Source organism: Rana temporaria, chromosome 1, assembly GCF_905171775.1.
Source record: "Rana temporaria chromosome 1, aRanTem1.1, whole genome shotgun sequence".
Lineage (NCBI taxonomy): Eukaryota > Metazoa > Chordata > Amphibia > Anura > Ranidae > Rana > Rana temporaria.
This window is the reverse complement of record NC_053489.1, coordinates 238,856,226-239,098,651: the sequence shown is the minus strand read 5'-3', so window position 1 is coordinate 239,098,651 and position 242,426 is coordinate 238,856,226. Positions and strand designations below refer to the sequence as shown.

General features: G+C 43.7%; 4 protein-coding genes across 5 annotated transcripts; 2 read left to right on the top strand and 2 right to left on the bottom strand.

Moving 5' to 3' along the window:
* Positions 1-6,454: 6,454 nt before the first annotated feature.
* On the bottom strand, positions 6,455-36,579 carry DDX54 (DEAD-box helicase 54). Its single transcript, XM_040351922.1, has 20 exons — positions 36,317-36,579; positions 31,884-31,998; positions 30,450-30,520; positions 30,152-30,340; positions 29,965-30,014; positions 28,882-28,923; positions 28,678-28,773; positions 28,461-28,582; positions 26,467-26,528; positions 26,247-26,378; positions 23,992-24,202; positions 23,758-23,892; positions 23,453-23,680; positions 23,230-23,303; positions 21,006-21,200; positions 20,779-20,924; positions 18,402-18,509; positions 17,661-17,765; positions 9,146-9,240; positions 6,455-7,080 (listed from the first exon to the last, which is right to left on the bottom strand). The coding sequence occupies exons 1-20, from the start codon at positions 36,434-36,436 to the stop codon at positions 6,824-6,826; spliced, it is 2,553 nt and encodes an 850-aa protein (XP_040207856.1). The 5' UTR covers positions 36,437-36,579; the 3' UTR covers positions 6,455-6,823.
* Positions 36,580-36,585: 6 nt separating this feature from the next.
* On the top strand, positions 36,586-42,709 carry RITA1 (RBPJ interacting and tubulin associated 1). 2 transcript variants are annotated; one of them, XM_040351924.1, is made up of 3 exons: positions 36,586-36,701; positions 40,008-40,318; positions 42,117-42,709. In XM_040351924.1, the coding sequence occupies exons 2-3, from the start codon at positions 40,026-40,028 to the stop codon at positions 42,541-42,543; spliced, it is 720 nt and encodes a 239-aa protein (XP_040207858.1). In that variant the 5' UTR covers positions 36,586-36,701; positions 40,008-40,025; the 3' UTR covers positions 42,544-42,709. The 2 variants fall into 2 exon arrangements, with proteins under 2 accessions (XP_040207858.1, XP_040207857.1); XM_040351923.1 differs by having other exon boundaries at positions 36,631-36,813.
* A 6,987-nt stretch (positions 42,710-49,696) lies between these two features.
* On the bottom strand, positions 49,697-66,713 carry IQCD (IQ motif containing D). Its single transcript, XM_040351921.1, has 5 exons — positions 66,591-66,713; positions 60,326-61,155; positions 57,328-57,561; positions 55,779-55,850; positions 49,697-50,208 (listed from the first exon to the last, which is right to left on the bottom strand). The coding sequence occupies exons 2-5, from the start codon at positions 61,067-61,069 to the stop codon at positions 49,903-49,905; spliced, it is 1,356 nt and encodes a 451-aa protein (XP_040207855.1). The 5' UTR covers positions 61,070-61,155; positions 66,591-66,713; the 3' UTR covers positions 49,697-49,902.
* Positions 66,714-66,791: 78 nt separating this feature from the next.
* TPCN1 (two pore segment channel 1) lies at positions 66,792-205,499 on the top strand. The gene is made up of 28 exons (XM_040351920.1): positions 66,792-67,009; positions 75,784-76,067; positions 91,608-91,717; positions 93,850-94,026; positions 105,088-105,201; positions 105,331-105,461; positions 106,071-106,159; positions 110,552-110,586; positions 120,403-120,461; positions 120,542-120,641; positions 122,681-122,797; positions 131,346-131,470; positions 131,981-132,029; positions 132,489-132,552; positions 132,824-132,868; positions 133,233-133,289; positions 139,459-139,512; positions 148,499-148,571; positions 151,545-151,652; positions 158,965-159,036; positions 159,149-159,238; positions 168,763-168,878; positions 172,550-172,596; positions 172,734-172,802; positions 189,125-189,209; positions 192,990-193,117; positions 194,364-194,444; positions 204,709-205,499. The coding sequence occupies exons 2-28, from the start codon at positions 75,965-75,967 to the stop codon at positions 204,805-204,807; spliced, it is 2,397 nt and encodes a 798-aa protein (XP_040207854.1). The 5' UTR covers positions 66,792-67,009; positions 75,784-75,964; the 3' UTR covers positions 204,808-205,499.
* The last annotated feature ends 36,927 nt before the right edge of the window (positions 205,500-242,426 follow it).

The following is a 242,426-nucleotide window of genomic DNA, read 5'->3' as shown; positions in this document are numbered from 1 at the left end:
AAGATGGAGGGCATCATTCAGAAAATGTTAAAGACCATACAGAGGTCCCTTTTATCAGCCTCTCAGTGTATGTGCCTTATTGGCAAAATGTCCTTGTGCATACCCCTAGTTCTGTGGTCCCACTGGCACCTGAGACACTTCCAGAAGGGATTCATAACAGTGGAAATGGCAATGTCTATCCCAGACAATTCGTTTGACATCACTGATGAGCAGGAGTCTGCACTGGTGGACGAATCCAGAGAATCTCTCCCGGTCCCATCACTTGGGTTCCCACTCATGGATCACAATTAATTCAGATGCGAGTGGCCAGGGGTGGGGGTACTCATTGCAGAGAATTCCAGATTCAGGGAAGATGGTCCTTTCCCGCCAGAGGGATAGTGTCCAACGTCTTAAAAACGAGGGCAGCATCTCCAGCCTTGACCTAGTTTGCGTCTCAGGTCAAGGGGCAGAGGGTGCTTCTGCATCTGGACAACAAAGCCGTGGTCTCTTACCTTCAGAAACAAGGCGGCACCCACAGCAACACACTTCTGAGGGAGGTGGAACCTGTAATGATCTGGGCTGAGAGGAACCTGGTAGACCTCCGAGCAATATATCTCTCAAGCAAAATGAAATCAGAGGCAGATGTCTTATCGAGGAGGTTTGGGGACAACAGGTGGTTACACCACCACCACCTGTGGGGACTGCCATAGATGAGAGATTTGGTTGAACACGTGTTTAACCAAATCTCCCATCTATGGCAGTCCCCACAGGTGAGCCTCTTTGCCTGCAGGAGAATTCCAAGCTCAGGAGATTCTTCTCTCGCCTCCCACAGCCATAAGCGGAAGGAGTAGACGCATTGTCATGTCCTTGGAACTTCAAGACAGCTTACGCCTTTCCTCCTCGCCCACTCATCTCGAAGTTTCTCCTCACACTTCTGAGGGAACCAGTCCAAGTGCTACCTTATTGGCCGAAGAGACCTTGGTTCCTGCTAGCCATGCACCTCAGTGTGGATCATTGGTTCAGAATTCCTCCCTTTCCGCAGTTATTGACCCAGGGCAGGCTGAAGCTGGATCTTCCTGTATGGAGGCTGAAAGGAGGAGGTTTGAATCATTAGGTTGTTCCCAAGGAGGTCATATTCATTCTGTTAAGAGCCAGAAAACCAACAACCAATGCAATATGTGCAAGGACAAGTTCCTATTCTACGCCACAGGTAAAGGGTTTGATCCAGTCTCTCCTTCCACTGCTGATGTCTTGCGCTTCCTTCAAACTGGTCTTGATTTAGGGCTCAGCCAGAGTTCCCTTAAGGTACAGGTGTCCGCAATCTCTGCAGCAACACCAGGTGGGCAGAAGACCCTCTAGTGCAGGGATATGCAATTAGCGGACCTCCAGCTGTTGCAAAACTACAAGTCCCATCATGCCTCTGCCTCTGAGTGTTATGCTTGTGGCTGTCAGAGTCTTGCTATGCCTCATGGGATTTGTAGTTCTGCAACATCTGGAGGTCCGCTAATTGCATATCCCCGCTCTAGTGGTTATGTTCCTCAGGGGCATATTGAAGATGCGTCCTCCATCCATCCAGACGGTCCTTTCCGAAATGTCTTCCTCTAATATTGAAAGTCCTATCCACTCAGCCGTTCGTGCCGGTTGAAGAGGTCTCAATTTATAACCCAACCTTAAAAACAACTTTTCTAATGGCAATCACATCCAGCAGGAGGATTTCAGAAGTCCACTCTCTGGGCGTGGGGGGGATGAACACATCTTTCTTCCCAGACAGGGTAGAATTTCGCCCTCTCCGAGGATTTACGCTTAAAGTCTCCACAACGGCACATCTATCGGAACCATGGGCACTACCAGTTTTCCTGGACTCAGAATCAAACTCTTGTCATGAGTTAGACATATCCAAAGTTCTCGTGGCTTACTTGGAAGCTAGAGCAAGTTTAAGGAACTTTGAAAGGTTATTGATCATCCCATGGGGCAAGAATAGTGGAAAGGAAGCTTCTGCCAGAACCTTGGCATCCTGGGTTGTCAAAATGATCCAGAAAGCAGGGTTAAAAACTTGGAACCTCTGGCTCAGGTGAATGCTCATTCAACAAGGGCAGTATCGGCATCTTGGGCAGAGAGGACAAATGTTTCTTTGGAAACAGTATACAGGGCCGCCACTTGGTCTTCTCAACATACGTTCCTTAAACATTATTGTGTTGATCCTGGAGCTCTTACGACAGCAGAGTTCGTGAGAAGAGCACTTTGTGCCGCTATGTCTGTATCTAATTAAAAAAATTCTGTTAAAGCATTAAACCCACCCTTGTCAGCTAGTTATTTATCACAGGTATGCTGCCATGGAGGCACCAGCAAAACTGAAAATTGTATCATACTTACTGTCATTTTCCTTTCCTGGTGCCAATCCATGGCAGCATACGCTCTCACCCTTGGTATTCTATATTACAGAGAATGTTGGGGGAGGGGCTATGTCTTTAATTTATGCTATTCACTAGTCCTGTAGGAGTCGAGGCGTAGCTCTATCACAAGTATGCTGCCATAGAGTGGCACCAGGAAAGTAAAATTATGGCAAGTATGATACAATTTTCCATTTTTGCTATGATAGAGATAGATATCCATCTCTCTATATATGTTAATGTGGGAAATTAAGATGGTCTATATAAAGTTGCTTTACTAACACTTTAAAAGGCCAAAAAGTACCCAATAATAATTTCATTTAGACCCCCGTTCACATTAGGCATTTAAAATTCGCCACGATTCTACCCTATATTCCAAATCATGGCAAAACAAACACATGTTTTTATGCCATTATCCTTAATGGCACCCCCAAACACTGTGATTCTCGCATTACAGGTACATCTTGGACCTTTTTTTCTGAACGAGAGTACTGCCCATGTGAACAACCCTATGAATTTCTGTGTCCTGCAAGGAATGGATTTTTTTTTTGTAAATACAAAAATCACTTTTATTTTACGTTTGGGTAGTTGTGGACCTATCAACCTGTCAGGTTTTTCTGGTGGGGACACTTGTTCTAATGATAACCGAGAGCATTTGACCTCACTTTCTGTCGTGCCCTTTTGACAACTTTCCGCAGTGGAACACAGATTGAGAAAACAAATGGACAAGGGCTTTAATTATTCCATAATATATCCAAAAAGTAAAAACATTTTTTTTGCTTTAGATATATTTTAAAGCGGATGTGCCATGAAAAAAAAAATATTAAAAGCCAGAAGCTACAAATACTGCAGCTGCTGACTTTTAATATTAGGACACTTAGCTGTCCTTGAGTCCAGCGACGTCCGCAGCAGAGGACGAGCGATCGCCCATCACTCTGCTGCTCCCCCCGCCATCCTCAGTGAGGGAACCAGGAAGTGAAGCGCTCCGGCTTCACTACCCGGTTCCCTACGGCGCATGCGCGAGTTACGCTGCGCCGCTGATTGGCTCCCGCTGTGCTCTGGGAGCCGAGTGTTCCCAGAGCACAACGGGGGGAGGAGACGTTCTGCCCGTAGTTTACCCGAAACTGTGTGGCCGGAAGTGGGAGCAAATACCTGTCTTTAGACAGGTATCTGCACCCCCCTCCCCCTGAAAGGTGTCAAATGTGACACCGGAGGGGGGGGAGGCTTCCGATCAGCGTGAGTTCCACTTTAGGGTGGAGCTCCACTTTAAGTTTAAAATTGTTGGTATCTACACTTAGGAAAGGCTTTCTATATGTGACATCCTGTTGGTTTGTGCGGTTTTCCAGCTAATAAATTCACATATGTAATACAATATTTTCATTTGCAGTCAACTTTGAGAAAACCACTATGTTTGTTTTTCGTTCCCATTCACACACATCATACCTAAAGAAAACGTTTTTGTTTTTATTTATTATAATAAATATTACTTACCTTTTTGATATTTGTTAGAAGTCTTGGTTGACGGAATGGTATTTCTGAGCAGGTTCAGTACAAATTTGTCCCAATAGAAAGGCTAAGGACAGACTGAGTCTCCTCCTCTCATATACAACAGAAAAGCAGAGCTTCTAAATCTTTAATCTTTTGTTTTGCTTGCAAATGGTTGGATGACAAAAGTCAGCAGAACTTCACTTCTTTCACTATGCTCTGGGGAAAATTCCCTTTTTAAAATGGATAGCTTTTTTGCCGTTCGTAGGGGAAACACAGTAGGGTTTATTTTACTAGCATAGAATGTAGAAGCCCAGCTTATAGATCTTTAACCCCTTGTTAGGACAGCTAGGGGGTTATTTACAAAAGGCAAATCCACTTTGCACTACAAGTCCCCTAGAAATTGCACTTGGAAGTGCAGTCACTGTAGATCTGAGGAGGACATGCAAGGAAAATAAAAACAGCATTTAAGCTTGCACATAATTGGATAAAATCAGCAGAGCTTCCCCTCATTTCAGATCTACCGCTCAGATTTACAGCGACTGCACTTCCAAGTGCACTTTGCACTTGTAGTACAAAGTGGATTTGCCTTTTGTAAATAACCCCCAGAGTATTCAAATGTAGTTTACAATTAATGAGCACAGTACATACACAGGTTTAAGGCTGGTACACATGGGCTGAATATCATCTGGTATCGGGCGGTTCAACAGAAACTGGCCGACATTTGGTCAGTGTGTACAGCAGCCTGTCGAACAGGAGGCAGTCTAATGACTGCCTTTTATCATATGGGCATGCTGGAAAGCCAATGGCTGTGAGCGCTGATCAGTGTGTTCTGGTGGAAAAGCGAGTTTTGTGTTCATAAAGCGATCTGTCAATTTTTTTTTGTTCAGCCAGCTGAGTTGAACTAAAAAATCTCCCCAGGTGTATCTAGCAATAGTTAGGGTAAACAGCACCCTAGCCTCCTCATAAACAAAGATATAAAATACACATTATCCCAGTTTGACTGCAAATGTGTAAATACATTTCAAAGAAAATGCAAATATGCTAGAACACGTGTCAAACCCAAGGCAAAGAAAAAATAAATATGCTAGAGCACATGAATGAAACACAAGGCCCTCTGGGAGAATACGGCCCTGCAAGGCCATTTCATGTGGAACTCGCACTCAGGGCTTTTTATCAGCCGTAGCTCAGGCTCTCGCCCTCCCCTCACCACTTTCAGTTGTAAGTACAGAAGCCTTCTTGTGGTTCTCACATATATTTGCCTGCCCTTCACTCACGGCGGTGCTGTGTGGGATGGGGCATCACGTGGTATTCTGCACTGTGATCTCTATCTGTGCCTGGTTGCACAAATGCCAACCAATGATCTCCCTGCAAGTGAAATAGGAGGAGTCGCCTGCACTGCTGGGAGGTACAAAGGAACCTCGGATTGTGAGCAACGCGGTTAACAAGAGTTTCGCAATACGAGCACTGTATTTAAAAAAACTCCTAACCCGGTTTGCAAGTGTTGTCTCACAAAATGAGCAGGATTCAGGCCAAAGCGGTGTGCAGTACTGTGTTTGACCTGAGATGAGGGGGCGCCGGAGACGAATGGTGCCGTTCGGAAATGCACGGAAAGGCCCGAGGACAGCTTGGCAAACCTTGGGAATAGAGGCTTTCCGAGATTTGCCGAGGTGTCTTGGGGCCTTTCCGGCCGTTTCCGAGGCTCTCCGGCGACCCCCACCTCTGGCCGCATGCGGTATTGCATGCCATTGAAGACCATGCAAAACAAATTATTTTAGATTCCATTGACTTCAATAGGGAAACTAGCTTTGATATGCAAGTACTTTGAATTACGAGCATTCTCCTGGAACGGATTATGCTCGTAATCTGAGGTTCCACTGTACTAGAGGCAGGCCGGGTAGGTGAGACGCAGGGAAGCTTTTGGGGGGAGAAAGATGAGGAAGATCTGCAGAGGTGGTGTATGTGAGAGAGTGGTTCAGAGATCAGAGCTGAGGAGGGGTGGAAGTCAGATGTGGACAGCCTGTGAAAGAGCTGAACCCTGCTCTTCAACCCAGCACACCCCTGAACTCTGCACTCTGTCCATAGCGCATCTCCAAACTGCGTATAATGCACTCTTAGTATGTATTGCCTCTTTAACCACTTCCCTACCGAGTCATTGTAAAAGGACGTCGGCGGGAACCTTTACTCTTTCAGACTGGACGTCATATGACGTTCTTGCATTGCCGGCCGGTAGGGGGCGCACGCCCCCGCCGCATTGCTCGGGACCCGATGCGCGTGCCCAGCGGCCACGATGTCCGCCTGGCACCCGCGATTTCCCGCAATCACGGCAGAACCATGGATCTGTGTGTGTAAACACACAGATCCATGTCCTGTCAGCGGTGAGGAGACAGATGCGTGTTCCCAGTACAGAGGAACACACATAGATCTCCTCCTCTTGTGAGTCCCCTCCAGTTAGAACACACTTTAGGGAACATATTTAACCCCTTCAGCGCCCCCTAGTGCCAGTCACATTTACACAGTAATCAGTGCAGTAATCCCAGCATGTTATGGTATGCTGGTAATACCATTTGGAAATAACAGATTAAACATCACAAAAACTCTAAAAATGTAGCCAATGTATTTAATAAGGTTCAAAAACAATTTGCAATAGCCATGTGTTCTTATGTTGTCCAGATGTAGAAGTATCTGCAATGCAGTCCTGGGTGTTTGGCCTCCTTCGCTCGGTGGACACAAAAGAATGAAGACTGCTTTTATGCAAAAGATAAAATACATCTTCTTACCAAATTTGCCAAGCTTCTGTCTATTTGAGCAAAGTTGAAACTGTTCAAGCCTTGAATCAGGAACCCATTAAATGCCTGTCCAATACAGACCAATTTAGTGTTCCTTTGCACAGCAAGTACATTTATACCAGATGAGCCATGTGGTGTTTTAAATTACCCTGCAAGTGCTCCTCTACCTGCTTGGAAGTGTCAAGATCTTTTCCTCATCTTTCCTTTCTTAAATCCATTGCTCTTCCCTCTGCCAAAAGCAGTTTTCCTCATTTCCTGTACTCTCTGCTTGGTTTTATTTTTCAGCTTTTTCATTCCACCACTTTGTAAGAAACGCTGCTTATCCTGTATTCTTCTCTGCTTGAGAATCTGCTGCTTGGTGCGCAGCTCAGTGCGGATCTTGCCACGGGGGCCCGATTCCTCTGTACGGGGCATACTTCGAGAGCCACCACGTCCACCTGTTGACAATGCACAAGAGTTACACAGTAGCACATTTTTTTTTTTTTTTACACTTGGATTCCAAATTACTCTACAAACTTTAAGACAATTAGTAAGGGTGCAAAACATGGCAACAGTATACATTTAAAAGACTTTAAGTTTGATATCCATTTGATCCAACAGGTGTTAGAGCCCTTTTACACTGGGGCCGCCTGTGCTTTAGCGGTAAAGCACTGCTCGTTATAGTGACACTTTACTGCTGTTTAAGCAGCGCTTTTCGGCCACTAGCGGGGTGCTTTTAACCCCAAAGAAGGGGTTAAAAACACCCTTGTTGCGGCCCTTTCATTTCAATAGGTAGGGGCGTATTGGGAGCGCTGTATACAGCGCTGTCAAACCGCCCCAAAAATGCTGCTTGCAAGACTTTTCTAAAGTCCCACAAGTGCACCTCCCCAGTGTGAAAGCATTCGGGCGGCATGGGAGGCAGTTTTCATGTCTAGAGCCAACGTGCCTAAAAACTGCCTCAGTGTGAAAGAGCTCAACTGCTTGCCGACCAGCCACCGCAGTTATACAGCGGCAGGTCGGCTCTGCTGGGCGAGATCACGTAGCTATACGTCATCTCACCGAGTAGCCGATAGGGGGGGGGGAGCGCACACTTGCCCCTGACTCCGACGGGTGCGATCGCTGCCCGGCACACGCGATCGCTCGTTACAGAGCGAGAACTGGGAGCTGTGTGTGTAATTTTTCAAAATTGTCGCTCTATTTTTGTTTATAGCGCAAAAACTAAACCGCAGAGGTGATCAAATACCACCAAAAGAAAGCTCTATTTGTGGGGGGGGAAGGACGCCAATTTAGTTTGGGAGCCACGTCGCACGACCGCACAATTGTCAGTTAAAGCGACGCAGTGCCGAATCGCAAAAAAGTGCTCTGGTCTTTGACCAGCAATATGGTCCGGGGCTGAAGTGGTTAAAGTGATTGTAAAGTCAAAAGATTTATTATCTTAATGCATTAAGATAAAATGCCTTCTGAATGCAGCAGCCCCCCTCAGGCACCATTAATACATACCTGAGCCCATCTCTGTCCATGACTGCCTCGGCCATCCCGGGACTCTCCCTAAGACACAGCAGTGGCGTCATTTTACTCCAGCTGCTGTCAAAGTCAGTCAGCCAAAGAGGAGAGAAAGGGTGCAGGCCACGGCTCCATGTCCGAAAGGACACAGGGAGCTGTGGCTCAGCTCGGGTGCCCCCATAGCAAGCGGTTTGCTGTGGGGGCACTCACCAGGAGGGAGGGGCCAGGAGAGTAGAGGAGGGCCCGGCTGCTCTGTACAAAATTAACTGCACAGAGCAGGCAAGTATACCACTGTGAGAACGACGGACTTTGGCTTCATTTCAGAGATCTAGCCATCATGACAAAGTTCGAAAAATTATGGCAGCTGAAGGACATACTGCCAGAAACCTGATTGCATGGAGTGTCCCCCTGGAAAGCAAAGAAGGTCATTCTCGTGGCTGGCTGCTAACCGCTGGATATACTCCAAGTCTCCAGGAATGTTTATTAGACACAAGCTCAGACAGCTTCTGCAGCTGGTAAGCTTGCACTCTATGGGGTGGAAGATTCACGTTGTCTTAAAAGAAGTCACTGAAGATTTTATCACATGGTGTTTTCAACAAATATTTCCTTCTTTTTGGAAGTTTCATTCATCTATCATTAATGCTCACTCATTATTTGTCTTGTTTGATTCGTTTCATAATTCCAATCGGGCTGATTGATCTTAATCAATTGTATATTTTTTTATTATCATATGTATAAAGCACAGCTCCTTATGTTTTTTATTTTTAAGTATACCAAGTATAGAAGAGACTTTACAATAACTTTAAGTAAAGGCTGCAAGTCGGGTCATATTCTTCTACAGTAGCCAGCCTTGTAACAAACACAATACCTAACAGAATAGCTAGCTTACCTATACATTTTTGTAACATTTTTATTTTCCGTACAGTATCATGAAGTCTTTTTTTTTTTTTTAAAAAGGTAAATATCATGAAGTCTACTCTTGAGTATATACCTGAATGTCTACTACTGCTGAACACTTACCTCTTCCCTTCCTTTGTGTTCTTCCTGTCTGTATCCCTTCTTCTTCCTCAGAGTCCTGGTCATCAATCTTGTACTTTTTCTTCCAGTCCTCATATCTACAAATTGTAAAGGACTAAAAGCACACTCATTTGCAGACATAACCTTGTTACACACCATTTGAAGTGCAGACACTGAGAATACTGCTACAAAAAGGAAGATAAAAAAACAAAAAAAAAAAAAAAAAAAACTAACCCCACATTACAAGATATTATCTTGAAGATGCAAGTCTATACTTGATATAAATGGTCTTTGTGTATATTGCACATGCATTGTGACTTTCCAATACGAGTAAGAACTCGTATTGGAATGAAGGATTAAATGCAGATACACTTAAAACGTATGTTAACCCAAAAACATTTATCCTGCTCCTTTAAAGCATGTTATACGACACAGTGCTTGGTGCCGTGTCATTTGGACCCTGCCAGTTTCTCCCCTCCCCTCTATAAACTGACCACGGTAATCATGGCTGCTGAGCCCAGACACCGTGGTCAGTTTACATGCTTCCGTCACCCACAGCCTTGCTGTCTCTCCTCTCTTACGTTATATTATCTGCTCGGTCTTCTAAGGATATGTCCCTGTGTGGTGTGTTGGTATACATATACATACATACATACATACATACATACATACATACATACACACACACACACACACACACACACACACACACACACACACACCTTAATTGTGAGCGCTGATCAGCATTCACGTGATGTGCCGCTGCTCTCCTCCTCCCCTCCAGACTGACATCAGTGGGGGGAATCTTGGCCCCTCCCACTGCATGGTCAGACAGGGAGAGGAGAGATGCAGCGCGTCACATGATCGCTAATCAGCGCTCACAAATAAGGTGTATATATACAAGTTTTTTTTTTTATACAACACACAGGAGGACATATCCTTAGGAGATCGAGCATATTATATAAAGCAAGACATGTGGGTTAACAAACACTTTAAAATCAGGGGGGGGGGGGGGAGAACAAAACGAGGCTCGAGAGGGGGGGCGACGCGCCTGGAAGAAAAAGAAGAAGGGTATAGCAGCAGCCGGCATCTTCAATCTCAGTGCGGTTGAATTTACTGAGGCAGAGAAGGTGGTTCTTGATAAGGGGTTAAAATTTGTTCCACCCAAAGCTCTTAACAAGTTCAACACCTTTATTGACGTCCAGAAGTATGTGCGTAAATTAAATATTCAGAGGTATTTTATTACCAATCCCAGTAGGCCTAATCTTCCCGAAATTTCCTCTCAAATTATACATACAGGACTCTCCAATCCATCCCTCTTCAATCCCTCATGTCCAATGGCTCCTAGCATTAAAGTTTTTAGGGTTTTGGTCTTAAAAGACCTGGATGAACTCCCTCTAAAAAGGACCTACTCTGATCCCAATATTAAGATCGGTTTAAAATCCTTGTGCGAACGAAAGGACCTTGTAATCCGCCCTGCGGACAAAGGGGGAGGGATTGTGATTTTGGACAAATCTGCGTACCATTGTGAAATATCAAAAATCTTAGGGGACATTGAGACCTATGTGAGATTATCATCAAATCCTACATCTGGTTTCAAGGCTTCTTTAACAAAGCTTATTAAAACTGGGGCTCAGAAGAGAATGTTGGATAAGAAGGAGCGCAGTTACCTTATCCCTAGGGTTCCGCGCATCGCCGTGATGTACTATTTACCGAAAATCCATAAGGATAGAGTATGTCCCCCTGGACGACCTATCATAAGTGGCATAAACTCAGTCACTTCCCGTTTAGGGAATTATATAGATTTCCATCTGCAGCCCATCATTAAAGGTATCCCCTCATACCTGAAGGATACACGACACACCATTGCACGTTTACAGGAAGTAGCGTACAGTGATGACATCCTTCTGGTAACGGCAGACGTTGCCTCTCTGTACACTAGTATAGCCCACGATTTGGGGTTTCAGGCAGTGGAGTGCTTCCTAGGTAGGGTTGAGGACCTCTCCAACATGCAGAAGAGGTTCATTTTAGACCTGTTGAGGTTTGCCACCTCACACAATTACTTCTGGTATGGTGGAGAATTCTACCTTCAGCAAAAAGGGGTGGCTATGGGGGCTAAGGTTGCCCCCAGCCTGGCCAATATTTTTAGGGCCAAATGGGAGAAGGATTTCATCTATGCTTTAAATCGACCAGAGATTGTTCTCTGGGATTGATACATAGACGACATGCTCCTCCTATGGAGGTGAGACCGACAGTCTTTGGATGACTTCATGTCTACCCTCAATCACAATCAAGTTGGAATTAGCCTTTCCTACGAGGCCAGTTACTCTTAGGCCTAGTACACACGAGAGGATTGATCCGCGGAAACGGTCCGGAGGTCCGAATTCCCTCCGCGGTGACGTGTCGAGCCGTCGCCGCGATGATGACGCGGCGACGTGAGTGACGCTGTGATACAAGGACTTCCACGCATGCGTCGAATCATTACGACGCATGCGAGGGATGGATTCGGACGGATTGATCCGGTGAGTCTGTACAGACCAGCGGATCAATCCGTTGGACTGGATTCCAGCGGATCGATTTCTTAGCATGTTAAGAAATTTTGAACCACTGGAAATCCAACGGCCCGAAAAATATCCGCGGATAAATATCCGCTGGATCGTACACACCAGGGGATCTATCCGCTGAAACCGGTCCGTGGATAAATTCCAGCGGATAGATCCTCTCGTGTGTACGGGGCCTAATATACACTTTTTGGACTTAGAGATCATGGCCCGGGGGCAACCAGTTGTTGACCAAAACATATTTCAAGAGTACCGAGAATAGATTCATTCCGATCGACACTTGTCACCATCCATCCTGGTTGAACTCTGTGCCTCGTAGCCAGTTGCTGCGAATTAGATGCAATTGTTCAAGCCTTACGGATTTCCGGGCTCAGGTACGGATTCTTAAAACCAGATTTACTGATAAGGGGCATTCCAGCTGTGAAGTTGATATGGAAATTGATAGAATTACCATGATTGATAGGACCACGCTAACGATGGAACGGCCAAAAACTGCTCAAGAATCAAGATTTAAAAACTAATTTTTTACCACCTTCTCCACCCAACATAAGCAAATCAAAGAGATCATTAGGAAGCATTGGAAAATCTTAAAAAGTGACCAAGTCCTGGGACCTTCCCTTCCCACTGATGCAGGGGTGGATCTATAGAGGAGCTATGTCACTTAAAAATCAAATTGCACCAAACATATCAGACCCCCCAGTTAAGCCCTTTTTTTTTCCTCTCTCCAAGGGATATCATCCCTGTAGGAGGTGCAATGTCTGCCTACAAAATGTAAGTGTAAGGAAAAAAACAACATGCTTTAGATCCACTACCACGGGAATAGAATTCCCAATGAGACATTTTTTTTACATGTGCCACTAAGCATATTGTTTACCTCATCACCTGCCCTTGTGGAAAACAGTACGTTGGTTGGACCTTTTCCACAAGGGTAGGTGAACACATCACCAATATCAAGAAAGGCCGCACCAATCACACGGTGCCTAGGCACTATCTTGAGCGACACAATAAAAAATTGGAAGGTACCAACTTTCTGAATTCGGATACAGACCACGTCCGGGGTAACCAACATAAGGGACTGAGACGGTGACCAGAGAGGGCAATCGGCACACCAGAGCCTTTGAGACCCCCCACCGTACAGCAAATTGCAGGTCCACTCCATCCGGTAAGAGTACCTAACCTTTTTATGTTCCTGGAATTGCATCTTGAAAGATATACTTTGTCCACATCCGCCTGAGGGGAAATTGCATTCGTGTCACCTTCACGGTGTATGGACTACTCTCTCTATTTGATTGGGACTATATGTATCACTATATTTTTTTGAGATTCACTTGTTTATTCACATGTTTATTCATCATTATATAAAATGATTATTTACAACAGTTCATAGATGCTGTTGTAAGTGCACATTACTTTTCATACCTACTCACGGTTGTGGAGGTTTATCATTGGAGGAGTAGGATTGCTCTTATCCAATCACATTTTTGACTACCATTTGTTATGTATTTGGCTGTCATCTAAGTTCCGCCACACAGGTGGTTCTTTAATTGGCGCTGCGCTTGACCTTTATACTTTAAAGCAAGCATCCGTTTTTATTTTCTTGCAAGTGCTACACACAAACAATTCTGCACAGCAGCCAAAAAATAAAAATTGGATTCTGACTTCAGTAAAATCCATTTCCTGGAGTACAGTACAAGACACAGGTTTCGTTAAATATTTATGATTGGGTTACATGCAGCTACATTCAGGTGATTGGACAATGACAAAAAAGGACTGACATTTTTAAACTGCAAAGTGCTGGGGTAAGCATTTTAAACTAATAGTTTACCACTGAGGGCACACATTTCCATTATCACCAAAACGGCTAATTATGCCTTTGGCCCCCAGACCTTTTCGGCTGATCTCCTTGCTAAATGAACCTCTTGGGGAAAATCCCAAGCACTTGTATCAATACTTACATTCCTACATCGACAGGGTTCAAGTTAACTTTGTGCCGGGACACAAGGCAGGCGATATTTGCAAGGTAATCCATTTACTGAATCACTACAGGATCCCAGGATTCCTTCTTTCACTCAATGTTTTTTTTTAAAGCATTCGATTCTCTCTTCTGAGATTACTTGCATAAAGTGTTGAAATGCTGGGACTTTGGGGAAATCAATCCTCACATGGCTCTCTGCTCTTTACCCCTCTCCTTTGGCACCCGTCAGATACCCAGGCTGCTTTGCTACCCCGTTCCCCATCTTTTTGGGGCATGACGCTTGAACCCTGGGCTAATCGCACTCGGAGACAACCCCAACATCTTGGGAATTAAATATGTGGGTATGTCGTACAAAGTGAACCTATTCGCGGACAACGTCCTCCTGACTCTTACTAACCCTTTAACAATGTTAAAGGGTCCTTACCCACTTCTCTGATATTTCTGATCTTTGGACAATCCCCCATAAGGCAACCACCCTGAATATTACCCTTCCCCCACGCAGTGGTCCTGCACCTCCAGTTGACTTTTCTATATCACTGGGCAAACACTTTTCTGGACTACTTGGGTGTCTTCCTATTGCACCCTCTTTGCGACCAACTATTATCAACATCTGCGATCCATCAACTCCCTCATGGAATTTTTGGCAATTTCCTACCTTGTCATGGATTGGTCGCATTCATCCAGTCAAGATGACTGTCCTGCCTAAAATTCTATAATATTTTTGGATCCTACCAGTCCGGACCATCAGAAGTAAGGATTTAAAAATTCATAGAATTCTATTGGAGTAGAGGAGATTCATCAAACCAGAAACATAATTTATTAAGAGATGTAAACAAAAAGTAAAGAATCCTAATCCAAACAAAGTTTTGTGAGGATTACAATACTTAAATCGGGGTTCCACCCATGCCACATTTGGTATGTCATTTTCTTGAAGGGGGGGGGGATAGGGGAGGCTTCAGTAGGAGTGAGACTTCCTGTCCCACTTCCTCCTTCCGCCCAGGGACCACTAAGGCGATACATCACGTGACAGGTCCCAGGCGATCGCCTGTCCACTCAGGGAGCGCTGCGTTGTTCACGCATGCGCAGTGAGTGCCCGGCCATGAAGTCGAAAGCTGTCACGGCCAGGTGCCCACAGTTGCAATGGAGGTGAAGGGGGGGGGGGGGGCCCGGAGCGAAGCTTCCGGCGGCACATCGCTGGGATGTGGAACAGGTAAGTGTATGTTTATTAAAAGCAATCAGCTACACTATTTATAGCTGCTGACTTTTAATAAACATAAAAAAAAGGCTGGAACTCCCCTTTAAGCAGCGCTCCTGTCAATTAGTTACAATATGACCAGCATTCATATGTGGATCATATGAGAAACATGAAGTATGATATTAGGTGATGAAAAATTGATATTATTGGGTGAAGATTCTAGTTGATATTCTATAAGCGTGCACCAAACACTGTGCGAGTCACACTTCAAGGGTTTAAACTCCCCAGAAAGTTTAATCTGACAACTCTGGACATTTCCCTTTTTCAATGATGTGCTGTTCAAGTTAACCTTGCCAATTGCATGACATCTTGATTATTCAAGGTGTACGATTAACTGCTTTCTGGTGAGTTTTAACTCACGTAGTGTGGACTGTTGTGTTTGGTGCACGCTTATTGAATATCAACTAGAATCTTCATCCAATAATAGAACCTTTTCATCACCCAATATCATAATTCATGTCTCTCATATGATCCACATATGAATGCCGGTCATATTTTAAACTAATTGACAGGAGCGTTGCTTAACCACTTCCATACCAGGCACTTAGGCACCTTCCTGCCCAAGCCAATTTTCAGCGCTGTCGCAATTTGAATGACAATTGCGTGGTCATGCTACACTGTACCCAAATGAAATTTTTATAAATTTGTTCCCACAAATAGAGCTTTCTTTTGGTGGTATTTGATCACCTCTGCGATTTTTATTTTTTTGCGTAACAACTAAAAAAAGACCGACATTTTTGAAAAAAAAATAAAGTTTATTTTTTTCTGTAAATTTTTTTTGTAAATAAGTAAGTTTTCTGCTTCAATTATGGGCACTGATATGGCGGCACTCATAGGCGGCACTGGTGGGCACTAAGAGGTGGCACTGATGGACACTGGGTGGCACTGATGGCATTGCTGGGCATCATTTCAGCCAGTGTCCAGTGTTTTTTTTTTTATTATTATTATTGGTGTTTTTTGCTCTATTGAGCACTGGGGGGCACTCCCTGGTGGTCCAGTGTTGGCATCCGAGGGGGGGCTGCGCTGATAAACAATCAGCATGAACCCCCCCGTCAGGAGAGCCGCCGATCGGATCTCTCTACTCGCGTCTGTCAGACGCGAGTGAGAAAGAGCCGATCAACGGCTCTTTCTGTTTACATCGTAATCAGCCGTGGTTGGACACGGCTGATCACGTGGTAAAGAGCCTCCGCCGGAGGCTCTTTACCAAGATCGGAGATGCAGGGTGTCAGACTGACACCCCGCATCACTGATCGCTGCGCGCACGCAGGCATGAAATCCTGCAGGACGTCAATAGACGTCCAGTCAGGATTTCACAACCACTTCCCGGACATCAATTGACTATTGACCGGGCAGGAAGTGGTTAAGTATTAAGTACCGATACTTTTTTTCAAGTAGTCGCCGATACCGAATACCGATACTTTTTTCAAATGTCATGTGACCGTTTTCAAACCACAATACAGACCAAGGATATTTTCTTTAGAATTATGAAGAACTGGTACATCATGGTGTGGGGCTGTTTTTTAGCATACGGTACTGGAAAACTACAATCAATGCCAGTGCCACCCATCAGTGCCATCCATTTATGAGTGCCATTCAATCAATGCCAGTGTCATAAATGGATGGTACTGATAGGTAGCACTGGCATTGATTGGATGGCACTCATAAATGTGGCACTGATGAGATGCACTAATAAGCTGCCTCCCTGCACTAATATAGCACCCACCCCCCCCCACCAAAAAAAAAAAAAAAGTTAACCACTTCAGGTTCGTTGCAGCCAGTACTGTACCCACACTTCTTCTGCACAATTAAACATGATCTCATCTGTATGACAGTGACTTCCCCAGCGCTCATGGCTTACTTGCTTTTTACTGTACTTTTCCTGTCGATCGTGCGGTGCGGTCGCAAGGCAATGGAGACTCCTAGGACGCCGGGGACGGCCTCTGGATGACGTCACGCACGCCGCCGGGGGACGTCAAGCTCCGCCTACAGTCAGTGTCTGTGTTCAGTACAGTACTGAAGGGGAGGAGCACGCTCAGCCTCGGCACACTGGCACCGCCCGCGCTACAAGAGGCTGTTGTTGTGGATAGCCGCGGCTCTGCTGTGAATCATAGCAGCGGCTCGCGGCCGCTACTCACGGCCCGTGATTAAATGTTGTTCACTGCGTCAATTGGGCCTATATCATAATGCAGGCTGCAGCTGCCTGCACGTGTGAATTTATTATATAGCAGTCGTCGGCCGGCCCCTGGTGAGAGAATTAAGTTTGGGCCTATATTATGATGGGGGCCTGGAGCTGCAGCTCCATCAGCCCCACGGTTAATCCGGCCCTGCCTCTATGCACCGCTCAAAGTCACAAAAAAAAAAAAAAAGTATTCTATTTTGGTATCTGGAGTATTTGCACGAGTACGAGTACTAGCGCAAATACTCGGTATCGGTCCCGATACCGATACTGGTATCGGTATCGGGACAACCCTAATTGGAACCCTCACAAAAAAACTTTGTTTGGACCAAGATTCTGTGTTTGTTTTTGTTCAGCGGCTGCTTTACATAAATGCATTGAAATTTGTCATTTGCATCCACATTGGAAATCATATTTTATATATGTGTGCTGCATATATGTTCAATGGACTTCATTAGCTGTTTAGCGCCGAGTGGTGTAATAAGGCCTTTAATACACCAAGATTACATTAATTTATTAACAACCTATCAAATAAGCCACAAAAAGGATACTTGTTTGTCTTATAAGAGCTGCTGATAAGTCTTCCACTCTCTGTCCTTACTTTCTTTTTATCATCATGTCCTCCGCCTCCCACAAACTTCTTTTTCTTACGATCCCTAAATGGAAAGGCAAAGCGAGTATATATGTCAACACAGTTACCAAGTGACTTACTTCTAGGTTTTATTTTTATTACTACTCAGGATTCTAAGTGGTGCTCAACACACCCCTAAAGGCATCATTCACACTGTGCGATTAACACACACTGAATTCCAGCAGCAATAATCTGCATTTTTGTTCAACCCTGCTTTAGCAGAGTAGGGGGAAGGCAATAACCCTTGTCAGTTCTTATCGCAGTCTGTCCCAGACTTTCCCCTCACTTCCTGTTTGTCAAAACAATTGTCAGCAGCACAGCAAGTAAGAATGGAGTCCTGGACAGCAGCAAGAAACACAAACAAGAATGCCCCTCCTTCCCTACTCTATACAAAACCAAAAGAATTGGGTGGAAATACACTGTAAATTGTTTAAATTTTCTGTTTTTCTAGCGTAATTATATTAAGGAAGTTGGCAATTGAAAAAAAGATATAAAATAACACACCCCCCCCCCCAAAAAAAATTCGTTGGTATTATTAATAAAGTTAGTAGGGAGTCCCCATATTTATTGTGAAAGATTACTAGTAAATTTAATTACTCGTAAATTTAATGTATTCTATTTAGCAATACAAGGAATGTCAACCCATCCACTGTCAACTCACCACTTCAGGACAGTCTTGTTTTTGTTGAGATCCTCAGTCTGGTCCCCAAGCAGATCCAGCACTGCCCCTGCTGCTGCCTGCTCAAAGCTGTTGCCTCCAACACACAGTCTATATTAAAAACAAAGAATACAATAGTTTAAATTAATGCATACCTTAAAAAAAAAAAAAAACACACACACAATAAATAAAGCTAAAAGTAGCAAGTATGTCATAGATCCGTGGAAAGGGTGTAAGCAGCTTTACTTTAACTGCAACAAACATTAATGTGTACAACTTAACTAAGAACTCAGGCCACTGAAAACAGGTTGTTTTAAACCCTTACATATACCCAGTTTAGTGGCTTTCCTCAGACAATACACCAACATGAAACAAATCCTCCTAAGTTCTACCTATTTATCTGCAGACTTCTCTTCTATACATCCCTTCAAAGGCACGCGCGCGCCAGCAGCGTCCACATCCCCTCCCCCCGCCTACCGGCTTCAAAAGCGAACATAGGGAAATGGTAGAGGCGGAGGCAAGAGAGCGAGATCCCTCAAAAGGAGCACCGTGGACCGTGGCAGAGCCTGAAGTGGAGGAAATGAGCCGCTCAACAGACCGGCTGACACTGAGCTTTCGTTCCTGGAGAGCATGGTAAGTGAAACACCAGGTATGTCTCTTTACTGCCTCTAGTGGCGGAAAACAGATAAGACCTAGGATTGTCTTCACTTACCTTATCCCCGCCGCAGGATACTGCTGAGCACAGACAGACCCAATCTTCACTCATCACGATGGGTTAAGTCAACAGACCTCAAGGGACAGGGATTCTAGACATGGTCTCCACTCCCCTGGACCTGTACCGCATCCTGACAGAAAAGCTTTGGTATGTGGTTATAACCAAAGTACTGGAACCCAGGATCCAGCCCTCCGAAGAGAGGCATTACAGGCAAAAACCTTGTGCTTCGGATACGAGGCCCCAGGTACCATCCACTTTGGCCTCAATGGCACTTTGGATGGATCTGGTCTTTATGGAGGCTATTTAAATCCAGCATGGATGTCACGGAAAGGTCCCAGCACTCAGAACGAATGCTTCCGTCATACAGCGCTTCCCATCAGTCTGGACATAGATACCAGATATGTTAGCTGCCTTTAACACACAACGAGACTAGACTTGTCTGTGTGCCAAGTATGGATGCTTTAATGGTACATTCTCCTGGTTTATATCTAGTTACAGGCTTGTGAGTAATCAAAGAAACCATGAAACTCTCCGCCCCCTATTCACACAGGGGGGCTTTAATACAGACTTTAGGTAGACACTCTGGCACCGAACCTGACAAGACACATCTATTATCACTAGAATTCACACAATACGTTCCCCTCACCTGTTACACAAACACAATAGAACCTGGTATGTTTTTCAATCCACATCTTTAAGCAGACCGTCTGTCTCTGACAGAAAGGTGTTTACACCCGATAATCAAAAGGCTTTAAACAGTGTTATCACACAATAGAAAGGTCTAGGAGCAGACCTGAATTAACACCTCTACAGCCTTACACAATGGACAATTAGTATATCTGAGTCTATTGACCTGGTTGGGGGTCAGAATAAAATCACCTGCAATATCCCAAGACATCCTGGAATATGAACTATCAGTAATGTCCCATCTTCTGCAATACATGAATTATGATTTATTAGCCACCCTATGCCCCTATTGGACATAAGGTGACCCTAGACACAAGAGAGTGTCGGAGTCTGTCACAATGGATACCTCCAGTGGAGCTCCTCAGAGCACATCTTCACTCGTAACCAAAACCTTAGACACTGGCGAAAAAAATGAAGTGCTCCCAGTATGGGAGGGGTTATATAGGGACAGCACCTGAAGGTGGAACATAACCCACTTAGTAATTACTAGGCTCTGTGTCCCGTGATGTACGACAAAGAAATGTAAGTTCACATTTATGGAAAATCTGTAAGGTGACCTGACAATGGAGACAATGCCCCCCCCCCCCCCCAATGTCGTACGATCCCCCACTGTCAGGCACTGGGACTCCACTTCACTTGTCTGGGAATTTGAAATCTCTGTGGCCTAATCTCCTACCCATACCTCTCAGCACGTACGCACAAGAGACTTTCTAAATGATCAGTACACAAATGGTCACATGAATGGCGCTGACCAATCAGAATCCATCTAGCCCATCCTGTCAGCGCTGCAAGGAGAGGAGAGAAACACAGGAGGATTTGAATCGGGATGGGGGAATACATTGTAAGATCACTTGACAGATTTTCTGTCAAGGTGAACTTACACTTTAAGGACACAAAAAATGTTGGGAACATTTCTATTCAATGAAAGTTCACTTTGTGTATGTCCAACTTTAGTCTGCATGCAGTCATGCTCCCTACCCTTTTTCACTCTCAAAGTCCTTCGGTCTGTATGGGATGTAATATTCGGTATCCTGAGTAGGTCCTGCTTTCTCTCTCTTCCTGTCGCTTTCAGTGTCAGTTTTATCTGTCCGCTTCCTCTTTCCAACTACTTGCGAGAAGACTCCCTGGGAAAATTGACATAAACCATCAGGGCAGATATTTAAAAGGCAGGGGATCATGCAAGATTCTGTAGCTACATCAGTTACCTCCAAATTTTCTTCAGTATAGTCTTGGCTGGCTAGTAGATCAGGTTTAACACGGGCTTGGGACTGTGCTGTACTATTTGCTTTCTCTTCTTGCAAACGCTGGAATTTAGAGATGACCTTGTAATCTTGATTTCTCTTGGCACGCATTACTTCACTGGCAGGTGTCTTACTAGTGGCATTTATCTCAAAGATTGTCTAGGGACAAAATAATGTGGAAAATTAGAACAGTAGTTGCAAAAGATGATATAAAACATGATTAGAGAACGTAATCAATCCTTTAGCACCAAATCCCTCATTACTGTGGCAATGTAACTCCTTTCAAAAGATTTGAGGCCAGACTTCCACTGCCTTAGAAAAGACAAAAAAATCCCAGTGGCTCCCAGTGTTCAACAACCTGCAAAAGGAAGGTGCAGGCTCTGCCTCTGCTGATCCCAACGAGTGCATAACTAAGGCCGGCCATACACAGTTCGAATCTCGGCCGGTTCAGCAGGAAGTGGCAGAGATTCAAATCATTAATGGGCAAGCCGAATTTACCAAGTTGATTGGTCAACCTGATCAAACACGTTTCACACACCCATGCTTAGTCAAATGACCAAGCATGGGTGTGTGAAACACGTTTGCTAAAGCCACAGGAGATGTGTGTGCAAGATGTGTCCCCATTTTTAAAGGATTTCCAATAAACTACAAATGTTATGCCGGTAGTGCCGCCAATTTTCCTTCATTTGATGATTGTTCATTCATGCTCTGGCTGCAGACCAAGGCTGGCACTCTGCAATTGTTACAGCAGGAGAGATCTCATACTCCACCTGGAGTGATGCAATCTTTGTGATATACGTTGATCGATCAACTTGAGTACAACCAGTCTGCCGGATTCTCTTGTGATTATATCAACTGTCTTCTACTGCCCCCCTGCCTGGTAGCAGACAATTGCTTGGCAGGAGGGAATTCCCCTGTCAGCACTGTCTGTGTTGACGGGGGAATCATGTGAACTTCTTTCCTGCAACCAATTCACACCGTGCCTTAGATGTGTCTTCTGCATTTCTGAGAAAGTGGTAAACCATTTAAGAAGAAAGAAGCTACAAATAGGACATGTTAGGCAAAAAATATGGCAGCTGTTACTAGCTTGTTTTTTGAAAATGTGTACACTGGGTCTTCCATCATGATCTTTTGTTCTCTACATGGCAAGTCACTGATATTGTACATGATCTGATACGTACACTCATTCTAGGTCAGTGAGTCACTAAACAATAAATAGCAAAAGACAGTCAGCGAGTCATCAAAAACAGCTTATAAATTTATGTCTCGACAGGTCCATTTAAAACTCAGGCAAAGGCAAAACTGTTTAAGTGTAACGTAGCCTGGGCCCCATAGATGGCACTGAGTGGGATGAGATACTGGAGGGGGTTAAGGCTGCATCCCCTAAGCTATCAGACAGGCTAACCCAGTTGTACATAATACACCAGGCATACATTACACCGCAGAGAATGGCTAAATTTCAAACCACGAGGAGCCCTGTGTGTCCTATATGTGCAGCTGAAGAGGGCTCGTTCTATCACATGTTATGGCACTGCTCGGATATACAGGCTTACTGGCTGCAGGTGACACAATTCCTTCATGATAATATGGGAACCCCAGTGTGCATGGACCCAAAGTTGTGTCTGCTGGGACTGCTGCCTGATGTAGATATAGAAAAATATCAAGCAATCTTTCTGTGTGAAACGTTATTCCTGGCTAGGAAGGCAGTGGCGAAAGTATGGATGCAACCTGTGGCACCGACACTGAAAGAGGGAGGTGAATGCTATTCTCCCATACAGGAAAATGATTTATACGCATAGAGGGAGACCACAAAAATTTTCCAATGTATGGGACAGGTGGCTGGAAGATGGAGAAACGTGTACTGTCTGAGAGTAAAGGTGCAGACCCTTGGTGAGAGTCAGAGGGGGATTAAACGGGTGGGGGTCACGTGGGACCTAATGGGTGGTACTGTCGATCAAAATGTTTCGGTTTATGTTATACATGGTCGGGGACGTGCTTATTTCGGTTTATTTATGCCAGGGGGTACACCTGCGGAAGGGAATGTAGTCGCTATGAATACATGTAACTCTTTTTGCCATTGACTATATGGGGAATGTTGACCCATTGTTACAAATGTTTGTACACCATTTTTCTACATTTTAATAAACTTGGATTTATTTGGAAAAAAAAAAAGTGTAACGTAGCCTACCGCTTTTGATTTATAAGATTTAATGCTGTCCACAAACTTTAGTCTCTGAATTTCTTCCCCACCAAGACGAGACCCTGAAAATGAACAAATATAAGGCAAAGAGGAATTGAATAGAATTTACAGATGGACACGTAAAAGGAATGAGACATACAATGGCACAGAGTGCATGGCTGACAGACAAACAAATATGAAAGAACATGGAGAACAAATGAAGGTCACTCACAGAACAAGGGGTGTACTCCCAACTGAATGTAATTGGCCTCTTTGACACGTTTTACAGACTCTGGAGCTGGGGCTGGTCTGGATTTGCTGTATTGTTTGTAAGCATTCTCAGAGGTTTGATGCAGGTTCTGAAGCTCTAAAGACCTCTCGTGATCTGTGATCAGCAGAGCATCTTCATCATCTATCAAACTTTGTGGGACTCGTCCCAGAACACCATCTGCTTCATGATCTGTAGAGAAAAACTACATGAAGGGACCTACAACTTTTTTAGGCTTTAAGGGCTACTACAAGGAATTTACACTCTACCTGAATCAGCATGTGGGCCACCTGCCAGTTTCAGGGGTCTACCTAGGAAGAGGTGGAGATCATACACATAAGGAGTTTCATCATGAGCAACCAGGGAATAAGCTGTGCCACTCCGACCGGCTCTAGCCACACGACCTGTTTAAAAGAAGAAATAAATACATGAAATTACCACAAAAATTATAACAAGACATTATCTCCTAAAGCAATCATAAGCAGATATAATTACATCCTTACCTACGCGATGCAGAAAAAGTTTGGCTTTCGGAGGGAAGTTATAATTGATGACATTGTCAAGCATAGGTATATCAATACCACGAGCTGCTACATCTGTGACCAATAAAGCACGAACTTTTCCATGCAGAAACAAACCCAGGTTTATCTTTCTGGCAGTCTGATCAAGAGCACTGTATATATGGGAACATGGGACACCTTGCATGTCCAGCATCTAGGTGGGGGGAAAAAAAAAACCACACACTTTACATATAACAAGCAGTGTCAAAAGGATGAGAAGAAAAAAAAAAAAAAAACACAACACAACACACACATATTCAACTAAAACAGTTCTACAAAGATTAAAGTGTAGTGGGTAGCACTCTCGCCTAGCAGTAAAAAGGGTCGCTGGTTCAAATCCCAACCACGACACTACCTGCCTGGAGTTTGCATGTTCTCCCTGTGCACTCCGGTTTCCTCCCACACTCCAAATGTATGTTAATTGGCTTCTGTTTAAACTGGGCCTAGTATATGAATGAGAGTTAGGGACCTTAGATTGCAAGCTCCTTAAGGGTAGGGACCGATGTGAATGTACATGTAAAGCGCTGTGTAAATTGACGGCACTATATAAGTATCTAAAAAATAATAAATTATTATTATGAATCTGCCAGCTATCTCTCAGAGGCAGTTATGATACAATATTTAAACTTGTAAAAAAGGTATAAAGCTGGTAATGTAGTGTTGAGCTACTGTCAACCACGATATATATATATATATATATATATATATATATATATATAGATATATATATATAAAAAAATACACAAACACACACACACACACACACACTATATTAGTGGTTGATTTACCATACTTGGTGTAATCTGTTTACAGCTACCATTTAAAGCGATGTAAAGCGATATTAAATCTCAAAACCAAAAATGTAATATATTGCAGAACTTACCAATCATTAGATGTGGTGCATTAGTTCTGGAGAGAGGGGGTGTTAAATGTACTAGCAGATTTACATACACTAAAACTGAAGCCAAATGCCAGGCCACACTGAAGTTACACAAGCAGTTGCAACAACAGCTTGTTGCCCCCCCCCCCCCCCCTTTTCGGGATTAAGGTTTTACATGAATAAAAGATGATTGTTGTGGTAAATGGTCTCAACACTCTTAACCGATACATATGAAGAGATTGTTCAGTTGAAACACAACACCACAGACTTACTGGCCAGATCACCACCAACAAAAGAAAGACAGACTAAAAAAACAAATGCAGCCATTGCCTCTAAGAAATGGTAAGCTGTAATATAATAAAATGTTTGCTTTTAGGTTTAATACCCCAATAAAGGTTATTGTTATTATTTATTTTTTAATAAGAGTACCCATTTGAGTTTAGAAAGAAAGTTTACCGCTCAGATGTCCCAGAGAACTGCAAGGTGGAGTCCAAACACCTGGGTGTAGGCACTGCAATAATATGCAAAAATGTGTAGAGAAAAACCGGGACGGCCGCACTCCAAAAATAAAAATGTGTTCCTTTTAATAAAAACTGGTCACAGCATAAACATGTCACAGCAAAAAATCAGGAAAAGAGCTAACACGTTTCACACTATCATACAGTGCTTATTCACTATGAATAAGCACTGTGTGAAACGTGTTAGCTCTTTTCCAGATTTTTTGCTGTTTATGTTGTGACCAGTTTTTATTAAAAGGAACAAATTTTTATTTTTGGAGTGCGGCCGTCCCGGTTTTTCTCTACACCCATTTGAGTTTATTACTGGTCCAACTTGTGCTTCCATTCATCATTGCAGTTCCTGTATGCACTAGATCTAAATAAGTCAGTCATTCTAGATGATGTTATTCCATAATAAAGTAGACAATGTTTACTTGCAGAACATGTTATATTAGATGTCATTTATATCCATACTAAACGTATGCAACATGCAGACCGACTCCCAGCCACTCCATGATTGCATACAGAACACAGACGTTCTAAGCACAATGCAAAGGTTTACGTTGACTGCATAAAGAAAGAAAAAAGGGTAGGGTGACAAACTAATAAATTAAAAGAACTTGCATGTTGCTAGCTATAGTGAGGAACTACTAATGTGAATGCCCATCAGGTACACATGTATAATATAAAAGGGAAAGTATAGTCATTCTTTATTGCAAGCCTGAGATTAATATAGTCTCCATTCATTTTTACGTTAGATATAGCCCTGCACATCTGTATGCCATACGTTTGGATATACATGCATCTGCTTTAGCTCTGACCTCTTTGAGATACTCAGCATGATGTTTGGTGGCCACAAAGACAACCGTTTGTTCCTGAGGTTTCACAATGCAGCGCAAAAGATGTAGAAGTACAGCAGGTTTATCTTCAGCCCTCACATGAAAAAATGCCAACTAAGATGAGAAAGAAAAAAAAAAGAAAATATCAGTAGCAGTTCTGCCAGAAATTAAAGTCTACCTATACTTTATTCCGTCACTTTACCTTTAACTGATCACTTAGCTTTGTGTCAACATCTAGACGGATTAGTACAGGTTCGGTAAGACCTACAGTCAGGAGAAAAAAAAAAAAAAACACTCTTATTACACCACTTTCAATAAATTTTGTAATATTTATCATGGCGACAGTAAAATCCTTTTATCTGGAAAGAAGAATAGACCTATAAGTTTTATGTCCTGGCTGTGAGATGTTGGACATTACCAATGCTGCTTTCCCTCATTAGCGATACACCTCCTGACATAGAATATAGTAAAAGAAAAAAAGTATTTGATCCTCTGCTGATTTTGTACATTTGCCCACTGACAAAGAAATGATCAGTCTATAATTTAAATAGTAGGTTTATTAACAGTGGGAGAAAAAAATAATAATAATCCAGAAAACCATGATTTAGTACTTGGTGGCAAAACCCTTGTTGGCAATCGCAGAGGTTATGCGTTTCTTGTAGTTGGCCAAAGGTTTGCACACATCTCAGGAGAGATTATGTCACACTCCTCTTCTGCAGATCCTATCCAGGTCATTAAGGTTTCGAGGCTGACGTTTGGTAACTCAAACCTTCAGCTCCCTCTTCATATTTCCTATGGGAATAAGGTTTGGAGATCTCCAGGACCTAAAATGCACTTCTTCTTGAGCCACTCCTTTGTTGCCTTGGCCGTGCGTTTTGGGTCACTGTCATGCTGGAATACCCATTTACGACCCATTTTCAAAGCCCTGGCTAAGGGAAGGAGATTCTCACCCAAGATTTGACAGTACATGGTCCCGTCCATCATCCCTTCTCACAAAGCTGCTTGGCGATGGTCTGGTAGCCCATTCCAGCCTTGTGTAGGTCTACAATCTTGACCCCGACATCCTTGGGCAGCTCTCAATCTATCATGGTGGAGAGATTAGAATCTGATTGATTGCTTCTGTAGACAGGTGTCGGTTATACAGGTAACAAGCTGAGATAAGGCGCACTCCCTTTAAGAGAGTGCTCCTAATCTCAGCTCGTTACCTGTATAGAAGACACTTGGGAAACAAATCTTGCTGATTGATAGGGGGATCAAATATTTTTTTCACTTATTAAAATGCAAATCAAATTTATAACTTTTTTTGAAGTGCGTTTTTCTGGATATTTTTGTTAGGTTTATTTTAACAGTGAGAGACAAAATTAACATTACAATTATAGATTGATCATTTCTTTGTCAGTGGGCAAACATACAAAATCAGCAGGGGATCAAATACCTTTTCCCCCCCTCACTGTACCTAACCAGCTTTTACCCAAGGTAAAGAAATGTGAACTTTAAAAGGACTTTTAACTTCATGCCATTTCTGGCTATTTTCAAAACTATACTTTTTCATAGGGTGTTCATCCTCTTATGTTTAGTCTCTGGATTGCTTTCTTAAAGTGGTTGTAAACCCTCTCCTATAACCAGCAAAGTGACTGGCCTCAGATGATACACAGATTAAAAAATAAATCCCCTACATAGGTTTTACTTCTTCTCCTCCCTACACCCCTTCAAAAGAGCAGAATCAAGTCAAAATCATTCTGCATCTGTGAGAAGCAGAGGAGAGGGAGGAGAGAGCTGCAGTTACACCATGTGAGAAAGGCACACACACACACCAAACAGGAGCAAAGGAAGGATACAGAGCTTTGTTCTGAATAGACAAGCTGTGTGCTGAGCTCTCTCCGCCTCACAAATGTATCTCATGTTTAGGAAAACTTCTCAGAAGGGACTCATGCTCATAACACAGGAATGAAGCACCAGAAAGAAACACTTGGAGCTTTGGAGGGAGATAAGTAAACACTGCAGATATTCTGTATGTGCTTAGTTAAAATTTCAAGACTGAGGTTTACAACCACCAGTTAGGTGTATAGTTCAGATGGGAAAAGCAATATACTCAAAAAGCCAACCATCTATAGACTAGGCTTACACTTCACCGATATCCTGTGTCCTTAGATAAACAATGTTTTTGTCTTATTGCAGTGGATGTATCCATCTTACCTGCACGGGCAAATTCTAGCAGCATCTTGGGAAGAGTGGCTGAGAAAAGCAAGGTTTGGCGAGTTTCAGGAAGACGGGCAATGATCTCCTGCAGTTGCTCAGCAAACCCCATTTCAAAAAGTCTTTGAAAAGTATAATAAAGAAAAAACAAATGAGCAAAATGCAGTGAGCAACGGACATGAAGTGCAGGTTATCTGTAGTACAAACAGCTACTTACCTGTCTGCCTCATCAAAGACCACATACTCAACACTGCGCAACTTCAGATTCATCTCTACTGACACGTGCATCAGACGGCCAGGGGTAGCAATGATTCTAAATAAGTAAAAAGGTTTGAGGTATTCAAAGATCATTTACAAGCACAGTCAGTCCCCAGTGGTGTTTGAGGAACAGAAGACATAAAGAACAACAAAAATTACTCACATATCAGGGTTTTCATGTAGAGCAGCAAACTGATCTTCCATCCTACAGGAAAAGATACATCGATATACTGTTGAGTATACTAGAGATAAATTCTTACAAAGACATTGTTAAATGGAATAAAACTAAATATCCTGCCTAAAAGCAGACACAATGGGGACTGGAGAGTGCAAAATCAGCTTCTAACTTCAGCTTTGACAAAAAAAAAAAAAAAACAACACACCACACTGGAAGGTGATCAGTTTTTATGCATAACTGCACCGAATTTTGAATGCTCCAGTTTTAGTAAATCAACCCCCCAGGGGAGACTTACTAAAACTTTTGCACACAGAATCTGGGGCAGCTGTGCATAATAACCAATCGGCTTCTAGGTTTTATTGTCAAAGCTTAATTGAACAAGTTGACATCAATTGGTTTCTATGCACAGCTGCACCAGATTCTGTGTGCACCAGTTTTAGTAAATCTACCCCAATATACCTACTGTTATATTGGTTAACCAGAAACCCCTCCTCTGTGTTCCTTTAACAAACAGTTTCACTATGTTACTAGAAGCCTGATTTTCCTGCCTTCAAATAATTTTAGTGCCCACAAACACAATAATAATAAAAAAACAAATATTGTAATAAAAAGAGAGGGTTGGGAAAAAAAAAAACACACTACAGTACCCAACATTGTGCATAGGCAATGCCGTAAAAGCTTTTACGTTCATCAGTTTAGAGTTAAAAGTGAATTTTGGCCCTCACCCTGGTATGCTGGGTAATACCGAACATGAATGGCACAATTGTCATTTTTGTACATTTGTGACAAAGCAGGTTTACAATTCATGTGTTTTTTTTGTCGATTATACTTAAAGCGGAACGAAAGTTTGCATTATTTCTAGGGTTCTTGGATGAGGAAGAATATACACCAAGTCTAGGTAGGATACCAGAAAGTGACTTGGGCCCAGCACCTACAAGAGATTATAAAGCAGCCTGAATCACAACGCCGCCTGCAGTCTGTTTACACTACGCAAGACCTACATCACTGAAAAAGGTTAAAATGTATTTTGCCATTCATTCAGTATGATGGAATGTTTCAAAAACTTACTTGTCCCCACCCAAAATAAGAGCAGTCTTCAAACCAGTAAATTTTCCAAGCTGTAACAGAAAACCATTAATAATGTTACTATTATAAAATGGAAAAAGAAAACGTTCACAACATTGAAGAGGTAACAATCAGAACAAGCAAACAAAAACCATAAAAAAAAAAAAAGCAGTGTGATCAGGCCTTGTACCTCTTTGGTGAACTTCAGAGTCTGCAGGGCAAGTTCTCTGGTAGGTGATAAAATAAGTCCACGGACTCCAGTTTGTGCAACGTGAGCCTTCAGCTTCTCAAACATCGGGATGAGGAAACAAGCAGTTTTACCACTGCCAGTTCGTGCCATAGCTACCACATCCTTGCCATCCAGAATGACAGGTACTACCTAGTATGAAGAAGAGATGGAGACATTACATCTCTGCAGAGATACAAGTTCAGTACAGAAACCAACATGCAATGATGCGTTCTAAGAAGCCAAGCTCTAACAGCCTCACCTTTCTTTGAATTGGTGTTGGAACCTTGTAACCTTTCTTCATCACACCCTTAAACACAGGATAACTAAGACCTGGTGAGCAAATGTAAAGAATTACAAATATTTTCTACAAAACTGAAAGCCACAATAATGTCTTTCATGCATGTCAAGTTAAATGGGCAAACATTTTCTCTGTGATGTATTATTTACTAATGTAAATTGGTATAAAAGGAGAAGTCCAGCCTTGGCTTCTCCTATGGGTCACAGTAGTGCAATTTGTTTTGCACTCCTGTGACCCGTTTTCAGAGAGCGGACTGAAGTCCGTTCTCCGCTGACGTCACCAGGATCAGTCCAGACACTGTGTCACCTCAACTCTGAATCCTCCAGGTGCCTGGACTAATGGCAGTCTCAGCGAGCCGCTTCCCGCCTCTCTACAGCTCAGCGCTCCAGTGGGAGTGAAGGAGCAGGAGAGCTGCTGATTAACAGGCAGCAGCTCTCCTCTCGGGAATCTGTGAAAACGAGCCATCGGCGGCGTTCGATGGCTCGGTTCAAAGACGCCAGGAGACAGATGTAGTATTATGGGGGTAAAAGAAAAAACAAACCCATACTGCTCCTTTAAAATAACATAAGTCTGTCCATGCTCTGTCTCATGTATATCTATCTAAAAAACACATTGACGCCCCATTAAAAAGAGAGTTATAATCTAGGTCTTTTTTTTTTGTTGATAAAAGCAGATAATGCAATGCTCAGGAATCAGTGCAAGTCCTTTGAAAGATTGTGATAGGCTTTTTTACCAAGTACAATATAGATTAAAGCAGAGCTTCACCCAAAAGGGGAAATCATTGTTTTAGGGACGGACTGGGTACCTAGTTTTGCCTGGGTGATCTGAGCGGAGGTTCTTCTCTCCCCCTCCCGAAGACTGCGGAAACATTTACAAAGTGCAGCGCGGCTCTTGCATACACAGTGGGATGCTGGCTGCAAAGCAGCAAAGCCAGCTGCCTGCATTTAAGATGCCAGCAGCACAGGGAACCCAAAGGCTAGTTATGAACAAGCTCGGATGAGGACAACGCCGATTCCCTGGACAGGTAAGTGTTCCGTTATTAAAAGTCAGCAGCTACAGGATTTGTAGCTGCTGACTTTTTTTTTTTTTTTTTAACAGAGTGGTGAACCTTTTTAAAGCAGGGGTCCGCTCACCCCTGAAAAAATTAAAGGCCAGCAGCTGCTGACTTTTAGACCCCTTTCACACTGGGTCGGTTTGCAGGCACTAAGATGCTAAAAAATTGCGCCTACAAACCAACCTGAAACAGCTGCTGCTGTCTCTCCAGTGTGAAAGCCCCGAGGGAATGAGACAAATGAGCGGAAGTTCCACTTTTGGGTTGAACTCCGTTTCAAGCAACGTTCCACTTAGTTATGTCCCAACAGTTTTTTGTTTTTTTAACACCAGACAAAAACATACCCATTGATTGAAACCCTCCTGACTTTTTTTTCTTTTTGTTCTGTGCTCGGACCAGTTGTCTAGTGTCCAATTCTGTATCCGAACCACCATCTGCGGTGGGGAACGATGGGAGGCGCTTTATGGAGGGAAGAAAATAAAAAAACACAATACATTGAAAATAACTTTTTTTTTTATTAATCTCTTAAATGTAAATTTAAAGTAAAAATGTGAATAAGATAAACATTAAGGCCCCTTTCACATAACGCCCCTGTCATATTCACACGGACCATTCATCCCTATGGATGGTGGGTTTAAACGGACTTGTGTCTGTTTACACCCACCTACCTTTGATCCGCTAAAAATAAACAGAAGAGGACCCATTCTCCTCGATGTGGGCAGGAATGGAGACAGTGCAGTGTAAATGGACAGTGGAGTTTGTTTAAACCCGACCGCCCAAAGAGCATGGGATCTGTGAGAGGATCCCATGCTGATTGGAACGGGCCTCTCTGTGAAAAAGGGGCCTAATAAAACATTTCTAGAAACTAAAGTCAACAGCTTAAACAGATTTTAACCCCACCCGTCAGTGCTCCAACCCTGAATCTAAATTCACACTTGGGATTTCTGAAAAGTGATCCGCTGTGGATCACATTTCACAAGACAGCTAAACAGCTACTTTCAAGTGTTCCGGAGTCGATTCTGCAGCCTCCTGTATGCCTGTTTTTTTCTTTATTTTCTTTGCTGAAAAGCAATTCTTAAATAAAGTGATATGCCACAAACACAGGCCAAGGGTTTGGCTCACAGGTGCTGTTGACTTGACCTTTGACAGATGGTGCAGCTGGTAAACTCAACAAGCCATGTTACATTTCCTGCTGCCATGACGCAAAGCCCCACAGCATGTAAACAGCGCACTCTGGCTGTATGATAAGATTAAGGTGGGTCTTAATCTTAATAAGAACCATCTGTTCTTACCGTCCGTGTGAAAAAGGCCTTAAAGTTGTAGTAAAGACTTGTGTTGTGTTTTTTTTTTTTTTAGAACTAATAAACAACATGTTATACTTACCTGAACGGAGTAGTGGTTTTGCACAGAGCAGTCCCAATCCTTCTCTTCTCAGGTCCCCCGACACTCCTGGACTCTCCCCCTTGCCGACTGCCGCCATGGCAAGTCACTTGCTATGGGTGTACTCACAGAGTGCAGGTCGGCCCCATCCCCTTTACTAGCTGAAATTGACAGCAGCAGAAGCCAATGGCTCCTGTTGCTGTGTCTGAGCCAATGAGGAGGCAGAGACCTGGGAGAGCCGCTGCCCTCATGCACATTGCTGTGCCGAGAGGTGGCTCAGGTAAGTATTAGCGGGGCAGCTACACAGAAGGTTTTTACCTGCATGCATAGAATGCACAAAGGTTAAAAAAAAAACACACACACCACATTCAGCCTTTACAACCACTTTAAAAAGCAAACCAAAGGCAGCTGACACCTCTTCCTAATACCTTTTCACAACATTGTCTTGTGCACAAGAGGACCACAAAAACCCAAGGCATCTTAATGTGCTAATCTGAGCACTTCTCTGTAGTGACAACAGCACCCAATCCCACACAATCCTTAAAGCGGACCTTCACAATTGTTTTCATCTTACCACCTATTAAATCTTCTGCCCTTGTTGTTTTAACTTTGGATAGTAAAACTTTTTTTCTGCCAGTAAATACCTTATACAGCCCACTTCCTATTTGTCTGATAAAAAGCCTAGGCTTATTACCTCACGCACAGCTCTCTCTCGTGTGAGAGTTTGCCAGGAAGGGGGGGGGGGGGGGAGTCCTAAGAGGGCCAATCAGAGCTGGAGGTGTCCCTCTGTGTAAATCCAGGAAGTGAACAGGCGGGAGCTTCACCTGCCCATAGTTAAAATGGTTGCATTCAGACTAAGTGGAGGGAGATTTCTGCAGCATATTTGTCAATAAAATAATATGCAACGTGGTTGGAGGGAAGCTTCAGAAGGGCAAAGATGTTTTTATTACAAATTATGTGAGCAGACTACAGTTACACTTAAAGACCTATTACTATGGCAGGAAACATTACAGGGCAAAAGAAAGATGTAGAAGGTGGTACAGTTCATGAGACAACAAAAAATATAGAAATTAAGTCTCATGACAAAGCTTGAAACCTGCATTCCTATGGCCAATATATGAAGATTAAAACTCCAGATATGATTCTTATTACAGGGCGACATTGGTCCACCTTGGATGCATTCCTCCTACCTGACTGATCCCTGTTGAAGCTGCAAAACACTGCAGTAGCTGCCACTACTATGGTGATAACAGTAATCCTCCGAGTCCAGTGCTGGGTGGCTGTCCTACTGCATAGTGATGACAGCCGATCACTCGCTGGGCACTGCCGCCATTAAGAGAACGCCTTGTATTATTGAATGAATGCAAGATGTTCTCTGAATGGATGAGGTGGATATCATGATGTCATCTTCATCTCATCCAATCAGAGAAAGCCTTGTTTTAGAGTGTGGAATGGCACTGTAATGGATTAGCGCATATTATATATGCGTTACTGTGATTTGGTCAAAGAGCTGTCGCCAGAACAGAAGGAATATTTTTGATTGGAGAGACCCCTTCTGGTAACCTAGGAATGCGCTAAGGAGTGTTCAGACATGGATCCAAGCCCACCTAAGCTTTCCTGCCAGGAAGCTGTCAAAGCAGACACCCAATCATAGGCAGTTCAAGCATGAGGACCAGCTGTTTGTATACGCACAGCTGCAGGGAGAGAGAGGCATGCCTCTGCAGCCTACGATTGGCTGTCCGCTTTGGCAGCTTCCTGGCAGGATAGATCAGGTGGGTATGGACTGGTGTCCGAACATTCCTGGTGAGCAGAAAGTGAAGGGAACTCTCCTCTACAAGACTCAAACAGTAAGGCCTCTTGCACACTGAAGCTTTAACCACTTCCTTACTGGGCACTTAAACCCCCTTCCTGCCCAGAGGACTTTTTGCGATTCGGCACTGCGTCACTTTAACTGACAATTGCGCGGTCGTGCGACGTGGCTCCCAAACAAAATTGACGTCCTTTTTTCCCCACAAATGGAGCTTTCTTTTGGTGGTATTTGATCACCTTTACGGTTTTTATTTTTTGGGCTATAAACAAAAATAGAGCGACAATTTTGAAAAAAATATATATATATTTTTTTTACTTGTTGCTATAATAAATAGCTCAATTTAAAAAATAAAATAAAAAAATGTTTTCCTCAGTCTAGGCCGATAAGTATTCTACATATTTTTAGTAAAGAAAACAAAAAAATAGCAATAAGCGACTGGTTTGCGCAAAAGTTATAGCGCCTACAAAATAAGGGACAGAATTATTGTTTTTTATTATTTTATTTTTTACTAGTAATGGCGGCGATCTGCGATTTTTATTGCGACATTATGGCGGACACTTGACACATTTTTGGCACCATTCACATTTATACTGCAATCAGTGCTATAAATATGCACTAATTACTGTATAAATGTGACTGGCTGGGAAGGGGTTAACACTAGGGGGTGAGGAAGGGGTTAAATGTATTCCCTATATATTGTTCTAACTGTGGGGGAAGGGGGGTGACCGATCTGTGTCCCTATGTACAAGAGACACAGATCGGTCTCCTCTCTCCCTGACAGGACGCTGTCAGTGTGAGAGCCGGCAATGAGAAATGATCTCATATGTAAACATATGAGATCATCTCTCATTGGCCGCACAGATCGCCTAGCAAACGGCCACTCCGATTGGCCGTTCACGGCGATCTTTGATTGGCTGTGTCCAAGGGACACGGCCAGCACAGAAGTTCCCCGCTGCGCGCTCGGGAGTGCGCGCGGGGAACGTGGAAAGGGGCGGCCGTAAAAACACGGCGCCCCAGAGAAGTAGAACCACCCTGCGGCCGTATATAGTCGTACGGCCGTCGGGAAGTGGTTAAAAAGCTCAGTACAGTTTTTGTTTCTTACTGCCCAATAATTGTAATGTGCCCATGCACACAGGCGTGCAAACAAGCGCCAAGCATTCTTAAAATAAATCGGATTTTTGGTCAGTAATTTAGGCCTCATGCGCTCAAATGTCCATTTACATATTGTGCAGAATGAGAACGCAAGAATAGGTTTTCACGTACTTGCACAAAAACAAGCACTAAATTGCACAAGCGCATATACACGAAAATGCGCATAAATACCTGCAAAAACATTAAAAAGTAAAAACAAAACAAAACGGTAGATGCTCAAACAGGAGTATCATAGGCAAGAGGCCGGACAAACTTTCAGGCCTTCTAAATCTTTTTTTTTTTTTACGAGATGGAAAAAGAACTAGCAAACAAAATAGGTACATATATGAAAAAGCCTAGATTTCCTGTCTGGGATGCTGACAGTTCCCTGTGTCCACAGAGATCACATCGAGGTGATCTATGGGGTGATCGCTCGAACTCATTCCAGGCTCTCACCACTTCATCCTGTTCGGGGACCCCAGTGGTGACATCAAACTCCCCGGTGTCGCTGCCCTCTCCCTCTTGGTCTTTAGCCGGTTTCCGTGCCCGGTGCCCTTTCTTCTTCTTCTGAGCCATGCCTACAGGTCTACTCTTCAGCAATCAGGCTTGGCAGGTCCCACACGATGCCCCACTCCAACAGGTCACCACACGTGTTTCCCCTGCACCCGGAAGTGATGATGTGACTGACTTCCCGGACTGTACCATTGGGCTCAGAACATGGGGGGCGGTTGTTTCTTCCGTTCTCTTTAGTAATGGTGTCTGGCTCTTATGTTCCTAATGGCAGCCCGAAGCTGAGCGTGGATAATGAGAGTCGGCTCCCGGGTGGCCTCGGAGATGCTGAGTATGTATTAGGATAGAAGAGGCTGGAAGTCGGACCCTCCCTGGGTGATTGGGCGGTGCCGGACGGGAGGTGTTTGTTTTATCACCATGGGAGCCCGGAGCGGAGCTGGAAGGTAACATTAGTGGGTTCTAGGTGCTGGGACAGAGGATTGTATGGTTATCCGGGCACCCCCAGGTTCCTTCCCTCCCGCTACCAACACTGAACCTCCATTCAGGAAAGCTACACAATAGCAGGCCTCTGATCACGGTCTGAGACTTGGCATCTTAATGGGCAACTTAGCACTGCAGTGAGCCTGAATGTGGTCAATGCAGGCAAAGGAACACATTGACTAGTGCCCCTCCTCAGCTGTATACACTTCACTTCCCTGCCTGGCATTGAAGCTGCTGGGAGAAAAGAGGGACATCTCTGTGTGAGCTCTAGTCAGAGCTTACACACAGCTCAGAACTCTACCGGCCCCAAACGCAGCTCGGGACTCTACCTGCCCCAAACGCAGCTCGGGACTCTACCTGCCCCAAACGCAGCTCGGAACTCTACCTGCCCCAAACGCAGCTCGGGACTCTACCTGCCCCAAACGCAGCTCGGGACTCTACCTGCCCCAATCGCAGCTCGGGACTATACCTGCCCCAATCGCAGCTCGGGACTCTACCTGCCCCAATTATAGAGCTGGACCAATCTTCAGCACTGTCACACACTGTGTCCCAGATGGCTGCTCAGATTGGTTGGGTAGAGAATAAAAGGCTGGGGAGGGGGACTTTGACGCCTCATGCCCACAGGGTGTATGTAAAAGCCCCTCTGACACCAGCACTCCTGGCAGGAAAACGCTGGTCTAAAAACATGGTAGAAGCCACGTATTGTACAGGCATTTTGGTGCATCTAGTGTTTGAATGTTAATGCATTCAATTGGCCAGAATATTAAAGTGATAATAAACCTACAATTTATATAAAAAATAAATAACAGACATGTTATACTTACCTGCTCTTTGCAATGGTTTTGCACAGAGCAGCCTCCCCTCTGCCGAGTGCCCCCATAGCAAGCAACTTGTTCGCTCCCTAGCCATGTCTATGGGACACGTAGAGTGTGGCTCAGTCCTCCTCCCTGGCTTTGATTGATAGCAGCAGGAGCCAATGGCTTTCGCTGCTGTGTCTCAGCCAATTAGGAGGCAGAAACCCGGGAGATCAGCAGCTCTTATGCAGATCACGATCGGTAAATAATGGGGGGTGTCTGTGGGGAAGCTGCATGCAGAAGGTTTTCTACCTTCATGGATAGAATGCATGGAGATAAAAAAAAAAACTTCTGCTTTTAGAACTACTTTAATACCATGCTATAGCCAAAAGACGGCTACAACACAGTACTATAGTTCTGGGAGGACGTCCGTAGATGTCCTCCCAGAACCCCACTCTCTACGCCGTGCATCGCCACAGATTGGTGTAAAGGGTCAATCACAGCGGCCCTTTACCATGTTAGCGACAGTCCTTTCCTCGCATGCTGTGTCTGTGCAAGTAAAGGAGTGCCGATAACCGGCAAGCCTGTCAGCACACTGTTTACACTGATAACTAGGGATGAGCTTTATGTTCGGGTCGAACATTGACTGTTCGCCCGTTCGCCGAATAGCAAACAATTTGGGGTGTTCGCAGTAAATTCGAAAGCCGCGGAACACCCTTTAAAGTGGTTGTATAGTCAGTTTTTTTTTACTTTTACCTACAGGTAAGCCTATAATAAAACTTACCTGTAGGTAAAAAAAATATCTCCTAAACCTGTATGGTTTAAGAGATTTTCAACAAAACCTGGGGAATGCCCAGGGAAAAACCAAGCCTACTTACCGACCAGCTCGCAGAACAGCCAATTAACCTGTCTAACAGTATGCGTTAAAAACAGGGGTTTTGTCCGCACGCATTTGCAAACGCATGCGTGAGCCGCGCCAAGGCACCCTGTAATCTGTGGTCCTAACACTAAACAATAAGTGCCCCCACAATGGAGGCACATGCATTCTAATGGATAGATGAGGGCAGGTGGACTGAAGGGAAGCCACCCCTCCTTAAAGGTGCAGGAGCACACCAAACGCCCAGCATGTAGCACAATGGCTGCAAAGGTGTTGGTGCACTGCTGGACCAATACAAGCACCACAGGTGAAGCATAAACATGTCCACCGCCCCATCTATAGCTGGCCAAAGCAGTAAGTAGCATTGGAAGGCTAAAGCAGGTAACAACAAAACCCAGGGAAAAACCAAGCCTACTTACCGACCAGCTCACAGAACAGCCAATTAATCTGTCTAACAGTATGCGTTAAAAACAGGGGTTTTGTCCGCACACATTTGCAAACGCATGCGTGAGCAATGAGCTGCTGACTGCAGCGGCACAGGGGATTCTCGGCTAAAAGCCCGGCAGACGCCGACCTTGACAGAAAGAAGTCTCCCGCTCGCATGCGCGGGAGTGACGACATCGTGGCTACAGCCACTCAGGGCTGGAGCCACAATATCTGGAAGACACGCCAAGGCAACATGTCAGCTACCTCGGTGTGGACCAGGTGAGTAACCGACACCTCGTTCTAAGGTAAGTATTTTATAATGAGCTAGTATGCGGTGCATACTAGCTCATTATGACTTTTTGCCTTACAGTGTAAAAAAAAAAAATCGGAGGGTATATAATATAATATATTATATGGGAGAAATCAAAGGTGCTCATTTTAAAGGTTAATATGCAAGTTCTTGTCATAAAAAGTGTTTGGGGACCTGGGTCCTGCCCCAGGGGACATGTATCAATGCAAAAAAAGTTTTAAAAACTGATTTTTTTTCAAGAGCAGTGATTTTAATAATACTTTAAGTGAAACAATAAAAGTGAAATATTCCTTTAAATTTCGTACCTGGGGGGGTGTCTATAGTATGCCTGTAAAGTAGCGCATGTTTCCCGTGCTTAGAAAAGTCCCTGCACAAAATTAAATTTCTAAAGGGAAAAAAAAGTAATTTAAACTACTCGCGGCTATAATGAATTGTCGGATCCTGGCAATACAGATAAAAGTCATTGAAAATTCATTGTGTTTTACCGCGATTTTAACGCTCCGTTTTTACCGAGTTTTTACAGCGGTTTTTAATTCATTTCAATGGAGAGGGCATGGGGAGCGTTTTATGGGTGTTTTAATAGCGCTATTTTTACCGCGAAAACGCACCAGTGTGAAAGGGCCCTTATTTTGACTGATAATGTAGTGAATGTGTAGGTAAAATCTGCAGAATTGCACATTACTTTGAATCGGGCCTATTGAAGGTTATGAATTGTGATAATAATTTTGACCTTCTATGTACCATTTTTAGGTCCTCTGGCTTGGTTTTATGATTTCTGTAGATATGTCTCTGGACCTCTCCATTACGGGACATCGTACCTCATTTCCTCCAAGAAAGACTAGAAGTGCGTATAGATTTAAAGCTTCGAATTCCTTTGTGGATGAGACCCTCTTTGGCAGCTTTGGGGGCAAAGTAGATCCAGCCCTTCAGTGGACCACAGGTTCTCCAGGTCAGGTATCACTTTCATGGCGCCCAGAAGAGGAAAAGGAGCCTAAAGGTCATACCATTAGCAGGACTAGCTGCACCCCACCAGGGACACCCCGAAAGAAAACATATTACAGGTAGGCATTGCCTCTTCGATTCCTCAATGCAATCATCTATAAAGCAAGAATCATTGTGATTTAGGGAAAAAATTACTACTGGTTACTAAAAAAAAAAAGTTTAAATATCATCATTGCTCCTAGTACTGCCATATTAGCTGGCCAGTGTAGAGAGCAGAAAATACATATATGTCTACAATGGGGGACCAATATATTTTTTTGATATATCTCAGATTTTACTGGACACCATCTCCAGATCAATAACCCATTTCTGAGACAGCAGCTGGGACGGTATTGTACATCTCATTGTAACTGTTTCTAAACAACAAGGCCTCAACTGCAGTAGGTCAAAGGAACTGATCAGGATAAAAATATGGAAGCTTCCATTGCTGAAACAGTTGGAGGCTCAGGGCTCCCATCTGATGTTTGTGTGATGGGTGAAGTCAGGGAATTAAAGGGCAGGACTGTTTAAAGCAGAACTTTACCCTTAAAGCGGAGTTCCACCCTAAAGTGGAACTTCCGCTCATCTGATTCCTCCCCCCCCCCCCCCTCCGGTGCCACAATTGACACCTTTCGGGGGGAGGGTGGACAGGAAACCTGTCTTTGACAGGTATCCTTTCCCACATCCAGAAGTTTGGGCCGTGGCTCCCTCCTCCTCCGCTGGCCGCCGGGCCGTTAGGAGAGAGGAGCGGGGCCTTGTGCATGCGCAGTAGGGTTCCCAGAGTGAAGCTGAAAGGCTACACTGCCGGGTTCCATTACCCGCAATGGCAACATCAGCTGCAGTGCCGACATCGAGGGACTCCAGGACAGGTATGTGTCCATTTATTAAAAGCCAGCAGCTGCAGTATGTGTAGCTGCTGGCTTTTAATTATTATTTTTTTGGCTGGAAGACTGCTTTAACAACTTTATAAGAAATAATGTGGAATGTATGTTCCTTGCTAAAGAATATTAATAATTATGCTACCAAAATGAGTGTGTGCTGTAAATTGCCTCCAGCATTGCTCCTGATTCTTATTGACAGAGGGTGCCATTTTGATGAAGCCCAGGGCCCCTGAACAGTAAATAATAAACAGGAACCAAACCCATTGATTTAACAGTTTTAAAAAAGTTACATTCCTGGAATGCCGGGATTGCTAACTGTCACATTTGCTTGTGTTCTCAACCACAGTGTCATAACTTCCATTACCATTGGTAATTGCAGATCAAACAGGAGCAGCTTCATTGACTGTAAAGCATAGGAGGGTTTAATTATACTTTAAGGCTATCAGCAGATCAGCCTCTACAAATTTAGCAGTGCCTAAAAATAGAGAGCAACTGAGCATGTGCAGAGCAGGGTGAGACAGTGTATTACTGGAATTTAAACTGTATAGACACTTATTTTTTAATGTTTTACATAGATATACCTGCAAAATGGGCCAGTCTGAAGTGATCTATCAGGTATTAATTTTCTGACTAAAATTCCACTTTAAGAGACAATCCAAAGCCTGCTGCACCTTGCCCTCTGCCTGTACCTATGGGGATCCACTCTGAAGCTGGAGTCCCACTGTGTGCACTTGTGCCAAACCATCTCAGTATGACCCATTTGGATTCTTTAAATTGTGGTGAGTTAAACTGAAAAGTGCTTTTTGAAGTGGAGAAGTTCACCTTCTCTAGAGAAAATAAGTAAAGTTAAGAACGGGAAGGGCAAATATTTCATTATTGAGCTTGCATAGGTATAATATTTAAAGGTTGAATGCTGAAACAACAGTTGGGGCTGGCAATCAGTAAGAGCACTAATGTACTGTATGTTTGCCTTTCATTATATTTCCCTCTTATTTAGGGTAACGAGCCGCTCACCTTCATATTGTGATGAGTCACTGTTTGGACCAAAGGTGGAAGAATGTGGCTGGGAAGCACCATGGGTAAAGAAAGAAGATACCGTCAGGATTCGTCCCCTACTCTGGAGCCCGCCTCCAGTAGTATGGCCACAGAACTCCAAGCCAAATACCAAACAAATTCCACTCAAAGCTATACATCCTCATGACAATGAAAGCAGATCTTTAGAGACACAGAAGATGAAAGGAAACTTCTGGAAACCACCAGACAGTGACTCTGACTCTGGAGGATGCCCCTCTGCGGCTGGTCCCTCACCCAGTGCAAGGGGTCGCTGTAGCTCATCTGAAAAGAACACTGTTCGATCTGCAAGCTGCTCAGGAAGACAAACTGCTAGGAGAGGTTCAATCACAGAACGACCACCGTGGAAATGATGTTAATCTTATATTTAAAGCAGAGTTTAGGAATGGTAGAGAAAAATATTCCCCAATCCTCTCATCAATTTTTCAATCAAAAAAAGCGCTCTCCCGCGGGGGGGTTACCTTGCGGGCTTGCGCCTGTTTCCAGCAGGCTTCACTTCCTGGTTCCCTACTGTGCATTCGCGAGTCCCGCTGCGTGTTCCCACTGGTCCCTGCTGTCTTGTGGGACCTGTGTGTCTCCCAGAAGACAGCGGTGGGGGGGGGGCAGGTGCTGGACATGGCATAGGTCCCGGAAGTGGGAGCAGATACCTGCATTACACAGGTATCTGCTCCCTCCTCCCCCTAAAAAGGTGCCACATGTGAGGTGGGGGAGGATTCTGAAAAGCGGAAGTTCCATTTTTGGGAGGAACTCTGCTTTAAGGTAAAATAACAGGAGGGTTTACAACCCCTTTAAGAGCAGACACTACAATATACTTGCTATTATCTTTGCTAACCAGAAAACCTTTCCCTGTGTGCCTCTCTAAAACTAATTTCAATAGATTATTAGATGTCTGAATTCTGTGACCCCCTAACTGCTATCTCCCCCGGCCAATTATAGTACTTTCAATTGGACAAGAAAATAGTATTTGGTTGGATTCTTTCCTGAAGTCAGGCTCCCAATAATATACTGAACCTAGTTCTAAGAGGCTCATAGAGTGCTTTATGATGCAAAATGTAACTGCAGCATTTAGGATGTAAATACATATGGGAGAAATTAATAATAATGTCCACCACCCACTCAAGGGCAGGTTTATGCCCTGTATACATGATCGGAAATTCCATCAAGAAAACCGTGGATTTTTTCTGACAGAATGACGGCTCAAACTTGTCTTGCATACACACGGTCACACAAATCTTGTCTGAAATTCCGACCGCTAAGAATGCGGTGACGTACAAAACGTACGACGAGCCAAGATCAATGAAGTTCAATAGGCACTTGCATACAGATGAGTGGAATTTCCAAAAGAAATTTTTTCTGTCTGAAAAATAGAGAATCTGCTCCCAATCTTTTGTTGGCAGAAATTCCGACAGCAAAAGTCCGATGGAGCATACAAACAGTTGGAATTTCCATCCAAAGGCTCATATCGGACTTTTCTTGTCGGAATTTCCAATCATGTGTACGCCGCATAAGAATTTAATTTCACTTTTCAACTGAATGTTAATAGTCCATGTAAATGGGAAACAATAATACATACAGTAATTGTTGCAAGTATTATGTATGCACAACATTTTTTTTCACATTTTGGTTTGTAATTGTGCCTTGTCATTGAAGGTAAAAAGGGAGTGCCTTGCTAGCTAGTGCCCTTTTGTTGGGATGTGTGCCTCTGTATAAATTATATAGACTCCTTATATATTATGTGTTTTAAAAAATGTATTTTGATATTTATTTTGTCAGTGATTTGTTTTTCTTTTAAATTCACACAATGTTTATATTCACTAAAAAAGTGTTCTCTCTATTTCAACACCACATCTTTTATTTATGTACTGTCATTACCTTTGTAATAAATAATCTGTAAATTGCATAATCATGAGCTGTTGTTTAATCTTACTTCACACTGGAGTCAATAGTCTGGAGATTATAATTCATAGCATAATAAAGCAGTATTAAAGGAACCAGCAAGAATAGAAATATGGGAGCAGTCATTGCCAGCTTTCTTTTTGGAGGTGCATGATCTGAGGTTGTATGTCAGGAACTTAAAGCGGTTGTTCACCCGAAAATCAACTTTTTGTCACTAGATCCAGCATACTGCTGACATCTGCAGTATGCTGGATTTTTTATATATTTTTTTTTGTACTTATCGTTGTTGCCGTATCTCTTCTCCGGCTCCGAGCGGGGAATCCGTCGGGGAATGGGCGTTCCTAAATCAAGCTCAGTTGATTGACAGGCTTAATAAGCGCGTCATGCCATCCGGAAATAGCCGACGTGATTCTCCGCTGCTTACGGCGCCTGCGCCTGCCGTGTAGAGCTGACTGCGCAGGTGCCGTAAATTGCCGAGAGTCACGTCGGCTATTTCCGGAAGGTGTGACGCGGTATCCAAGCCCGTCAATCAACTGAGCTTTATTTATGAACGCCTATACCCGGAAGGATACGGCGCTCGGTGCAGAAGAAGAAATACGGCAACAACGATAAATACAAAAAAAATAAAAATAAATCCAGCATACTACAGATGTCAGCAGTATGCTGGATCTAGTGACAAAAAGTTGATTTTCGGGTGAACCACCGCTTTAATCTACTGGGTCTTGAACTCAGGTTTCCCACAGCCTGGAGCATGGATTACTTGTTCTACCACTGCAACCTTTACTTTCATTTTTGGGCTGAATAAGGAGATCCTAATCTGAAATTGCCTGAGCTATCCTGCCAGGAAGCCATCAGCTGCAGAGTGGGGAATGCCTCGGCCATTTATGATTGGTGATGCTCAGTGACAGCTTCCTGGCGGGATAGTTTGGCAGCTTTAAACTAGGATCCGAGCATGTCTGAGCTCATCTCTGGTGCTAAATTGAACTGAGCGAGTCTCGCCTGCATCTGATCATGTATTCTATCAGTTCGACCATCTATTTAGGTTCACATTTTTTTCTTGCCAAATTACTGGGATCCACACAATCCTGCCTGCTGCTTCTACTTCGTAACTGACCCTGGCTTGTTACACCGATGCTGGACCTTGCCTTACTGTCTTCCGCCTGCACCGACCCTTTCTTCAGACCTCAACACAAATTCTCTGTAGCCTGTACTGAGTCTGGCTTGTGAACACAGTGCTTTCTATCTGCTGCCTGGCTTGTGATCCAGACTACATATGTTTCTCTTGATCCACTAAGAGCTGTGCCTAACCTGAAATTTCAAGTTTCAAGGCTCAAAGTCTCACAGGTACATTCTGACCATAGATGATTTTATTTTATTAATCAGCCAGGCCGCTGATCAAAAAAGAAACAATGCATGGATTCCCCCATACATTAAGGCATGGATTCCCCCATACATTAAGCCTACATACATTCAAGGTGTATGGGGGAATCTTCCCCACTGCACTATTGTATTCTGACAGCTGGACTTCTCCACTGCCAGAATATACTGATCAGTGCTGCAGTTGAATGGCTAATTGAACACAGATTTTCTAACAGTCCCATTCGAGAGGAGTTGATCATTAGGTCAACTTCACTCAAATAGGAACAGCCATAGCTGGATGAAATTTCATGTGGGCCCTGCTGAACTAGACACATTTTGATCCATGTATGGCCAGCTTAAAGGGGTTGTAAAGGAAATTTTTTTTTTTTCATAATAAGCATCCTTTACCTGCAGACATTCCTCTTTTCACTTCCTCATTGTTCGTTTTTGCTCAGAAGTTGCTCTATTTCTTCTCTGTTCTGTTCACTTCCTGCTTATGTGATTGTTACTCACCACCGTAAAGGGAGGCTTTACTGCGGTGGCCAGTGACGTGCTCGCCCCCTCCTGGGAACTACATCTGTGCGGCAGGACGCTCTCTACGTGTTAGAGACTTCAAGGAGGTGTTACTGGGCGTGCCGCAATGCATACTGGGAAATGTAGATCTTGCATGAACGAGTGCCGCAAACCAGGAAGTGAATGAGAGAACAGAAACTAGAATGCCGGAGGTGATATAGATGAAGGAATTTAATAGGTATTTACTCGTTTTTTTAACAGAATCATTACACTATTCTGTCTGTCTACCTTTCAGACATTCATTTTAGGCAAACATTTTTTTCCCTTTACAACTTCTTTAACACTGTCCATCTTGTCTTTTATTTAGTGAACACTCACTCCAGAGAGAGCTCTGTATTTGCATACACATGCTTGTTCCAGGTCAGCTCACCTAGTAATGTTGGCATGATAAGGTAAGTAGCCCTGGAGCATGCACCTTTTAAAACAAGTAAAAAAAAGGCAGGTGCAAATTTCCTAATAAAATTAAATGTTGGTTCCCTTTACCTAAAAGCAAGGCTGGCAAAGCTTGCGTTTGACGTCATCACGTGCCAGTGAGTAGGGTGACACTGCGGCTGGCTTGCGTCTTTTATATACTGCCTGTGATATATTGCCTCTATGTAAGTGCAACTTTAATTTTTTAATAAAACTAATTAAAACTGTTTTACGTTATGATGCTTCTCCCTATTTACTGTATACCCTATACATGTGTGGAGAGCGGCCCTTTGAATCCAAGGGGGGTTTGTGTCCAATCCACCTTTGATTGTGCCACACTAGGCATGCTTTATCATTAAAATAGCATACTATGGAAATGGAGTGTGTGCTTGTTTGATTTCTGTCATTTGAGATCCATGTCATCTGGTAAGAGGCCACTCTCAATATAAGAAGCACTTTTAAGCAGAATTTTCCATAAGCACCGAGCACCTTGTCACCTTGTAAATCATATTGACTTTTTTTTAACAGATATGTTGTATGGTGGACTTTATTGTTTAGTTTATATATGGGTGCACTTTTTTATATATTGCACATTGATTTTTTTGCACTTTATGTAATTTTTTTTATATTTATTTCATCAGTTTCAGTTTAATCGATTATAGGTGGTATCATATTATTACAGTAGATGCACATTTTTAATGTGGATGTACTGTATATATAAAAAAAAAAATTCCCGATTATATTAATTTATGAATTAGTTAGTTATTGTGATTTAAAGGAACAGCGCAAATTTTTTTTCCACAATAATTATTAGTCACATTATTTGTGTTGGTTGAGCGCAAGATCTTATTTTCCTTTGGCGATAGTCTGACAAATATCTTTTTTTTTTTTCAAATAACAATTTTTTTATTTTGTAAAAGTTCAATACAAAACATAGTAGCAGTACAAACGTGTAAAAGGGTACAAGATTACAATAAGTGCTCGTGCCTGTCCAGGGTTAGACCAGCTTAGGAAAGGGAAGGGACAAGCACCCTCACTCTCCGTCGCCGGTCCTTCCACCAATAGCAGAAATATCTCAAACGAGTCAAGTGGGATAGCATCACGGTTATTTGTACACTTAGTAACATCAATGGTAGTTGAGAATCAAAGAAAAAGAGGACAGAAAAAGGGGGAAAAAAAAGAAGGGGGGGGGAGAAAAGAGGGCAGACTAGAGGAGTATGGATAGCAAGGTACCTCGGTGTTCTGGCCGTCGGCTCATGGCGGGTATGCCACCTCTCCCAGACAAGGTCGTGGTCATCCAACTTGTCACGGATCCTAGCTGTCATTTTTTCCATGAGTTCTACATCCTTGACCCTGGCATAGAGGGCCTCCTGGGATGGGGGTAGTGGCTTCCTCCAGTGGAGGGCCTGACAAATATCTTACTGTGAGCGACAAGGCTGAGAACTTGGTCTGTCCATGTTCACTAGGGATGAGCCAAACACCCCCCCCGTTCGGTTCGCACCAGAACCTTCAAACGGACCGAACGGAAACATGTATCAATGGAAAAAAAGTTTTAAAAACTCTCGTTTTTTTTTCAGGATTCCTGAAAAAACGACCGTTTAAAAAAAATAATTTTCATTGATACATGTTCCCTCGGGCAAGACCCGGGTTCTCAAAGATGTTTTCACAGGCATACTATAGACACCCAGCAGGTACAATATTTAAAGGAATTTTTCATTTTTTTTATTTAGGCATCATTAAAATCACTGCCCCTGAATCTTTAGGTGCAAACTACAGAACACATGGCTAGTACACACCAAGTAGGTTTAGGTGCAAACACAGGCAATAAACCATGTAAGAATACTGCAGCTAGCACAATCACCTGCCTGCCAGTAAATTAGGAAGAACTGTTCTAGCTAAACTATACAGTGTATAAATATTTGTACAACCCCTGGGATGTATATATATCCTCTACACACTGTAACATTAACTGACTAGCCTGCCTGCCTGCTCTATCTACCTGCAAAAAATGACACTCTCTCTGTCCTCTCTTAACCACCGCAACACACTACACAAGGCCGACCTGCAAGCGGCATTTTATAGTGTGGGGTGTGTACTAAACCCCCTGAGCCATAATTGGCCAAAGCCACCCTGGCTCCGTTTTTTGCAAGCTGTGATTGGCCAAGCATGCTCGAACATACGATGTTCGAGTCGAATACGAAGCTCATCCCTAATGTTCACACAGCTGGAGCAGCAGGACTTGTTAATGCATAGATGCTGTAGAGGCAGATGTCAAATTTTTGTTGTTTCTTTTTCTACGCAGTAAAGAGAATAAGCTGCATCCAAACTAGACCTCATTTGTTTTTTAAAGTGGTTGTATACCCCTAAAAAAGCAAACCTGCAAGGCAAAGGTATGATGAGCTAGTATGACTAGCATACTAGCTCATTATCAATTTCTTACCTTAGATCAAAGCCCCGCAGCGGTCCTCGGACATGTCCTCCGTCGCCGACATGATACCCGGAGTGACTTCCGGGTATCGCCGATCCGGCGCTGTGACTGGCCAGGGCGGCGATGACATCACTCCCACGCATGCGCCTGGAATGGCACGATCCCCGCGCACATTTCCGGCAGGCTCCCATTCAAGAGCCACTGTGCTCAGTGCGCCGTTGTCTACAGCGCGCATGCGCCATAGACATCGGTGCCCCCTTTTCTGCAAATATCTCCTTAAACATGTAGGTTAAGGAGATATTACAAGCACCTACAGGTAAGCCTTAATGTAGGCTTACCTGTAGGGGTGCAAGTATGCTATGAGGGTATACAACCACTTTAAGCTTGAGGAGGGTTTCAGTGTATTAAGGGTTAAGGGCTAGTTTTGGTGGTTAGACTAAAAATCATGTGCTTAGGTTTTGCACGGTTAAAGTGTTTGTCAAGGCCAAAAAAAATGAATTCAGTATATCTCTGCAATACATACACACTTCATCATGTTTTATTCCTTGAAATTCATTTAGGGGGGAACCCACACACAGAAAATAATGAAGCATGGAGCCCCCACAAATTCATACCAGACCCTTATGACTGCATGCTCGGAATACAAAAACCGATATGTAGTTTGCCTTCTCCTCTTCTCCACTAATTCACATTCTCACCTTTAGGACGTGTTATGGGCCTCCCATCTTCTGGAATTCCTTTTACATGCTTTTTGGTACTCTCCAACATCAAAAACCTTGTTACTTTCCCCTGTGCTAAACCCATACTTTATGTCAAGGAAAATGAGGGTGCTAAACAAATTAACAAGCATTTTCAACAGATTTATTGTTTTTAAGGATATAGTGGATATTGTTTTTTGTTTTTACTTTTTCTGAATTTAACCACTGTTCCTGCAAACAGGAATCACATGGTATAATAAGCTCTATAACTGAATGACTGGTAGAGATAAAAGAGCATAGTTGAAACTTAAGAGACACATTCATGTTGTAATACTATGTAGTATGCACTACTTTTTGCCTTTCTTGCCTTTCCCTTTACCACTAGCTCCCTTCCCCTTTCCCTTTTTCTTCTTCTTTTTCTTGGATTTCATTGCTTTGCGGACCCGATACCCTTTCCAGTGTGCCTGAATGAAGGCGGCTGCTTGGTTCCTCTTGGCCAATTCCTTTTCTTCAGCTTCCTTCTTTATTTGGGCTTGATGTCTTTCTTCCATAATCTGCACATATTCAACCTCGAAGACTGACAGCTTCTCCTTTAGTTCTGCCAGTTGAGCCTTTTCCTCTTCATACACAGCTTCTATTTCTTCCAGCTCAGTCTGATATTGGAAAACAGAAAAGAGAGGTATTTGAAGACTGGACAAAATGCAACCATTCTCATTACACTATACGTAATAAATAGTTTAATCACGTGTCATAGGGGGTACTGTTGTCAGTGTGACGAAATGCGTAAGCGTGATTTTGGAGGTGGTTCACAGTGATCCTGGTGAGAGAGTTTTGGGCTGAGTTAAATTTGAAACAGACACAGCTATATGAATAAGCAACAGCGCTGTCACATTTAAAGAAACATGCCATTCCTTTTATTTTTCATGTAAGTGCAATTTTGTCTTTTTTAAATAAAAGAGAGTTACAGTGAGCACTATGTCACTTGGGAGATTGTTCAACTCTATACCACCTGAGCGATTGAGGAGTGTCTGTTTGAATAAGGGAGAGACTCCTGGGAGCATCTCTGTAAGGCATTATGAGCCTGGATGTTTTTACCAGAATGCAATATGACCTTTGCAGTGGTGTTATATACAAAAGGTGAGAGTGTGTCCAAAGGGGAATCATGGTGGAGGTTTTCTTGTTGCATATTTCTTAACTGGATACAGCATTCATGTTAGACTTTTCTTCACAGATTTGCACTTTGCTATTGTGCATTTAATTACCCTTGCACTTTGGTATTAATATTTATGACACATTGGATCTTTAGTACATACACTATATTGTCAAAAGTATTGCCTTTACATGCACATGAACTTTAATGGCATCCCCGTTTTAGTTCGTAGGGTTTGATATTGAATTGGCCCACCCATTGCAGCTATAATAGCTACAACTCTTCTGGGAAGGCTGTTCACAAGGTTTAGGAGTGTGTCTGGGAATGTTTGACCATTCTTGCAGAAACACATTTGTGAGGTTAGGCACTGATGTTGGTCAAGAAGGCCTGTCTTGCTGTCTCCTCTCTAATCCATTCCAAAGGTATACAATCGGGTTGAGATCAGGACTCTGTGAAGGCCAGTCAAGTTCCTTCACCCCAAACTCACTCATCCATGTCTTTGTGAACCTTGCTTTGTGCACTGGTGTGCAGTCATATTGGAACAGGAAGCAAACTGTCCCCACAAAGTTGGAAGCCTGAAATTGTCCAAACTGTCTTGGTATGCTGACGCTTCAAGAGTTTCCTTCACTAGAACTAAGGGGCCAAGCCCAACCCCTGAAAAAAAATGCCACACCATAATCCCCCCCCCCAAACCACCAAATGATTTGGACCAATGCACAAAGCAAGCATAAAAATATGGATGAGTGCGTTTGGGGTAGAGGAACTTGACTGGCAGAGTCCTGACCTTAACCCGATAGAACACCTTTGGGATGAATTAGAGCGAAGACTGGAACATTCCAATAGACACACTCCTAAACCTTGTGGACAGCCTTCCCAGAAGATTTGAAGCTGTTAAAGCTGCAAAGGGTGGGCCAACCCAATATTGAACCCTATGGACTAAGACTAGGATGCCATTAAAGTTCATGTGCGTGTTCCAATACTTTTGATAATATAATATATCTATATGTATTTTGATTGCATATTTGTCATTGATTGGAAATTATAAATATTTATTTATAGACACCTATGGTTTTAAATGAATTTGGTTAAGAGCCGGTTCACACTGGGGCGGCACGACTTCGGGGGTGACTCGGCAAGGCATCCTGAAGACGACTTCAGAGGCGACTTGCAAAATGACTTCTGTATAGAAGTCAATGCAAGTCGCCCCGAGTCGCCCCCGAAGTCGTACAAGAACCTTTTTCTAAGTCGGAGCGACTTGCGTCGCTCCTATTAGAACGGTTCTATTGAATAGAATGGGACGCAACTTGTCAGGCGGCTGAGTCACCTGACAAGTCGCCCCAGTGTGAACCGGCTCTTAGGAGCACAGCAAACATTCATACATAAAGTCTGAGAGGTTTGAAAACAAAAAAGATTTCTAATGTGTAGCAAGGTCTCCGGCCTTGTCCAGTCTAATGAGGACCTCCAAGGCCAAAGATAGCTGACATCCTTCAATATGTGGTGGGTTGTGAGGCATAGTGGGTGCAAAGATGGTGAAAGTCATTGGGGGCCAGACACTTCTTGGATGTAAAGAGGTAGAGGTTTTATTTATTTTGGCAGTCATTTTTGTATTTTGGGGGGAAAGAGTGTTAGGGCCAGGACAGACATAGATCTCCTGGCGTCTCGACTCAATCGGAATTGAGGTTTGTGGTCAGGTCAGGAGACCCATGGCCGGACGCCACAGATGCGTTAGTGGTGCCGTGGAGTCAGTACCAGCTAATCTATACCTTCCCTCCTCTAAAGCTCCTGCCTCTTCTTCTTCTTTGCAGAGTGGAGGCAGATGGGATTCCTATGATCCTAATTGCTCCGGATTGGTCTCGGTGTCCTTGGTACGCCGATCTAGTGCGGCTAGTAGCAGACGCCCCTTGGCGTCTACTGCTGAGAGAGGACCTGCTGTCACAAGGTCCCATACTTCATCCTGCTTTACAGTCGCTGGCTTAACGGCATGGCTATTGAAAGCCAGGTACTAAGAGACCAGGGCCTGTCGGATTCTGTGATTCCTACCATAAGGAAGGCTAGGAAGTTATCACACTTGGAGAGATTACTTAGCCCTTTGCAAGGAAATGAAGTGGAATCCACAGACTTATTTGGTTAAGGGACAGATATCTGCCCTGGCTGTTTTCTTTCAGCGACCCCGGGCAACTCACTCTCTAGTGAGAACATTTCTACAGGGGGTTCGGCAGGTGGCCCCTCCGGTCCGTCCTCCACTACCTCCGTGGGGATTTGAATAGCATACGCACCTTGGCGTCTACCGCTACGAGAGGATCTGCTGTCGCAAGGTCCCATAGGTCATCCTGCTTTACAGTCAATGGCTTTAACGCCATGACCTCTAGGTGCCTCAGAACCACTGTTTGAGAACATTAGGGAAGTTCCCTTGTTGACACTTTCTCAGAAAGTGGTCCTTTTGTTGGCTGTTATGTCAGCTGTGACCTTGTCATGAAAGGCTCCCTATCTGATTTTCCACAAGGATAAGATGGTGCTGCGTTCGCAGCCTTAGATTCTTCCTAAGGTAATTTCGACCTTCCATCTCAAGTAGACATTGTACTGCCATACTTGTGTCCTCATCCGTCGAATCCTAAGGAGACGACGTGGCATTCCTCGGACGCTGTCCGAGCTCCGAGAATATACTTGTCTGTTACTGCTCCGTTCCGGAGTTCAGACTCACTGTTTGTTTCGATGGCTGGTCCCAAGAAGGGCCCAGTGGTCTCATCAGCCACCATTTCGAGGTGGACCCGATAGATCCTGATCAGGCTTACGCCATAAAGGGTCGGGCACCTCCCTATCACGATGCATTCGACCAGGGCAATGGTGCCTCTTAGGGTTTCTGACATCAAGTGTCTGTTTCCCAGGTGTGTAAGGCGGCGACCTGGTCGCCCGGTCACACTTTCACTAAACTTTACAAGTTGATGTGAGTGCATCTTCGGATGCTTCTTCGGCCGCAAAGTTTTGGGATGAAGTTTAATTTTTTTGCTGTTCCCATCCCTCATTTTGACACTGCTTTGGGACTTCCCACTAAGTCAAGATTAAGGCCGTGTCTGTCCATGAACGAAAAAGAAAATAGGATTTTATGCTCACGGTAAAATCTCTTTCTCTGAGTTCATGGACGGATACAGCACCCTCCCCTCCTTTTTATGTTTGTACTACTTTTTGACGAACTGATCTGCGAGATGCAGAGAGAGGGGTTATACCCAGAGGGCCCGCCCCCTGGGCGGGGCTATAGGGTGTGTATGATAAGTTAACCTTTTATATAAGTTTCTGCCTAGTCAACTCCTAAAGGAAGGCTAATACCCACAAGTAAAGATTAAGGCTGTGTCCATCCATGAACTCAGAGAAAGAGATTTTACGGTGAGCATAAAATCCTATTTTTTGGGGGATTCTATATGGTAGACCAACACAAAGTGGCACATATTTGGAAAGAGGAAAGAAAATTATAAATGGTTTTCAAATTATTTTACAAACACGTGTGAAAAGTTAATACTTTGCAGAACCACCTTTGGCTGCAATTACAGCTCCAAGTGTTTTTGGAGATGTTCCTACCAGCTTTGCACATCTAGAGAGTGACATTTTTACCCATTCTTCTTTGCAAAATAGCTCAAGCTCTGTCAGATTGGACGGAGAGCATCTGTGAGCAGCAATTTTCAAGTCTTGCCACAGATTCTGAATTTGATTTAGGTCTGGACTTTGACTGGGCAATTCTAACACATGAATATACTTTGATCTAAACCATTCCATTGTAGCTCTGGCTGTATGTTTAGGGTCGTTGTCCTGCTGGAAGGTGAACCTATGACCCAGTCTCAAGTCTTTTTACAGACTCTACCAGCTTTTCTTTTAAGATTGTCCTGTTTTTGGCTCCATCCATCTTCCCATCAACTCTAACCAGCTACCTTGTCCCTACTGAAGAAAAGCATCCCCACAATATGATGCTGCCACCACCATGTTTTACGGTGGGGATGGTGTGTTCGGGGTGATGTGCAGTATTAGTTTTCCGCCATATACTTTTTCCTTGCCACTCTTCTATAAAGGCCAGGTTTGTAGAGTGCACAACTAATGGTTGTTCTGTGGACAGATTCTCCCATATTTTCAGCTGCTGTTATCTTGTGTGATGGAGAACTTGTCAGAAGTGACTCTGCTGATAACAGAGGAATGGAGCAGCAGAAAGACACAGCCCTTAGAGCTTTGGAGAGAGATAAGTAAACACTACAGATATATGTGCCTAGGTAAAATTTCATGAATGGGGTTTACAACCACTTTGCCTAAGTTTAGTCAAAAATCGTTTTAAAAAATCAGCACCAGGGACATTGCTTACAGTCATTGCAATGTGTCCCTTGTGCTGCTGGCTGCAGATTTAGTTAACGCCTTCCTCCTCTGAACCCCACCACCACTGCTGCAATATTACGGGACCATAGATAGAGGTTAATAGATCCAAGGGAACTGGCTTCTTCTCTTCTGTGTTTGCCCCCATAGCTTTCTATGCAGGCAGATGTGCTGGCTTGCTCCAGAGCTGGGCTGTTTGCATCCATAGACACACAAAGAATGGCTTGGCCCCCCACTCTCTGCTTAAGGATTTTGTTAACAGCAGCAGGAACCACTGGTTCCCGCTGCTCTGAGAAAAGCCTGTGAGAGAGGGTTGAGAAGAATTGCAGTCGGGTACAGCCCTGGAACGATGTAGGAGTCAGGTGTTAAGAGCGGGGGGGGGCTATGTAATGCCTTCCCTACAGCCGCCCATTGTAATGATTGGGAAAGGTGACTATATGCAGTTGTGCACCCGCATGCACACTATACTATTGTATATCATAAACCTACACTATGTGCATTCTGAGCATACATCAGTGCGCATGCTAGGGCTTTACACAAATCTCGGTGTACAACCACATACAGCCGCCTTTTCCCACTTATTTAATAGGCAGCTGTATGTGATGACAGTTGGTCCTGGGAGGGCATTATGTATGATCTGCATGCTGCATGAAGCCATATGCTATTGCCTTTATAAAGGCAATTACTCTACACCTCTACAATAACATTTTCTTTTTATCTTACTTGTTTCTCTCCCATATCTGCATCATATTTCTGTATCCAGTTTTCAATTTCTGTTTCAACTTTATACTTTTTCTGTATAAGAAAAAAAACATGCAAAATTAATAAAAAAGCTATCTGAATGATATCATACAAAGTTCACCTGCAACTTTCTTTCATTTAAGACCTGTTCACATTTGTATAATATTGGTGCAGTCAAGTCATTTTATATGGAGACTAGGAAGGCACAATTCATAGCCAACTAAACTCATAACTATAGTTTGTGATCCAAAACATTACTGTTTACTGCATTGTGTGCACTTCTTGTGACATTGGCGAACTTGCCTACATCTATTGTGACCCAAGAAACAGTTTTCCTCCCCTATACAGTGTATATTTAAAAGGTGTGAAATGAATTGCCTTACTTCCATATAAAAGCATGAAAAAGGGAATGGCTGGCATTTTTTAGGTTTTAGGATAGAGTAGGAAACGGTTAAAACCAATGCTAGATTGTTTTTTTTTGCTGTCTGTATACCACTTAGGGACCTTACCTTCACAGAGTGTCCCACAACCAATAGGATATAGATAAAAATCAATTGTCAGATGTGAAGCCTTTGGGGCTTCACAGCCAGCTTCCCAATGCACATGTGCGAGACACGTTGCGCTTTGTGAATGATCCCGCAGTCTTCTGGGACCTGTGATATTTCCCAGAAGGCTGCAGGGGAATGAGGGGGAACCTTTCAACCCTTCCACGCCACAAAATGCCAATTGGTAAAGGTAATGGGGGGGGGGGGGGGATGCAAACAAGCAGAACTTCCCATTTTGGACAAAGTTAAGGAATACAGTGAAGTCACTGATTGAACAAAGAAGGAGCATACTGGTAGGCAATCATCTCCGTTTGCCATCATTTTCCTGTTAGTTTATGTACATGCAACAGAGCCTGATTGGCTTCTTTGGATAGCCAAACATTTTACCATTTTCTTGTTAAATTTCCTTTAGATTTACTTTTAACTATGTAGTGCAAGTGTCTGCCTGATTGCATACAAATTATAGGTGTTTAGGTTTGACCTCATATTATATGGTTTTGGTAAATCTAAAAGAAAAATTGAAGAAAATTGTATAACGTATGGCCAACCTTTGGCTGTTGTGCAAAGGATGATATAGCCTTTATATCAATAAAGATTACATATTTGTAGGTAAAATACATTTGATTATTTGTAAATGAATACTCTTTCATCTTAAAATAATTGTTTTTATCTGCCTTGACTTTAATGTCAAGGTATAAATGAGTAGTCTATGAGTTTAGAACGTCTAAAGTGGTTTTTAGGTAGCACTGGCATTTCACTGACTATATAATCAATCTGGTTTTAACTACTTTTATTGGAATTTTGTAATAAACATATATTTATTACAAAGAAAAGGGGTTCTTTGGTAGTTTATAATCAATCTATAATCATACTTCTTTACTGAGCTTTGCCATTATTTTAAACGGTCTTCTAGATTGATGGCTACATTTTTTTCTTTATAATAATATTATTTTAAGGATTTAAAAAAGACAAACACAAAACTACACCTTTCTGAGGCTTAGCTCAACCTCACGGTTTTCAACAATTGCACCATTAAGCTGTGATCTTAGTTGCTGAAGGTCCTGCTGGAGCTTTGCACACTTCCCTTCCGAGGCGCGGCGGTCTGACTTCTGCTGTTTCTCTGCCTCTTGCAGTGTACGTCTCGCTTGGCACTCCGAATTTTTCTCCAGCTGATGTATACTGATCTTCAACTGCCGGATAACCTCATTTTCCTTTGCAATCTACACAGGGAGAGAAAGACTTCTGATCCGTTAGACATCATTTTAAAATGTAATACGTACCATTTAATGGCATGGTGGCACCTTACAAGTCAGTTAGTTCTCTAGCCAGTTATGCCATAATGATCCCAACAAAGGATGGCATGCTAAAACATTCACTGAGTCCCTACCTGGCACCACTCATGGCTTAGATATTAGTTTTGGGAATATTTTGTTTTAATACAGGCATATTACTTCTGCAAGGAGGTATGGGTTTAAATGCATGATGCTCTCAGACCGGATTCCATGCTGCCCTGGGTACACATGAGTAATGGCCCTCTTATAAGCCTCAATCCTTTTTGTGTCAAATGTGATGTGATCCAGAGCATTAAAGTTGAACTTAATGGGCCAGATTCAGAAAGGAATTACGTTGGCGTATCTCCAGATACGCCGTTGTAAGTCCAAATGTGCGCCGTCGTATCTATACGCTTATTCAGAAAAGCAGATACATCTGAATTTTTGCAAGATATGACAAACGTAAGTCTCTTACGCCGCTGTATCTTGGGTGCATATTTACGCTGGCCGATAGGGGTGCTTCCGTAGATTTACGCGTCGAATATGCAAATGACCTAGATATGCCGATTCACGAACGTACTTGGGCCCGTCGCATTCAGCTACGCCGTTTACATAAGGCTTACGTCCGGTGTAAAGTTACCCCTGCTATATGAGGCGCAGGTAATGCAAAGTATGGACGTCGGAACAAGCGTATGTTTTTACGTCGTTTACATAAGTCGTACGTGAATGGGGCTGGGCGTAAGTTACGTTCACGTCGTATGAATGGAGCCGGCGTATCTTAGGGAGTATTTGCGACAAGATTCTGAGCATGCACGCGCATGCGCCGTTCATTCGGCCATGCATTTACATGGGGTCACGCTTCATTATCATACAACACGCCCACTACTTGCCTACTTTGAATTACGCAGGCTTACGCTGGCCGATTTATGTTACGCCGGCGCAACATTGTCGGCGAGTGCTTAGTGAATCGTTTACTTCCCTCTCTATGTTACGTCGGCGTAGCGCATGCATGAGTAAATAAAATACAACTCATGCATGTTCGACAAGACTTATTGAAAGGTAGATTTACCATCTTAATGGAAACCTGTCATGGAAAGGATAAGTGGGCTTCCATCTGTGATACCCTCCCTTCTAGATTGTAAGCTCTAACGAGCAGGGCCCTCTAATCCCTCCTGTATTGATTTGTATTGTGACTATACTGTCTTCCCTGATGTAAAGCGCTGCGCAAACTGTTGGCGCTATATAAATCCTGTATAATAATAATATCCTTTTGAAAAAGCTAGTTGCCTTGCTGTCTCTGTCAATACTATCTGAGGCTCTGACCCAGCATGCAGAAGTATGAAACAAATGAAGTAATTGTGAAATTCGACCTCCTGATCTGTATACTTGTTCCAGGCCAGCAGCTCTAAAATGATTGAACTCGGAATATCAGTATGACAGCCAGGCAAATAGCATTTTAAGAAAGAGGTTGAGAGTTGTGGCCTACATGCTTCTTATTTGTCTTTTAAGTGCAAACCTTTCCATTTAATGGGCTGGCTGAAATTGTCACAATTGGTTTTCTTTATTTCCGTTTATTGAAGGTGTATATAGCACCAACAATTTACACAGCACTTTACATATTCTATATTCCCGTCGGTCCCTGCCCTCAAATAGTTTACAATCTAAGGTCCTTACCTCATATGCATATATACACACATACTAAAACCAATTTAACTACCAGTATGTGGGTGGTCTGGTCACCCACAAAAACACAGAGCGAGCATGCAAACTCCTTGCAGGCAGTGTCCTGATTGGGATTTGAACCCAAACCCAAATTGTGTTGCAGGGTAGGAGTGCTAACCACTAAGCCACTGTGTGTCATTCAGGTTTCAAGCAGGCAAAGTCTATGAAACCTGAATGAGAAAGTATATCAATCCCATAACAGTAAGAAAATAAAGATATTGGGCTAGATTCAGGTAGCTCGGCGCATAGTTTTGTGGCGTATCGAATATACGCTACGCCGACGGCGCGCACAGAGCCCAGAGCAGTATTCACAAAGCACTCGCCCCGTACGTTGCCGCGGCGTAGCGTAATATGGTCCGCGTAAGCCCGCCTAATTCAAAGTAGGCTGGTAGTGGGCGTGTTGTATTGAAATGAATCGTGACCCCATGTAAATGAAGCACCGTACGAACGGCGCATGCTCAGAATCACGTTGCATATACTCCCTAAGCTACATCGGCTCAATGCTTTGGACGTGAACGTAGCCTACGCACAGCCCTATTCCCGTACGACTTACGTAAATGACGTAAAATTAGACGGCCGTTCCGACGTCCATACCTTTGCATGGGTAGCGCCACCTATAGCAGGGATAACTTTACGACAGACGTAGACCTTACGTAAACGGCGTAGATTACAGCGACAGGCGCAAGTACGTTCGTGAATAGGCGTATCTAGGTCATTTACAAATTCGGCGCGTAAATCAATGGAAGCGCCCCTTGCGGCCAGCGTAAATATGCACCCAAGATCCGACGGCGTAGGAGACTTACGTCGGAGGCCAAATTCAGGCGTATCTAGTTAAGAGAATAGGGCGCATAGATACGACGGCGCATTTGTTCACTTACGCTGCGTATCTGTAGATACGCCAGCGTAATTGTTCTGTGAATCTAGCCCAGAGTTCCTGAAGTGATATGTATATCTGCTAAATACCTCTTTACCTTCTCTGTGAATTGCATACCTCAGTGTCACGATCAAGAATAGCTGCATTAAGCTCCTCTTCTAAAGCTGACAAAGCCTCCCTGTTCTTATGGTCACTGAGAGTGATCTCCTGGAGGAAGCGAATCCTCTCCTTCTGTTCAAGAGGGCTGGTCAGGAGCATCTCAAAAAGAAATCCTCTCAACTCTGAAAGGCTTTGGATGAGTTTCTGGGAGGCCTGATCTCTTACTTGCCCTTCGGATCTCACTGCTTTACTGGCAGTAGGGTTAGCCAAGAACAACCTCAAGACGTTTCTTACTGAACTTTGAACTCCTTGACGAAGTGTTGTAAAATTCATGTGAGCCGTATCCGCCATATTTGTTTTTCCCCACAACGATCCTTGCTGTCCCTTTTCTTCCGTTAATTCTTTACTCGAGTGACTAAGTTGTCTCTGCATGTTAATTTGTAGTCTGTGGTGCTCCCTCAAAGCTCCCGTCAGCTCAGAGCCAAACACTATGCTATATCTCTCCAGGTTTTCAATGGAATACTGGAAAAGACTGACAAGTTCAAGCTTCTTGATTGTCTCATCAAGTGCTGCCACCACCCTCTGGGTTTCCACCGAGCTTAGTTTTTTTCGGCCAGGTTCTAGCATCTTCATACAGTCAAGACTTGGGCGATTCTTCTGACCTGGTTTCAAGACCCTCTGTCCATTGTTAAATGGGGAATGTGACTGCTGAGGTGAGGCCCGCATTGGCAGCTGGGACACGGGGAGGACCTCTGATGCCATGTTTGATGAACACTGAGGTCTTATTCAGCAAAATGTTTCAGCGATTCATAAGCTGTTTCTGCTTAACAGTTTTTAATTGCAGCTGGCTGTAGGAAAAAAGAAAATTAATAAAAATAAAGGGAAAAAAAACTAATACCCCCACAACATCTAAGAATTGGTATGCACTTTTCTTGTGAAGGAAAAAAGAAATAAATTGGTATGCACCAATAACCAATATGCTACTTTAAAGTTGTAAACATCAGACATGAAATACAGTATGAACAAAGCATATCCCTTTATAGTGTGTTCTTGTCTCAATTAAGTGCACTAAGTGTAATTTCTGTCTGCTGCTTTGTTCTTCTGCTATCAGCATGAGTCACTTCTGACAAGTTTTCCTGACACTAAAGCCTCGTACACACGATCAGTCCATCCGATGAGAACGGTCTGATGGACCGTTTTCATCGGTTAACCGATGAAGCTGACTGATGGTCCGTCGCGCCTACACACCATCGGTTAAAAAAACGATCGTGTCAGAACGCGGTGACGTAAAACACAACGACGTGCTGAGAAAAACGAAGTTCAATGCTTCCAAGCATGCGTCGACTTGATTCTGAGCATGCGTGGATTTTTAACCAATGGTTGTGCCTACTAACGATCGTTTTTTTCCCATCGGTTAGGAATCCATCAGTTAAATTTAAAGCAAGTTGGCTTTTTTTTAACCGATGGTTAAATAACCTATGGGGCCCACACATGATCGGTTTTGACCGATGAAAACGGTCCATCAGACCGTTGTCCTCTGGTTAACCTATCGTGTGTACGAGGCCTAAGAGAAAAAAGGTGACGGGGATCTCCAGCTGATTGACAGCCTCAGCTCTGTTTTCCCGTGTGCTGTGTGAAGGGTGTGTCCCATCCCTACAATCAGCTTTCAGAGTTCTCCTCACTAAGCTCTGCAGTGTTTTATTTCAGCTCTCCGCCCCCTTTTTTCTGACAGCTCCGACAGGCTTTATACATTCTGGACTTTGAACGGATGTAAAGTAGAGGAGACTGCAAATAAACAGGTACAACTTATGTAGGAGGATTTGTTTCCTCTCTGTGTATCACCTGAGGTTAGTCACTTCAAGGGGTATATGTAGGGGTTTACAACCGTTTTAAGGATACAGTTTTATTGAAACTAAAGCCAATCGTGCAGAAAATAGTCCTGTATGCTGCAGTAAAGACAAACAGCTGACCAGCTGCTATCCAAGAGGCGGTGAAAAGAAAACATGGCTGGCCATAAATGGGGTGTTTTTTTTTACCTGATACAATGAAAATTAGATGACCTTTTGCATCAACTAGTTTTGTGTGTGAAGATGATTGTACACTGATCAATAAACTGGCAGATATCAGACAAACTGATTTCCCAATAGAATAGAATGCCTTTCTAGTCATATGATTGTTACCAAGCAATATGACCGAAGTGAACAAATGCTAAGAGGTGTGGGTGCACAGGGTATATGAAGTCACTAGATGTCGGTAAAGCAGAACTTTACCCATAACAACTTGATTAAAAAAATCATGTTCTTTAGTGAGGAACATGCATTCCATATTAGTAATTATATTAACAAAATTAGCGTGAGTGTGCTGTAAATTTCCTCTAGCATTGCTCCTGTTTCTTCTTGCTGGAGGTTGCCATTTTGGTGAAGCCCAAAGCCCCTGAACAGCAGTAAAGCGGTCACATGTGTAGCACCATTGGCAGTTGCAGATCAAACAAAAGCAGCTTCCTTGGCTGTAAAGGTTAGGGGGGTTTAATTTTGTTTTAAGGCTGTCAGAAGACTGACCTCTACAAACTTGACAGTGCCTAAAAATAGAGGGCCAGATTCAGGTAGAATCACGCAATATTTGCGTGGGCAAAGAGCAAAGATTTTTCTCTGCGCCCACGCAAATATTTTGAAATGCCCGCGATTCACGGAGCAGTTGCTCCGTAAATTGCGCGGGCGATATGCTAAATAGCCATGCGTAAGGGCGCCTAATGTAAATGATCCCGCCGGGGGCGGGAATCATTTAAATTAGGCGCGCTCCCGCGCCGAGCGAACAGCGCATGCTCCGTCGGGAAACTTTCCCGACGTGCATTGCGGCAAATGACGTCGCAAGGACGTCATTTGCTTCTAAGTGAACGTGAATGGCGTCCAGCGCCATTCACGGTTCACTTACGTAAACGACGTGAAATTTAAATTTCACGAGCGGGAAGCGCAGCTATACTTTAGCATTGGTTGCGCCTGCTATTAGCAGGAGCAGCCTTATGCTAAAGTAGCCGTACGGAAACTCCGTACCTTGCGTGCGCAGGGCCCGCGCAACTTTTGTGAATCGGTGGTAGTATGCAATTTGCATACTATACGCCGATCACAATGGCCGCGCCCCCTAGCGGCCAACGCAAGAATGCAGCCTGGGATGTGAAGGCATAAGGAGGCTTATGTCTGTCACATCCTAGGCTGCAGTCGGTTTAACGAGGTTTCTGAATCAGGAGCACTCGTTACACCGGAGCAAGTAAGCCCTTGCGCCGCGCAACCTATGGTTGCGCGGGCGCAAGTGCTTCTTGAATCTGGCCCAGAGATTGTTGTTATTACTATATTTTAACCCCTTGGCGTCAAGGTAACACAAATATGTGGCCCCTCTGCATTGGACTTTGTTCTGTGGGGCTGCATATTTCCGTGCCTCCCACAGGGCGCACTCCCAGCACAGTATCCAGGGTCTCACGAGAGCCCCAAAAGCTGTTCTAACGAACGGGACCCGGAAAGTCAGATTCTGGGTCACCTGACTTCTGTGATAGCCTCTCATTGGCTATCACAGTGATCAGTCGTTGTAAAGCCCACCCCTATCTTCTGTCTCTGTGAATGGATGAGAAAGATACGTAGTATCTTTCTCTGTCCTTGCGCACACAGAAATAAAAAAAGCGTGTGTAGAAAATGAATAAATAATAATAATATATATTTTTTTTAAATACCTAGATCAAGGTTTGATCTAGATCAGGGGTCTCCAAACTTTTCAAATATAGGGCCAGTTATTGTTCTTCAGACATTAGGAGGGCCGGATTGTGGCCAGTGGGGGCAGAAAATGTCCCTGGCTCAGCATCAGTGAGAATAAATATGGCCTCAGGGTTGGTGGTCAGTAGGAGGAGGAGTAGGACCCCTATCAGTATGAGGAATAGTATCCCATCATTGGTATCAGTAGAAGAAATAGTGCCTTCTTGTTGGTGTCAGTAGGAGGAATAGTGCCTCATATCAGTTGGAGGAATAGTGGCCCAAGGGCCGGATAAAGGCTAGCAAAGGGCCACATCTGGCCCTCGGGCCGCAGTTTGGAGACCCCTGATCTAGATCAATGCCAGGGTTCGTGTTTGGGTCAAGGTCAGGGTTAAAATCAAAGGTCAATGTCAGTATTTTTTTGACAGGATTTCTTTTTTTTCCCAATTAGTATCAGTTCCAGTGTGTTTTAGGTAGTATTAAAAAAAAAAGAAGCAAAATACACTATTGTTTCTGGGCTGTACTAGGGGTACATACAACCACTAACATACACATATATGGTATCGCTGCGATCGTCAGGAGTGCGAAAATTTGTTTTAAGTTGTTCTTGGAGGAATGTTATGGTAGTTACAAAAAATATACAGCCAAATTTAAAAAAATAAAAACGTTTTTTTTTTTTTTTTACTATTATAGGACCGTTTTAGTTTGATAATAATAATAAAAAAAAAAATCAGGAGATATCCATTACCATTTACCACTAAAAGAAAGCCCAATTTGTCCTGAAAAAAAAAAGATATAATCCACCTGGATGCACAAAGTAGTTGTGATGATATGTACGGTTTTACTAACACATCAAAGTTGCAAAATTGGGCTTAGGCATTTAGATTTGTTTCACCCTTAGGCGGGAAGGGGTTGCACAGTATAGGCACTTAGGGCCAGATCCACAGAGAGAGTACTTTCGAATTTCCCGCGTCGTATCTTTAGTTTGAATCCTCAAACCAAGATACGACGGCATCTGGGTTTGATCCGACAGGCGTACGGCTTCGTACGCCTTTGGATCGTAGATGCAATACTTCGGCGTCCGCTGGGTGGAGTTCGCTTCGTTTTCCGCGTCGAGTATGCAAATTAGCTATTTTCGACGATCCACGAACGTACGCGCGGCCATCGCATTCTCTTACGTCGGCTCTAGTCGGCTTTTCCGGCGTATAGTTAAAGCTGCTTTTTTGCGGCGTATAGTTAGATTTGCCATGTTAAGTATAGCCGCCGTTCCCGTGTCGAAATTAGAATTTTTTATATTTTTTGCGTAAGTCGTCCATGAATCGGGATGGACGTAAGTCACGTCTAAGTTTAACAAATGATGTCCTTGCGATGTCATTTCGCGCAATGCACGGCGGGAAATTTAGAAACGGAGCATGCGCAGTTCATTCAGCGCGGGGACGCGCTTCATTTAAATGAATCACGCCCCCTAATCGCCAATTTGAATTCCGCCGCCAGAGATAAACTATGCCGCCGTAACTTACGGCGCAAATTCGTTGTGGATTTGAAACAAAGCCAAGTAAGTTACAGCGGCGTAGCGTATCTTAGATGTAGCAAGACTTCATTTACTCACTAAAGTTTCACTTTAAATAACTTATATAACTAAGGTTAGGGTCACACTTTGTGTGTCGGGAGCGCATGCAAAATTGCGCACTTTCTCGACCCTCACAGAAATGCGCTGCCCTTTAGCGGACATGCGGCAGTGCCATTAATTGTTAACACGTTTCTAACATGCGTGTTTTAATACATGCCAAAATGCATGGCCAAAAATATGGTTTGTGCGCCTCGTTTTTGGAAAAGGGTCAGGGACTACATTTCTGTGTTTCTCCCATTGAAATTAATGGGAACGTGCAGAAACGCACATGGTCTTGGTCGCTCCTGTGAATGTAGCCTAAAGCCTCGTACACACGATCGGATTTCCATTGGAGAAATCCGTGGATTTTTGTCTGAAGGGCGTTGACCGTGAACTTGTTCTGCATACAGACGGCAGAACTTTTTCAGCCAACATTCACGAAACGACGTGGTTTTTCTGCACTTTAGCGCTAACCCTTTGGGCAACTTCTACGTTGTCTTATGGTTAGCATTGGTTCGGAGCATTCGTGTTTGTACTTTGGATTTTAGTCCGACAGACTTGCGTACACACGATTGGATAATCCAGCGGAACACATTTATTGTCGGACAATTTGAGAGCATGGCTATCCAACATTTGTTGACGGAAATTCCGACAACAATTATCCGATGGAGCGTACAGACGGTTGCATTATCTGACAAAACCCTTCCATCACACAATTGTTGTCAGAATATCCAATCGTGTGTATGGGCCTTTAATGAAGCTAGTGCAAGGATCAGTTTTCTGGAAACTCCCTCCAATTTTCATTAGCGGTGGTTGAAATGTATGAAAAGGCTCTAAGATTTTATGATTGGTCACAAAGGTCGTATCTTTGTTGGATCAGATAAAAAAAAATTCAATCTAAAGTCAGCCCTAGAATCCCCTCCTGCACTTGCCTTACCGATGGCAGCCAAGGACCCTCTGATGCTGGCTCCTTCTGTTTCCCTGTGTACCTTCTTAGTGTACAATTGCTATGGAGACCAATCATGTGAGCACTCATGTCCTGCCCAACCAATGATAGAAGGGGGCGCTTTAGTGACTGCTGCGCAAGCGCACACGTCTCATGTTGACATGAATTACTACCGCACAGCCAGCATACGGACGCCGGAGATAGGCTGGGCTGCAAAGGAATGCTACGCTTGCGCACATAGCGGAAAGAGGATCTGTGGTGCGCATGCGTAGAGAAATCATGCACGGTCTTGGCGCTGCTGGTGATGTGCTGGTGCTGTGAGTGGCTCTAGATTCGGGAGCGCCCCCCCCCCCCCCCCTTGTCACGTGATATTACAGCGGGCTCGAAGATGCTGAGGAGCCGAGTCTGAGGTGAGAAGCTGGGTGGGTGAGCGCTGTACGGGGTGGGGGGACTTATCTCCCTGGGGTGAGACCCTCACATATAAGTGTGTCCTTCATACCCCCAAGAGGGAGTACTTCATTACCTCTGTGTGTAAGAGGGAGCTGAGGGCTTCGTCTACCTCTATGGTAAGAGTCCTCTATGACACCAATGTGAAAAGGAGGAGGAGAACTCTACATAGGGAAACTTTCCTCAATGAAAAGTTACACAAACTTCCTGTTTTTCTAGACACAACAATAGAGTTCTACAAACAGAAACGTGGAAGTAGAAAGTAGTTCTCCGGCATTATCTGCCAGTATTAACCACTTAAGACCCGGACCTTTAGGCAACTAAAGGACCCGGCCAGTTTTTGCGATTCGGCACTGCGTCGCTTTAACTGACAATTGCGCGGTCGTGCGACGTGGCTCCCTAATAAAATTGGCGTCCTTTTTTCCCCACAAATAGAGCTTTCTTTTGGTGGTATTTGATCACCTCTGCGGTTTTTATTTTTTGCGCTATAAACAAAAATAGAGCGACAATTTTGAAAAAAATGCAATATTTTTTACTTTTTGCTATAATAAATATCCCCCAAAAACATATATAACATCTTTTTTCCTCAGTTTAGGCCGATACGTATTCTTCTACCTATTTTTGGTAAAAAAAAATCGCAATAATCGTTTATCGGTTGGTTTGCGCAAAATTTATAGTGTTTACAAAATAGGGGATAGTTTTTTTTTTTTTTTGTTTTTTTTTTACTACTAATTGCGGCGATCAGCGATTTTTTTCGTGACTGCGACATTATGGCGGACAATTTTGACACATTTTTGGGACAATTATCATTTTCACAGCAAAAAATGCATTTAAATTGCATTCTTTATTGTGAAAATGACAGTTGCAGTTTGGGAGTTAAACACAGGGGGCGCTGTAACATTTAGGGATCACTGTGTATGTGTAGGGGGGTGTGGCTGTAGGAATGACGTCATCGATCGTGTCTTCCCTATAAAGGGGATGACGCGATCGATGCGCCGACACAGTGAAGCACGGGGAAGCCGTGTTTACACACGGCTCTCCCCGTTCTTCAGCTCCGGGGAGCGATCGCGACGGAGCCGCTATAAACGAATAGCCGCGCCGTCGTGCCGGATGGCTCCTGAAGCCACGGGGACCGCCGCATGTACCGGGGGGGGGGTCCCGATCAGACCCCCGACACACGTCAAGCAGAGCACGTATATATACGTTGATGTGCCTGCCTGTGCCATTCTGCTGACGTATATGTACATGAGGCGGTCCTTAAGTGGTTAAAACCAGTTGCCGACCAGCAGTGGTCATTTTGACAGGGAACTTCGATTTCGTTTTCGTCTTTTGACTATAATTCTATTTTAGTTTCCGTCCCATTTTAGTCATCTTCAATTGTTTTAGTCGTATTTAGTTGACTAAAATCTCCAGTACATTTTAGTCGACAAACTCATTTTAGTTGTCTAGAATCGAATAAATGTGGTTAAAGCAGAGTTCCACCCAAAAATGTGGCGTTTCATTTGTTTTGGAGGGGGGGAGTGGATACTCAGTTTTTATGGGCACCGCGGCGACGGAAGGAAGTTCACCTCTCCCCCTCCCTGCAGTCTTCTGGGACACGTCCTGGAAGATTGCCCGGCCATTCACAGCACAGCTCGTGCATGCCTGGCTGTGGAGCCTCAGCCGGGCGCCCACACTTAGACTTACTTTACCAGCGCTGCAGCGTGAGACGTTGCACTGGCTGTGCAGACCTGCTGCACCTCCCGCCCCGCTGGTATTACACACTCGTTACTGGTTAACAAGGAGGCGGGAGCAGGGAGGTGGCAACAGGTCTGCACTAAACACCTCATTGGCTGCTAGGATGCCCGTGGTCCCAGCAGCCAACACAGAGAGACGCCGGGAGGGATTGCGGGATCAGCGCTGCATAATGCCATGGGCGTATATGCAGCGCAGGTTTCACAGCTAACAGGACTCCAGCTGCGGGCTGGAAGAAATAGCCTGGCGGGCCGGATGTGGCTCGCGGGCCGTACTTTGGAGACCCCTGGTCTACAATATTGCCATTAGTGTGTGGATTCTAACAGTCACCACTTTTTATCAACTCCTCTTTCTCTCTCGGCATTCGCAATGACAATAGAGGTAATTATCACACTAAAAAGACTATTGGGGCAGGGCCCCGACGTAAGGCTGCCCTTTTTGACATTTGGCAATCTATTTTTCTTTTTCATTACTGTGATATTTACCTCTATTGTCAAATTTGTCAATGCTAAGAGAAAGAGAGAGGAGTTGATAAAAAGTGGTGGTTGTTATTGTTCCACATACTAATGGCATTTGTTGTTGTAGCTTGAGCATTTTTTCCTATGAATTTAAATTGACAATTAAAACTGTTTTTGAAAATCACCTTTACCCTCAGCTTCTTTAGCAAGGCAGTGGTCATCTTGGAGGTGTGTTTGGGGCATTATCATGTTGGCATACTGCCCTGTGGCCCAGTCTCTGAAGTGAGGGGATCATGATCTGCTTCAGTATGTCACAGTACATGTTGGCATTCATGGTTCCCTCAATGAACTGTAGCTCCCCAGTGCCGGCAGAACTCATGCAGCCCCAGACCATGACACACCCACCACCATGCTTAACTGTAGGCAAAACACACTTGTCTTTGTTCTCCTCACCTGGCTGCCACCACACACGCTTGACACCATCTGAACCAAATAAGTTTCTCTTGGTCTCATCAAACCACAGGACATGGTTTCAGTAATAGTCTAGTCAATATTCCAATCGCACACATTCCTTGACTTGAAATGGCTCATAGAAAAAAAGTGGGTGCTGAAGCGTTCACCAGTTGGGCACTGGAACCATCAGACAAACGAACATATTCGTCAGCACACCATGGATCGTAACGTCCAAAGAATTTAATGCAAAGCAAGCATCATAGAACGTGCAACGTTTCGAGGCCACGCAGGACCTCTTCGTCAGGCGAAGCGGTCCTGCGTGGCTTCAAAACGTTGCACAGTAAGCAAAGAATAGGGTATGTAAAAGTCCTTGTTACTGGTACCTTAGACCTAAATGAGCATTTAACCAGTGGTGGCTGGTACTTGTTTCTTTTGGGGGGGCAGTAAACGGCAGCATGAATCTATCCATTACTCATGTAGGCGGTGTCGTGGATAGAGGGGGCGGTACACGTGTGCCCTGAATGGACAGGCCGCCCATGCATTTAACCACTTCAGTGCATGGGAGGCCTTGTTGCAGGGGAGGATTTTTATTTTCCCCAGAGTCCAAGCTCTAGGTATGTGAGTGCAGACAATGGGAATTTGGCATTAGATGGTGATAAGGAGTGTCACCTATTGTGCATGCGTGAAGCACGCTGCACTTTCTAACTACCCATTCCCCCCCTGAAAGGTGCCAAATGTGGCACCGGGGGAAGGAAGCAGATAAGCAGAGGTTCTACTTTTTGGTGTAACTCCACTTTAACTAGTGGCCGACCAGTCCCTTGCACGAGAGCCCGTAGCTATACGTCGGCTCTCGCGCAGGCCACTAGGGGCGCGTGCGCGCCCCCCGCTTGCCCCCAAATCCCGTGCGCGGCGGGCACACGCGATCGCTCGTTACAGTGCGGGGACTGGGAGCTGTGTGTGTAAACACACAGCTCCCGGTCCTGTCAGGGAGAGAAATGCTGATCTTCTGTTCATACAATGTATGAACAGCGATCAGTCATTTCCCCTAGTGATTCCACCCCCCCTACAGTTAGAACACACCCAGGGAACATACTTAACCCCTTCCCCGCCCCCTAGTGTTAACCCCTTCACTGCCAGTGGCATTTTTATAGTAATCCAATGCATTTTTACAGCACTGATCGCTATAAAAATGCCAATGGTCCCAAAAATGTGTCAGAAGTGTCCGCCATAATGTCGCAGTACCGAAAAAATATTGTTGATCGCCGCCATTACTAGTTAAAAAAAAAATATATTAATAAAAATGCCATAAAAATACCCCCTATTTTGTAAACGCTATAACTTTTGCGCAAACCAATCAATAAATGCTTATTGCGACTTTTTTTTTTACCAAAAATAGGTAGAAGAATACGTATCGGCCTAAACTGAGGGGGAAAAAGTATTTTTTTATATATTTTTGGGGGATATTTATTATAGCAAAAAGTAAAAAATATTGAATTATTTTCAAAATTGTCGCTCTATTTTTGTTTATAACGCAAAAAATAAAAACTGCAGAGGTGATCAAATGCCACCAAAAGAAAGCTCTATATAAAGGGAAAATGTTGTTTTTGTTTGGGAGCCACGTCGCATGACTGCGCAATTGTCCGTTAAAGCGACGCAGTGCCGAATCGCAAAAAGGCGCAAGGTCCTTAACCTGCATAATGGTCCGGGTCTTAAGTGGTTAAGGATTTTTCATCTTTAACAATCAAATTTTCAGGACCAAACAGCTAAACAAGAATTATTTGTTTAACCACTTCAAAACCGCACGCTGTCATATGACGTCCAAAAAGGGGATCTCTTATCCCGGGTGGACGTCATATGACGTTTTGTACTTTGTGCGGTGATATCTGAATGATGCCTGCACTTAGAGGCATCATTCAGATATCATTTTGTTCCAAGGGCGATCCTGCGCACCATAAGAACGATCATAGCGGCGGTTCCGCTGCTTAATCGTTCTTTTAGGCGGCGGTGTTTCTCTGGGCTCTCCTGTGCCATCGGGGGCCCAGAGAGATGATCGCTGTGCGCCAGATGAGAGGCATAGAGATGACTGGAGACCAGTCATCTCTATGACCGTCGGAGGCCCGGGCGCGATGTGATGACGTCACGTCGGGGTACCCTAAGTAAACAAACCGCAATTGCGGCTAGTAAGAATGAGATCTGTGAATTTTTTTTCGCAGTCTCATTCTTTCCAGACTGGAGGAGAGATGTGGGGTCTTATTGACCCCGCATCTCTCCTTAACCACTTGCTTACTGGGCACATATACCCCCCTCCCGCCCAGGTGAAATTTCAGCTTCCGGCACTGCGTTGCTTTAACTGACAATTGCGCAGTGGCTCCCAAAGAAAATTTACGTCCTTTTTTTCCCCACAAGTAGAGCTTTCTTTTGGTGGTATTTGATCACCTGCGGTTTTTAGTTTTTGCGCTATAAACAAAAAAAGAGCGAAAATTTTGAAAAAAAATCTATATTTTTTACTTGTTGCTATAATAAATAGGCCAATTATTTTAAAAATATTTTTTTTTTCCAGTCTAGGCCGATACGTATTCTTCTACATATTTTTGGTAAACACAAATAAAAAAATCGCAATAAGCGACTGGTTTGCGCAAAAGTTATAGCGCCTACAAAATAGGGGACAGAATTATAATTTTTTTTAATTGATTTTTTACTAGTAATGGGGTCGATTTGCGATTTTTATTGGGACTGCGACATTATGGCGGACATATAGGTCACTTTTGACACATTTTTTTGGCACCATTCACATTTATACTGCGATCAGTGCGATAAATATGCACTAATTACTGTATAAATGTGACTGGCAGGGAAGGGGTTAAATGTGTACCCTGCATAGTGTTTACACACACAGATCCACGTCCTTGTCTGTGTAACGGGCATGTGCATCGGCATATTAGTGGTATTGCGGCCACGCGCCCGCCCCCCAGTGGTTGGAGGCCGTATATAGACTACCTCCCGGCAATTGGCATCCACACTGCGGCCGTACAAAGTCGTACGGCCGGCAGGAAGTGGTTAAAGAGGACCTGTCGCACACTATTCCTATTACAAGGGATGTTTACATTCCTTGTAATAGGAATAAAAGCGATCGGAAAAAAAGTGTAAAAAAAAAATAAGTAAAAAAAATAAGATAAAAAAAAAATTAAAATGCCCCTGTCCCTGGTAGCTCGCGCTCAGAAGCGAACGCACACGTAAGTCCCGCCCACGTATGTAAACGTCGTTCAAACCACACATGTGAGGTGTCGCCGCGTGCGTTAGAGCATGTGCAACAATTCTAGCACCTCCTAGACCTCCTCTATAACTCAAAACTGGTAACCTGTAAAATTGTTAAAGCCTCGCCTATGGAGATTTTTAAGTAACGAAGTTTGGCGCCATTCCATGAGTGTGCGCAATTTTAAAGCATGACATGTTAGGTATCTATTTCCTCGGCGTAACATCATCTTTCATATTTTACAAAAAAAATGGGCTAATTTTACTGTTGTGTTATTTTTTAATTTATGAAACCATTTCTTTTTACAAAAAAAGGCGTTTGAAAAATTATTGCGCAAATACCGTGCAGGATAAAAAGTTGCAATGACCGCCATTTTATTCCCTAGGGTGTCTGCTAAAAAAACATATATAATGTTTGGGGGTTCTGAGTAATTTTCTAACAAAAGAATGATGATTTGTACATGTAGGAAAGAAGTGCCAGAAAAGGCCCGGTATGGAGGTGGGTTTTAAAGCCCTGTATTGAAGGGGTTAAACACATGGGATGGTCCAGATACACACAGAAGGAATACATAAGAATACTTGTAACCAAGTGTTTTCGACTCTCTCTTGTTTTGAGGTCTCTACAATTAGGAAAGTAGTCTTGTGTATGGCATGCAAATAGTACTTTTCTATTTGTAATTTTTACTAAAATAATCATGACACAAGTAGCGGAGTCATAGATCCAAGCCTTTCAAACATTAAACACAACAAAGCAAAGATCAATCAAGTGATTGTAAAGTCTCGTTTTTCTTTCTATAAAAATAACAAACATGTTATACTTACCTGTCCTGTGCAGTGGATAATACACAGAGCGGCCCAGATCCTCCTCCTTTTCGGGTCCCTCTTCGGTGCTATTAGCCCCTGCCTTCTGTCGAGTGCTTCCACAGTAAGCAGCTTGCTATGGTGGTGTATTGTCACAGTTTGCTGCCTACCCTAGAATGCTCCGGAAGTCACGTGGCGGCCAACTGCGCATGCGCTCCAAACGCAAATGCGATGTGTTCCAATTGATTCACGACAGTGCACACCAGTGAAACCTCGGTCGGCATCCAGGCTCTTTCCTTAACATCCCCGTGGATTGGAGGATGTAAAAAAAAGAGCCAGGCGGCCGAGCTCGCCCTGAATGCCGGGTTCGCTGGTGTGTACTGTCGAAAATCCATTGGAGCGCATGCGCAGTTGGCCGCCACGTGACTTCCGCAGCATTCTACGATAGGCAGTGGCACCCGAGCCAAGTCACGGCTTCCTGTATCCATTCAGACATGGGACCGTGGTCTGGCCCTATCCCCTCTCTCTTCTGATTGGCTGGCTGGATGACTGGCAGCAGGAGCCAATGGCGCCACTTCTGTGACTCAGCCAATCAGGAGGGAGTGTGCTGGATGGTTGAGACAGTAGTGGATATCACTGGACAGAGATGGAGCTTATGTTGAAAAAAAGCCGCTGTACTAATTATGTGAAGTTAGTACAGCGATCTCCCCCTGTTGTGTTCTGACGGGGGGGGGGGAGGAGGAGGTCCCCGCCAAAACCTTCTGATCAGTGCTCTTTGCTTTTGGCTAAATATATTAAATTAGAGACTCAGAGACACATGTACGGCAGAGCTCTATACCCTGTAAACAGTCATTTCAGCAAAAAAAATTTTTTCCTTTAGTGACCCTTTAAGTGGTTAAACTTCCCTCATTTACAGACTGAAGTTCATTCCCTTTGATCTAAAGAACCAACGTTACAATGTTTATAGTCAGCTCAGCAGCTGAGGAATGTTGTGAAACTTGGCAGACTGCTTTTATTTTTATTTTTTTACAGTTGTGTGCTTGAGCAGAGAATTCTGTATAGAACTAGGAAGGGAAAAGAATTGCGATCTTGATTCTTAATTGGCAGCTCTAGTATGTATCAAAAAGTTTTTTTCTGCTTTTTATAGCTCATTATAATGCTTTTGTATTTTTAGCAAATATTACTCCAAGCATAAAAAGATACAGTAAGAATTTGTAGTTATTTAAAATGTAATTGATTAGAAAACATTTACACTAAATTTGGTGACACCACGCGGTCAATTTTAGATTGAGCAACTCTTATCAGTGGGTAATCGGAAACATATCGGACTCTCTAAAGTGGTACAGGTGTTAAAACAACTGAAGGTAAAACACGCCCACTAGGATTTAGCCCATTAACAAAAGTAAGTTAGGTCATATGTCTTGTAAAGTCTAGACCTTTTACCCATATATGTAGCCTGGCAAGTGATGCATTTCATTTTTTTTGCAGCTTCTAATGACAGACTGACACTGTCCATGGCTGTTTGCATGTAATCGATCAAGGTGGGACAGATGAGTGTCCCTGTATGTAGACTGTATCCATTGTGCTTATCTGTCTGTAACACAGGTAATCGCTCCATGTGTGATTACATGCAGACAGCTGCTGAGTTTCTCGGCTTGTCATTGCTGTTTACAGATCTTTATCCATAGCTAAGTGAAAACCTCTGCCCATAACTGCTGCAGATACTGTGAGCTGGGCAGTGTACTACCAGAAATGCTGTGTGAATGAACCCTAAAGCTGGATACACACTATACAATTTTCTGCAGATTTGTGTCTTCAGATTTACCAAAACCATATAATATGAGGTCAAACTTTAAGAGTTTCAATTTGTATGCAATCGGACAGACCTTGCACTACCGGTACATGGTTTTGGTAAATCTAAAGGAAATTAGACAAAACAAAAGTGGTATAGTGTGTATGGGGTCTAAGATCATTGATTTATAATGTTTTAATATCAAATGTGGCTTGGTTAAATTATTTCTCACTATTGTTGTTTGCAGAAGCGCCAGTTTGTTTTTTTTCCCTGAGGAGATGAAGTTGCCGATGTGTCAGCCAGTTTTAAAGCTTCTCCATTCGTGAGACCCTCCATGTTAGTCCTCTCTGCCGGAAGACTGAGCATATTGTCAGATGAACCTCACATAGTCACCAGAATCTCAAGAAGATTGCTGGATTATTTTAGGAATGGCTGGAAAACAGGAAGACGATGACCCACTACTTATCTTAGAAGAAAATGGAGGTTTTGGAGATGCTTCTGGTGAGGACACAAACAGTGATGTGGCTTTAGGTAAGAAACTCACAATTCTTCTAACCATCCAAGAAGTAATCCTAAACTAGCCACTGTTTATCTATTTCCGTGACCCGCTATAATAAATTTTTGCCAAAGAACATTTTTTATTGATTATATTATAAGTTGTCTTTTATTTAGTCGTTTACTTGTACTCAGGTAAATGCTCCGATGCTTCACCCGATACCTGGGTAGTCAGGGATGATAGGTGCGGCGGGGGAGTTACTGTTTAGGATAATACTTCCCCTGTGATCAGTCAAACTTCAAGTGTTCTAGAAGTAAGGTAATTTATTTCAAATGTAGTGGTACAGATGGATGAGATATTCATGCTGAGAAAAAAGCAGAAGTCGCATACAGACACGAGGTGTGTGACCTTTTTTATAGAGTCAACAGGAAGAATACTATTGGCTAAAAGTTCACTAGTGGCTAATGACGCAAAACAGCTTTATTGCCAATCACAGTGCCTTTTTACAATTCGTAGCAAAGCTTGATTTTAAGGAAGTAACACAAACAATAGAAATATACAAGTTAAAGGATCACTAAACAAAAAAATGTTTTGGGCTAAATAGCTTGCTTTACCTTATAGCAGTCTTGATTTCATGTCCTCATTGTCTGTTTTTGCTTTGAAGCAGCTGAAATCCTCACTTCCTGGTTCTCTGGCTCCATAGTAAATTTCTCATGGGAGCTTCTCACTGTGGTCTAAGCTTTGTGTCTAAAACTCCTCAGAACCAATCAGATTAATTTTAAAAACAAAACACTGCCCTGGATTTGTTTGTTTTTGTTCTGTGTGTCTCTTTACTTCACATAAACATGAAATCAGTTTAAAAGCGAAAGTGAAACTAGAGGCACATTATATGATAGAATTTAATCTATTTTTCATCATTTTTAAAAGGAATCCGTTAACTTTTATGTCTCTATACCCTGTAAACAGTCATTTCAGCAAAACATTTTTTTTCCTTTAGTGACCCTTTAAAGCAACGTGTCTTCAGAAGCCATTACAGAAATTGAAAACCATTTTACATTCCTATAAATAGTCACACAATGCATATAAAAAAAGTTTCCAACAGTTACATGCACCGATCTGCCTGTATACATTTCAATAAAGACTGACGGCCTCTCCCTGGACCCCCTCCCCCCTTATCGGCTGCTTTAGTGTAATTTTTTACAGGGTTGATCGGTGCTTGTAACTCCCCCCAAAGCCGCACCGTTCACCGCTGACTGTCCCTGTATCCCCCTCCGTGCTGCTGCTGTCCTCCTCCACGCTGTGTCCCGCTCTGTGATGCTGCTCTTGATAGTTATATTTTGTTTAACTGCCGTTAGGAGTTTACCTCTCTCTGGACTCTTTTCTTCCACCTCATGTTTCACATTCTATGGTATTTCATGGACCTTCTTTAGGCTGCAGAATTGTATACCAATTCAGCACTAGAACAACAGGGGTTGTGAAGAGCTGCCGATACCGTCAGAAAAGGGAAAACGGGCCACCAATAGTGTAAAACAGATCAGCTATTAAAGGGGTTGTAAAGGCAAAAATATTTTCCTCTTAAATTAAAGTCTGACAGTAGCTGATAAAGTAAAAAGTAATGTTTTGCATTATAACTAGCTTGATACCTGTTGAAATCGAGCGGTTTTATTCACCTCCAGCACTCCTGAATCGTTATTCTCACTGACTTCCTGGTTTGCGGTGCGCATTCATTCTTGCTACATCACGGCCTAATGGGAACTGTATTAGCCTCCATGCCTGTGAGGGATAAGAGATCATCTTCACGCAGGGCTGTAGTCATAGGGAGGGGGTGAGCACATTCTGCTTTCCACCATGCAAAACGGCTCAGGTGCTGGTGGAAAGCAAGAAGAGGAGAGACAGGAAATGGCATTTTCAAACCTGGATTACTGTATTTTGGAGGTCAAAAGGAAAAACGAGGTAAGTGATATTTAAATGCTCTAGCTTACAGCAATCAATTGATCTAATAAAAAACGAACCTTTAGTGTTCCTTTAACCTAGCCAATCTTGACATAGTTGACACAGTTTTCTTGGGGACAGATGGTACTTTCTTTTGATACTAAACGTTAAATTACCGTATTTATCGGGGTAAGTTGCCCCTAATTCTTGTGGAAACGTTTTTTTTTTTTGTACTTACAGTTTTGGTGTCTTGCGCAGCGTCCATCGGCGGCCTCGTCGGGTCCGGCGTCCGTCTGCGGCTTCTGGTGTCCTCTTCGTCGGGTCCGGCGTCCTTCTGCGGCGTCCTCCCCGCTCGTTTCCCGCACCGAGTTTGAATACTGCGCCGACATATACAGAGCGCAGTACACTCGTGTATCGTCGGGCAGGCTCGGCAACTCTCGCGCTGACGTCCTGTACGTCCAGGACGTCAGCGCGAGAGTACCAGAGACTGCTTTTTTAGAGCGAAAATTGTAAATGTTATGGGAAAAAAAACAAAGGATTTTCTGGTGATTTAAACCACATAAAATTAAAAAAGAAAGAATAGGCGTGTGTGTTTTTTTTTTTTTTTTTTTATTACTTTTTATATAGGTATATATATATATATAATATATATATAATTATAGTGTGTGTGGCGAGTAGCACTCTCACCTTGCAGTAAAAATCGTTGCTGGTTCGAATCCCGACTACGACACTACCTGCCTGGAGTTTGCATGTTCTCTCTGTGCCTGCGTGGGTTTTCTCCGGGTGCTCCGGTTTCCTCCAACACTCCAAAGACATGCTGGTAGGTTAATTGGCTTTTGCCTAAATTGGCCCTAGTATAGGAATGTGAGTTAGGGACCTTAGATTGTAAGCTCATTCAGGGTAGGGACTGATGTGAATGTACATTGTATATGTAAAGCGCTGTGTAAATTGACGGTGCTATACAAGTACCTAAAATAGATATAGATTTGTTTGTTTTGGAAAAATATGTTGTGTATCTACTGGATTTTATTTATTAAGCTTCAATGACAATAGAAGTCTGCATCTTTGAAAATATATTGAAAGACTCAAAGGCTAAGTTGCACCAGTTTGAACAGAAAACAGTCTGAAGTGTAAAGGCCCATACACACGATCGGACTTTTCGACAACAACGGTCTGATGGACGTGTTTTATCCGATAATCTGACCGTCTGTATGCGCCATTGGACAATTGTTGTCGGAATTTCCACGGACAAATGTTCGCTGTGCATGCTGTCAAATTTTCCGACAACAAATGCCCGATGGAGGATCATCCGATCGTGTGTACACAAGTCCATTGGACTAAAATCCAACGTACAAAAACGCATGCTCAGAACCAATGCTAAACATCAGACAACAGTAGCAGAAGTTGCCCAAAGGGTGGCGGTAAAGAGCTGAAAAACCATGTGATTTGGTGAATGTTGGCTGAAAATGTTCTGCCATGTGTATGCAACGCCCAACACCCTTCGGACCAAAATCCACAGAAAAGTTAAATGCAACAACACTTTGAAGGCATCTAAAAAAAATGTTTTTTTCGTAAAGGACTAATGACATTTTTTTTAAAACTACTGATGTAATGTTATATTTATGGGTGGAACTCCACTTTAAGCATTACAAGTTAAACAGCAATTCTAATGTAATTTTTCACTATTTTCACTGCCATCTTCTTCCCTCTAATTAGAACCCCCAAACATTATATATATTTTTTATCCTAACACCCTAGAGAATAAAATAGCAATCGTTGCAATACTTCCTGTCACGCCGTATTTGCGCAGCAGTCTTACAAGCGCACTTTTTTGGAAAAAAAATATACTTTTTTTAATTAAAAAAATAAGTCAACAGTAAAGTTATCCCCATTTTTTTAATATTATGAAAGATAATGTTACGCCGAGTAAATTCATACTCAACATGTCACGCTTCAAAATTGCGTCCGCTCGTGGAATGCCGACAAACTTTTACCCTTTAAAATCCTTCATAGGCGACGTTTAAAAAAATCTACAGGTTGCATGTTTTGAGTTACAGAGGAGGTCTAGGGCTAGAATTATTGCTCTCGCTCTAACGATCTCGGCGATACCTCCCATGTGTCGTTTGAATACCGTTTACATATGCGGGCGCTACTTACGTATGTGTTCGCTTCTGCGTGCGAGCTTGGCGGGACGGGGCGTGTTTTCTGGCTCCTAACTTTTTTAGCTGGCTCCTAGATTCCAAGCAAATTTGTCAAAGCCTGTCTTAGACCCCATACACACTATTAGATTTTCTGCAGATTTTTGTCTTCAGATTTACCAAAACCATATAAAATGAGGTCAAACCTCACCTAAGAATTTTTGTACGAATTTCGCACCATTAGTGGGCTGCAGCAACAGCCAATTTTTGTGCAGCAATCTAATTTGAGGAATCAGACATGTTGGAAATATTTTGAAAAACGAACGATTTTCTAATCAATGATGGGAGAATAGTGCGAGAAATGTAATCGAAAAAGGAATGCACATGTGCAAGAAAAGAATATTCTCGGAGAGAAAAGAACATTCCTGGTTACGAAAATTATTTTCTGTAGCAACATGAGGTGAAATTGAAGGCTTGGTCGGCCGAATTTCGAAAATCAATGGTGGCATCATCGGATCACAAAAAAACAAACTTTCTTATTCTTAAAAGAAAATTTGTTCGAAATTCGACCATGTATGACCTGCTTAAGATTTTCAATTTGTATGCAATCAGGTAGGCCCTTGCACTTCATGGTTTTTGGTAAATTTGAAGACAAGAATCTGCAGAAAATCTAATAGTGTGTGTATGGGGCTTTAGTTGCAGGGCCCAGAAACAAGAGAGCGCATTTTGGCTCTCAGTGGAGCACTGAATTGCATCTACAGTAGCTCTGAAGTGACAGGACACCAAAAACAGAAACAAAATTGGGAGAAAAAAAACTGCAAATATTTTCAACAAAATAATAAATTCAGTGATGGATTTTGCAAACACAGTGATGGCATGGTAAAAACAGCATCCAACAATTTTTGTTCAGCCATCTTTCCCATACAAACGTTCATCATATAAGTATGCCTTAGTTACTTTGTAGGAACATGGCAGGGCTCAGAAACAAGGGAGCGCTGTCAATTTGTGGCCCTCTTTTTCGGCGCCAAGGGTTTTCACCAAGGTGCTCTGGACGATCTTCTTCTGCGAGCTTCTTCAAGCTCAGAGTTAGAGGTGGATGTATCTATCACCTGCCAGACCCTCCGGTAATTCGGTTGGCTGCTAAATGTTCAGAAGTCGGTGTTGGTACTGTCTCAGCGCCTGGAATTCCTGGGGTTGATCCTGGATTCCTCAGAGGCTAGAGTTTTTCTTCCCACAGAGAAACTACAGACACTGCAAGCTGCGATGCAGCCGTTGGCGACCCAAAAGTGGTCGTCGCTTCGCTTTTGCATGCGAGTTCTGGGTCTGATGGTGGCTTCCTTCGAGGCGGTTCCGTATGCTCAATTTCACACTCGTGTGTTACAGAGAGAAATTCTGTTGCGTTGGGACAAGCTCCCTTCGTTTCTGGATTACCAAGTCTGGGTGAGTCGCCTGGTCAGGTCCTCCCTAGTGTGGTGGCTGACATCTCCGGTGCTTCGGGCCGAGAAGTCGTCCCTCCCGTGCCATTGGACGGTGGTCACGACGGATGCCAGTCTCTCCGGGCCGGGGGGAGTCTGGGGTGTTTAGTCAGCCCAGGGGCGATGGACTCGGGAAGAGTCCCGCCTGCCAATCGATGTCCTGGAACTTGGGGCGATCAGGCTGTGCCTCTTCTCCAAGTGGTCTCTGAGACTGCAGGGGCGCCTGGTCAGGATTCAGTCGAACAACGCCACGGCTGTGGCGTATTTTAATCATCAAGGGGGCACGCGGAGCTCGGCTGCAGCGGCGGAAGTCACTTGCATCCTCCGGTGGGCCGAAAAGAACGTTCCGTCTCTTTGGGCCGTTTACATTCTGGGCGTAAAGGACTGGCAGGCGGACTACCTAAGTCGCCAAACGCTAGACCAAGGAGAATGGTCGCTACACCCAGATGTGTTTCAGAGTCTGTGTCTGAAATGGGGCACTCCAGACGTGGATCTTCTGGCGTCCCGACTCAATCGAAAGGTGTCACGGTTCGTGGCCAGGTCAAGAGGCCCGTGGGCGGACGCGTCAGATGCGTTGGTGGCACCGTGGGGTCACTATCGCCTTATCTACGCCTTTTTTTCTCCTCTGAAGCTTCTTCCTCGTCTGTTACGCAGAGTGGAAGCCGAGGGGATACCAACAATCCTAATTGCTCCGGATTGGCCTCGCTGTCCCTGGTACGCAGATCTGGTGCGTCTGGTGGCAGATGTTCCGTGGCGCCTGCCACTGTGAGAGGATTTTCTGTCGCAGGGTCCTATCTTTCATCCTGCTTTACAGTCGTTGGCTTTAACGGCGTGGCTGTTGAGAGTCAGGTGCTGAGGGACCCGGGTCTGTCGGATTCGGTAATCTCTACCATGCTGCGGGCGCGGAAGTCTACTTCCTGAAAGATTTACCATAGTACGTGGAAGGCCTACATCTCTGTGTGAGGAGATGAATTGGCATCCCCGTGCATACGTGATGTCCCGGATTCTGCTGTTCTTACAGTGGAGTGGATCAGGCTCTCGCCTTAAGTACGATTTAAGGTTCAGATTTTGGCCTTGGCTGTTCTTTCAGCGACCCTTGGCGGCGCACTTTTTGGTGCGTACGTTTGTGCAGGGGGTTCGGCATGTGGCCCCTCCTGTGCGTCCTCCACTGCCTCCGTGGGACTTGAATTTAGTCCTCTCGTGCTTCAAAAGCCTCCGTTTGAGGGCATTAGGGAGATCCCTTTATTGACTCTTTTCCAGAAGGTGTTTTTTCTGGTGGCGATTACATCGGTCAAAGGGGTGTCTGAGTTGGCGGCCTTGTCTTGCAAGGCTCCCTATTTGGTCATCCACAGGGATAAGGTGGTGCTGCGGCTGCAGCCGTCGTTCCTTCCTAAGGTTGTTTCGGCCTTTCACCTTAATGAGGACATTGTTCTTCCATCCTTGTGTCCTCGGCCGGCGAATCCAAAAGAGGCTGCGTTGCATTCCTTGGACGTGGTTCGAGCCCTATGGATGTACCTGTCTGCTACGGCTCCATTTCGGAGGTCGGATTCACTGTTCGTGTCGGTGACTGGTCCAAAGAAGGGGCTGTCGGTCTCGTCGGCCAACATTTCTAGGCAGGTCGTGCTTCAGGCCTATACCCTAAAGGGGCAGGCACCCCCCTTCCCAGTTACGGCGCATTCGACCAGGGCGATTGGTGCCTCTTGGGCTTTCCGCCATCAAGCGTCTGTTTTACAGGTGTGTAAGGCAGCGACCTGGTCGTCAGTCCACACCTTCTCAAAGTTTTACAAGGTGGATGTGAGTGCGTCTTCGGATGCCTCCTTCGGCCGCAAGGTTTTAGAGGCGGCTGTTTAAGGTTGTAGTTCCTCCGTTGAGGAGCTCTGGTTTGTTTGGGGTGAAGTTGGTTTGCTGTGTTTTTCCCCCCCTCGATTTTTTTTTTTTTTTTTTTTTTTTTTTTACACTGCTTGGGGATGTCCCTAAGGTCAATTGCTGCTGTGTCCGTCCATGAACGGAAGAGAAAATAGGATTTTTGTACTCACCGTAAAATCCATTTCTCTGAGTTCATGGACGGACACAGCACCCACCCCTCCTTTGTTTGTACTGCTTGTTTACGAACTGAGGCTGCAGAGCAGAGAATGGGGGATGTACCCGGGGGGAACCGTCCCCTGGGAGGCACTATACTGTGTGGAGTGTTTAACACTTAACATGCTGTTTTTCTGCCTAGTCAATCTCCTAGAAAGGAGGATAATACCCTAAGGTCAATTGCTGCTGTGTCCGTCCATGAACTCAGAGAAATGGATTTTACAGTGAGTACAAAAATCCTATTTTTCTAAAAATACATTATGGCTACCTGGAGGTGTTCTGTACACAGAATGTAGAAAAATAATTTCCTGCTTGTACTAAGATGCAAGTCAGATTTCAGGTATCCCCTGCAACAAAAATGTCATTTTTGGTGAGCTTCCCCCTAATAGAAACACGTCTAAAGGGATGCAGGCCCAGCAGCTTTCCTCATTAGTGCCCTGCAGGTGCACAGCTGATTGATAATTATAAAACCACTCCCATTAGACTCACTTTCCACATAGGCACAGTGAAACACACAGGGATTTCTTCAGACTACCAAAAGGTGGGAATCTGCAACAAAGTTTGTTAAAATCCTTGCAATGTACATAGATAACCCAGAGGGGAATGTTTTTTTTTTTTTTTCTCTCAACGCAAGTGAAGGTAAAACCCGGGTCCACCCGAAGAAACATTTTTAACATCAGATTGAGGCTAATTACGGGAAGCAGAATCGGGTTTTTTTTTTTTTTTTTTTTTAAATCAATGCAGTACTTACCGTTTTAGAGATAGATGTTCTCCGCCGCTTCCGGTTATGGTCTTCGGGACTGGGCGTTCCTATTTGATAGCCTTCCGACGGTCGCATAAAGCACGTCACGAGTTGCCGAACGTCGGTGTGGCTCTATACGGCGCCTGCGCACCAACGTTCGGCTACTTTCAGAAACTCGTGACGCACTGTATGCGATGGTCGGAAGGCTGTCAATCAAATAGGAACACCCAGTCCCGCAGCCCATACCCAGAGGCCACGGAGAACATCTATCTCTAAAACGGTAAGTACTGCATTGATTTAAAAAAAAAAAAACCTGATTCTGCTTCCCGTAATTAGCCTCAATCTAATGTTAAAAATAAATTTTTTGGGTGAACCTCCACTTTAAGCTTTAAATGACCTTGTATTTGCTTACGTGAGCATTTGTGCTTGCACAGTGAACACAAATTTCCAGATCACCTGATGCTATTATTGCAACAAAGGCTTCATTCCGACAGGTGTGGGGAGTCGGGGACCCATCCTGTGTGCATGCTCCCTTAATTTTTTTGTGCCTTCATATGCTTCAGGTGAAAGAAACAAAGGGAGCATGCATGTGCAGGATGGGTCTTCATGCCCAACTGAATGAAGCTTTACAGCTCTATACTCGTTGCTGTATTACTGATCTTTACTCGGCTGTGTGCAATGTTCCATAGACAATGCAGTTATTTCAAATCGGTTAAAAAAGTGGCGTTATTACTCTTTTGTGTGCCATAGTATTGTTTTATTTTTACGTTTTTTTTTTTTTTTTTTTTTTGTTTTTTTTCAAAGCTATGACGGCTCTGCCTGACCGTCCCTCATGAATAGGTGTGTGATGATGTCACTAACGACATCATCACACACCCAAAGTAAACATAACACAGAAGTGTCCTGTTTACTTTTATTTTTACAAAGCGCTCCTTTGGACCACTGTGTGATTGCATCAGATGCAAAAGAGCTGATCATTTTAGCTCAGGGGCATACCACTGGATGAAGGCTGAGACAGGCAGCTGGTGGTTCCAGCCTGCACCCCTAGCAGTAACTGCTGTTCCCCCCACTGCCACTTTAAAAAAACACTGAGACAAACCGCTGCTATTCCAGTGCCGTTTTAAAGTGGCGCTGGGGACTCAAGTGGTTAAACAATCTTTGGAGACTATGGACATCCTCTATGTAAACCTTTTTTTCTTTGGAACCTGGTGAACTAGAAGATATTGTTTACAGTATTCTTATACTATATATCCTTTGTACCAACCAATGTACAGTTTTTATCCATTCTGTACTATTATTTTTTTTAATGAATTTAACTGGTCTAAATTAACATTTTTGTCTGAATGGACTTTAGCTGTAAACACTTTGAGCTGTAAGTTTCAGTTAGACTTTATAAGAAACAATGTTAATAATTAGACATTTTTAGTGAATTGCACTCAATGGCAGTTTTAGGCATCCAAGTTTCTGCACTTTAAGAGCAGCTGTTTGGGTGGGTTCATCAGTTTCACTTCAGTTTTTCCAGAATAGTTTTTGACATTACAAGACAAACACTAATAGATTTGGCTTTGTCAGTTTGTCATGTTGCTCTGTGTTCACATCTTCTTTTCTCCTGGAACTTGTAAGTGCTTGATGTTTTCAAAAATCTTGTGCATTTCGTAGTTGTAAATTTGGTTGTACATCATGAATTGGTTGTTTATTTTCCTGAAGCTAGCCGGTGCTGGGTACAGGCAGCCCATGTAAGTCTATGGAGATGCAGCAGCTGCACAGACAAACCGTGTTTTCAGAGTGAAATAGTGAGTTAAATGTATTCTCTGCGCAAATCTGACGAGCATATAGTAAAAATTTGCCTTTGATCAATTGTTGCTGCCCACACTGTAATGTTTCCCACATCAATATGACACAAAAAGCACTACAGTCCATTTAACATGGTTTCCCCCAGTCGTCTTCCAGGACAGCCCTCGAAAGATAGAGCTCCTCCCTGGACAGGAAACACATTGCCTCCAGCTCTTTAAAAGGCGGTCCCTCAGGCACCTGGTCAGTTTTTTGTGTTTCCTCAGTCGGAGGAGACATGCTGCCTAGGAGGAACCGTCTTTTAAAGGGGAGATGGATTGGGAGAGTATCCATCAAACAAGGGCTGTCCCAGCCGAAAGTCCCCCAAACCTTGATTTCTCCGCAGGCCACGGGTTCCCTCTGCATGTGTCTGGAGTTTCCCGTCCCCCCTCTCTCCGGTGCCCAGTGAGGAAGTGGGCAGTGATGGCAGGGCATTGTGGCAGTGAGAGCTCACTCTCCTCGCTGTAGGACGCCGTGACCCGGAAGACGCTGAGCGTCACTTCCAGTGGATGTGATGTCATCACTGTGCGCTGGAGACTGTGGTTCAGGTTTCCAGCGCAGAGAGAAAAGGGGAAGGCAGAGTCGGCGTATTGAGGCAAACAGTATGGGCTGAGAACGCCAACACACGGAGCACCATGGAGGCATCCCACGCTCCAGGGGAGTCAAACGCCGGCTCTTCACATGTAGGCTGGCCAGAGCCCTTTTTTCCCTGTGTATTCTTTTGCATTAGAAGGGGTGCTAGAAGACCCTGGGGGAGCCATCTTCTAGCTCTGTGGACACCTTAGCACACCGGGAGGAGAAGGCTAGATAAAGCTGTTTTTTGTACTTTCTTAATGGCCCCCTCTCTCCCTCTTGTTCCCCTCTCGGAAGGAACCTAGATCAGAACATAGTGCAAAAGCCTTTACCAAGTCAGACAAGAAAAAATGGCCCTCATGTAACACAGGGTTCTCATCCAATTATACAAAAACTTTATGCGCCACCTGTATTTCAGCCGTACTAAAAAGCAAGGAGGATTCCCCCTTTCCTGAACTTCTCGGCACCTTCAAAGACGAGATGCAGTTCACCTTCCAATCTTTCAGAAATCTTATCGCAGATACTCGAATCTCAGGCTCAGCCGTCAAACAGGATCAGGTGCCCACTCTCCCCCCTACTTCGGTAGCTTCAGGGTTAGAATAACCCTTGGAGAATGGGGAGACTTCCCTTTAGAAATACTGACCCGGATTCCTCCTAATCGGATTCAGTTCAGGAGAACTCGGGAGCCCCCACCAGATTCAAACTCTCCCAGGAGGAAGTAGACAAAGTCGTGGGGGCCATCCATGAGACCTTGGAGTTAAAGGAAGAAAAAACTTCACTCTCAAGGCATAAGATGTACCAGGGACTAAATAAAATGGAAACCCAAAGTATTTCCAGTACATAAACTCATGTCAGACCTAGTACTCAAGGAGTGGGAGGAACCAGATAAGAGGCCCTTCTTCTCAGGTGGTCTGAAAAGAAGGTTCCCCTTTGATGAGGGGTCGGACCCCAATTCGCTCTGGAATCAGTCCCCCCCCCCCCCCAAACTTGATGCCCCCCTAGGGAAGGTGTCAAAACACTCTGATTTAGTCTTCGAGGACATGGGGCACTTAGGGGACCCCATGGACAAATTAGGAGATGTACTCCTCAAAAGATCATGGGACACTGCAATGGCCAACCTTGGGCCAGCACTGGCAACGACTTGTGTAGCCCAGGATTTCGAATTCTGGCTTAAACAATTACAAGAACACCTGACGGCAGGTACCCCTAGATCAGAGTTGTTGAAATCCTTCCCCATGCTCTTTATAGCAGTAGGTTTCATTGCAGACGCCTCGACCAAATCTGTACAATTATCAGCCAGAGCAGCTTCATTATCCGTAGCAGCCAGGAGAACCCTTTGGCTCAAAACCTGGCCGGGAGACACAGCCTCAAAATTGCGCTTGTGTAGCGTTCCTTTTTCATGCAATTATCTGTTTGGCGCCCCTCTAGATGAAGCCTTAGAGCATACAGCTGACACGAAAAAGTAATTTCCCAGGAAGTTAGAACAGGGAAGGCCGAATAAACACTGATTCCACACAGAGAGGGAAGCAAAAAGCAAACATACTGTTTAACCCCCCTGACAAAAATCCCAAACCGCAGTGATGCCAGCTGCCAAGTGGGAGGAAGATTTGGGGAATTCCTTCTACAGTGGAAAAAACTAACCTCCAACAGTTTTATCAGGGGGCTAATAGAGAAAGGATATGCCCTAGAGTTTAACCAAAAATGTCCCGCGAGATTCTTGGTCACTCAATTAGCAAGGGACCCAGCAAAAGCGCAGGCATTACCACAACTCATAGGGGAACTAGTAGACCAAAGAGTCCTGATACCCGTTCTCAAACAAGAAGGAAAGGGTTTTTACTCGCATGCATTTCTGGTGCAGAAAACATCAGGCAAATACTGCCTGATCTTTAATCTAAAACCATTAAACACGGTCATACAGTACAAAAAATTCCGGATGGAGTCAATCTACTAAAGTCTAAAAAGACTGTTTCATGGCAAAGATAGACCTAAAGGACGCCTATCTGCACATCCACATCGAGGAAAGCTCCCAAGAATTTCTTCGCATAGCTATACGGATAGAGAAAAAGGTCTACCACTTTCAAAGCTGAGCCCTGCTCTTCGGTCTCTCCTCATCTCCGAGGATCTTTACGAAAATCCTGGCAGAGACCCTAGCACCATTAACCACTTAACGACCGCCGCATGTACATATACGTCGGCAGAATGGCACGGACAGGCAGATCAACGTACCTGTACGTGCCTGCCTAGACGTGGGTCGGGGGTCCGATCGGGACCCTCCACGGTACTTGCTGCGGTCGGTAAGCCTCTGGGAGCGATACGGGATGAGGGGGCGGCTATTCTTTTCTAGCCACACCCTCGCGATCGCTCCCAGCGAATCAGCTTCCTCCACTGCCCGCCCTGTGTAAACACAGGCAGGGGGAAGTGATGTCATCTCTCCTCGTGTCGGTCTTTTCGACTGGCGCTTGAGGAGAGAAGACATCTCACAGTAAGTTGGACCAACAGCACACTGTTGCATCGACTTATTTGCCAACAAAGAAAACGCCAAACTACCAGATTTTTTTTCTCGCTGAACTCAGATCAACCAGTGGCAGTCGATGCCCTCCAGAGTGCATGGATTTTCAGGCAAGTTACACCTTCCAACCTCTACATCTGTTGCCAAGAGTCTTCAAGTTCAGGACAGAGCAGTCATCTCTTATCCTAATAGCCCCCTTTTGGCCAAAGAGGGCATGATTTTCACTTCTGCTATCATTAGTGGATTGACCACCTTGGATGTTACCTTTCAGTCAGTACCTGCTATCCCAGGGTCTAGTACGACATCCCAATCCAGCCATACTAAAATTAGCGGCATGGTATCTGAAATAGACATCCTGAAATCTAATGCCGCGTACACACAGTCGTTTTTCATCATGGAAAAAAAATGACATTTTTCAGCATGTCCAAAAACGAAGTTTTTCCAACTTCCTCATTAAAAACGATGTTGCCCACACACCATCGTTTTTGAAAAATGATGAACAAAGCGAGGTGACGTACAACATGTACGACGGCACTCTGAAGGGGAAGTTCTATTCGCCTTTGGGCTGCTCTTAGCTGATTCCTTGTTAGTAAAAGACGATTCGTGCTTTTTTTGTCTGTTACAGCGTGATGAATGTGCTTACTCCATTATGAATGGTAATTTTACCAGAACGGGCGCTCCCGTCTCATAACTCGCTTCTGGGCATGCATGGGTTTAAAACGTCGTCTTAGCCCACCCACGATAATTTTTTACAACCAAAAAAATGCAGCATGTTGGAAAAAAAATTTGTCGTTTTTTAGAAGCCGAAAAACGATGTGAAGCCCACACGATGATTTTAAATGACTATTTTAAAAATGTCATATTTTTTTTTAATGCCGAAAAACGACCGTGTGTACGGGTCTATCGGACAGAGTGATTAAAACGTGCAAAACTTACAAACTCTTAAACCAATTACCAGAGCCATATACCTTTTTAAAGTCTGGAGGAAGTTTAACCTCTGGCTAACAAAACAGAAAAAGATAAATATGATTGATGAATATGGAAAGAGTTTGTGCAGGAGGACATTGATAAAAATATATCTTTAAGCAAGATTAAAGTACAGATTGCAGCCCTATCAGTTTATTTACAGTGTTCCTACAACAGGATCCGCTCATAAATAGGTTTTGTAAAGCAGTCTCTAAACAACGGCTGGTTCCATGCTGTAATGTTCTGACATGGGACCTGTAAATAATGTTAAAAACAGTCATTAGGGACCCCTTTGAGCCATTATCAAAGGCATCCTTAGAGATCTTCAATTGTGCTTTGAAAACTGTCACTTGACATAAAAAAAAAAAAAGTATTGGTAATCGGTATCGGCGAGTACTTGAGAAAAAGTATCGGTACTTGTACTCCGTCTTAAAGTGGTATTGGTGCAACCCGAAAGGCAGCCCATTCAACGCAGCAAATTTGGACAACAAAGTGGAGATGTAGCATTTTTTCTGCTGTAGTGCAGCACAATGCACAGCTGTGGGTAACCGTACATTGTGGTACATTTAGGGATTTTATGTCTTTTACTGATTTAAAGTGGAGTTCCACCCAAAAATGGAACTTCCGCAGGGCAAGGTGACCCCCCCTGACATGACACATTGGAAATGTAATTTTTTGAGAGGGTGAACCCTCTTTTTAGAGGGTTTCAGCTCCCACTTCCTCCCTGGGCACCGGATGCAAGGTCACCATCCCCCCCCCCCCTCGGTAATCATCTGGGACGCGTCACAGGCCCCAGATTATTGCTCGCAGCACGGCTCGCGCATGCGCAGTGCTTGCCCCAGTGAAGCCACAGCCGGGCTCCCACAGTGGTGATGCCGGCCCCGCGGAGAGGAGGGGGAGACGAGCGGGACTTCTTTCCCCCGCATCGCTGGACCCTGGGACAGGTAAGTGTCAGATTTTATTTAAAAGTCATCAGCTGCAGTATTTGTAGCTGCTGACTTTTAATATTTTAATGTTGCATATTTCTGTTAAAAGAATGCACTTTAATATGTTATAGTGAAATGGTGATTTATCGGTTTTGTATTTAACACTTCTGTGAATTTGCAAAAAATACATTTGCTACTTTTATATGGATTCATTATAATTCTATAAGGGCATCTAGTTCGAAAAGAAAACCTAACAAACAAAAATAACATATGAATGTTCTCATTTTGTGAACTTCTATTTTTGATGCCAGTTCTGTTAATGAGTAACAAAACTGCCTGGATTCATTAGTAAACTGCAAGCGTAGCTTCTTGTTGAGTGCATAATCTCTTAAATTTTACTTGCAGATCGAGATGAGTATGAAAGCCACACTATCGCCATGGACCAAATACCAGCATTGCACGAGTTAGATTTGAGCTGGGAGACTCGGTATCAAGAAGCTTCCATCTACCTCCAGGTTAGAATGACATTGGTGTGGGAGAGTGGTAAAATCCATTGTCTGTCGGTCAGTGGCAAATAAAGTTTTGTGGAGAGAATCCATAAATTGGGGAACTAATGGAATACAAGTGTTCAAAATGTATGGATGCAGTGTCTGTTTTCCTTGCAAATTCTAGTGAAGACAATATAAACATGTACAGTAAAACCTTGGTTTGAGAGCAACTTGGTTTAAAGCGGAGTACCAACCACAATTAGCATTTTTTAAATGTATGTCCTTTTCATCCTGCGTTTTTATAATATAAATCTGGTCACTTACTATTTTACAATCCGCCGCCGATCCGCATAGATATTCAAAAAAGATAGTTTATAAAACTATGTCCACACCGTAGTCATTTTGCTTGTGGGCATTGTGAAGCCTACAGGCACTTACTTCCTGGAAGTCTTGGATGGGGAGTGATAATTGGACAGCGCACTGCATCCTGGGAAATGATGACACACATTTCCCAGGAGCATTAGAGGGAGATGATGTCAGAATCCTAGGTAGTTTCAAAGACAGATTTCATGGGACCGCATAGCAACAGGCATTTCCAGATGACTAAAAAATAATTGTCTTTTTTTTTTTCTTTTTTAGTTGTAAGCTACAGTTCAAAGCAAAATTGTTTTTTTGATGGAACCTCCACTTTAAGAGTGCAAAAGCAAGGAAAAGAACATAACATGCTTCAATTACCTTACTACAGTGCAGAACTAAGCTAGCCACATACGTTAGATGGCATTCGGACATGTATGGAGGAACTGGCCTCCCTCAGGGCTAAAGCTGGCCATATACAATATTTTGAGTGAAAATATTTAAATGTCCTTCAAAAGATTTATTTTTGCTTTTAACATTTAATGTTGGAATGCTTGGAAAGCCACATTCACTGGTAAAAATTTCAAATCCAGCTAAAATATGAGTGAGCTCTCAAAATGTAGATTGCAGGGAACAGAAGCAGGTGATCGGCCAACCTTATATTAAAAATGTAAACATGATCGTGCAGCGATCAAAACTATACAATAATACTGTAAGTGACTGATAAAGTGCTAAAAATAGTCCCAAAATAAATATGCAACCAATATATTCCAAAAGTCTTTGCTTTAACCACTTGCCGACATGTATATGTACGTCCACAGAATGGCACGTACAGGCATATGGGCGTACATGTACGTCCCCGCCTTTCCGATCGGGACCCCCCCCCCCGCTACATGCGGCCGTCGGATACCCGCGGGGAGCGATCCGGGACGAGGGCTTCCCCGTGCTTCACTGTGGCGGCTGCATCGATCGAGTGATCCCTTTTATAGGGAGACTCGATCGATGACGTCAGACCTACAGCCACACCCCCCTACAGTTGTAAACACACACTAGGTGAACCCTAACTCCTACAGCGCCCCCTGTGGTTAACTCCCAAACTGCAACTGTCATTTTCACAATAAACAATGCAATTTAAATGCATTTTTTGCTGTGAAAATGACAATGGTCCCAAAAATGTGTCAAAATTGTCCGAAGTGTCCGCCATAATGCCGCAGTCATGAAGAAAATCGCTGATCGCCGCCATTGGTAGTAAAAAAATAAAAATAATAAAACTATCCCCCATTTTGTAAACGCTATAAATTTTGCGCAAACGAATCGATAAACGCTTATTGCGATTTTTTTTTTTTTTTTTTTTTTTTTTTTTACCAAAAATAGGTAGAAGAATACGTATCGGCCTAAACTGAGTAAGAAAAAAATGTTTATATATGTTTTTGGGGCATATTTATTACAGCAAAAAGTAAAAAATATTGCATTTTTTTCAAAATTGTCGCTCTATTTTTGTTTATAGCGCAAAAAATAAAAACCGCAGAGGTGATCAAATACCACCAAAAGAAAGCTCTATTTGTGGGGGAAAAAGGACGCCAGTTTTGTTTGGGAGCCACGTCGCACGACCGCGCAATTGTCAGTTAAAGCGACGCAGTGCCGAATTGTAAAAACGCCTTTGGGCATTTAGCAGCATATTGGTCCGGGGCTTAAGTGGTTAAAAAGTATTACATAAGATTTTGCCAGCTCATTATCTTTTATTGCTCACCATAATAAGAGCATTCAATTTAGCATTTATGTTATTTATTTTATTTCTCTTTCAGGAAGGAAAAAATAATGACAAGTTTGACACACATCCCCGGGACCCAAATGCACTTGCTGCATACCTCTTTGCCCATAACCATTTGTTTTACATGCTGGAACTGAGCACTGGGCTTCTGCTGCTCCTGCTATCGCTGTGTGAGGCCCCAGCAGTCCCCTTTCTCCGCCTTGACGTCTACGTACGTGTGACTTGGAGTTTGTGTGTTAGCCAAGTAAAAGACATATGAGAGGAAATGTGTCAGGAGAAAAATATGTAGATTACTTTTGCTGACCTTCTGCAAATACTAGTTGCCTGGCTTTAAAGCGGGGGTTCACCCTAAAAACAATTTTCTAACATTACATTGAGCTCAGTCTCGACATTGACAGTATGCCGATTTTTTTTTTTTTTTGCTGTACATACCTCGTATAGCTATTTTCTTAGCCGGCTTCCGGGTAGTGAATCCTGCGGGAGTGGGCGTTCCTATGCAGCAGTTAGTGATTGACTTGATGACAAAAACTACCCCCCCGTCGCATAAGGAGCGTCACGAGTTGCCGAAAGAAGCTGAACGTTGAGTCGGCGCTATACGGCGCCTGCGCACTGACGTTCGGCTTCTTTCGGCAACTCGTGACGCTCCTTATGCGACGGGTGGGGGAGTTTTTGTCATCACAGCAATCACTAACTGCTGCATAGGAACGCCCAATCCCGTGGGATTCACTACCCTAAAAAGCCGGCTAAGGAAATAGCTATACGAGGTATGTACAGCAAAAAAAATCGTCATACTGTCAATGTCGAGACTGAGCTCAATGTAATGTTAGAAAATTGTTTTTCGGGTGAACCCCCGCTTTAATGTTGAAGCTATGAATGCAATTCATTCCTTGTCACGTATTTGGCACAAGTATGCAGCAATTGATACTGTTTGATGCACATGTATTTTCCAGGCTAGTGACTAAGAAAAAATTAACGTAGAACTAAAGGCAAAACTTTTTTTTGTTCAATTTTGGTAGAGTAACGGAGGGTTATAACCACTGTCAGTTTTTTGCGATCTCCATCTCATTGGGGAGATTTTCCTTACTTCCTGTCCCATAGCCACAACAGTAAGCGAGAGGACATCCTTCCACTGTGAGGGAATCCACGGTTTTTAACAGAACTAGTTTTCCCATTGCAAGACTTCCACTCTATTCTCATTCTGGCGAGCACTAAAAATGGGGGATTTTCTTTCATTTTTAGTAATAAAGTACAGGCCACCAGGACAAATAGAGATGATGAACACAGGCAGCTTTAAAATCTAAACCTGCTCCGCTTTCTACAAATTAAAAAAAAATGTTTTGCCTTTATTTTAATTTAATGACAAAGGATAAGTGTGATGCAGACAAAGTATTATTCTACTGTGGCGGTACAACGCTCACTATGTATACATGTAATTAGACACCATTTTATTTTTATGGCGGTCTGAATACATTTACTAGATAATATTAATCTATTAGGATTATGTGTTTGTAATCAAACAAAGCTAAATGCTGTGGGGAAAATTCCTCAACAGTACAAGGACAGCTGCAACAATAAGGCAGGGGTTCTACATGCAGTCTTAAAATTAATATATACACATTTGGCTATAGATACACTTTAACCCACATACCCTTGTATACCTGCATAGGCCTTTTCGGTATACAGTCAAATATCCATATATCCATTATCCCCTAATCCCCAACTAAGCATCTTAATCTGGGTATCTTGTCATAAATGACACATGGCAGTCCATTTATAAAAAAAAAAATATTTGTGAATATTTCAAGCATTCGCACAGCCATCACAAATATTCCCAAATAATGTAATTTTCCTAATATAGGACGGTGACAATTTGCAGAATATTTAAAAATAAAATGCAACGCTTAAAGTCCATTCTCAAAGTCCATAAATCTCGTATAACACCCAAAGTGTGTTGACATGCATACAGTTGTTGGGTGGAGTCTGGACACGTCACACTGCGTGTATGCGTGGACCGTGGCCATCTTGCTGGTTGGAAACTTCCTAAGCTTTTGTACATGACATGCTCGATTTTCACCATTACTGTGTGAGTATTCTGGATTTGTTTTATTAAATTTTTGAGTATTACTTACCTACTACACTATGAGGAGGTTCTGTTCTTACTTTTGGCACATCTAACCTGTGAAGAGACACTCTCAGAGGGGACAACAGGATTTTTAGTTTGGTGCAGTATCTGGTGAACAGGAGTGAGCCCGAGTGGTGTTGGAGCACTGTCAGATCACCTAAATTTTAGTGGTCCACGCTTGAGAGTAAGAGGCCTGTGGTGTTGGTGGAGGAATATTATTTCACCAACAACTGTATACATGTCAACACACGGTTATTCTATGATATTTATGGACTTCGAGAATATAAGCTTAAGCTTTGCATTTTATTTTAAATATTCTGCAAATTGTCACCATCCGCAACCCAAGCTAATTTCAATTCTTTGGGTTTATATTAGGGAAAATTACATTATTTGGGATTATTTGTGATGGCTGTGCGAATACTTGAAGTATTGGCAAAGCAATTTTTTTATAAACGGACTGCCATGTGTCATTTATGACAAGATACCCACATTCAGCTATGCTTGGTTGGGGATTAGGGGATAATGGATATTTGATTTTATACTGAAAAGGTCTATGCAGGTATACAAGGGTATGTGGGTTAAAGTGTATCTATAGCCAAGTGTGTGTGTGTATATATCATTATTATTTTTAAGATTGCATGTAGAACCCCTGCCTGATTATTTTTTTTTTTTTTTTTTTCTTTTCCAGAGAAAAACAGGAAATGAGAAACTCTTTAAACCATCATAAATTGTCACCAGGACAGATATCCCTACTTGAACATTTACGTTCTGTGTCGGCTGTAAAATTTTGGATGTGCATTACTAGGGTGTCCTGTAGTGATAAAGGGGTAGGTAGGAGAAACCACTGCACCATGCAGGGGACATGCTATTTTACATACTTGAAAGTGTTGCATAGCAGTTAGGGCCTCTTCAAGATTTATTATGACTCCCGCTGGACAGGTAAGTATAAATCCTTTTATTTGTCACAGTTTGCTTTTGTCCTTATTTCTAGTCGTAACAGGGTCACTTTAACATTTTCACATACTATAGAACCTTTCTAGTGCTGTGACCGCTTGATAAAATTTCCCAAGTTGTGGGGACCCCTAACAGTAAAACTATTTTTGTAGCGTGGGTTGTCAGCACCCAAGGCAAGACAAGTAATATGCGCCTCTAACCCACGGACATTTAGCGCTCCTAGTCCCTTCCACTCGTACAGTATTAAAACCCCTTATGGTAAATTTTAGCATGTACCACTCTTTCTCTTTGTTCTCTTTTCTTTCCCTTTTATCCCTCTTTATTTTAAGGATTCGGTGACCCCTGGGAAATCGGCATTCGACCCCCGAGGGGGTCCCGACCCCCAGGTTGAGAACCACTGCTATAGAGCATTGTGCTTAAAATATGGCAATCTTGTGACCCAAGAAGTAAATATACTGTATATATCATTATTTTATTTGTTGATAATACTAAGGTTGCCTACAGAGTTTACATGGCAACTGTCAAAACGTTTTCTGGTAATTTGTTGAACAAAACACTATTGTGCAAAATATGCACTTTAATTACTTGGGCTATGCTGCCACCTTCAGGTAATTTGGCAATATACAAAAAAAGCAGGAATCCCCGCCTAGGCCTCCCCTCAGCTTGGCTAAGCTTCAGTTTTTAGTTAGTGTCTTTAGGTGATAGATGTGCTGCTTACACTTGTCTTCCTGAAGATCTTGTTTCAGGGGCTTAACTCTTTAATTCCTGGCTTGGTCTGAAAACCTCTGCTGTAGGGGAAGGGAAGGGTCTAGTCCGGATCAGTCGCCTACAGCCAGAAGCATGCATAGAAGAGCAGGAACAGCCTACAATGTTGCTGGTTTGGGCAGTGATCTCCAGGTTACAATGTAACCAGTGTCTTGGCTGGCAGAGTGCTTTACAGGGCCAGGCCACCAATCCTCCTGGAGGGGAGTCAATGCCCTGTGGGACGCGCCCATTGCCAAACGTAAACATTGGGTCTTGTGGCCCAGCAGGATGTACTGGTGAGTTCTTTTTGAAACGGTGTAGCATATGGCAGTTTTTTTTTCTTCGATGTGTTCTCAGTATGTGGTGCACTATGGGATGTTTTTTTATTTTTGGAGCGATCTACAGCTGGACAGGTGCATCTAGGCATACTCGGTTGCTATTTTTTTGGTTCCTGGGCTTAGAAACACATGCAGTTGCAGGTTCCTGGTCGCATATCCCTGCACAGCTACAGTGCAGAAAAGCTCCAGTGATTCAACTGCACTCTGACACAGCCCAGCGCAGCTGCAACAGCTGACTTAACAGGCACCAGACACGGCAAGAATTGGGTCACTTGTCTTACAGGTTTTCTGGCTTGGGCCAACACTCCTGTCAGCTGGGTGGCTCCAATACAGAGTATGTAGTACTGTTAACCCTGTTAACCCTCAGCAAGCCATGGTTTCAGTCAGGCAGAGAGGTGGGGGAAAGGATAATTGGTTGGGCTCCCAAATTCCTTTCAGATGGGGGAAGACCCCTGCACAGTTTGCCCTGTAATGGCTCCCTTAAGGGTCAGATAATTTCTTTATCCCTCCCCTTCTTTTGAAATTCCACTATGTCAGGGTCACAATAATTTTGGTTTTTGTGTCGAGGAAGAATTTTTTTGCTGCCATCTCTGGCTTGCGGGGCCACCTCTCTGCATTCTGGGTTCTCACTGGATTAGAACACTTGGGACACTAGCTTAGGTTCTCCCCCCCCCCCCCCCCCCTCCTCCTCTTTTTCGGTAGAATGAGGCATTGGAGAAACATCCTTTTAGATGAGGAAGAAGAAGCTGTCAAAGACCAAGAATCCTCTGTAGATGAATTCTCTTAGGAGTCTTGGGCTGTTGCAGACACATAAGACCACAGTGTTCTTCATCATGGAAGTGGCTTGAAGTTGTCACTTCTGGAATCCTCTTCTCCAAACGTCACTAAGTTTTGGTTCCCAGTACACCATCGCCTGCAGGAAGCGATGTATGCCAATTGCGCCTATCTGGCCCAATCTTAGACAGCACAGGTGTCAAACACAAGGCCCGCGTGCCGAATCCGGCCCTCCAGGCCATTTCATGTGGCCCTCGCATCTCTTCCACAGCTTCCGAAGATCTCCAGCCCTTCTCTGGTCCTCCTCCAGACCCTTACTTTTTGCTTTCAAGCAATGTATCCAGCTTCTTCCCAGCAGAAGCATAAGGTAAGGGGGTGCACAGTGATGTACAGATACAACCGGATTTTTTGAGGGCAATAATAATGGTGATGCGTCCCACGATGAAATTGAGTTTGACACCCTTGTTCTACAGGAAATTGGGTTCCAAAGCTGTTGACCCATCCATTTTCTTCCTAAATAAGACCCTTATGGTCTCAGGGATGAGGTCCTGCTCTTTAGAGACACCATGGATAAGAGGTTAGGCACTCTTTAAAGCATCTTTCTCTTTGGTAAGAGAAGCTTTGTAGCTTGCGGTAACTGCTATGTGGGTTTGCCAAGCTATTAAATGTGGGGTGAAGCCTATGTTCCATTTCAGAGTATTTGACCCAAGGGAGCCTGCCATCTGGCAGTTTCTGGAAGATTTTCTGTAAGCCTTCAGTTTTCTCGGCCTATGCCTTAGAAATTTTAAACCGCAGATTTCATGGGTTGGCACAATGTCTGCCCACATGAGAAGGATACTTTGGCTCAGGTGTTGGTCAGAAGCAAATTTTGACATTACTTTGAGAGCGAACGCTTTTTGAATCATCCTTGGAGGCCTTCATCCCAAGGGGACTGTAGGTAATAGTGCGTTCTTATCCCTAAAGAAGGCGGTGAATGTGACCAGATAAACTGCTTTTGTAATCGAAGAGGAGATCTTTATGTAAGCAACTGGAATTACTAGTTTAGCTCTGTAAGAATTGGGGAACAGTCTCATGGCTTCTAATCCAAATATTTATAGTTCCTAAGCCCAACTTATCCTGGACCTTATGGGTCTCAACTAGTTCCTAGAAATGCAGGATATATTCCATCCCTATCAGTGATTGTTTTGCCTCATTAGAGGGACTTCCTGGCATTAGTGGATATCAAGGACGCCTATGTACACATCCCCATTTTTCAGCCTCAATAATGGTTGCTGACATTGGGCCTTTTTACGGAGTCCTTGGATCTGCCAATGTATCTGATTCCCAAGACCGGGGCAAGCCCTGGAATGGTGTGTGTTCCTGGAAAATCCTTCTAATAAATTAAAGTCCTAATGATGCCAGCCTGTAGGGCTAGAGAAGTGTTCTAGAAAATTTCACGGTTCAAGAACCTGGTGTGAGGCTTGTAAGTTTCATCCCCAACAGTATGTCACAGGGCACATTTTGGCCTTACTCCAGTATGGTGTGGAGAGAGAGGTCTCTGGCTTACCGCCAAGGGAAAGATCTCAGCCTTGGACATTCTGTTTCAGAGATCTATTGCCTCTCATTCATTTGTAAAAGCCTTTTGTGCAGGGTGTCGCATGGCTTTTTCACCTGTGTAGCCCACCACCCAAGTGCCATGCTTTAAGACATAATGACATACCATGTGTCCTGTGCTGTATGATTTAATAAATTAGGATTTCTGGTTTACCTGTAAACTAATTTTCTTGAAATACAATCACAGGACACACAGATACCTCCCTTCTTGTCTGATCCTCCTTGTTTGCTACAAAACTGAGGCTTAATTGAGCTGCGATGGGTTATATGCCTGGACAGTGATTCCTGCCTTTTTTGGCTAGTGTTCTTTTATTTTGAAGGTGATAGCATAACCAAATTTGTAATGAACATGGAGTCCTCTGTGTCCTGTGATGTATTCCCCAAAAAAGGCTTGTACAGGTAAACTGAAAAATCCAACTTTTTGCATCAGTAGACTATGCATGTTCTGGCTTTTTGAGGTGGTTGGTTGGTGGTTAGTACCTTACTTACCTCAGGGGTAATGCACTAGAATTTGGGTAGGAAAATAATTCCCAGCTAATCACTATACCCCAGGGAGGCTTTAGCCGAACTTGTCAGATAAGCCTGCAGACCTATAAATGTTTCTCAGCTTTCCTACTTATTTAGAACCTGTATTTAGTCAGATGCAGAACCTACAGTTGTGCTCATACGTTTACATGCCCTGGGAGAATTCATGATTTCTTGTTAATTTTTTTTTTTTTGAGAATATAAATGGCACAAAAATATTTCTTTCATTCATGGTTAGTGTTTGTCTGAAGCCATTTATTATCAATCAACAGTGTTTACTCTTTTTAAACCATAATCACAATAGAAACTACCCAAATGACCCTGGTCAAAACATCCCAGTTCTTAATACCATGTATTGCCCCCTTTAACATCAATGACAGCTTGAAGTCTTTTGTGGTATTTGTGGATGAAACTCGTAATCTTCTCAGATGGTAAAGCTGCCCATTCCTCTTGGCAAAAAGCCTCCAATTCCTGTAAATTCTTGGGCTGTCTTGCATATGAACTGCACGTTTTGAGATCTCCCCAGAGTGGCTCAATCATATTGAGGTCAGACTGAGATGGTCACTCCAGAACCTTTACTTTATTCTGCTGTAGCCTATGACAGATCGACTTGGCCTTGTGTTTTGGATCATTAGTATGTTGGAATATCCAAGTATGTCCCATGCGCAGCTTCCTGGCTGATGAATGTAAATGTTCCTCCAGTATTTTTTGATAACATACTGCATTCATCTTGCCAACAATTGTAACCAAATTTCCTTTGCCTTTTGTAGCTCACATCCCCAAAACATCAACTATTTACCTCCATACTTTTCATCATAGGCCTGGTTGACTCCTCTCCAAATGTAGTGTTTATGGTTGTGGCCAAAAAGCTAAATTTTGGTCTCATCACTCCAATGACTTTGTGCCAGAAAGTTTGAGGCTTGTCTCTGTTCTGTTTGGCGTATTGTAAGTTGGATATTTTGTGGCCTTTGCGTAGTAATGGCTTTCTTTTGGCAACTTCACCATGCAGCCCATCTTCAAGTGCCTCCTTATTGTGCATCTTGAAACAGCCACACCACATGTTTTCATAGAGTCCTGTACTTCACCTCAAGTTATTTTTCTTTGCATCCCGAACAATTTTCCTGGCACTTGTAGCTGTTACCTTTAACCACTTCCGGACCGGCTCACGCCGATATACGTCGGCACTTTGTAGAGGGATATCGTTATGTCAGCAGCTAGCTGCCATAACCCCGGTATCCCCTTCCTCGAGTGGTCCGGTTTCAGATAAAAGTGGTCTCTGCAGCGGATTTGCCGCAAGGTCACTTATATCCTGCTTGACATGGAGTTGAGTAAGGGGAAGATGGCCCCCACCCAGCTCCATAACATTGCAGGGCGGAAGCGATGTCATAGCCCATAGCGCTTAAAGGGACTTTATTTTTTATTGTATTCTAGTGTAAATATGAGATCTGAGGTATTTTTTATCCAAGATTTCATATTTGACCCCTTCCATACAGAGGATTTTCACCCCCTTCCTGCCCAAACCAATTTTTAGTTTTCAGCGCTGTTGCAATTTGAATGACAATTGCGTGGTCATGTAACCCTGTACCCAAACTAAATCTTTGTTTTTTTCCCCCCCACAAATAGAGCTTTTGTTTGGTGGTATTTGAACATCTCTGCGGTTTTTATTTTTTGCGCTATAAACAAAAGAAGAGCGACAATTTTTTTTAAAAAACACAATATTTTTTACTTTTTTATTTAATATCACAATTTTTAAAAAAAAAAACATATTTTTTCCTCAGTTTAGGCCGATACGTATTATTCTACATATTTTTGGTAAAAAAAATTGCAACAATCGTATATTGATTGGTTTGCGCAAAAGTTATAGCATTTACAAAATAGGTGATAGATTTATGGCATTTTTATTTTATACATTTTTTTTAATAGTAATGGCGGCGATCTGCGTTTTATTTTTTATTTTTTTATTGTGACCGTGACATTGCGGCAAACACATCGGACACTTTGACATGTTTTTGGGACCATTCACATAGCGATTAGTGCTATAAATATGCACTGATTACTGTGTAAATGTGACTGGCAGGGAAGGGGTTAACCTCTAGGGGGCGCTGAAGGGGTTAAAATGTTCCCTAAAGTGTGTTCTAACTGTTGGGGGGGAGGGGACTCACAAGGGGAGGAGACCGATGTGTGTTCCTCTGTACTGGGAACACACATTGGTCTCCTCACCTCTGACAGGAGGTGGATCTGTGTGTTTACACACACAGATCCACACTCCTGCCGCGATCACCGGCAATCACAGATGCCCGGCGGCAATCGTGGCCGCCGGTCACGAGCGGTGCCCCGCGCGCCCTAGATCGCCGGGAACAAAGGACGTCATATGACGTCCACCCGGATCGAGGGAGGGTTCCTGCCAGCGTGATTTTACAATGCACGGGTAAGGAAGGGGTTAAGAGGTCCTGTCATACTTTTTTTTTCTATTACATGGGATGTTTACATTACGTGTAATAGGAATAAAAGTTAAATAAAAAAAAAAATTAACGCGCTTCGTCCCGCCAAGGTGGCGTGCAGAAGCGAACGCATCCGTGAGTAGCACCCGCATATGAAAACGGTGTTAAAATCACGCTGCGATCGTTATAGCGAGAGCAATCATTTTAGCACTAGACCACCTCCTTCCCTTTTTTATTTTTTTTTTTTTTTTTTTTAAGCATCGCCTGTGGAGATTTTTAAGGGTAAAAGTTTGTCGCCATTCCACAAGTGGGCGCAATTTTGAAGCGTGGCATGTTTGGTATCAATTTACTTGGCATGACATCATCTTTCACAATATAAAAAAAAAAGTTGGACTAACTTGACCGCCGTATTAGAAAAAAAACAATATATAATGTTTGCGGGTTCTAAGTAATTTTCTACCAAAAAAACAAACAGATTTTAACTTGTAAACACCAAATCTCAGCAAGAGGCTCGGTTATTAACCACTTGCCGCCCGCCAATGACAGATTGACGGCGGCAAAGTGGTTGTAGAATCCTGACTGGACGTCATATGACGTCCTCAGGATTCTGAGCCGCCAGGGGCGCGCATCGCGGCGATCGTTGTTGCAGGGTGTCAGTCTGACACCCCGCAACACCGATCTCGGTAAAGAGTCTCTCACGGAGACTCTTTACCACGTGATCAGCCGTGTCCAACCACGGCTGATCACGATGTAAACAGGAAGAGCCGTTGATGGCTCTTCCTCACTCGCGTCTGACAGACGCGAGTAGAGGAGAGCCGATCGGCGGCTCTCCTGACAGGGGGGGTTTGCGCTGATTGTTTATCAGCGCAGCCCCCCCTCGGATCGCCACATGGACCACCAGGGAAGCCCACCAGGGAAGGGCAAAACAAAAAAAAAATGGGGCAAAAAAAGTAAAAAAAAATAAATAAAAAGTCAGAAAAAAAAAAGTCTGGGGGGGGGGGGGGGGGGAAAGATGCCAATCAGTGCCCACAAATGGGCACTGACTGGCAACATAAGTAAATCAGTGCCGCCCATCAGTGCCACCCCACAGTGCCCATCTGTGCCACCCCACAGTGCCCATAAGTGCTGCCCATGAGTGCCCACCTGTGCCGCCTATGAGTGCCCAGTGCCGCCCATCAGTGCCGCCTATGTGTGCCCATCTGTGCCGCCTATGTGTGCAGAGGTGATCAAATACCACCAAAAGAAAGCTCTATTTGTGGGGAAAAAAGGACGCCAATTTTGTTTTGGTACAGTGTAGCATGAACGCGCAATTGCCATTCAAAGTGCGACAGTGCTGAAAGCTGAAAATTGGCTTGGGCGGGAAGGTGCGTAAGTGCCCGGTATGGAAGTGGTTAAGTGGCCATTAAAACTCCATTGTGTCAACTTGTGTGCATGTTATCAGGCCAAAATCACCAGGGTATGTAAACTTTTAAACAGGGTCATTTGGGTAGTTTCTGTTGTCATTAGGATTTAAAGAGTAAACACAGTTGAGTGATAATAAATGGCTTCAGCCAAACACTAATCGTGAGTAAAAGAAATATTTTTGTGTTATTCATATTCTCTGAAAAATGGCCAAGAAATCATAAATTCTGCCAGGGTATGTAAACCTATGAGCACAACTGTAAGCCACTGATTAATGGGAAGCAGCCTTGTTGTTTAGGAGACATGTTTGGTTTCGGAATAAAATAATTGCTGCTCGTGTATGACCTTTCTTGCTTATTTCATCTGTTTGCCAATTCCAGGTCCATGCCACTCTGGAACTACTTACCCTGGTTTTTGTGGTGTTTGAACTTAGCATGAAGATGAGATGGCTTGGGTGTCATAACTTCTTGAGACACCGCAGGACCATGCTAAAGGTCAGTGGATCAATATACATCTCTGGTATCCAATCATTAAGAAGTAATGTATTTTAATATTGTATATGTAAATAATCGCAGTCACATTCGATTACACACTTACGTCTTTTTATCTATGCGTCTTTGCAGAGTTGTGTTTTATTGGTTCAGTTTGTGGAAGCTATTGTGGTGCTCATAAGACAGACCTCCCATGTGCGTGTAACAAGAGCCCTGCGACCTATTTTCTTAGTGGACTGCAGATATTGTGGGGCAGTCAGAAGGTGAGAAAGGGACTTTATTTTTTTTTTTTTTTATGCATAGTCACAAATTGTAAAGGGGTGCATATATGGAGTAATCGTTTTAAGATTTGGACATTGAGTGTGGCCAATTGTAAATGTGTTTTTTTTGTTGTAAAAAATCTGGTTATTGGGCTGTCGGATAAGCTGCTGGTCACTTGCAATAAACATATAGCCAATGCTACAGGGCTACACATATTAACACAGTTTAGTTATATAGACACCGTAGACAATTTAAAATCAAGCACTGTGATAGAAATTAAATTTCTTATTTCGCCCTCATGTATATTGATATTGTCAACTCTTTTGTGTTTGTATAATATAGAGATTACCTGGTAAATTATATTTTATGTTGATAGTCCTGCTGCTTGTCTATTATTATAAACATCAAGGGCGGCTGAACTAAAAACTCATATTTGTGGCATTTGGTTAGCAAATGTTCAATCTGTTTACCAGAATATTTCATTAGTAATGTAAGATTCTGTCAAAATAATACATGAGAATTTATGAGATGATTATACTTCATTTTCTTAGTGCACAGTACTTAGCAGGCTGCCTGTGCATAAAATGTAAGACTGTTTTGTTGCTTCATAGGAATCTGCGCCAGATTTTCCAGTCTCTGCCACCATTCATAGATATTCTGCTGCTCCTTTTATTTTTCATGGTCATTTTTGCAATCTTGGGTAAGTAAATGAATAAGTCTTTGCATGTAGGGAAATGTGCCTTCATTCATGTCTCCGATTTTATACTTGTGAGGTGAAAAAAAGCCATTTACACCCTTAAAAAGCTATACTTACTATACAATTGTACTTGTGACATGAACAAAGCTATTCAGATGTTTTTTAAAGCTGAACTTCAGGCACATATAAAAGACACACATTAATATATCTCTGTATTCATGAATATATCACTGAATTTATTGTTTTAAATGCAAGCACTATACATGCCTTATTTTAATTTGGTATCGCTTTTTTGGAATCCGCTGTACAGCAGTGCTCAGACTGTGGGAAGGAAGAAGCAACAAAAGTAGCCAATCAGTTGTACTGTGCTGTAATGAGCATGGTGATAGGGAGGAGGGGGGGGGGGAGAACAGAGTGGCATAGAGATGAGCATTTCATTGTGCTGCTTTTACATTCATTGTCCAGTCACAGACTTTGGCAGGTACAAGACCTGTAAGTGTTAACTGCAGCAAAGAAAAATCAGGTCCCCTGCCCTGTCGAACAAGACTGTGTTGTATAACAGAACTACTGTATGTAAATCCCAGAACTGAATGGACAGAAATAAAAACAATTTGGCAGGTAAAATAGCTTCCCTAAATGTATTTGATCTGTGTTTGTTGCGGTTTAGCTGGAGTTCAGCTTTAACCACTCAATTCCCCAGCGCTGTTTTAACTATGTAGTGCAAGGGCCTGCCTGATTGCATCATTCAAACTGTTTAGGTTTGACCTCGTATTATGTGGTTTTGATAAATCTAAAGGAAAATTGTACAAGAAAATGGTATAATATATGGTCAGTTTCTAGTGCTTCTGAGTGAAATGCTTCTGTTTTCTCAAAACTTTATTTGCCTCCATGCCTTCCTATTTTTCCTAACCTAAAGGTGTTAAAATAAGCCGCTTATTATCAGGCATGTTAATGAATAAAATCTGTGAGTGTATAGCCCAGTGCTCCTAGTGTTCAAAAATGTTACTAAGCCCAGGACCCCGCATTCACTATATCTGGTCTCCCACAGTACACAGAACATGGAAATGCAATTATTTTAGTAATTTAAAAACTGCTAAATACCTTTTCTCAACAGCTCTCTATAGCAGTCTTGTGACTTATTTCAAGGCTTATGTCAAGGCCGAGCACTGCGTAAAGCTTGTAGGAGAAGTTTTCATTCTCCTCTGACTGTCTTAGGGGTCTGCATGACCCCTCATCCTTCGTCTGCACAGTGCTGATTGGCCCTGTGCGGATCATATTCACCCCCCACCCCCCCCCCAAAAAAACTGAGCATGTGCAAAGTGCCCTCAAGGCTCTGTACTATCAGGCGAAGGATTGGGGACTGTGGAAGAAGAGGATCAGAAAAGATGGGATCAAACGGCCTTTTTACACAATGCAGAGGATTAACCCCACAGTGAGTCTAACAAGCATGCTTTACTACATATACAGACTGATTTTACTGTTGTGGGTTTAGTAACACTTTAATAAATACTAATCTAAACTGTAATATGTTTACAGTGTCTAAACTATCAAATAAAAATGACCATAAGTGATACACTGGATTTGTAACAGTCCTAATCTACTGTATCCAAATATTAGGACAAATAAAACTGCATATCATAATAAAAAAATTAAAAAAAACTGAAACAATTCTTCCAAAAATGTGTTCTTGGAAATAATTTGCCCAGTGCAAACTGTGGTTAAACTATTTACATGAACTCCTCTGTGTCTTCCACCTATTTTGGAAATTGCTCACCACATTGCACACCCTAGCATGGGTGCTCAACTTGTGGCCCTCCAGCTTAAACAGAACTACAAATCCCATGAGGCATTGCAAAGATAAATTACAAAAACAGAGAAAAGTTACACAGCAGGTGGAGGTAAACAAGTTGTGCACCCATGCCCTAAAGCCGGGATCTCCAAACTACAGCCCTCCAGCGGTTGCAGAACTACACGTCCCATGAGCCATTGTAAAACTCTGACCATTACCAGACATGACTAGGCATGATGGGAATTGTAGTTCCTGAACAACTGGAGGGCCATAGTCTGGAGACCCCTGCCAAGGTGTAAGAACTCACCAGACGGTATTGATCACTCATCTCTAAAATACTCAAAATTCCTGTTTTAACTGGATCCACTCCCTTCTGTCCTTTTTCTTCATTTGGTGTGCGTGCTCTCCTATCAGTAGCAGCTCAGAAAAAAAATATGGATAACAAACTTGCATAGCCTAAAACCTTTTTTAAAATTGTATTAAACTAATATAAAAAAAGAACTTGCAGTACTATTTAACAAATGCCTTATTGCACACTGCTACCTCTGTGCGTCAAGAATATGGTATTCTGTATACATCGGGAGCAAACTGATGTCACAAGTGATTATAGGCCACTTGCACTCCTTTACTCCCTGCAGCAATGGATCAATGCCATAGTGATCTGTTGTAGGCTAATTGCAGCCAGCAATAGATTACTATTAGAAGTAAGCTGCTGCATGGGAGAGATTTTACATGCATATATACACACACACACATTATCAATCAACTGTGTTTACTCTTTTTAAATTATAATCACAAAAGAAAATACCCAAATGACCCTGACCAAAAGTTTACAAGTTCTTAATATTGTGTATTGCCCCCTTTTAAAATGACAGCTTGAAGTCATTTGTGGATGAGGCTCTTTATCTTCTCAGATGCCCATTCCTCTTGGCAAAAAGCCTCGAGTTCATGTAAATTCTTGGGCTGTCTTTCATGAACTGCACGTTTTTGAGATCTCTCCAGACTGGCTCAATCATATTGAGGTCAGGAGACTGAGATGACCACTCTAGAACCTTCACTTTATTCTGCTGTAGTCAATGACTGATCGACTTGGCCCTGTGTTTTGGATTATTGTCATGTTGGAATGTCCAAGTACGTCCCACGCGCAGCTTCCTGGCTGATAGATGCAAATGTTCCTCCAATATTTTTAGATAAAATACTCCTTTCATCTTGCCATCAATTTTGACCAAATTTCCTGTGACTTTGTTTCTCACATATCCCCAAAACATCTGCGATCCACCTCCGTGTTTCACAGTAGGAATGGTGTACCTTTCATCATAGGCCTTGTTGACTCCTCTCCAAATGTAGTGTTTATGGTTGTGGCCAAAAAGCAAAGTTTTGGTTTTATCACTCCAAATTACTTTTTGCCAGAAGGTTTGAGGCTTGTCTCTGTGCTATTTGGCATATTGTAAGCGGCTTACTTCTGGTCACTTACCATGCAGCCCATCTTTCAGAGAGTCCCGTATTTCACCTGAAGGTATTTGCAGGTTTTTCTTTGCATCCCGAGCAATTTTCTTGGCAGTTGTGGCTGAAATTTTAGTTGGTCTACCTGACTGTTTGGTTTCAACAGAACCCCTAATTTTCCACTTCTTGATTAGAGTTTTAACACTGCTGATTGGTATTCTCAATTCCTGGATGTCTTTTTATATACCTTTCCTGTTTTATACAGTTCAACTACCCTTTCCCACAGATCCATTGACAATTCTTTTGCTTTGCCCATGACTCAGAATCCAGAAATAGTGCAGTTCTGGATGAAAGATGCAAGGGTCTGTCAGGAGTCCAGAAACTCATTGACATTTTTTTAAAAGCTCCATCAGTTGAAGCACGTTTCCACAAAATATGTATATAGTACATTTCCCTTCCCTTATTAAGCCCCGGGTCCCAACAGAAACATAGGATGATCTGGGTGACATTTACGCTACCTGCAGCATAAAATAGTCATGTAAGTGAACTTTATGTCCTTTGAATTTTTAGTGATTGGAAAAACTGTGGAACCTTATCCAACCAACTCAGTGTTATCTTATGGTTACACTAACCATTTACATTTGTGATGCAATGTCAAGGAATAAGGGTCTTCCAAAGTAAAATGCATATGTTCACTTTGAGCTTTACTATTCTGCTACATTATATAGAAGTCACACTAATGTGATATCCTTTTAATCAGTAAACTTTGCTGAATTTTAAATACTGAGGGTACACAAATTATCTAAAGGTAACATTTGGAAAATGCATTTTTCTAAAAAAATATAAAAATCCTATTTATTACCAATAAAAATGAAAGAAATAAACTTTATGTATATCCAAATTTGCTTCCAAATCCAAGACCTGTCTGTTTGTTTGTAAAAAAAACTGTGTATGATACGTTTAGGGTGGACTACAGAGACTAAAAGGTATAGTGTGTGAAACTGACTCCTTGCTGAAACAAACAAAACATGCTATGGAAGTTTAGGGAGTTTAGGTAAAACAAAAGCCTGGGGACTGAAGTGGTTAATTACTGTCGTTCCTTTTTGCTGACGTTTATATAAAACAACACCTGATTTATTTTTATTCTTTGTTGGCTTTTATAGGATTTTACCTGTTTTCTCCAAATCCTTCGGATCCAGTAAGTTGTAAGCTTTTCCAAAATATTTTCTGCAATCCATTAAAAGCACATTTTATAACTGTAACAAATTAGATTGTTTCCAGTCAGATTAATGATCGTGCCTTTGCTACCCTTTTATATTGAACTATAAGTGTTTTGTTTTTTTATAGATTTTTTTTTTGTTTATATTCGGTGACCTAAGGATAAAATATGTGCACAAACTACACACATTTTTCATGTGGGGACTCAAATCGTGCGGTCACGCAGGTTTGTTTTTATCCTTAGAGGGGTTGTAAACCCTTGTGTTTTTTCACCTTAATGTTTCCTATGCATTTTAGGTGAAAAAAATCCCCCCCCCCCATTTTACTTGAGCCCTGGAATTTCAGCCCTCTGCCCAGGGTTCTCAGCACTTGATTGGATTGATTACAGCGCAGCCATTGGCTCCCGCTGCTATCAATCAAATCCAATTACGTGGGCACCGGGGGGGAGGGGGGGGGAACAAGTCATACATTCGGCGGCTATGGACGCCGAATGATGGACTCGGAAACGCGCCCGCAAGGTAACCCCCCAGGAGAGCGCTTCTCTTATGGGGTTATCTGATTCAGGGACGAGCCACTTAGGGACCCCAGAAGATGGCGTTCGGGGCCACTCTGTGCAAAACGAACTGCACAGTGGGGGCAAGTATGACATGTTTGTTATTTAAAAAATAAAAAATGTAAGCTTTACAATCACTTTAAGCCCTGGTTCACACTGATGCAATGTGGAAAACTCACAAGATTCACTGCGTTTCTTCGCATTGCACTTCATAGCAATCGCACAGCATCAGATCTCCTGTGGTGTTAGACTAACAATACCCTGAAACGGATTGCAAAATGCATTGTGATTGCAAGAATCCAGGCGATTCAGGTGCAGGGAGAAAAGCGATCTTTTGGTGTGGATGCGACTTGAGACGTAAAAAGTGTTCCTGTGCGAATCGCATGCGATGACCCACACGCACTAGTGTGAACCCAGGCTAAAGATGAGGCTGGCTTCACACCTGTGCGCTGGAGCAACGTGTGGTGATGTTCAATTTAAGCCATAGTGTGTTGTGGTACCATTCATTTTGAATGACACCCCAATGTACGGTGGTATTGTATAAATGATTCTACAGGGGGATATTTACAATTAAAAGTAGGAGCATAATGGCCCATTCACACAGTTTGCGCTGTCCAGCGTAGTCCCAATGCAAAGACAAGGCAATTTTCAAAGTTTCCTATGTGTGCGTTGAATAGAGTTGCATACAGTCTTTAGTGCAACAAGTTGCAGCACAAACCACTGCATTCCAACACCCCTGTGTTTAAAACAAATACAATCCCCATTGTAATAATCTAACAAAAAAGTAAACCATGTATCCTCCCAACACACACCAGAGCCATGTAATCAATGTGGCTGCAGACACATCTTGCTTTAGTTTTCAGGGCACTAAAAGTAGCTTACCAGTTCGTAGAAGTGGTGGCTGCCTTCATTTTATTTATTTTTTATATAGGGCATTTTCAACTAGTACAGAAGCTACCTGTTGCTCTTGCAAGAAATGCAGTATACTAGTCACTTCCTTCGTTTCTTCTTGTAATCTCCCCATTCCCAAGCATAGACACAAAAGGACAGAACATGTTTTATGTGCAAGATCAACAGGTGAATAAGGGAAAAACCAAATGCAGCCACAACATTTTAAAGACTGTAAGCTGCGGTAATGTAAAAGTTTATTTTTGGATACAGATACGCTTTATTCGTTTTGGTTATTGTATTTTATGCAAATATTATATAGACCGTCCTATTATATGTTTAGTGAACTTTTGTTTTATTTGATTTGTTTTTCATGAGTATTGTATTTCTGTGCTCCACATCCTTTCTAGAGTATTAGCAATTTTTACTAGTACCAGAGCCGTACCCTTGTGTTATTTGTGCTGTTTTGCAGTACATTATGTTTCATTTTTTAACAGTCTATTTTCAGGTTGCTTCATTGGGGTTGATTATAAAGGCAAATAGACTGTTTACTCTGCAAGGGAAGTTGCACTTTGCAAGAGAATTTGACCCAGAGCTTAGTGAAAATGTATTTAGCAAAGAAAACCCAATCGGCTGTTCTTCACCTCACTTAGTAAGATTTGGGGAAAATTCCCTTGCAAAGTGCAACTTCTCTTGCAAAGTGAACAACCTATTTTTCCTTTAATAAAGCAACCTTTATTGTATTTATCAATGCTTGCTGCATACTTTCCGACACAGGGTTTTTATATCACAGTGCCTGGAAGTCTAGCCGTCTATGTTGTGTATAATGAAGGGTTTAACTTGAGCTCATTACACGGAACAATCCGATTGTTCAATCTCCTACCAGAAATGTTTTAAATTGTAATATGAAAACCTACCTATCTAATCATTTTGTTTTCATTTAGGCAGGCACTTGCACTACATAGTTGTTGGTTGATCGAGAGGAAACTGCACAGTCAGATTGTAATGTGTGTAGTGAGCTTTACCTATTATTAATTACTATGAATAGGAACAAGGCCCCTTTCACATCTGGCGATTTGGGATCGCAGGCAGAATTGCCCTGATTCTAATGGCAATTCCAAATTGCACTGCAATAGTGAAAAACGCACCGTGCGTGTTTGGGTGTCATTTAATTTTAATGGCACCTCAAATGCAGTGTGATTTTTTTGCTATGCATGTCGCTCAATTTATTGTGCACTCTATCCCAAACTGCCAGATGTGACCAGGGCCTTAAGGAAACAGAAGGGAATGCTTTTGCCTCTTGCACAATTAACCTATGCATGCATACCAGACATTCCTGACAAAAAAAAATGCAGGGAAGGGTTGCACATCACTTGTGCCTATTTGCAAGTATGCACACACAATAAAAGAAGTGTGGCATATGCACATATTTACACAAATACAAAATTACTGGCTACAGCCTGCTGTCGGCTGAAAACAGGTCACAGTGCAGAACAAATGAGATTTGGCTGCACTCCTCATATAATGTAATACTGATACAGGAAACTATTGGTGGTGAAACAGCACACAATTGCTTCTAACTAACTGTGCACTGTTTTCTTTATCGTTACATCACGGGACACAGAGCGGCATTCATTACTATATGGGTTATATGGAGTACCTTCAGGTGATGGACACTGGCAATCTCAAACAGGAAATGCCCCTCCCTATATAACCCCCTCCCATAGGAGGAGTACCTCAGTTTTTACGCCAGTGTCTTAGGTGTTGGTCATGGTTTAGCTTGCCTCCGCATCCTTGGGATTAGGTGAGCTAACCGGTTCTGTCCAAAGGCCTCAGCGCTAAAGTGGTCAGTAACCGGGCCCCAAACCCTTGGGGTATAGCCCATAATGCTTTTCTTTTTAGAGAGCTGGACCCTGGGCCCAGAACTTAGAAACCTTTGGGGGCCTAATGTTTCTGTTGCCAGGGTGCTATATGGGCCCAGGACAGTGGATCCTTCATAGGAACCCAGGGCCTGAAGGTCTAGACATCCCCACGGAGATGGGGGAAGATTGGGCCTCTTGCTTGGCAAAGTCCTGCGGCATGGAGCAGGTAAGTGAGGGGAAAACTTGCGGAACTTGGTTCTTAGCAGGTTTTTTCTGGGGGGTCACAGGGGACATGCCTAAAGTTATGCGCTGCATCTGGCAAACTAGTCACATATCTTAATGATAGGATGGCTCTATGTGTATTATTCCCCATAAGAAGTGATCTCCCTTGTAGTGTTGGAAAAGCATTGAGTGGGGCCTGTGTGATATAATGTGTATGTGTGTGTCGGAGAGCTGTGCTTACCTGCAAGCCTCCAGGCGATGCTCCATCAGTCTTCCTCCTCTGAGCCTGCAAAGCAGGCAAAACGCTGACCTCCTCGTGGTTCCAGCTGGAGCAGAGAGGCTCCCTTCCCCCCGACCCCCCCCCCCTATCGGCGGGCGCGCGCGCGCGTTCACGTGTTATAGGCGCAATTCGCGCCGTTTAGCTGAGGGGGGAAGGGCGGGTCAGTGGCTTAAGGAAGGGGCGGCCCTTCCTTTTTCGTTCCAAACAGCTCATTCGATACATTGGAACTGGGGAGGAAAGACCAGAGCGGCAGCACGGGGCGCCGAGGACACACAGTGGCCAGAAAGGATATTGCAGTCTTCAGAAGACTGTTTTCAAGCCTAGAAATAGGCTGTTTCTTTTCCATCTCATAGTTTTTCTTTGCAATACTACTCAGGGGGACAGAATGCTTTTTCTTTCCTGGATTTGAAACAAAAAAAAAAAAAAAAAAAGAGACAAAGATTGAAAAAAAAAAAAAAAAAAGTCATCTAGGGGAGAGGAAGCATTTTTTATCCCCCAAACAGGTGTTTGGGCAATTAACTATAGTTCCAAGTACCAATAAGCTAGCAGGTGTACCTCGGTATTGTACCATGGCATCCGGGTCAGAGGGTACGAGGTGGGGATTCCCCCAGAGAGTCTGAGGTCTCGGACAAAGTTATGCCGCTGCTTTCCCCTCAGGGAGCCTTGGGGCCATCGGGATCTGGGGCTGGAGCTGGCGCGGGTCAGTCCAGCCCTAAGATAGTCACGGACGAGGTATTACTCACCTCTTTAAAAGAGATGGAGAAAAGAATGGGAAAAATGATAGCCACAGCTATGCGGGGCAGTAAACGGATTAGATCTCCGTCGCCCGAGCGCGGACCCTCAGAAGAGGAGGTCCTTTCCTCAGGGGAATTGGACGACCTCTTGGACAAGGACCAAGTAGGTTCAGGGATCGAAGATCCGGATACAGAGGAGTCTGGAGCAGTCTCCCAAGGGGAGAGCTGGTGGATTCAAGCCTTAACGGACTTGGTCCATAATGCATTTAACTTGCCAGTACCAGATCTCCAGGTATCGACGGTTTCAGCTTTGGGCTCACTGAGGGCGCCTCAAAGCAATGCAGTGTTTCCGATCCACCCTCTACTAGAGGGAGTTTTGTTCCAAGATTGGAACAAGCCAGATAAAATCGTCTTACCACCTAAAAGATTCTCTGCCCTATATCCTATGGAAGATAAATTTTCCAAGAAATGGGCTACTCCTGCAGTGGACGCAGCCATCTCATGTATTAACAAATCATTAACATGCCCTGTAGAAAACATACAGGTATTCAAGGATCCAGTTGATAAACGCTTGGAAGCACTACTTAAGAACTCCTTCACTACTGCAGGGGCAGTAGTACAGCCAGCTGTGGCTGCGATTGGGGTTGCTCAAGCATTATCTGATCAAGTTAAGCAGATGCTTAAACTTATTCCTGCCCAGCAGGCAGAAGAATTTTCGGATGTCCCTAAAGCCATTTGTTTTACGGTAGACGCAATTAAGGATTCTATCCAGCAAGCGTCACGTTTATCGTTATCCCTTATCCATATGAGAAGACTCTTATGGTTAAAAAGCTGGGAGGCCGAGCCCCCATGCAAGAAGCTCCTGGTAGGGTTCCCCTTCCATGGAGGACGACTCTTCGGAGAAGACCTAGATAAATACATTCAGACCATTTCAAACGGCAAAAGTACTCTCTTGCCAACTAAGAAGAAGTTTCAGGGGCCTGCGTTTAAACGACAGTACTCCCCTGGGCAGGGGCCCTCTAATGCCAAACAGTATCGACGGCCTCCTGCGAAAGCAAACTTCGGCTTCAACAGCAAGTCACAAGGACAGGCTGCTAGAGGCAGAAAGCAGTGGTTTCGCAAACCAGCAAAACCAGCCCCCAAGCCGACCTTATGAAGGGGCGCCCCCACCCACGAAGGTGGGGGGAAGGCTGCGACTCTTTTCAGAGGTCTGGGAAGCCAGCATTCCCGACGAGTGGGTACGGTCTTCCGTGGCCACGGGCTACAAATTAGATTTCCTAAAGTTTCCTCCTCCTCATTTTCAGGCGTCGAGGATTCCAAACGATCCGGAGAAGGGAGCCGCATTAATGTCGGCATTAAATCATCTACTTTCCCAGGAAGTAATAGTAGAGGTACCAGTCCTGGAACAGGGGCTGGGTTTCTACTCCAACCTATTCATCATCCCAAAGTCCAATGGAGATGTCAGGCCAATTTTGGACCTAAAGATGGTAAACGCATACCTAAAAGTCCGCTCATTTCGGATGGAATCCGTGCGGTCAGCTGCTGCCACACTCCAAAAGGACGACTTCATGGCGTCCATAGACATAAAGGATGCCTACCTTCATGTTCCAATTTATCAGCCACATCAAAGATATCTACGCTTCATGGTGGCTTCACGTCATTTCCAATTCGTGGCGCTTCCCTTCGGGTTGGCTACGGCCCCCCGGGTGTTCACGAAGGTCCTAGCTCCAATCCTAGCCAAGCTAAGGATCCAAGGGGTCACGATCCTAGCATACCTGGACGACCTCCTAGTCATAGATCACTCGTCTCCCGGCTTGGAGCGAGCAGTGGCCCTCACGGTCCAATACCTCGAGAAGTTCGGCTGGGTCCTAAATCGAGAAAAGTCAGCTTTCCTGCCCACAAGGCAGTTGGAATATCTCGGCATGAGATTAGACACAGAACAACAAAGAGTGTTTCTACCTCTGAGGAAGGTCAAAGCCATCAAGGAATTAATCCTACTGGTTCTAAGCAAGAAGGAACCGACTATTCGCCTATGTATGAGGTTACTAGGCAAGATGGTGGCCACATTCGAGGCGGTACCATACGCCCAGAGCCACACTCGCATCCTGCAGGCAGCCATCCTGTCAGCATGGAGCAGAAGGCCACAGGCCTTGGATATCCCGTTGCCGCTCTCATCAAGAGTCCGACAAAGTCTGTGTTGGTGGTTAGACCCTCAGAATCTACTGAAGGGGAAGTCTTTCAGCCCAGTGGCTTGGAAGATAGTGACCACAGACGCCAGCCTGACGGGCTGGGGAGCAATTTTGGATGGTTGCACTCGCCAAGGTACTTGGGCAAAGCCAGAGAAGCAGTTGCCCATCAACATCTTGGAGCTCAGAGCTGCTCGACTAGCCCTCAGGGCTTGGACGTCAAAATTGCAGGGGTTCCCGGTGAGAATTCAATCAGACAATGCCACGGCCGTGGCATACATAAATCACCAAGGGGGAACCAGGAGTCAAGCCGCTCAGAGAGGTGAGCTTGATTCTCCTATGGGCAGAGGCTCATGTGCCCTGCATATCGGCAATATTCATTCCAGGAGTGGACAACTTTCAGGCGGACTTCTTAAGCCGCCAGACTCTATTGCCGGGGGAATGGTCTCTGCATCCACAAATCTTTCAAGCACTCTGCCAAAGATGGGGAGTGCCGGACGTGGATATCATGGCATCGAGACTCAACAAGAAGCTAGACAGGTTCATGTCCCGCTCAAGGGATCCGATGGCCTGCGGAACCGATGCGTTGGTTTGCCCTTGGCATCAGTTCAAACTTCTTTATGCGTTTCCCCCGCTCCAGTTACTACCCCGCCTGCTGCGCAGGATCCGGGTGGAGCACATACCAGTCATCCTGGTAGCTCCAGCATGGCCCAGAAGGGCATGGTACTCACTAATCTTAAGGATGGTAGTGGGAGACCCTTGGACTCTTCCTCTACGGCCAGACCTGCTATCGCAAGGTCCGATCCTCCACCCTGCCTTACGGCATCTAAATTTGACGGCCTGGAAGCTGAATCCCTGATTCTCAGGGGTAGAGGTCTGTCTCAGAGAGTAATCTCTACCCTAATCAGAGCCAGGAAACCGGTCTCTAGGGTGATTTATCACAGGGTCTGGAAGGCCTATGTAGGCTGGTGTGAGTCCAAGCTATGGCTTCCTCGCAAGTTCACCATCGATAGAGTTTTAAGTTTTCTCCAGCTAGGAGTGGATAAAGGATTGGCATTAAGCACAATCAAAGGACAGATTTCGGCTCTGTCAGTGTGGTTTCAGCGGCTGCTGGCCACCCACTCGCTGGTTAAGACCTTCCTTCAAGGGGTCTTACGTATTAAACCTCCAGTTAAATCCCCGCTTTGTCCGTGGGATTTAAATCTTGTTCTGTCAAGTTTACAGAAACAACCGTTTGAGCCGTTGGCTGAAATTCCTTTGGTTTTACTGACAAGGAAGTTAGTATTTTTGGTCGCCATAGTTTCCGCAAGAAGAGTATCGGAACTGGCGGCCTTATCCTGTAAGGAACCATATCTTATTTTTCATAAGGACAGGGTCGTTCTTCGCCCTCATCCTTCCTTCCTACCGAAGGTTGTATCCAGTTTTCATTTGAACCAGGATTTGGTATTACCATCCTTCTTCCCTAAACCTACTTCCAGAAAGGAAGGGTTGCTGCATACCTTGGATATTGTCAGGGCCATGAAGGCCTATCTTAAAGCTACAAAGAAGATCCGGAAAACAGATGTGCTGTTCATTTTACCGGATGGGCCCAAGAAGGGGCAGGCAGCTGCAAAGTCCACCATTTCTAGGTGGATTAAGCAATTAATCACTCAGGCCTACGGCTTGAAAGGGTTGCCTCCTCCAGTATCATTAAGGGCTCATTCTACTAGGGCCATGGGCGCCTCCTGGGCAGCACACCACCAGATCTCTATGGCTCAAGTTTGCAAGGCGGCAACCTGGTCTTCTGTCCACACGTTTACAAAATTCTACCAATTGGACGTAAGAAGGAATACTGATACAGCCTTTGGGCAGGCAGTGCTGCAGGCTGCAGTTTGAGACCTTCGGATTCCGGGGGCTCCTCTTTTTTGCGTTAAATTTAAAATTTAAGATTATTTTTCTCAACTAAGTTGGATTTATTATGATTTGAGTATATCTCTAAATTAAATCCTTTTGTCTTGGAGATGTTCTCCCTCCCCTCATTGTAAGCATTGCTTTGGGACATCCCATATAGTAATGAATGCCGCTCTGTGTCCCGTGATGTAACGATAAAGAAAAAGAGATTTTTAATACAGCTTACCTGTAAAATCTTTTTCTTGGAGTACATCACGGGACACAGAGCTCCCACCCCTCTTTTGGGGGACCATTTTGGGAGGCATACTGCTTGCTACAAAACTGAGGTACTCCTCCTATGGGAGGGGGTTATATAGGGAGGGGCATTTCCTGTTTGAGATTGCCAGTGTCCATCACCTGAAGGTACTCCATATAACCCATATAGTAATGAATATGCCGCTCTGTGTCCCGTGATGTACTCCAAGAAAAAGATTTTACAGGTAAGCTGTATTAAAAATCTCCTTTTTACTGCTAATTTCACCACCTATATTAAGCCAATGACATTGATGAAGTATGGGAATGTGTTCCTATGAGGGCAATCACATTGGCATCCTGTCCTTTTGTGTATGTGTGCTGCAAGATTGGAAATGACCCAACCCGCAGCTGATTTGTTTTAGGAAAAGCATGATTTGATAGGTCAGATAGGGATGAGTTCAGGGGACATCTGAGCTCATCTTCATCAAAGCGTAGTGGAAAATCTTTATTGGACAATAAACAAATGATGTATAAATACAAATCATTATAGAGTCCTAACAGCTACACAAATCCAAGCAGCTGGGTAGTAAATTGTTTCATCGTTTTTTTCCTGCCTATTACCTAAAAGGTTGCACTGATGGGCTCCCAAAGAAATGTAGCATACTACATGTATGAGATCTACAAAGAATGTATTTTTGATTAGCAAGAGTGTGCTGCTTTAGTGCTAAAATTGGTGTTGACTTTTTTTAGAAACATGACCACCATGAAGTATCTTGATAAATTAGGGATGGTGTACGAAATAAATGATTTTCCCTAACATTGTTTTTTTTTTTTAAATCTAATTTAGTAATCGAGTTGAGCTTCTTAATGTGTTAAGAACTATGTTATTTGCATTGCCTATTCTATTTCGTGGGAAGAGAGGATTAATTTTCCTTTTTGTCTTTTAGTATTTCAGCACACTGGAAAATAGTCTTGTGAGCCTATTCGTTCTTCTGACTACTGCCAAGTAAGCACCTTTATACCTTTCTGTTATGATTTCACAGAACCTGCTGTTCACACTGATATTAATACACCTTTTTATCATAGTTTTCCAGATGTCATGATGCCAGCTTATTCACGCAACCGGTGGTCCTGCATCTTTTTTATTGTTTACTTATCAATTGAACTGTATTTCATCATGAATTTGGTGAGCTTGGACCTTGTCGTATTATTTCATTCAAATTATGTCATTGCTGCATGGCTTATTTTTTGTAAATATTGAAAACTGTTATACTTTTACCTTTTTTAAAGTGGTATTTGAAGTCATTTATTTAAAAACTTCTGACAGGCAGGGTTTTTATAACGCATGAGACCCTAGTTTCTTAAATGCCTCCCCCCTGCCTGTCAGTGATAATGTGATCTGAACCGCACATGCACAGCTCATACCACATTTCCGACACGCGGTGTGCGCCATGGAGATGTGGCTCCCGTGCGTACATATGGGGATGGTGTCTGGCCATTCATGCAGTCGAAGAGACATACTGTAGCTTGGAAGTAAGAGCAGGTGAAGATGGAAGCGGTGCAAGCAATGACACCACAGCGCTGGAGGACTACATTTAACAGGTATGTCTGTCATAATGTGCCGTGCATGCTAGCCCATCATGGCATAAACCTGCAGGGGGCACTTTATTTTTATTAAACATTTTTTGCAGACTTTAATACAGCTTTAAATAAACTAAAGGATTTTGGGGGCTATCCTTCTAATGACACTGCTTTGCTTTTGCTTACTTTTATCGAAGGAGTTTTGTAGTTCTTTTAATCGAACAGCCCTGGTAGCCCATAAGGGGTCATTAGCCGAAGGCTCTTTATTTTGTTGATGGTTCTTGCTAAATTCTGTACGTCATGGAGCACTTGAAGGTCTACCAGTAGTTTTAACCTGGTAGCATTGTGTTAATTTTTTACAAGAAAGTATATGGCTGCCCCAGCAGAAGCATTTTCTGGCTCTTCTGAAATGATGCAAAACTCTGTATCGACAACGGTTCAGTATACTACAACAGGAACACGCCAATAAACATTTTCATGTTGGCTTGAGATTCACGTAACCACTTCCCGCCCGCACAAAGTGGCTCTTAATTGCCGGGAAGCCATCTATATACGCCTCCAGCCACTGGGGGGCGCGCGTGCGTGTCACCGAGATGCCGATGTGCGTGCCTGGCGTCCGCGATGTACGCCAGGTACCCGCGATCGGCAGTGACAGAGCAGGGACGTGGAGCTCTGTGTGTAAACGCAGAGCTCCACATCCTGTCAGGGAGAGGAGACTGATGCTGTGTCCCTTTGTACATGGGGACACAGCATCGGTCACCTCCCCCAGTCAGTTCCCTCCCTCCACAGTAAGAATCACTCCCAGGATACACATTTAACCCCTTCCTCGCCCCCTAGAGTTAATCCCTTCCCTGGCAGTCACATTTATACAGTAATCAGTGCATATTTATAGCTCTGTTCACTGTATTAATGTGAATTGTCCCAAAAATGTGTCAAAAGTGTCCGATGTGTCCGCCACAATATCGCAGTTCTGACAAAATTTGCAGATTGCCGCCATTACTAGTGTAAAAAAATAAATAAAAAAAGTCAGAATTCTATCCCCTATTTTGTAGCCACTATAACTTTTGCGCAAAACAAACACTGTACGCTTATTGCGTTTTTTTTTTTTTGTTTTTTTTTTAATGGGATATTTATTATAGCAAAAAGTAAAAAAATTTAGTTTTTTTTAGTTTTTTTCCCCCACAATTTACACTTTTTTTTTGTTTGTTTATAGCGCAAAAAATAAAAACCGCATAGGTGATCAAATGCCACCAAAAGAAAGCTCTATTTGTGGTTAAAAAAAGGACGTCAATTTTGTTTGGGAGGCACGTCGCACGACCGCGCAATTGTCAGTTAAAGCGACGCAGTGCTGAAAGCTGACATTTTGCCTGGGCAGGAAGGGGGTATATGTGCCCAGTAAGCAAGTGGTTAAATGTTTTCTTTTGTTAAACCGTTTCTGTTTGAAATATTAAGACTATGAGACTTATCGTGCAATATCTAGTGTATACCTAACTTTGTCATAAGGTCTTACAGTGACAGTTTAGGAATATCCATTTTACAGTGAAAAAACAATGTGGCATTGCAACTGGGTTGATTTTATATTAATTATTTAAGAAGTTTTAAGGTAATATTGTTTGGTTCACGTTCTAATTTTATATTCCTCAGCTTTTGGCGGTTGTGTTTGATACATTCAATGACATAGAGAAAAAAAAGTTCAAGTCTCTGCTTTTGCACAAGCACACAGCCGCCCAGCACAGCTACCAGCTACTGGTTAACCCACAGGTATGAACAAGAACTTTAAGCGATTAATGAATATAAAATGAGTGAATTGATTTTATTAAAAAGAATATGTGACCCTTAAAGCCTAAATGCAGCCAAAATAAAAAGCACAAAAATCTGCACAAGGGACAACTTTCAGTCTGTAGGATGTGTTCCTTGTGCTGATGCTTTATTTATTAGGTAAAATCCTCTGTCCGGGTCCCCCCCGCAGTGGGGGTAATACAACTAAGGGGCTGTCACAGGCCCACCCTATGCCATTCCTTTCCACCCAGCTCTGCGATTCAATGCAGCGGGTACTGCAGCTTCTTTTTTCAAATTCTTTATATTTACATATAGATGAGTAAAACATCCATCATGGCAGAACAATAAAGAAGGGATCAACGTCCCACATGCAGTATGTACAATCCCAAGTAACATTGTGGCATAAAAAAGATACCAACAGGACAAAAATAAGTTAATAATAATAATAAATAAATAAATAATAATAATGTGCTAAACAGAACATCTCTTTTCGAGGAACTAAATATTATGAACAATTCACTCAAAATTATATTGCAGTTTTTGAAGAAAAATAATAAAAACAGAGAAGATAATGGATGCCTACGGGAGCTGGAAAGAAAAGGCACAGCAGAAAGGGAGAGAGAAAGGAAAAAAAAAAAGGGGGGACAGGAGGAAAGGAAAGCCAGGGTGATGGTGAACACCTATACATCCTCCAGAAGGGCAGAAAGGCTTCACTCCCCAGAGTAAGCCTCTACAAGTGCCTTACCCTCTTCCAAATATATAAACATGTTCCAATATAACCAAGTTTTAGAATATTGCTCCTGTTTTGGGCAGTGAGAACTAGATCCTCTAGAGTGTTAACCTTTCTGACTTTAAGTCACATGGCTATAGAGGGGGGATTAGGGTCTCTCCAGTGCAGGGTGATGCAAGCCTTAGCGGCATTAATCATGTCATGAAGAACAGATTTCTTGTATGTTTTAAGAGGAATTTGGGAGCAGCAGAGCAAGAAGGCAGGATCCTCCGGTAGTAGGAAATCAGTAAACTATTGGGTGATCTTTTGTACCTCTAGCCAAAATTGCCTAAGTCCACAGCTCCTCCTGACATCTCCAGCAACAATCTGAGGCCTTAGGAAAGTATGTAGGATTGAAGGGGTATGGTAACAACGTGTTAGTAATTTTGTAATTGGTTTCTTGGACACGGGTACATATGGAGGATTTCAGAGCGAGATGTATGATAATCTGATGTTGGGCAGATGTAAAGGTTCTATCAGGGTCTCTCTCTTTCCCATTTGCTAAGGCTAGACAAAATCTTCCGGGGGGGGATCCGTAGTGCATGCATCTTAGAAAGGGGACGAGGCAGAGGGTCATTGTTTTTGCAGTACAATTCAAACACTGTCAGCGGACATCGGAAATTTGCCAGTTGATCCAAGGTTCAGAGATGATGAAGCAACTGTAAAGCTTCCCAGAATTTTAATGAGAAGCTTGGAAACAACCTCTCTCGATAAGACCCCGAAACAGGCCAGGCTCTGTGCCTGGGGGAAAGCAAGGATTCCACAAAATGGGAAATAATGGGGATTGAGCTGAAAAAAAACTCAGTCCAAGGAGCTGACATGGACAATTTTTAGAAATGTTGGTAAAGCAGCATAACACCATAGCGCCCTGCACAGGGGAACCGGACTATACAGTTGTTCAATAGTCCAGCGCTTAAGTTCTCTGTGCCTACATCAGTCAATCACCCTTTCAAGGTAAGCGGCTTGGTAGTATTTGAATGCGTCCGGCACTGCTACACCTCCTTGGTATTCAGGCAACGTCATAAGGCGTCTACTTAGTCTGGGTCATTCATTCATTCATTTGACGGAAGAAGGCCGAAGGAATATGGATGGTCCGTGTCTGAGAAAGATACAGAAACTTAGGTAGGATACTCAGCTTAATCATATTACAAAGGCCAAACCAAGAATGTAAGCATTGATGCCATTTCTCTAAAAGACTGTGGACTTTACTGAGTAGAGGGGGGAAATTTAAGGTGAAGACATCCGCCGGGCTTGGGGGGATGTAAGTACCTAAATATTTCGCCCATTTGTAGTTAAAGTTAAGTTGTAGAGTCCTAAGCAAGGGGGAAGGGCAACCCCCATAGCTTCAGACTTGGTGTAATTTATTTTTAAGTTTCATGATGCCCTATAATTATCAATTATCAGACCACAAGTGATAGTGGTGGACTTTGACACTACTTCCAGAGTTCAGTTTCTCTTTAAAGGAGCTGTAAACAAAACAATTTTTTTTGCTGAAATGACTGTTTAGAGACATAATAGTTAACTGATTCCTTTTAAAAACAATTAAAATGGATAAAAATCAATCATATAATGTACCTGTAGTTTCTAGTTTAGTTTTTGCTTGTTTCCTGCTTCTCTGCTGTACAGAGCCAATACAGGGCAGTGATGGTTTGGAAAACAAAACTGATTGGTGCTGTGGGGTTTTAGACACACAGTAATCGCACCTCCTTGAAGTTAGTGACCACAGAGAGAAAGCTCCCAGTACTGTGGTCATCAGGAAACAGACAACCAGGAAGTGTGGAGATCAGAGAAGAATTACAGCAACTTGAGAGCAAAAACTAACAATGAGGACATGAAAACGGCACTGCATTAAGGTAAAGGAAGCTATTGGATAAAAAAAAAATCCTTTACAAACCCTTTAATACCATTTATGTGCCGGACTTATGTCTCAAACAAATGACTAGGGTTTAGATTTTTTTTTTTTTTGGTAGAAGAGGCTTAGTGTGCCTCTTCTGCTAAGAAACTTCTTCCCTTTTCTTGGGCATGCATTGTGCAGTATATAGTCTTTGTCCACACTAGGCATCTGTAAGAAGCCAAGAATCGAGCTGGGTGAAGTGTAGTATGGTCAGCTCTAGAGGACGGCAAACTAAGAGGTCTCCCATAATATACAAGTATGCCGTTTCTGTGGTTGTAAACCTCAGACATCAAATATGAACTAGGCATATCCTGCTATTGTATGTACCTGTCTCAATCCAGAGCACTACTTGTCATTTTTTTCTGCTGCTTCGTTCCTCTGCTATCTGCATGAGTCACTTCTAATATGTTTTCCAAGAGAAAAAAGGTGACAGGGGAGGAATCTACAGCAGATTGACATTCTCAGTTGTGTTCCTGTGTGCTGCCCTCATCTGCAGAGTGCAATTGCAGCTCCCTGTCCCCTGTTTTCTGACAGCTCAGTCCAGCTTTATAAATTCTGGGCTTTTTTTTAACAGAAATGAGGAAATGCTGGGCTTTTAACGGATGTAGAGAAGAGAATAAACAGGTACAGTTTATGTAGGAGTATTTCATCTGTGTATCGCCTGAGGCCAGTCGTCACTTCACTGGGTATATAGAAGGGTTTACAGCCACTTTAAAGTGGAAATTTACCCATAACAACTTGGTAAATAATGTTCTTTAGCAAGAAACATACATTCCACATCAATAATTATGCTACCAAAATGAGTGTGTGCTGTAAATTTCCTCCATCATTGTGCCTACTTCTCATGCCTTTCGGCAGAGTGCCAAAAAAGAGAGAGCAACTGAACATGTGCAGAAGCAGGGTGAGACAATGTATTACTGGATGGCTCTTTACCATGTGATCAGCCGTGTCCAATCACGGCTGATCACGATGTAAACAGGAAGAGCCGTCGATCGACTCTTCCTCACTCGCGTCTAACAGAGGAGAGCTGATCGGCGGCTCTCCTGACAGGGGGAGTTCGCGCTGATTGTTTATCAGCGCAGCCCCCCCCCTCGGATGCCCACACTGGACCACCAGGGAGGGCCCCCCAGTGCCCAATATAGCAATAATGTGCAAAATCGCAGAGGTGATCAAATACTACAAAAATAAAGCTCTATTTATGGGAACAAAATGATAAAAAAATAGTTTGGTTACAGTGTAGCATGATTGTGCAATTGTCATTCAAAGTGCGACAGCGCTGAAAGCTGAAAATTGGCTTGGGCAGGAAGGTGCGTAAGTGCCTGGTATGGAAGTGGTTAAACAGTTCGGGCACTTATTTTTAATGTTTTACATGTACTGGTGTGCTCACAAGTTCACATACCCTGGCAAAATTGATGGTTTCTTGGCCATTTTTCAGTGAATATGAATAAAACAAAAACATTTCACTTATGGTTAGTGTTTGGCTGAAGCCATTTATTATCATTCAACTGTGTTTTTCTCTTTGTAAATCATAATGGCAACAGAAACTACCCAAATGACCCTGATCAAAAGTTTACATACCCTGGTGATTTTGGCCTGATAACATGCACACAAGTTGACACAAAGGGGTTTAAATGGCTATTAAAAGTAACCATCCTCACCTGTGATCTGTTTGCTTGTAATTGGTGTGTGTGTGTGTGTGTGTGTGTGTATGTGTGTGTATATATAGATATAGATATAGATATAGATATAGATATAGATATATATATATATATATATATATATATATATATATATATATATATATATATATATATATATATATATATATATATATATATATATATATATATATATATATATATATATATATATATAAATATATAGGTCAATGAGTTTATGGACTCCTGACAGACTCTTGCAGCTTTCATCCAGTGCTGCACTCATGTTTCTGAGTCATGGGGAATGCAAAAGAATTATCAAATGATCTGTGGGAAAAGGTAGTTGAACTGTATAAACAGGAAAGGGATGTAAAAATATATCCAAAGAATTGAGAATGCCTATCAGCAGTGTTCAAACTCTAATCAAGAAGTGGAAAATGGGGGGGTTCTGTTGAAACCAAACCACAGTCAGGTAGACCAACTAAACTTTCAGCCACAGCTGCCAGGAAAATTGTTCAGGATGCAAAGAAAAACCCAGAAATAACTTCAGATGAAATACAGGACTCTCTGAAAACATGTGGAGTGACTGTTTCACCATGCACAATAAGGCTGGATTCACATCTATGCATTTTTAGTTCTTTTTGCATTTTGTAGATTTGCATTACAGCCCATTTAACATGATTTCCTATAGAACATTTTCTGCAGAGCAAATCTGCAAAATGCAAAAGCACTAAACATGCAAAGGTGTTTATCAAGCCTAAGGAGGCACTTGAAGAAAGATGGGCTGCAAGGTCGAGTCGCCAGAAGAAAGCCATTACTAGGCCAATGCCACAAAGTATCCCGCTTACAATATGCCAAACGGCACAAAGACAAGCCTCAAACCTTCTGGCACAAAGTCATTTGAAGTGATGAGACCAATATTGAGCTTTTTGGCCACAACCATAAACACTACATTTGGAGAGGAGTCAACAAGTCCTATGATGAAAGGTACACCATTCCTACTGTGAAACACAGAGGTGGATGGCTGAGGTTTTGGGGATGTGTGAGCTACAAAGGCACAGGAAATTTAGCCAAAATTTATGGCAAGATGAATGCAGTATGTCATCAAAAAATACTGGAGGAACATTTGCATCCATCAGCCAGGAAGCTGCGCATGGGACATACACGGACATTCCAACATGACAATGATCCAAAAATAAAGTGAAGGTTCTGGAGTGCCCAACTCAGTCTCCCGATCTCAAACATGCAGTTCATGCAAGGCAGGCCAAGAATTTACACAAAAGACTTCAAGCTGTCATTGATGTTAAAGAGGGCAATACACGGTATTAGGAACTGGGGTATGTAAACTTTTTAGCAGGGTCATTTGGGTAGTTTCTGTTGTGATTATGATTTAAAAAGTGTAAACAGCTGATTGATAATAAATGGCTTCAGCCAAACACTAACCATGAGTGAAGGAAACGTTTTTGTGTTATTCATATTTTCTGAAAAATGGCCAAGAAATCATAAATTCTGGCAGGGTATGTAAACTTATGAGCACAACTGTATATAAACCATATTTATCGGCGTATAACACATACTTTTTCCTTCTAAAAAAATGAAAGGATAGATGGTGCCTGTGTATTATACGCCGATATATATATATATATATATATATATATATATATATATATATATATATATATATATATATATATGTGTATGTATGTGACACAGGAGGAGCAGTGTATGAGAAGGGGCTGGCAGTGTTTTTTTTCCCTAAGTTTAGAGTATGCTGGCAGTGCTGTCCCAGGAGACTGGGGTCTTCTGGGAGTGCAGGGGGGCTTCATAATAAAAGGGGGCTGCATAATGTGCAGGAGTCTGTGTACTGTGCAGGGGGCTGCGTAAAGTTTTTTTCCTGAATCTCCCCTCTTAAAGTTGGGGTGCGTGTTATACACAGCCAGCGATAAATACTGTGCGTGTGTATATATGTGTATATATATATATATATATATATATATATATATATATGTGTGTATATACACCTGCTAAAGGAGGCCAGCCTGAAGTGATCTAGCAGGACTTATTCTGACTAAAGTTCCACTTTAAGGTCCCGTTCACTTCTCCTGCATCTGCAGGTTTGCTGCAACACATGACAATGGAAATTCCATTATTCCCATTCACATCAATGCAACATGGTGCAGCATAGTGCATTTTTGCCCAATTGACTTCAATGGGGGCACATGAAAAGTACATGCATTTTTTTTATGCGTTTTTGGCAGTGTTTTGTGTTTAACCTCTTCAACTCTGGGCCTATACTGACACGTCTCTTTTACATGTTAAGATCGACATTTTGTTGCTGCAAAATTATGCAGAACCCCCAAACATTATGTATTTTTAAGCAGAGGCCCTAGAGAATAAAATAATGGCTGTTGCAATTTTTTATGTCACATGGTATTTGCGCAGTGGTTTCTCAAAAAATTCTATATGTACTAAGATCCAGGAGATGAATTATAAAATATTAACAAGATGGTACTATACACCACAGAGGCTACATACATTTAATCCTGAAACACCTGATCGTTGCTGGGACATATATTTTTGGTCATGTCCCAAAATAACACCATACTGGAAGGAAGTACGGAACATTATTCAAAGATTTTCGGAGTACAGGCTACCGGAGGACACAGCCTTTTTTTTTGTTATGGATATCCCTGTCAAAAAATATAAAAAATCTATCGTACAACATCTAGTAAACGTGGCCAAAGCATGTATCCCACTTGGGTAGAAAAATACGTTGCCTCCCACGGTTGGATGCTGGTTCCATAAAGTGGAAGAGATAAATAGGATGGAAGATCTCACACTTTTAGCACAAAAGCAACAAGAAAAGTACTCAGAGGTATGGAGACAGTGGAATATGTTTATTGCTTTTGAAGAAGGTCTGATCTTGCTTAACTCATGATGGTCAGACATAAATATTACAACCAAAATTAGCCAATAACTAGTATCCATTTACCTATTCAGGGTATTTCCTCCCCCTCGTTCCCCTATCCCTTTTCCTCCCCTTTAATTAAGTTTTTTTTTTTTTTTTTTTTTATATTGACTTTTTGTTTGTTTTGGTTTATAACAGAAAATGGATAGGGCTATTCCAGATACAGCGAATGGGGGTGGTCCCCCTGCTTGCTGTAACATCGGCATGGTGTCCTCAGGGGTGCATGGAGGTCACTAGGAAGGATGTGATTATCATTTTGTGATTAATGATTATGTCTGTTATGTTATTGATTATATATGACTGTTATGAGAACCTGGACTAGCCCTTGGTGGTAGAAATAAAGGATTTGAAAAAAAAGAAAGACCAATTAAAGCAAAATGTGGTCTAACAAAATACTGACACAAGGGGGTGATCCTGTTTTTTTAATTTTGTTGTATCTTTAACTTGGATGTTATGAGTTGCATTAGTAAATACAGCTGGATAAAACATAAACCGTGTCAGTCTTCAAAATGTGATTATTTTGAAGAGGGAGGGGGGATTATCTTCTATACCCACTGTGTGTGTATGTATATGTAATTATATATATATATATATATATATATATATATATATATATATATATATATATATATATATATATATATATATATATATATTTTCCGAGGTCACAGATAACTATTTTTGGGCCTCATGCACAGAGGGCGCTAAAAATAAAATAAAGCTGTCAAAACGTGCTTTTAGAAGCGTTTTGCATTGGCGTCAATGCGCACTTAGCCGTGTTAGAGTTTTTCTCTCCGTTCTTCTAATTTCCACCCCCAAATCCAATTGCAACGGATTAAAAAGGCATTTTTACAGCTGTAACGCTGCTGCTCCAGAACGCACTTGCCCTGTTTTTTTTGTTTTTGTTTTTTTTATTTGTAGCTTGAAAACGCCTATGCCACTTACAGCTCCTAAAAGCCTATGTGTGCATGGACACATAGAATAACATGGAGAGGTGTTTTTAAGCTGTAAAAAAAAATAACGCCTGACACCCTAGGAGCATCTGTAAAAGCATCCAGTGTGTAGAAGTTTGCTTTTTTGTTAGGAACTGAACAAAAACAAGATTAAATTATGGATGAATTTTCTTTTGAAAGTGATGTCAGATAAGCACTTTAACCTGGAAAGCAATTTATTAACCTGTTTTAATCGATGTTATGCTTTTGGGGTTCACACTTCATTTACAGCAATATATGTTATTGTAGGGCCCCCAAGGAATCTCATTCCGTAATTTTGATGGCATGATGAGGTACTACAAGCCCGGCATGTCGGCTCGCGATCGATACCTTTGCTTCAGGGCCTTGAAACAGAGCAGCGCAGACCATCTCCGGTAACTTTGCTCAAGTTTTTTAAAGAGTAAATATTCATTTTAGGGGCATGTTCTGAAAGTTGGTCAAATGCAGGCACATTTCTTGATGTGGATTACCTCAAATTGTTGTAGTTCTAAATCTTCCTAGTGGGTGTAGGAACTGGACAAATGTGGATCAGATTTGAGCAGTACAGGAATAATGGAAAAAAACATGAATTTGGCAGCATGTGAGAGGGTCAGTTTTGTAACATGGGAAAGTGTTTTTTAAAAAAAGCGGATCAAATATACTGAGAACAGGCAAATGATTAAAGGGAACATTGTTTAAAAAATAAATGACTTTCCTTTTTTTTTTTCCTTCTCTTGTACTCTTTGTTCCATTAGGGAAATTTCAATTTACATCCTGTCCTGTAGACTTAGAAGGCAGTAAGAAAATATCATTTGAAAAAGTGTTCTCATTAGAAAATGTTTTTTTCTTTTATAATTCCTGTTCCAGTGACACTTCAATTTTTTTAATTTTCCCCTAACTTGCAGATTGAAAGACTTTTACCATTTCTATGAAGTGGTAGACCTGAAATGGAAGGTACGTAATATCACATAGGACAGATTTACCATTTAGAATTTAGCTACACCTTTATTAAAATATTTGTTTTGTTACAATTCACATTAAATCATGCTTTGACTTCCTAAATCTCTTAGAGACCCAAAATGAGAGATTTTTCTGGAGTAGCCCCCATACAAAAACTCATTACATTGTGGTTTCTCAGACACAGCTGCACTTCTCCCCTTTTTTTTTTTTTTTTCTGTTTCCTGGAAAATTTGGGGAGGTGTCACACCATCATTTTGACTTTGTGATGCCATACACATTTTAGGTGCTGTGGTAAATTTAATGGTGATATCTTGCTACTGGAGTAAAAAAGTGATATAAAAGGCAGCACATGATTCAGTTTGCCAGCAACTAAGAATATTTTACAAACTGTATTTTCCTTTTAGTGAAGTTGGCATTGGTGTGCATTCATGCTTGAAACTTTTTCTATAACAGGTACAGCGTATTCGTGAGCATTGGTTTGATGACCTTCCTCCTACAGCTCTTCTTATATTTAAAGGTGAAATACTTTCATTTACATTATGTATCATGAGTTATTCATAGAAGCTGGTGGAGACTGTATTGGTAAAAGACAACAGTCCTCAGGTAATAAAGAATGGAGCATGATCTGTGCTTGCTTGAGTTTCTTCCAGGTGCTGTCACATTTTAGTGGTTAGCACTATCCCTGGTAGAGTGAGACACAACTATACGTATATTACATTAGCCCGTTACATAATGGTTCTCATGTCGCATGACAGATAAGATGTTGCCATTTTTTTTTTTTCGTACAGGCATTAACATCTTGGCAAATTCAAGAGCATTCCAATATTCTGTGTGTAAGTAAAAAAAAAAATACCTTTCAAATGTTTCTTTATATTATTACTACTGAATCTTTTATCCTTCTTTGTTTCAGCTGTAAATGTACTATTTTGATTAGTAACTGTGTGTCTTTGTTGCATTTCAGTTTGTTTGCTATGTTTCCATTACATGACAAAAGCACAAGTATGCCTAGTTCTTGAATAGATTAAATACTGAATTCCTAAAAGGGGAAAAAAATCCCTGTGGTATGATTGGCAGTCAGTGAAGAGGTTTGTGCCAGTACAGTAGTAGTCATTAGGAAAGTGCATTCCAAAAGCCTTTTGCAGGTCGTAAATTGCCATATTGCCATCATCTTCTTTTTTTTTTTTTTTCATTTTTCAGATGTTGTAGTGGCTATTAATGGATTCTGGATTTTGATTGAAACATTTATGGTGAAAGGTATGTTCAGCATATTCATTTGACAATTATTTATTATTGGAATAATTTGTTGTCCAGTTGTATATTCTATTATATTTAAAGGCCTAAAGTAGAATTTCACTTATAAAGTGTTTTTGGGGAAGGAGGGGGAACGAGTACCCTTTCTTGTTGGTATCCCCTCCAACTTCCTCAATCCTTGCCTTGGCGAGGTTGACATTGCCTGCCTACCTGAATCCTCCTGGGACGTGTCGCACATCCCAAGAGACTGTAGGATCAGTCTTCCTGCACTGTGCGATCTTGTGCATGAGCAAAGAGATTCTCAAATCCAAGATAGCAGAGCCAGGGATCCATCAGTAGTGAGAATAATTGTGTGTGGGAAGACAGCACTTCCTGGAATGCCAAGTACCTATTTTTTAAAGTCACCAGCTACAATAATTAAAGCTGCTGATTTTATTTGAAAAATACTGGGTGAAGTTCCTCCTTACTTTTTGATCTAAAAAAAAAACGGCCAAAAAAGTCACAAGCCATTGGTATTGCCTTTGGTCTCCCTGCAGCTAATTTATTCCTTTTTACTAACTTAACATGCCTTGTTCTGCGCTGTGTCTCTATTGGGAGGTGGCCATCCTAAATGTGGCAGTGTTTTGCTTCACTATGTCACAGTTGCCCTCAGCATCAACTGGTGGGTAATACTCAAGAAGCAGCAGGAGAGAGCAAAAAGCACATATCCACACAGTCGAGGAAGCAGAAGCAGGGAGATGCAGGTTCTCATGTACAGCATCCTCTCTAGCAAGCAGCTCTATAGTGTCATCACCAAATTTTTTGACTAGCAATCAGAGGTAGCAGTGCCTTAGATCTCATCCTGCAGAGGCTGTAGATACAGCTATTTTTTAGGAGGAATTTGAAACGAGGGGTAAATATTTCAGGGTACTGCTTAGACACAAGTAAATTACTTAAAGGGGTGGTTCCCCCTAAAACAAATTTCTAACAATACATTCGGAAGACTGCTTACACTGCGGGTAGGCTGGCTTTTTTATTTTATTTTTTCGTACATACCTCGATCATATCGCATATCACCGTTTCATCCCTCGGCTTCCGGGTATGAGTCTTGCTGGACCTAGTTGATTGACGTTCCTCCGACCGGAGCATACTGCGCGTCACGACTTTCCGACAGAAGCCGAACGTCATTGCGCAGGCGCCGTCTAGAGTCGGCTCTATACGGCGCCTGCGCAGCGACGTTCGGCTTCTTTCGGAAAGTCGTGACGTCAAGTATGCGTCGGTCGGAGGAACGTCAATCAACTAGGAATGCCCACCGCCACAAGACTCATACCCGGAAGTCGAGGGATGAAACGGCGATATCGAGGTATGTACAAAAAAAAAAAAAAGCCAGCCTACCCGCAGTGTAAGCAGTCTTCCAAATGTATTGTTAGAAATTTGTTTTAAGGGGGAACCACCCCTTTAAACCTCAAACCAAAAACCACCTGTGCTCACCTCCCCTTCAGCGATATTCACTAGATTCCTCCCCAGCACTGTCATCTTCTCCTTGTTGTCTTTTTTTAGCCCAGGTTCACACTGGGGTACGATTTGAGATGCGATTTCACATGTCAAATCGCATCTCAAATCGGCGGCATTTGCCGGCAATGGCACCGTCCTAATCGGTGCAGCGCCGCACAGATTTCAAAAAGTAGTTCCTGTACTACTTTTGCGATTTACATTGAACCCTGCACAGATGTCTCTTAAATCGCGGCCAAAATCACAGCGAAATCTTGAATTCGCAGCAGTGTGAACCTAGCCTTAGGGTCTTCATTTTTAGCCATCTTGATTGCGTGGCCCTGGATAACGTAACTCGCATCACAAGTGTTTTTTCATTCCAGCACAAAGGCACGCCAAAAATGTACTCTGAGCAGTTTGCATGCAGGAACATACAGGCAGTGCAGAATTATTAGGCAAGTTGTATTTTTGAGGATTAATTTTATTATTGAACAACAACCATGTTCTCAATGAACCCAAAAAACTCATTAATATCAAAGCTGAATATTTTTGGAAGTAGTTTTTAGTTTGTTTTTAGTTTTAGCTATTTCAGAGGGATATCTGTGTGTGCAGGTGACTATTACTGTGCATAATTATTAGGCAACTTAACAAAAAAAAAATATATACCCATTTCAATTATTTATTTTTACCAGTGAAACCAATATAACATCTCAAAATTCACAAATATACATTTCTGACATTCAAAAACAAAACAAAAACAAATCAGTGACCAATATAGCCACCTTTCTTTGCAAGGACACTCAAAAGCCTGACATCCATGGATTCTGTCAGTGTTTTGATCTGTTCACCATCAACATTGCGTTCAGCAGCAACCGCAGCCTCCCAGACACTGTTCAGAGAGGTGTACTGTTTTCCCTCCTTGTAAATCTCACATTTGATGATGGACCACAGGTTCTCAATGGGGTTCAGATCAGGTGAACAAGGAGGCCATGTCATTCGTTTTTCTTCTTTTATACCCTTTATTGCCAGCCACGCTGTGGAGTACTTGGACGCGTGTGATGGAGCATTGTCCTGCATGAAAATCATGTTTTTCTTGAAGGATGCAGACTTCTTCCTGTACCACTGCTTGAAGAAGGTGTCTTCCAGAAACTGGCAGTAGGACTGGGAATTGAGCTTGACTCCATCCTCAACCCGAAAAGGCCCCACAAGCTCATCTTTGATGATACCAGCCCAAACCAGTACTCCACCTCCACCTTGCTGGCGTCTGAGTCGGACTGGAGCTCTCTGCCCTTTACCAATCCAGCCACGGGCCCATCCATCTGGCCCATCAAGACTCACTCTCATTTCAGCAGTCCATAAAACCTTAGAAAAATCAGTCTTGAGATATTTCTTGGCCCAGTCTTGACGTTTCAGCTTGTGTGTCTTGTTCAGTGGTGGTCGTCTTTCAGCCTTTCTTACCTTGGCCATGTCTCTGAGTATTGCACACCTTGTGCTTTTGGGCACTCCAGTGATGTTGCAGCTCTGAAATATGGCCAAACTGGTGGCAAGTGGCATCTTGGCAGCTGCACGCTTGACTTTTCTCAGTTCATGGGCAGTTATTTTGCGCCTTGGTTTTTCCACACGCTTCTTGCGACCCTGTTGACTATTTTGAATGAAACGCTTGATTGTTCGATGATCACGCTTCAGAAGCTTTGCAATTTTAAGAGTGCTGCATCCCTCTGCAAGATATCTCACTATTTTTGACTTTTCTGAGCCTGTCAAGTCCTTCTTTTGACCCATTTTGCCAAAGGAAAGGAAGTTGACTAATAATTATGCACACCTGATATAGGGTGTTGATGTCATTAGACCACACACCTTCTCATTACAGAGATGCACATCACCTAAAATGCTTAATTGGTAGTAGGTTTTCGAGCCTATACAGCTTGGAGTAAGACAACATGCATAAAGAGGATGATGTGGTCAAAATACTCATTTGCCTAATAATTCTGCACTCCCTGTATAAAGCTTTTATTAAGAGACTTGGGCCACCCATACATGGAGCAAATTTATTTCCCGCAACTACAGTGTTAATGTGGGAATCCCTCAACTTGGTACATTCAGTCTGCCCACACATGGTTCAAATCTCAGCCAGTTTTAGAGACTGCAAAATCTGCTGCAGCGCTGCATAGAAATCAATCGATTTCCAGTTTTTTTTGTCAAACTAAGGCTAGGTTCACACCACGATTTTACCATCCGATAAACGGACCGTTAAATCGGATGGAATCGTATGTGACAAAATCGGATGTAATCGTATGTCAAAATTTTCACTAAAAAATCGGATCCTGATTTTAAATAATGTCTGGGAAAAAGAAGATTTTTGAAGTTATGGATATTCAGGGGAACCCCGCCGGCAATTTAAAACAAAAATGACGTGCGGTTCCCGGTAAATATCCATAACCAGACCCTTCAGGTCTGGTATGGATATTCAGGGGAACCCCGCCGTCAATTTAAAACAAAAATGACGTGCGGTTCCCCCTAAATATCCATAACCAGACCCGTTATCCGAGCACGTTGACCTGGCCGGCCGCAGAAAAGAGGGGGGGACAGAGTGCGGCCCCCCCTCTCTCCTGAACCGCACCAGGCCACATGCCCTCAACATGGGGAGGATGTCCCCATGTTGATGGGGACAAGGGTCTCATCCCCACAACCGTTGCCCGGTGGTTGTGGGGGTATGCGGGCGGGAGGTTTATCAGAATCTGGAAGACCCCTTTAACAAAGGGGACCCCCAGATCCTGACCCCCCCCCTGTGTGAAATGGTAATGGGGTACACTGTACCTCTACCATTTCACGAAGGAAGTAAAAAGTATTGTAAAAAAACACACTGACACAAAAGAATAAAGTCCTTTATTAAAAAAAAAAAAAAAACTCCAGCGCTGAAAAATCCACTCGTTCCCGGCTTCCAGCGTTGTCCTGATCCTGCGACGGCTGCGGGTGATCTCCCGCGATGAGAAGATCCAGCGTCGGGTGATCTCCGCTCCGGCGATGTGAAGATCCATCCATCCGGCGCAGCAGCATCCCGGACCTCCTCTCACCGCTGGGCACAGCCCAGCGAATGAGCGGCTGAAGCGGTGACATTTCTTATATAGAGGAGGCAGAGCCACCCGTCACGTGACCCTGCCCCCTCTGACGTACCTCTGCTACGTCACTGGGGAAGACCATGAAGAGGAAAGACCGGATCAGGACAACGCTGGAAGCCGGGAACGAGTGGATTTTTCAGCGCTGGAGTTTTTTTTTTAATAAAGGACTTTATTCTTTTGTGTCAGTGTGTTTTTTTACAATACTTTTTACTTCCTTCGTGAAATGGTAGAGGTACAGTGTACCCCATTACCATTTCACACAGGGGGGGGGTCAGGATCTGGGGGTCCCCTTTGTTAAAGGGGTCTTCCAGATTCTGATAAACCTCCCGCCCGCATACCCCCACAACCACCGGGCAACGGTTGTGGGGATGAGACCCTTGTCCCCATCAACATGGGGACATCCTCCCCATGTTGAGGGCATGTGGCCTGGTGCGGTTCAGGAGAGAGGGGGGGCCGCACTCTGTCCCCCCCTCTTTTCTGCGGCCGGCCAGGTCAACGTGCTCGGATAACGGGTCTGGTTATGGATATTTAGGGGGAACCGCACGTCATTTTTGTTTTAAATTGACGGCGGGGTTCCCCTGAATATCCATACCAGACCTGAAGGGTTCTGGTTATTGAATTTGCGGGGACCTCCGTTCGGGTTCCCTCAACCCTAGTAATAAAAAATCGGGTACATTTATCGCACAGTCATCCGATTTAGTACGATTTACATTGACCACAATATAAAAAAAAAACGGACACGATTGTAATACGATTTCAAATCAGGACCAAAAATCGTGGGCAGACACGTTTTTTGATACGATTTTAAATCGTATTAAATCGTATGCGGATCAAATCGGATGCACTTGGGGACCTAAATTAATGAATGGCAGTGAATGGATCCGTTTTGCCATACAGATTTGTACGATTTTAAAGCTAAAATCGTGAGTAAAAAACGGATGACAAAATCGTGGTGTGAATGCACCCTTAACTGAACAAGCTGAAGTTAGAAGATGATTGGCTACCATGCACAGCTGCACCAGATTTTGCACTCTGCAGTTTTAGTCAATTTCCCCTATAGTTTGTCCCTTTACTATAGGGGGAAAAAGTTCTGAAATAATTTATCTTTGTCTCATTTTTTTTACATCACAGAAACCAGGAATTTTAACAGGGGTCTGTCGCCTTTTTATATCTACTGTATTTGATCTATCCCTCAATAATAAGCGTATAGTTTGTACCCATGTAACCAATAAAATACTTTTTATTCGAGAGCAGCTGAGTTGCCAGCCCTTTTTGATTCAAGTATTGTATTTGTGGGGCCTGAAAGTCCTGGCTATAGCACCGGATCACAGTTCATGGACTTCTGTATTGGCAGTGGAGCTGGAGTAACATTTGGTTTCTCTCATCCCTCCATAATATTTGTCATTGCAAAAGATGGCTGAGAATGCTAAGGAAATATTCGGTACTTTTTTTTAAACCAAATAAACAGAACATTTAAGTCCTTTTTTTATATATTGTTGTTGTACTAGAAATTACATTTGTCGATTTGTTTTATGCCTTGTACATCTGAATATATTTTTTTTCTTTTACTAAAATATTTTTTTCAGGGGGCAACTTCTTTACTCAAGGCGTTCCATGGAGCTACATTGTTTTCCTTACTAGTAAGTTCAGAAGTTTTCAAATTCTCCATTCCCCCCCCCCCCCCTCAAGTTTTGAACCTGTAGGTGAACAAGATCATGTAAAACATTTGATAAAGCAAGGAATTTTGACATACGCTAAAACAGTACCACATTCAGCTTTTATTACCCCATTTTAACATACTCTTGGAATGGTACGCATATACACTAAATGTAAATCATATCTGAAAGGTAGGAACTATACCATGAAAAATATTGTAGGTTTTTGTATGCACTTTTTTTGTCTTCATAAAGCCTAGAAAACCTCATGTGGAAGTCGTGACTTAGCGCTCCAAATATGGAGCTATATATATAGATAAATACATTTTTGCAATATTCATATCTCTCTGGGACATTGAGGCTCTTTGCAATATTTTTAGGAAAGTTGGGGGAGCAGGCCTTTCCAGATCTCAATTTCCATATTAATTGCAAATACAGTAAAACCTTGGCTTGAGTGTAACTTGGTTTGAGAGCGTTTTGCAAGACAAGCAAAAAGTTTTAATACATTTTGCCTTGATATACAAGCGATATGTTGATAAGAGTAGCGTCATGTCACAAAGAGATAAAAGAGAAGATAAAAGAGAAGAGAGGCGCCTCTAAGGCCCCATACACACTATCAGTTTTCCTGCAGGTTTTTCTCTTCAGGTTTACCAAAACCATCTAATATGAGGTCAAAGCTCAATAGTTTCAATTTGTATGCAATCAGGCAGGCCCTTGCCCGACATGGTTTTGGTAAACCTAAAGAGAAAAACCTGCAGGATAACTAATAGTGTGTATTGGTCTTACGTGTAGCAATATGGTTACATTTAATGAAGGTACAACATTTAGCAACTTATTTCTACACTTAGAGGTGCCTCTCTTCTCTTTTATACCCTGTAAAAAAAATGCTTTGATATACACGTGCTTTGGATTACAAACATGTTTCTGGAACGAATTATGCTCTCAAACCAAGGTTTTACTGTATAGTATTTGTCGATTAACATTATTTTAAAACCTTTTAGAGACCGATGCTTTACTGTACAGCGTGTAGCTTTGTAAATGTATTGTTAGTAAAACTTAATGCATATAATTATATGTGTATTCACTTTTTTAGAAACCTTTGTTTGTATATTATAATATGATATGTGTATGGAGGCAGCTGTATTTGCTTATGTACACCGGTTCTTCTTTTTTTGTAGTGCTACATGCAGTGGCGGCTGGTGAAGTTTTAGGATGGGGGGGAGCGCTAGACCCCGCCCTTCCTTTTTGACCCATCCCACGTCCAATAAGCCCCACCCCTTATAGAATCCATCCACTCCGTCCCCTGTATTCCACTTCCAGCCATAGTGTCAGGAGTATTCCTTCCCAGCATCACAGGACAGAGTATATAGCTCAGTATTACAGATCAGGGTATATAGTTCAGCATGACACAGATCAGGGTATGTAGCTCAGCATGACACAGATCAGGGTATATACAGTTGTGCTCATAAGTTTACATACCCTGGCAGAATTTATGATTTCTTGGCCATTTTTCTGAGAATATGAATGATAACACAAAAACTTTTCTTTCACTCATGGTTAGTGTTTGGCTGAAGCCATTATTATCAATTAACTGTGTTTACTATTTTTAAATCATAATGGCAACAGAAACTAGCCAAATGACCCTGATCAAAAGTTTACATACCTCAGTTCTTAATACCGTGTATTGCCCCCTTTAACATCAATGACTGCTTGAAGTCTTTTGTGGTATTTGTGGGTGAGGCTTTTTATCTTCTCGGATGGTAAAACTTCCCATTCCTCTTGGAAAAAATCCTCCAGATATTGAGGTCAGGAGACTGAGATGGCCACTCCAGAACCTTCACTCTATTCTGCTCTAGCCAATGAGTGGTTGACTTGGCTTTGTGTTTTGGATCATTGTCATGTTGGAATGTCCAAGTGCGTCCCATGCCCAGCTTCCTGGCTGATGAATGCAAACGTTCCTCCAGTATTTTTTGATGACATACTGCATTCATATTGCCAACAATTTTGACCACATTTCTTGTGCCTTTGTAGCTCACACATGCCCACTATATCAGCGATCCACCTCCGTGTTTTACATTAGGAATGGTGTACCTTTCATCATAGGCCTTGTTTTCAGAGAGTCCTGTATTTCCCCTGAAGTTATTTGTGGGCTTTTCTTTGCATCCTGAACAATTTTCCTGGCAGTTGTGCCTAAAAATTGAGTTGGTCTACCTGACTGTGGTTTGGTTTTAGCAGAACCCCTCATTTTCCACTTCTTGATTAGAGTTTGAACACCGCTGAAAGGCATTCTCAAACTGCAAACTAGAGCCTACAAATTGCTTCCACCCAGCTTCATGCAGTCTAAGTTGCTTCCTCCCCCATCACAGAGGGAAGATATGCTTGGTGCTGTTTAAAAGCTTGTGTCTCAAGGTGTCAATGTTTCATGGATTCAAAGGTCCTGCATTTATACTGCCAGGTTCAGTTAATGAGTTTTACAACTGTTTGCATGCGGCAGAATTTGTGGAGCCACTTACGTATTTCTGCTCCTTTTTTTTTGTTTGTTTTTACGCAGCTAAACTCCACATAGACACTACATAAATGTCCCAACACACCTCTCTGAATGGCATAAAATCTTTTTAATCAAGCTGCATAGAGAGAAGTGTGCAGAACTAGAGCCTGCATGCATCTGTATGCAGTATTTTATCTTGCCGTGGCGAAACTGCCAGTGGCAGGCAATTTGAAAAGTAATTAGGAAATTCGGCACACTCCACCTCCTCCAGCCTGCAACCTCCTGGGACATGCCACACATCTAAAGAGGCTGCTGGTCCATTTACAACTCACATGAACAGTGGGGAGCCGTCTCTGAAGCCACTGACATTCACAGCTGGCTTACCACAAGCAAGATGGTGGCTCTCGTTACCCGAAGACCGGCATAGAACCAGTCCGGGTGATGACAGCGCTGGATCCCTGAACAGTTGAGTGTTTATTAATAGTCAGTAGCTACAGTTTTTGTAGCTGCTGGCTTTTAATTTTTCCAGAACTGACTGTAGATCCTCTACATATAAATGTCCTCAGACGGGATGGATGATATCTAGGTCATCGCTGCAACAGTGGTCAAGCTATCATTCTTTAGCCCCAGCAATTCTGCACAAAATAAAAGTAATCAGAGCGGTTAACAAGCTACTGGATTCCTTTTACAGGAGAAGGAAGGGGGTTCCCCTTCTGCTGCTGAAGTTATCAGACTTTCCAATGCGATCGGAGAGCCTGGTAAAGATATGACCGGGGGGCATCTAGCTCAAGGCACTCAGTGAGAGAAACTCTGGCTTTGAGAAAACTGTGGATACAGAAAGTGTTTCATGCAATGTATACCTCATATTCACGTAGGAATTAAATTTATATCAGTAATGCCGCGTACACATCGGAATTTTTGAGGAAAAAAGTCAGGCAGAATTTTTTCATCGTATATTCCGACCGTGTGTATGCCCCATCGGACTTTTTCCGTCGGAAATTCAGACGGCCTTAGAGCACATTGGAAATTCTGTTCGTCTGTATGGAACTCCGACGGAGAAAAAACACGCATGCTCGGAAACAATTTGACGCGTGGTCAGAAGCATAGAACTTAATTCTTCTAGGCTAATCATAGTGTTGTACGTCACTGCGTTTTTGACGGTCGGAAATTGGTGTGTATGCAAGATGACTTGAGCGGAATTCCGTTGGAAAAACCTGTTGGCGTTTATTCCGACGGAAAAAACGATCGTGTGTACGAGGCATAAGAATGTGCCTTGTACCATTGATGAAGTCATTACTGATTCCAATGGGAAATTTGTTATGCTAGTAATGTCTTTATGGAATCAGAAATATGTTCTAGTTGATGTTTATCTCCCACCTCCTAGAAAGATGAATTCTTTATATTTGTTGTTGGAGAGGCTGTCTGATCATAGTCCTCTGAAACGGACGTTACAAGTGCAGCGTTCACGTAATTGGGCCCTTTTGGAGGTTGCAGCTCAAATTGATTCATCATGAGGTCTTCAAAGAATATATTCCCCCCTCAGCTTGCGGGAGTACTGGGAGAACAACGTGAAGTCGGCTTCTCCAGAGATGATTTGTGATGCTTTTAGGGCCACTAGTGGGGGTCAATACATATCTGTCATTGCTGCCATCAAATTAGAGAACACTGCACTCATCTCCATGCTAAGGTTGAAGTTGCCACTGTTCAGTACATTACATCCATTACTCTACAACTCTTTACATATCCTCCTTGTCACCTGATTTTAGTCCCTCTATCATGGCCCCCTTATTGTATACCCTAGCACTAGGTTAACTTTCAGGCTATTTTCAGGATTTTTTTCATGTCAGAGGAGGTTGCCCTTGCCATTAACTCTTTTCCCACAGGTAAAGCCCCATGGCCGTATGGCTTGCCAATTAAATTCTATAAGTCATATTTAAGCTCCCAGGTTGGCATCTCTATACAAAACCTGTTGCTTTCAGCCCCCCCCCCCCCCCCCCATGAAAGAGGCCCATATAATAATTATACCTAAACCTGTGAAGGACCCCAAGTTATGTGCCTCATATAGACCCATATATCTTCTCAATTGTGATCTTAAAATACTTGCCAAATTATTGACCACCAGGCTGAATAAAGTTATGTCCTTTTGTAGATTCTGATCAGACGGGTTTCATGCCTGGCAGGTCTATGAATAATAATATTCCGTCGATTGTTTTCCAACATTCATGCCCCTCACGTGAATCAAGCCTCTAGAACTATTGCCACATTAGATATCGAAAAAGCCTTTGATGCGGTGGAGTGGGCATATTTGTGGAAAGTAAAGAGGATTGTATTTCTATTATGCTCTATAACGGGGATCCAAATATTATATACATGCCCCCTGGCTAGCATCCGGATGAATGGTCTTATTTCCCCTCCCTTCAGCTGCAAAGGGTACTAGGCAGGGCTGACCCCTCTCCCCATCTCTTTATTCTAGCGATGGAACCTATTGGAGGAGAGGGTGGTGCTTTATGCCAATGATTTATTACTGGTCCTCGACGATGCTGGCCCTTCCCTACAGGGTGCTCTCCATATCATGAATACCTACTCCAACTTTACAGGCTTGCGGGTTAACTGGCACAAGTCATTGCTGTTCCCGGTGGTTTAGGGGCCGTGGCCTCATCTTCTGCCACTCTCCCTTTTCAGTGGGTGGACAAATTACCTTATTTAGGTACAGTGATCTCTAGGCAGAGCTCTGATTATATGGAACTTAATTTAGACCCAGTGTTGGCTGACAAAAAATCTAAACTGAGGGGATGGAGCAACCTCACTCTTTGGTCGCATAAACCTTTTAAAAATAAAAATTCTCCCTAAATTGACATACTTTTTTAGGAACTCCCCACAATGGCTTCCACAAATATTTTTCATTAAAGGGGTTGTAAAGGTACATGTTTTTTCAACGTTAAGCATTGAGGTAAAAAAATATCCCAGGATTAGCGGCCCCCCAGCAGCCCGTTTTCTTACCTGACCCCTCAAATGTCCAGCGCCGTGAACGCGCTGGCTTCTTGGCCAGGCTTTTTGGCTCATTCATTGGTTGATTGATGGCAGTGCAGCCATTGGCTCCCGCTGCTGTCATTCAAATCAATGATGCAGGGCGCCGGGAGGAAGGCCGAGTGATTAGTCTGCAGGTATAGCCGCCGGCTGTATCACGGGAGCGCGCTCGCAAGCTAACCCCCTTGGGAGAGAGCTTCCCATGAAGGGGGTTAGCTGATGCGGGGAGGAGCCCAGACCGCCGCCAAGGGACCCCAGAAGACCAGGATCGGGGCCATTCTGTGTAAAACGAGCTGCACAGTGGAGGTAAGTATGACATGTTTGTTATTTTAGAAAAAGAAAAAAACAAATGGGAACCTTTTAAGTGTCCCTTTAAGTTAAAACGTTTATTTCTCCTGATTTTATTTGGGGATCCAAACAACCCAGGTATATATACTACCCTTACCAGGCCGGAACTAGCTATGCCAGACTGCTTAAAATACTTTCTAGCTTTACCAACTAGTAACGGCTTACTGGTGGCTACAGCCTGATTTAACCTCTGTTGTATTGGAGGCGACAATAGTTAGATCTTTGGATGCCCTACAGTCTCTGGTGTACAGAGGTCCCTAACCCCCCCCCCCCCCCCCCGATCTTACCCTTTCATGTGTACCACACTTAGCCTAGAAAGTGGGAATTGCACTGGAATTTGTTCTCCCTACTACCCTATCTCCACATACCCCTTTATGGTTGAATCCCACTGTTCCGCACTTGAATACAATCCCCAACCCCAAGCCTGGGCCAAATACAAAATTAAAAATCTGGAGCATATTGCAGGGAGCTCTGGTTTGCTCCCTTTCCAGACTCTCAGATCTAAATTGAATCTACTTTCTCATTATTATTTTAGGTACCTTCAGGTTTCACATGCCTTCAGTTGCCAATTCTTAGGTCACCCAATATCTTTCATACTCTGAGTTGGAGGCTATTCTCTGAGCACCAGACTTAGGAAAGCCCACTTTTGACCTGTATGGTTATCCATTGGTGGTTGTCAGTCCTGACCTATCCCCTCTGTGCCAGAAATGGACTGTGGCTATCCCTGGGCTGGATGATGAAGACTGCATAGAGATTTGGGACTTCCCCTTCTTTCATTTAGTTTCAGCCAGAGACAAAATAATCCAGCTTAAAATCTTACATCGACCCTATTATACCCCATCTAAAAGATGATCGCCCCATCTACAAGATGATCGCCTCACTTTCCCCTACATGTTGGTGCTGCTTGCACCAATCAGATTTATTAAAAGTGATTGGTTGCACGACACATATAGTACCTCTTGAACCACGATATTGCCTGCTTGGCTTAGTGGAACCACTAGCTGTGACGGTGGCCAAGATGACCCTTGTTAGCCTCCTGTTTTAAGCCCGTAAAGCAATTACCATTTGCTGGAAGCAAACCCCCTTCCCCCACACTCTCTTTTTGGATGAGGTTGATTAACTCCAATTTGCCCCTTTACCTAGCTACCTATACCTCCACAGCCATAATGGTGGTGGATGATGTACATTAGAGTCTCGGGTTCCAATTATTTGTTACTCATGATCCAATCCTCTACATGCTGTTTGAGCCTTAAAACTTCTGTGCTGCTCTCCTATTCCTCACTGGGGATTTATTGTGTTTTTTTGGTAACTTGGCAAGTTTGTTTTATTTTACTTTGGTCCTTTTTTTGCATGGCCGTGCCCCTGCATGGGTAATTTTGTTCTGTGTACCTTGTGAAAAATGTTCTAAGATTAAAAAACAAAAGTGTACGTGTAAAATATTGTGTGACAACAAAATATGTAATCTTTGAGGGTTTCTATGTTGTTTAATAGCAAAGTTTTTTTACATGTAGGAGAGCAATGTCAGAATTGGCCTTGACTGGAAGTGGAAAAGGAAATAAAAATAAAAAAAAACGATAAAAAATTGGTTGTGCTTTTCTCAGAAGAACCTATGAAAATACATATATTCTCCTAGTACACTGGCATAAACTGGGGAATGCTGGGTTAAGGAGGGGTTCTAATGAGTATTGGCTTACAATTTTTCTGTTTTCAGTTGTCCCGTACTTCTGTAGACACTACTATACCCCAACGGTGTACAAATTCCTGTGTCACTCAGTGGATGAGATAGCAAGGATGTTTAAAAAAATAGGAGCGTGCCTTTATGAATTATTATGAATCCTTGTGGGTATTCTATCCGTTTACCATTGTTAAACAGTTTGCAGATACATTTCTTTAACATGTTTTGTTACAGCGCCAGTCTGTGAAACTTTTGTATAGCGATAGTACTAGAAGCCCCACTGGGGAATGCATTTATGTGAGTTTTCAATGTTTGTGGTAAAATTATGAAATACTCTGCCGATTTGTTTAAAATAATTACAATGTACACAGTACATGTAATAAAAACACAATTCTTTTCTATGAAGCCAATGACGAGCAAGTTGTAAAAGGTTCAAATAAGCCGTTAAATTTGTAACCTTTTTTAATACATCTAGTAATTTCTTATTCATGGCGATTTTTATTTTTTATTTTTTATTTTTTCATGAAGAAATGTTGATTGAAAATAAAAAAATACATGAGATGGTATAAAGTGTACAGAGGGTCATACCTTTTCACATAGCAAGTTTAACAGTTTTTAACAGGTACACACAGGTTATCATGCTAAAAAACAAAGATCGGGAACATATATATATATCCTTTTGAAAAGAATGAGGTAGTGAAGTGTCATTCAGGGTGAGGTGTAAACATTCTGCTGACTTAAGCTGTGTTGCATTGAGTTTTGTACAGTATAGTTCACATTCTCAGTGGTTTGATGGGAGGTAGAACCATTGATAGGAGCGAGAGGACATTCCCCTCGGTTGTTGTCCTATAGGTTTCTATATTAAAGCACCTACTCCCCATGTTTACCATGTTAACATGAAGAAAAGCTTGAGCAAGCAGGTTTGTGCATAAATCCAGGGCTGTGACAAGGGGTGGGCAGAAGGAGTGGCTGCCCTGGTGCAGCATGTTCTGTAGCGATGGGGCGCCGCAAGTTCCTTCCACTATAAGGCTTTGAGGAGTAGTGACAGTAGCACTACTTCTGTCAGCCTAGCGCTGGAAGCATGAAGAGGAGAGAGTCGGGAGGGGATGCAGGCTGTGCTCTCTGTCCCCCTCCTCCTCATAGGCTCACACATAATGAAGGGGGGGGGCACAATTTGCCATCTTTGTCATGGGCAAAGGATGATCTTGTCCTGGCACTGCATATTTAAATCCTGCCATGTATAGATGAGTGAAGGATATGGTGTTGGGGGGTGAGAGGTAAAGGTCATGTAATGAGTGAGAAGATAATGGGGAAGTTGTCTGAGGGGGAAGGGAAGTGAAATAAAATAAGGTATAGGAAAGGGGAAAAAGCGTGAAGAAAAGAAAATACAAGGTACAGTGTTAATGATATTATATTTATTTCCTTTGTTCTAGTTTATGGGGTAGAAGTCCTCCTGAAAGTAACTGGATTGGGCCCATTCGAATACTTTAAATCTGGCTGGAACCTGTAAGTACATTGATTAAAACCTGTTTGTAGAAGAGAACAAGTGCTGCACAGTTTTCACAAGTTCAAATACTTTTGTCCACATAGAGTATATTATGTGGACACACGTCCAAATGATTGTGTTTCCACTTAAAGGAGTAAAGGCAGAAGGTTTTTCATCTTCATACAGTCTATGCATTGATAAAAAAAACCTTCTGTGTGTAGCAGACCCCTAATTGCCTACCTGAGCCCCTTCTCTCTACAGCAATGTTCACAATTCCCTCAGCCATCCAGGACACTCCTCCTGATTGGCTGACACAGAGCAGCGGTGCCATTGGCTCCCACGGCAGTCAGCCAATCAGGGGAGAGAAGGGGCGGGCCTCCATATCTGAATGGATACACAGAGCTCTGACTCAGCTTGGGTGCCCCATGTAGCAAGCTGCTGGCTGAGGGGCACTCAAAGGAGGGGAGGGGCTAGGAGCAGCGAAGAGGGACCCGAAAAGAGGAGGACCAAGGCTGCTCTGTGCAAAACTAACTGCACAGAGGAGCCAAGTATAACATGTTTGTTATTTTTTTTTATTTTTTTATTGGCGTTTACAGTTAGTTTAAGGCTACTCCTAATGATGCATCATATAAACTTTAATGCTTTCAACTTTGTAAAAACAGTTTACGGACTGCCCTTTTCTTTTGCAACATGGCTGTGCCCCCGTGCACAAAGCCTTCAAACTGTAACAACCAATCTCCACAAGCGCACACACTCAGCTCTGTTCAGCCATTGGGAGTGATAAAAATTCTTGTTACTTCTGGGTTTGATGCAGTGTGAGAATCAATCTGTTACTGTGCTGGTGCTATGATTATGGCCCAGCACTGTCACATGGGACAGGGGGACCATAATCCCTGTGTAATCTATGACTGGATTCCGTACTTGAGTTTACACAGGGCTGCTTTTATTTACTCTCCGCAGCTGCATGGAGCAGTGGGGAAGCAAAAAGTTGGAAAGTATATGGTGCTGGGTAAGGGTTGTCATTAAAGCGGGGGTTCACCCTAAAATACAACTTTGTACCATGCCATTCAGCATACTAGCGTGAGCTACAGTATGCCTTTATTTTATTTTTTTTGTGCTTTACTCAGTTTAATCGATTAGTTTTGTTTCAGACTCCCCGCGGGGAGTAGGCGTTCCTATGAAGAGGGGAACATGATTGACGGCCGGCTATGGCGCGTCAGGCTTCCCGAAAATAGCAGGAGTAGGACTCGGCTCTTCACGGCGCTATACGGCGCCTGCGCACAGACTAGGAGCTGACTGCGCAGGCGCGGTGAAGAGCCCAGTCCTATTTCGGCTATTTTCGGGAAGCGTGACGCGCCATAGCCGGCCGTCAATCATGTTCCCCTCTTCATAGGAATGCCTACTCCCCGCGCGGAGTCTGAAACTAAACGGATTAAGCTGTGAGTACAGCACAAAAAAATTAAATAAAGGCATACTGTAGCTCACGCTAGTATGCTGGATGGCATGGTAGACAAAATTTTTTTTTTTTTAGGGTGAACCCCCGCTTTAATTTGAACCTGTGGTTTTTCCCATCAAATACAAAGCACACATTCAGTTTAAGTTGTATATGCAAGACATTATGGGGTTTATTTACTAAAACTGGTGAGTGCAGTTTCAGCTGGGCATGATGGCAAATCAGCTTCTAGCGTTGGCTTGTTCAATTAAAGTGGGGGTTCACCCTAAAAAAAAATTCTAACATTACATTAAGCTCCATTTTAACATTGACTGTACGCTGATCTTTTTTTTTTTTTGCCGTACATACCGTTATATCTTTATTTTCCCCCTTGGCTTCCGGGTATGAATCCCGCGGGAGTGGGCGTTCCTATGCACAGGCTAATTGATTGACGTATGACATAAGCTTCCCCCGGCGCATACGACCGCGTCACAAGTTGCCGAAAGAAGCCGGACTGCGAGTCGGCTCTATACGCGCCTGCGCACCGACATTCGGCTTCTTTCGGCAACTCGTGACGCGGCCGTATGCGCCGAGGGGAAGCTTATGTCATACGTCAATCAATTAGCCTGTGCATAGGAACGACCACTCCCGCGGGATTCATACCCGGAAGCCGGGGGGGGGGGGGTCAATAAAGATATAACGGTATGTACGGCAAAAAAAAAAGATCAGCGTACAGTCAAGCTCAGAATGGAGCTTAATGTAATGTTAGAATTTTTTTTAGGGTGAACCCCCGCTTTAAGCTTTGACAAAAAAAGAAACTTGTAAGAATGCAGAAGTTGCAGCAGATTTTGCACTCCCCAGTTTTAGTGAGGAGGTAATTTTATTCGCCTGATTACATGCTGTCTTAAAAAATTTATCTTATTTATATTTAGAGATTTCTTTAGGGGAACCAGTCATGATTGTACTTGCATGAGATTCCAAATATACAGATGTGCATGAGTAAACCTGCATACTGTACTGGTTATTCATGAAAGATGTATATTTGACGCATTTAGCTCTGAGTCTGACTCTTCAATTAAATAATCTGGGGCAGTATAATCTAAAGTCTGACAGTTTCTGTCCGATCAATGTTTCAATGTCCTTTTACTGTTTAACTTAAATGTGCATAACATTGTCAAATCATGGAGCCCTGTAGTTCCTACTTTTCTTAAGGATGGTTTAGGTTATTTGAAACTGTTATGCATGTCCAGTAGGCAGCACATAAGGTAAAGTGATTGGTACCTCAGATATGTCAGACTTAATGTGGCTCTTGGCCTGTAATCCTTTTAACAAAATATGTAAAGCACAAATAACCACGCCTATACCATTATATTTATATTGCATTCTATATTATATATTTGGTGCTAGATATTCTGATTCTTCCATAAGCCTAGTTGGGATTGGCTCTTAAGCTTTACTATGCTTTTTGTTTTTTTACCCGAGTACAGCGAAAAGTTGATATTTTCTGCATTTTACAGTCTTTTCCTTTTTTTGTTTTTTTGGTACGCAATTTGTGGTGAAGCTTTGATTTTTCTGTGACCTTGCTGGCACTGCTTGGACTCCTAGCTCTGGCCCTTAATATGAAGCCTTTCTACTTTATTGTAGTCCTGAGACCTCTGCAGCTACTCAGGTGAGTTTATATGTTAAACTGGGTGTTTCTCATTACAGTAGTCGGTAAACAATGTGGTTTTCCTGAGAATGACTGACTGGATCAGTATGCAGATTTGGAGAATCTCCTGGTACATACATCAATAACACAGATGGATATTAAAATCGTTATCCTAGAAGTTAAATCTTGGTGGACCTTCAGTATTTTTTTTTCAACTTTCCATCTATTAAATCCTCTGCCCTTGTTGTTTTAACTTTGAATAGTAAAACATTTATTTTTCTGCCAGTAAATACCTTATACAGCCCACTTCCTGTTTCTTGTTTGGTAAAAAGCCTAGGCTTATGACATCATGCACAGCTCTCTCTCTCAGGTGAGAGTTTTCCAGGAAGGGAGGGGGGGTGAGTCATAAGGGGGCCAACGAGAGCTGGAGATGTGCCTCTGTGTTTCTGAGTAAATCCAGGAAGTGAACAGGCAGCAGCTTCAGCTACCCACAGTTAAAATGGTTGCAGCCAGACTCGGTGGAGGGAGATTTCTGCAGCATATTTGGCAAGTACAAAATCACAGTGTATATAGAATAATATGCAAAGTGGTTGGATAAAATGTCAAAGATGTTTTTATTACGAATTATGTGAGCAGAATGCAGTTCCTCTTTAAATACTTAGAAATAAATACACTACACTTTAAATTTCTTTCAGAGCAGTTCTCTTTCTTCCACAGTATCTTGTTTATTGCTTTGTAAACTTCACTGTATAAATGTGATGTGCTTGTCGCTGGAAATGTTTTTGTGTATTTGCATTGTTATACTGTTCTTTGCATCACTCGGAAGATGTCATCACTATATAAAGATAGATAATATACTTTGTCATTGTATACATAGAACATTTATCAGAATACTCTTTACAACAGCATAAAAACATTTCTGAACACAACCACACATACATACTCTTAGCACATGCTCACATATCTGTTTAAATTTAACAAAATATAAAATGTTGTTTAAAAAAATTCAAATTCCTGAAACTCTGTACCTGGTGGGATTATGGACAATAAAGCTCTAGGGTGGAAAAAAACTATACTTCAAGTGATTAGTATGCGTTTTTGAGTTTCTTTGTCTTTTCCCTCATGGCAACAGGACAAACGCACTGTAATCTGGGTGGGGTGGATCACTACTAATGGCTTTTGCCTGCTTTTTTAATTGGCTGGCATAGGCTGTGTCCAAAAGACATCATTAACAATAGTAAAAATGATATTGGAACATTTGGGTAAAATGATTTTTCTTTATCGTACATCACGGGACACAGAGCGGCATTCATTACTATATGGGTTATATGGAGTACCTTCAGGTGTAGACACTGGCAATCTCAAACAGGAAATGCCCCTCCCTATATAACCCCCTCCCACAGGAGGAGTACCTCAGTTTTTACGCCAGTGTCTTAGGTGTTAGTCATGGTTTAGCTTGCCTCCGCATCCTTGGGATTAGGTGAGCTACCGGTTCTGTCCAAAAAAGCCTCAGCGCTAAAGTGGTCAGTAACCGGACCCCAAACCCTTGGGGTATAGCCCATAATGCTTTTCTTTTTAGAGAGCTGGACCCTGGGCCCAGAACTTAGAAACCTTTGGGTACCTAAAGTTTTCTGTTGCCAGGGTGCTATATGGGCCCAGGACAGTGGATCCTTCATAGGAACCCAGGGCCTGAAGGTCTAGACATCCCCACGGAGATGGGGGAAGATTGGGCCTCTTGCTTGGCAAAGTCCTGCGGCATGGAGCAGGTAAGTGAGGGGAAAACTTGCGGAACTTGGTTCTTAGCAGGTTTTTTTCTGGGGGGTCACAGGGGACATGCCTAAAGTTATGCACTGCATCTGGCAAACTAGTCACATATCATAAAGATAGGATGGCTCTCTATGTATTATTCCCCATAAGATGTGACCTCCCTTGTAGTGTTGGAAAAGCATTGAGTGGGGCCTGTGTTATATAAAAATATATGTGTGTGTCAGAGAGCTTTGCTTACCTGCAGGCCTCCAGGCGATGCTCCATTCAGTCTTCCTCCTCAGAGCCTGCAAGCAGGCAAAACGCTGGCCTCCTCATGGTTCCAGGCTGCAGGCCGCAGTTTGCTGGAACAGAGAGGTCCCTTCCTCCCAAAATCCCCCCCCTCTCCCCCTGTCGGGAGGGGCATTTCCTGTTTGAGGTTGCTGGGGGGGAAGGGCGGGTCAGTGGCTTAAAGGAAGGGGCGGCCCTTCCTTGTTTGTTCCATCAATACTTTGGAACTGAGGACATAGACCAGAGTGGCAGCACGGGGCGCCGAGGACACACAGTGGCCAGAAAGGATATTGCAGTCTTCAGAGGACTGTTTTGTCAAGCCTAGAAATAGGCTGTTTCTTTCCATCTCATAGTTTTTCTTTGCAATACTACTCAGGGGGACAGAATGTTTTTTCTTTCCTGGATTTGAAACAAAAACGAAAAAAAAAAAAAAAAAAAAAAAGTCATCTAGGGGAGAGGAAGCATTTTTTTATCCCCCAAACAGGTGTTTGGACAATTAACTTTTATAGTTCCAAATACCAATAGGTAGCAGGTGTACCTCGGTATTGTACCATGGTATGCCGCTGTTTTCCCTACAGGGAGCCTTGGGGCCATCGGGATCTGGGGCTGGAGCTGACGCGGGTCAGTCCAGCCCTAAGATGGTCACGGAGGAGGTATTACTCACCTCTTTAAAAGAGATGAGAAAAGCATGGGGAAAAAAAAAAAAAAAAAAAAAAAAATGATATCCGCAGCTATGCGGGGCAGTAAGCGGAATAGATCTCCGTCGCCCGAGCGCGGACCCTCAGAAGAGGAGGTCCTTTCCTCAGGGGAATTGGACGACCTCTTGGACACGGACCAAGTAGGTTCAGGGATCGAAGACCCGGATACAGAGGAGTCTGGGGCAGTCTCCCTGAGGGAGAGCTGGTGGATTCAAGGATTGTCGGACTTGGTCCATAGGACATTCAACTTGCCAGTACCAGATCTCCAGGTATCGACGGTTTCAGCTTTGGGCTCACTGAGGGCGCCTCAAAGCAATGCTGTGTTTCCGATCCATCCTCTATTAGAGGGAATTTTGTTCCAAGATTGGAACAAGCCAGATAAGATCTTCTTACCACCTAAAAGGTTCTCTGTCCTATATCCTATGGAAGAAAATTTTTCCAAAAGATGGGCTACTCCTGCAGTGGACGCAGCCATCTCATGTGTTAACAGATCGTTAACATGCCCTGTAGAAAACATACAGGTGTTCAAGGATCCAGTTGATAAGCGCTTGGAAGCACTACTTAAGAACTCCTTCACTACTGCAGGGGCAGTAGTACAGCCAGCTGTGGCTGCGATTGGGGTCGCTCAAGCATTATCGGATCAATTTAAGCAGATGCTTAAACTTATTCCGGCCCAGCAGGCAGAAAAATTTTCGGATGTCCCTAAGGCCATATGTTTTACGGTAGACGCAATCAAGGATTCTATCCAGCAAGCGTCACGTTTATCGTTATCCCTTATCCATATGAGAAGACTCTTATGGTTAAAAAGCTGGGAGGCTGAGCCCCCATGCAAGAAGCTCCTGGTAGGGTTCCCCTTCCATGGAGGACGACTCTTCGGAGAAGACCTAGATAAATACATTCAGACCATTTCAAACGGCAAGAGTACTCTCTTGCCAACTAAGAAGAAGGTTCAGGGACCTGCGTTTAAACGACAGTATTCCCCTGGGCAGGGGCCCTCTAATGCCAAGCAGTATCGACGGCCTCCTGCAAAAGCAAACTTCGGCTTCAACAGCAGATCACAAGGACAGGCTGTTAGAGGCAAAAGGCAGTGGTTTCGCAAACCAGCAAAACCAGCCCCCAAGCCAACCTTATGAAGGGGCGCCCCCACCCACGAAGGTGGGGGGAAGGCTGCGACTCTTTTCAGAGATTTGGGAAGCCAGCATTCCCGACGAGTGGGTACGGTCTTCCGTGGCCACAGGCTACAAATTAGATTTCCTAAGGTTTCCTCCTCCTCATTTCCAGAAGTCGAGGATTCCAAACGATCCGGAAAAGGGAGCCGCATTAAGATCGGCATTAGATCATCTACTTTCCCAGGAGGTAATAGTAGAGGTACCAGTCCTGGAACAGGGGCTGGGTTTCTACTCCAACCTATTCATCATCCCAAAATCCAATGGAGATGTCAGGCCAATTTTGGACCTAAAGATGGTAAATGCATATCTAAAGATCCGCTCATTTCGGATGGAATCCGTGCGGTCAGCAGCTGCCACACTCCAGAAGGACGACTTCATGGCGTCCATAGACATAAAGGATGCCTACCTTCATGTTCCAATTTATCAGCCACATCAAAGATATCTACGCTTCATGGTGGCTTCGCGTCACTTCCAATTCGTGGCGCTTCCCTTCGGGTTGGCTACGGCCCCCCGGGTGTTCACGAAGGTCCTAGCTCCAATCCTAGCCAAACTAAGGATCCAAGGGGTCACGATCCTAGCATACCTGGACGACCTCCTAGTCATAGATCACTCGTCTCCCGGCTTGGAGCGAGCAGTGGCCCTCACGGTCCAATACCTCGAGAGGTTCGGCTGGGTCCTAAATCGAGAAAAGTCAGCTTTCCAGCCCACAAAGCAGTTGGAATATCTCGGCATGAGATTAGACACAGAACAACAAGGAGTGTTCCTACCTCTGAGGAAGGTAAAAGCCATCAAGGAATTAATCCTACTGGTTCTAAGCAAGAAAGAACCGACTATTCGCCTATGTATGAGGTTACTAGGCAAGATGGTGGCCACATTCGAGGCGGTACCATACGCCCAGAGCCACACTCGCATCCTACAGGCAGCCATCCTGTCAGCATGGAGCAGAAGGCCACAGGCCTTGGATATCCCGTTGCCGCTCTCATCAAGAGTCCGACAAAGTCTGTGTTGGTGGTTAGACCCTCAGAATCTACTGAAGGGGAGGTCTTTCAGCCCAGTGGCTTGGAAGATAGTGACCACAGACGCCAGCCTGACGGGCTGGGGAGCAATTTTGGATGGTTGCACTCGCCAAGGTACTTGGGCAAAGCCAGAGAAGCAGTTGCCCATCAACATCTTGGAGCTCAGAGCTGCTCGACTAGCCCTCAGGGCTTGGATGTCAAAATTGCAGGGGTTCCCGGTGAGAATTCAATCAGACAATGCCACGGCCGTGGCATACATAAATCACCAAGGGGGAACCAGGAGTCAAGCCGCTCAGAGAGAGGTGAGCTTGATTCTTCTATGGGCAGAGGCTCATGTGCCCTGCATATCGGCAATATTCATTCCAGGAGTGGACAACTTTCAGGCGGACTTCTTAAGCCGCCAGACTCTATGGCCGGGGGAATGGTCTCTGCATCCACTAGTCTTTCAAGCACTCTGCCAAAGATGGGGAGTGCCGGACGTGGATATCATGGCATCGAGACTCAACAAGAAACTAGACAGGTTCATGTCCCGCTCAAGGGATCCGATGGCCTGCGGAACCGATGCGTTGGTTTGCCCTTGGCATCAGTTCAAACTTCTTTATGCGTTTCCCCCGCTCCAGTTACTACCCCGCCTGCTGCGCAGGATCCGGGTGGAGCACATACCAGTCATCCTGGTAGCTCCAGCATGGCCCAGAAGGGCATGGTACTCACTAATCTTAAGGATGGTAGTGGGAGACCATTGGACTCTTCCTCTACGGCCAGACCTGCTATCGCAAGGTCCGATCCTCCACCCTGCCTTACGGCATCTAAATTTGACGGCCTGGAAGCTGAATCCCTGATTCTCAGGGGTAGAGGTCTGTCTCAGAAAGTAATCTCTACCCTAATCAGAGCCAGGAAACCGGTCTCTAGGGTGATTTATTACAGGGTCTGGAAGGCCTATGTAGGCTGGTGTGAGTCCAAGCGATGGCTTTCTCGCAAATTTACCATCGATAGAGTATTAAGTTTTCTCCAGCTAGGAGTGGATAAAGGATTGGCATTAAGCACAATCAAAGGACAGATTTCTGCTCTGTCAGTGTGGTTTCAGCGGCCGCTGGCCACCCACTCGCTGGTTAAGACCTTCCTTCAAGGGGTCTTACGTATTAGACCTCCAGTTAAATCCCCGCTTTGTCCGTGGGATTTAAATCTGGTTCTGTCAAGTTTACAGAAACAACCGTTTGGGCCGTTGGCTGATATTCCTTTGGTTCTACTGACAAGGAAGTTAGTATTTTTGGTTGCCATAGTTTCCGCAAGAAGAGTTTCGGAGCTGGCAGCCTTATCCTGTAAGGAACCATATCTTGTTTTTCATAAGGACAGGGTCGTTCTCCGCCCTCATCCTTCCTTCCTTCCGAAGGTCATATCCAGTTTTCATTTGAACCAGGATTTGGTATTACCATCCTTCTTCCCTAAACCTACTTCCAGAAAGGAAGGGTTGCTGCATACCTTGGATATTGTCAGGGCCATGAAGGCCTATCTTAAAGCTACAAAGAAGATCCGGAAGACAGATGTGCTGTTCATTCTACCGGATGGGCCCAAGAAGGGGCAGGCAGCTGCAAAGTCCACCATTTCTAGGTGGATTAAGCAATTAATCACTCAGGCCTACGGCTTGAAAGGGTTGCCTCCTCCAGTATCATTAAAGGCTCATTCTACTAGAGCCATGGGCGCCTCCTGGGCAGCACACCACCAGATCTCTATGGCTCAAGTTTGCAAGGCGGCAACCTGGTCTTCTGTCCACACGTTTACAAAATTCTACAAGTTGGACGTAAGAAGGAATACTGATACTGCCTTCGGGCAGGCAGTGCTGCAGGCTGCAGTTTGAGACCCTCGGATTCCGGGGGCTCCTCTTGTTCGAGTTAAATTTAAAATTTTTTATTTTTCTCAACTAAGTTGGATTTATTATGATTTGAGTATATCTCTAAATTAAATCCTTTTGTCTTGGAGATGTTCTCCCTCCCCTCATTGTAAGCATTGCTTTGGGACATCCCATATAGTAATGAATGCCGCTCTGTGTCCCGTGATGTACGATAAAGAAAAAGAGATTTTTAATACAGCTTACCTGTAAAATCTTTTTCTTGGAGTACATCACGGGACACAGAGCTCCCACCCCTCTTTTTTTGAGGACCATTTTGGGAGGCATACTGCTTGCTACAAAACTGAGGTACTCCTCCTGTGGGAGGGGGTTATATAGGGAGGGGCATTTCCTGTTTGAGATTGCCAGTGTCTACACCTGAAGGTACTCCATATAACCCATATAGTAATGAATGCCGCTCTGTGTCCCGTGATGTACTCCAAGAAAAAGATTTTACAGGTAAGCTGTATTAAAAATCTCTTTTTGTCTATTAGAGCTTCTAAACTTACGCATATTCATATTCCCATTTAGGCTTTTTAAATTGAAGAAGAGATACAGAACAGTTTTAGATACCATGTTTGAGTTGCTACCAAGAATGGCCAGGTAACTTTGTCCTCCACGAGGGGGAAAATACATTACATTATGCTTTTATTTTATCTGTAAAGTTTTGCATTATTTTTAATTTGTTTTTCTTATTTTGTTTCTTTCCTTACAGCCTAGGCCTAACACTACTTATTTTCTACTATTCCTTTTCAATTGTGGGCATGGAGTTCTTCTCAGGGGTGCTGTATCCCAATTGCTGCAAGTATGTATGGTGTATCAGACTTTTGCTTTTTCTATTTGGAATAAGTTTTAATACTTGGTTTAGGTCTATAAAATTGTGGGTTTTAGCAATTGAGGTTGCGTAATCCGTTCCAGGAGTATACTCTCAATCCAAAGTACTCGCATATCAAAGCGAGTTTTCCCATTGAAGTCAATGGAAATGAAAATAATTATTTCTGGATTGACTTCAATGGGATGTAATACCGAATGCGGCTAGAGGTGGGGGGACCAGAGAGCGCCGAAAACGTCCGAAAAGGCCCAAGGACACTTTGGCTCATTTCCTGCGCCCCTGTACCTCAGGCCAAATGAGGTACTGCAGGCCAATGTTCGGCTTTTCTCATGCTCCTGCGCCCCGTACCTCAGGCCAAATGAGGTACTGCAGGCCTATTAAACTTGAATTTCGCTCGTCTTGCTAGTCAACAGTCGCAAACCGAGTCAAAATTGGATGACAATTACTCAGTCATGCAACACTGTGCCCAAATGAAATTTCTATCATTTCTTTTTTTGTTTAGACAGATAAGGCTTTATTTTGGTGCTATTTAACCGCTTGTCAACCCTATAACCTAGATATACAGCGGGTTGGCTGTTCCAGATCACATACTTGGTACATGATCTGACATATCCGGGTATGGGGCTCGTGCTCACCTCTGGGACCCGGCTGTGCTGTGATTTAACACAGCAGATGTCGATCACCTGGTGCCGGCCAATGGATTAATGTGGACACCCAGTGATCGTCATGAATTTACACAGGACAGGGTTTGCCTATGTAAACAAGGCAGAGCCCTGTTCTGTTAGAGGCGAAGTAACGTCTTTATTTCCCCGCAAAGCAGGGAATAAAATCTATTACTTCTAGTGAAAGCACCACACAAAGTACACATAAATACTGACTAGGCACACATTTAACCCTTTGATCGCCCTAGAGGTTTAACCCCTTTCCAGCCAGTGTCATTAGTACAGTGACTGTGCATATTTTTACCACTGTATAAGGGCTCATTTACACTTGCTTCAGTTTCAACAGACACAAACTTCTAGTTTACACTTGCTTCAAAACAAGGCTTCGGACAGGCTTGTTAAAGCTCTCTGAACGCTGTCACTAAATAAAATGGTTAGCTTACAGAATTTGCTTTGCTTCTGTTCGCTTCAAAAATTATACCCCATGTAGCTTCAGTGGTGCTTCAAAGCATCAATAGAGGTCTATGGTAAAGCTCGCTCAAAGCCCCATTGAAGCTCCACCAAAGCCTCATCGAAGCACCAAGCAAAAGCAAGGTGTAAACAGGACTGTAAGCTAACCATTTTATTTAGTGACAGGAGCTTTGACTGGCATTCAGAGAGTCTTAACAAAGCCTGTCCTAAGCCTTGTTTTGAAGCAAGTGGAAACTAGCCCTTAGTGTCACTGGTTCCCAAAAAAATTCAGTTTATGTCCAAAATATCGCAGTCCTGCCATGTCGTTGATCACCGACATTACGAGTATGAAAAAAATGTAATAAACTAAAATTCCAGTTTGTATCTCATAGTTTGTCGACGCTATAACTTTTGTGCAAACCAATCAATATATGCTTATTATTTTATATATTTTTTGCCAAAGACATGTAGCAAATTATATAGTTATAGTAGGCGAGGTTAAAAAAAGTCCATCAAGTCCAACCTATGTGTGTGATTTTATGTCAGTATTACATTGTCATATCCCTGTATGTTGTGGTTGTTCAGGTGGTTATCTAATAGTTTTTCGAAATTATCGATGCTCCCCGCTGAAACCACTGCCTGTGGAAGGGAATTCCACATCCTAACCACTCTTACAATAAAGAACCCTCTACGCAGTTTAAGGTTAAACCTTCGTGTTTTTTTACCTTAATGCATTGTAAGCATTAAGGTCAAAAAACACCTTGCTGTGTCTGACCCCACAGCCCCCCGTTTTACTTACCTGAGCCCCGAATTTCCATTGGCGCGATTCCACGGCTTCTCGGCTCTTCATTGGATAGATTTATAGCAGCGCAGCCATTGGCTCTCGCTGCTGTGAATCCAATCCAATGATGCGGGGGGGGGGGGGGGGGTATGACACGGGAGCGTGCCCGCAAGGCAACCTCCTTGGGAGAGAGCTTCCCAGAGGGGCTATCTATTGTGGGGAAGAGCCGCTATACTAAACCTATAGTATCACTTTAATTTAGTGAATGGCTGCGTGTCTTATTAAATTCCCGTTCGCGGAAAAGTTTTATCCCTATTGTGGGGTCACCAGTACGGTATTTGTACATTTAAATTATATCCCCTCTCAAGCGTCTCCTCTACAGAGATAACAGGTTACGAGCACTGAACTTATCTAAGATCCTCCAGTAGTTTTGTTGCCCTTCTCTGGACTCTCTCCAGTTCCAGCACATCTTTCCTGAGGACTGGTGTCCAGAACTGGACAGCATACTCCAGGTGCGGTTGGACTAGAGTCTTTTTGAGTGGGAGAATTATCGCTTTATCTCTGGAGTTAATCCCCTTTTAAATGCATGCCAATAGTATGTTTGATTTGCTTGCAGCAGCTTGGCATTGCATGCTATTGCTGAGCCTGTCATCTACTAGGACCACCAGGTCCTTTTCCATCCTAGATTCCCCCAGAGGTTCTCCCCCTAGTGAGTCTCTTGCATTCATATTTTTGCCACCTAAATGCATCATTTAAAATGTTTCTACATTAAACCTCATTTGCCATGTAGTTGCCCACCCCATTCATTTGTTCAAATCTTCTTGCAAGGTTTCCACATCCTGCGGAGAAGTTATTGCCCTGCTTAGCTTAGTATCATCCACAAATAGATTGAGCTGTTTATCTCATCCTCCAGGTTGTTTAAGAATTAATTAAATAGGATTGGTCCCAGGACGGAACCCTGGGGGACCCCACTTTCCACCCCGGACCATTCCAAGTACTCCCCATTTATCACTACCTTCTGAACTCACCCTTGTAGCCAGTTTTCGATGTACTCACCCTATGGTCCATGCCATCGGACAGGGCCGTCATAATAGCATTATGGGCCACTGGGCAAAGTAATGCTCTGGGGCCCCTACAATGATGACAGTGCAGGTAAACAGACATCAAGTAGGTAGGAGGCAGACTGCCTCCCCTGTGTATCCATCACTCTCAGAGCCATCATGGGGCCCCCAATTTCGGGGCAGCGTGGGCTCAAGGACCAGCTGCTTTGGGGAAAGTGCAGGGGCCCCCCATGCAGTTGGGGCCCCTGGGCAGTGCCCAGGTGTGCCCTCTCATTAAGACAGCCCTGCCATCGGACCTTACTTTGTACAGTAAAAGTTTATGGGGAATTGTATCAAATGCTTTTGCAAAATCTAGATTTACCATGTCTACGGGCCTTACTTTATCTAAATGGCAGCTCACCTCCTCATAGAAGTTTAATAAATTGGTTTCCGACCTGTCCGTCGCAATACCACAAAAGAACGCAGATCACCGCCATTACTAGTAAAAAAATAATAATAATAAAAACGACCTATAAATGGCATAAATCTTTTTGCTATAACTTTTGCACAAACCAATTAATATACGCTTATTGCGATATTTAAAAAAAAAAAAAAAAATGTACAAGAATACATATCGTCCTAAATTGAGGAAAATTATTATCTTTTTTTTTTTTTTTTTTTTTTTTTTTGGATATTAACCACTTCCATACAGGGCACCTACGCACCTTCCTGCCCAAGCCAATTTTCAGCTTTCAGCACTGTCGCACTTTGAATGGCAATTGCGCGGTCGTGCTACACTGTACCCAAACAAAATTGGCGTCCTTTTTTTCCCACAAATAGAGCTTTCTTTTGGTGGTATTTGATCACCTCTGCGATTTTTTTTTTTTTTTGCGCAACAACTAAAAAAAGACTGAAAATTTTGAAAAAAAATTAAATTTTTATTTTTTTCTGTTAATTTTTTTGTAAATAAGTAAGATTTCTCTTTCAATTACGGGCACTGATATGGCGGCACTGATGGGCACCGATGAGGTAGTACTGACGGGCACAGATGAGGTGGCACTGATTGGCGGCGCTGGTATGCGGCACTGATGGGCACACATGGGCGGCACTGATGGGCACACATGGGCGGCACTGATGGGCACACATGGGCGGCACTGATGGGCACACATGGGCGGCACTGATGGGCACACATGGGCGGCACTGATGGGCACACATGGGCGGCACTCATGGGCACACATGGGCGGCACTGATGGGCACTCATGGGCGGCACTGGGCACTCGTAGGTGGCACAGATGGGCACTCATGGGCGGCACTGATGGATATTTATGGGTGGCACAGATGGGCACTGATAGGTGGGCACTGGGCATGGATGGGCACTGTGGGGTGGCACTGATGGACACTGTGGGGTGGCACTGATGGACACTGTGGTGTGGCACTGATGGACACTGTGGGGCGGCACTGATTTACACATGTTGCCAATCAGTGCCCATTTGTGGGCACTGATTGGCATCTTTTTTTATTGCTTTTTTTTCAGACTTTTTTTTTTTTTTTTCAAGACTTTTTTTTTTTTAAGACTTTTTTTTTTTTTTTGCCCGCTTCCCTGGTGGTCCAGGGTGGGCTTCCCTGGTGGTCCATGTGGCGATCCGAGGGGGGGCTGCGCTGATAAACAATCAGCGCGAACCCCCCCTGTCAGGAGAGCCGCCGATCTGCTCTCCTCTACTCGCGTCTGTCAGACGCGAGTGAGGAAGAGCCGTCGGCGGCTCTTCCTGTTTACATCGTGATCAGCCGTGGTTGGACACGGCTGATCACGTGGTAAAGAGTCTCCGTGAGAGACTCTTTACCGAGATCGGTGTTGCGGGGTGTCAGACTGACACCCCGCAACAACGATCGCCGCGATGTGCGCCCCCGGGGGCGCGCAGCGGCTGAGAATCCTGAGGACGTCATATGACGTCCGGTCAGGATTCTACAACCACTTTGCCGACGTCAATTTGTCATTGGCGGGCGGCAAGTGGTTAACTATAGCAAAAAGTAAGATATTGTGGTTTTTTTTTTTTATTAATTTTTTTCAAAATTGTCGCTATTTTTTGGTTTATATGGCAAAAAATAAAAACTGCAGAGGTGAACAAATACCACCTAAAGAATGCTCTATTTGTGGGAATAAAAGGACATGCATTTTGTTTGGGTACAACATTGCATGACCACACAATTGTCAGTTAAAGCGTTGCAGTGTCGTATCGCAAAAAATGGCCCGGTCATTAAGCAGCCAAATCTTCTGGGGCTGAAGTGGTTAAATAGCCCAAATCAGTGCATTATATTTATTCTGTAGTAAAGGTCTACAAACTATGGTGTGTGTGTGTGTGTGTGTGTGTGTGTGGTGGGGGTGTATATACAGTTGTGCTCCTAGGTTTACATACCCTGGCAGAATTAGATTTTTTTGGCCATTTTTCAGAGAACATGAAGGATAACACAAAAACATTTCTTTCACTCATGGTTAGTGTTTGGCTGAAGCAATTTATTATCAATCAACTGTGTTTACTCTTTTTAACAGCTTGCCGACCGCCGCACAAACTTATACGTCGACAGGCGTACATGTACGTCCCTTTAAATTTGCCGCCGTGTGGTCGTGCGTGCGCGCGACTGACCCTGCTGCAAGCTCTGTGATCATGCCCGCGGGACTCGATGTCGGCCGGTGTCCCGCGATCGGGTCACAGAGCTGAAGAACGGGTAGATGTCGGTGTAAACACAACATCTCCCCGTTCTTCCTAGTGACAGGTCACTGATCGTCTGCTCCCTCTCATCGGTCACTCGTAGCCACACCCCCTAACAGTTAGAATCACACTCTAGGACACATTTAACCCCTTCCTATTCCCCTAGTTAACCCCTTTACTGCCAGTCACATTTCACACTAATCAATGCATTTTTATAGTACTGCTGTATAAATGTGAATGGTCCCAAAATAGCGGCAAAAGTGTCCAATGTGTTCGCCATAATGTTGCAGTCACGATAAAAATCGCTGATCGCCGCCATTACTAGTATAAAAAAAAATATTAATAAAAATGCCATAAAACTATCCCCTATATTGTAGACGCTATAACTTTTGCGCAAACCAATGAAACACTTATTGAGATTTATTTTTTAGTTTTTTACCAAAAATATGTAGAAGAATACATATCTGCCTAAACTGAGGAAAACATTTTTTTTATATATTTTTGGGGGATATTTAGTATAGCAAAAAGTAAAAAATATATTTATTTTTTTTCGAAATTGTCACCCTACTTTTTGTTTATAGCGCAAAAAATAAAAACCGCAGAGGTGATCAAATCGCACCAAAACAAAGCTCTATTTGTGGGAAAAAAAATACGTCAATTTCGTTTGGGAGCCACGTCGCACGACCGGGCAATTGTCAGTTAAAGCGATGCAGTGCCGTTTTGCAAAAAGTGCTCTTGTCTTTGGCCAGCCAAATGGTTCGGGGCTGAAGTGGTTAAATCATAATGGTGACAGAAACTACTCAAATGATCCTGATCAAAAGTTTTACATACCCTGGTGATTTTGGCCTTTTAACCGGGTTAACGCCCGCCCACTATTAAGGAGAATGTATTTTTTTAAACATTATCCATGCATACTTGGCCATGTAGGCAACTATTAAGACATAATAAATGACATGGTCAATAAATTGTAATTTATTGCTAATTTAACCACAATACCTAAGGTCTGTTTATAAATGAATGCCACTTTCACCAAACATTCTCTAGTGGAGAATCATTCACTGCTATTTAAATTACATGGAACTGTAACATTCACCTGCAGAGAATGTTTGCTAAATTTCAGATTCATTGATTTATAAATATGCCCCCTAGTATAGTAATATGACGATGTTGGCTTTAGTATATACAGGTGACCAATAATAGTGGTGCTGCACACCAACAACCATAAATCGATAAGATTCACTGCAGGCCTTCATCCTAGACCGCCCTACACAGACCCCTGACATATAAAACACATTGAGTGACACTCATATTGCTGGCATTATGCATTCCTCAAGCACACAATCGAGGAACTGCTATTCCCATTGCCAGGCACAGGGGACAGCTGAAAGGATACAAGAGTACCACAGCTGCAGAACAAGAGATAGAAGTAGGCATGACACCCCATGTCAGGGTTGGACATCTCCCTTTACAGGCAGTCCCCGGTTTACAAACAAGGTTCTTTCTGTAGGGGTTTTGTTCTTAAGTTGAATTTGAATGTAAGGTGGAACAGGTTATATTTTTTAAGTGCAACTCCACCCAAAGATTTTTTTTTTTTTTTTACGTTTTTTTGGATAGCATAGGGAAGTCTTTACACTCCTGTAACGTTGATTTTGCTGTATATGCCCCTGTTCAGAAGATTTCACCTAACTTTCTGTCCCTGTAAGGCCGGGTACACACGGACAAACATGTATGGTGAAAGCGGTCCGTCGGACCGTTTTCACCATACATGTCTGCCAGAGGGCTTCTGTACGATGGTTGTACACACCATCGTACAGAAGTCCGCGCGTAAACAATACGCGGGGCGTGTCCGCGGTGTCGCCGCGTCGATGACGCGGTGTCGCCGCGACAATGACGCGGCGACGTGGGCGGCCCGCCTTTAAAATGCTTCCACGCATGCGTCGAAGTCATTCGACGCATGCGAGGCACGGCGGGCGGCTGGACATGTACGGTAGGTCTGTACTGACGACCGTACATGTCCGAGCGGGCTGAATTCCAGCGGGCTGTTTTAAAACAAGTCCAGGAATATTTGTCTGCTGGGAAAAGGCCCGGCGGGCAAATGTTTGCTGGAATTCGGCCCGCTCGCGCCCACACACGACCAAACATGTCTGCTGAAACTGGCCTGCGGGCCAGTTTCAGCAGACATGTTTGCTCGTGAGTATGGGGCCTTACAGTTTGATTTTGAAAATGTTGGGTTGTCATGCAAACAAGGATTGGTGATAAAGTGCCAGTAGGGATAAAGATTTTTTCCATGATGACTCTTATGCCGCGTACACATGATTGGATTTTCGTCGGGAAAAAATTGGATGGTTTTTCCGACAGAATTGCGCTCAAGCTTGGCTTGCATACACACAGTCACGCAAAAGTTCTCTGAAATTTCGACCATCAAGAACGCGGTGACGTACAACACTACGACGAGCCTAGAAAATGAAGTTCAATGCTTCCGAGCATGCGTCGGAATTTTGCGCGTCGGAAGTGCTACAGACGATCGGATTTTTTTCCGACGGAAAATTAGAGAACCAGCTCTCAATCTTTTGTTGGCGGAAATTCCCACAGCAAAAGACTGATGGAGCCTACACACGGTCGAATTTTCCATTCAAAAGCTCAAATCGGACTTTTGCTTTCGGAATTTCGTGTGTATGGGGCATTACAGAAGTAAGGGTAGATTATTTTTTTTGCTCACTTTCTGTTGTCTTCCTCCGTTAATAAGTAGGAGTCGGATAGTTTGCAACTCAAACTCAGGGACTGCCTGTACATGTTCAGAGCATTAAACATTTATCTCTAATATCTCTCTCTCCACCGCCTCTCCTGTCTGCAGCCGCTGCAGGGAGAGAGACAATAGCTACATGTCTTGTGCTTCTAACGATATTTCAACACTGAAATAGGAATTTAATGAGTGTGGAGTTGGCCTGAGTAGGGAAGCAAAAGAGCATGCTGGGCTGACCTGATGGGGCCCTGCACGAGTGCGCTACTCGTACCACCAAATTAGAAGCCGTGCTACTGACTACATCTATTCAGCCTACCTTCTTCTAGAAGGCTTAGGTCCATCCACCCTTGCATGTTCTGTGTCGTCCTCTCTCCCTCAAATTTCACCCCCGGCTGCTGGCACCCAACACCTCCTGCTCGAAGTCAAATGTGCCAGACTGAGTAAGGGGGCAGGTTACAGTGCCTTCTCATTGGCTCAGGAGGCAGGGGAAAGCAGAGCAACTCTTGGGTTGGTATTTTTACAGACACTCTACACATTTATGGGCAGGATTAAAAATCATAGATTTTTACTATCTGTCCGTGATTTTATGGACAGTTGGCAAACCCTGTTCCCTTGTTTTGCCACTGTTGGCATTTTTTACTATGTTGCCCACCCCTTAGGAGTTTTACTTGGCGATGTCCCATGGTCAAGTCTTAAAGGAGCCTGTATAAGGACTTTTGACTTCCTGTGTTCTGCTTTTCTTGGAGTACAGTACAAGACACAGGCCACCCTTCCCATTGTTCTGGCAGTTTCCTCGAATTACTTGATAAAAAAAAAAAATGAGGATTGCTGGGAGTGGGAACTTTGCCAGTGTCCTAACCTGAAAGTGGCAGCATATAACTCAGTTAGGGCTAGAGTAGCCTGTGTCCTGTACTAAACTCCAAGAAAACGATTTTACAGGTAACGCAAAAAAATCCTTATTGATCAATCACTGGTCATCACTGTTTAGCCTATTCTTTCATATTAATTACTTGGTTTGAGCTTTTACTGTTCACTTTATATTATTATTTGTGTCAGGCATTATGTGGATTTTGTTTGATGTTTTGTCAATTGTTTATTAATATGTTCTCTCAGTACTAGCACAGTGGCAGATTCTTATCGTTTCCTTAACCATACCGTGGGCAACCATACTCTGATGGATGAAGGTTACTACTATTTAAATAACTTTGACAACATCCTCATCAGCTTTGGTAAGAGGAGGGGAAGGATATAAACCATTTCCCAGTGTACTTCTATATTGTAGATATTCTGACTTTTTTTTTAAATTGGTTAAAAAAAAGCATAATGCATGCAATAGCTTCCTTAGTTTTTATTTTCTATGTTGATTTTTTTCCTTAATTCACTAATGACATTACTGCTCAGATGAGCTGTTTTTCTTGTTATTTTATTATTGTGTGTAATTTTCAGGTCATGAATTAAATCAGATGGGCTGTTTCTTTTTTAAACTTAAGCCTGGAATAACTTTCAAAAAACATAATAATTCATATTGGTTCCCTGATTTTTTTAAATCCCAGTGTGCATTGGGTTGTTCGTTTCTGAGTTGGGCGTTGCTTGAACGGGTCTGTGGGTGGTGTCAGTGGAGTAATCTTGTCCTTTGTCATCCAGTTCACCAATGCCCTGTTAATCACTGCTTCTTCCTCCACTGTCTAACGTTCTGGTGATGCATGTTGCTTGGCTGCTCAGGACACCAAGAGGTGAAATCGGTGCATTGGAGTTCTCTATTTCCTTCCAGCATTTGCCTGACTCTCATTTTTTGTGTTCATTCCTCTATTCTGATATTCTCCACAGTACAGGAAACCGCAGCCGCAGAATGCCATTCAGGAGAGAATAGATGCTATTCTCTATATCCCCCTTCTATCTGCTGTGTCCTTCCCCCTGTGCAGAAAACAGCAGCTGTAGAATGCTGCTCAGCAGAGAAGCTGCTGTTCTCTGTATGTTCTGCCTTTGTCCTTCTCCCTGTACTATTCTCTACTCTGCAGAAAACAGCAGCTGCAGAATGCCGTTCAGCAGAGAAAAGCTGCTGTGCTCTGAATGTTCTGTCTTTCTCTCTGTGTCCTGCCCACCGTGCTATTACCCACTGCACAGTGTACACAGTCCTGAGTTATTCTCCACTGTACAGAAACTAGCAGCTACAAAATGCGTTTTAAAGGGTTTGAGTTCATATGTGGGTAATAACTTACAAGGGTGACACAGGCAAAGAAAGGTATGACATTCAGAGCACAGCAACTATTCTCCGCAAAATGGAATTCTGCAGAAGCTAGAATCTGTACAGTGGAGAGTAGCATAGGGTGCTGAACATCAGTTGAAAGAGTGAGGCAAATGTTTGTGCTTAATGTCCTAAGATGCTGGGCAACATGCAGCCTATCGTATAGAATAGTATATGGTTTTGAGCATTAAGCAGAAAAAGTCAGGCAAATGTTGCTGGCAAGTAGAAGAGTCAAATGTCCTGCTTAGTGTCCTGAGTTGCTGGGCAAGATGCAGCACCAGCATGCTCAACAGTGGAGGCGGTATAATAAAAGAGATAAATATTATAAGGACATAAATGCACAAATAATAAAATCACAAACAGCGCTGATGGTGACAGTTCTAGTGTAGATGCCCAAAGCACCACGTCTACACTTCAATAAGGCATGAGGGAAATCAGTATGGTAGAAGCAAAGGTTCCAAAAAGAGTGTGGTCCAATTTAGGAAAGAACAGATAGTAAGCACCTTCCACCCGAACTCCTCAAGAGACACCACGTGGGACACAATAAGCCCCCTCTGGGGTACGCACTCACTCAGTGGAGGCGGTGTAACTGGTATTGCGCTGATACAGTGAGGCAGAACTATGGAAAGAAGCAGAGGATGTCGGCATTGGGTGGAACTGGGTGGCAGTGGGTGGAACAGACCCATTTTAATAAACCTGCCCAAAGCTTGGCGTGTACTGATGTGGTTATGTCAGCCCAACCAAAGAATAAATAGCAAGGTGGTAATGGGGGGGACCCATCCTCTTAATGCACATGAAACAGGCAAAAATGTTTGGACAGGAAATGCCTCTGGAGGATGAGATGAACAGGCAGCTGCTAAGAGGTAATATTATTACATAGTAATTATCTGCCTAATAGTCTACTGACTATAGATTTTGACCAGAGTGGCCTTTAAAATGCTGCTGGTTTTTGGGCTTACAATACCTATGAATTTTAATGGGTTTCTGTTAAAGAATGTGGAAAAAGTAGCTTTGTGTGATTGTAATAAAATAACCCTTTTATGCAATAAAATAATGATCTATGACAATTGTCAAAAGCCCATTCAGGTAAAAAGTGAAAACATTCCATTCCAGCTTAGTGGATTCACCCTTTGGTCTTAATTGGTGGCAGGTATTACTGACAGATTTTGTGGAAAAACATCTAAAAATATGGGCCAATAATGCAAATTGCAGAAGTGATATACCCTATATTATTATTATTTTTTTTTTTTTTGTATAATCTTTATTTAAGGCAAAACACATCTCAGCGAACATTTCCAGTAGCATAAAACCAGAAACTTGAAAGGACATGTATAAAAATGTGAAAACGTAAAATACAGATACAGTAATAAGCAAGGAAATAATAAAGGAGCAACAATCATATAATAGGGTGATGCCAGAGCACAGTGGGGGTAGCCTCTATGTGACCTTTTACCAACTTGTACTTATAACAAGGGGAATAATTTTGACAAGAAAGCTCAGTAGCTAGCACTAGGGCAGCATATGTTAACCAAGTGCTAAAGTAACTAAAGGGTAGCCGACCAGCCAAAGTGCTGTGGATGGGGGCACAAAGTGGCCTCCAACTAACCCTCTGCAGCACGCCACTGACATTAGGGCCGCCCCGAGGGATATTATGCACACCAAAGGGGAGAAATCTTTTTTAATATAAGTAAAATTTAGCCTCTATTAAAATAATTGTTTAAAATAAATTGACTCCCAACAAGAATTTTTTAAAGTGGCCTTACACTCTGATACAGAATCAAACATTAACAGCTTGTTGACAGCTGGCTCAATTGAAATCATTGCGTTGAACCTTAATCAATTGCCAAGTTACATCTCTACTAACAGTTAGTTCATCATATTGTCCCTTGTTCTAACAGTGAAAACATTGTCTGAAATGCCCTGGGCTTATATTGAAATACCTTAGCGTAATGCTATAGCGTACTGATATTAAAATACACTAGCGTAATATTTCTCAGCTCAACCCCACAAGTATTGCGCTCCTGTTCTGAGGATTTTCCTCTTGTGGTACTTAATGGACCAGTTGCACTGATTCAATGGGCCTGTGTCAGAGGATTTGAGGCTTATCTTTTTGGGCAAATTCATGCAGCTTTTAGGTGCATTCAGCTTGCATTTGAGATGAGCTGGAAATGTTTCTAAGCTGCATCTTCCTGCTTTATACCTTGTCACACCGATTGCGATATTGAAATTGTGCTACTTCAGGTGCGACTTAAAAAGGGATCTGTGTGACTTCATGCACAAATGTCTATGCAAGTTACCTAAGCTTACAAAAAGTAGTGCAGGAACTACTTATAAAATCGTTGCGACATAAACATCAGTCGCAACGACTTGACCATTTCCAATGCGGACAATAGAATGCGACTTGTCATGCGATTTGAAACTGTCAAATCACATGACAAGTTGTACTGGTGTGACTAAGCTGCTTTTGCATTCCCATGGACTTGTGTGGAGGAAGGAGAAAGGTAATTTTGACCTAAACATAAGCTTGTTGACACAGACCCTCAGTTAAACATAACCTGTTGAGAATTGAGAAACAATGTGGTGCTTTGTGCTTTATATACAAATATTTGTTAATCCTGTCATTTAACTTGTCTGAACCTGTCATCTCTCTTGTAGTAACATTATTTGAACTGACAGTGGTGAATAACTGGTATATAATCATGGTAAGTGTTACAAGAAATCAAGATCATTGTATGAATATACAGTATACTGTATAGCGCAATATTCTTCTGAACAGTATTTCAGCATATAGTGTAAAAGGCCCACATTATTTGTGACTTGAAATTTGTCTTTTGGACAGGAAGGAGTGACATCTCAGACATCACACTGGGCACGCCTTTACTTCATGGTGTTTTATATTGTCACTATGGTGAGTATATACATACATATGTACAATTAATAAAAAAAAAATCTTGTACAGTACAGGGCACAGGCTACCATTTATCAAGACCATGTTATATTGCCACCTTCAGGTAAGGACAAGGACATTGGTAATCAAAGCTGTTAAGACATACCATATAACCCCTCCCATGTCTAGCAATTCCCAGTTGTTTGCTAGTGTCCTTAGGTGATAGGCGACCTCTGTCTTCTATAAGTAGGTTTCTGGTGTACAAGTCCTAATTCTAACTAAAAAATTAAGAGGATTCCTCGCTGATCTTCGTACTGAGAAAACCCTTTTTTCAACTTCGGTGCACCTACAGCAATTGCAGTTACATTGTGCAATTTCTGCATTGGTGCTCCTCAGCAGTACTCTGGGGACTGTGCCTGGACCCTGCTACATGAAGATGCAGGGCCGGCCTCTATTGTTGCCTCTAGCGCTGGACTGTGCATTGGCACTCACCATTGGTACAGTAAAGTGCAGTTGGCCACAGGGTGCTCTTACAAATCCAAGGCAGTAGCGATCCACACTGGTCTGACCCAGTCCCTGTAGACTCTTTACATGGAGCAAGGGGTATGCTACCTGGTTGTACGCCCCTGAAAAGAATCCCTAGAGTGGTGAGTCTGGGGAGATGACCTCCCAAGAGGAAGAGCGGTTGCCCCCAGTCACACCAAATCTAAAATAGACCAGTAAGGTTCTGGTGGATGCGGTATATACCTGTTTGAACTTAGAGCCTCCCTATCTGAACCTAAGTTCACCAGTATGCTATTCCTTCCCAAATCCAAGAAACCTACTAGGTTCTTTCCAGTTCATCTATTAGTACAGGATGTTTTGCATGCAGACTGGCCCATAGCCAGACAAGTGTACACTCCCCCCAGAAGATTTACTTAGCAGTACCCAATTGAGAAGACTTGCCACAAAAAGTGGAAAAAAGCATAAGTGGTATACTCCATGGGACGTGTGCTGTCCTCTGTCAGGTCTGGGCTGGTAGGGTCAAGTTTTGGCAATGTATATACTCTTTCAGAGATCGCTGATTGCTTATTCATTAGTAAAGAGCTTTGCCTGGGGATTGGCTCAAATAGTGGCCCCCGTTTATTCACTAGCCTCACCACTGGATCCCATTCTGGTCCTGTTTGCTCACATTGAGTTCATTTGAGGTATACACTTGGTCAACCTTAATCGTAAAGGTGTTTTTCTTGTGGCTCTCACTCGGCAAGAGAGGTCTCGGAACTGACAAACTTATCATGCAAAGAAATATTTTTTCTTCTTAGGGACATGGTTGTTTGGGCTCCTTCAGCCTCTTGTCCCTTCAAAAAAAAATTTCCCTCCCACCTTAATCAGGACATTGCCCTGGCTTCTCTTTGTGCAGAAATGTTAAAAGCATCCTAAAAAAAATTCTCAACACTGTTTAGGCATGGTACAGTGTGAGTTTGCCTGAATATCTGAATTCTTCCTTTGTCCCTCCTGCAACCATCCATGGGGCATCCTGTGTCTTGTTCCACTATTTCTAGCTGGATTAGGCAGGTTATCACTAATACTTATGCCTTGAAGAATGACAATTCTCCGTTTGCTGTTAACCACTTGAAGACCAGGCTTATTTTGACACCTTAGGAAAAAATCTAATTTTTTTTCTAGAAAATTACTTGGAACCCCTAAACATTATTTATTTTTTATTTTTTACAGAGGCCCTAGAAATAAAATGATGATGATTACAATTTGTCACCCAGTGTTTGCGCAGCAGATTTTCAAACTTAAAGCGGTGGTTCCCCCTAAAACAAATTTCTAACAATAGATTCGTAAGACCCGTTACACTGCGGGTAGGCTGGCTTTTGTTTTTTCGTACATACCGAGATCTCGCCGTTTCGTCCCTTGGCGGTGGGCGTTCCTAGTTGATTGACGTTTCTTTGACGGGCGCATACTGCGCGTCACGACTTTCCGACAGAAGCTGAACGTCATTGCGCAGGCGCCGTATAGAGTCGGCTCTATACGGCGCCTGCGCAGCGACGTTCGGCTTCTTTCGGAAAGTCGTGACGTCACGTATGCGCCCGCCCGAGGAACGTCAATCAACTAGGAACGCCCACTGACAAGGGACGAAACGCCGAGATCGAGGTATGTACTAAAAAAAAAAAAAAAGCCAGCCTACCCGCAGTGTAACGGGTCTTACGAATGTATTGTTAGAAATGTGTTTTAAGGGGAACCACCCCTTTAATTTTTTATGAAAAAATACACTTTAATACATTTTAATGCAAAAAAAAACACAATATATAACCCAATTTTTGGGTAAACTATAAAATATGTCACACTGAGTAAATGGATATCTAACATGTCGCACTTTAAAATTGCACATGCTTGTGAAATGGTGGCAAATTACGAGACTTAAAAATCTACGTGGGTCACGCTTTAATTTTTTTTTACTGGTTACCAGTTTAGAGTTCGAGGAGGTCGAACGCTAGAATTATTGTTCTTGCGATAACGTTCGCAGCAATACCACACTTGTGGTGCGATTATGGTTTACATATATGTGAGCAAACTACATATATGCATTTGCTTCTGCGTGCAAGCATGGAGGGACAAATGGGAATGGGAGCTTTAATATATATATATATATATACTAGTGCTGTCAAGCGATTACATTTTTTAATCGCGATTAATCGCATTAATGTCATAGTTAACTCACGATTAACCAGTTCCCGACCACCGCATGTACATATACGTCCACAATATGGCACGTACAGGCACATGGGCGTATAGGTACGTCCCCGCCTTACCTCGGTTCGGGGGTCCGATCGGGACCCCCTCCGGTACATGCGGCGGCCGGGAACGGTGTACGGGAGGTCCGGGAGGAGGGGGCGGCTATTGGTTTCCAGCCGTCCCCTCTCGATCTCCCTCGGCGAATCGGATTGCAGCAGAGCCCTCCCTGCCTGTGTAACTGTAAACACAGGCAGGGAGGAAGTGACGTTTTCTCCCCTCTGGCGGTCTTTTCGTTTGATTCCAGAGGAGAGAAGATGTCAGTACTGTGAGTTGCACCAACAGCACACTGACACAGCACACATAGGCACATAACCCCCCCCCGATCACCCCCCCAGCACCCCCAGATCACCCCCTGTCACAGTGTCACTGATTGCAGTGATCATTTATTTTCTGATCACTGCTTTTAGTGTCAGTGTGACAGAAAAAAGTGTCAGGGCAGTTAGGTTTAGGCCCCTTTAGGTCCAGGGTAGCCCCCTACCCCCCCCCCAATAAAGGTTTAACCCCTGATTGCCCCTAAAGTTAACCCTTTCACCCCTATTGCCAGTGTCACTAAGCGATCGGTTTCTGATCGCTGTATTAGTGTCACTGTTGCCGCTAGGCAGTTAGTTTTTTTTGAGGTTCGCCGCCAGGTTTATATAGCGTTAGGTACCCCCATAAATAAAGGTTTTAACCCCTGATTGCCCCTAGAGTTAACCCTTTCACCCCTATTGCCAGTGTCACTAAGCGATCGGTTTCTGATCGCTGTATTAGTGTCACTGTTGCCGCTAGGCAGTTAGTTTTTTTTGAGGTTCGCCGCCAGGTTTATATAGCGTTAGGTACCCCCATAAATAAAGGTTTTAACCCCTGATTGCCCCTAGAGTTAACCCTTTCACCCCTATTGCCAGTGTCACTAAGCGATCGGTTTCTGATCGCTGTATTAGTGTCACTGTTGCCGCTAGGCAGTTAGTTTTTTTTGAGGTTCGCCGCCAGGTTTATATAGCGTTAGGTACCCCCATAAATAAAGGTTTTAACCCCTGATTGCCCCTAGAGTTAACCCTTTCACCACTGATCACTGTATAAGTGTCACTGGTGACGTGGTTAGCCAGTTAGTTATTTAGTTATTTTAGGTTCGCCACCAGGTTTTTAGAAAGCGTTAGGTACCCCCATATATTACCGAATAAAGGTTTTAACCCCCTGATTGCCCCCTAGTTAACCCTTTCACCAGTGATCACCGTATAAGTGTTACGGTTGACGCTGGTTGGTTAGTTTGCTGTTTATAGCATCAGAGCACCCGCCGTATATAACCCAATAGGTTTAACCCCCTGATCACCCGGCGGGTGATATAAATTTAATTTTAGCGCCAGTCAGGGTCTGCGTCACCCCAGGCAGCGTTAGGTTAGAGCCAGTACCGCTTACACCCACTCGCTAAGCATACACCCCCCTTAGTGGTATAGGATCTGAACGGATCGATACCTGATCTGATCAGATCTATACTAGCGTACCCAGCAGTTTAGGGTACCCAAAAACGCATTGTTAGCGGAATCAGCCCAGATACCCGCTAGCACCTGCGTTTTCCCCCTCTGCCCAGCCCAACCCACCCAAGTGCAGTATCGATCGATCACTGTCACTTACAAAACACAAGACACATAACTGCAGCGTTCGCAGAGACAGGCCTGATCCCTGCGATCGCTTACAGTTTTTTTTGAAGCGTTTTCTACATTTGCTTTTCTATAGTCAGGTGCTTTTTTTACCTGTGAATCCTTACCATTGTACCACTAAATTTAGAGTCCAAAATGGCAAACCGAAGGTACAATGATAAGCAGGCCTTGGAGTTCATGTGCATGTCAGATAGTGAAGAGGAGGAGGTCACGCATCTGACAGATTCTGGCTCAGAATATGAACCCATTTACGACAGCGGCTCCATGTCAGATAGCTCGCACGACGAAGTTGAGGTCCCTGCTAAGGCCAGGCGTACCCGATCCCATTCTGATGTTGTTGAGCAGCAAGAACCGCAGGACCCTCGTATGGAGCAGAGATCCAGTACTAGCGCCGCTATTCCTTCTGGTGAATTGGCAAGCACCAGCGGCCTAGTACACCCTGGTCGTTTATCCAGCACTGCAGTAACACTTGGTGACGTGGCGAGTCCCATAAGTGCAGTTGAAGCTGGCGATGTGGCAAGCACAAGTAGTGTCCCGCTGCCACCAAGAAAAAGACAGAGACAGGCCCGTCGTGCCCATAGTGCCCTTCCTGTAGAATTTGCCTATCCTGATTGGGTCCCCACCACTTCTACAGCACCTGTACTTCCCCCATTCACTGGCCAACCCGGTATTCAGGTGGATACAGCGAACTTTATGTCACTTGATTTTTATTCGCTGTATTTCACGGAAGATCTCTATAGATCTATTGTGGACCAGACTAATTTATATGCTGGTACTTACATCGCCGCTAACCCCCAGTCTCGCCTTGCCAAAGAATGGAAACCTCTCGAGGTTTCCGAATTTAAGACCTTTCTGGGCCTTACCCTCAACATGGGCATACACAAATTTCCGTCATTGCGGATGTATTGGTCCACACATCCCATTGACCATATGTACATTTTCTCTGCTCACATGGCCAGGAGACGATACGAGGCGATCCTGCGGTTCCTGCATTTCAGTGACAATGCACTTTGTCGTCCACGTGGAGACCCTGAATTTGACCGGCTCTACAAAATTCGGCCCCTCGTAAACCATTTCAACGAACGTTTTGCAGCCTTGTTTAATCCCCAGCAGGTTGTATGCGTTGATGAGTCCCTGATTAAATTTGCTGGCCGCTTGTCTTTCAAACAGTTCCTTCCCAGCAAGCGTGCCAGATACGGGGTCAAGCTCTATAAGCTCTGTGACAGGGCCACAGGCTACACATGGAGCTTTAGGGTTTACGAGGGAAAAGATAGTCAGGTAGAGCCGGAAGGATGCCCAGATTACATGGGGAGCGCTGGCAAGATTGTTTGGGACTTGGTGTCACCCTTATTCGGAAAGGGGTACCATTTGTATGTGGACAATTTTTACAGCAGCGTGCCACTTTTTAGCCACTTATTTGATCAACAGATTGGAGCATGTGGCACCGTGCGACCTAATCGCCGGGGCTTCCCCCAGCGGCTTGTAGATGCCCGTGTTAGGCCGGGGGCGAGAGCCTGCTGCAGATGTAAAAATTTGCTCGCTGTGAAGTGGCGGGACAATAGGAATGTTTTCGTTCTTACCACCCTTCACGCAGACACGACAGTCCAAATTCGTACAGCGACTGGTGTTGTGGAGAAACCCCTCTGTGTCCACGAATATAACCTTAATATGGGAGGGGTGGACCTCAACGACCAGTTGATGGCGCCGTATCATATTGCCCGTAAGACGAGACGCTGGTACAAAAAAGTGTCTCTACATTTATTTCAATTGGCTCTACTGAATGCTCATGTCGTATACAGAGCTTCAGGACGGAATGAATCCTTCCTTCAATTCCAGAGGGATATCATCACAGAACTCCTGTATCCAGGCGGTATTGTACCTCACCATCTCCTACCAAATGCAGTAAGCCGACTGCATGAGAGGCATTTTTCTTATGTCCTCCCGAGTACCCCTACCCAACGAGCCCCCCAAAGAAAATGTCGTGTCTGTACCAAGCGCGGATTTAGGCGTGACACCCGTTATTTTTGTCCCAAATGTCCTGGCAATCCTGGTCTTTGTATTGGTGAATGTTTTGAACGCTTCCACACACACGTTAATTATTAGTGTAGGGTGAAACATTTCACAGGCTAGGCACACTCACACAGGGTCTCCCAAGATGCCATCGCATTTTGAGAGACCCAAACCTGGAACCGAAAAGTTGAAGTTACAGTTCACAGTTACAAAAAAAAGTGTTAAAAAAAAAAAAAAAAAAAGTAAAAAATAAAAACACACAAAAAAATATAAAATAAAAAAACCAAAAATAGTTGTCGTTTTATTGTTCTCTCCCTCTCTATTCTCTCTCTATTGTTCTGCTCTTTTTTACTGTATTCTATTCTGCAAAGTTTTATTGTTGTTATGTTTTTTCATGCTTGCTTTTCAGGTATGTAATTTATTTTACTGTTTTCAGGTACGCCATTCAGCTGTTGCGCGGACTTATTTATCTTGACAGCAACAGCGTTTGCTCCCACGATATATAAAGCCGCGACTCCAGTGCTGTAGGAGGTGATTTCACCACCACAGTTAAAAAAAAGAGCATATATGCCGAAGCATGCGGGCAGCAGGGGCGGAGGAGCGATTTTGCTCCTAATGCCGCGTACATACGGTTGACATTCCTACGGAGGCTTTCCCGTGGAAAAGTCTGACCATGTGTACACGGCATAGAAAAGTCCGACCGTGTGTACGCGGCATAGAAAAGTCCGACCGTACGCGGCATAACTTTTTTGCGGGAGGATGCCCCCATGCTTTGGCATATATATATATTTTAGGCACAGGTTGCGTTAAAAAATGTTTTATTTTTTACTATGTTTTTTTATAGGTATTTGCTTTGCAGGTATGGTATGATCTTACTGTTATACTGGAATGTTACTTTGTTTTAATGTTAACCATCATTTGCTTAGCAGGTACGCCATTCAGTTGCAGTGCGGATTTATTTAGCGTGACAGCAACAGCGTTTGCTCCCACGATATATAAAGCCGCGACTCCAATGCTGTAGGAGGTGATTTCACCACTACAGTTCAAAAAAGAGCATATATGCCGGAGCATGGGGGCATTAGGGGCGGAGGAGCGATTTTGCTCCTAATGCCGCGTACATACGGTTGACATTCCTACGGAGGCTTTCCTGTGGAAAAGTCTGACCATGTGTACACGGCATAGAAAAGTCCGACCGTGTGTACGCGGCATAGAAAAGTCCGACCGTACGCGGCATAACTTTTTTGCGGGAGGATGCCCCCATGCTTCGGCATATATAAATGGTGCATGTATGCCCATCATTAGAAGTGGGTGGATGAAGGGAGGTATTCTAATGGTGGGCATACCCACCGATCAATCTTTTTTTTGTTCAGCCAACAGACTGCATGAAAAAAAAAAAGATTACAATACATGTCCAACAAGAACCATCAACGTACTGGTATGTTGCAGGACTTTGAATGGTTATACCAGAATGATGCCTGTGGGTTTAGGCATCATCTTGGTATCATTCTTTTCAGCCAGCGGTCGGCTTTCATGTAAAAGCAGTCCTAGCGGCTAATTAGCCTCTAGACTGCTTTTACATTCAGTGGGAGGGAATGTCCCCCCCCCCCCAGATATAAACGGCGCCATTGAGAATATGGGAAAGCATTTTATCACACCGATCTTGGTGTGGTCAGATGCTTTGAGGGCAGAGGAAAGATCTAGGGTCTAATAGACCCCATTTAAAAAAAAAAAAGAGTACCTGTCACTAACTATTGCTATCATAAGGGATATTTACATTCCCTGAGATAACAATAAAAATGGTAAAAAAATAAATAAATGGAAGGAACAGTTAACAAATAAAATAAAAAAAGCGAAATAAATATATAAAAAAATAAAAAAATAAAAAAAAGCATCCCTGTCCCCCCCTGCTCTTGCGCAAAGACGAACGCAAGCGTCGGTCTGGAGTCATATGTAAACAGCAATTGCACCATGCATGTGAGGTATCACCGCGAAGGGCAGATCGAGGGCAGTCATTTTAGCAGTAGACCTACTCTGTAAATCTAATGTGGTAACCTGTAAAGGCTTTTAAAGGCTTTTAAAAATGTATGTAGTTTGTCGCCACTGCGCGTTTGTGCGCAATTTTAAAGTATGTCGTGTTTGGTATCCATGTACTCGGCCTAAGATCATAATTTTTATTTCATCAATAATTTGGGCAATATAGTGTGTTTTAGTGCTTTAAAATAAAAAAAAGTGTATTTTTTCCCCAAAAAATGCGTTTGAAAAAACGCTGCGCAAATACTGTGTGGAAATTTTTTTTGCAACACCTACCATTTTAATCTGTAGGGCCTTTGCTTTAAAAAAATATATAATGTTTGGGGGTTCAACTTTACTTTCTTGCAAAAAAATAATATGTTTTTATGTAAACAAACAGTGTCAGAAAGGGCTTTTTCTTCAAGTGGTTAGAAGAGTGGGTGATGTGTGACATAAGCTTCTAATTGTTGTGCATAAAATGCCAGGACAATTGAAAACCCCCCCAAATGACCCCATTTTGGAAAGTAGACACCCCAAGCTATTTGCTGAGAGGCATCTTAAGTCCATGGAATATTTTAGATTTTGACCCAAGTTGCGGGAAATATAAATATATATATATATATATATTTTTTTTTGCGCAAAGTTGTCACTAAATGATATATTGCTCAAACATGCCATGGGCATATGTGGAATTACACCCCAAAATGCATTCTGCTGCTTCTCCTGAGTACGGGGATACCACATGTGTGAGACTTTTTGGGAGCCTAGCCGCGTACGGGACCCCAAAAACCAATCACCGCCTTCAGGCTTTCTAAGGGTGTAAATTTTTGATTTCACTCCTCACTACCTATCACAGTTTCGAAGGCCATAAAATGCCAAAATAGCACAAAAAAAACCCAAATGACCCCATTTTGGAAAGAAGACACCCCAAGGAAACTGCTGAGAGGCATGTTGAGTCCATTGATTTTTTTTTTTTTTGTCCAAAGTGATTGAATAATGAGAAAAAAAAAAAAAAAAAAGAAAAATGTGTCACTAAATGATATATTGCTCACACATGCCATGGTTATATGTGGAGTTGCACCCTAAAATACATTCTGCTGCTTCTCCTGAGTACGGGGATACCACATGTTTGGGACTTTTTGGGAGCCTAGCCGCGTACGGGACCCCGAAAACCAAGCACCGCCTTCAGCATTTCTAAGGGCGCAAATTTTTGATTTCACTCCTCACTACCTATCACAGTTTCGAAGGCCATAAAATGCCAAAATAGCACAAAAAAACCCCAAATGACCCCATTTTGGAAAGTAGACACCCCAAGCTATTTGCTGAGAGGCATGTTGAGTCCATGGAATATTTAATTTTTTTGCCCCAAGTGATTGAATCATGACCAAAAAAAATTAAAATAAAAAAATGTACAAAACATTGTCACTAAATGATATATTTCTCACACATGCCATGGTTATATGTGGAATTGCACCCCAAAATACATTCTGCTACTTCTCCTGAGTACGGGGATACCACATGTGTGGGACTTTTTGGGAGCCTAGCCGCGTATGAGACCCCGAAAACCAAGCACCGCCTTCAAGATTTCTAAGGACATAAATTTTTGATTTCACTCACACAAATCTTGAAGGCAGTGCTTGGTTTTCGGGGCCCCGTACGCGGCTAGGCTCCCAAAAAGTCCCACACATGTGGTATCCCCGTACTCAGGAGAAGCAGCAGAATGTATTTTGGGGTGCAATTCCACATATAACCGTGGCATGTGTGAGAAATATATCATTTAGTGACAACGTTTTGTATTTTTTTTTTGGTCATTATTCAGTGACTTGGGGCAAAAAAATTAAATATTCCATGGACTCAACATGCCTCTCAGCAAATAGCTTGGGGTGTCTACTTTCCAAAATGGGGTCATTTGGGGGGGTTTTGTGCTGTTTTGGCATTTTATTGCCTTCGAAACTGTGATAGGTAGTGAGGAGTGAAATCAAAAATTTATGCCCTTAGAAATCCTGAAGGCGGTGATTGGTTTTCGGGGTCCCGTACGCGGCTAGGCTCCCAAAAAGTCCCACACATGTGGTATCCCCGTACTCAGGAGAAGCAGCAGAATGTATTTTGGGGTGCAATTCCACATATAACCGTGGCATGTGTGAGAAATATATCATTTAGTGACAACGTTTTGTATTTTTTTTTTTTTGGTCATTATTCAGTGACTTGGGGCAAAAAAATTAAATATTCCATGGACTCAACATGCCTCTCAGCAAATAGCTTGGGGTGTCTACTTTCCAAAATGGGGTCATTTGGGGGGGTTTTGTGCTGTTTTGGCATTTTATTGCCTTCGAAACTGTGATAGGTAGTGAGGAGTGAAATCAAAAATTTATGCCCTTAGAAATCCTGAAGGCGGTGATTGGTTTTCGGGGTCCCGTACGCGGCTAGGCTCCCAAAAAGTCCCACACATGTGGTATCCCCGTACTCAGGAGAAGCAGCAGAATGTATTTTGGGGTGCAATTCCACATATGCCCATGGCATATGTGAGAAATATATCATTTAGTGACAACGTTTTGTAAAAAATTTAAAAATTTATGCCCTTAGAAATCTTGAAGGCGGTGCTTTGTTTTCGGGGCCCCGTACGTGGCTAGGCTCACAAAAAGTCCCACATATGTGGTATCCCCGTACTCGGGAGAAGCAGCAGAATGTCTTTTGGGGTGCAATTCCACATATAACTATGGCATGTGTGAGCAATATATCATTTAGTGACAACTTTGTGCAAAAAAAAATCAGTTTGTCATATTCCCGCAACTTGTGTCAAAATATAAAATATTCCATGGACTCGACATGCCTCTCAGCAAATAGCTTAGGGTGTCTACTTTCCAAAATGGGGTCATTTGGTTTTTTTTTTTTGCTATTTTGGCATTTTATGGCCTTCGAAACCTTGATAGGTAGTGAGGAGTGAAATCAAAAATTTGTGCCCTTAGAAATGCTGAAGGCGGTGCTTGGGTTTTGGGGCCCCGTATGCGGCTAGGCTCCCAAAAAGTCCCACACATGTGGTATCCCCGTACTCAGGAGAAGCAGCAGAATGTATTTTGGGGTGCAATTCCACATATAACCATGGCATGTGTGAGAAATATATCATTTAGTGACAACTTTTTGTAAACATTTTTTTTTTTTTTTTTTTTTTTGTTATTATTCAATCACTTGGGACAAAAAAATTTAATATTCAATGGACTCAACATGCCTCTCAGCAGTTTCCTTGGGGTGTCTACTTTCCAAAATGGGGTCATTTGGGGGGGTTTTGTACTGCCTTGCCATTTTAGCACCTCAAGAAATGAGATAGGCAGTCATAAAATAAAAGCTGTGTAAATTCCAGAAAATGTACCCTAGTTTGTAGACGCTATAACTTTTGCGAAAACCAATAAATATACGCTTATTGCGATTTTTTTTACTAAAGACATGTGGCTGAATACATTTTGGCCTAAATGTTTGACTAAAATTTAGTTTATTCGATTTTTTTTACTTTTTGTTATAAGAAAAATCATTTTTTTTCCAAATTTACGGTCTTTTTGCGTTTATATCGCAAAAAATAAAAATCGCAGAGGCGATCAAATACCATCAAAATAAAGCTCTATTTGTGGGAAGAAAAGGACGCAAGTTTCGTTTCGGTACAACATTGCATGACCGCGCAATTACCAGTTAAAGCAGCGCATTGCCAAATTGTAAAAACACCTCTGGTCTTTAGACAGCGTATTGGTCCGGAGCTTAAGTGGTTAATCGCGCCAAAAAAATTTTTTTTGTTTTCTTATTTATTTTTTTATAATATTAAATTGTGTTTTTTTTTAATTTTTTTACATTTTGATCACTTTTATTGCTGTCACAAGGAATGTAAACATCCCTTGTGACAGCAATAGGTGGTGACAGGTACTCTTTATGGAGGGATCGGGGGTCTAAAAGACCTCCGAGCCCTCCTTTGCACTTCAAAGTATTCAGATCGCCGAAAACGGCGATTCTGAATACTGTGTACTTTTTTAAATCCGGCGCCATTGGCAGCCGAGAAACCCGGAAGTGACGTCATGACGCCGCTTCCGTGGTTTCAATGCCGAGACTGAATCAAAGCCGCTTACGGCTTAGTGTCAGTCTCCAACCTGGACACAGAAGGCGCCGGATGGAGGATTGGGTCTCCCGGTGGGACGGGAGGCCCGGTCAGAGCGGCGAAAGGCGGCGGGAGGGGGGGGATGTCCCCTCCCGCTCCTCCGGCATAACAACCGAGCGGCTTTTAGCCGCATCGGTTGTTATGTTTGGATAGCCGATCGCCCGCTCTAAACAACAGTACCGGGATGATGCCTGCGGCTGCAGGCATCATCCCGGTATAACCCCCGAACGCCGCCTCGTTAATCGCGCGACAAAAAAATTGACGGCGTTAACGTGGGTTTGCGTTAACGCCGTTAATAGCGCGTTTAACTGACAGCACTAATATATACATATACATATACATTGATCTCATGCTTTCCAAAAAACAAAATGGCAGGGTTTACATCTCCTCCAATAGAGATGACTGGGGACCTTTCGGATAACATCACCGGGTACTGCCTGTAAAAGCAATCCAGAGGCTAATTAGCCGCTAGGATTGCTTATAGATGAAAAATAAGTATACTGGGATTATGGCATACAGTTGCAGCTATAACCCTGTTATTGCGACTTAAAACCAATCGCGTTACATATATGTGATTTGACGGCAAGTGGTTAAGTGTCTGTTTCTCAGATTTCAAGGCCACTACATGCTTCTCTGTACATGTTTAAGTTCTACCAGTTGGATGTTTAGGCTTTCACTGAGGCCAGTTTCTCAAGCTTCTCTTTTAGTTTGAGGATCTGATTCTCTTATTTTGGGCCTGTTGGCATTGTTTGCTGTGTTGCTCACCACTCGATTGTATTGCTTGGGCACATCCCATGGTTTTTATTAATGAAAGTCTGTGTACTGTACTGTGCGATTAGGAAATGTATATATTATATATGTTAAAAAAAAATTGGAGTACAGTCAGTGGCGGCTGGTGCTCAAAATTTTTGGGGGGGCGCAAACAAAAAAAAAGAAGAAAAAAATTGCAGCCTCACTGTGCCCATCAATGTGCCATGCCATCAAACGCAGCCACTGTGCCATCAATTGTCACCACTGTGCCATGCCATCAAACGCAGCCACTGTGCCATCAATTATCACCACTGTGCCATGCCATCAAATGCAGTCACTATGCCATCAAACGCAGTCACTGTGCCATGCCATCAAACGCAGTCACTGTGCCATGCCATCAAACGCAGTCACTGTGCCATGCCATCAAACGCAGTCACTGTGCCATGCCATCAAACGCAGTCACTGTGCCATGCCATCAAACGCAGTCACTGTGCAATGCCATCAAACGCAGTCACTGTGCCATGCCATCAAACGCAGCCACTGTGCCATGCCATCAAACGCAGCCACTGTGCCCCTCAATTGTCGCCACTGTGCCCATTGTTGCAACTGTGCATGCCACTGTGCCCTTTGTCGCCACTGTGCCCTTTGTCGCCACTGTGCCCTGTAAAATGCACTTGCCTTACTCCTTCCACGTCCCTCGATGTCTTCTCCTGCCTTGGTGACGCTTCAGCTTCAGCGTTTGATGGCATGGCACAGGAAGTGGAAGGATCAGGGAGGTTTTTTTTTACTGTTTAGAGGGGGGCAGATTACACAGCACTGTGCTGTTTAATCTGCTTTAAGTGACCAGAATCTGCATTTTTTTGGGGGGGGGGGGGGGTTAACAAACACTTTAAGGAACATAGTGAATTTACATTGTATGTGTAGCCAATATATGGCAAATGCAGATTTAGACCTGAGTGTGATTATTTACAGGTGAGTTTTGTTTTTATGGAGTGGTGTTTTTTTGTTTTTGTGCGTTTTTCAGGCTTATTCGGTCTTAAATGTTTTTGTACAAGCCAGTGAATAGCAAGTTGCTATGAGAAGTGGAAAATGCCCTATTCTGCTTCAAAAATACCCCATTCTGGGTCTTGGGCATCAGTGGCGGCCCATCAATACTGGGCGCAGTGGTGCCACCCCTAATCATGCGTCTGGCCCCCTAATCTAAATGCAGGGCGCCAGACGCATGGATTCCAGTGGGGTTTTTTCTCCATTTGTTTTCGTTTGTTTTTTTAGAAGCATGTGATTTAGAGCCAGAGGCCCTAATTGGCTTAAAAAAAATGGTGGGCTCAGGGTGCAGAGGACAAACGACAAGCTGCCACTGTCGGACATCGAACTACAGGCATCTGAGCGCTCATATGTGAACAACCACAATTTAAAAGCATGGGATTTTGTTAGAGCTTTGAAATAAAACATTTGCAGATATGAATGCAGCCTTTAAAGCAGTGGTCTCCAAACTGCGGCCTGAGGGCCGGATGCGGCCCTTTGCTTGCCTTTATCCGGCCCTTGAGGCACTATCCCTTCCACTGATACGAGACACTATTCTGCCATCTGACACCAACAATGGAGCATCATTTCTCCCACTGACACAACTAATAGAGCACTAGTACTCCCTATGATACCAGCAATGTGGCACTATTCCTCCCCCTAATACCAGATGTTCACCAACAATGATGCCAGCAAAATTTCTACTCCCGCTGGTCAAAGTCCGGCCCTCCAAGAGTCTGAAGGACAATAAACCGGCTCTTTGTTTAGAATGTTTGGAGACCCCTGCTTTAAAGAAACAAGCATTGGAAATCATTGTAAGAAATCATTGGGATGTTGCGTGTAGTTTGTAATTACCAATGAAATATTCAGAGACCTAAATTTAAATCCTTGTGGATCAGGTACGGTTTGGTGTATAATGATGAAAATGTTTGTATCATTCGGGTGAATGATTCATTAGAGGATGTATAGTAAATATAACCATGAAGCAGGGGCCGAAAAATCCTGGTCGCCGTGGCGACTAGAAATAGTGGCCTGGGGACTTGGCTTGGAAGGTGAGCTGTTGGTATTACAAGTTATTACCATCAGATGTGTAAGCTGGCCCCATCTGGTGGTGGCCGTTGGTATTACAAGTTAAGCATTACAAGTTAAACCGCAATTCTAATGTCATTTTTCACTATTTTCATTGCCATCTTCTTCCCTCTAATTAGAACCCCCAAACATTGTATATATTTTTTATCCTAACACCCTAGAGAATTAAATGGCGATCGTTGCAATACTTTCTGTCACGCCGTATTTGCGCAGCGGTCTTACAAGCGCACTTTTTTGGGAAAAAATTACACTTTTTTTAATTAAAAAAATAAGACAACAGTAAAGTTATCCCCATTTTTTTTTATATTATGAAAGATAATGTTACGCCGAGTAAATTCATACCCAACATGTCACGCTTCAAAATTGCGTCCGCTCGTGGAATGCCGACAAACTTTTACCCTTTAAAATCTTCATAGGCGACGTTTAAAAAAATCTACAGGTTGCATGTTTTGAGTTACAGAGGAGGTCTAGGGCTAGAATTATTGCTCTCGCTCTACCAATCGCGGCGATACCTCACGTGTGGTTTGAACACCGTTTACATATGCGGGCACTGCTCACGTATGTGTTCGCTTCTGCGCGCAAGCTCGTCGGGATGGGGTGCGTTTTCTGGCTCCTAACTTTTTTAGCTGGCTCCTAGATTCCAAGCAAATTTGTCAAACCCTGCCATGAAGGTGGCCATGTTTCGCTTTCAGGATCCTATTATTCAAGAAGTGTTTTATTTGAGAAGGAATATTGGGTACTGGTGAAAAATTCAGCCCAAATAACCAAATCACCATTGTTATGTCATACAATGGTTTTCATGTAAAAGATTATTTAAGCAATAAAATCTATCATTTCCATGTTTATCCTTCTGTGGATGGCCATCATAATCATTGTTGCATAAGTTATTTCTTCATCTATTACAGGTTGTAATAACCATCATCATTGCCTGTATCTTGGATGCCTTTGTATTCCGGATGAATTACGGCAGAAAGAATAAAGATGCAGAAGGTTTGTGTTGATCATAACTTTGATGGCAAAGATAGAGAAATCTGTAAATTAAAAATTATGTGAACCCAATATTTTACATTTTTAATGTTTACCTACTGTAAAATTTACTTGTATGAAAAAGTATCCTGTGTATTGCTTCCTTTGTGTGAAATGCCTGGTGTTCCTGCCAGTCCCTCTGCTTTCCTATTAAAAACTGACCATACTAGACATCAGAGCATAGTGTAGTCCGTTCCATAGCTGTGCTGAGAACTCAGCCTGCTCTCCTCCAATGATCAACTTGTCCTGACATGCCCCCTCCTGGACAGCTATTCAGTCAGAAGATCAGTGTGCTGCTGTTTTTTGTTCTATTACCCTCTGTTCTCAGCTGCATAAGGAGCTCAGAGAGTTATGTGATCACTTATAAAAAAAAGGAAAAAAAGGTATTTATATCTATACACAAATGTTTTGCCTTTAGATTATGTTTTAAAATGAGTGAGGGTTTACATATACTTTATACTTTTACATATACAGCATTAGGCTTAATGTATACGGGACGTTTTTACAACCTCTCCTGAACGATTTAACTTGACAGATAGTAACCCACGTTTGAAACGTCTGTTTTGCTCCATTTACATGCCGCGTTTTGTTGCGTTTTGCTTTTAGAAGCGTTTCTAACAAAAACAAATATTTTAAATAGGCAAAAACGCCTGTAAACGAAACGTGGCTAAATGCGGGTTTGCCGTGTTTAGCCACATTTAGAATTGTTTGGCGCTTGAAATGCCTCTAAACTCAGCGTCTGAACTCATTTTATTGCTTTCCAAAAAAAAAAGTCTCTAAACTCCACTGCCTAGAAACGACCCTGTGTACATGTACAGTACTGATAAGATGATATAGATGATACTGCTGCTGGTCCGTTTACCAGCAGCAGTGTACATGAGGCCTTAACGTGTCCCAGGGTGGATTTCCTGATAACCGTGTAGGTCAGTGGCAAAATACTTTTTTCACCACTAGAACTGATTTTCTCCCCATATCAGTTTATGGAAATGCAAAAGCAGCCTAAAGCAGGCCAAAAGGTGGCAGCTGCAGGTCTAACTTGTCAACACGTTCTAACCTGTTGACACTGGCCTTAATGTCTATAGAAATGACCTGTAATTCACACTGGAAGACCTTATGACAGGGTGGAAATGCAGGAGCCCATTTGGAATACAGGATAAAGTGTCGCCATATAAGGGTAAGTGTCTGAAGAAGGGACCCTCATGGCATGATCACCAGGTATTGCTGTAAAAGCAATGGTAAAGCTGGTTTGAGATTTCGGGAAATAAAATGACATCTATTTTAAAAGACTCAGGCACACAGGAATTTAGAAACTGTTGGGTTATACTGCCATTTACTGGCAGATTGGACACTGGCTGGGCCACAACAAGAAAATTGTGGCCCAGCCCAGGAAACACCTCCTACTCCAAGCCTGTGTCAATTTTTTTGCCAGTGTTCTAGGAGGATAGATATCTTTTCTATGCTCCTTCTGAGAAAAGCTAACCTTTTTGTTTAGCTACTTTTTTTTTCTTCAAACAAGAGTGCTAGCTTCATCACTGCCTGACTTTAGAGTGCTGTTACGACACCACTCTGGACTAGAAAATGCAGAGCTAGTCTGGAATGTGATTTTCCAGACCTTCAAAAGTTGGCTGCAGAGCACTTTTCAAAACCATGGCACTGCTTTAGCGGATTCGCTTTGTGAGATGCTACTAACAAGGAAGGGATAAATGCGGAGGGATTGAGCATTGCCATCATCCACTGGATGGAGTGTGGCATTTTGGCTTTGCGCCGTTTCCTGACATTCATCTTTGAGGAAGCCCCTTCCTGTTGCTGCTTTTTTTGCAGGAGATGCCCGTAGCTCCCAAACCCCCCGTCGCCGTGCCTGCTACTCGCAAAGAGTCACTTGGTCACCTTCGGCCACTTGATCCTACAACTGCTTCCCCAAGCAGCTGGGTTTGTGAGAATCTGGGGCCCAAGCCTTATACTATGGGTTTATTACCTTATGGTGCAGCATGTCTGATTCTAGTCACATTGGGAGTAGTCCTGTTGTACCAGATGAAAAACAAAAAGGTGGCAAGCATAACACTGGTTCTCGGGCACACTCGATCAGTGGCCTGGTTTTGATCAATCACCAAGTAATGGTGGTGTTACCGTAACCAAGAGAACATATAGGATATCTTTTGCCAGGGGCCAACCTGTTTCCCTGTTGTACCAGATGCCTCCAGCTGACTCCACCAACAGTTTCAGGGCTGTTTGCAGTGTCCCCCCTGAGATGCCTGACAAGGACTGCCTGGAACTTTGCCCTCTGTTTAAGTCTGTGCCATCTCTCTTGGCTCCATCAGCCATGGCCAGTTCATGATTTAATCGAGGAGTATTTCACTGCAGACATGCAAGTCTTTGCGCAAAATAGCACTAATGACTGCTAACCCTAACCACAGAGATTACAAGCGGTCTTTTGTGCAGGGTGTTTTCCATGTCGCTCCCTCTGTGTGCTCCCCCATAATTCGTGGGATCTGAATTTTGTTTTCTTCACACTTAAAAAAATCAAAATAAAACAATTCCTTTTGAACTGTTCAAGAATATTCCCTTTTCCACTCTCCCTCACAGGATTTTGTTTCTTGATGCCATCACCTCTGCAAGGCAAGCGTTTGAGTTGGCAACTTTATTTTGTAACAAGTCCTATCTGGTTTTACACAAAAACAAGGTGGTGGTGAGGCTAGAAGATCTTATATTGCTTGGATGCAATTTGTGCTCTGCAAGTTTGCCTCGCAGCCATCACTTCCCCTCTCTTCCTCTCATTCCTGATTTTTCAAGTGACTCAGACAGACCACGATCCAAGTATATGGCCTTTAAGGTTTGGATCATCCTTTCTTGTTAGGGTGTACTCTACTAAATCTGTTAGAACGTCTTGTTTTCTTTTTGTTTTTTTTTTACATAAAGCAACTGTATCATAGATTTGCAAAGCTGTCACCTTGTCTTCTGTTCATATGTTCTTCAGATTTTATCAGATGGATGTTCAGGCATCATCTGATGACAGCTTTGGGCGTAAGGTCCTTCAGGCAGTTCTTTGAGTTGCAGGTAGTCCCCAGTGTTTTGTTTGCTCTTGCCTGCCCTTCAGTCTCTGAAGTCCTGTGTCCCTAAATGGACGAGGAAGAAAATATAATTTTTGTACATACTGTAAAAAAAAAAAATTTGGAGACCGTTAAGGGTCCCACCCGTTTGTGTTTATGATCATCTTGTTGGTACTGTTTTACCACAAAACGAAGTAATGCTGCGAGTAGGAGGGGTTATCCTGGGCTGTTTTTGTTTGACATCATCCAGTCCTCCTGTATCTAAATTCTTGTGTCCCTCAATGAACCTTTAGAAATAGATTTTTGGGTAAGTAAAAAAATCCCATTTAATTTGCTGTGTTTCTGTATTTCATGTAGTCAAGTAGCATTACCCAGTGCATATTGTGAGAAAAACAATCAGCGCCACAATGACCCTCTGAGTGTCTACATAGTGATACACCACACCTATTGCAATGTTAAATTTGTGAAAATAGTGCAGCGCTGCGTATCTATAAATCTTATATAAACAAATAATTATACATTCCCGCTGTCACCGCTGTGTAAAATCCTATTTTAATGGATCCAATATTCAGTGCACACCACCACCTGCTAAAATGCCTGCTTACCTCAAGGATTCACTCCTTGTGTCCGCCACGATTAATCCACTTTGCCTATGCTAAGATGTGTTAATTATGTTTTTATTTATTTTTTGTTAAAGATGAGAAAGGCATTACTTTGGAGGAAGAGGTAGGCAGAGAGGAGTTGACGGGTATTCTTAGACATGCACAAACCAATGATGAGAAAAGCCAGCTGCGAAAACTGCTGTCACACTTACAGGCCAGCGAGGTAGGTTACTGATCCTTGGTTGCTCTATTCTGAATTCTCCTGTTTTGATACATTGGACAGACATTTGTGTGATGAGTCTAATAACTTCGAATTCATAACCTTGTCGAGTATATGAAGAGTCCAGCAAGCAGTAATGTCCACATTATTGTACTACACTTATCAAATATCATTACCGATTGTGTTTTTGTTGTGGTAGTTACTTTGGGAGCAAGATGTGTTCATGCTTGATCTGAATATGTTTTTCGTACAGTACACAACAATTATTTCACAAACAATGAGTTGTATGCCACTACTTTCAGGACACTGTAAAAAGCTTTGCCGGGGGCCTGGATCTATCCCCCTAGTGCCCCCATATACGTTTTTTTTTGGATTCAAATAATAAACATGTCATACTTGCGTGCTCTGTGCAATCATTTTGCACAGCGCAGCCCCAATCCACCTTGTTTGCATCCATTGACAGACAGTGCGGCTTGCCCCTGTTCCCTGCTACCTCATTACAGAAATTGATTGACAGCAGCGGGAGCCAATGGCTCTCGTTGCTATCAATCTGCCCAGTGAGGAGAGAGAAAGTTCAGAGAGTCGCTGTCATGCTCTGAATCAAAATCGGGCTTGTATAAGTATAAGGGGGGGAGGGGGGAACATGTAGCACAGAAAGTTTCTTTCTTTTAAAAAACCTACAGCTTTAGAACCACTTTTTCTTCTAGTCTCCTTAGGTGATGGACACTTTCTCTCTTTGCAGAAGTTCTTCCTATTATCGCTTTGCCAGATTTAACTACTTCCGTCAATTGACACTTCTGTTAAGATCTGAATGCTTATTGCCTTCAGGGTTCATGAGCAGTTTCCAGGTTGCTGACTCCTGAGCACATCTTGTGAACCATACCTGGACCCCGCAGTGGTGAGGCCAGCCTGTAATGTTTGCAATCATCCCTGGATAATTGTTAGGGTCATCCTATCATCTATGAATAGATTCCTGTAATGTACGATAAACATAGGGGGAATTTTCACAAATCTGTAAATTCCACATCTTGGAGTACACTACAGGACACGGGTCCCTACAATCTCTTCTCTGTGATCTCTCTCTTATAACCTATGGTCTATTAATTATATCCTGTGTCCTGTACTGCACTCCGATTCAAAATTCACAAGTATGTCAAAAGTCCTCTTTATATATTAATTTCTTCTTTCACCATTGTGGCATTTAATTTGAACCGTTGACGCTGTTTTGTCACACATTCTTATCTTTCAGGCTGCTTCTGTTGTTTTTGTGGGCAAAAGATCCCAAACGAAGAGTGATCTCAGCAGGAAGATGTATGAGGAAGAGATTCAGGTGAAATTTGCATTTTCTTGCTTAAATTTATGTGAGACCAGCATGCCTCTTTTTTTTTTTTTTGCTAATGCCCTAGAACAGGGGTGTCCAAACTTTTTTCAACGAGGGCCGGATTTGATGAAGTGGACATCAATGAGGGGCGACCATTTTGCCTGACATTCTTTGAACCATTAAAATTTGGTCTAAGTGTTTTTGTCAGAGCACTAATACACTGGCCAACAAAAATTCTCTTGCCTTGGCTGTGTTTGGTGGGGAGATGAGCTTGAGCGTGTTATTTGTCTGTGTGTGTGTGTGTGTGTATATAGATATATATATATAGATATCTATATCTCTATCTCTCCCTTTTGCGCCGCTCAGGACGAGCTCGGGAGTGTTATTTGGACATACCGTATAACACGCACCTTCACTTTAAGAGGGAATTAATTTTTTTTTACTTTAAATAAAGAACTGTGAAGCAAAATAAAGGGTCAGTGCCCAACAATGCAGCCTAATCAGTGCCCATCTGCAGCCTCACCATTGCCATCGGTGAAGCCTGATCCACGCCCATCTGCAGCCACGGAGGGCACAGGGAGGGGGCGGGACGAGCGCCAACAGGTCAAAGTCCCACCTCCTATGATAGACAGAACAGTCATCCAATGGCAGCCCAGGAGACAGGACTTCCTAGTTCATATGCCACTGAGTAAAGAAGAGATTCTCCTGTATGTAATCTGATGGTGCTCGTTCTGCCCCCTCCCTGTCCCCTCAGGGGTAGCGCCGATAAATACAGTATATATCTTTAGTGGCCCTGGGAGCCGTAAAAAAAATATATTTTTCCAAATTACCAGGGGGGCCACATTAAACCGGAACAAGGGCCGCAATTGGCCCGTGGGCCGGACTTTGGACATGCCTGCCCTAGAAGAGTATACATCTTCTCTCTGTTCTAAGAGAAACAAACCATTTCTACATTTTCTGAAGCCATTTTTCTTCTAGCAAGATATTTACAGTTTCTGCAGAGTCATTGGGGCTCCTTTGGCTTTTTTTCCGGATTGACCGATTCTTGGCATAGCCTTAGAGGGCATAACCAGACCCCGCTGTGAGGAAGAAGCAGACTGGTCTGTATTGTGCCCTAAAAATTGTTAGGCTCCTTCCTAGACACTTTACAGGGTTTTTAGGTCCACAGCCGTGATACACCTGAGAGGGGGAGGGTATGCACACTGGGAGGGCAAAATCTGTATAGATGGATGGGTAATGTTTGCTGGATCCTGCTTAACCCTTTCTGTTCCAGCAGCAGTTTTTTGTGGGTACACTTAGGGGGCAATACCTTGCTTTATACTTGGCCCTCTGCCCAAACCTGCCCAAACACTTACCTGACCTTGTCAGTGATCCAGCCCTGTGCCTGGCTGCAGGTCTCCTTTCTTTACTTCTTGGTCTCATAGGAGACTCGGGAAGTAGCAAATGACAATGGCTCCTGCTGTCATCATTTAAATCCTGTGAGAAAGGAGCAGTGGTGTGGCCAGGGGCGGACTGACAACTTATGGGGCCCCCCGGGCATCAGGAGATCATGGGGCCCCCTGTGTCCCTGCCCACACTCAAGCCACACACAGCCCCACCCACCCCACTTGCACTGCGTGGATGCATCCTCTGCAGTATCAAAACTGGTTGGTTCACGACATGCTAAAGAGGGTGGGACAAGGCTAAGGAGGCCGAGTGTCTAAAGAAAGGGAGACTTAACCACTTAAGGAACGCCTCCTGCACATTTACGTCAGCAGAATGGCACGGCTGGGCACAGGCACGTACCTGTACGTCCCCTTTAAGTGCCCAGCCGTGGGTCGGGCGCGCACCCACGACCCGATCCGAAGCTCCATGACCGCGGGACACACTATTAGTTAGTTCTTAGTCATTGCTCATAGTGTGAAACGTGTCAGCTACTTTCCCCATTTTGCTGTGATTTGTGGTGTTTACTGGTCTTTTTTTTACCAATAAAGGCAACCGAAAGGTTTTTCTGGAGTGCGGCTGTCCATACATTCTTCTTAATTTTTTCATATTACATGGGGGCAAGACGATACATTATGGGGCACAGGAGGGCATATTACATGGGAACAAGAGTGCACATTACAGGGCACAGCAGGGGATATTGCATAGGGCAAAAGGGCACATTATAGGGCACAGTATGGTGCTCACAGCAGGACACGGCCTGGTGCATCACGGGGAACAGGGCACAATGCAGGGCAAAGGGCACATCACATGGCGCACAGCAGGGCACATCATGGAGTATGAAGGGCTCCGGGCACATCACAAGGCACATAGGAGGGAACTGGGCAAACAGTGGGGCACGCAGTAGGGCATATCACAGGACACAAAGTAGGTCATGGGACACATTGGGCACACATCAGGGCATGGGGCGTACATCAGGGCTTGGGGTAAACCGGGCATGGGGACACACATAGCACGGGGCAGACAACATGGCAATGGGGCACAGAGCGGGGCAATGGAGAACATCACCGCATGGCACACAGCACGGCAATGTGGGAACACGGCAATGTGGGAACACGGCACGGCAATGTGGGAACACAGCACGGCATGGAGACACACATCACCGCATGGGGGCACACATCACGAAATGGGGGCACACAGAGCATGGGGCAGACAGCACGGCATGGGGGCACACAGCAGGGGCAATGGGTGTACACAGCTGGGTATGGGAGCACACATGGCATGGGGCAGACAGCATGTCATGGGGGTACACAGCTGGGCACATAGAGGGACACGGGGCAAACTGCTGCACTTTCCTTCCTCGATGCGGAGTAGTGCAGGAAGGGACTGTAAACGGACATCTCCTCCCCTCCTCTCATCTGTCCGAGGTGATGACAAATACAAGCACCTGGGGTGGATTGGAGGGCCCGGCGGGGTGCAGAGCATCACGGGAGGCCTATTTGCACTACATAGCAGGGATCGGCTAGCTGTGATTGACGGGTAGATAGAAGTGGAAGCTGTCATGGGGCACCAACTGGCCACGGGCCCTCTGGCAGTGCACAAATGGTCAGTCCACCCCTGGGTGTGGCTGAGCCACACTGTGTCTCACAGCTTGGCTTGGAACTGTACCCACACATGTTCACCCAGCTTGCTATGGGGGCACACGCAGGAAATTGGAAGTGGAGAGCGCCAGCAGAGGAACTAAAGAAGAGGAGGTAAAAAGTATTTACAACCACTTTAAAGGGTAACCCAACGTTCATGGGAAAAATATAGAAAATAAAGAAAATAATTTAGCATATAAAATGTTCACACCAGATACATTGAAATGTATTGTTATTAAAAATGTAATTTCCTTTTCCATTGCCACACTGTAATTTTCTATAAAATTCAATGCAGTATGGCACACAGTTTGTATGCAAAACACCTTCAAAAATGTCACTTGTCTTGCGTCAAGAACTCTGCACTAAGATACAAGTTAAGTTCATGGCATCCTCTGCAACAAAAGTTGCATTTTTGGTGAGGTCCTTTCTAAAGGAATGCAGTAACTGCAACTTTGCTCATCAGAACTCTGAAAATACATTAGCTGAATATAATGAATTGGTCCCATTCAAAACCACTGTGTACAAGACATGATCTAAGAAAAAATAGCTATTTCATTAGAGCAAAAACAGATCGAAATCTATTAAAATCCTCACATTGTACATTTTTTACCCAGAAGAGATTTGTAAAGGCTGTTATATTTAAAAAGAATAAAACATACCTGCTCTGTGCAGTGGTTTTGCACAGAGCAGCCCCAAGCCTGCTCTTCTAAGGCCTCCCACTGGCGCTCCTGGCCCCTCCCTGCTGCCAAGTGCCCCCAGAGAAAGCAGCGTGCTATGCTGTCACCCAAGCAGACTTGCTTCTGAGCTGCTGCTTTGCATGTCCATTCACACAGAGCCGTGGCTTGGCCCCGCCCACTCTCCCCTCATTAGCTCACTGGCTGTGATTGACAGCAGCGGAAAACAGTGGCTCTGCTGCACAGAGAAGTTTTTTTTACCATCATGCATATAATGCATGAAGTTAAAAAACCTTGAACTTATAGAACCACTTTAAAGTGGTTCTAAAAGTTAAACTGTTTTACCTTAAAGTTTCCCTTTTTATTTTAGCTAACCTAGAAACGGTTATTTTAGCTGTCATCCTAGCAACAGTCTATCAGTCCCTATGAAGGACATCCCTGTATGTAAGGACCCAGTAAATAAGAGGCTAGAAACCCTTCGCAGGTCCTGCCCAGCAACCTGCATTGGGACTGTGTCTATGTCCCAGGAGTCTTTATCTTTCTATCCTTCAGAAGCTGGAGCTCATGCCTGTAACCCTACCCTATTGTGTTGAGGGGCTGGCAAATATTGTATGCCAAATAACCAAAATGAACCATGTTTTGGTACACGTGCAGTACTCTTTGGCTCAAATGTTGGTTTGCAGTTCATCAGTGCTAGAACTCTCCTTGTGTAGTCCCTTTGATAGGGAACCCATTATTGTCGAATCCCTGGATAGTTTTTATTAAGTAGGTCACATAGAGGAAAGGTACACTTTTGTGTCAGGAAAAATTTAAGATAAAATCTTCTGAGGCTCCTTTTCTACTCTACTCTTTCAGGCCTCCAAGGCAAAAACCAGGAACCCAGTTTTGCCATAATTTCCAGACCCCTAAGTCCACTAAATCCACAAGTTCTCACAATGAGAAGACACCCCCACTTGTCAGAGTGGGAGTATATATGTTGGTCTTTGCAGCCCTCTGGTCCATGAACATTTCAGACTTTTGAAAGTTGGTACTACTCAGCCATTCCACCTCTTCTTCCAATCAAGCATGGTTGGGTGCACAGGCTGTGTTTCTCTTTAAAGCCAAGCTTCAGTCGTCTTTGTGTTTATTAACCACTACAGACCCGCGCTATAGCCGAATGACGGCTTCAGCGCGGATCTGAATATCCAACAGGCCGTCAATTGACGGCCGCCCCTTTGGGCGTTCCCCGCGCGCGCTCCAGAGCGCGCTGCGGGGAAACTCTGTGTTGGCCGTGTCACTTGGACACAGCCAATCACAGATCGCCGCGAACGGCCAATCAGAGTGGCCGTTTGCGATGCGATCTGTGCGGCCAATGAGAGATGATCTCATATGTAAACATATGAGATCATCTCTCATTGCCGGCTCACACAGAGACAGCGTCCTGTCTCTGGAGAGGAGAGCGATCTGTGTCCCTTGTACATAGGGACACAGATCGGTCACCCCCCCCCCAGTCACCCCCCTCCACCTACAGTTAGAACACTATATAGGGAACATGTTTAACCCCTTCCTCACCCCCCTAGTGTTAACCCCTTCAATGCCAGTCACATTTATACAGCAATTAGTGCATTTTTATAGCACTGATCGCAGTATAAATGTGAATGGCGACAAAAATGTTTCAAAAGTGTCCGATGTGTCCGCCATAACGTCGCAGTCCCAATAAAAATCGCAGATCGCCACCATTACTAGTAAAAAAAAAAAATAATAAAAAAATAATAATTCTGTCCCCTATATTGTAGGCGCTATAACTTTTGCGCAAACCAGTCGCTTATTGCGATTTTTTTTTTTTTTTTTTTTTACCAAAAATATGTAGAAGAATACGTATCGCCCCAAACTGAGAAAAAAAAATGTGTTTTTTTTAAAAAATTGGGATATTTATTATAGCAACAAGTAAAAAATATTGTAATTTTTTTCAAAATTGTCGCTCTTTTTTGTTTATAGCGCAAAAAATAAAAACCGCACAGGCGATCAAATACCACCAAAAGAAAGCTCTACTTGTGGGAAAAAAAGGACGTCAATTTTGTTTGGGAGCCATGTCGCACGACCGCGCAATTGTCAGTTAAAGCGACGCAGTGCCGGAAGCTGAAATTTCACCTGGGCAGGAGGGGGGTATATGTGCCCAGTAAGCAAGTGGTTAAAAGTCAGCAGTTACAAAAACTGTAGTTGCTGACTTTTAATAAACACTCACTCACCTGTCCCAGGATCCAGCAATGTGGTCAACAGAACCATTGCTTTTCTCCCTCTCCTCTCTCCGGAGCCGGCATTTCAACTGTAGGTAGCTGGCTGTGACTGCTTGCAGCTTCACAGCCAGGTGTGGCTGCTGAATGGTCTGGCAGTCTAGAAAAGAGAGCAGCTGCTACCAGGTACCCGCCTCTCCCCCCCAAAAAATGACATGCCAAGGGGGGGTGCTTAAAGCAGAACTTACCCTTTTGGGTGGAGCTTTGCTATAAGCAGTTTCACAGTCGTCCGCAAATGCCAGCACTCACCATTGTCTAAAATAAAAAAAAAAAAAATATATCTAGTAATATACAGTACAGTTGTGCTCCAAACTGTCCTATCCAGAGGCTACAAACTAGAAATTCGGTCTCTCCGTCCACCTATCTCTATGTTGTCACTTACTAGTGTCCCTGCAAAGATTGGTAGATATTCATGCTACTCTGGTGCAGTTCCTCGATCAATGTGTCAAAGCCGTTTCTACTCAAATCTGTTGACCTTTCCCAAGGCCAAAGCTGGCATCCAATCCATCCTGGATCTAAAGGTTCTGAATACCACCTTCTGGATGCAAGAGTTCTGCATTGAATTCCCTCCATCTGGGAGGCCTCTTGGGCTCTGTGGACTTCAAGGATGCCTACTTGATGGTCCAGCCTTCCCAGTTTGTTGTCCTTCAATTTGGCCTGTCCATTTGGCCCCCAGGTCTTCGCCAAGGTGCTAACCCCTGTTCTTGCTTTGCTCTCAGGGAATCCCTATAGAGGGACATCTGGACAACCTTCTGAGGGAAAAAAAATCTGTTCTGTGTAAGCCAACATCCAAGAGAATGTGCAGGTCCTTAGGAGATTTGGGTAGATTTTAAATCTCTAGAAATCAGCCTTGGAATAGTTTTATCGCTTGGAGTATCTGGGTCTGATTCTGAATAGAACCATGTCCAAGGTCTTCTTTCCTCTAGACCCCTGGACAAACTCTACATTTGGACTCGCTGGTCCAAGAGCCAAACAACCATCTACTTTTGCCTGAGGGTTCTGTGCTCAATAGTAGCTTCCTTCAAGGCAGTTCCATGTGCCCAATTTTACTCCAGACCATTGCATCTCAACATTTAGGCAGAGTGGGACAAAATGGTGCAGTCTTTGGACCATTTCATACACATGACTAGCAAAATCAGCCTTCCCCCGTCATGGTGGGAGATGACAGTGCTGGAGTCAGAAAAATTGTTCCTCACATGGGTTTGGAAACCCCTTAAAGCGCCCGGAGGAGATGACTTTAAGGGGTTGATGCAGTCTCTTAGCATTTCCTCAGACACTTTGCAAACTATTGATGTTAATATTATGACTGGACTCCCCTGGTATGCATATTCCCTTTTTTGAATATTGGAACCACATTTGTGCTACGACAAAGAGTCTGTACCTTCGCTGTCAAAGTTTAAATTGGGGCATTTTTTTTTTTTTTTACAGAGATTATAATACCTGTCAGGTTTTTATTGTTGCCTGTGTCCTCATTGGTGAGATCCACCAATTCTGAATTGTTCCTAGAACAGGAATATTGGGGAAATCTTCAACGGGTACACTTGTTCTGGTTATCCTGATTGCCAAAGTGCACCTTGGCACACTGCAACGCTAATGGGAAAATGTTTTGTGAACTGATGAAACAAAAGTTGAATTGTTTGGGAAGAATATTCAGCACTATGTATGGTGCAAAAAGGGGAACAGCTCATCGGCATCATCCCAATAGTGAAGTATGTTGAAGGGAACGTTATGATTCAGACTTGCTTCTCTTCCTCATTGCCTTGGCCACTTGCTAACATGGATGCGAAAATTAGTTTCCCCAGCTTACCAAAATATCCTACATGATAATGTCAGGGTGGCTGTCTGCCAGCTGAAGCTTAGTATAGTATATGCAGCAGGACCATGACCCTAAGCATTGAAGAAAATGCGCCTTTTTGGAGTGGCCCAGTAAGAGCCTAGACAATTCACACCAGAAATCCTACAAATGTGTCTGAGCTGAAGCAGCCTGTAAAGAGGAATGACCATGGTCAAAAATTATTACTGAACGCTGTGCAGCTCTCAATGGGTTTGCATACTTTTTCTTGGATCTGTACATGAAGCAGGATGTGCATTGGTTTGCATTACCACTCATGGAAGACATTGTTGACATTGTTTTTTATTTTTATATATATATATATATATATATATATATATATATATATATATATATATATATTACAGCACAGTGCCCAGTCATTATCACAATGCCTAGCAGTTATGACAACATGCCCAGTAGCATGATATCACAATGGTCAGTGGTTATCACATTGCCCAAACAGTGCCCCAGAAGTACATCTTTCAGAATCTCCACGCACCAGCTCACACCCAGCAGACCATGCAGATAGACGGGTATCCCTGAACTTTCCTTCTTCAGTGATGATCTTACCTTATTTTCTCAGCCTCCACATTTTCCCCCAGCCTGCACTCACCCTAGGATCTCCACAGTGTTCTATGGGCCCCCACCCCACACATATACAGATCCCTTGCACCTGCCCTGAAGTTTCCTCTCATGGGCCAGTGTACCACCCTTATTCTTATTCCCTGGCTTTAACTTGGCTGTTAAAAAAAAAAAAAAAGATCCTGAGGGACAGGGGTCTGTCAGATTTGGTTATGGAAATTGAATTGAAGCGTACCATTGCTCCTGGAAAGAATATTTTCTTAGTGTGAAATGAGGAAATTAATTCCAGGAAGTTCTCTGTGGGACGAATCCTGTGTTTTTTTCAGTCTGGTCTAGGTCAGTGTTTTGCCTTTGAATACCATTAAGGACTAAATCTCGGCCTTGGTGGTTATTTTTCAGAGACCGCTGGTCCTTTACTGCCTAGCGAAAAAGGGGTCTCAATATGGTTCCATCAGTTCTTCAGAAACTGCCCTTTGAACATTTCAATGATATTGCTTTGCCTACCCTTACTCTAAAGGTTGCCTTTCTTGTTGTTATTACTTTGGAGAGGTGAGTCTCTCTAAGTTGGTGGCCTTAACCTGTAAATAACCCTGCCTTGTGCTAAGACAGGGTTGTTTTGAGGCTCAAAGCCTCATTTCTTGCCAAGGTGGTTTCTTCCTTTCACATTAACCAGGACCTGGTTCTACCATCTCCCTGCACTACTTAAAAGCATCCTAAGGAGTATTCTCACAATTGTCTAGATGTGGTACCCACTGTTCATGAGTGTCTCTCTGCTACTGCTCCCTTTCAACTGTCCGAGTTGTTTTTTTGTCATTCACAGTGGTCTTTATAGGGGACATACTGCTTTTCATTCCACTATTCTGAGGTGGATTTTACAAGTCTTTAATCAGGTGTATGACCACAAAGCCAAGATTCCATATTTACCTATCAAAATGCCCTTCACCAGATCAGTAAGTACTTCTTGCAGGCATCTTTCTCAGATTTGTAAGGTGACTGCCAGGTCTCCTATTCGAGCGTTCATTACGTTTTACCAGCTTGATATTCAGGCCTTGGCTGAATTCAGCTTCAATCGTAAGGTACGGTATTGCTCTTGCAAACACCCCCCATTGACCTGTTGGTTTTGTGAGCTGTTAACCTTGCATTTGCTGTGTTGCCCACCCCTCACCCTTTTTGGGCATCCCAATGTACCTGAATTTGGACGACCCAATGTACATCATGTGTCCCTTGGTGTACTCCAGGAAAATAATTTTACAAGTTAAAAATCCTATTTTTATCACCTTGGAATTCCAAAGATTTATATTTTAAATTATTTGTGGTTCTCTATTGGCAGCCCACAGTGGTAATGTCTGTGTCCAGTTTGCAGAAGCCCTTATTTATTAGCACAATGCAGCCACTGTGTACTTGGGTGATACTGAGTGGGCTGGTTGTAGCCTTTTTGTTTTCCTAAACTCATGCATTACTACTCTACAGTAAGACATCTTGGCAGAAGACAATCCTTTGAAGAAATAACATTGAGAATACATATTCATTAAAAAAAATTAATTCAATTCCAGTTCAGCTTTTTTGCTATTAAATTATTGAATTTAATTACAGAAAATAGCCAACACTGATCAATGTCATAGCACTTTTAGAAAGTGTGCTGCAATAACTGAAACCTGTCTTTTTTTAACCAGTGCCTTTCTATGCATAGCCAACACAAACTTCTAGTTAAAGTTTACCCCAGTTTTCAATTGCTACATTAACTAGATTCTATTCATGTAATGTTTTTTTTTTTTCAAAGCCCATATTTGTAATCCACAAATGAATCAAGAATAAATTCTAACATTGCTGTTGCCTCTGCTTCCTCAGGAATGGTACCAAGAACATGCCCGGTCGCTGGCAAGGAAAATTGTGGAGTTGCAGCCTACGCAGGGAGTGCTTCGACCTCGTTCCAGTACTGTTAACTAAGCATGTTCTCCACCTACTACTTGTATGACTATGCAATTTTAACTGTGCTCTGAGAGCTAGTAACAAAAAATCTAAGCCAGGGGTGTGTAATGAGACATGTCTCCAGTGGCAGCCTTCCACTCTCGTGTGTTCGAAGAATCATTAAAGGCTAATTCCACCTTTTGCGCCATGTTACACCTATATTTAAAATGTAACGTGTGAATTGGACCCCCCAATCTCCAGTGACGGCATGCCAGGGGTTCTCCTCCACTCAGCTGCTGCCACCCTGGCTATGCGGGGGTTCCACCCGCAAACCCAAGTAAATTAATTAAAAGTCCCATCTGCCTCCGTGGTAGACAGATCATTCGAAGGACAAATTAACAAACATAATTCAATATGAATCATAATCATGACTTATAAAGGGTTTATAGGGACAGATTAAATTATTGCTAGCTTTACAAACAGGTCACATAGGCTTTGATTTGTTTGGTAGATTTTACTTTTCTGTCATAATCCTACAAAATATATCGACCCTTTATAGCACAAGGGCATTCTCCCACTGAAGACAATCAGACCTAGCCTTGTGTGCTCCTGTGTTGGTCCCTACTCCAATCCCAATATCTAGCTCTCTCCAGCAGTGAGATGAAGCACGTCTATATACAGATGCCTATATTTGTAACATGTTAATAAATTTCTTTTATAATAACTTTTAATTTGTCATTTCAATTTATTTGATTCATGAAACACAATCTGTGTTATGGTAGTTTGATTTATAATTAGAAGCATTTATTAGTAAATTCTGCTGCTGCGGTGTATGAAAATCAAATTTTGGGTTGTCCCCAGGAAAGTAATAGAGGGGACATCTTCCAATGAGGACACTAGTTTTAGTGACCTTGGTGACAACCATGGATTCACTCACTTTGGAGGAATTTCCTTTCACTTCCTGTTTTGGCTTTGGGACAGGAAGTAAAGGGAAATCTTTCCAATGGGACACAGATGCCCAAAAACATAAAAAATAAAATAACAGGGGTTATAATCCCCTTTATTTTATATAAAATCAAAAAAAGTTCTGCTTTATTAGCTTTCGGCCTATTGTAATAATATAGCCAGGCGCAGGCACTGCTATCCTGTTTGGATCTCATGACGTCCGCTCACTTCAGTATGTGCCCTGGGGCTGCACAGTGCTGCAATCTGTGACCTGCTGTGTCCACCAGACACAATGGAACACAGATCGCTTTACCGGGTTGCTGTGTGCAGCCCTGGTACTGTGTGGCCGCTGTGACCATGAGCAATCACGTCAGTTGTAAACCCTGGCTTTCATTCATAGTAATTTGTGTACTATTGTGAATTTGGTCACAGTGATCACATGGCACAGGGACAGTCACATCAGATCTGTACCATGTGATAGCTGTACAACTATACATAATGGCATATGAATGGATGCAATTAACCGCTTCCCGACCGCCGCACGAGGATATACGTTGACAGAATGGCACGGCTGCGGAAATGGGCATATATATATATACATAGACGTACGTCCCCTTTAATTTTGCGAGCCATGTGGTTGCGCATTCCGCCACACTCGCGACCCTGACGCAAGCTCCATGCCCATAGGATTGCGCGGACTCAATGTCCACCGGTGTCCCGCGAGCCACAGAGCTGAAGAACGGAGAGTTGTGTAAACACAACATCTCCCCGTCCTTCCCCTGACATGTCACTGATTGTCTGTTCCCTGTCATCGGGAACAGCGATCAGTGACGTGTCACGCCCCCTAACAGAAGCACTCCCTAGGACACAGTTAACCCCATTCAGCGCCCCCTACAGGTTAACACCTTCACTGCCAGTGTAATCAGTGCATTTTTATAGCACTGATCGCTGTAAAAATTACAATGGTCCCAAAATGTTGTCCAATGTGTCCGCCATACTGTCGCAGTCACGATAAAAATCGCTTATCGCCGCCATTACTAATAATAAAATAAATTATTAATAAAAATGCCATAAAACTATCCTCTATTTTGTAGATGCTATAACTTTTGCGCAAACCAATCAATAAACGCTTATTGTGATTATTTTTTTATTTTTTTTTACCAAAAATGTGTAGAATACGTATTGGCCTAAACTGAGGCAAAACATTTTTTTTTATATATCTTTGGGGATATTTATTATAGCAAAAAGTAAAAAATATTGAATTTTTTTCAAAATTGTCGCTCTATTTTTGTTTATAGCACAAAAAATAAAAACCGCAGAGGTGATCAAATACCACCAAAAGAAAGCTCTATTTGTGGGGGAAAAAATTTCAATTTTGTTTGGGAGCCACGTCGCACAATTGTCAGTTAAAGCGACACCGTGCCGAATCGCAAAAAGTGGCCTGGTTTTGGCCAGCAAAATGGTCGGGGGCTTAAGGAGTTAACAGTGCAAAAATGGTTGCTTATACAGTGATCATCGCTGTAAAAAATAAATCATAGTGTATAAAAACTAAAATAATTCCTGATCATCTCCCCAGAGCAATACATTATCACTATGGTATAACAATATGTAAAAGAAATTGTAGAAACCAGTAAAAGAAAAATGATTTAAAAAAAATAAATATACAAATGTCTTCAGTTTCAAAAAATCTGTGACTGTTAATTTCAACTTCCAAAAAATGTAATACCTTGGGGTGTGTACTTTCCAAAAAGTGGTTATTTGGAGTATTAGTACTGTCCTGGCATTTAAGGGCCTCAATAAATGACATAGGTCGTCTGTAAATCAGGTTTGATCAACTTTAAAATATTCCATAGATTCTAGACTCAATCACTTTTTTGTCAATTTTCTTTTTTGGTTTTATATAGCAAAAAAAAATAAAAACTGTGATTAAATACTACCATAAAAATTCTCTATCTGTCTCAAAAAATTTCATTTCAAAATGCAGTTAGAGTCAAAAGTCACTATTGCATGCAGTGGACTCTACTGCATACTGGGGATGAGGAATTTAGTAAGACTGAAGCAGCCAGCACCTGGAGCAGCTGCGCACAGTAACTATTGTAGCTTCCAACTTAGGCTGGGTTCACACTACTACACTACTTTCATCCTACTTTGCTCTGTGTTCAATGTTTCCCTATGAGAGCGTCTTGTAGCGTCCTACACAAGTCGGTCCGACTTTGAAAATGCTCCCTGTACTACTTTTGGTCCTACATTGATCCTACTTCAGGCCCATTGAATATCATTGAAGTCGGACCAAAGTAGTATCCTGTTCATGAAAGTAGGATGGATGTAGGACCAATGTAGGATAAATGTAGGACCAATGTAGCAGAGCAAAGTAGGATGAAAGTAGTGTAGTAGTGTGAACCCAGCCTTAAGCTTGTTCAGTTGAGCTTTGAAAATCTAATCTAGAGGTTGATTGGTTGCCATGCACAGCTGCTCCAGTCTTAGTAAATTCTTCTCACTGTATTTTGTAGAATGGAACCCATAGGTATTCCCATCAAATTTAACCAGTGGTGGTTAAAGAGAAAATGAACTCTGGGAGCTGTCTCCAAATAGGCAGCCAGAAGGCAAAGGACTAGTCACTAATATTTGCAGTGGCTGTTCTTTTTTCCACTGCTAACTTACCCTGCCTTGTTCTGCACTGTGCAACGCACTTTAAAAAAATCATGGCAGCGCCTTTTTTGTGTGTTTTTAAGAGCATAGACATGCTGGAACACACAAAAAAGTGAGAGGGCTCAGATTCACCTCACGGAGTAAATCATTCCTCAGACTGGTGTGCCCTGGAATTTTGTGCAATTCTAAAGGGTGCCTTGGCTGGAAAAGGGTTGGAAAACATTGGTTTAGGCTACCATATCCATATCAAGCGGTGTTTAAGTGCCCATGGAGGAAAGGTGAAAATTGTAAAAGTATAGTTTATATTTCTTGGTCTTACAACACACAGCATCTTAGAAATTACCATGGGTCATACGCAGCTATCTTCAAGTTATTGGACACTGGAAAACACAGAAGGCCGCAGATAATTCTCACTATATAATCCTTACCAGCTAGCCACAGTTTTGCTAGTGTGCTTGAGTAATGGATCTTTTCTTTCTGATATAAATTTGGCTTATGTGTATGGAGGTTTTTTTTTCTCATGATTTTTCTATCAAACTCCCTGGCTGAGCCCTGTCCCCGAAGACCCCTATAAGGGTATGTTCATCATGAGCGACAAAGCCAGGATTAGGTCTGACCCCTGAATATATCTGTGTGGATGAAATAATAGGAACCTATAGAGTACCACCTTGTCTCAGTTCAGGAAGGCCAAGGATTCTCATTACAAATTTGGGCCCACCTTTTTTTTTCTCCTCTTTTACAAAGTATTTTGGATAAGGGGCCAAGTCGTCTAAGCCTTCTACCTCTGCAAGTGGGTAAGCCACCACTAGCAGTCTAAGCCCATGTAGAAGCACTCCTCTACATAAAGTATTTCCCCTAAATATTGGGCTCAAGGTGGAGGGATGACTTCTAACATTCAGAGACCATTGACTAACCCATGTGTTATACAAATAAGTTCACAAATTGGTAGCCTTGGGGGTGCAAAATAAAGTTTCACAAAGGTTTTTTTTGCCTCTAAGCTGCCCCACTCTCCAGCAGATATCAGTAGGAGAGCAGCATTATGCATTTGCAGCCTTGGCTTTCAGCCTAGTCATGGCTGCTAAGGTGTTTTACTGAGATGGTGCCAGTTGTAGCCACCTTGAGGTTGAGAGGGATACCTTTTATGGGGTACCTGGATGACCTGTTGTATGCAGTCTTTCACTCCAAAGCTGTTCAGGTTGATTTTAAATTCCAAGATGTGATTGCTGATTCCCGCACTTCACCTGGAATAGCTAGGGCTGGTTTTGGATACCAACCAGGCCAAGAGATACTCCTTCCACCAGAAAAACTACAGGTTTGGGTAGTACTGCACACTTGAATGTGGTCATCTATATGCCACTGCATTCCAGTTTTTGGCCCCATGGTAGCGACCTTCGAAACAATTCCTCATGCCAAACAACATACCAGAAAGTTACAGCACAAGATTTTGTCACAGTGGAACAGGTCTCCCGTTTCTCTGGACAGGGTATCCAAGGAAGACAAGGTTTCCAACTAAGTCATCTTTAGTTTGTTTGCTCTGCTCACCCCTGCTACTAGCTGGGAAGTTGTTTGTCTCTCCCTGAGTGGGAAATCGTAACGGCTGCACAGCTGAGAAGGGGATATTTTGTCTCCAGTTCACTGAGGGTTCTTGGGGGAGTGCCCGCTTTCCATCAATGTTCTGGAACTTTATGTGATCAGATGTACTTTGCTTGAGTGTGACACCTTTTCTCTTGGACTTTGCTCTTGTAGTGACACCCTGTGCAGGTGCAGTTAGGCAATGCCACTATAGTGTTGTATAGAAAATAATGGGGCCCGAAAACACAGCTGGAAGTCTTACACCCTCATTTGGGCCGAAAGTCACGTGCTGGCCCTGTCCACAGTACACATACTAGAGGTAGAAAACTGGAAATCAGGCTATCGCTGTCAGAAATTTCTGGATCAGGGATAATTGGCCTTCACCCAGCAGTCTTCCAATGCATCTGCCAGAGATGCAGAACAACAATTGATGTTCTTCAGGCGATTTTGGTGATCCTGGTGGCTCCAGATTGACCACACAGGTCAGGGTACATGGATCTCATTGGTAATGGATGCTCCTTGGCATCTACTGTTTCGAGCAGACCTGTACTCTGAGAGCCTGTTTACCATCCTGCTTTACAGCAGATGGCTTTAACAGTTTGGCTGTTGAAATCCAAGTGCTGAGGAACAGAGGGTTATCAAATGCAGTCGGGCACACCATTCTTAAAGCAGAATTCCTGCCCAATGCTAACTAACCTTAAAAACACCACTTCCCCGCCCCCTCCCTCTGCTACTTATGCTGAATAACCTTTGTAAGAAAAATGTGTATACTTACCTGTTTTCTGCACGCTCCAGTCTGGTCACGTGATCCACTCAGTCAGCGTAGGCTGCAGGGGAGAGGACTGAAGGCTCGACCCATGGCTGGGAAATCTGGGAGAAGTGACGTCGCCCATGGGCTCCCATGTCCCAGCTGTTGCAGATCCCTTGTCTCCCCTGCAGACTCGGCTGACAAACACAGGAACCAGATCATGTGTTGGGACCAGAGCAGGCTGAAAATAGGCAAGTATACACATTTTTCTTACACAGGTTAGTCCGCATAGGTAGTAGGAGGGGGGTAGGGGACAAATTTAAGCCTAGTTAAGGTTAGGCAGGAATCCTAACTTTAGGTGGCCATGTTTCTTAATATTTATGATAGTACTTGAAAGACATATTTTTTATAGTATGCGTTCTTTGGTGTACACCCTTGCTCCTTCTCAGTTACCCATCTGTTGGCTTGGTAATTTTAGGTTACACACCCTCTATTCCATTCCATCTTCATTTTGTGTTTGGCTTTCATAATGTGCAGAACAGTATTATTAGAGTTTATTGACATAAAAATGTATGTTCTTCCAGGAACAATTAATCACAAGCTGAAGATGGGTATTTTGCTTGGCATGACTAATGGTCATTGTTTTTACTGGTGTAAAGTCATTACTCTAAATGATAGGCATATGCTTTAAATAACACTTCAAATGTATTTATGTCAGGTGTTTCATCCATTGCAACACATTCACTGCTATAGTTTAATTCAAAATGTAAGTAGTATGACATCAATGCTGTTAGAGCCATTTAGAACAATACGGCTTTTAAAGAACAAGCCTCGGTGTCTTTAAATCTAAATTCTTTCTTTTCACCAGCAGGTGGTGATAAGGATTTATGCTGTAGAATTGTGTAACTATGCACCGATGTGAGGTCTTTCTCTGTGCCTTGTCTGGAATATTCATGCATTCTGTAATATGGGCGGAACGCCACATAGTCTTGGAAACAGTCCTAGTACCACTAGTTTTTGAGCTTCTCTCCTAAGAAGCCATACATTAATGGGGGAAAAAATGAGTAGGACCTGTAGACTAACAAGGACATTTGTATCTAATAATATGGTATTACATAAGCAAGAAGAATGTTTCTGAGATGGAAACAAAGGGTGGGGTGCTTCAGGCTGATGGAATAATTTATTTTTGACGGTGCTGTTTAAGAATTTATATGCAAATATGTTTCTGAATAGTTACAGCTTTATTTAAATGAAGCAAGCACAATTTTCTACTGTACAACTTTGCTTGTGCTTTATTCTTCCATAAGGAAATATGTTCTACAACAGCACTGTCTCTTTAACCAATATCTCATCACATGAAAGGATTTAAATATGGGTCTGGCCTGTTCTGAAAAAACATACTATGTACAAAGTCAGCTGTTTCCTGTTTATGAATACAGTTCTACACCCTTCATTGTACTGGATTAGCCGTTATGTGAACCAAGAAAGAAGCATATTTTTTCCTGTCTTTGAGATCCAGTATTTTACCAGCTGCTAGTTACATTACTTGTATGTCCCTGAATATCTGGTGAATTGGCCCCAGTCACTGATGCAGGGATTTTATTTGTATCTTGTATATCTTGTATATTGTAAATGTGCAATGGAAAATAATTGGCCCAAAAATGTGCTTCTAAATCTGCACTCATGAAGACAGTGGAAGGGTGGACTCGTAGAACACAAGTGGTTATATCATTTCTTGTATCCATAATTGCAACATGTTACATAGAATTTGCTAAACTTCCTTTCATTCATGCTCTCTGGCCTGATTCACAATTCTATGATGCTTTGTCTCATGGTGCATTGCAATTAGGAACCTGGTTCTTTTTCAATGAACTGTCAACACACTACAATAGACTTGGACCCCTTTCACACTGAGGAGTTTTTCAGGCGGTACAGCGCTAAAAATAGCGCTGCTATCCCGCCTGAAAAACTCCTGCACTGCATACTCAATGTGAAAGCCCGAGGGCTTTCACACTGAGGCGATGCGCTGGCGGGAGAGAAAAAAATCTCCTGCCAGCAGCATCTTTGGAGCGGTGAGAGAAGCGGCGTGTATACCGCTCCTTCCCATTTAAAACAATGGGAAACCGTGGCAATACCGCCCGCAATGTGCCTCTGCAGAGGCGCATTGCGGGCGGTATTAACCCTTTATTGGCCGCTAGCGGGGGTTAATACTGCACCGATAACCGCTGAATCGCGCTGCAAATCCGACGGTATAGCACCGCTATATTAGCGCCGCCGCGCCTCCCGCCGCAGTGTGAAAGGGGCATTAAAGTGGATGTAAACCTAATTCATGAAATTTGGCCTAAGCTCTGTCGTTTTTTTCGTATCTCTCTCAAAAAGCCCCCCTCTGTCTTTTTGCGTCTCAGTTTTTCTGTTATCAGCATGATAACTTATGACAAGTTTTCAGACAACAAAGATAAAACCAGCCTGCATTTTGTGTCTGGGTGGGTGCTATAAATTAGCAGAGAGCTGGTCTATTCATAGCACAGCTCTGCACATTCTTTCCTTCCTTTGCCTATGTGGAGGGGTGCCTTTTCTCCATTCACCTCTCAGGCCCCGTACACACGACCGAGGAACTCGACGTGCCAAACACATCGAGTTCCTCGTCGAGTTCAGTGTGGAAGCCGCCGAGGAACTCGGCGGGCCAACTTTTCCCATTGACTAACGAGAAAATAGAGAACATGTTCTCTTTTCGGCCCGACGAGTTCCTCGTCGGCTTCCTCGCTGAAAAGTGTACACACGACCAAGTTTCTCGCCAGAATCCAGCTCCGACCGAGTTTCTGGCTGAATTCTGCCAAGAAACTCGGTCGTGTGTATGGGGCCTCACACCTTGTATGCCAAAAATCCACACCCAGTGCTAAACGGGAAGAAAAAAAATCTCTAACACTGTATTCACTTTCTAAAGAATATAGCAAACTGAAGACACCAGATTTGCATGTAAAACTTATGCTGGGAGATTTGTTTCATCTCTGTGTATCATCTGAGGTTTTTCACTTCACTGGGTATTTGTGAGGGTTTACATAAACTTTAAATGTATGTGCACCTTTTTTTCCCCAGTGTATTGTGCACGGAGATGTGGGTCCTGTCAGAAGGAGTGTTCATTGGGGTGCCATTTAAAATGAACAAGGTTTGCACATTATTGTATTTTGCAGTAACATTAAGATGGTATATCAGAATATTACTAATACACACTAGAATTGTTATACTAAAGAAGTGCAGATTGCTCACTTACTGAGTGTTAACTCTAAATAAAGTTTGTTTACTTTTGCCAATTAACACTAAACCTTGGCAGGCAGGTTTTGAGTTATCTCTTGGGCTTCTCCTTCTCTGTAGGCGGTTCTGTCAGGGTCCTTAGTGATCACAAAAGGAAGGAGACCCGGATCTGAGTGCGGTGGTCCCCATGAAATCTCAGGAGCACATTTCGCCTCCTCCCTCGAGATTGATAAACACTTTCAGTAGTCCTGGAGTCGTTTGTCTCTCAGGTGGATGCGGCATTGGGCCACAAGCCCTACGCCATCACCCTCATCCTTGGAGCCCAAGTCAGGCTCCGCTGCTGGGGGCTCTACATTTGCTGCAGATGCCAATGATGTATCTCCGGTATCCTCTGATGAGGAGAATGGGTCCTCTGCCTCTGTTGCACAGGAGAGGGCATTGGTCACAGCTGTCATTACTTTCGTATAGGAGACCCCTAAAATTGAAGTCTCTGATGGGGTTCCTGTTCCTTTTTGGTACACAAAAGCCAGGCTAGGTCTACTACGGTTTTTCCTTATCCCGCATGTTTTGACAACTGTGTTTTATAAAGATTAAGAGCTTCAAAGGCGTCTGTTTTTCCCAAACACTTTGCGGTAAACTATCCCTTTGAAGACATGGACCCATCCTCTGGTTGTGTATCCCCCTATTTCTAGGCTCAATAAGGCCATGGTAATTCCGATGCAGGAACAATCTCGTGAATCACCAGGTTTAATCTGTGGCAAAAGTGAAATGAGGTTTATTGGATTAACAGAAAATGCGCAATATGCATCAAAACAAAATTAGACGATAGGTTCAAGGACAGAAGCTGGCATGCAGGCCAAACAGAGGGCGGAGTAACATCATGGCGCCGTAAGGTCTCAGGGCGTCAGCAGCAGCAGCTCATGTTCCTCTCCAGGCGGCTCAGATAAGGAGGATTAGGAGACCAAAACTGCCCTGAAACTGCCCTGAAATGCCGAGAATCCCCATTTGAACTATCCTAGTGAAATTACCTGGTCCGACGGGTAGCGGGAGTGGCTGTGTACAGTGTACGGTGGAACCCGGCAGTGGAGATCCCGTCGCCCTCCGTACGGAGTATCGGAAGCTGGACCTGCATGCCTCCAGTGAGCCCCACGTGACTCGACGGCAGACGCAGTGACGGAGTGACGCGGGTGAGCAAGGAGGTGAGAGCAGAGGGAGCGGGTGCTCTGCAAGGATTGCGGCGTGTATCGTTACAGACGCTGCAGACGCCAGTGTGGACACCAAGCCCGGCTCTGCTGGGAGTAAGGCGGAAGGGAGCGGGTAAAACAGGAGCCTGATAGTCACCCGTAGACGGCCAGCAGAGCGGTTAGATCCCGCTACAGGTTAACCACCCATAGATCTCCATCAGAACGAAGGAAGGGCCCCCCCCTCCCCATATCGCCGGCCGGTGGAAACTACAGGAATAAGAGGGGAGGTGAGTGAAAAGCCAAGTTGCTATGAAATGATATTGCAAGTGACAGTAAACTGAACTGGCTTTGGGACTATCTGTTGTTGTTTTCTATCTTTCTTTTGGCCTCCCAAGTTGACCTGAGCTAATCTGAACCAATATATGGGTGATATTGTCCTGCTGAAGGGGGTTCATCGTGCTTACACCCTACTGTCTCGCTAAAAGGAGTGTACTGGAATGGGCTGGCTATAATCCCACATAAATGTATATCTAAGAATGCCTAGAAATATATAAAGTGGTGGAAAAAAAGAAGGAAAGAAGAGAGAGGAGATCTGGTCCAAGGGGCCAATAGGACTGTTATAATCTAATTAAAATAAGGACTTCAAGATATGAGAGATAAAGTGAGATAAAGTGAGAGAAAACAGTAGCCCCGCGGATACTGGCTTGACCTGAATCCCCCAGAATCCCCCTGGGGGGTCTTGGATTTAAGCTTTCGGAGGCCCCAGTCTCAGGCCCAGCCGATAAGGAACAGTGGGTGAAAGGGACAGTTGAATACGGACACTGAATAAGCACTAAGTTTTGTGTTCCACTTTTCTCCCCGCTCCAATTTTTTTATTTTTTTTGGCTCCAGACACAGGCCTAAAAATAAAGGGGCAGTGTATCAGTCGGGGAGGGGCGGTGAGCTTATCATTGAACGTTATTAAAATCTCCATAAACAGACTGTGGACAAAAGGGTAAAAATGGTTCGAAAGGCCCCAAAAAATGCACAGGGGGGGAGCTCTGGCCGCAGCACAATGAGGTCATACCTTGTGTCTGAAGGACCAGATCAGATACTGGTCAGCCCCAAAGGAGATGGAGATAAGGGCATGCCAGGGACCCCCGGGACACCCGTTAAAAATAAAGGACAAACCGAGGGGGGGACTCCAGGAAGAGAGAAGGAGAAAAACAAGGATCAATCCCCCGCGATAAAAAGCCAAAGTAAAGTACTGAAAACCCCCGAAAATCAACAAATACAATCGAGCTGGCTTCCTGATACTTCTCTCGGAGACACCCGAGCTCCACCAACTAGGCAGGATATGATGGACATGTCAGAAATGATATTACGCCTAGAAAGAACTATTAAAGGTGAAATGGGAGCAACGAGAAGAGATATTCAGAGTGTGCTTCAGAGAGTTGAAGGGATAGAGGAACAATTAGAGGAACATAGAAATGCAATAACGGAATTAAGAGATAGAGCGGACATGGACTGGATAGAAATAAGAAATGCGCGCTATAAACTAGAGGATCAAGAGAACCGTAGTAGACGAAAAAACCTGCGCATAAAAGGCCTCCCAGAAGAAGTCAAAGACCTAGAATTGGGGGAGGTGCTTAGAGGAATATTCAATACAGCTCTAAAAAGGGAGGCGACAGCCCCTATGCATTTTGAGCGGGTCCACAGAATACAAAAATTTTATAACACACAGAGAGATCTACCAAGGGACACCATAGTCAGATTCCTAGAATATAATCAAAAAGAACTGGTATCCCAAACTACAAGGAATTCGGCAACAATGGAGTATAAAGGGGTCAAGTTACTTTTGTTTTCAGATCTCTCGGCAGAGACATTGGCCCGAAAGAGGGCGTTGAAGCCATTAACCAGTCACCTACAATCAAAGGACATACCATATAGATGGGGCTTCCCAGCCTGCTTGTCGGTTAAGAATATGGGGGTCTCAGCAGTTATCCGTTTCCCTGAAGACGTAAAAGAATTTTGCAAAAAGCTGAATATTCAGCCAATGCAAATAGATAACTGGGAAAAGAGGCCTCCCGCGTGGAGAAGATGGAGGGAACAGGAATGGAATAGGGCATAGATTATTTAGGCTTAGGTGGGCCAAAGGGAGAGATCTCTAGAACGCTGGGAGGGGGGGTGGAGGGGGGAAATGGGAGGTTGGGGGTTAGGGATGGTTGGTTGTCAGGTACGTGGAGGGACCGCCCCCTGCTCCTGATCCCCCCCTCTACCCACTCTCTCTGTAACAATGGCCTGTAGTAAGGTTAATACTCAGAGAGAGAATAGGGGATGCCGCCTGGGGAGGGGGGAAACAGGAGCTGACATGCTGTCCCTGGACCAGGACCCGTCCTGTTATAGACGGGGCCTGGAAAGTGGGGGGTCATAGTAGACGTCCCGAGGAAAGGCTATCTCGGCAAGCGGCCTGGATGGGCACTAACCGAGTGAGTCTTAGCATTGAGGTTCAATGCGTTGGGGGGGGGGGTTGGAGAGGGGGGGGGGGTATATGTCTTGTATGTGGTCTCGAGGTACTCCGATTAAGATGTGTGTGTTTAAAAGAACGAGCCTGAAGTTAAATCAGGAATATGGTTCGGTTGTTCTACAGCTGGAGAAAAGGTCTAGAGTCTCTCATGTCCTGTGGGGATATGATCTCCGAACCTCATTAAGGGGGGAACAAGTGAAAAATGATAAATGGGTGTTTTAAAAATGGTCACGTACAATGTACGAGGATTAAATAACCCCAGCAAGCGGTATCAGGTGCTACAGGAGATGAAGAGACTCTCGGCCAACATAGTATTCCTCCAGGAAACCCACCTAAAAATAACCTCTAAAACTAGATTAAATTCTAAGGAATTCCCCACATGGATTCATAGCTATTCCCCTAATAAAAGAGCAAAGGGAGTCGCAATAGGGGTCGATAGAAACATACGGTTTTCCCTAGAAGCTACAGAAATAGACCCCGAAGGAAGATACTTGTTTGTCAAAGGTACTATTCTGAATATAAGATATACATTGGTAAATGTGTATTGTCCTAATGTAAGGCCGGCTGTATACCTGAGAAAAATTTTGAATAAACTAGAGGGTTTTAGAGAAGGGATGGTGATCCTGGCAGGCGATCTAAACTTTGTGTTTGATCCATTACTAGACACTCAACCCATCTCATTGAGATCGGAAGGGAAATATCTTAGAATGGTTAAACATAAATTACATCAAATGCAGATGGTGGAAGCCTGGAGAATCATCCACCCAAAAGATAAAGACTACACATATTTCTCAGTGGTTCATGGGTCATACTCAAGGATTGACCATGTCCTACTAGACCATCGGCTGCTTGAAGGACTGATTAGGATGGAAATAAAATCTATAACACTGTCTGACCACGCTCCAGTGGTAATGTCCTTAGACTCAGGTGAGATCCCGGCTGGGCATCCAGTGTGGAGATTGGATGAATCCCTGATAAATAATATCAAGACAGCCGATGGTCTAGAAAAGGACATAGGTACATTCTTCAAAGAAAACGATATTGAAAACATCGCACCAGCCACGCTTTGGGAAACGCACAAGGCATTTATAAGAGGAAGGTTGATTGCAGAAAAGGTTAAGAGGAGGAAGATTAGGCAGGCACGGAAAAAAACACTATTAGAAGAAATCCAGGCCCTTGAACGGGAGCATAAAGTAGTACAGGAAGAACAGGTCCTAAGGGTTCTAACTAGCAAGAGAGAAGAGCTCCGTGACCTCCTTGAGCAGGAAACGAAATGGATTTTTAACAATGTGAACAACAAATTTTATGCCCTTGGTAATAAACCGGGGAGACTGTTGGCAAGGACCATAAAACCAAGAAACATACAGAACTCTATCCTGAAAATAAAAGATAGAAATGGAGAAATGAGACATTCTACTAGTGAGATAACTAAAATATTTTATGATTATTACCAAAACCTATATAATGTCAACAAGGGGCAAGGGGATATAGAAGTTCAGAATAGAAGGGGGAAAATTAAACAATATCTAGAAAAGATTAAGACCCCTGGCCTAGCAGAGGAAGTAATAAATGACTTAGAAAAAGAAATAACAAAAGAGGAAATAAATCAAGTGATTAAGAGTATCAAAATGGGGAAGAGCCCCGGCCCTGACGGGTTTACATCATTATATTATAAAAGGTTTGGGGGGATACTGGTACCATTTTTCCAGAAGTACATGAACTCAATAGGGGGAGGTATGGCAATGCGTAAGGAGGCTCTGAATGCTCACATAACTTTGATAGGGAAGGAAGATAAGGACCCCTCCTTGTGTGCCAGCTATAGGCCGATTTCTTTAATAAATGTGGATATAAAAATTTATTCAAAAATTCTTGCTGAGAGGATAAGACCGCTCTTAATAGGCCTTATAGATAATGATCAAGCAGGGTTTGTACCCGGGAGAGAAACGAGAGAAAACATTTTAAGAGTCATATTTTTGTTACAGAAAGCCAAAAAGAACAAAGAACCAGTAGTATTCCTGTCATTAGATGCCGAAAAGGCGTTTGACAGGTTAGAATGGGAATTTATGTTAGCAAACCTATCCCATATAGGATTTGGTTCAAGTATGCTCAGGTGGATAGGGGCTCTTTATTCGGAACCTTCTGCTCAGGTGAGGGTGAACGGCACCCTATCGGATAGCTTTTCACTGGGTAATGGGACCCGGCAGGGGTGTCCGCTTTCGCCTCTCCTATTCGTCCTTTCATTGGAGCCTTTACTGGAAACAATCCGGATGAATCAGGATATAGAAGGGATAAAACTAGAGAGAAGGGAGCATAAGATATCCGCATTTGCGGATGACATGATGCTATTCGTATCGAACCCCAGGGAGACACTGCCTAAAATAATGATGGAATATGAACTGTATGGGGAGATCTCTAATCTTAAAATTAATAAAGATAAAACGGAGATATTAAGTATATCATTAAGCCCACAGGATCGTAGGGAACTTGAGGGGCTATATCCATTTAAATGGAAGCAAAGGAGGATGAAATATTTAGGTGTATACTTGTCCAGCATGGAAAGATATTTCTATGAGGACAATTATATACTATTATTGAATAAAGTAAGATCAGATTTAAAGGGATATAGTATAGACAGAGTATCATGGTGGGGAAGGGTGAGTACTATAAAAATGATGATTTTGCCGAAAGTTCTTTATATCTTTCAAACACTCCCTATAAAAATTCCAGAAACATATTTTAAAATCTTGGAAAAGATAATAGGAGGTTTCATATGGAGGGGTAAAAAGCCGCGTATAGCAGTTGAGACTCTGATTAGACCTAAAGAGGAAGGAGGAATACAGATGCCGGATTTCAGAAGGTACTATGAGGCAGCGGTAATGAGGAGGATTACAGACTGGGTGCAGGGTGAGGGTGGAAGCAAAAAAAAATGGGTAGAAGTTGAAGAAAGTCTAAGTAAAAAAGAGCTAGGGAATATAATATGGGTACCGAGGCAATATAGGGGTTTACCCCTGGATACGCCTGTAATAACAAAAGAAACTTTTAGAATATGGGATAAGGTTTGTAAGAAAAATAAATTGCCCTATAATAGCCCGCTGCTGCCATTAACAGGAACGGACTACTTCCCACCGGGTAAGGAGGGGGGATGGTACCGGAGGTGGTCAACCTCAGATACCCCAAGATTGAAGGATCTATTAAAAGGAAATGAAGTTTGTTCGGTGGGAGAACTCCAAGAGAAATATGGACAGTACCCAGGGGACAGGTGGAGACACAGACAAGTCCAACATTTTGTTAGCACTCTGGCGAAGCCCTTGCGAGCTATGAATGAATTAAATCAATGGGAAAAACTTATGACCCAAGGGGAATCTGGGAAAGGGGGAATATCAAATATCTACAAGATGTTGACAACCAAGATAGATTTAGGGAAATTGAAAATAATAGAAAGCTGGGAAAAAGAACTTAACCAAACCATATCCAATAAGAAGAAGAGACGGGTATTAGAATATGTCCAGGCTACTACGATGGATGCAAAAGTAAAAGAAACTAATTATAAGTTACTCACTAAATGGTACTATGTACCGATTAAATTGCATAGAATAAATAGTGAGGCCTCCCCCTTATGCTGGAGAGAGTGTGGGATGGAGGGAACACATGCCCACATATGGTGGCAATGCCCCCTCATACAGGTATATTGGCGGGAGATATTAGGATTGATAAAAAAAATCAGCGGATATGCGATAAGATATGACCCATGGGAATGTTTGTTTCACACTACAAGTATGTCCAGGAAAAAGTATAGAGGTTCCTTGGTCCCGTTTCTTTTGAACGGAGCCAAGGCACTAATACCTAGGAACTGGAGGGAAAAAAAAGCACCCACGATAGGGGAATGGCTCCAAGAAATTGATAAAATGAAAGTGATGGAGGAGCTGTGGTCCTTTAAGGCAGAGTCTGGGCTAAGATATGAAATGATCTGGAGGAGATGGAGGGATTTCAGGGCTGGGGGGAGGGGGGGGAAGGGGGGGGAGGAGAGTCTGGAGGGGAATAGGGGAGACCGTTGGTGGGAAACCTCCTGTTCCCCCCCTCTTTTTTGTTTTTCCCCCCTTTTTTCCTTTTTTTATTTTTTTTATTTTTTATTTTTTTTTTTCTCTCTCTTTTCCCCTTTTATTTTTTTTCATATATTTAAGTAAATACACAATAAGGGGAATTAACCCCTTAACTCTCCACTAGTATTTTAGATGAACTCCCTTTTCTTCACAATCCCATCGTGTTTTGGCGCACTTAAGTAAATATACATTAAGGGGAATTAACCCCTACTCCTCACCATATTTTAGTAAGATTTCGTGTTTTTTATTTTTTTTAGAAGTAACTGTTTTTAGTTTATTTGTTTTCTTATGAAGTAGTATATATTTTTTTTTTTTTTTTTTTTTTGTCTCTTCTCTTTTCTTTCTTTGTTTATGTACACCTAAGTAAATACACAATAAGGGGAATTAACCCCTATAGTTTAACCATTTTTCCTTTTTCTCCTCTTCTTGTTCTTCATAAATTCACTCTTGTTATTATATATTTAAGTAAATACACAATTAGGGGAATTAACCCCTACATATCTCACTATATTTAGTAGGACTTAATGTTTCTCATTTGGTCTTCACAGGGGAAAGTGTTCCCCCAATTTTTTTTTTTTTTTTTTTTTTTTTTTTTTCCCCTTTTATTTTTTTTTATATTTAAGTAAATACACAATAAGGGGAATCAACCCCTCTACTTTTCACTAGTATTTTAGATGAACTCCCTTTTTTCACAATCCCATCGTGTTTTGGCGCACTTAAGTAAATATACATTAAGGGGAATTAACCCCTACTCCTCACCATATTTCAGTAGGATTTCGTGTTTTTTATTTTTTTAGAAGAAACTGCTTTTAGTTTATTTTCTTTTTTATGGGGTAGTATATATTTAAATTTTTTTTTTTTTTTTTTTTTTTTTTTTTGTACACCTAAGTAAATACACAATAAGGGGAATTAACCCCTATAGTTTAATCATCTTTCCCTTTTTCTTCTCTTCTTGTTCTTCATAATTCACTCTTGTTATTATATATTTAAGTAAATACACAATTAGGGGAATTAACCCCTACACATCTCACTATATTTTAGAGGGACTTTTTTTTATTTTATTTTTTATTTTATTTTTTCCTCTCTCCTCCCTCTCCCTCTCGTTCTGTCTCTCCACCCTCCCGCTGTTTCCTCTTTCTTTCTCTCTTTCCCTATGTCCCTCCCCCCCCCCCCCCCCCCCTGTGGGTATTGGCATCTCCCATGGAGATGGAAAGGGAAGGATCGGCCCTGGGGCAGAATGTGATGGAGATATCCAGTAGTAGAATGTAGTAGTGGTAGAAGAAGACACAGTGTTTATATTTGTCCTTTCTTCTTTTTTTTAATCGAAGGGGTACATACCGAGACCTTAGATGTTAGTCTGTATATATTGATTTTATGTTGTATTGATTGTATTGTATTGTGAAAAAAAAAACGAATAAAAGTATTTGATAAAAAAAAATAAAAAATTAGACAGGTGCATAAATTTGGGCACCCTTGTCATTTTGTTGATTTGAATACCTGTAGCTACTTGGCACTGATTTATTGGAGAACACCGTTGGTTTGGTGAGCTCATTAAACCTTGAACTTCATAGACAGGTGCATCCAATCATGAGAAAAGGTATTTAAGGTGGCCAATTGCTTTTCTTTTTATAATATATAAATATATATATATATATATATATATATATATAATATATATATATATATATAATATTTATAAAAAGAAAAAAAAAGGTGGCCAATTGCAAGTTGTTGTTCTCTTTGAATTTCCTCTGAAGAGTGGCAACATGGGGGCCTCAAAACAACTCTCAAATGACCTGAAAATAAAGGATGTTCTACATTATGGTTTAGGGGAATGCTACAAAAAGTTATTGCAGAGATCTAAGCTGTCAGTGTCCACTGTGAGGAACATAGTGAGGAAATAGAAGACCACAGGCACAGTTCTTGTTAAGGCCAGAAGTGGCAGGCAACATAAAATATCGGAGAGGCGAAGGATGGTGAGAACGGTCAAAAACAGCCCACAGACCACCTCCAAAGACCTACAACATCAACTTGCTGCAGATGGTGTCACTGTGCATCCTTCAACAATTCAGCACACTTTGCACAGGGAGAAGCTGTATGAGAGAGTAATGCGAAAAGCCTTTTCTGCACACACGCCACAAACTGAGTTGCTTGAGGTATGCAAACGCACATTTGGACAAGCCAGCTTCATTTCGGAATAAGGTGCTGTGGACTGATGAAACAAAGATTGAGTTATTTGGTCAAAACAAGGGGGCGTTATGCATGGCGGTAAAAGAACACATTTGGTGGAGGTTCCATCATACTGTGGTGACAGTGCCGGTACTGGGAATCTGGTTAAAGTTGAGGATCGCATAGATTCCACTCAGTATCAGCAGATTCTTGAGAATAATGTTGAGGAATCAGTCACAAAGTTTCAACAAGACAACGACCCAAAACACTGCTCAATATCTACTCTGGCATTTATGCAGAGGAACAAGTACAATGTTCTGGAATGGCCATCCCAGTCCCCAGACCTCAATATCATTGAACATCTGTGGGGTGATTTGAAGCGGGCTGTCTATGCTCGGCAACCATCAAACCTAACTGAACTGGAGAGGTTTTGTAAGGAGGAATGGTCCAAAATACTTTCATCCAGAATCACTCTCATTACAGGCTATAGGAAGAGTCTAGAGCAGTGGTTCTCAACCTTCTAGGGCCGTGACCCCTTGATAAAATTTCCTAAGTGGTGGGGACCCCTAACAGTAAAATTATTTTTGTAGCGTGGGTTGTCAGCACCCAAGGCAAGACAAGTATTTTGCACCGCTAACCCACGGATACTTGGCACTCCCTGAGTCCCTTCCTCTTGTACGGTATTAAAACCCCTTATGGTACTCACTGTGTCTCCGCAGCAGTGACACCTATGCCAAAATCAGGAGATGGGGTCTCCTCCAGCCCCTCCCACTTCACATTCCTCACCAGCCAGCTGACATCTAGTCTCTGCCCCCCAGTCACGCCGTGAACTGAATGGGTGGCTGAGAAAAAGGCTGGGAGAGCGGTGCAGGATTCGGGAACAGCCCAGGATTCGGTGACCCCTGGCAAATTGTCATTCGACCCCCAGGTTGAGAACCACTGGTCTAGAGGATGTTATTTCTGATAAAGGAGGCTCTACTAAATATTGATGTGATTTTTCTGTTGGGGTGCCAAAATGTATGCACCTGTCTATTTTCATTTTACTGCATATTGCGCATTTTCTGTTAATCCAAAAAAACTAATTTCACTACTGAAATATTACTGTGTCCTAAACTTACCGGTATTTGAAAGATCAAAATGAAATTGCTGATCCAAACACCCAAATATTTAAAAAAATGACAATCGGCTTATTTTGACTGCAATATATCTATTGCAAATGCATTTGGGTTCACAGGCGCTCTCCATCCAATCTGAACCTCTGCCACAGTCTCAAGTCTTTTGAAGACTTTAGCAGGTTTTCTTCTAAGATTGCCCTTTCTTGATCATACATCACAGGACACAGAGCCTTAATTACTTAATGGATTATGTAGTCACCACAGGTGATTGGACACTGGCAACCCCAATTAAAATTGAGTTCCTGCCCTATATAACCCCTCCCAAATGGAGAGTACCTCAGTTTTTTCGCCAGTGTTTAAGGTGGTTGGTCACGTTCAACATGTGCTAATAAGAAAAATGCTCTTTTGATGGTCTGGCTGCGGAGACCTAGGAGCTATAACCGAATCCATTTCTCTGGCTGATATCAAAGGCCTAAGATGGTTGGTACCTGGGCCTCGTGTATAGAAGAAACAAGGTTTGCCTGTAATGTCTCTCTGTGGAGGTCTGGGCTCTGGCATCCAGACGTTGGTGTACTAATAATTTATCTGTGGCACGAAAGGTTTCTGGCAAAGTCATCTACAAGTCAAGGTATGAGGTTTTCTCTAATAAAACCCTTGGTAAACATGAAGGTAGGCACAACTTGCCCGCCGTGATGGGTAAAAGCTGGAACTACTTTTAGTAGCTTTCCTGCGGTGTGGATAAGGTAAGAAGAGGATCATTTTATTTATGTATTATCTTCTTTTTAGTAGGATGTCTTTTCTGGTTCTCACCACTGGAGGGAGTAAGTGCAAACCTGGTGTTTTCTTACATGGTCTTCCAGGATACATGCTCAGTGAAGTCGGTCAAATATAACACCACTCACCTCCTTCCGCTGCAGGCTCTGCCACAATATGCATACGGGGGTCCATAATGATGCCCCCCAGTAATCTCTCCCCCCTCTTCCTCGTCTCCTGGGCGTCACCATGACAGCGGCGCGTGCGCGCCAGGATCACGCTTTTGCTGTCTGAATGAGACATGGATAGGGGGAGGGCCAAGTGGTTGCTAGTGATCCGTGCGCAATGCAGGACACCTGCCAAGAGGCTGGTTCAAAATCCCAGCACGCCAGAGCCTTCCGTAAGCGGCATGGACACAGAGCTGTGGGCTGTAAGCATCCCTGTGGATTAAACCAGGCAAACCTAAGACTCCTACTCGGCATCAGGTTGTGCAGTGAGCTGATATTTTGTGTATTGTAAGACTATAGCACAACAGTGATTGCATTTGTATTTGTGGATAGTACTTTTGCTTTGCAGTAAGGAATATGTCCCAGAGAAGAGGGTCTAGGGCGAGTAAAAGGGGCACCAGAAAATCTCTGCATATGGCTAAGGATTCTGAGCTTGCCTACAGTTTACCATCCCCCTCGGTCAGCCTGATGGCAGCCTCAAAGGATGAGCCCCTGTCTGGTTTTGCAGCTTCTCCTATGGCAGCTCCTGTATAGGTCACTGAGGACGCTTTAAAAGTTGCTTTGGATTGCTAATATTGTCACAACCTCCTTGAGAGATAGCAGAAAACAGGGTAGATCCCCTTCATCTGCTCTGGCTATCTTTTCAGATGAGCCTTCTGAGGGTGAAAAATCCCTCTCTGGAGATGAGGATCATGTGCAGTATGAGGACTCAGAGAATGAGAGGATTCCTGCGACTTCTCAGTCACTAAAGTTGCAGGTGCAATATTATGCAGAGATGGTGCATGCCACTTACAAATTGCCTCCTGTTGAAGCTTCTAGGCCCTCTGATTCCTCTTTGGGATCCCGGAAATCCTTGCAGGCTGCATGCGCCTTTCCAGTTCATCCCTTGCTGGATAAACTGATTTATGATGACTGGGTTCACCCAGATAAACTGTTTTCTCCTCCTAGGCAGTTTTTCCTCCTTTACCCTATGGAGGAAGGTTTCACTAAGAAATGGGGGGTACCTGCTATTGATGCAGCTATTTCTTGTGCAAACAAAACCTGACCTGTCTTTTAGACAACGCACAGGGTTTTAAGGATCCAACTGAAAAAAAGCTGAAGTCCCTATTAAAAGCCTCCTCTTCCATGGCTGGGGCTGTAGTATAACCTGCAGTTGCAGCCATTGGTGTATGTCGGTTCCTCAAGGAACAAATGAAGCAGATGATTAACCTCCTCCCTACAGAGGAGATTGAGGTTTATGAGGACCATCCTCAGGCCCCGTACACACGACCGAGTTTCTCGGCAGAATTCAGCCAGAAACTCGATCGGAGCCGTATTCTGCCGAGAAACCCGGTCGTGTGTACACTTTTGGCCGAGGAAGCAGACAAGGAACTCGTCGAGCCAAATAGAGAACATGTTCTCTATTTCCTCGTTAGTCAATGGGGAAACTTGGCTCGCCGAGATCCTCGGCGGCTTCACAAGAAACTCGACGAGCAAAACAATGTGTTTTGCTCGTCGAGTTTCTCGGACGTGTGTACGGGGCCTAAGGCTTTGTGCTTTACGATGCAATTATGGACTCTGTTCAACAAGCATCTCGCTTGAATCTCCTGCAGGTACACATGCACAGGTCCCTTTGGTTAAAACATTGGGAAGCCGAGGCTTCTTGCAAAAAATACTTGGCAGCGTTCCCCTTTGGGGGAGAACGCCTGTTTGGGGATGAGCTGGATAAATACATCCAAAAGATTACCGGAGGCAAGTCTACTCTATTGCCAATTAAGAAGAAGAGTAAGCGTCCCTCATTTAAACGTACTCTTTTTTCCAGCCCCTGGAAACTCAGTCTCCAGGCAGTGGCGATGGCCTCCCCAGTCTAACAATAGGGGAAAAGCCCAGAGCCAAGCCCAAGGGCAGAAAATATCCATGGGCTAGCCACCAGGCAAAAGTATAAGGTGTCTCACTGTGCCCATTGCAATCTCATCTCATCTCACTGTGCCCATTGTAACCTCACCCCAATGTGCCCATTGCAGCCTTGCCGATCTGATTATGGTGCAGAGTCAGACGGCGGGCGGCCATTGTGGAAAAGTCGCGCCGCCTCCTCTTGTCCGAGGATGAAAGAATGTCTGTGATAGGCGGAACACTAAACACAGTGTCTGCTGGGAAACTGCGTGTTCCGCCTATCACGGAACAGAACAAGGAGGGGGCGCAACTTTTCCACAATGGCTGCCCGCCGTCTGACTCTGCACCATAATCGGGTACACAGTCAGGAGTATAGACTAGAGTATAAGCCGAGGGAGGGGGGCATTTTCAGCCTAAAAAAAGGGCTGAAAATCTCGGTATATCTCAAGTATATATGGTATATTTTTTAAGATTTTTCTTCTCTTTTTTATTAACATAATCCATCCTCCATAGTTTTTTTCTCTTCAATCAAGAAGTCTAAAATACTGCTTGAGTTGGTCTTGATATAGCAGTCTTCTGAATCAGCTTATCCTCAGATTTGGGGGCTGTACGCAGACCTCACTAGACCAAAGATTGCAGAGCTAACCTGGCACATGACATTTGGGGCACTGGGCTCTGCTTGTGGTACTTTCCAGACTTTTTTGTATTGTGTACATTCACCAGCTCCAGAACCATGGCACAGCCTCTGAAAAACGCCTCTGGAGATGGTGCAGACATCCTGGTATGTTGCCTTCGGGCAAACAACTTCAATGGCAACTGAAAGCTTCTAATGTGTGTCTACTCCAATTACAGCAAGCTAAACAAAAAATAGGATTTTTGTACTCACCGTAAAATCCTTTTCTCTGAAGTTCATAGACGGACACAGCACTATAAATCTTGACCTTAGGGTTATATCGCCACCTTCAGGAGAGAACTAGGCAGAACATGTAAAAACAGCAAAACTGCACAGTACCGCCCAGGGGGCAATCCTACTGGCTAAAACCCCTCACACTGCATCCAGCAGCTCAGTTCGTCAAAAAGCAGTACAAACAGAAAAGGAGGGGTGGGTGCTGTGTCCGTCAATGAACTTCAGAGAAATTGATTTTACGGTGAGGACAAAAATCCTATTTTTTCACTTTCATTGACGGACACAGCACTTTAAATCTTGACCCTTTAGGGACGTCCCCGTTCGATCTCCGAAACTGAGCCGTAGCCGACAGATACACCCGGACCACGTCCAAGGAATGCAAAGCAACCTCTTTAGGATTCGATGGCCGAGGACACGAGAATGGAAGCACAATGTCCTCATTTCGATGAAAATCCAAAACAACCTTGGGAAGAAACCAAGGCTGTGGGCGTAGCACCTCCTTATCCTTGTGGATGATCAGGTAGGGAGACTTGCAAGACAAGGCCGCCCACTCAGAAACCCTCCTGGCAGATGTAATAGCCACCAGAAAGGCTACTTTATGAGAAAGTGACAATAGGGGGATTTCTCTAATGTTTTCAAACAGCGGTTTCTGAAGTACCAAGAGCACCAGATTCAAATCCCATGGAGGCAGCGGTGGTCGAACCGGAGGGGCCACATGTCGAACCCCCTGCACAAACGTACGCACCAATGAATGAGCCGCCAAGGGATGCTGAAAAAAGACAGCCAAGGCTGATATCTTCCCCTTAATGGCGCTTAAGGCAAGTTTCTGTTCCACTCCCCGCTGCAAAAACAGCAGAACCCTTTGAAATCGAATACGTATGCAGACGCCACCCCATCTCCTCACACATAGAGATGTAGGCCTTCCATGTGAAATGATAAATATTTCGAGAAGATGACTTCCACGACCTCTGCATAGTGGAGATTACCGACTCCGACAGACCCACTGGTCTGAAAGCAGGGAGGTCCACTGAGCTGCAAACTCCCGAAGGCGACCCCCCCCACCCAAAAGTCGGGCAGGGGGCAAACCTTCATTCTGTCATAGATTTGTTTGCAGGCTTGTTTGGCTTGCAAAACCAGGGACGCTTCTGTCCCTCAGTGGACACCTTGTCGATCTGGAACCGCTTAACTGCCGACCCCGGGCGGACAAAAAAAAACGCTTCTGAGCGGAAAAGGAGGGCACTGGTCTACGGCGTTGCTCCTTACCTTTTCTGGATTGTGGGAGCAACATACTCTTACCCCCAGTAACATTTTCAATAAAGTCATTCAGCGAGGCTCCAAAGAGCCTCTCTCCCTGGAAAGGCAAATCTGCCAGAGCCTTCTTAGATACCTGGTCCGCAGACCAGCATTTCAGCCAAATCAGGTGATGTAGCACCACAGCAAATACTGAGGCTCTAGAAAGCAAGGGGGCCGTATCTAAGGCTGCATCGCAGACATACTTAAGGCCATAGCAAAAACGAAAAGAACTCTGGACAGCCGCACTCCAAAATGACTTAAAATAAAGTTGGTCTTTTAATGTAAAAAGTACATACAGGCACTGCAAACAACAGATACAGATTGGCCGACGCGTTTCACGCTGCAATTCAGCGCTTAGTCATGGCTAAGCGCTGAATTGCAGCGTGAAACGCGTCGGCCAATCTGTATCTGTTGTTTGCAGTGCCTGTATGTACTTTTTACATTAAAAGACCAACTTTATTTTAAGTCATTTTGGAGTGCGGCTGTCCAGAGTTCTTTTCGTTTTTGCTACAATCAGCATTGCCGGCACCCTGGTGGTTCAAACTACCCTTGATGATCTACGAGACTCACCTGGAGCGGTGAAAGAAATTGTCTGTTATACTTAAGGCCATGCACCAACTGGTCTGCCAGTTCCACACAGACCGGGGAGGCCTGTTGCTTTTCCAACTCACGGTGCAACAATTTTGCCCATTCAGTAAGCATCTGGGACACCAGGGCCGTAGCCAACACTGGCCGCAATGCTGACCCCACCACCGTAAACATGGACTGGGCAACCGCCTCGGCCTTCCTATCGGCAGGGTCCTTAAAATCAGGGGTCCCCACCACTGGAATCGTGGTTACCTTATTTAACCTGGATACCGGGGGGGTCCACAATCGGGGGAGATGTCCAATTTTTCAGGAAATTCTCCTCAAAAGGGTAACGCAATGCCATGCGTTTTGGGAATGAAAATGCCCGCTGTGGGTGTTCCTATTCTTTGTAGATAAATTTATCAAAATAGGTCAGGTAGGGAAACACCTTAGCCGTGCGGGCCGGTTTGTGAGACCCAAAAGGGACCGATACCTCTGTAGATGCCCCTGCCGTAGCCTCCATTTTTAGGGTATTCCACTCCACTGTGATAAGCGCTCCTACAAGCACCCTTTCCTGCACTGACCCGGACACGGAATCATCCTCAATGTCCAAACGGTCCTGGTCCGCATCCTCAAACTTCAGAACAGGGGCCGGTTGCCACAGCAAGGCCTGAGTCTGAATCTGAGCTTTCCCCAGAAGACAGTGGGGGAGGGGGCGTTTTTTACCCCCCTTGTTCCCTCACGCCGCTTCCACCCTGGCAACAAAACACTTCAGGACTGCCGACAAAGTGCCCATAGGCACCACAGGTGCAGGGGAACAGGTTGCCACCACAGGTATGTCTGGGGAAGAAGCACCAGCTTCTGACGCCATGCTGACCCACACTCGCCTGACACCCCTTAGGGACCGAAGGCAGGCCACTAAAAAGTCCACCCCCCTAGCTGCCACAGACTGAGATGCCCCAGACCCAGGTACTGCGCTGTGCTGCCGTCCACTCTCCCTCACAAGGTGCTCTGTGTGATTTGCACCGTTCCAGAAGGAAATCCCCCAGCGCTAGAGGCAAAAACAAGCTGAGACTACTAGAAAATGGCCGTGACCACGTCCCACAAATTGTACCTCGCACACCCCCAAGGTCCGAGCGGACCCCATACACAGCACAGCCCCCTGTCCGGACTCGAAGCCCCCCCCCGGAGGACCCCCGGTCAGTCACACAGCGGACCCAAGCATGGGGACAAGGGAAAAGACGGGGAGAGAAGGGGAGGGTGAGAGACCCCCTATTTGACCTCCCAGGGAATGCCCAGCTGCACCATCCTGCCAAGACAGGTGGGACCATACTTACCCCTCCTGTGGGGACTGCTGGACGCATTCCGCGGACAGACCCATCACCCGAGCGGTACAGGGTGGCTGTCAGTAATGGCACACTGTGACAAGGACAGCAGTAGCCCGGTCATATGCGTGCCCCAGAGCATCAAGCTCGCCGGCCACCCCTGGATCAGAAGGGGCATGTCGTGGCCGACCCACGCTCGATGACCGGGCTGGGCAGGATCCCAGGATCTATATTATCCAGCCTCCCACCCAGCTCTGCTGTTGACAGTAGATCACAGGAATCAAAATAAAAGAACAAAAGACAAAAAATCTCCAGGACCAATGGTCCCCATCGGGAGCCAGGTCCTTCTCCTACACTAGGCAGAAAAAAACTGAGCTGCTGGATGCAGTATAAGGGGTTATAGCCAGAAGGACTGCCCCTGTGCAGTTTTGCTGTTTTTACATGTTCTGCCTAGTCCTCTCCTGAAGGTGGTGATGTAATCCTAAGGTCAAGATTTAAAGTGCTGTGTCCGTCAATGAACGAAAGAGAAATGGCAACCACCCCAATTTTTACCTAGCATTTAGAGTAAGATGCACAGGGAAGGGCTTTGCACAGAGCAAACAAAACAACATGTATTTGCCAGCACACTTGCCAGCTAGCCAATAATAATACAAAAAAAAACTAACAATTTTTGTTAAAAACAAACACATAACATACAAATACTATGTATGTGGAAATCATACTACCTCATCATGGCCCCTCTGTATAGCGTGGTCCTAATTTTAATCAATGAGAGCCTCTATGTTGTATCATATACAACGATGGAGAAATCAAGGGCAAGTATGGCTGGGGGCAGCCCATTCCTCCACACAATGGCAGCTAAAGTTGTCTAATATGCCTTCCTGCCAATTACAGCAAGCTGACCCTGAGCTCTGCATTGTATAGCCCTTTCCAAAATTTGTGTACAGTGCTACCTAGCCACAGAGCCATCCCTATGTCCAGGGCATTGGCACAACCTTGTGTGTGTGTGACCCAGCCTATGGATCCTCTCTTTATCTATGAGTACAGTTGAGCAAACAGTTCGAGCTGAGCAAAAGTTTGGCCCGAACATCGCCTGTTTGGCCAACACCTGAATTTGCAGGGCTGCACAGTGCATTCTAAGCCCTGATTGGGTAAACCTTTGCCCAATCAGGGCACCATGAATAGCTGGTTGTTAAGGAGCAGGATGAAGCCAGCCATTGCCTCCTTAACAATGGATCAGTTATCAGCTGTCAACAGGCTTCCCCGTTGTCAATCAAATCCAGTGACACGTGGCAGGGCCGAGTCCTGCTGTCTGTGTCAATGGACGCAGCAGCTGGACTCAGGAGCGTGCCCCCCAATGGATAGTGGCTCTCCTAGGGGGCACTCGAGAAAAGGAGGAGCCAGGAGCACTGCTGAGGGACACCTTTCGTAAACCCATGCCAATTACTGCTAATGATACTGTTTTCATCAGCAAATTCTTGGATATGGTCCCTTATCATCCCCTAAAATAGTTTACAAAATATCAACTGACAGGCCTATAGTTCCCAGGAATAGATTTCTGCCCTTTTTTGAATATTGGTACCATGTGGGCTTTTCTTCAATCAGCTGGTACCAATATTGTCAGTAGGCTGTCCGCAAAGATTAGGAATAGCAGTCTGGCTATAACCTGACTAAGGCAGGGTTCACCTAAGACGGATTTGTCGCAAAGCAGGGGTCCAGTGCATCCTGGTTCACCATTTTCAGGTCTGATTTCAACTCGAATTTTGGGCTGAAACGGACCAAAAAAGCACACGTTTTTCTCTTCCGTTTATAGACGGACACAGCAGCAATCTTGACAGTAGGGTATTAGCCTTCTATTAGGAGATTGACTAGGCAGAAACAGCATGTTAAGTGTTACCACACATCAAAAACTGTACAGTACCGCTAGGTACAACCCCTCTCCCTGCATGCAGCAGCTCAGTTTGTTTTTTTGCCTAGCATAGGAGAAAGACATGGCTCCGTGTGGGCCCATGGTCCTGGGGAATTTTTTTTTTCTGCTTTTTGTTTTTTTTTGATCCTGAGATCTACTATCAACTGCCGACTGGGTGACAGGCTTGACATTAGATCCTTGTAGTCCCCCCAGTCTTGGCCATTGAGCGTGTGCCGACCTTTAGCTACATGCTGGGTAGTTCACGACATGCCTTGTTGCTCCAGGGGTTGCCGGTGAGCTATATGCTCCAGGGCACGCATATGACCAGGATATATGTCCGTGTCACTGTGTGCTGGGCCGTCAGCCATGCCGTAACCGCGCGGACGTTGGGTCTGTCAGGACTGCCTTTAGCTAGTCCACACAGGATGGGTAAGTAGCAGTCCCCCTGTTCCAGCAGGGTGGCATGGCTGGGCACTCCCAGGGAGGTCGATAGGGGTTTACCCTTCCTTTCCTCTCTCCCTTCCTCCCCCTTCTCCCTAGGCTCTAGGAAACTAGGCTGGCTGGGTGTACTGAGGGTCCACCTGGGGGGGGGCTCCATCCTCTGGCTGGGGGCTGCACAGTGGGTCTGCTCTCCTGGGGGTGCTGTCCGCTTGTCACGTGCGCGGGGGGGTCCTCTTTCGGGGGACCCTTTTTGTATCTGTGCTCAGTGGCCATTTTCTTGTAGTCCGCACGCTCTGTGTACAGGGCGGCGGGTCGGCGGTCATTTTGGAGTGGAGTTTTACCTCTAGTAGTCATGTTAACAGCGCGAACAGCTCCAGCACACTTCTGAGAGACAGTGACACAGGGAGAGCGCCTTAGGAGGGATAGTGTGGACGGTGGCTTTGCAGTACCTGGTTCCGGATGGTGAGTTTTTTTTCTCTGCGGCAGCTAGGAGGGTGGTTCGTGTATCTTTCCTTACGTCCCTAAGGGTGCCAGGCAAAGGGGTCAGCATGTCGTCGGAAAGCGGACGCCTCTTCCCCAGACATACCTGAGTTGGCAACTGGTGGCAACTGGTGCCCCTGCACCTGCTGTATCTGTGGACGCTATGTCGGCGGTCCTGTAAAAACTCTGGGTCGGGGTCAGCGCATGATGGGGCGCTTGTAGGAACACTTATCACTGCGGTGCGGGATACTCTAAAAATGGAGGATAGGGCGGCGATGTCGGTCCCTTTTGGTTTCCGTAAGCCGACCCGCGCGGCTAAGGTGTTTTCTTGTGTACCTTATTTGGATAAGCTAAGGAATGGGATCGGTCACAAAAGGTCTTTTCAGTTCCAAAATGTTTAGCGGTCTGTTATCGCTTTTGCATGCGAGTCCTGGGTCTCATGGTAGCCTCCTTCAAGGCGGTTCCATATGCTCAATTCCACACTCGAGTGCTACAGAGGGAAATCTGTCACATTGGGACAAGTGCCCATCGTCCCTGGATTGTCATATCCGGGTGAGCCACCTGGTTAGGACCTCCCTGGTTTGGTGGCTGACTTCCCCGACCCTTCGTCAGGGAAGTCATTCCTTCCTTTTTCACTGGACGATGATCACGACGGACGCCAGCCTTACCGGTTGGGGGGGGGGTTCCGTCAGCTCAGGGTCGCTGAACTCAGGAAGAATCCCACCTGCCGATCAATGTCCTGGAACTTCGGGTGATCAGGCTGTGCCTCTCCAAATGGCAAGTCAGCTCCTGTGTCTGACATGAGGCACGCCAGATGTGGATCTCCTGGGGTCGTGACTCAATCGGAAGGTGTTGTGGTTCGCGGTCAGGTCAAATGACCCATGGGCGGACACGACAGACGCGTTGGTGGCCCCGTGGGGTCAGTTATGGCTAATTTATGCCTTCCCTCCTCTAAAGCTTCTTCCCCATCTGCTTCGCAGGGTGATGACAGACGGGATTCCAACGATCCTAATTGCTCCAGATTGGCCTAGGCGTCCCTTGTACGCCGACCTAGTGTGTCTGGTAGCAGATGTTCCTTGGCGTCTGTCGATGCGAGAGGATCTTCTGTTGCAAGGTCCCATACTTCATCCTGCTTTACAGTCGCTGGCTTTAACGGCATAGCTATTGAAAGCCTGAATTACCGTCTGTCTGATCCACCGAGAAATGGTGGCTGACGAGATCGCCAGGCCTTTCTTCGGACCAGTCACCGACACAAACAATGAGCCTGACCTCCGGAACAGAGCCGTAGCAGACAGATACACACTCAGAGCATGTACCACGTCTAGGGAATAAAACGCAGCCTCCTTGGGATGCGCCGGGCAAGGACATAAGGATGGAAGCACAGTGTCCTCATTCAGATGAAAGGCTGAAACCACCTTCAGAAGAAACCGCCTTATCCTTAGGGAGAATCAAGTATGTGGACTTGCAAGACAAGGCCACCAACTCAGAAGCCCTCCTGACAGATGTGATGGCCACCAGAAAAACAACTTTCTGAGAGAATGTCAAAGGAGGAATCTCTCTGATGTTCTCAAAGGGAGGTTTCTGAAGCACCGAGAGCACCAGGTTCAAATCCCACGGCGGAAGTGGTGGTCGAACCGGGGGGACCACATGTCGGACCCCTTGCACAAACGTAGTTACCAGTGAAGGAGCCGCCAAGGGTCGTTGAAAGAAAACAGCCAAGGCTGAAATCTGCCCCTTAATGGTGCTTAAAGTGGATGTAAATACCAGAGCCGCAGCCAAAACTGTCCGTAATGCAGATCCCAGCATGGTAAACATGGCCGGGCCACCGCCTCGGACCTCCTATCCGCAGAGTCCTTAAATGCAGGGGTCTCCTCAACCGGAATAGTGGTTACTTTGTTTAACCGTGATACTGGGGGGTCCATAACCGGAGGAGATGCCCATTTTTTCAGAAGGCTTTCCTCAAAGGGGTAACGGACCGCCATGCGTTTTGGGACCGAAAAGGTCCTCTGTGGTCGTTCCCATTCCTTGTCTTTATACTTATCAAAATAAGTTAAATAAGGAAACACCTTAGTAGTGCAGGTCGGCTTGTGGGACCCAAAAGGGGCCGACACATCAGTAGATGCCCCAGCCGCATCCTCCAGCTTGAGGGTTTCCTGCACTGGTTAAAAGTACTCCAACAAACGCCTTGCTCTGCGCTGACCCGGACACGGAGTCTTCCTCACTGTCCAAATGGACCATGTCTGCATACTCCGACCCTTCAGAACAGGGGTCCTGTTTTACAGCCAGGCCCGAGTCTGAGTCAGAGCTTTCCCCAGAAGATGGTGGGGGAGGGGGCATTTTCTGTTTTACCCCCCTTGCGCTCGCACACCGCTTCCACCCTATCAACAAATGATTCCAGGATGCCGACGATGCATCAACTGGTACCGCGGGTGCAGGGGCACCGGCTGCTACCACCAGAATGTCTGGGGAAGAAAACGCCAGCTTCTGACGCCATGCTGACCCACACACTTGACAGCCACTCAGGGAACAAGTCAAGGTACAAGAAAAGGCCGACCCTACTAGCTGCCCAGACCGAGGGGTATTTCCAGAGGACTCACCGCCCTGACCTAGGCACTGCTTCAGCGCTGCCGTCCATTCTAAACTCTTGCACAGAGTGTGCCTGAGGTGTCTCTGAGGTGATCTGCCATTCGCGCTGTTCAGAATGACAAACTAGCGCTAGAGGTCCAGCCAATGTAAAAATCCCCACAAAGATGGCCTCTGGTTACCTCAGGAAAAAAAAAACGCGAGCTACAAGAAAATGGCCGACCGCTATATTAGCGATAGAACCAACGCGGCTACAAGAAAATGGCCGCCAGCTGTATTAGCATTAGGAACAGAGCGGCTTTCTGAGGTAAAAATAAAAATAAAAGGCCGTGAAAACACTGGGCCTCCCACAAGGCAGAACACCCACACTAGAGCGGACCCGGACACACTGCGCAGGCCCCCAGCCAGGACCCGGAGCCCCCCTCAGGGACCCCCCGGTGAAGGTACACAGCAGGCCCAGCAAAGCATGGGGAGGAGGGATGGACGGGGAGAGGAAAGGGAGGACTAGAGACCCCCTAATTCTGAGATAAGTATTTCATAATGAGCTAATATGCAATGCATACTAACTCATTATGCCTTTGTCTTGCAGTTTTTTTTTCGAGGTTTACAACCTCTTTAACTACTTGCCGCCCGCCCACCATCAAATGACAGCGGGACGGTGCTGCTCTCGTTCTGGGTGGACGTCATATGACTGACAGAGTGTGTGGCGAGGAGCAGCGGCATCTCCTTGCAGGGGACAGTGAGAGATGTAATCGGGGCACTGATGATTACATTAGAGCACCACCAGTGCAAGCAATCAGTACCCATCACAGCCCGAAATAAGTGCCCATTAGTGATGACAGTCAGTGCCGCTTATCAGTGCCCATAAGTGCAAACTATTAGTGCCACCTAATCAGTGCAGCCTATTAGTGCCCATCACTGCCTCCTCATCAGTGCACATCAGTGAAGGAGAAAAATTACTTATTTTACAAAATTCACTGACAGAAACTAATAAAAAAAAAAAATCACAATTTTCTGTCTTTTTAGTTTTAGGGGGAAAAAAAAATCACAGCAGTGATTAAATACCACCAAAAGAAAGCTCTATTTGTCTGAAAAATATGATAAAAAAATGTCATATGGTTACAGTGTAGCATGACAATGCAATTGTCATTCAAACTGTGACAGCACTGAAAAGCTGAAAAATGGCCTGGGCAGGAAGGGAGTGAAAGTGCCCTGTCGATAAGTGGTTAACAAACAAGTATTGGGATTTTTTATATATATATATATATATATATATATTTATATATATATATACTAAAGACATGTAGCAGAATATATTTTGGCCTCAGTTTATGAAGTACGGTAATTCGATTTTTATAACCGAAATTAGAAAAAAAAAATTCCCCCAAAAGTTTTGGTCTTTTTACGTTTATATAATAAAAATTGAATTAATGAAACTGAGATATTGCATCTTTTGTATATTAAATGTACCAAAATACGTAATATAGTATTTACAAATCTCTCTGGCATGACAAGAAGCGTGTGTAGTACCAGCAAGGAAATTAAGATTCTGCCATTGCAGACCACATGCACGGCGGGTTGTCGGTCCATTTCTCATTCCCTTCATAGGAATGACCCTGACTGGAAATAGAGAGTCGCGGTGAAGAGCGGGAAGAGGAGTGTGCTGAGGGCTGTGAGGAGAGTGCTGGGGGCTGTGAGGAGAGTGACTGGGGAGCCCAGCAAAGCCCTCCAGCTACAAGGCGTGTTTCACCCGGGTACATCTTCTGCTGTGTGTGGAGAGGTGTTGGCATCTTAGGGCGGGCCATGGAAAGTAGGTCGGGTAAGGAGGGGGGCATTTGAATCCTGCTGCTTTTAGTAACGAGACTTGCAGTGGGGTCGGAAGTTCACAAGCAGCTTGGGAACAGCAAGCTGCCAGCCAAAGCAAGCAGAGCTGGGCTCAGTGACAGGCAGGGAGACTACATCTCACCCAGACATAGAGAGAAGCGAACAGACGTCTGTCTATGGAGCTTGTGTGCCTATCAGTACAAAGCAGGGACATTCCTGCCCACCCAGTACATTACATATAGCATGCTTTCCAGCTGTTCCATCAGTCTGAGCACTGGGCACACATCTACATTGCACATACCTGTCTAAATGCATTGGCAGCTTCAGACTGGACCTCAGGCTGTTAACCACCTCAGCAGGGGCGTACTTAGAGCAATTGGCACCCGGGGGAAAACCAATATCTGGCACCCCCCCCCCCCACATTAAAATGTAAAAACACCCCACTGTGCCCCATGCATACCTCTGCATCCTTCAATATCTCTTTGTCACTACTGTGTACCCCCTCTCCACAACTGCACCTCTGGACCCCTTTACATTACACAGCACTGCACCTTTTACATTACACAGCACCCTGCACCTCTGGACCCCTTTACATTACACAGCACCCCGCACCTCTGGTCCCCTTTACGTAACACAGCACCTTGCACCTCTGGCCCCCTTTACATTACACAGCACCTTGCATCTCTGGTCCTCTTTACATTACACAGCACCTTGCACCTCTGCACCCCTTTACATTACACATCACCCTGCACCTCTGGTCCCCTTCACATTACACAGCACCTTGCACCTCTGGTCCCCTTTACATTACACAGCACCTTGCACCTCTGGACCCCTTTACATTACACATCCCCTTGCACCTCTGGATGCCTTTACATTTCACAGCCCCGACACCTCTAGACCCCTTTACATTACACAGCCCCTTGCACCTCTGGATGCCTTTACATTACACAGCCCCTTGCACCTCTGGTCCCCTTTACATTACACAGCACCCTGCACCTCCTGTCCTCTTTACATTACACAGCACCTTGCACCTCTGGACGCTTTTACATTACACAGCCCCCTGCACCTCTAGACCACTTTACATTACACAGCACCACTTTACATTACACAGCCCTCTGGACCCCTTTACATTAAACAGCCCCCCACAGCTCTGGACCCCCTGCATATTACACAGACCCCCCTTCAGTGCAGACCACCCCTTCAGTGTAGCCCCTTTTTCAGTGCAGACCCCCCTTCAGTGCAGACCACCCCTTTAGTGTAGGTAGGAAGGCTGCCGCTCCAGGTGAGCACACTAGAACAATCAATGTCCACTCAGGAACCAATGGGTGCCGGCAATGCACGGGATATGCAAAAGAGGAAAGATATGGACAGCCGCACTCCAATTTCTTAAAAAGACGTGCCCTTTATTGGGTAAAGGAAAAATGCACTACAGGTATCGGCACACAGTGGGAAAAACCTCTGACGCGTTTCGCATTGGATATCAATGCTTAGTCATAGCTACCAAAGCTATGACTAAGCATTGATATCCAATGTGAAACGCGTCAGCTGTTTTTCCCACTGTGTGCTAATACCTGTGTGCTGATACCTGTAGTGCATTTTTCCTTTACCCAATAAAGGGCACGTCTTTTTAAGAAATTGGAGTGCGGCTGTCCATATCTTTCCTCTTTTGCATACCCCTTTAGTGTAGCCCCCTTCAGTGTAGCCCCCCCTTCAGTGTAGCCCCCCTTCAGGGTACCCCGTTCATGTCAAGACCCCCCCTTCATTTTAGCCCTGTTCCGTGCAGACCCCCGTTCAGTGCAGAGACCCCCGTTCAGTGCAGACCCCCCTTCAGTGTAGCCCTCTTTCAGTGTAGACCCCCTTTAGTGTAGCCCCCTTCAGTCCCCCCTTCAGGGTACTCCATTCAGTGCAGACCCCCTTCAGTGTAGCCCTGTTCAGTGTAGACCACCCCTTTAGTGTAGCCCTCCCCCTTCAGGGTAGCCTCCCCTTCAGTTTAGTCCCGTTCAGTGCAGGACCCCCCCATTCAGTACCTCAGATCAGCGCGGCGGCACATGCACAGCAGGTGAGGTCCCCTACCCCTGTGTACACATAAACAGAGGGGGAGGCGGCTTCACTCTGCATGGCTGTGCCTGCCTGTGTGATATCCGAGACCGTGATCGCTCAGGGCATACAGCCCGCGGCTGCGAGAGGGGAGGTGGTTGGTGCAGCGGTGTGTGTCACCCGCACACTCCCTCCCTCCCCCTTGCATCGATTTGCCACTATAGCTTTGCTCGCCTCGCCTCTGCCTGCCTGATATCCGGGATCTCTCAGACACACAACCGCGGCCGCGAGAGGAGGGGATGGTTGGTGCAGCGGTGTTTCACCCTGCAGCCCTGCACACCCCCTCCCCACTGCATCGCCACTGTAGCTCGCCTCTCCCTTCCTGTGCCTGTCACTGCACCACTGCCAAATCCAGAAGCGCTGTAATTGATTTAATCACGGAGGGGGGTGCCGGCCTGACACCCCCCCCCAGTGTGTGGTACCCGGGGCGGCCCGCACCCCACTTAGTACGCCAGTGCATCTCAGCTCTGGAAGATTTTGCTCAAGAAAAATGCTTTCCTTTAAATTCTATATATGTGTTCACACTGGAGCGATGCGCTTCCGTTGTGGTGTAAAAAAAAAAATTATATCTCTACTCAGCAGTGGGCACCACGGCAAAGCAACCAAACAAACTGACAATTTACTGAGACAAAAACAAGTTTTCCAAAATTGGGAAAAGAAGAGACATTTAACCTTTAAGGGTTTTTACAAATAAACCTTTTTTCTCTTCCGTTCATGGACAGACACAGCAGCATCTTGACCTTAAGGTATTATCCTCCTTCTAGGAGATTGACTAGGCAGAAAACAGCATGTTAAGTGTTAAAACACATCACAAAGTACAGTACCTCCCAGGGGGGCGGTTCCCCCGAGTACATCCCCCTCTTTCTGCATCCTCAGTTTTTTTCTGCCTAGCACAGGAGAATGACATGGCTCCTCTGGGCCCATGTGGCTTGGGGATTTTTTTGCAATTTTTTTTCTTTTTCTTTTTTGTTTTTCTGCATTTTTGGATCCTGAGATCTACAATCAACTGTCGACTGGGTGACAGGCTGGATCCTCGATCCTTGTAGTCCCCCCAGTTCGGCCATTGAGCGTGTGCCAGCATTTTAGCTACGTGCTGGGCCGTCCACAACATGCCCTGTTGCTCCAGGGGTGGCTGGTGAG

Bases quoted from the DNA above. Each gene is read 5' to 3' on its own strand.
- DDX54 (XM_040351922.1), bottom strand. From the start codon at position 36,436: ATGGCTCAGAAGAAGAAGAAAGGGCACCGGGCACGGAAACCGGCTAAA. The intron at 23,893-23,991 runs GTAAGGATGTAA...TCTTTTAAACAG, and splicing joins ACTTTTTCTGCATCGCGTAG to GTCGTGTGGCTAGAGCCGGT. The intron at 20,925-21,005 runs GTAACTGATGTA...CAATTTTCCCAG, and splicing joins ATACTGAAGAAAATTTGGAG to GGAGTCTTCTCGCAAGTAGT.
- RITA1 (XM_040351924.1), top strand. From the start codon at position 40,026: ATGATTTCTGTAGATATGTCTCTGGACCTCTCCATTACGGGACATCGT. The intron at 40,319-42,116 runs GTAGGCATTGCC...CCTCTTATTTAG, and splicing joins CGAAAGAAAACATATTACAG to GGTAACGAGCCGCTCACCTT.
- TPCN1 (XM_040351920.1), top strand. From the start codon at position 75,965: ATGGCTGGAAAACAGGAAGACGATGACCCACTACTTATCTTAGAAGAA. The intron at 172,803-189,124 runs GTGAGTATATAC...CATCTATTACAG, and splicing joins TGTTTTATATTGTCACTATG to GTTGTAATAACCATCATCAT. The intron at 193,118-194,363 runs GTAGGTTACTGA...CTTATCTTTCAG, and splicing joins CACACTTACAGGCCAGCGAG to GCTGCTTCTGTTGTTTTTGT.
- IQCD (XM_040351921.1), bottom strand. From the start codon at position 61,069: ATGGCATCAGAGGTCCTCCCCGTGTCCCAGCTGCCAATGCGGGCCTCA. The intron at 57,562-60,325 runs GTATGCAATTCA...CTCCCTGTGTAG, and splicing joins TTCTTGATCGTGACACTGAG to ATTGCAAAGGAAAATGAGGT. The intron at 50,209-55,778 runs GTAAGATAAAAA...TTCCAATATCAG, and splicing joins CAGATATGGGAGAGAAACAA to ACTGAGCTGGAAGAAATAGA.